Raw genomic sequence first — 288,358 nt, forward strand, 5'->3', positions numbered from 1 at the left:
TCCATCATCTCTAAATAGGGTAATTGATTTCTCGATCGTGCAAGCCAACAATAGTAAACATTTAATTGTATTATGGCCTGCTTTGTTCTCTGTTCTCCCTCATTGCCACCTTGTTTCTCCATCCTGCTCCCTGTGATAACATTTGCATATTTAAATTGGATGTGCTTGGTTTGGCCCTGCAGCGCTTGATTTAGCAGTCCTTGTCCTGAGCTTAAGTCAGGGTGTGATTCTCATCATCCATGTACTGTATATAAATATACAATGATGATGAAGATGTTTAGGGTTGGATAACCCTGCTCTTCAGCAATGTTCCTTATCAAATACAAACACTTTGGTTGTGGTGTGTTCAAGCACTACAAGAAACTTGGGGTTTTATTTGTGTCTCTTCTAATCTGCCATCTTGCTGAAGAGAGAGCGAGAGAATTAAGATGGTAAAGTTTGTAGAAATCCATCCCCTTATCATTTGTAGCCTCATATTATGGCAGCAACTCTGAGTTATGATGATGTTCTACTAATGTAGACAGTAATCACTCTTTTATGTGCTTCCATCAGTCCTTGAGTGCCTGGAGGGTTTTATTACATGGCTTGCTGTGATATGTTCAGTTATTACCACAATGCACATAGCTGGTAGGCTGAAGGTTTGAAACAATGGAATTTATGTGTTGTGCTGGATTTGCATTAGTTGCGATATGCATGTCTGTGCCTGTTGATCAGAAACCATCAGAGAGGAGGCTGTTGTTGTGTGTGTGAGCATGTGTCATCATTCTTCTGCCTCTGCCCCATAAATCATGACATTACACAAACTGTAAGGTCTGATTCAGGCACAATCAGGTTTGGGGCAGAGAGACAAAACTCCACGCCATATCTTTCTCTCTCCCTCATCACCATCTCACCTGATAGGTTTCTATGGAGACCTGTGACATCTCTCTTACACCATCCCCCTCATCTCCTAGAAATCATATTTTGCATATATTACATTGTGGTGGCAACATAATCACAGTCTGGGTTATGTTCAGAGACAACATTTCTTTGAGTTTATGAAACACTCTGCCAGACTGCTGTCGTAGGTTTAGGCAACAAAAGCGCTTCAGTTAAGGTTAGGGAAAGATTGTGACAGTGTTTTGCAAGAAACTGGAAACAAATGAAACGTTCCGATGTAGGTATTGTTAGTTTTAAGATGTGTGTGAGACCTGAGTGGAGGGCAGTGGAGATGGCATCCTCTGCAGATCTGTTGGCTCTGATTACAAAACTGGTGAAGGTCCAGGCTGGTTGAGATGCTGGTTGAGATGCTGGTTGAGATGTTGAGAACCAGCTTTCTAAAGCACTTTATCAGAAAGTGGGTGAATGAATGCCATAGAGCAGTAATCGCTTTGACAGGGAAGATGGCGGCTATCTTGGAGCAGGTGAGAACCCTCTCCTGCGACAGTGATTTGTTGAAAATGTCTGTGGTGACACTGACTAGCTGGTTGACACATGTTCTTTGCACACAGCCAGGGATGTTATCAGGCCCAGCAGCTTTGCTCACATTCACTCTCAGAGGGGTTCTTCTTAACATCCTCTGTGGACACTGACAGTAGCTGGTCCTCTGGAGCCAGAGTCATTTTTAATTTTGATAATCAGTTGTTCACACAGGCTGAAAATGTTTGTTTATGGAGTTTATGTTGGTTTAGACACTGGGGCTTGTTGGTGCAGTTCACACTTTCTTTTAAAACTTGGTGTACATTTTAAGTAACCAACGTACTTTTCATTTTTATCTGAGTACATGTTTAAACGAGTATTTTTGCTTGAATAACACATCTTTAAAGTAACAGTTCTTTGACTTGAATAAATTAAATTATAATTATGAATATGTAAAAAAAGATTTCTAACATTCTAGTACAAACTGCACCCACTTCTAATATAAATCTAAACTAAACTATGATGTGTAATGTTCTGTCCTATTCTGCACCATATTATACCATGCTAAACTCCACTTTCCCCCATAGCTAATTTAAGTCTCATTTTATCTAGTGATGTTAGAACACATTATAATCTCATATTATAATCTCTTTTATTGTGTGTCATTATACAGAGCTGTCTTTGACTTGGCTCGCTCTCTCCCCTTCTCCTCACCACTATCTGTTTGTCATCTTAAAAGTAGACTGGAGACTGTAATCCCACCCAGCTGATTCCCAGTAATCAGGGTCAGATTCAAACACGCTAGAGTGCTGATAAGCCCTCCTTCAGCTTCACTCTCACTCCAACTGACTTTCTCCCTCCTCCATTTTTCTTCTTCCCTGAAAAGCCCCAGTGACCCATGTGACCACTTGTCCGTGCTGCACAGGCTGTCCTACCAAATGGGCACCTGGTCCTGAATGGCAGAGGGGATTGTGGGAAGTGCCATACAGAGTCGTGCAGGAGCACTGAGGATCATTAAACCTCTGATGAGGATTTCATTCTGGTTGTCTCATTATCTGCAAATGAGCATGGGATTTATTCTCTAAGTTTCTACAAAGTACAAGTCGTGTCACGATGCTCCTCATGAGAGCAGCGATTCATTACGCTGTCACAGTTTTCACTTAAAATAAATTAATTTCAAATGCAGTCTTCCATTTTGTAGCTACTATTATGTTATTTGGGGAGTTTAGAACATTTATGCAGTTATGGCCATTCACAATTTGTGTTTGTGTGAGTTTACATATTTACATGAATACAAATACGTATAGCTACATTCCTGTTGTAATGTGTGCAACCTACAACTGTCAAAGTAACCTGAATTAATACTGACTATCTCAACTTTTTTCAGTAGTTGGCTGGCGAGTCAAGAGCCTGGTGCGGACCATGCTAATCTGGCTAGTTAAGAGGAGGACAGCAACTGATACCCAGCAGCAGCCACTACAAGCTCAGCAATGCTGTCTCAACTTAAACCAGACCAGCAGCATCCAAAAGGACCTGAGCATCAGTATAACAGTGACACTAAGGCAGAGGACCACAGCCCAGCTGCGACAGCCACCTGCTCAGCTGCTCTACCCCTGGCATTTGACCCAGAGTCTGACACTGAGGTGGAGGCATCTGCCTTGCGGGCCAACAGTGATACCGAGGCGGAAGGCAGAGACATGTTGGCTCCGGCGGGTAGGCTACCAGTTTCATCCCCACAATTTATCTTTTACTTGTTTACCTTTCTATTTCAATCATATTTTGTAGCTAACTATTCAGGCCAGGCATCAAGAAGTCTCTGAGAGGCCTGTTAAAAATCGAGAGGGGACATTTTTAACAACAACATGAGGCTGTTTTAAAATCAAGTACATTGATTAATCAGAGCTCAGCACTCCCATAAGAACATAGCACAAGCAGAGCACAAAGTATTTTTGAACATAGTCAGTTCAGTTCAAACTTTATTTCAGACCCACAAGAGGGTCCATTGCAAGAGCTACAGCTTGCAGCTCTCTCTCCCTTTTCATCACTTATCGCTGATCATAAGCTGAAGCCGGCAAGTGTAGAGATCCTGTGTAAGCTACAGGTGTTCCCAACAGATAGTAGCCAACACTAATAACCCATCCATCCATCCATCCATCCATCCATCCATCCATCCAGGCCTCTAAGTTTTGTGGCCCAGGAGCCTCTGCATTCTTAATAGATGCCTGTCTGGGTCATGGTCTATAAAACAAGAAGCAACCCACAGATTTCTTCACTTGTTCTCTTGCTGTTGCCTATATTGTTCCTGATCCTTGTTCCTGACTCGTCCACTGCCTAGCATCCTGTTGGGCTGTCGCAAACCTTCATCTGCAACTCTGCTGCATCCATACAAATGTGCTGAAGGCTGGCATCCAGCAATCTTTGTAAGAAAGAAACTTTGAAAGGACAAAGTTCTTTTTTTTTAACGATGTCTGGCAAAAGCTGCCACAGTGATTCCATCCCAGCTTAAGAGAGAGGTGGTACAGATAAAGTTTACATCAGCCATCAGATCAGGTCTTACTCACAATCAGTGAGTAGGATGCTTCAGTGCCTCCTAAAGTGTCAGCTGCTGCACAGCTTTTTTCAGCCTTCATTTTTACAGTACAGGAAACAGGATAGCACCCACTTCCTGTTCACGAACTCTTGTATTAATGCTAAATAACGCACTAAAATATGTTTCTGAAAACACTGTAGGTGAGAAGTAGACAACATGGTTACAGAATCTTGGTTTATTTTTGATTAGCACTGCCTAGTTTTACAGTTTGGTCTGAATTAGAGACAGAGAGAGAGAAGGGCTGCTCTCTAAATTAAAAGACATTTGCTGCATATTATATTTATTTTAGTTGGTTTTGTAAGTACACAATATCATTTCAGTCAGTGTTCTTTTTAGTTTTTCATTTTATTTCATTAAACAAAAAGGTTTTTGTCACACCTAGTTTTTTTTTTTTTTAATTAATTATAATAACCTTGAGTCACACTTTGTAAAAGAAATTTCAAGGCAAAGGATCAAGTGAGAGAAGAGTAATGAGCTTTTAGCACCAAAGGTGTACAGATACTGTAAAGTCAATCAGATAAAACCTATCCATTCCCTTTGGCTGGTTTGTGGGTGTGTGATGATTGACATTGTCGATTTGATTTACTGACCCACCTGCTGCTGATCAAATTTATGATCTGCTTTCATTGAGTGCAGTGGTTGGCTCTCATGAATAATAAGTACCTCTTCTAACTGGGATTGAATATCACACAAGGTCAAACTGAGCTATATCAATAATTTATCCTTTTTTTCTCCACACATTTTTTTTGGATTTTTTTCTATCATCTTTATCAGCTATTTCTCACTGACACAAGCAGACACACAAAAGATTAAGATTAATTTTTATGTTCATTATAAATATTTTTATTTCCTTATCCACCCACACAAGCACACCATCAGGCATGATATTGGCACCAAATCAGATCCACATTTGCATTTATGTTAGAGAAAACATCTTTTAGGCCTAACCACCCTATGAAGGAAACCCATTTCTTCCACTTGTATCCCCAATCTAGTTTTTTCAGTCACTGCCTAAAGGTCATGAGGTGAGGTGGGAATGTAGATCAACTAATAAATCGAGAGCTTTGCCTTCTGGCTCAGCTTCCTCTTTACCACAACAATGTGGTATAATGCCCACATTACTGGTGACATTGCACCAATCTGCCTGTCCATCCCAAGCTCCATTTTACCTTAAGTCATGAAGCTGACCCCAAGATACTTAAACTCTTTGTTTGGGGTAATAACAAACTCCCAACCCAGAGGGTGCAGTCTACTGTTTTCTGCCCTTTGGATTAGACGTACTGCCTTCCATCTTGACTGCTTCACACTTGGCTGCAAACAGCCAAGTGTGTGCTGGAGCTCATGGTGTGGTGAAGCCAACAGAACCACATCATCTACAAAGAGCAGAGATGCAATTCTGAGGTCCTCAGAATGGACACTCTCTTTCCCCTTGCTGCCCTTTGAGATTCTGTCTCTGAATATCACAAACAGAATTGGTGACAAGAGACAACCCTGGCAGAACACCCACTGAAAAACGTGTTCAAATTTTTTCTGAGTATGTGGACGAAACTCTCACTTTGGTTATGCAGGGACTGAATGGCTTGTAGCAATAGACCTGCAGTACCCCTCCCTGGCAAATGCTGCTGAATGCTGCTCCAAGTCCACAAAGTACATGTAGACTTGATGGGCAAAGTCCCATGACGCCTCCAGGAGCCCTGCAAGGGTAAAGAGCTGGTCCAGTGTTCCATGGCCAGGATGGAATCCATATTGTTTCTCCTGAATCTGAGGTTCAATAACTGGTTGGAGCCTCCTTTCCAACACCCTGGAAATAACTTTCTTGGGGAGGCTGAGCAGTGTTTTACCCTAATATTTGGAGCACACCCTGTAGTCCCTTTTTAAAAAATGGGAGCCACCAGCCCAGTCTGCCACTCCACAGGCACTGTACCTGACCTCCATGCGACAACGGAAAGGTGTGTTAGCCATGACAGCAAAAAACTATCCACAGCCTTCAGCATCTCAGGGCAAATCTTATCCACACCTGGCGCTTTGCCTCTTAGGAGCTTTTAACTACCTCAAAGACCTTTAGCAGGATGGCTGAGGCTTCCCTAAGTCTTTAAACTCTGTCTCCTCCACAATGGACGTGTTGGCTGGGTTTAAGAGTTTCTCAAAGTGCATTTTTCACTGCTCAAAGAATTCCCAGTCTGGGTCCGCAGAGCTCCATACCTGCTTCCCATTTTTGAGTCGTCTCACAGTTTGCCAAAAGCCCTTTTCCATAACCCTCCAAAACTCCTTCCACACCCTGTTTTTTTCTTTGGTGACCATCAGCACCACCAACAGCTGTGGATCAATAAAATGACATCAGTTCACTGCAGAACCACCACTGCCTTAAGAGGCAGCTTCTTGAACCTCACACACCCCAGTGTATTTTAGTGTTTTTAAAAAACAAACAAACGCATTGTTTCACTTACCTCTAGAGGCATCTAACCATAATAACACTAATGATAACAATAATAACCATAATAATGATAATAACCTTTATTTATGTGGCACTTCTCTTAATGAGGAAGCAAGTTGCTCAGCAGAAAATAATCACAATGTGGATGGTTATAGTTTTATTTTCATTTTTCCAGGTACTCTTACTTCACCTCAGTACAACAAATGAGAATCACTTAAGGCCTCAATGGGGAGCCATGCATTCTATTATGTCCAAGTAATATGTGTGTCAATTAACTCTTTTACACAGAAAAACATGAAAATGTAAGCATAAGATTACATAAAAATGGATTGAGGATGAACTCTTTCTAAGTTCAAGTATGTATTGCTGCATTATGCTGTATGGTGGCCACTGGTTTTAATTGTTCCACCTTTGTTTTTGAGAAAAGATGTTTTGTCTGTCAGTTTGGCTGATGGTCAAAATACTACAATACCTATGAGCCTCGGCTGCTGTTGCTATGGAGAAGAAGCCATTCTGTGGCAGCAATATAAAGTACATTTACTCAAGTAGTGTCATTAAGTTAGTTACTTGCTACTTTTCAGATGTTTCCAGTGAAAACCATATATCTCTAAATGTGGGGATTTTGAGTGTGAACATTTACCATAAACTGAAGAATGAAGTGTTCCTTTATGGGTTGAGCTAAATAAACTACTTAAAAATCCTCTTGGATCAATAGCATACAGGGCTGTTTTTCTGAGCTCTTGAAAAGTTGACTTTTTAAAGATACTTGGTTCTTGCAAGACAGTGACACTACAAACAGATGATGATCTTATAGAATATGATGCAGTGCTGCAGATTAAACTACCCAGCACTATATAAAGGAGTTAAAGTTAGCAAAGCTTTAAAAGTCTACTGCAGTAAAAGGCAGCATACACAGTAATGCAGCAGTGATGTTTATCCAAAAACACAGTTTAATACATTAAACGTCATACTTGCATTTGGCCATGTTGTTGAGCTAGTTTGCTGTCTCTGTCAAGTAGCTGTTGGTTAGTCACTCACTCGGCAGCAGAAAATGGCACTTCAAAATAAAAGCTATGTGCTGGAAATTTACTGTACTTAAAAATAGTACTAGTAATAGTAATAGTGTTTTTTTTTTTTTTGTTTTTTTTTACAAATTTGACGGTCCATGCGGTCCATTCAGGATGGGCCTGTGACCCTCTTTTGGACCAGCTGGGAACCGCTTTCATATGGGACACAAACACTGGTCTCTTGAGGGAAAGCTCTGTGTTTGCTGACCCATACAACACCCAAACCTGTCTCCTTATGCAGACTTTTGGTATTTAAAGTACTTCCTTCTTTACTCCCGTCAGAGTGTTGCTAACGTGATTGCAGTCTTCCTGATTGTGTGGATTATACATGAATTACTGGTTCATGTGTAAATGGGTTATATATGAATTGTGGTGCATAACTTTTCGTAGATATACCTACAAAGAGTGCAAGAGAACAGCCTGAATAGTGAAACAACAACATTTTATTGTACAATGACTACTTTTACTTCTGATACTTTAAGTACATTTTGCTGATAATACTACATACTTTTACTTCTACTTGTGAAGTATTTTCAGAGTGTGGTATTAGTTACTTTTTCTTAAGTAAAGAAACTGAATACTATTTCCACCACTGACACGGCGCAATCCCTGTTTTATTCCTTAAGAAAAATTATTTCAAATTGTTAATTAATGACAAAACTGATATGTTTTGGGAAGTAGTTTGTGTCTATTTCAAGCCACATGTGTTGTTCACTTTACCAACAAACACACCTCCACCTGCCCCATCCAGCTGCCTACTTCGATCGGAGTGCAGAACAGCTTCACTGAGCCCTTTGGAAAAGGGATGAGAGATGAGTGAGAGAGGGAGGGAGGGAGGTAGGGTAGAGAGGGTGGGCGTGTGTGCATGTGTCTGTGTGTGTAAGAGAGAGAGAGAAAGGCAGGCAGAGAGAGAGAGAGGGAGGCGCTGCATCAACCCGGCATACAGCAGCAGCAGCAGCAGGCTGGGCTTAGGGCTCTATTGTTCCCTGTTTTATTACTGCCAGACCTCGTTCTCGCTCATTAAGGATCCAAGAGAGAAAGAGAAACAGAGAGGACGAGGGGAACGAGAGGAGACCTCAGCCCCGTTTGCCTGGGATTACTTCTTCTTGGACGCACTGGTGTGGACAAAGCAGAAGCAGAAAACACACACACACACTTCGGTCCAGCTCCCTACCCCGGGCCAGGCTTGTTTTTTTTTTTCCTCTTGACTGCGTTGGGAACTGCAGTACTTGCCGTGCGGTGGCCATGGAGCTGGCCGGCAGAGCTGTGGGGACGCTGGGGGTCTCGAGAGAGGCACCGCTCCCCTCTCTCTGGAGGATAGCGCTGCTCTTTCTCTCCATCTGGGAGATGGATGCACAAACCACAGTGGAAACTAAACCCCTGTACATCTGGCAAACAGGTACGGTCCACCCCCTACTATTTCACCACCTTCCCCCTGGGGTTCGGAGGTTGGGTTCTTAGAGAGGCTGAGTTGCTGTATGGATGTCCCATCCACTACTACACTTGCAGTCTTGATGAAACATTAATATGTAAATGCTTGTGTAGCCTATAGCAGGGTGCAGGACAGAATGGGGAACTTGCTGAAACTGTTCTTCTTTGTGATTTTTTTATAGCTTTATTTGCATATATTGTATTGTTTATTTTTTTTATGATTCTATCAAACCTTCCTGCAAACGAAGAGAACCTTCATTTAAAGCAAAAGTTTCTTCCCTGAGCCTCTTTTCTTGCAGACATGCATGTGGCAGAGGTTGATGCATTGGAGCCATCTTGCTACTGTATAGTGTGGTAACATATTTACTGCAGTCCCTGAGGTGAATGTCTCTTTGCCCCCAGACTGGAGGTTAGATGAGCAGAGCTATGCTGGCTGTCTCTTGGCTGCGCTTCCCCTGTTCTGGACTGAGGCAGCTGGGACTCCTCGGCTGCCCCGCGCTGCTATTGGACTCATTTATCACAGTTTGACATATGTGCAGTTCATGAGAAATGGTGTGTGCACTGTAGCTGCATGTGGGGCTTTTCTGAGCAAGAGGGAGGGGGGGGAGGGGGGCGTGCAAGCATGCTTCAGAGGATGCGGTGAAAACACTCTGTAGTACAGCCAGCAGTAGCCTATATGAGTGTGGATGCAGGTGTTTGATTTGTGGAAAAGTAACCCAGAGGTGGATGTTGATGAGTGTTGTGAGTAGAGTAGCTTTACAGTGTAGGCAGCTGTGCGGTACAATAAAAGGCTCCCCGCTGCCGCTGTTTTGGGTGGTGCCTCTCACCGGTCGAGGCTCATTCACTGTGAGAGAGCAGCACATGGTCAGGAGGACACAATGCTGAAGCATGGTCCAGCGAGCAGAGTGAAGAAGTGGGAGAAGGATAGTTGGAGGATGGAGGAGGAGTGATGGGAGCAGGAGTAGGGGGGAATGGACCCCCCCCCCACCCCCACCCCACCTCCCCACAGGGGTGCCCTTTGGATGCAGCTGGAGATCAATGTTCTCTTACACTACTGTCTAATCTCTCTCTGTTTTCCTGGATCAATGTACTGGCTTCACTGGGATCCTGCATCCCTCCCCTTCCCCACACCAGTAGGAACTGATCAATGGGTATAGTCCTGACAATGCAGCTCAGTCTGTATGGGATCAATGCTGGCTTTGGGTGGAGTCTAAAATGTAATCTATACTTGTTATTAATCTGTCTGTGACATCCAGAATGTGCAGGATGTAATTACCTTCATGCTTTTATAGTCCGTTTGCAATTGAAATGAATGTCTGCCATTGGAATTGTGTACTTATTTGGCCAAAGTTGTAATTACCAGGGGGTGTGAATTTTGGTACAATTGATTATATCTGTGCAGTAATTTGAGTGGTGAAAATTGGTGCTAGTGGACACTAAAAAGGGAATATTAATGTATTTTCTTTTCACGTGTTATGTCAACTGTCAATTCAGTTGGCATTTCCCTTTCTTTTAGTCTGCAGGGAGCTAGGAGGGAGCTTGTTAGCTCTGGTGGTATTCAGTTTAAAAAAACTAAATTAATAATTGATTTTAAATCTTGATAGAGAATACTGGGCACCTCAATCCAAAAAACCTAAATCAAATAAGTTCAACTCTCCTCATGCTCTCTGTTGTTGCACCTTAAATGATATTTGTTTTCTTTTTCTGACTCTATTGTTGTTTACCAGCTTCATTGCTCACACCCTGTGCATAGGAATGGAAATCCTGTGGTATTATGTGCTGTACCTCCCACCGTGCAAAGGCAGGGGAGGAGATTAAGGGTAGAGAAACCAGAGCAGATTGGCCAGACAAAGTTAACCTAGATACGGTATAGACATGTTTATGTGTGTCTCCTCTTGGCTTAAGTGTGTCGGCACTTGGCTCCCTGATGCTCGTTTGGCTCACTGACAGGACACTGATACTGAGATGAATGGCGATTTGAATGTTGGTGTGTTCTTGTCTTTGATGTGACATTTTAGGTGAGCTCCTGTCGTCCTCTCGGAGTTCCAATCCCCACATGCTTAATACAACAATGCATGAGGCTTTCTCCTCCACTGTAGCACCTCTTGTCAGGGGAGGGAGGGGCAGGAGCAAAGAAGTCGTCTGTTGATGTCTTGGAAAATGAGCTGTTTTGAAGCGATTGTGATACATATTTTTGCAGTGTAGAACTGGCTAAACCCACACCTCTGGTACGGAGAGGTGGCTGAAATTAGCCACAGGAGTAATGCGGGGGTTGGGTTCTCAAGAGACTGCTGTTTCCAGCAATATGTGCGGAAGTGCCAGGGGAAAGAGTACAGTTTCACTAAATGCTCTATGGATATATTAGTATTTAATCAATTTAATCCTCCCCTGTGGACTACTACCAAGGCTGATGCGTAATCAAGCCAAGAATGCTAAATGAAACAGCAGATGCGTCATGTGCGTCACATTACTCCCCTACACCACCTGCATATGTATGGAATTTTGTAGCAATGTTTAATCTGGCACTGAGTGTGATGTCTTGTTGGCAGAGGACTTGCTTGTATTGTCTTAGTGACTGGATTACAGAAGCCACAGATGGAAGGTTGGGCGAACAGATCCCTGTTTCTCTCTGAGTAGAGTTTCCAGGATGTTCTTGTTGGTTTAGGGATGTCAAGGGTTAACCCTTAACTGGTTAACCGCCAAACATCTTTTTTTTTTGACCTTCTCGCTTTACAGATTAATGTTGCTACTCTTCAGTTTACTGTACTGCGCACTACCTGGATTTGGTAGTGGATCAATGTGAGCTTGTTAGTGGCACTGCTCATTTGGCGATTGGCTACCACTAGTAATGCAGTGCTGACTCAACAGCATTGCTTTGGAAATACTGCACCCACCCTCTGGTTTTGAGCCGCAAAACTCCCTCTACCATTGTTAACTGTTAGCTCTGATAGCACCGTTTGTAGAGTCAGCACTAGAGTCAGTGGTGCTAACCAAGTTAACAATGCTAAAGGGGTTTTGTGCCTCTAAATTAAGCTGCTTACCCACCAGGGCTACCCAGGGGGAGACTGGAAGGTGGCCACCATGTTTCCACAGCAAAGCCATCCTGACACTAGGCCATTGTTACCAGTGGTAATTCCCAAATGAACATTGCTGCTAGCTCCCACCCAACCCAGGTGTGGCACCGTGCAGAACGGTCAAGGCTGTTGTTAGCTAACCAGTGGAGACTTGAGCTTGGGTGGTGGCCACTATGCATGTTAAGGCAGCAAGCTGTCTGTCTGTCAGCAAAGCCAACAGAAAATAAGATAAAAGGCAAGACATGTACATCACAAAACATTAAAATTTCACCACCTCTAAATGGATAGCACTTTCAAATGCGACACGAAAGCTCATTGAGTCAATGAAGCGCTTGACTAAAAGGAACAGCCTCTTATATTTAATGTCATGTTTTTTGTTTGTTTGTTTGTTTTTTTTTACAATTTAATCTGTTTGTTACCAGTTAATGGGTGTCGGGCTTTCAAAAACAAAATTAACTGAAATGACATCCCTGCTTGGGTTTCTTTTCACCATCAGCTGGACTGGAGGCTCTAACTGAAGTGAGCATCTGTGTTTGTTTAATTTTGTAGTTAATGGATAAATTATATTTGTTTCAACTGTAATAGGTAATCTCCAGATAAATTTCAGGAGACAAAAGATACATTTTTCCACAGATTTACCTGACGGCCTCAAGAAACTTAGTAGGTTAGTACCTTGAACAGAAAATCCTGGCTAATCCAGGGAGAGGTTTTAGTGCAACCTGTCTTTCGGTATGCTTTGAATAACATTTCCTGTCTGAGGTGGGTTTTCCACATCTTTGTTCAAAAATCAAGAATCTATGAATATATAAATGAGTTGGACACCAAACGTCTACTACCACACTGAAAAGTCCATTCTCAGCGTATGTGCACTGACAGCTTCAAGTTTCAACATCATACCTGTGTATGCCTTGGAGATTTAAGGTGGACACATAGAGTTTCCCTCTTCAGCACATGAATGTGAAAACAAAGTGCACATAGATAATTCTACACAGTGAAACTTGAACTTTTTGACTTCATCAAAAAGTGCATTCGGTCAACATAAATAGTCAAAATAAGAAAATAGACACAGCGGAGAGGCACTTCATGGAAGTATGTGGTCAAGAAGGGAGGCTTTGACAGCTGATAGACAGAAGGTGAATACTGCTTTTTGATCCTCGGCAAAATTTTGAGATGAATTTGAACTAAATGCCCATTTATGCGCAACATCCCTCATGGCTTGCGCTCAGCAGGTGGCAGTGCAGGTGGGTGGTTGATCGTTTTTGTCACATCACATCTTTGCATCCCAGTAGCCAACACTGCAATTACAAAATCAAAGTTATGTCCTTCACATTTATGTTCGGTAAAAATAGCAAAAGGGATGCGTCATATTAGTGCCCCATCCTGGACCAATCCTCTTTTGCTGCACTGTTTTGGATTTATGGTATTCAGACTATGTGCAAAAATAAAGGCTTATAAATCACAGTGGCCTGAAAATCAAGTTTTGGTGCTATATACTTACAGTGTGCACTTATTGATCTTTGTTTTTACCGCAATCCCCTACCCATCTCCAACACCAGCGTAAACTAAGGGGCTTGATACTTCCTGGTACTGTGCAGGACAACAAAAGTCTCTGCCGAGCCGGACAAGCTGGAGCAACGTCTGATGGTAATTAGTGGGGCAGTTCCCCTGTAAAGACCCAGTCAGCTTCAGAAAGACCTAATGAATGGAGGCTATTTAGGCCTGTTCAACCACACACACACACACACACACACACACACACACACATACACACACAACAACAACAACGCAGTGTCTCTGTATTGTCCTCATGAAGCGTGCAGCTCTGTTCAGACCCTCTGCCACAGATGCTCGTGTCCATGTGGTGCACAAAAGAAAGAACAGGCTTCACCTCGAGTCACATGGCCTACTCTTTGTTCATCCTCCGATGTCCCCAAAGAATCCCCTCCCCTCCAACACACCGCCACTACCACCACCACCACCCTCTGCCTCTCTCAAGGTGACCTTTAACCTCTGAGCTGAGAGGGGTCTCGTGAGGCTATCAACAGTGAAAAGGACGCGGGGGTGGAGGATGAAATACAGCAGCTTTTTCATATCAAGTTGTCAAGTGTGTAATTCAGCCATTTACACCAATAAATTTAATAAGCTCCAACTGAAGTGGCTGATTTAGTTTTTTAAAGATGATGCAGCGATACCAGTGCTCATATTTTTTAATTATAGATGCCAGTTACGTGTATTTAAAGTTGAACTCATTGATATACTTAAATAAACAATGGCTCCACTGACTGTGTGATGTGAAAGGGGTTGCTCATAGTGACAAACCCAAAGAGAATTACTTCTCTTAGAGCTTCTCTTAGTTTACTGCTTTGGTTTTCTGGACTGCAATTGTGCAGTTTTGTTCAGTCTCACCTTCAGTTTGGTGAAAAAGAAGCTCTTACAGTACCACTGTTTGTTACTTACACAGCACCAAATGTCAGACAGGCAAAATTAGCGGAGTGTGGAGTGTTTAAAGGTATTTATATGCACGAGGGTGACAATAGTCACACTGCAGCTATTCGGCTATTTACACCCATTCCTATGACGCATTATTATGGATCCTACTGTGTGCTGTGATTGGCTAGTAGTCATCACATTGATGTGTCAAGATTGGAAGAAGCTGGGATCAGAACAAAGAAGGTGAGCAGTATAGGCACATAACCTCCAAACTGATTCATAGACTTGCAGAGGGTTTTGTGGAAAGATTGGTCATGATCAAGTGGCAACCTTTGGGGTTGAAAAATAAAGCCAACACAGAAGTGCCAAAAACCACAGTTCTTTGAACAGCCACTTGAGGGTGGTTCAATTCACATAGACACCCATGTTAAAATGGCCAACTTTAAAGTAGGAATAAACATGTTAATAGCCTGGTACAAAAAATGGTTTTGGTCACTACAGGTAATTTTGCCCTTCATGATAACTGTGCAGCGGTGGCTGATATGCTGAACTCAAGGCTTCAAAACAAGAGTCCACCACTGAGTGACATCTTGGTATGGTCTTTAGCCAAAGGACAGCACATACACACACTGCATTTGGCCATGTCTCCTTTCATTACTCATGAACCAGTGGTCGTAGGGAGGTATCATTCAACTAGTGACAGCTGTTTGTAAAGTTGGTTGTGTTTAAATGCATGAACATCTGGATGCATGTGCGTACATGGTCACAGCCACTGTGAATTCACGCTTGTTTTATTCTAGTACGTCTTTCATCTAAATGTTTGAGTACTTCTCCACCAGTTCTGTTGCAAAATATTTGTCCTTAGAGTCAGGTTACTCTTTAAGAAGTGTCCTTAACTCTGATTAAAACCCATGACTCTTGGATGTATAAATGACTAGCTTCCCACGCGAGATAATGTTAAACAACTTGTAAAAAAAGATAGTGAGTTGTTGTAAAACTGTATTATTTACTGATCGATCATCTCATTGCAGCAAACAAGCCTGTTTCCTCAATTGTCTGACTGTATTGATGGAACTAGATGTGTGTAGCTACACGTGCAGCTTCCGGGGGTGAAATCTGATGAAATTTCTCCTTTTTTGAGCGCTGCTGATTTCGAGCACCCATTTCAATGAAAACATATGAATGTGATTAAATGGCATTTGTTGTTTTGAACAGACACTTGAGTGTCAGATTGGCCTGTGCGTACGGAGCTGGAGGAGTGCTATCAAGGCATAATGGAGGCTGGTGAAATTATTTCTGTTTTCCCTGGGATTCATCAAGTGCCAAATTGCAGCTATTATTCTGTGTGGGTCTGAAGAAGCTGCATCCAGCTGTTCAATTCTGCCTGGCGGGCCACCCCAGTTGGAGTAGAGACGTGTGCGTGTGTATATAAACACACACACACACAGGTACATGTACACACCACCACTCCACTGAACTCATGGCTGTGTCTTTGTCTTTCTCTCAGCCATCTGCTGTCTGTAATCGTCCCTGTAATCCCCATTAACATTTACATTAATTCTTATTCCTGCTTTTTCTTACTTGACAAGTAAAAAAAGAATTTATAATCATGTAGTCCAGAATCTCAACACCCTTACAAAAGCTGAGTGACAGTGCATTTCATCTCGCACCCACCTCCCTGCTATTTTATGCTACTTCTTTTATTTCTCACTCACACAAATAGCTACAGCAACACCCATTCACACACACACAGACACACACACACACTGGGATGGGCTTTGTGCCTAGTGAGTGCATGTGTGTGCGGCGTGCCTCATTACTCCCAGTAAGAGGGCTGACAGTGGGGGAGGAGTGTTGCTGTCAGTATCCCACCTGCAGGCAGTGGACACAGGGAGGCTGAGTAATTACATGGGAGTGGGGTTTGTTTGATCCGGGTGCGACTCCACTGCATGGCTGCCACCTTGTCCGATAACTGACAAGAGGCCAGTGCAGACAAAATACACACTCAGGTTTAACTGATAAATGTGTTTACAGGTGTATGGGGCTGACATTGGCTAAGTATTAACAAGATTACATGTTGAAAAAGTGGTTGGCAGCCCCTAGAGGATGCAGTGTTCATTACATACACAATATAAAAGTGATGGACAGGACAAACAAAAGATTCAGAGCTAAATCATGTCTACTCTTGGAGTATTTTTAGTTTTGGATATTTTTTGTGTAGAAGGGAAAATATTGGTTTTCTTGCTGGAACTAAAGGATCAGTCAGGGAGTTCTAAAAAAAACATAGGACTCATCCTCTGCGACCATGAATATCCAGAACACATTTAATGAGGATGTGGATGTAAGTTTTTGTCATCTGCAGGTCCAGTTTGATTTTTTCTTGATTTCCAGTTATTATAATCTCTGTAATTGATCTTTGAGATACCTTGTCATGGACGATATTGGTAAATTTTGGCCTGATTGCGACAGTAGAAGAATTGTCAGGGAATAACCAAAATTTGCTTTTAACCAAAGTATTGGCTAGACAGATGGACCAACTTCACCATTCTTGGGCCCTGCTTACAGGAGAACATAAATCAGTTGTTAGTTGCATGAAGCATCTTCAGATATCCTTTATAATGGGACTGTCTCGCAAACCACAGTTGTGTTTGTGTTCATGTGATAAATGTAATAATCACTTTATTTTAGCTCTGTTTTTGTTCTCTACTAATACCTGAAAAAAATACTTATCTCTTTAGCTGCTAATTGCTTCACTACTGTTGATTTTTACCCGCTAGTTACTAATTGTCTGCTGTTGGTGCTGGGCAGGTAGTGCATAGTGGGTTTTTATCACTGAAGCTTAATCACTGAAAACAGCTGCCTACTGAGGCTGAAAACGATACTGTGAGAATGGTGAAAAGATTACCAATGTAATTGCATTTCATCCTGTGGGGAACATGAATGCCTGTCCAAAATTTTATAGTAATCATAGTTGTTGTTGGGACATTTTAATCTTAACCATAAATGTCAGTTGGCTGGTGGCACTTCATGAAGATTCGGGGAATCACCAAAGTCAATAGGATACTTCCTCTGGGAAATATGTCTAATACATTTTATGCCAATCCATTGAGTAGCAACCTCAGACGCAGCCTGCCACCGCACTCTTGAAAGTTGCCACGGAATAGGCACGAGTTGCACAGAGCTCCTCACCCTGCGTTTTCCAGGCGGTTTAAGATGCAGCATGTCTACGGCCCTGAGGCTACCATAGTGCCACCTGCTCATCAGATACACATTCACACACACTCACACATTTGCACTAAACAATTTGGGGTTTATTATCTTACCCAAGGACACTTCGACATGTGGACTGCCAGAGATCAAACGACCCATGTTTCGATTGGCAGACGACTGCTCTAGTTTCTGAGTCATAGCTGCCCCAAGATAAGTGAAAACTGTTGGTAGTCTAGAATAAGAGTCAGAGTCACTAAGATTCATTCTCTGGGGACCATGAACCAAATTTCATGACGATCCATCCAATAAATGGAGAGATATTTCAGTCTGGAGCATAGTAGTGGGCCTATGGACCAAAAGAGTGACAATGCCATGCCTTGAGCCACACTGCTAACATGACAAATATAAACATAGAAGAAGGAAAGAGAAAAGAAAAAAAACATAAACAGCTCTCAAACTATCTGTTGTGAGGATTTTGTTTGAACAAATTGAAACGTGCCAGAAAGATGCTGCAAGCTTCCTGATTTGACTTGTGCTGTGTGACTGTTCCAGACAACAAGATCGATGCTGTTGGACTGTGAAAGTCCACCATAGCATTGAATTTAGAGTAAATAATGTCATCTATAGGTCCAGTTTGACTATTTCCTTAATTGTTATAGTCACAATATTGTCTTTAATATAGTCATTTGTCTTCAAACCAATCCAAATATGTCATGTATCACCCTTCAAAACCCAGTATCACATTATCTCCCCCATAAAATGGCTGCTCACTTAATACAGGCGTAATCATAAAAAGACAGAGATAAGAATGGTGGCAAGTGGAGCAATTGGTGTTGGCCAAGAGGAAGTGCTGCTGAATGCCCCACAACTGTTTGTGTGTGGTTGCAGCCAGTGGTCCAGAACAATACCAGTCCAACTAACCACATTACAGCGATTAGCCATGTCTTCCTGCTCTCAGATAAACCCTTGTTTCCCCCTAGCTAGCTCATGCTCCCTGTGCGGCTTGATTAGCCCTGGGAAACGTGCCGGAGGATTGCACTAAGCAGCATAAAGAGCTTTTCATCAGCCTGCTTCCTCCTCTCCATGCCATGCTCTATTAGCGCTCACCTCCAGCACCACCCTCATCTGACATATGATCAAAAAACTCAGCCACTTCACTCAGTGTTGTGTATCTTCAGTTCTTAACTTCAGATGGTAAACACACTGACACATATATGGTCTACAAAAAAATCAAATGCATTTGCTCATACAAAATGCATCTGTTATACATTCATGTTCACATGTGGTTGTCTGTGCTTGTGCTGGCCTTTCATTAAATGCATTATTTCTTAACAAAAACCTCATCCTGACTACAGCATTTACCCTAATCCTAATTTACAGATGTATACAGAGATATACACAAATGACTGGATCATGATTACGTGGGTCATATACAAATTCTGGTGCATTACTATTCATGTGTATATTTCTGAACAGTACAACCTGATGTTTTATCATTAGGTCCAATCACACCTCCTTCCTAATCATTCAAACAGTGCTAGCAGTGGAGCAACAGGCAGACAATGGCAAACAGCCAACAATGAGGATCATATTATATTATATTGATACAAACATGGCTGGAAATGTCTCAAACTCTCTTTAAAGAATACCCGCTACCATCTAGAGATGTTGAACTGAGAAATATGAAACGTACCAATGTGACATATCTGTGTTTTCAGAAACGTACAATGCCAACATTTTATTCTGGGGACTGGTGCTATGTCTACACTATGAAGCTTTGCTGGCAGAACCTCGATGACACACACACACACACACACACACACACACACACACACACACACACACACACACACACACACACACACACACACACAGATGTGGTGGATGGCACTATTTTAGTTCTGTGTGATGTATTATAAATAGCCAAAGAGCTGACACAAGCAGAGATTCACCTCTGGCAGTCAAAGCTGGGCAGCTACACAAATAAGATGAAGCAAACACACATGTACACGTACAGAAGAAAAGTGAAAGAGGAATAAAACAAACTTATAATGACTTTGATGCCCACAGTAATTAACAAAATATCCCATTGCCATGGGGAGGAAATCAGAATGTATTTATTAAGTAGAAAAATATGTTTTATCCTGCCAACAACTCAGATACAGTAGGCGGAAATATGTTTCTAGTATCTTGTTAATTGCTATGGCTGTTTCATGCCAACAAAGACTTTCCCTGGTTTGCCGCAGGGCTGAAGGGTGGCCATGTTAGGTTTCATTTTTTTAGTCTGTCCAAATTTCCAGAAGATGTCTTAAAAACTACCAGTTTGATTGCAGTAGTATGGACATGCGTGGTCCCCATGACATTTATTGAGCTCGTCGCTGCTCACCGAAGATGATTCTTAGTGATTTTGCTGAACTGTTGGCAACTGACTTGTTTGAAAACTAGATGACTGTATTTCCATGAAATGCATTGTGGACATTCATTGTGTCCAGAGGATGACTCCCCTATGCTTTTATTGACCATTGTACCTTTCCTTCATTAGCACACTCAGGCCGAAGTCTTCATCTGCACTCAAGAAATACCAAAATACGATTCATTGATTTTAACTACACTGACCTCATTCATGATCCCTGGAGGATGAACTCCTGATCTTGAGCAAAGTAGTACCAGTTAGTAGATTCACCTTAACAAACACTTTGGTCAGTGACAAGGCACCTCTTAAAGTATTTACTGGTTTCAGTGAAACTGAATATTCTTGAGTGCTCATTGGCCAAAAGTTTCACTAGGGTACTCCTGACATATTTAAGTCTAATATCACATTGCACTTATTTTTCAAAGCAATAATACGTCTTTATTTTCAAAGCTGGGGTAGGCAGTTTTCTGGCACCCTTCTCCTGCAGCTCTCTCCTTCCTGTCCCAAGCCCCTCATACCAGAAGAGGAAGGGCATATGCATGTGTTCATTCAGTAACCCAATGTTTCCCCACCTTATGAAGGAACATGCACGTACATCTGCATTTGTACAACAGCCAATAGGAACACCCTCTCTCTGAAATGAACTGTGATTTCCCAAAGTCTCATCACAGGTTAGATTTTTTTAAGCCAGAAGAAAGAGCTAATTTGAGGTGCAGAAATCTAGTGTTCTGTAAGTTCACTTGAATTACAGTATGCTCAAAAATTATTATGGGATTTTTGCTCAGTGACGCTAAAATAAAACTACCTACCCCAGCTTTAAGGTCAAAAAGTTTGTTCTTATGACTGTCTGACTCTTGATCTTTTCTCTTATGCCATGGTCAAAGGTAAAAACGTTCTTTAATCACACTTATGACAATGTTTAAAACTTTCAACCCATAATATATTAAAGTTTGTTGTAAATATTCATGGTCCTCAGAGAATGAGTCCTGAAGGGATCCTCCTAACCATTTACATAGGGGCAACTTCTTCTTGTAAATATATAAAGGATGAACCCTCTTCAGCTCTGTAACCTCCAAAGTTTTTCTCTCTTCTCCACCAATTGGACCAGCTGTCAACATTGTACACGACTTCCAAAAACGTGATTGTCAGATTGCTATTTGGTTTACTTCAGCACGTTCATACTCCCAAGGGGATAAACTTTTCAGATTATTTGACCCCATCCCCTGTCCACTAGTCCAAACTGTGCATTTTTTGTACTATACATTGTCCAAGAAGAGCAAAACTCTCAGCACAGTATATTACTTGTACTTTCCAACATTTTGGTAATGGGGTGTGTCATGAATACTGTATTGCAACCTCAAGGGTGGGTTTAGACTTCTAGTCTTGTTTTGAATTGAATTAAATTAAATTTAGTTCAGTTAAGGGTGAAAAACAGAGAAACAGATGGAAAGATATGAGATTTGAAATATTCCCTCTGTATACCCGCAAATACCATAGAAACTCCCGTAAATAGCAGCACTTTAACTGCAGTCATCACTGTATTATTCATCAGGTCTTGCAGGCAGCGGCTCCCTGGAAGACACAAACACAGTTACACCAGTCATCCTCGGCCTAATGAGGCCCTGAGGACGCCGCTGAAGTCAAAACACAGCCAGAGCCCAGCATGTGAGCTTTCTTTTCCACGATAGAAGGAGACACACTAACCCTTTAAAAAATCATGATGAGTAGTAAAACTAAAAGGAAGAGACACACACTCTCTTCTCAATGAGAGGTTAAATTCAGGTCCCAAGTCCTCGCATAAAATATGCGCTGGCACTGTGTCACAGCAGTGCCACTCTATATCTTTCTTCCTCAATCTTAGCACTCAATGATGATAGCCTATTAAATCAGCTAACTGAAATGAGCGGATGACGTCTCCTGAAAAGGGGAAGTAGGTAGATTGATTACAAGTGAATGCTTTAATGAGAATCTTAGTAGAGCCGGGGCCACATTTATGATGAATGTGTTGTTAAAATTAACGACATTTTAAAAGTCATCAATTGCAAAGCTTTCATTTCGCCAGTTAAAGCACATCTGTTTTACATAGTTAAACAGAAATGTGAGCAACTTTCTCTGATTAGGAGGGATCGGACAAGAGCTCTTTGTATCCTTGTCAGCTTGTTTACAGTAAATACTGGAAAATTTACTGCTCTTCATTAGTTTTAATTCGTTATGTAATAATTAGAAACATAACATTTCTTCAGAAAATGTTGCCCTTTTGGGTTGTAGCAGTTTTCACTCATCATGATCTTGACTAAATGGCTGGGTTGTGTGAAGCAGAGGATGATGGCGCTGGTTGCGAAATAGCTCATTTTATAGTTCTGTGTCTGCTTCACTATAATCTGGCAAATCCCACATGAGTCAGTATATGAGTGTGAGAAGGGCCCTGACATCCTTTTATGGTCTATCTTTAGTCCTGTTTTTACTGCATTTCAGATAAACAGTGGGAAGATTATTTGCATGTGAAAAATCTGCAGTTTTGGCCTCTGGAGTGCTACAGGGTGGAGGCGGATTAAATGTCCCTTAGCAAACGTTCTGCCGGTTAAATGTAAGATTTAAACATGTAAGACCAGAGTATACAGGATCCACATATGCATCAGATGGTGTAGCTTTGAGGTTTTAATGTATCCTGACTGTCAGGAATGGATTAGCTATACCTTACTCCTCCATATTGCTGTGGCGAGTTGAATCCTTATGCTTGAATGCATTTAACTCTCCTCACAAGTGTGCAGTCAAAGACTATCTGGCTTCTACTTGTTTCCTGAAAAACTGGACTCTGGAGCATGCATTGATGTCACTGTATTTTGCATTAACATAGCTGGCCAATCAGGACTTGCTTACCTGAATATGTCCAAACCCTGCATGATGTTGCCTGTCCTAGGCTCTCTTCAGCATATGGCACAGGAGTACAGGGCATGTAGGTCGAGGGCTCGGCCATTGCTAATAGAACTAGGGTAATCTTCGTAACATAGGCTGTAACATTACCCTATACAGCATTTCTTCCATGACATTGTTTATTAGGGATTGTAAGTCACCCACACAGTTCATTTTGTGATCAATTTAAAAGGAAGGTAAAGGCATTAACAACAGTCATACTCATTAACTACATGGCATTTTACATTAAAGTGTATGCCTTCTTATCAAGTTTAGGTTGTCTTTATTTCAGGGGAGGTGATCCACTCCTGCACTGTGAACACTTGTGTAAACCCTGCCGTAGTATGGACATGGAGACCCAGGTGTTTCTGTGTTGAGGAACATTAATGTTAGTGATAAAATTAAGCCAAAACAGCCCCAAGCAGGATGTTGAATTATCTTTGCATTTTTTCTTACTGCAGCATGGGATGTAAGAGGGCTAGCTGAGCCTCGGATAGCTCACTAACAACACAGGGAGCGACCTATCATATATTGGGAGCAAATCCATTTTTCCACCATGAGTTGAACTACCTCCAAATCTTCTGTAGGACATCATCAAATAGGTTGGAGTCAGCTCAGCAGCCATAGTTAGATTTATGAATTTATTTAAAAAGATGACTGCATTTAGCAAAGAGTGATCGGGCCCATCAAGTGCTCTCTTATAACTGGGTCACATCATATAATCTGACATGAAATAAACACAGGGGCCGATCGAGAGTGGTCAGGGAGCTCTGGAGGGAGCTTCACTGTGCTGTGGGTCAGATTTGGCAAATTGTGCCACTGACCTTGATTTATTTACAGAGCTGTTTCCTCGACCATGTTGACTGACTAGTGAGAGATCAGTCTATCCTAAAGTTGCACCAGTAAAGAAAGTAGCGAGGACTTTGCAAACACAAGTTCCAATCTAATAATAAACACTCCTGGGTGAATTGTGTACAGAATGCGCAAGGAATGTGTTAATGTATGCAGAGTTAGAAAAAGAAACGGTCACGACTTTATATATAAAGTAGCATAAACAGGAACAATATGTGCAGAATGAAAAAGTGAGCAAAGTGTTTATCAGTGGGAACAAAGCTGCAAGGAAAATACTTTTTTTTTTTCTTTATTTCTCAGTCTAATGTTAGAAGTGAGATTAAAGCAACTTCCAGGCAGCATCTCTCTTCCTCAGGCACAAATGCTCATTTGCTTTTATCACCTGAACACAAAATTCAGGGTATAATTAGGATACAGATGGTCTGCAAATTATAGAGGAAAAGATAGTGTCTTAAGCTGGGAACAGACCTAAAGGCTGTATTAATTTTGTTTGGCCACCATATTATGACATTATAAAGCTTAGATTGCAAACATTTGGAGTTGTTTTTGTGTCCACCTGATGAGACACTTTTAACTCTGTTTTGGTCTTTACCAACTCCCTAGAAAATTATCTGGCTGTTTACCTGCTCAATACTCTTTTTTTTACCAACGAGTTGCTACCTTTAATTTTTGCTGTTTAGTGCTGGACAGGTGGGTTTATCAAAGCTTTATTTATTTTATTTTTTTTGCTGAAAAACAGCTGCTTACTGCTGCTGGAACTGGAAAGTCTGGAAAACTCTCTCTCCATGCGACATCTTTTACATAACAAATAGTCATGCGAGTGCTGAAAAACACAAGAAAGTCAGTCCGAAAAGAAGATACTGAACAACTAAACAAATACTAAGATAACACACTGGACATCAAGTGGACTATAATTAGAATTTCTCTCTCCACAGTGACTGTGAACTCTGGCTCTGCAGTGAAATTTCTTGACGGGGATTATATAATAATTCTGATAGCATATGGCAGTGTTTAACCCTTTGCTCGCTGTTTTTTCTTCCACTGCTACATTTAAAACAATCTAAAGAACTATTAGTCTGTCTGGGTCAGAAGGTCAAAGATTGGATTAACTGATTGATGATTCTTCCTGGGACTGTTAACAGCAACTGGCTTAGACTGGAACAGACTGGTTCAATGTGGTGCGATCAGTCGTGGATCAAAATCAAAATAAAGTTGGCTAAAATATCAAAATGTTACTCCAGGGTTTTCCTTAAGAAAAGATGTTAGATCTTTTGACAGGGCCTGGTGGCTTGGCAGCTGGGTGTCTTTTTTTGACAGAGTCCAGTGACAGACTTTATTTTGCAGCTGTCATGGGGAGAGGAGCAGAATGTTGCTGGGGACAAAATATAATAGAGAGATATTATTGCCGCATGATGTGCTGTAGAGGATGAGGAGAAGCATGTAAGAAAGTACGTTAAATGGTTTAAAGTTAGTAACACAGTTCTGTTGTAGAGGTGTTGACTTCTCGTAACGTTATCATTAGCTCACTCACAGTAAATGTGTATGCTGGCTGTTGACTCTTTAGCTAGCATTAACTGTAACATCAAATGTGGGTGAATTGGTAACATACTAGCAAGCTTACCCAGTTGACTTAGATGGAATTCCCTGTTGCAGCTGCAGCAGTCCTGAGGTCAGAGGCTGGTGGTTTAGGGTTGCTCTGTGCTTTGTGTCCAGTCAGTTTCATTTTCATTGCTGTTCATTGTAATGTTAGCAGGGTGTTTAAAATTCTGAATTGCATAGGCCAGGTGGGGGGGTCAACTTTGGACGGGCTTGCAATACACTGGCGGAAACCCTGCATCTCAGCCTCAAGTATGACATCTTGGGTTCTCCTTATTCATAGATTCTCCAGGTTTGTCAATTCCATCACTTGGTGTTTGGATGGTGGTTGTGGAGAGCACTGTCTTGTAGCTCCACCATAGCATATGTAGTGTTGATATTGGTGGTCTTTACTTTATGTTTTTGTACACTTTTTCTCCCTGACCTGATTTAGTTCATGACTCAGAAATTGCTGTCTGGCTCTGCTGAGAAAAACACTGTTTTCCTTCAATAGTAGATGAAATCTAACCTATCCAGCTGCCAGGGTTACTACTGTATTTCTTCTATGTCCATTCTTTACCTTTAGTGCCACTACAGTTGGTCACACCTGCTGCTCTTTCAGATCACATGGACAGAGATGTAACTGGAAAAAAAAAAAAGACAAACTTTGCGGATAAAGAGGTTGGTTTCATTCGTGTCGTTTTTCATCTGTGGGTGTCTACAGGGCCTGGAGTTAAGTGAGTTACAGGCACCGGTCGATTCATCATACTTACGGCAGTCACTGAGCCATACTCCCCGAAGGAATTCTCCTTCAAATCAACCTCCTCCTTCTTCCCACAATGCACCATTACCTAAAACCCACCAGCTGCCCTCCGTCACCTCTGTACCATGCAGTGGAGGACTCACCGGTGGATAGTTCTTTGCAGACCTGTTGCCTCATAACTGTGTAGACAGCAAATACAAAAGCAGTAATGAGCTGTTTGCAGGATTTCTTTTTTTCTGTTGGTCAATATGCAGCAGATTTGTTTCTACTGCTGACCTCATGTCATCTGTTTTAGATAGCAAACAGGAGAAAGGAAGGTCATTGTTGACTTTGAAAATAGAGCTGTCAAGATCATGAACTGTGGTTGACAATTAATTGTCATAAAAATAATCGGGATTGACAATTTTATTGTCTATTTCTGTTCACTTTATTCCACACAGCAGTGCTCATGTGTTTGGATTTGCAACTAGACCTGAATCCATGTTTTTAATCTCAATGCAGCTCATCAAAATGATGCCATCGTTGGCAAGACAGTAGCAATTAATCTTCAAAATAGTTTGCTGAAACAATGCTTCACTTCCTGCACTGCTGCACAGATTCATTTTAAAAAGGCTAACTTGTTCTAAAACTGTAGGCCGACGTAATCAAACAAAATTGTGCTCTAAGACAAATGTTGAAGACAAGATAATTGTAGGAGGCTTGTTTTTTTCTTTTCTTTTTTGTGTCAGAAGTTGATATGTAATGGAGAAACACAAAGCCAGTTTTAACCATTCCTGGTCCAGCTTCCAGACTGTGGTGGATAAGCACAGGGGAGACTACTGCTATTAGACAACTTTACTGCTTATTTCTTCTCTGCTCTTATTGCCAACACTTGTCTGCTCTGAGCACATCCAACGTCACTCTTACGCGACCTGGCCTGGCTCAGTGTTTTAATGAGTTAGCAGGACGTTAGATGTCTGTGCAGGCTGGTCAAGTTTTTTCACACCAAACTATCTTATAAATAACAGCCTACCTACCAGTGAAGCTGAAAATGACCTTTTTCTAGCTACCCAGTTGTTTATAAATTGTAGTGAACTGTGAAAAGGAAAATGATGCAGAGCAACTGCAGTGAACAGCAGTTTATCTATAAAGGTTGCAACCTTTTATTGCGGTCAGTTCAACACAGACCGAATGAAAAATCCTTCAGTCTTTGAGGCACATCAGCATCATCAACTGGACATGCTGGAGCTTTTCTATCACATGTAAGATTGTATTAGTCATGTTAATCTCTCAACTCAACCTCGATCCTTATCTGACTTGGCATTTGTTGTTGCAGTATTGGCTAACAATATCAGTTAGCTCTGTGTGATACCTATGTATACACTATTCACACAAATATATTGATACCAGGACAGTGCAACATTTATGGATTTGTAAGGCTGAAATGAACTTTTTGTCAAAAAACATTGACAGTTTTTTGCTGACATGAAAATCATTAAATGTGACCAATTTCATGCAAAAGCTTAAAGGTTTAGGGGATTGCTGTTATGCTGTTATGTTGCTGCCTCTTGTTTAATTTTAAGGCAACCTCAATCCAAAGTTGTCGAAAACTGGCACTTGGCCAGTGATGTCTGGCGTCAGACACCGACGAAAAAGCTTTCCTTTTATGTTGGCGTGATACGTGGCTGGTCGCCGTTATTGTTAAATGGTGCCCGTCAGCGTCAGGGGGAAACGCAGCGGGACAACAATGAGAGTTAAGGTGGAGGAAGTCAGAGTAGTTGTGGTGCATGTGTCCAGCAACCACCGACTTTTACCTGGCAGGCTGGTGTTCCCTTCCTGTAAGACTGTAAAGCCAAACCCTGTTCTTTTTTTCAAAACCCAGCCACGTGCTTTTATTGCCTAAAACTGACCACATGTGTGTGTTGACTAATCTTAATCATGTAGGTTTGTTGTTGACGAAAAAAAAGTCAAATCATGGTGTTGTACAAACATAGTGGGTATATTTTGAAAGAGACTGTATGTAAACGTTAAATTTCCTATGAAAACAGAGTTGTATTATAAAAACAGATAATGCATCTAACAGGCAGAACTTGAGACAGCGTCCCAGAATGTCAAGAATCAACACACCCAGGACACCTTGCATGTCGTATGTTAGTGTGGAAAGTTCATGACCAAAATTTTGAGGCCCATTGGACCGAAAGACCATTTATCCGACAGCCTGTCATCCCAAATCTGCAGTTAGACAACGGAATTGTCCAAAAAATTTTCATATTGTAGGCTATGTTTCTGTAAAACGGATGTCATATTTGTCAACAACGCTGTGTTGAATGTGTGGTTAGGTTAAGGCACAAAAAACACTTGATTATGGTATGGTTCAACAAACAGAGGTCATGTGGTAAAATGAGTCCTGTGTGAATCAGTATCTTTATGATTTGAGGTAATTTTTTGTTTTGTCTGCACCAATTTTCTGACTCTTTCCCAGTCGAGTATTATCGAGGCTGCGCTGGAAAATATCAGTGATTATTTCTAGGTTTCTAAATCCCATGGTTTCACTTCTTATTTAGCTTTCATCATATCTTATTGTCATAGTTTCCATTGGTGAATTAACACAGCTTAGTAAGTAACATTTACATTCAGATTAAGGGCTTTGCTATTAGAAAACACACACCTGAGCCCTCCTTGACACCTTTCTTCATCTTTTGGTAAAGAAGGAAGAAGAGGCAAGAATCACAGTGAAGGGTTGTTAGTGGTTTGATGACCATGCTTCCACTTCCACTCACTGCTGTTATAAATATGTATGGATGGATTACATATCATTTCATGTTGCTTACAAAAACTTGCCTAAAATGCTTTAAGAGGATTTGAAGACCAGGTAATGTGCTCCTTATTTACAAGCTTTTCTGGTCTGCCTTAGAGCTCTGATGAAAGGTGTACAGTGGTTTAAATTACTCATAAACTGACAGCCTATTTACAAATACTCTGCAAGCCTTGCCAGAGCAGATATTTTTAGGATGGCTCTCATTTTATCCTGTTTAACCCATTTTCTCATGCCTTCTCCTCAGTATGTGTGTGGAGCTCATGCTGACTCTGTTTGGCTGTCCTCATTACAACATGTCACAATACGTTTTGGAGATGTGATGGTTGCTATGGCTCCATTAATAAAGACTTTGATGATATTATTAACACTAACATCATATCATTTTAGTTTTTTAATATTAGGGGGCCAAGTAGCAGTGCTGCTGGAGCTCTTTCTTTGTCTTTCTTCTGTTTTTCTCAACTAAACATGTTCATGCAGATTAAAACTGTAGGACCAAAGTCATCAAAATTAGGAGGTGGGCTGCAAATCCCACTACTCAGGCACAAAAAAAAGATACTCATTGAGGTGGTCCTGTTTTTGAAAATGGCTCAGCTTAAACTCAAACTTCTTTTATCATTTTAATGTCTTAACCCATCTGTATCTTTCTGTGGATGCTTTCTTGTGCAAGAAGTGGCAAATTTGGACGTTTTCTCCAAATCCAATTGCCAAGAACTCGTCAAAAATTGCCAGTCATCCACCAATCATCCTGAAACTTCAGTCATCTATGGACTTTGCTGATTTAACATCATCATGGAAACGTTGATATATCTATCTGTTAATGTTTTTAAATCTGTCTGTTTAAGTTCAATTTCTAAAAATGTGCTTTTATAAAAATGCTAAATTGGCTAAAGCGATTGTAGTCATACTTGGTGCACGTGGTTGTTTGCTAAGTTTGAACTATGCTACATAGTGTTGGGCTACTTCACCACAAGGGAGTGCCACAAATGCAAAAAAGTGTATATCTTAGGGCTTGAGGGATTTACACAAAATTAAGTCATGACGCACATGAAATTCGGTAAAGGGAAATTTTTAGTTGGAACAAATGTTTAGTTACTATAAGTGAAACTTGAAAGCATTTTTTATGAGGAAGTAAAAAGTTTCCCTTTTGAAAAACACTAAAATAAAGGTGAGATTTGCAAATGTAGAAGGTATGATAATCATCAATTTTAATATCACGATATTCCTCAAAACTTGTTAATCCCTGCAACCTGCAACTTTAAATAACTCAGCGTTGACTTTTGGTTTCACGAGTGTCTGACCAGGACCCCCAGACTCCTGGGTAAAAGTCCCGGTTGGTTTGACCTGTCAACCACTCCAACCAGCTCCTTACACAGACTTTTGCGCTTATTATACTATGTGACCACACATCCTCTTCTGTGCCTGTCACATGACGGACAACAGCCTACAGTGCCTTGGTCACCTGATTGCAGCCTACTGGCTCACGATTACGTGGGATGTCTAACAATTATGGAGTTATAATACATTATTTTTGTAGTAAGTACAAACATTGAATTAGAACAACCTGCATAATAACCTCCACCCAACGTCTTCCACAAGGAAATTTAATTTCATTTTAGGATGTCTCTATACCCTGAAATTAATGGAGTTCACAAAAAACACAAAAAAATCATTGTAAATATTTGTTTTGAGACATTAATGTATTATACTTTGGAGTTCTCAACATAATAATCATACTTACTTTGATACATTTACTATTGCAGTGCAGTTTTGACAGCAATAGAAAATTATTTTATACTTATAGATCACAAACAATTAAGAATTAAGTGCTCAGTAAGGCAAAGGATTTTAAAAGATGAAAGCACCTCCCAAACATGTTGTGACCCTGCATGTCAAACAAGCTGCTCAGCACAGGGGTTAAAATCCTTGGAGAAAGAGTTTAGAAAAAGTAGGTCCTTATTAATTGTCTATATTTTTATTAGCCACAAAATCCCTGTTCATTTCTGCTCCTTTTTCAATTCAACCAGCTTTCATTCAAGCCTCCTGGTTCACATGTGGCCAGATGTTTGTGTGCTGCCTCAGCTTGCCTGCTCATGTCAGAGAGCCAACATTGTGTCTACACTCTGTCAGGCCCTCCTGTCTATTTAACTTCACTGCACTGTGTTGGATAAGGTGTGAGTATATGTGTGTGTGTGTGTGTGTGTGTGTGTGTGTGTTTTTGTGTGTCTGGAGTGACATTCCCTGGTGCGTCTGTTTCGCACCACTGGACAGCAAAATAAAATGGTCCGCATGCTGCACTGACACATTGACACACACTCACACGAGTACAAATGTATCATGCCCCACACAAACATCGCCCAAATGCCTGTTTCCCTCTTCTCTCTTTGTACTGACACACACACACGCACACACATGCACATTCGCATCATTAAGGCTGTGTTGTTGTGGACTGCTTGATTCTGCCTGACCCTTCATAACCTTGCTGCTACAGAAAATTATTCTTTCCACTTCATCATTTACTGCCTGAACAAAATGTCACAGGCCGACAAGTGCTCCACCTCCTCAATAACTGTAATTTGCTCTCCACTTGGCGATGGCGAGCAAACATGACAGTTGGAATTGGTAAGTGTTGGTGTCTGGCTTGCACTAAACAAATAGGGCAACAGGCCAGGCTGAAGAATTTTCACCTGAATGTGTAGTCATTAGATAACGCTCAGACGGGAGCATGAGAAGAAGGCACAGTTCGGTGTGTTTGTTCCGCTGCATAAACTCATGATCATATGGCTGTTCTCCAGATAGTTACTGTACAGTAGATACACACAGAGCTGCACTGCAATAAGGGGAAATAATGGAGTAGATTTGCTCCAACAGCACACAGAATTCCATCCAAATTTGATATTGTTATAAGATTATTTAGGTACCTGTGGCAAAGTCTGCCATAATAGCTTTCTTTCTGATGACATATCTTGCCATCTACACTGTCAACAGACTGTAAAACTGCACAGGTTAATGACTCAGTAATGCTAATAATCATAAAGACAGACTGCTGCATCTATGAGAGGCAGCTTTGGAACCAGTAATTATACATGAATGGACTGTATAATAATACATTTAATAATAATAATACATTTTATTTATAAAGCGCTTTCCAAAGTTCTCAAAGTCACTTTACAGAATAGGTTAAAAACACATCAAAAAACAATAAAAAAACAATTTACAGCAAAATACATCAAGGACAAAGAGGAATAGTAATGGGAGTGAAAAACAAATAAATAAATAAATGAATAAAAAAGTAGCTAAACATTAAAAGCAGAACAGGACAGGTGAGTTTTGAGTAGTGATTTGAATGATGGGAGGTCAGTGCAGTCACGGATGTGTTTTGGGAGGGAGTTCCAGAGGGTGGGGGCAGCAACGGAGAAGGCTCTGTCCCCCCAGGTTCTGTGCTTGGTCTTGGGGATGGTGAGAAGATAGGCATTGGAAGAGCGGAGGCTGCAGGAAGGGGTCTAAGGGTGGAGCAGGTCTATGAGGTGAGAGGGGGCCTGGTTGTGGAGGGCTTTATGGGTGAGTAGGAGAAGTTTGAAGTGGATGCGTTGTGGGACAGGGAGCCAGTGGAGGTTCTGAAGGACAGGGGTAATGTGGTCGCGGGAGCGGGTGTAAGTGAGGAGGCGGGCGGCAGAGTTTTGGATGTATTGGAGTTTACTGAGGAGTTTGGAGGTTGTGCCATGAAGGATGCTATTGCAATAGTCAAGGCGGGATGTAATGAAGGCGTGGATCAGGGCTTCGGTGGCATTGCAAGAGAGTGAGGGGCAGAGGAGAGAAATGTTTTTAAGGTGAAAGAAGGCTGTTTTAGTGACTTGTTTTATGTGTTGATCGAAGGAGAGGTTGCTGTCGAAGATGATACCAAGGTTGCGGCAGTGAGGGGAGGGGGACAGGGTGGAGTTGTTGATGGTGAGGTGGAAGTCTTTGGCTGTTTGGGTGAGGGAATTTGGACCAATTAGGATCATGTCTGATTTGTCACAGTTTAGTTTATGAAAGTTTGCTTGCATCCAGGATTTATGTATGTGTCCACAGAGCAGTCACTGCACTTAAAAGTGGCATTTCGACCCCACAGTGACTCTTGACTTCCAAATAGGTGCCCTAATTATGGACTGACTGATAACAGAGTATACAGGTGAGGATTATTCTAATAGGGGGTGAAACAGCAACACAGTCTCACAGAAATACAAGAAATTGACACAGCCTTTTTATGACTTATTGTGCAGTGGTGGGCACAAAATGTGCATGCTGCAAACAACGAACGGTCACAGTTTTAAATATGTTGTCATTGCGGTTAATGATGTAAATGGTTGCATTTTGATTAGGTGTAGGAAAAGATAAACACTTGGTTAGGTTTTAAGAACAAAAAAACACTTGATTAACTTTAGGCAAAGACTGTGGAACATAAGTGAAGTTGTACTTTGCATAATTTCCTATGTGACTTTCACAGAGGACCCACAACTGTAGTCTCCTGGTTGGAAGTCCATGTTTGTTCGCAAAGATTGTTCTCCGTGGAAGTAGGTTGATGCGTGTTAACTTATTGGGCACGAGCTTGTACCTAAATAAAGCCATAAAAAACACAGCCCAGTCGGCAGAGGAAAATGTTGGCATTGTACATTACTGCAAACCACAAATATGTTAAATTTGTATGTTCAATATTTATCATATCAATGTTTCTAAAGTAACTAGTATAGTATATGTGCTGACGTTGTCATAGTGTAACACTTAAGCAAAATGCCTGTCTAACTGCAGATGACTGCTCCAGACCAACAAACAAATCTGGTCGTATTTTAGTGAGAAGTCAGAAACAGGGCAATTACATTATATTTGCTCCTCAGATGGACACATCCTGCCCATAGCACTTTGTCAACTTCCTCTGTCCATATGTAGTGTTCGTGGCCAGTGGCTATACAGTAATAGCCATTGAGGCCAGAGAGTAAAAAAAAGCCAGTGAAGGCATAGTCAGTAAAGGAGTAAAGCAGCTTACAGTGACACAGCAGCTGGACACTAACCTTCAGGTGTTGTCATTGCAGGGTCACTGGGCAGTTTGCTGTGGTGTATCCTGTCTGATAGAGCAGCTGTCTGAACACTACTGTGGTTGTGAGGCACACTCATGTAACCCTTTTGTTTTCCTTAACTGCAGGTAGAGCGGGTTGTCAGGCAGGGAAGCGCCTTGAATGGCAGCTCCATCGCCTTTGGTGTGTGTGTGTGAATGGGTCAGTGAGGGGCGAAGTGCAAAGCACTGTTTGTACGTTAAGGTACTCAAGGCGAATTGAGCACTCTCCTCTGTATATGTGGAGAGGAGGTAAAGAGTGTGAAAAACCTCACTGCAGACCTCAAGTGGTCTGTAAACATCTCTCACAAGGTGAAGAGATCTAGCAGAGACTATAGTTCCTCAGGGAGGTTAAAACAGTCTTACCTCCCACAGCAGCTGCTGGTTAACTTTTACTGGGCCACTATTGAGAGCCTCCTCAGCTACTGCTGCACAGTGTGGTATGACAGCTGCACTGGGGAAGACCGGCGGCATCAGCACCAAGTGGTGACAGCAGCTCAGCCAATCACTGGGACTACACTGACACCTCTGAAGGACGTTTACACTGGCTGACTTCAAAAGAAAGCCAGCTATATCAAAGATCCATCTCAGCCTGAACTCTGTCTGTTTGTATCCCTCCCCTCTTGAAGAAGGTACAGGACAATAAAAAGCATAACAAACAGACTGAAAGACAGTTTCTTTCCAAAAGTTCTGACCTCTGCCCCCCTGTATCCGCTGCCAAAGACTGAGAAAGACTGACTGCTGGGAACAATAACCCCATCGACCTATCTGCACACACACACACACACACACACACACGCACACACACGCACACACTCTCATTACGCACTACCATGTCATCATATTGCACCACACTGCAGCTTTTTCCACATACCACACTACATGCTGTTGTCATACCGCAGTTTTGTTGCTCAGTCACTTTGTCTTGTCCTTAACACTTGACTTTGTATATATATTGCTTATCTGTATATTTATATATATTTTACCCTTTTTTATTTGCCTTTTTTTACTTTATATATGCTACATACCACTGAGGAGCTGCTAAACTAATTCTTATTGCTTTAGGGCTGGACAATAAATCAATATTACAGCTATATAGCTGAATGTTACTTTGCATACTTTTGACATTTGTGTCCATGTCCAACTGAAAGTAAACACAGTCATCAGTCCTTCAATTAGCTATAACAGCTAACTAAATAGGGATCATCTTATGCACAACAGTTGCCTTTCTTAAATGCCAAAGTAACTCATATATGACAGGCAACAGTTGCAGTTTTAAACATGTGGTTAACGTGATATGGTTGCAGTTGCACCAAAACTATGCAGTGAGATTTAGGCAGCAAACCTCCTTGGTTAAGTAAAAAAAAAATATCATGGTCTGGCTTAAAATCAGTATGTATGTTGCTAAGGTAGCGCATGGTGACGTACGCAATACTGTGTTCCCTTATTAAAACAGCTGAATGTTGACTTGACTTGATTTTACATGGAACACAAACACCTGTGTCTTGGATTAAAGTCCTGCGTTTGTTTGACCCTTCCACTGCCCTAAGCGGACTTTGTCGCCGCCCAACAAAACACTTAAGTATGAGTTGTAATTTCTAATATATGTGGTTGTATTTTGGAGAACAGTCTCGTCTACATGCCACTTCTCATTCATATTTATGATCCTTACCATTTAACCTTAATATTTCTGATATAGTGTTTATTTTGGATTTACATCTTGCCATAAACCAGTTGATTTTTTTTGTAGATTTGGTCAGCACCTAATTGCTGTTGTTATAATTTATTTTATATTTGCACTCTATATATTTGCACTATTCCCACCTTGTGCTGTAACAATAATTTCCCATGGGATAAATAATATCTTGTCTTAATATAGATTGATTGGATATTGTTTTTAATATGTTCAGGTCAAATACAATATTGGCACTGAAATTTGATGGTAGCCTTAACTGTCAAATATCCAAATCAGCCACTAAAAACTCACATAAACTAAGATGCAATGACAGTTTGACTGTCACAGCTCTTTTTCAATATGATCTCTGTCTGGATTTACACTAGAACAGACATCACAACACAGTATGATTACAGCAAATGAGAAGCAAATGGCCTCATTGTAATTATCTTGCTGCAATGTGCCATTAGCTCAGACAGGGTCTCTCCATTTTTCCTCTGGTCCTTCCCACTGTGCCGCTCGGCTCAGTCTCATCAAGACAAAAACCTGAGCATCAGCAGAAAGTCGGTGGTAGGGAGTGGTTGGGGCCTCTCTGGGCCACTCACATCCCTGAATATTCTGCTGTGTTTTTACCAGAGTGGAAGGAGAGGCGCTGGAGCATTTATGCTAAATCTACAGTAACTGCAGAGAGAGGGAGATAATGGGGAGACAGGGAGAGCTTGGGTGGGTCAGTGGCTACTTTTGATCTCTCTCCAGCTGATAAAGACCGGACTTTAAATGCAGAATCCCGCTGATTGACTGACAGATAAAGCAGAGCTGGCAGGGAGTGCTCGGTTCCACAGAAGGGGAGCTTACAGCCAAAAATACTTTTGCTGTTCTACTAACAATTTACTCAGATGTGAGCCTAACAGACACTGGAAATTGTGGCACTTTGGGAGAAGTACACTAATGTGAAAAACGTAAAAGATGTCAAGAATTTGTGTCCACTAAACCAGTTAAAACAGACTAAAGTGGTTTGACGTTACAAAGTAGTGTTTCTCCAATGCTGTTAGGGTTGTTGCAGACAAGGCGCTAGTACAGCACCTGTTCTCACCTTTATTTTTAGATGTTCAGCAGGTTTTTACTGGGAACTGAATTACGGGCTGACGTGAAAATGTGAATGGGCCTATCAAAAGCCAGGGTTTCGTTTGTCTTGTCTCATTCTGAGGTAACGAAAACATGATGATTCTTATTATACGCCATTATATCCCTCCCCTCTTAATCCTACATACTGGACTTTCAAGGCCAGGACTTCTATAAAGTGTTCTGGTCATTTTGGAAGGAAGCTACAAACAAACTACAAACTCCAAACAAGCTACAAACTCCAGCTAATGTCATTTAGCTTGAAGGACTTTACAATTTACATGTTACAATGACTAAAGTGACAAACGTTAATGATGTTGTTTGGATATGTCAGTCACTACTGCCTCTGTGGTAAAATAGTATGCACTCTCAAGTAAAGGAAACAACAACAAGAAGCATGAACATGATGTCAGAGTTGATGATGAGGTCATAAGAAAATGGCAATCCAGTATCCCCACAGGGAGTACATCAAATATTTCTAACCCTTTCATGTTGGCTTCTCACTCCCATGTAGCCAGTATTATGTAGTGCTCGCTCACACAGCCAAGTGGTAACACCTTGACCCGGCTTTCTTTCATTGTTCTCTGCAGCTGGCTGCCCTGAGGCTGTTTTGACCACCCTGGCTGCTTTGGTACAAATACTCCACACAGCTTTGTCCTAACAGAGATTTCATTTGCCATTTTGAAATTGTCTTCCTGGGGGTGAGGGAGACACCCATCACCAAGACCGCGCCTTTTGACTCTCATCTCTCTGGACTCACCCTGGCATATGGTTATTATTCAGAGAGTTTTAGTTATTTTAGAGAGGAGCCAGAAAGGTCAGTAGCTGCAGGGCTGCATGGAGTCAGAAGCACAGGCATGAAACCAGCAGCACAGGGAAAGGTTAAGTTAAGTTCACATTTTCCACTGACTGCTACTTTGTGCATGCACCAAGTAACGGTGGTACTGACTGTGAAAGTGGGATAAACACTTAATAGTCAACCCTTTCTTCTATGTGAGAACTACTCAGCTAACATCAGAGCAGAGATACAGCCCAGATTAAGCCTCACTTTGGATCTTTCTGTTTTCATTTACTGCTGTGCTCTGCTCCAAAAGCAGGTGGCTGACCTGTTCTTCATCATCTCAATTATGCGTTCATACAATGAGTGTTCAGGGGCAACTTCCTCTAAGCATGAGTCATTGTTGTGCAAGTTTTTATTTTCTCTCTTGGATTCATATCTTGTGGTTTATCCTGAGATAGTATTTCAACACAAATACCCATTGGGGATGTCACAGTAATAACACATTACCAGTTTAATGGGCTTAGCATTTCCATTAGAGGTTGTATTGTCAAAGTTTTTGTGCAGACATCAGTCAAAGGCTTTAAGATGACACAGCATATCCCCTGGAGGATCGATGTTGGAGAACACAGCTGAGACTTGGTAGCTGCATTTCGAAATTTGAGAGATTCACCATTACCCTGGTAGAAACCGAACTGACCACTTGGTCATTTCCCTTTCCCTTGTTTGTTAGCATGACATGTTGGGTACGTACAGTAAATTGTGTGTTGCAGAATCTGAACAGACTTCCTTTGGGAACTGGGCTGCTTCATTGTTTGCTCTGGATAACAAGGTTAAACCCAGCCTGTAACATTAGACACTGTTTCCCACTGCAATTTTAGTAACCGTTATTATATTCTCAAATTATTAAACACACAGAGCAGTCCTATTGTACTGTATGATACATGGTATTTTAAAGTACCCATGTATTGTAAAGGGGAGGCTGTGTAAATAGCAGCTTTAATAAGTTCTTTTCCATGTAGACTGCTTTGCCCAGGGGTTCAATGAATATTCCATCAGAGGAAGTCGATCCACAAACAGCTGCAACACTGGGAGTGTTGGTTACAGCGCGATGTCTTGTTTTAATGGTAGCTATAGTGTGTTTAAACTACATAGGCGCAAGAAAGGTAAACTGCTGATGTGCACAGATATTGCCCGGACACATTTATTACTAGAGGAAGGCCCTATATAGTGATAGCAATATTACTCAAAGAACTGCTCTTGTGTTAATATGCCCCCCACCCCAAGGGTCATGTTGAGATTATTATTAAATGGGTTTTTTTGCATTCACTCACAATATGTTTTGTGTTCATGTTACCTCGAAATACTTATCTTCGGTCATTCCCTCTGAACCATTTGTCCATTTGGGACTACCATATTGCAACAAAAAATGTATTACGAGGGAACACACACACACACACACACACACACACACACACACAAATAAAAATCTCGCTGTGACCCTTGGGGGGCTCCGTACAAAAGCGTATAGGGTTTTATTTTCTTCTCTGGCTCTCCTTGTCTTTTTATATCATGTCACTTTTTCATTTTTCTCACTGTAAATGTCAGACACAGATATGATGTTACACATGCAAAATGTATCCATGAAATATGCCTCAGCAGTACGTGTGATTTTCTGTCGTCCAGCCAAAGCAACATGCAATATTTCATTTGTAAAGGTATCAGTTATCTGTGATTAGATTTACTTAACTCAAGGTTCACTTCATGAGCTTTCTCTGGAGCTTTCAGCTGTTCATATTTCTGAAGATGGCAGTGGGATACAGTCAAAAGCTCCAGAAAAAGCCGGTAAATGAACCCTTGCTGATGAAGGTAACATCTCAAAAGGAGCTTATTATGGCCAACTATTCGGTGAAATCAGTGTTAATGCTGATATTGGTCAATTACCAATGACATGCAGGCTAAAAGACACAAAAAATACCAGTTCTGGGACAATTTTAAAGTCAGGCTTAGACTAAGGACAGTTTTCCTTGAGAAACTGATACATGCACATTAATCTTAATGTTTTAAGTACTTATAAAAGACAACCTACAGAGCTACGTAACCTGCTACAGATAAAGCACATAAACTGTAGCTTTGCCTGAACCTGGTGCAAGAAAAAAAATGAGGTAAAAATACACAGAATGATCTTAATTAAAGCTTTTTGATTTAACCTTTAACCTAAATCCCGCAATTCTCCTATTTTGTTAAGTGGGTGCAGGTTGGCAACGCAAAATATAAAGTCAAAATGTTGAGGGAACCTAAACTAAACTTACTGATAAACTTTCTTTTACTTTTGCCAGTTATTGTTTTTGGTAGTGCACCATTCCACCGATCTATTAACCATAGGCTGAAGCTCCCGCTGTCTGCTCTCCTGCAGGTTTGCATTACCTCCTTGAAGCCATACACCACCATGTTGTCAAAAATTGATGAAAAACAGCTTTCAAAGACATACTGCAGCACTGATGCTTGGGATTTGTTATTTTATCCGGTTCACGCTCTATTTTTTTTCTCATCACTTTTCACACTGCAATCACTGCAGCTGTATCAGTAGCTCCGTTCTGCCAGAACCAGATATGAATAGAAGTGATCTGAGTGAGATCTGCTTCACGCTCTGCTACAGGCTTCATTTTGAAAGTGAAAATTTAAAAATGTTGGTTAGTTGGGTAATAAAATTATATTAATAAACATTTCAACACGCATACACAGTTTGACATGATGAGTAAGTGGGTGGACAAAATAAGTCCACCCACTTAGTCAGTGGTTATTATTTTGCACTTTTTTGGTCACAGGACTAATGCACGAGTGTGAACGATGGGCTTTCGTTTCTTTGGTGTAGATTTCCTTCTCTTCTGTTGAGATGGATGTTGTCAGCCTCCATCCCCCCTCTCTGCTTACACCCCAAACTCAACCATGCAGCTCTCCCAGGAGCACTTATGGGCATTGTGGGTAATTTCATGCCACCAACATAATTAAATTCAGTGTGGAAAACAGAGTTACTGGTTGTGGTTGTGGAATTAATGTGCAGTCCCTCTGAATACTCACCATGCTGTGTGCGGCTAAATGGAGGTTTTCCTCCAGTCATGTTAATATCCTGACTACTCAGGCGCACCATTATTAGCCAGTTAGCCATTGTGCCTTATTGCTGTTTTCAGCAATGTGCGGTGCCACAGAATCCCAAGTTATCAAAGGTTGAGCTAAACAGCAGGATTTTGTAGCCTATGTTTATACTGCTGCGCAAGAATAAAAAGAATGGACCGGTTTTATGACATCACTGCGTTCAGTGAAAATCAAAGCTTAAAGCTGTAGTCTGTAACGTTTGTAAAATTAACATGTTGTCATATTTGCTGAACCTTTCACTATATTCACACAGCAGACCATTTTCTGTGAAAAAATCATGTTGCTCTACCTCCTAGCAATGCTTCTAATGAATTTTGCAAGAACCCAATGCATGCAAAAAAACAAACAAAAAAACCCAAAACAATCGGAGGCGAGGAGTGTGTAAGACAGCTGTCTATCAGGCCAATCACTGCCTTTGAACTTTGGTCAAACTAGGCAACACTGATCAAATATGAATCAAGATGCTGTTAAAGCCCTGCATTTTTCTAGCCTCAAAGGCTTTCAGAAACATATTTCAGTGTACTGTTTTAGCAGTAAAATGAGAAAGATTGTCACCAGGCTGCTATGTTGAAATCAGTGAAGCGAAAACCAACCAATGCCAATCTAATCACAGTCGTGGTTGTATTCAGTACAGCAGTCCCTCTTGTGTGATATTCCTCAATTAGGTTGCTGAAACATGTCCTTAAAGTGTTTTGGAAATTAGCTGATAGGGTGCGAAAGTGTTGCCAAGAAAGGGTCTGGCCCTGCATTGGTCATGAAAGAATGAGCATCTTTCCGATCCTCATACAATCCGATGCAGATGTTGGACACTATCAAAGGTCTTCGGAGCGTTCGCTTTCAATGCTCTTTGTTGGCTTGACGGCTCACGGCTTGCTGCTGTAGTTTTCATTTGATCTTTTTCACTTGATCTTTAACTTAGCTACAAATGTGAACACACATGCTAAACCCTAAACATATAACCTAATAAGATTGCTAACAAGCTAAGCTACAAGTAACGACCAGTTTGTTTCCATTGTGTCTCTGCAATGTATCCTCATACAGCAGTTTGAGCCACCATCTAATGAATGCCCCACGAATGGCATCGTAACGTTACATATTTAATGTGTTATGTACTTCATGTAAACTTATGTTGGTTAAGTCTGTACAGAGATACATGGTGACAACATACCACGGTCCCAAACGCCGGTCTCCTGGGGGAAAGTCCTGTGTTTGTCTGACCTATCCACCACCCCAACCTTGCTTGTTACACAGGCTCTTTATACTACTTCCTTCTTTACTCCCATCTGCGCATTTGTAACGTGATTGCAGCCTTCCTGATTATGTGGGTTATACACAAATTACTGGCTCATGATTACGTGTCTTACATGCAAATTGTGTTGCATTACTTTTCATAGGTACACATACCAACAGTGCATGAGAACAACCTGTGCCTCAGATGCTTAAAGACAGGATGAACATTTCTGATGTATCTTCCACAAATATACTTCTTTCTTCATTTTGACATGATAGAATGACATTTGTAGTAGGGTGGAATAATTTAACCTATGTGAGGCATCTTCTCATAACATTGTGTGCTGTAGATTTTTCACTTTTAGCTAAAGCTATTCATATTTTAATTGGCTACTCTTTTGCTGTGCAGATAAACAGTTAAGTCATACAGCCGTGATGAGTGATACAGTAATGCACCATTTGAATGAGACATTTTGGTTTCTGCTGACGGCAAAAAGGATTATGATGCAGTCCCTTGTAGTGAAAAGTGATTGGCTTAGTGGGGCATTGATGCCATTGTGGCAGACTGAGTCACCAAAAAAGCCACGTGTTCATGTGTAATTCTGCATACATGTGTTCTCCTGTGCTTTGTCTTTTTGTTAACAAGTGATTACTATCTTGAATGTACATATTAGCTGTGTGTATGTAGTTTTGGAACAGCAGGTTCAATATGGAATAAGAGAGGCACTTCTCTATTCTTAGCTTTTTAACGAAGGTCCTATGGGAATCCTCAGCTTTCCATTACGCCCAGCCAGGTGAACATCACTGCAGGGCAAGGCAATCATTCCCCAGTGCATGAAATGATACTTTAATATTAAATATTAATGCCAGCTATTGTCTGACAATGGTGCTCTCCATAAGACTGATTTACTCATGGAGCCCAGATTTGTCATTTTACATTCTGGCTGTCAGCAGCAGCCATGAAATGAAAAAACTGAGTGTTCAGGGCAGAATCGACCACTGACATCCCCAGTTATTTTAAACCGCCTGGTACTATAGGAGTGAGGACCTGTAATAATATGTCTTGTTGAATTGTACTATTTTCTCTACATTGTTGGTGCTATGTGGCCATTATTTGTATTTTATAAGGTGCTTGTTCTTTCAGCGCTACCTGGAATATCTATTTGTTTGCTCATTTTCACTGTCAGTCCTTATGTGGAAGTTTTATGTTGTTTATATATTTAGACATCTAGTGTCTTCTTTTGCATCACACACATATATCCTTGGAAACTTAAGTACACTCAGAATAAACCTCTCCTCCATTGTTGTGTGCAGTTAAATGTACTCTACAAAAAAAACAAAAAACATTTTCAGTTAGTGCTGAAACAAAGAGTCCATGAATCAATTAGGCAATCAACAGAAAACGAATTTTGCTAAGTAATATATCAAATGAAGATACCAACCATTCTTGTTTTAGCTTCTAATATGTTAGGATTTACTGCTTTTCTTTTTTTTTTTTTTTTTACCATTGTAAAGTGAGTATAACCCATGTAATCTGGAGGGCTGTGATCAGGTGACTAATATGCTAACGGGAATAAAGAAGGAAGTAGTATATCAGTCAATGTAATGACGCAAGTGGGGCTGGTGAATGGGTCAAACAAACACAGGACTTTCCCCCAGAACACTAATGATTGTGTGCTGTGTGAAACCAAGTGAACTTTGACTTTTTTCAAGGTATGTCGTCACCATGTTTCTTTTCTCTAAACCAAACCTACGTAACGTTATGTTAAGTACGTAAGGTAACACGCCCAACCCAGTTTCTTTTCCTAAATCTAACCTTTGCACCTTACTTTCCAAAACCTAACCTATGTAACTTTACATTTAGTATGTAACATGACGATGCCTAGTCATGTTTCTTCCTAAATCTAACCTGTTACCTTATTTGCCTAACCTAAACAACGTACCTTTACGTTAATCAAAGACAGTCAGACATGCATTGTGCCCAAACTAGCACCCAAACCTCCACCAACTCACTCTTGGCTTTGCTACATAAAGGGGACACTACTTCCCTCACTGGTACCAACTGTTGACACCCAAGGCAGACTGCAAGATGCAGATGCAGACCGCCTGATATGGAGATAATTCGCAGGGATACTGAGCAGAAACGCATCTTCTCTTTCTACGTCTGTATCTGAGCACTGGTGTAAAAGTGAGGAAATCTTAGTTATTTTATTTACACCAGTGGATTTTTCCAAAGCAAAGGAACCAAAGGAACTACATCTCAGATGTTTTTGTTGATTTTAACATTTGTCTAAAAATGTCATACATCATCTCAGTGTTGTCTTGTCCCAGGATGATTTTTGTCTTTATTAGGGGCAGGGCTGTAATATCTTGTAATTTGGCTCTTGCAGAGCGGTGCTCATCATTCCGTTGCCTGAAGGCAATCTGCAGCAGGGTCAATTAGCGGTTCCTCCTCTTGCTCAGTGCTGTACATGAGGAGCTCCATGGTAAACAACTGTCAGTCAGCGCCAGCTCTGTGGAAGACCACGGTGAATTTGCAGAGCCATAACAGGATGTGTGTGTTGAGGGGTCTGTTCTTTGTTTCAGGTGATAGACACTTCCACTCCAGCTTCCGTATGACAGTTTATGAAATGTTGAGGGGGAAGAGGAAGATTTGCAGGTGTCACTACACTGCAGTATTTCCTCTGCAGCTTGTGATGTCTGAATCCTTTTGTATTTCCATGGATTTTTTCCCCATAAGCTTTTGTAGTTTCATGTTGATAGTAAAATAAAATAGCTTCTGACTAATACATGTTTACCCAATTTGCAATGCACAGAAGTGGTGGCGGCACAGAAAAAAAGAAAAGAAAACTTAAATGATTTAATTTAACTCTACTCACAAAACCGTCTGTATTCATACAGACATATCGTTGTTAGTAGATACACTGCTTTGTAACAAAATAACATTTTAACAGCGTACCTGCAGTAAAACTTCTGAGATATTTCCTAACTTAAGCTCATCCATTTCCTATCTTGTTTTGTGCCATTCTAGATGTAGGCTACTTGTGTATTCACATTAATTTACACACCTAATACACACCATATGGACACTGTACTATAGATCGTGACCAGAAAGCGCTCCACGTGATTACTATGATGTGCTAGGAGCCTTACTGCTTTTTGTCTGTTAGCATCATCTACTTGCCGCCCAACACACCTGCATGGCTGCAGCCCTGCACGCAGCCCTTGCCCCGCAACAACTGTGCACACATGAATATTTCAGTGATGCCATATGCTTATTTGAATATGTTAATATACACTTGTATGGTGTTTAATTAGTCTTAAAACCAGCATTCATAAAAACCAGGGGCATGTACTTAATAAGAGTGCATTGAGCAATATACATAAGAGAAAAACCATCCTCAGGAGGGAGCGCATCTGCTTTATGTGCATGTTTGGTCCTGCTAACACGGGGCTGTTGCTCAACCCTTCCTATGTGCTTGCAACTGCTCAACACTTGCTCACTTGGCAAGTTGACTTTGGAGACTTTAGAGGCAGGGATGGAGTACACAGTGGCTGATGTTGCCGTTCCTTTTCACAGTGATGTCAAACCCTTCCAAGAAACGTCCTACTCTGCCATACTCAGCCTCTGATTAGCATACCTTGACTTCTTACCCTAACCAGTTTCACTCGTCTTGCCTGAACTTAACGAACCCAACCAATGAAGGCCATCCAAGGAAAGTAAAATTTGCGTAGACTTCTTGGAAAAAGGCAGGAATGCTGCAAAACAACCTGAAGTGATTTCTAAAAGTAGAGTTGACTAATAATATTAAGTCTCAAAACAGACTAGAAGTCTCGAAGAGCTGCACGATTAAATCTCTCTACGGGACAAATGCCAATCATCCGATAAATTTTACATTTTTGGCTTCATGCACCACTGAGCAACTTACATAGGAATGGATGGGGTCCCACCTTCAGCGCTCTATCCTTTGTACTTCCATGGCCGGACTGCACTTGTGCACTGCAAGGATGATTTTCCGCTCATTGATACTGCTCATTTCACATGTGCATACCTGTTTTCATGTGTGCAGGTTTTGACTAGTTAAACACCATGCAGTGGTCCACATGGATTATTTGAAGCCGTACACGAGATGGAGGAGTGGATATTTGAGAGTAAAATCAATTAGGGATTGTGTTTGACACAGACTGTACACTGTAGAAGTCATCTACACCCCCTACTTATAGGGAGATACAGTATATCTCATATATCTCCCTGGTTTGAAGCAGAACATTATCTCATCTGCAGATCCCATTCTAACAAATTCACAATGATGCTTTCATCTAATAATACACAGTGCCTGAAGAGTTCAAGACTGTAAGATATAATTGAAATCCCTGTTTTCTGTGACAGCAGCACAGATGGGAACCTCTGAAAGCTTTTGTGCGTGGTAACTGGTTGCGTGAAGAACACAGGAAAATGGATTATACATTCTGTGTATTAATACATTTCTTAAAAAGGGAGAAAAATGGATTAAGCAGCAAGTCTGTGGATTGTGAAAGAGCGGCAGGTTTGTGCCAAGTGAATGCACTAAACCCACTGAGGCTAGAAATCATCCACGCCCCCCCCCCCCCCAGCCCCACCCCCCTCCCCCCCACCACCACCACATGCACCTCACTCTGTATCTGTATGTGAGAAATGCTCCTGACTGGGAGTGATGAAGCTAAATATATTATTGGCAATGCGTCACAGCTGAGATCTTGGTGAGTCTGTAGTGGGCTAATCAACACCCTCCATCCATCTATCCCTCAACCCCCCAACCTTTCCATCCTCCCACCCTCACCTCCATAAAGCCCTCCCTTAGGTGCCACTGTACCCCATCTGCTCTGTTTACTGCAATTAGCCTAAGCAGGAGGAGATGGTGCCGCAGCAGGGGGTCACTCTCCTATTTTCCCAGAGTGCCTTTCTCATTCCCTTTCATATTGTCTTTTATATACCTCATCTATGCATGCACATGGATTCTAAATGTGACATTCATATATATGTCGAGCAGCTCACAGGCTGCACAGACCTGTCTTGTTTTGTTATGGCAAAAAAAACCCACCACCACCAACACCAGCAACAAAAAAAGGGGCAAAAATGCATTGTAGTGTGACAAATCTGTATTCAGCTTGGCTTAACAGTTGCGAGGCACCCAGAATTGTGTAGTTCATAAAATGGAATGTGAGACTGCATACCACAATGTTTGAGGGATGAAAACTTCGGTTTTGTTTGCAGTTGTTTACTTCCATGTAAATAGTGCCAGAACTAAATTTAAATTGGATTTATAAATTGGTTAAAAGATTAAAGTTTGTATAAAAACATTGTGGAGAAACTTTAAGGCCCCTTTAAAGCACACAATGGTTTAGTCCACCCCTGCACAAGGATTTGTCTCTAAATGCAGCTAGAGCTGAGTGTGAGGCTGCTTATGCTACTGGAGCACCAACGTAGCCTACACTGTCATGTCTTTCCCCAAGAAAGGGAAATCATGGTTAAAAAAAAGACAAGGCTCCTGATTGGCCAGAGTCATCTTCTTCTTTGAGTGGCTTTAGGGTTACGATTACAGTAAAGGCCTATGCACACTGAGTCAGTTTTTTTCGTCCGTAATTGCCGCATGTCTAAAAATAAATACGACTTCATATTGTGTCAATCAGTTTGAAATGTTCGCCTGTCATTAAAATTTTAGCAACAGGTTAGATTTTCTGCATTCTGCAACAAGACAGAGGAACGGGATGCACAGAATCATTTCATAACTCAGATAGCTCACTGTCAGCAGGTCGGATAGTAATATTCATGTGGATGATGAAGAAGAGGTGGATGTGGACCACACAGGACAGCTCCGCCTCTTCATGCAGCTGCAGTGCCAAATTAAAGACAGGGAGGGAATGGTGACAGCCAGATAGGTAACTCCAGTGGAGAGAGGCAAAGGAGGAGATGTGTCTTTTTATTTTGTCACGTATTGCGAATTTTTGCAACAAATACAAATACAAACAATACAAATACAAACGATACAAACAAATTCAACAATATTAGTCTAATAAAAGTATTGCATGCAAGGTTTCTGTGTGTCACTTTTTTTCGTCAGATGACAAATTAAAAAATCGCATTGGTAAAAAACAGACTCAGTGTTCTTGACAGCACTTCTGCTTGTGCGGACAGGAATTACCTTAAGATTGAAGGATTTGAAAAATTTTCAAAAATACCCATGTTTGTGTGAACAAAGCCTCAGTAATTAGTGACTAAGAGCAATAAAAAATGGCTGATTTTAGCCACTGGAAGTATTTATTCAGTTAATAGTGAATGAAAACAGTACTGTTGGACAAGAGAAATTTAGAGCAGCAGAGCGGTGACTATGACATGACTGGTGGAATTAGTGCTGTGGGAATGTGCATTATACTGTATTACTGTATCACCACACAGAAAGGCTTGTTGTTAGCATATGGTGAAATGCTTTCAAAAGAGAAAGCTATAAATATGTCTTTAATATAATATAAACCTGGTTCAAAAAGCCAGGGTCTCTTTGCAGTATGGAAAAAGGCCCCTATTTGAGAATGTATGGTGCATTTTATTAGCATAACAGAGGCGATGGAAATGGAGCATACAGGTTCTTACAGGTTCATAATACGCCTCTACTCACTAAGAAATCTTTGTTCTCAAAGTGTTGCTGCAATAACCTCCTTCTATGTGATGCCTGCCATTTCATCCATGTTGTTATTGACTGAAAATTAACCCTGGAAAAAAAAATAAATAATAAAAGCCTTTTTTCCACCTTCATGCTCTTAGACAGTAGAGATACTTTGGCAAAATCACACAAAAACACACATGCTGAGGCTTAACCACTGCAGGGGATAAATCTCTTTTGGTATGGTTATTAATTTTTCAACTGTATTCAGATCAGATTCTTTTGAGCTGCTGGCCAACACATGGAGAGTAAATGCTTCTTTGCCGGGGGATTATTTATGTGTAAAGAGTCCATGTGTGAATATTGAAGCTGTTCTCCGTGTTGCTATAAAGCCTTTTTACTTCCCTGTAGTACTTATACTTTCCTAAATGTATTCACCATTTCTGTAGGCAGCATGCTACCACCTACGGTAGTAAGTGGCTTTTCACATTACATACTGTAGAGTGATTTGATTCAATGTTTATACTAACAGTATTGTTTGGTGTCGTGCTAAAAAAATGTTATTAAAGTCTAATTTTGCACATAAAATGCCAACAATTTCACCGGAGTGACTTTAACAGTCTGCTGTTGGTTACAGTTTATAGAAAGCATTTTATGGTCCATTGAATTTTGCTGCACGTGGAGTCATAATGAGCGAGTGTGTGTATGTGTGTGGACTCCCATCCCCCACATGTCAGCATGTAGCTTCTATTGAAAAGCATGCCCCACGGGCTGAATGGCAGACACAGACACGAGATGACAGCTCTTCCCAAAGACAGTGACACATGGTGACCGGTAATGTTTGTTTGTGTCTTTGGTCACATACTGTATTGTGTACACAATGTATAGGGATATATACATAATACAGTGTGTGACTTTTAAGCACAGCATATACAAAAGAGGATTATAATATTATATGATGGGGGATCAAGAGGGTAGGCTACACCCGTCTTCCACCAAGGCACAACTATATCACTGACAGATATATTCTAAACATATTTCACTGTTTGACTACTTACCCAGTAGTCAGCTTCAAGAACATTAAAGTTGATCTTTTTCTTAAAAATGTGAGTGATATCTGAGACCATAAAAATTATTTAAAACCATTACATTAAAAAGTGGCATGACTGCTATATAGGTAACATCTGACAGTAAAGACATCAGATACCATCTGAGTGCTTCGGTTCGCTGCTCTCAGTCTCTCTGCAGCTGCTGAGCTAATGTTATGTTAGCTGACACTATCAGGACATTCTTCAGCTCAACCCTATATATTGAGGAGAGTCTGTTAAGGTTATGAGCTTGACAACACTTTATATGAGTGACTCTCACTGTTGTTTACTATAATACAATTTGCTGTGGATCAGCGCTTGACTGCTACCTAGCTTAGAGAAGGCTTGTTCCCAGTAAATGTTTTGCTCATACAATCTATGTGCGCCTTCAAATTAGAGCTGTATATTAGTCTTTTTTAACCAAAAGGACAGCCACTCCTTTTGAAGACCAATGAATTGACTTACCTGTACAGATAGATAACACATTGAAACAGGATCGTTGTGGTAAAATATTAATAGCACCGGTATTAGTCTGTGCACATCAGATAATTATTAACTATGTTAACCGCAAAATAACTGTCCTTTTCAGCTCATTTAAATTCAGTTATGGCTTTTAGTTTTGGTGTGCCAGCCAAAGATTTTCAATGGCACTATTTGACCACCCCTATGAACCATTTCTGGGGTGCCACTGTTTACAAGTTGCACATATGCCGATGATTAGAAGTAGTATATGACAGTTGAACATAAGTGACATACCGATTATATGTGCCACAAACTGGTACAAAATCAGCAGCATACAAAAAAATAACTGTGACATACCAGTTAGAATTGAAAGTAAAAGAAGAGTGGTATACCATCAGCTATATTTTTGTTTCAGTGGGGCATTGTTGTGTTATATTTTCCCACCCAATTTATAACAGTGAATAAATATAAAAACATTGAAATTGTTGTAGTTTTCTGCTTCACCCTCACAATCAGTGATTATGTGCAGCTTCTGCATCCCTTTAGAAATTTGAATGTATTTACTGATGGAAATTCAAGCACTCCCCTCCCTAGGGCCCAGCGGTACCATGCAGCAGGGGGGAGGGCATCATCATCATCACTAAGCCAAGTCAATAGAGCCTAATCTTACGATTCTTAGCATACATATTGCCATGCATATGCATATGCAGGCTGTGTACTTTAAACACTCTGAATAGCACACACCGTAGTTAAATGATTCCCAGACAGTTTGAACTGATAACTAAAACAGCAAGTGTCATACTGCATTTCATTTGTGTTTGCCACCATCCAGGAACAACACAGCCTGATCCCCGCTTTGAATAATTCATCAGTTACAGTATGCTGCCAGACATTGACTGGAACAGGAGACACTTTTAGAGCAGGACGACTGTGCTGGCAGCGACTGGGTAGAAATGGCAATGTGGTTTCATTTTTGTCACATTATACTTCAAGGTGCCTTCAAGGTAGCCGCTCTCCTACTGCAGTAGCACACAGAGGAGATATCATCAGTGGCTTTGAATTCCAACAAAAACTGTTATAGTAATGCTATTCAATCTTATCAAGAGTTTCAGTAAGAGCTGGCAGACTATTTTTGTGTTTGAAAATCTCCCACACAAGGTTAAATTGAACTTATACAGTAATAATAATTATAGCACACTATACAAATGCAGCCAGAAATGACCTCTTTATAAAACTGTGTAATCTGTGTTGGCGTTTTGTCAACTATTAAATACATGATATAGTAACACTAACTGGTAGACTGACTGATTTGCAAGGTCAGTGCATTTGAGTGTGCCTACTGACACAGTGGCCCTGATCCGCTTAGCTAATGCTACGGGGCAAGGCTGTGTCTCTGCACACTGTGCTAATTTTATTTCTGTCATGGTGTCAGCGCCTCTGAAACAGAATGTGTTGAACTGTACAGTAACTCTCCACTTAAACCCTGGATAATAATCCTGCTAATAATACTAATGTTACTATGTTACTTCTGCTACCTGCTACTGCTGCAACAACTACTGAAACACAGTCATTGATTCAGACAAAATATCATTCAATAATTGGTTCACATAAAGATGTGATTTTAATCAGCTTTCCAAAGCACAGCACATGTTTCTAGAGTTTTAATTCAACCAGATAAGGATGAATTCTCTTCTGCTAATTCCACCACTGTCTCATTAACATGTCTTAGCTAGCCACTGGTAAGTCTTGGTCAGTGGATGTAGATCGTAGCCTGTCATTGGTCAACTATTTAGGCCAGCATTCTCCTCCCTTTCTGCTATCTGCATGCTACCATTTTCAAAATCTCCTTTGCTCTGGGAACCAACAGCCTCCAAGCTAACAACCTACACCTGAAAATGGCACGTTTTGACAAATTTGTATCGTGTAATAAGGCATACCTGCTTTGTTCTTTGGGTGAATTGTTATAAAGTTCTACAATGATTAAAACAATTCGCAAACACACCTAGGAAAAGCCCACACTTCGACTTGCAGGACTCTCATGCCAGATGTTGATCCGTTTTCGGAAACAGACAGTCTGAATTTATTTGCCACATCTAGTCTTTTAGTTGACATACATTTTTTAAGGGTTGTTGTGGCATTTCTTTTTGCGGAGCCATTTTAATGACAGTGCTCGCCTCCTCACGTGCAGATGTTCCAGCAAAACAAGTTCCCCATCTGACACTATTTTGCAAGAGCTCTGTCGCTGCATCCTGGGCTTAGTGCCACCCAAGATGATTGTGATTGGTTTAAAGAAATAAGAACAACCAAAAGTTTTTTTCTCCACTGTAGCAGAATGATAATGTGTGCTTTCAGACCTTTCTCTAGTGCTGACACAGCTTTTTGAGATAGGTCTGGCTACGCAAGGCTAGCCACTGGTAAGACTACATTCAGAAATCAGCTAGGTTTTGTTCAAAGTTGATTTCTGTAGGCTGCCTGGATTTATCGTGACTAACATTAAGATAACATTAACATTAACTGAAGCTGTTGATGGTCAGTAAATAAACAGAATGCTGGCTGCTTGTCAGGTTTACTTCTTTTACACATAAAGTTTAGTACAGTAATGTATGTGTGTTGAGGCTTTGGAGCTGTTGGTACAATACAGCATTTAGAGAGCTGCTGAGGAGCATAGCAGTTCATGTAATTTTCTTTGTTGAGTGAAGCTGAAATTATTCTCTGCGCTGCACGCCGACAAACGTGCATGGAGGTAGCTCTTATACCTTTATGTGGCTGTTTCTTTTATACCTGTATGTTTAATGTTTACTTTGGTTGCAGTCTCTGTCTTGAACCCCCTGTACCACATGGTTTGAATCAACCAACTAACCTATATTACACATACATGACTTGTATATATGGGGGTAAAATCTTAAACTCAAAGCAGGGACATAGAGAAGAGCCTTACAAATCCTTTCTCATTTGTACCTCTGTAAAAAGAACTTTGATTCAGGCCTGGAAAGTCATTGAATTTTAAATCGTGTCAAAGCACATTTTGAGTCAGAGACACTTCACACTGAAGGAATTGCTGTTTAGTGTGTCATATCAGAGCCCCTGGGTGCTGTGTGGGTGATGTTGGTGTCTTCATGTGGGGAATCCCCTCATATCATCATCTCCACCCCGCTGTGCTCACCGAGCCAAGCAACCCTCACCTCAACCTTGCAGGCAGACAGGGCTGCGCTGATGAATATTCAGAGCTCTTTTAGGAGGGTTTTAATGTTGATTCAGAGCAACTAAAGCTCAGCATGCTCATTTTTGTGACCTTGTCGTACAGTCACTGATCATTAGTATTCAAAGCACAGAGGCTGGTCAGTTCTGTCTGCCTCGTGGTTGCCAGTTATCATTTGTTTTATAGCCTTATTCAAAATAAATATTATTATTTTCATTTCTCTCCCTGGGAGCAGTAATTACAATCCTCAAATTCATGATTTCATCTTTTGCCTTCTAACATCAGAAAAACTACTAATTACCAGAAAAGCCAAACAGTGTGAAAAAAATCCTAATATTTCCACAGAAGAAGAGCTCACACTTCTGACCTTGTTACAGTAGTATTGGGGATGATTCAGCCCCATGAAAAATGACTTTTCAACAATTTCTCATTAATCAAGTAAAATGATTTCCCTCCAGACAGGTTGAATTTACTTTTATTCATAATGAAAGAAGTAGCAACTGGCAGCAATTTGCCCCACTTAGTAAATTTGCATCTTAAAAATTATTTTCTTGAAAAAAAGCAAAGTAGCTGTCGTTAGAATTAATCAGTGAAGGAAAACAGCTGATTTGTATACCAGTGTGGTGAGTTTTACGAATGGTGTTCCTCTGTTTGTGCATATCAACTACAGTATGATTAAAAAGGGAAACATTGTATACAGCATTTGGTTTCTCCAGAACGAGCTGTGTGAAGTCTGATAAATGTCCTCAAGTGATGTCACTTGGGTAAGTGTCATTGGCTGAAGGAGTACTCTTAAGATTTGGGAACAATCTTGCTAGTGGCAAGGCAACTATGGTCAAGGTATGGTAAGGGTTAGGCAGCAAAAACACTTAAGGCAGAAACTATAATGGTTGATCTCCACACCCTTACTTTCCACTATAAAGGACCCACTACTTCCTGCACTGACAGTGAACGATGGCCACGTGGTCTTTGTAAAAAAAATAAAAAAAATAAAGGCCAGTTAGCCCTTCCTAAGTCACCCCTTTTCAGTCTGTGCTCCAATAACAGTTGAGCAACCTTGGAACGCAGCAAAACATCTGTCTACTTTCCTCTCTCCTGTTCTAGCTACTTACAGTAGATATGCTACATGCTAGTTGAAAAGACAACCAGCTTTTGAAGGTGGTTAAAAGATGTCGCTGGGGGACTGTGACAAATTTCACGTCAATTTATATCATTCCCCAGAGGGGGAAGAGGGATGCATGCCTGGAGGTGCAGGAGCAATGTTGACTGATAGCCTTATTTCTACTTCTTTCTTCTCTCATTGAGACGAGAATGACTTTGCTTCAATTTCCACTGTTTTGCTTCGTTCATTAGAGTTAACATTGTAGATATATCCTTCCAGTGCATACTGCAGGCCTTGCTGTTGGTCCTGTGCTATCCCATAAACACAGCAGCACCCCGCTAAACAAAATTGATGATCTTTTTGTAAAGCTTTATCAGCTTGTTCTCACTCCCAACCTGTCAAATACCACCTCTATGTCAATGATTTTAGCGTCAGGGGCACCTTTCGCAGTGGTATGATATGCATTAGTAGCGTCAGTTATAGAGGCAGCAGGAAACAACCCAGCTCCTCAAATACCCACAATTTGCCGGTGGACGTCAGCATCCAAAACCTCCAGACCTACAGAGTTTTCTTGCCCAAACCTAAGGAAATAGACCTAAAAGCAAAGTGTTTTACCTACATTATAATTTATTTAGAAAAAGACTATGCATGTCATGGGTAGACACACTACAACTCCAGTGAAAACAGAAGTGTATTTTGAAAAGACACAAGTAACAAGGGTAAAGGGTACCTAGCATGTCACATTTAGATGTGTTGGCCCACTGACAAAGCAGCGGTATTTGAGGAGTGGGGATGAGAACATGTTGGCTTGCTAGACCTAGCAACTATACCTAAGGGGACGGGACTTAGGATTGGTTAATTAGATATATATTTATATAAAAAAAACAACAACACATAAGAACTGTTGTTTTGCTGGTGACTATAGTCTACAACACAACTGAGAACAGGACTTTCAGCAGCAGTTTATTACTTTTGTTCCAAGGATTGGTACATCCTTGTTTCTGTACCTTGACTATGTCTTCTGTTTGTATTACAAATTCAGTGTATAGTCTCGGAGCCAATTTATGTGCTTTACATTACAGAGCTGTGGATTACAATTCTGTTGGACTGTTTAATCAATCCCATACCTACTGCTTTGCACAGTGCCTTTATTTATTTCTGAAATTAGCCAAAAACTTTCAACTATACTGGAAACCTTTTTCCCGACTGATGCAGACAGAAGCTACTGTAATACTGTTTGCCAAAAAGGTCCCATATGCCCTCTTGGCATGAAGCTTCATCTTGTTGACTTAATCTCCACCTTAAAGTTAAATCCTTATTCACATCCGATGTAGAGACTCTTATTCTTAATCTGCTGCTGCTGATCCTGCTGTCCAGTCTTCAGTCTTGCCACTGCTTCAATTTACATTTTTATTTGAATTTCTTATGTGTTAATTTGTCACTGAGATATAATGAAGCCTGAAAGAGACATTTTGCCCCCACATTAAAAGAACAGTGATAAAATCAGCTAGTTGTCATCAACAGAAAAGTAAACGCTCAAGACTGATTTAAATTGTATTAATGTCTTTGTGGACCAGATCATCCCTGGCTTCGGGTATCCAAACAGATTTTCCTAGATTTAATGTCATCTGTTCGGGCTTTGCTGTGACATTGTCTGAACTGTCCCCAGAGTCAGTAGTGAACAATGAACAATGTTGGGATATTTGTCATGTTTTATGTTTTAATGAGATAAAGACAAAATATGGTACACTCTCGTTGCTAAACATATTGTGATCCCCGTCAGTGACGTCTGTTCATTCTTGTGAATGCGATACCTCAAGAACATGGGAATTTCCTCAAATTTGGCACAAACATCCACTTGGACTCAGCGATAAACTGATTAGATTTTGGTGGTCATAGGCCAAAGGTCAGCTCACTATGACCTTGTCTGTCTCATTGTTGTGAACACAATATTTCAAGAAGACCTGGAGCGAATTTCTTCAAATTTGGCACCAATGTCCACTTGGACTGAAGAATAAGCTGATTCGAATTTTGTGGTCAAAGGCAAAGGTCAAGGTCAGTGTGACCTCGCACAACATGTTTTTGGCCATAGCTCAAGAATTCCTGTGCTAATTATGACAAAACTTCACACAAATGTTTAATAGGATGTAATGATGAAGTGATGATATTTTATATTCAAAAGGTCAAAGGTCACTGTGACATTATAACATTCTGCACAAAACACGTATCTGGCCATTGTTAAATTTCATAACTCGGGAACAGAAGGGGAGACACTACTACTGAATTGAATCATAAAACTGTGCTCGTTGTATAGGTGCTGTGATGTGTGTGAAGCGTCCATGTGTTCACAGACATGGATGTTAACTGTAAGAGATACTCGACTGGAGGCATAAAACCAGGGGACGGTAATTCCATTTTTGCATCTGTAGTAAGAATGTCTGATTTGTCTCCACATTTTAAAGACTTACCACGTGTGATTTCTCCTGTGTGTGGATTTGGGAGGAGAGAATACCAAATTTGCAAATCCTAATCTCATGTCTGGGTGTTAAGTCCAAAGCTGTAGTCAGGGCTTGGGTAGACTAGCTTAGTATAAAGAAGAAACATCCACTCTGACTTTGTCAAAGTAAAAAAAAAATGCCTATCAGCCCCTCTTAAGCTGAAAAATATTACATTCTATCATGTCTGTTTGACCACATGAACAAAAATGTGAAAACAGTTTGTGGGTTTGGGGGGAGTTATGAGCTGGAACTATTTCTTGATGAACAACTCCTCTGTGCAGCATGTTTTGAAGCGTGGGTGGCCAGTGAGTTAAGGTGTTGGTTTCGGTCTGTGGACGAGATAGATGGTATCAAACCCGACAAGCTCACTGTGACGATAAGTCTTCAGAGAGCTGCAGAAAGTCACTGTGGCTGGCTGGTGTTTGTCAAAAAATAGGTACAGCACCTTACTCTGAAAACTGTTGTTTTTACATTGTTTTTACTGTATGAGTTTCACAAATAACCACTATAATTAGTGAGTTTTAGGGGCTTTATTGGCCAAGTATGTGTGCACATACATGGAATTTGACTTATATGTTGTAGCTCTTAAAGTACATACATACAATAGATATACAGTTCAAAACAAGGACAAGAAAATTAAACAAGGATAAATTCCTAAATTTCAAATTTTCCCAATGTCTTTGCTGACTGTCCAGAAAACATAGCAAAAGAAGGCAACAGAATGAAGGTTATATCCCATATATTTAGTTTTTTACTAAACGAATATCAGATGTAATCACCAAAATTTTCATTATTAATTGTAATTTAATTACATATTTTGCCTAGCTACAAGCAACATGGCATTATACAATCTTACTATTGTAAAGAAAGAGCTCAAGCGCATTTCCCTGAATGTTAAACTTTTCCTTTAAATGGATTCTTAGGCAGAAATATGATGTCTCTGTCATGCATTATAATTTCAGTGAAATTATTATGATTTCTTTCTTTCTTTTTTATCTATAAATTGCGATCCAGATCAAAAAAGCTCTCACAGCATACAAATAATAAAACATGTGCATTTTTATAAAATGAATACAAATGAAATTCTGATTGGATAAATTCAAGGCTCCTGTTTTCCTTTGGTTCCTTTCATTATGTGTCTCCTAGTAAGCAGGCACCCCCATCCACCAGTCAAATCCGCCCTCCTTCTATCCTTTGTCTCATCTCACCTCACTCCCAGTGACATTTAAGCAACTTCCCACCCCTCCAACCCCCCTCCCCCCACCCACCGCCATCATCCCTACCACCCTTTGTTCCCCACCAGGCTGCAGAGGGTCTCTTTTTTACATTGCACATGTCTGTCTCTACCCTGCCTCTGTCATACAGCTTTACACTCCCTCTTCTTCATTTCACCTGCTTGGACATTTAAAACTGGATTTAATAAACTACTGGTATCATATTATGCAAATTTATATGACCAATATGAACCTTTTACTCGGCTTTTATTAAGTTCAAAAGAGAGTGGCACTGACCTCCATTCACTGATCCCTGGTATTAATGTTTTAATAACCTGAGGGGTGTACCAAGAGGCAAGTTTGACAGAGCCAGGCTTTCTTTGCCTTAGCTGGCTCATCACACTCTAAAGCCGTAGTCAGAGATAACGGGTACCACAATGGAGGTTATCAACTTGTTTTGCTCAGTCAGGCTTTCTTCTTCAGGCTCTATGTGTGATTCCATAGAAGGGGCATTTAGTGACTCTTCTACTGCACAAATGAACCAATTACTTCTCACCTACCTCCACCTATATAGAATATGAAAAAGATTGAATATTATCTGTGATAAATACCAATAGACGAACAATTTAGGACCAAAAAAATAGAACATAATCCACAGTGATAACCTTATAGTATGGTATATACCACATTTCATATGCAAGTAAACATCATACTGATTAATAATACAGTGAACTATTAATGTATAATGCTGCCTGCAGTTTCATAGAGGGCTTCTTTTAGAGCCAGCAGGACCAGAGAACACTAATACATACATATTCAGTGGGTCAGTGAGAGCAAAAACAACCTTGCAGATAAAACCATATTCTTGCTCAGATTTTTTGCATCACCAGCTAAATGAATGTACGTTCTTGTGGAAACGCAACGTGTACAGTTTGTTGTACTGTAATTGTACTGTAACTTTACAGCTTTACCAGTTTGCCTTTCTCACATATTCCCTCAGCTGATGTATTGCCTATATACTGACTTGACTATAGAGTGACGCTATTTCCTTAGGTTTTGTTAGGGAAAGATGCTTTTAAAAACTGGTCCCAGACCAGGTTAGCCATGCAGCTTAGGGTTGAGGTTCTCACGGCAGCAGACCAGGTAAATTTGCCTGCACGAGAAAGCTGCTCTTGATTGGTCAGAATTTCCATGCGGGAAAATTCCAGGAAGTAAACAAACATTTCTATTTGCTATGAGTCTACTTGCGAGATAAATGCAACACTTTCTAATGTCACAATGGAGGGACAACTACGCAGGTTGATTTTAGCGCTGCTCATTGTGGACTATATTGCTGTCATTGTTCATTTTAGTCAAACCATACAGTTTGAAAACGAGGTGCGGCTCCAACTAGAAAACAATGTTTTGATGCATTGGATGTGCTGAATGTGCATATTAAGGCAGTACAGGAGGAGGTGCACATTAATAATCCTCCAGGACTGTAACATGCTCATGTTTAACCTAAACAATGTGTCATGCAACTGCAGTTGGTTCAGATCCAGGTCGGAACACGTTCTCACCACAAACCAACCGCACCAGAGTTCATTTGTAACCGGACCGAGACCCACTTCTCCAAGAAGGTCTTGGTCCGGTAGTTTTGGTGTGCACCTGAGTGTGATTGCTGTGTTCACACCTGCCCAAATGAACCACACGTAGGGAGCAAATGAACTTGAGTTAGATTGAACCGAACCAAACAGGACCTTTAAGTTACTATGGCAGTGTAGGCAGGTTAAATGAGATCCACTTTGTTGAAACAGAAAACTCTGCCTTGACACTCAACATACCTCAGTAACCCACAAATCTTGCTTCATGGTACTCCCATCTGGGCCCCAGTGCTGAATTATGGTGATCATCATCTAAGGATGGCTGAAGAAATGAAAGAGGTCATGGAAAAAAATCCTCCCACATTCATACACACTGATTTGATTTGGTCTCTGCCTGCTGCATGGTTTAGTCTTTGATTTTTTTAAAATTCAATTTTTCAACTATTCAGTTGTTGCTTTCAACAGGAAGCTCAGCTAATCTAATTAGCTAGGCATGCTGAAGGCATACAAAACAGATACATGCAGTTATTTGTCATGTGAACCTTTATTTGCATGACACAAGTTGTGTCCAGTACACAGTTTGATGGTTTTGTAAATATGTAGCTATCAGGAAATTCTTCGTTGGCTTCCAGTGATTTATGTTTAACTAATGAATAGTTTATGCAAACTAAAGCATTTAACCCTTTGCACTTCATCGAGTTCTCGTGTCAATAAAATACTGTGACTAGTCAATGTCAACATTCACTGCCAGCACAGGAAATAGGATGTCCCTTATGTTGTGTGTCAGAATCATGACCATGAACTGATGGCCTTTTGGCCTGTTTTTGCTTCACTAACCTTAATCCCTGACCAACTGTTACTGAAAAAAACCAACATTATTATTATTGAATGTTTTCAAATCCGATAAGTCAAATATTATCATTCTTGTTTGGCTATAGGGTTGATGGGTGCGGCATGGCTTTCAATTGAGAGTGGCCCTTTATGGTGAAATCGCCTCACAATCCAATGCTCTGGGGTTTGATTATATTTGACCTCCCTTTTACATTGAGCTGCATTGCAGCACCACATTGTGGGAAGAGCTTTTTGCATGTAATTTCTCTGATTATGTTAAAAAGGAAGGGCGGCAAAGAGCAGGTAGAGCAGGGCATGGACTGAAGCCACTGTTGGCATTTCCCACTTTGAGTCTCATAATCAGATCAGGACGAGTGGATTAGTGCCAGTCCTGACTGCAAAGCTGGTGACTACAGCCTCAGCCACCAAGCTTCTCCCACATAAACACCCCCTGGCTCAAACTCTCTTCTTCTGTCAATCGTTTTTCTTTCGCCACCCCCAATCCTTTCTCCCTCGTCCTCAGGGAGTGTTCTTCCCCATGTTTCTCAGCCAAATCCAATCATGTTAGCCTCTCCACTCCCTGGTCCTGGCTGACTAATGCCTTTTCATCTAAAGGGCAGATTTTGCGAAAGAGTCACCCTGCTATCTCCTCTCTCATGCTATTCGTCCTTTCCCTCTCCACCCAGTTGCTATGTGTCTTCTCCTCCTCCTCTTCCTCCCTTGGGGCTGCCATTTCTCACTGAAAAGCCTTTTCAGATCAACCTCAGCGCAGCCAGGCCCTCAGGTGTCTTGATAAGGTCGGTGGCCACTCAAAACATGGCGTTTCTTCATATTTCCCTGCTGCTCAGAGATCATCCATCAACATGGCAACACCAATTGCGACTGTATTCTTCCCCCTTTTTATTGTCCAAATATACAAAAAAAAATTCACCTGAGGACATTTTTATCAGCAGCTGTTATTCATTTGTAAATTCCTGCAGCATGCAGACTAATTAATATTTCACAGCTCCTAAGTGCTGCTTCACATTATTTATTTGTGCAACAGCCGGTTAAAGTGCCAGATGTAGGTTAATTTAATTTCAGAAGAGGAATTTTCAGACTTAATAGGTGCTTTTTTATCCACAGCATATCTCTCGGACACAGTGCCCGTGTTTACAGTTAACACTGATGACAAGCAGTCCCTGCCCGCCTCAGCTTCACAGTCGACGCTTGCCAAAGTAAAGAACAAAGGAGAAATTCTTTACATCTGGGGGCTGGAGGTTTTTAGGGTGGGGGTTTGGGGGAAGTAGAAGGGGTTGGATGGGGGGGTGAGGTTGGTTGGCAGTTGCTGTCATTAGAGAAAAACAGGGAGCGATTGTTTTCAATGGAGCTCAAGCTGTCACAGCAGGCATGGTCAGTTGGTGTGTTAATGGCGAGCAGGCCTGCAGAGAAGTGTTAGAGTAATAGTGGGAGCCTGCAATGGGATGTTATTACATGTACTTATCACTGAGGAGGCATGTTTGCTGCTGTCTGGCTTTATCTAACGTGACCACTTGACATTTTCATTTTGTGGAGGCGTGATCAGCATGTTACTATACCAACCTTCCCTAACCTGTAACCAGGGAATTGGCCATTTATAACAAATAGTCATAGAGCTGGATTCTCCTGTTTGAGGGAGCTCTGAAACAATTTGAGCAGCAGTGAAGATTGTCTTCAAATACTGCAGGCTGCTCTCATGCACTGTTAGTACAATTTCCAATGAAAAATTTTGCACTGACTTTCATACATATCCAATGTATTCAGCCAGTAATTTGTGTTTAATCCATGTATTTGAGGAGATGGCGATCATGTTCAGTGTTTCCTCTAGGTTTACAGCTTTGGGGGAGATGTATGTATTTAATGCATGTATTTACTTACTTACTTACTTACTTACTTACTTACCAAGATCAGTCTTGTACAGCCAGGGGGAGAATTTCCCCTCTGACAGTCAGAGGGCGTGCAACACTTGGGCTCTTTTCTGTACTTGGGAAGGAGTGGGTAGGGGAAACACTGATGTTACTGATGCACTGATGGGACTAAAGAATAAAAAGGTTGGAGGCTGGTGTGGTGGATGGGTCACAAAACACAGGATATTTCACATGTTCATCACCGTATAAACTTAAGTGAACTTGGGGTCATTTTAAGGTACGTCATCATCATGTTTCCTTTCCTGACCTGAACCAAACTAACTTCACTTGCCTAAACCTAAAGGCGCCCAGCAATGTGTCTTGGACACCCAATTAGGTTTCTTTTCCTAAACCTAGTCACGGTAACGTTTCTTGCCTAACCTTAGCCATCGTATCTTTAGGTAAAATGAATAAATTTACATTAAATATGTAATGCATTTGTGGGGCGGTAATTCGTAGGATATCATATGTACTGTATTGTGTGCATTTTTGTAAGATATCATATTAGCCATGGTATGAGGATACATTAATTACCAATGCTTTGCCATGCCCCTTGGGATCTCATAGCAACGCACAGGATGCCCTTTATCATCGCTCTGTGATGCACCTTGTAACACACAATTAATGTTGTAAAACAGTCACGGTTAAGTTCAACAAAACTACTTGATTTGGTATAGAAATGAAGTATCATGTTAAAATAAATAAATTTGTAATGTAACAAAAATGTAATATGATGTGAATACATCATGTGACTGACGTGACCGTATGTAAGTTATGTAAAGTTATGGTAATACTGGACTTTCGGTCACATGTGGGACATAGATATGAAAGTTATATAACATTACGTTAAACACTATTAACTTTTGGCTTCACCTGGGACAGGCACTGCGGTCTCCTGGGTGAAAGTCTTGATTTGTTTGACCCATCTTCTCATTGAGATGCTACAGGGTGCCTTTAGCGTCAATATCAAATGCTGAGGGGCTTGACGAAGCATTGGCATTTGACGACTTCAGGAATAAACACCTAAATGAACTTGAACTGTTGAACAATACCAGAAGCTTAATAATTAACAAGGAGACTGGGGTCGTGGAGGGAGCTCTTGCAACACATGGTGTTGGCGTGTCTTAGGTAATTGTGAGAAATGTCAATTATACAGGCTACCCTGTCCTTGTACAGTGTATCGGCTCCCCCAGAGTACTCGGGGTTGCTTCTTGTAACCTGAGACCGTGTTTGTTGGCATATACTGTATAATATTGAGTGGTAGCAGAGCAAGTTCAGAAATAGCTCGTGTAGATCAATATTGGTTGAAACATTTAGTAGCAGAGAGCAGGCCAGGTATTTGGCGCCTGTTTCCAGCTTGTTTGTGTTTCATGAATGCTAATGTAGCTGCAGCAGCTGCATGGTTAACATGGCAGAGATAGCCCTTCCCTCTGCGGATCACCCCAGCTCTGTAAAATAAACCAGTCTTTAACATCACCACGATGTAGCAGTTATCTGATTGCTTGCTGTATGAATATCAATTAGTGATCATAACAGTGGTATGTGTGTGTTTTCTTGTGTGGCTGTAAGTGTAGTGAGTGGGTGGCAGTGTGTAATTAATCCTTTTGAAAACACTTGAGATAAATGTGCTCTCATCTCTCCCCAGTCACTCTGGCATATTTAGTCAGATAACTAGCATCTGTTTTCTGCTTGAGAAGTGCAGCAGCATAAATAGACTTCTGTGTGTCTGTATATGTGTGCCCAACCTCTGAAGTGTGAAGTTTTTTGTTGACGGAATAGGTAGCGGGCTGATGAGTCACAGTGAGCTGGCAAACACGCCGCCCTCTGCTTGTCTTCTATGGTCAGGCAGGATATACATCAGCAGACTGAACAAGTCATTTTAAACAGATCTCCACCTCAGTCATACCATGTTTACAATGCCACCGGTACATTAAACTGAAACCTCTAAGTCTGAGGTTTCCTTGAAAGCTTAGTCTTAAAGTCTTAAACTCTTAAAACTTGTCTTAAAGGATCAGTTCTAACAAATCACACACATGCACACACACACACACACACACACACACACACACACACACACTATAACACCATCACATAAAACTGGAACTATCTGATCACAGATTGATAACCGCTTATCCTGTTAGGAGTTGCGGGGGTGCTGGAGCCTATCCCAGCTGACATCGAAGGGCTGACATATAGAGACAGACAACCATTCATGCTCACATTCAAATCTACGGCCATTTTAGAGTCACAAATCAAGCTGACGTGCATGTCTTTGGACTGTGGGCGGAAATGTGGAGAACAATTATATGACAATCGTATCTCTCAACCTACTTTGTGTTTATCTGCCAAGCATTCTTTACATTTTTTTCAGGGTCCAAAGTTCAAAGCTCTAAACAGGAAAACTACAAGCCCTGAAAGGCAAAGTGGAAAGTTCATCTCCTCTGTGTATAATATCTCCTAAGTACGAGATAAACTTTGGCAAACATTGCCCACATGTTTTTTTCCATTTTTCCTCTCAGGGCTTCCAAAAGAAAACTCAATTTCCAGGATTTTTTTTCCATTAGATCTCCTGAAAAGAAATTCAGTGAAGCACAAGTTGATCTGATAGTGGTTGTTCTTGCCTGGTTTGTTGCATCATCACATTAGAGGCAGGGCTAAAGCAGATTTCCGTTTCACTCTAATCTCCATGTGAAAACCATTTCAGACTACTCACGCTTATACATTGTATAACATGTTCAGTCATGTTTTTTTTTCTTAATCCGTTGGTTTGCTTCATTCAGAACTCTCAGAGAGATTATGATATTTCCACTTAAAGTATGTCACTGGTTTAGTGAGACAAAATATCTCTTGGTTGTGTCTGTGTTTTGTCTTGGTTCTGGAGATTCTTTCTAGAGATGCAAATATTTCCAGATGATAGCACGTAGGATGTTTTCCCGTTCTTCAGCTGAGCTTCCTCACATAACAAGCTCCACTACTGGTTCGTACACCTACACGTAAGCAGGCACAACACGCGTGGACATTTTTGTTCTTTTAAGAAGAAGCACTCGTTATTTGCATGTGTACATTGTGTGTACTTGTCAGCAGACTAAATTGTTCCTGAATCGCCATTTTTTATACCAATTTGCTGCATGGCCGAGAGATACGGCTTGTGGCTTATAATTTCAGAAACATATACCATGAAAGGCAGATGGTTGTTGGTTTACAATCTCTGAAAAGTGTTGTATGAGCTGGGTTCTCCTTACATTCTCCTTTTTACCAACTTTAACATAAAGGAGGTAGCTTCCAAATGTCCTTTCAGAGGCACAAACAATGCTCTGAAGGAATCCAGGATACATGAAGCCATGGAGAATTTGTTAAAAGCAAGCATTGTTAAGTGATAATTGTCTGTTAAAGTGGTCACTTATGTCTAACAATTTCAATAGCAGATGAGAAAAAAGATTTCATTAACAATCTGGTGTTGAGGACAAATAAAATCTGGTTAGGGGCAGAGCATGTGAGCAGAGTAAAGCGGTGACAATATCTGCTCCTCGCTTAGGGAGCTGCTCGTTCCCACCACTTTGGTGCTCAAAGGCGCTCCACACGCTCCACTCTGCTCAATTCAAATTTCCGCTCCACTCAAATCGTTCACAACTCGCTCAGTTTCCTTTGAAGAGTACTTTGTAAAGTCCGTTATCGAGCTGCAGTTGCCAATTTTGACAGAAAATAGTGTATGTGCACAATACACAGATGCATTCTGGGTTTGGCATGCTTCGAACATGTGGTGTGAGTGGTACCGGAGAGAAGTTGGTGCAGGGATGGAGAGGTAGATAAGGCAACGCTCAAACTTTTTAAAAAATCCACTCTTGCTCTATCCAGAATCCCTCCGCTTGCATTCCCCTCGCTCTTCAATCCGCTCTGGTTAGGAGTAAACGTTCCTTCTCCAAAGTAACCAGTAATGCTGTGGCCAGGATGGCCTGTTTTGTATAACAAATTTATTCAGGAGCTTATTTGGGTGGAAATTTGACAATATTTTCCCTCCAGAAGCCAGGTTTGTGCAGTTTGAGAATTGGAAGCAAATTGCAGTAATCCCACGAGGAGAGTTTTTCTAAGTAGGTGTTGGATTGATTCTTGTCTGCATGATGGAGAGAAATATCATTCACCAAGATCAGATGATTGTAAAAGGAATCATTTGTACATCATTTATGTGTTCAAAAACATCTTTGGTAAATATCAGCATTTTATACAAACGAGAACAGACAGGAACCCAGACATCATTTACAAAGTAATGTGCAGTATTACTTCATATCTTCACTCTAACCCAGGGGTCGGCAACCTTTACTATCAAAAGAATCCATTTTTGGCAAAATAAAAACAAAAAAACGAAATCTGTCTGGAGCCGCAAAACATATTTGACCCTCATAATAAAGGCAACACAGCCTTTTAAGTCCAATTTAGCCCACCAACATTACTAACAGATCTAAGTGAGCATACACTGATATGTTTTAGCACAAGGTGACTATTCTGCAGTGGGCTATTTATAATTATTTGGCACTTTAACTTTGCAGTGTTGCCGATGACACCAAACAAATTTGTCCACGCACTATTAAATTCTCTATTTTCCCCTGAGACTTTTAATTTTTGGGGGATTTTGAATCACCAGCTTGCCCAGCTAGGGAGACTCAAGACTACTGTAGGTATCGTTAGTGATCTTTTAAGAGGAAAAAGCGCCAGGCCACAGACGTATGTTGCACATTTCTTTTTCATTTTTTAAATCGGTATATAGGCTGCTCATTTTTACAGCTGAAGAATGTAAGAATCACTTAAAAAAAAATCACCTACAACAATAACTGAAAATTAAAATGTAAAAAATTCTGATGGTTGCTCATTTCCATATAATTCTCTATCAAAGCCACAGGGAGTCACTGGAGAGAGTTGCAGGCTGTCTCCCCCTGCTCTAACCCATTCATTTTGAATGACTACATCACCCAGGAAAATAAATACATTGGCACTGAGTGTTATCTTTACCAATGACATACAGCAGTATTTCTGTAGGTGGCTGCGTTGGTTAGCAGCAGAAGGATTTGCCTTTGCTCACATTTACAGAAACATCCTTGAAATCTTTTATTCATCAGTGCGGGACAATTGCTCCAATTCTGTGACACACTGTAGCAGCGGGAGTTCCAGCTAATTACATCAGGGTCCATGACAAAACAGCTCTTCCTTGCTGATTGCATACATATGCTAGATTTTTGCACAGCTTGAAAATTGTCTTTATATTAGTGCTTTCTTATGATTTAAATGGTAATGTCAAGGCAGAATCATTGTTTGTGTTTTTGAGTTAGTTCTCAAAACATTTCAAGAAGATGTTATAGTACTTTGCATGTCATATATAGTTAAAGCTCCTGCTTCAGCGTGTTTGGAAACATTTCCACAGTTTATCACCATTTTCTCCTTTTCTCTTCTTTATTATTATTCTTTTTTTAACCTATGACATTTTTAAAGGTCACAGTGAGCACAAGAAGGAATAGAAACTTGGTGAGAAAAGGTGAAATGAGTTTAGTGGCAGGGCTAGGATTACTTCTGAGAGCTCAGATGACTTCTACACCCATTCAACACAGTTAATATGAGACTGAAAGAGCTTACATTTTCAGAAGAAGAATTTAGTAGTTACAGATTCGTCCAAATATGTTGGGGTTCACTTGCTCACTTTTTGTTGACTTAGATGCCCATTTAATATAAGGTTAAACTTTAATGTAGCATGCCAGCTTACAAGAAGCGCCAGCTAGGTCGATGAAGAAGCCCAGGTGTTGGTTGAAGGACGAAATCAACAAAAATAGTAACGATAGTGATTGGTTTGGGAGTGGTTGCCAGGCTAACATGTTAAAAATGAAAATGTTACCATGCTGCTATTTAGCAGATAATGTTGAACCTCCTATGTACAGTAAGTTAGGTTTGTTAGTATGGTAACACTTGCTGATGTGCTCATTAACACAAAAGGTTGGTAGAAATGTCCTTTGTTTTGTAGTTGTTTGGTCATAAAAAAATAGTATTAGTTAAAGGTTGTCACATTACAAATATCTCGGTATTTGGCTTGATGACTTCCTGTCTTTTAAACCTCAGGTTGATGATCTTCTTAAAAAGTTGAGGATGAAGTATGAAGTTTGAGTTTTATTTCAGTCACAAGTCGTGTTTCTCCTTTGAGGCTAGGAAAGGACTGGCTGCTGCTACGTTTTTACTGGTTCTGGATTATGGTGATGTGTTGTACATGAATGCATTTGCACATTGTTTGCACATGTTAGATACTGCATATCATAGCGCACTGAGATTTGTTACAAGTTGTAAAGTCCTCACTCATCACTGTTTGCTGTATTCCAGAGCTGGTTGGCCATCTTTGACCTTTCGTAGCTATACTGAGTAAACTCCCTTCGTATATTTGTACTTCGATTGAACAGAGATCTGACTGTAGCTACAGTCTGAGGTCTCAAGACTTAGTTTTCTTGTCTGTTCTTAGTGCTCGGACTGAGCTGGGAAGAAAGCTGTTATGTGCTCTGCTCCTCTCACTTGGAATAACCTTCAAAAAGATCTGAAACTACTTGAAGTGGTCTCTCTAACTGACTTTAAAGCTCTCGTAAGAACAAGGATGAATAAGTCGATTGGATCTTGTCATTGTGCGTAGGTTTTCTAATATTTCTGCATGTTGCTGTGTATCTTTTTTTTTTTTTATTGTGTGGTTGTATGGCTGTAACTTTTTGTGTGCTGCTGTCTTGGCCAGGTCTCCCTTGTAAAAGAGATGATCTCAATGGGGCTTAACTGGTTAAATGTGTGTTAAATAAATAAAAAATAGATGGATTACAATTTTGGTGTGATGATGGCACTAGACCAGGGATACTCAACTTGCTTTGCCAGGTGGCCACTTTATTTGGCTACTACTTTATATATTTTAATGATACTGAGAAACTTTTTTATTGCCAAAGACTTTCCTGAGAAGTCGTCATTTTATTGTAAATGAAAGTAGGTTGTATTTTACCATTTAGCACTCAAGGACCTGGGCCATTGTCACGGGGTCTGAGGGATCTTTCCCTTGCACATTTTTTTTTTTTTTGTTAATTAACAAGCACTTTTAATGCTTTAATACAATAAAAGTACAAAACAATAGCAGTGTGAATCAATTTATTTTCATTTTGAAATAGAAAATGCTTGGCGTACCTTATTACAGGCCAGATTTGGTCCGCAGGCCACAAATTGAGTATCACTGTGGTGGAGGAAAAGTCAGGCAGCTGCCGAAGCTTGTACGTCTTCTAGGGAACCTTGAATGTCTGTGCCCAATTCATTCAAATCAAAGCCAAAATTGTCACCTTCATTGTGGCACTAACTGAAAGGTCAACAGATCACTGAAGTCAGTAGGATTGATCCTCTGAGGGCCATGAATGTCTGTGCAAAATATGACCACAACCCATCCCAGAGTTGATTTCAGTCTGAACCAAAGTGGCGGACTGACGGACCGGAACAAAACAATACTTTGCACATCTGTTTCCAAACAGGTGCATAGGAGGGGGACGAGCAGAGCGCAACTTGTAGAAAAACTGACAGCATCACCATCCCTATAGCAACATCCCTAGTGGCTTGCCGTGTTCCTTGTAATTTCATAAGCACGTACCTTAAAAGGTAGATCGGTTGTCGGTTGTTGGTATGTTTTGAGATCTCAGTTTAGATCGACTTTTGCATCAAAAGTGTTGTATTACAGTCTTGGAAAAATGCTGGCCTTTTACTAAAAACATGATACCAGCAACAGGAGCATGATAGAGGTTTTTCCATGAAACTTAAAATTCAAGTAGTGAAACACTGAATACCTGCTTGGATTTTTTTATGCATGAATAAAAAACATGCCAACTATCAGCAGCTGCAGTCTGAAATCGATTCAGTTTATATGGATGTGTCTGTAAGAATTTCAAAAACAGAAAAAGAAACAGTTGCTGGTCATAAAAATGTCCTTGTTTAAATTCTGACCCGGGCAAAAATATAAATAAAAAAACAGCATGCAAGCATCTGTTCATGGTTCAGGTCTGTGTTACAATATCCAGAGTCAAACGCTGCATTTAACAAGCAGCAGTCTGCTCTGTTCTGCTGTACTGAAGCTGTTTTCCATGTAGCAGCACGACACCCCAAATGAGCCGTGTAATGTCCCTTCCTGAAAGGGATGGCTCCGCTATTCTGACAAGCCTTATGAAAGATGCATGAACGCTGGTTCTTTTGAGCCTCTGGTGCTTCTCCATACCTTTATCTAATATACCCGGCAAATTATAGCTATGTCATTATTCTCACCATGCTCTTAGGTTACAAAATAACCACTGTCTAAACACCACATATTGTCTTTGGATTAGTGTTCATTGCTTTCGTGGATATGCTGTAATGCATCATTGAGCTCTCACCATATGAAGTCCGCATCTTACAAATTGACCAAATCCAGTCGCATTGTTTGGAAGGCTGATGCTGGGGAATCCTGTAGGAGCACATCTGTTTTCATGCTATACCTTCCATCAAGCTGGCAGGGGGTCTTTGGTGACCCCAGGACAAAACATACCACTTTCCTGTCATTTCTGCACAAGGTCGTCTTTTGATCATGGCGTCTGCAGATCAAAGAACAGAGGTTCTCTGCCAGGGTTGAAATACAGCCAATCTGAAAGCAGTTCACCCTGAAACAGACAAGGAAGGTGGTGAATATCGGAGCAGACTATGAAATGTCATGATATTAAACACTGTTCACCACAAGTGAGGCAATGTTAACGTTAGAGTGGATACATTTGAAACAGGGTTTAATTTTTACTTGTGTTTTCAGATATTTTTGTTTTATGTTTGTTGTCCTCTGTGACACCAAATCAGAAAGAAACTGTTAAATATCTTGTCTTTTTTTTCTTTTATTCTGCTACAGTGCATGATCTACTGGAGCGAGGGGTTAAATGTAATCAGAACTTGCAAACAAATTTTTCTCCCATAGATATTACCTTTTAACCGAGTTAAGAGCTGCTGCCTTACAGGTCACCAATCAGATCAATATTTACTCCCACACTATGTTAAGCCAAAATTTTAATGCCTGTAAGTTGCGTAAAGACTTCAGCATAGAGCTTCTTGACCTCTTAGCCGCTTCCAGGCTAGCAACTTTTCCAGTACTGCAGCTTCTGCAACGCAGCGGAATCTCGGTGAAGATACATGAGTATCTGCAACAGCAGTAACAAGAATCAATAGGTTGTACCTTTGTACAGTGGCAAACGTGGTCTCACTCCAAAGTCGTCAAAATCTACCGCTTGGGCTGTGACTTGCAGTGTCAGACACTGACAATAAAAGCCATGCCTTAACGTTGGCATGATATGTGGACGGTCACCATTATAGTTTAACGACGGGCAGCAGCATCAGAGGAAAATGTGGCGGGAAAAAACGTAAAATTAAGCTAAAAGTCAAAAGTCAGACTCTTACCTGGGAAAGCGGTGTTCACGTTCCGCAAGACTATAAATCCAAACTCTCTTCTTTTTCTGGAATCTAACCCTAAGAGACTGTATGTAAACGGTAAATTTTCTGTGAAATCAGAAATGTATTTTGAAAGAGGACAACCCATGTAACAGGCAGAACTTGACAGGACGTCCCAAAATGTCAATAACCAATGCACGTTAGGTACCTTGCACATTGTACGTAGACGTGGAAAGTCCATGACTAAACGTTGATATGCAATGAGGTTTGAGTAAGTATGTGTTGCAGTGGCGCCCTTGGAATTTTTCATAGGGGTAGAGGGATGTGGCCACAGAAAATTTTGGGATGGCACACCAAAAACAGACAGCCATAACTGAATTTCAGGGATTCCTATTGCCATTGAAATTTAAAAGCTCATTGAAATCCTTGTCAATATGAGAATTAAGAAATCGCATACTGATAAACTTTGTTTTCTTATTTTACAGTTAATGTTACTAATTGTCTGATGTGCATAGACTAATACCAGTACAGTTAACATTTTTTGTTCTACAGCCATCCTGTTTTAATATTTTATGTATCTGCATGTGTGTTAGGGCATTCATTGTTCTTCAGATAGTCTATAGCACTCCTTTTTCTTAAAAAGACAAAATATACACTTTAAATTTCAAGGAGTGCCCTGATGGTAAGGGAGCAAAACACTTACTGGAAGTCAATCCTTTTCAACTTTAGGGAAGACTTGTGGGTGTCCACAGAACCCATTTTCATTCAGATAGCTAGAGATGAGAGTTTAAGGGACCTCTTCAGTGATTGCAGAGCTACTTTTTCCCTACCTAAAATGTAGCCTAACCTTGGAATGTGTTTTTAGCCCCCTTCCCAACAAAGTTGGTTGTAGTACATTAGGTTGTCTGTTTCACAAGATAGCACTAAAAAAAGAAAAGAAGCCAGCACTCATGAATGTCCTTTTGGTAAATTTAATAAACCAACTTGGGTGGCGTTACCAGAAACACAGACGTTTCGACAGAAAGTCTTCTTCAGTGTGTAACTCAGATTACGGAGGTGGCGTTTAAATACGTCAGAAGCAATCAGTGCAGGTGTGTGGAAAGACAATTTACACTTCCGCCATACAATATAGTGCCAGCTCACAGGCAAAGAGAAACACAACAACAGTACAACAATCTTAAACCCATGTCACAGCTAAATAGCAGTAGATACACCGAAAATCGATATACATATGCATAATAAATTCTGCTCATACAAAAAGGCACTGTGATCAACAATAAAACATATGTGCTTGAGGGGGCAACTAAAGTACCCAACTGTCAAATAACCAGTATTTAAAATCAATAAATTGTCCCTCAATTAACAATCAGAACAAAAGTGCACGGTACAAGGGATGAAGTACCAAAAGACACTGAGTGGTTGTCCCTCAATTAACAATCAAAATACAAATGCACAGTAAGGAAAATAAAGTGCAAAAAAGTCACTAAGTAGCTGTCTCTCAATCAGCAATCAGATCACAAATACACAGTAAGAAAAAATAAAGTGCCGAAAAGTCACTGAGTCGCTGTCCCTCAATTAACAATGACAAATGCACAGTAAAAAAATAAAGTGCAGAAAAGTCACTGAGTAGCTGTCCCTCAATTAACAATGACAAATGCACAGTAAGGAAAATAAAGTGCAAAAAGTTCATCAAGTAACTGTCCCTTAATTAGCAAACAGATCACAAGTGCGCAGTACAAAGGATGACGTACTAAGTAGCTGTCCCTCTACTAACAATTAGGCCATAAATGCATAGTCAAGTAAACAGCCTGCATCAAACCACTCTGAGTAGCTATCCCTCGCTTAAAGGCAGGTGTCAAACTACATTAAAAATAGACAAAGTGTAAAAATACATACAGTAACTGTCCCTTACTAAATCAGATGATGAGTGCACAGTAAGATGCATAGAGTACTGGAGATCTGCATCTTTACCCCATAAATAACAGTAGGGAAAGAAGTAGAGCAAAAGAGAACTACAATAGAAATAGTCACCCCTCAGTTAACATTTAAATCATAAGAACGCAATGAAACAAAAAATTCAGATAGTCACTGAGAGGTTCCACTAGCAGGTCATCTAAGTATGCACAGTCAGCAGCAGAAGATTCAACGGGTAAAAAGCCCAGTGAATAATGTCAACATCGTGTCATGAGTGATAACATAAGTCAGTCTATAGTAGTCACAGAAAACAACTTAACAGCAACTCTTCATTCATACCTTTAGGAAATTCGGTCTGTAACCTATGGATCCAAAAAGCCTCTCTCTGTAGAAGAAACTTCTCTCTATCTCCCCCTCTTTTAAGTGGTCCGACTTCTTCTATTCCCTGAAATCTTAAAGAGCAAACCTCGTGACCTGCTGCAGTGAAATGTCTAGCTACAGAAGATTTACCGTCTTTGGTTCTGATGTTACTTTTGTGTTCAGAGATACGAGTCTTAAGCTCTCTTTTAGTCTTACCAACATAACATAAGCCGCAAGGGCATTTCAGCAGATACACAACAAACTTAGATTTGCATGAAATTCTACCTTTAACTTTAAACTTTTTACCTGAGTGGGGATGTGTGAATGTATTACCCTTAATCATGGCGTTACACTGAATGCAATTATTGCAAGGAAAATTGCCAACAGGTAAAAGAGACAAAAAATGTTGGGGCTGAACAAAACAATCAGCTCTAACTAGCAAATCTCTCAAATTAGCAGCACGCTTCTGAGCGAAAATAGGAGTGTTCTTAAAGATATGGCCTACATTCGGATCGCTAGCCAGAATGTGCCAGTGTCTCTTAATGCAGTTTTTAACATCATAGGACAAATCAGAAAAAGTAAGCGCACAGACCAGATCAGAGGTCTTAGAGGAGGATGGTTTAAGTGTTAATAAAGTTTTCCTATCAATCTTTCTCACTCTCTGGAGACAGTTGTCAAGAATGTTCTTATCATAACCTTTAGCCCTAAAACGGGCACATAAATCAACCGCCTGCTCTTCAAAGGCAGATTCAGTACTACAAATTCTCCTGACTCTAAGTAACTGGCTATAAGGTAAGCCATTCTTAAGGCCCGGAGGATGGTAACTGGAAAAGTCAAGAAAACTGTTAGTGTCCGTTTTTTTCCTATGAACTTTAGTCTCCAAGCGTCCACCTTTGCTAACACACACATCTAAGAAGGAGACAGAGTCATAACTGTACTCCAAAGAAAATTTGATAGAAGGCATCCTGGAGTTAATCTGTTCACAAGATAGCACTACCTTCACACTAGCATAAAGCATGCCACAGCCTCTTAAAGACAGCAGTGTTGGCCCACGATTATTTTTGCCCAGGGGGCCAGTTTTAATCAACTTGCAACTGTATCAGGGTGGCCATGGCCTCCTCATGGCCCTCTCTTGGGGGTGACACTGCCTTTGTGATCATAGCACAGCAGATAATTTGTCTGCATTAAAAGCCCAGCAATACTGAATACTTAATTGCAACCATTTTTATAACCTATTTATGATTACAAGCATAAGTTGTAGTAATTTCCTTCTTGGATAAAACCTTGAAGTTGTAGTTTCACTTTGGCTTTCTATACTAATGTACAAGTGTATAGACTCAGGCACAGGCAGAAGAGAAAGGTGGCTTCTTAGCCTGGTGAGATGTGCCATTCCTCCAGGTTTTGTGCAAATAATTTAGCACCTCCTACAGCAAGTAGAACTAGTAGCTCTGTCAGACACTAAGATGCATCATCTCTCCTTGTTTCATCAAAATTTGATCAATCGTGCATGATGGGATGAAGAGGAAAAAACAAACAATGATGAAATCAGCAAAATGAAGGTGCAAGAAAAGGTACAGCTGCACAAAGTCATACTGAACGCATGAGAGTGGCAGAAAGAATGGTGAAGAATAACACAGAGACAGAGAGGCTGAAGAGAGATGATAAGTGAGTTTGGTCTGCAGTGATATCAGTGTCATATTGCTTTCCCTTGAGCCTGTAAGGCCTGGTAATTCTAATGTTGTGAAAGCTGCCAGGAAGAACTGTGTAATGCACACAGACAAGTACCACGGGCTGGCTAAGACGATTTAGGGCCATTAGGGTCATTAGGTTGGTAAAGTCTGTATGAGGAATCTGCTGCAGAATATTGGGCCTTAAGACTGTTTAATGCCCCGGTTCAGCATGGTGACATAGTATACAGCAAAGCAAACGGAATACCCCTGCAAATGTGGCAAACACTGTGTGCCTTGCTCACTGTCAGTGTTGGCAAATATTGGACACTAGTGCACAAAAGGGAGCTACTGAGAAAATAATAATAATAAACAACTAAGTAATTGAAAAAATAAAACATAATGGTACGTGCAAATTTCATCTTCTTTTTTCTTTTACTTTTTTTTTGTGCTGTGACCTGGATGACTGTTGCCTTTCTCCACATACAGTCCACTCCACTCTACCATTTCCCTCATGTTGGATTTTTTTTGTCAATAAATAAATACATGAACAATTTTATAAGGGTATAAAGGTCTCCTTACTGCACTCTGCCCTCAGGACATTTATTGTTCTGCCCACATTTACAGTGGCTGTTGTCCCACATGTGCTGTGCATCGAATCTATTGCTTTTCAGCTGCCATTCCCAATGTCTACAGTGTGTTTGTCCTCGTAGAGTTTATTTGTCTGTTGTGGATTTGCACCAGATCTCACATTACCAGATATTTTTTGCAGAACATGGGTACCATCTCAGGCCTAAAGGCATTTAGGCAAGTTATTTGACTTATATGTGAGAGATATTTGCACAAAGCAAACTAATAGTTAGATACAGTATGTTAGATATAGTACATAGTGTGCTGTAGGCTACAGTTGGTCTGAGCAGAGAAGTTGGTAGTTCAGTGGTGTTCATTCTTCTTCTTTAGTTTCTGATAATGACTTTAGTTGTTCTTTTATCTCAGACATGTTACATTCTAACATGTCTGAGATAAAAGAACAACTAAAGTCATTAAGAGAAGTTGGTGTGTTCAAGGTATTTTTCACATCTTTGCTTCAGAATTGGGGTTCAGACGTGGCCTGCAACAACTCTAACATTGTCCGGATAAATTGGTTTGAACTTGCTCTAATAAATATTTAAAGATGGCAGACAAGTGGAGGCAGGAGTGACTCAAAAAAGTATGATGGTGCAAATTTACGTAGTACTAAGGAAACACAGGGGGCTTTACTTGGTTTTTATGTTAGCAAAGATGGGGAATTAGATCATGTAATAAATGTTGAAAAATGTATTTTAACTTAAGCCCCTTTTACACTGCAAGATTTTCCGCGAATGTTGGACTGTTTTGCTGGCAAGCTGCGAGCATTTAGACACACAGAGCTGGATTGGTGAGTTGATCCGAGGTGCCCAATTTTCCACCTCGTAGGGTAGACAAATTGGCGCAACCTTTATAGTTTAAACAGACTGAGACAGCCTTCCGCAACAGGAGGGGCTGTTGATGACGCTGCACATGAGATCCACTGGCGGTGGATAAACAGGAAACAGCTGATAGCAGGAATGGGCAGCTAGTAGCAAGAGGGAAACACAAACCTGACAGACACTGTAAAGATGAGCAACTGGGGAGACAAGGAATTGTGCGCCCTCCTTGCCATCGCAAACGAAGAGGCCATTAACCGTAAGATGATGGAGACGGTGAAGGACGGGCCGACTTCCGAGAGAATTGCCGAAGGACTGACCAGCAGCGGCTTCCCTCCCACGTCACTGTTTACGTCACACGCTGAGCTGCACATTTTGTTACTTGCTCACGCCCCCCATTGCCCCAAAAAAGGCACATTCTGTACAAAAGTAGGAAGGCAGCATTTTGGTTTTATACAGCCAGTGCTGAAAGAAGACTGATTGGGCTTTCTTGCAAATTTTTACAATTCCTGTTTAAAAAGGGCTTTAATTTTATATATTCAACTTAATAGCTTTTTTCTGAAGCTTTCACTCAAAAGACAGGGTCTTCATCAGCTAATGGAGTTTTCTCAGTATATGAGTCAGATTTGTTGTCATCCAAGCTTGGAAGCTAAAATGAGCTCTAGAAAAATCATAGAAATGTCGATGACAACTGAGCAAACTCTTTCCATGGTATGGTTGAAAGCTCAGGCAAAGCTGGTGAGTGCACTTTGAATCAGGATTGTTATGTGAAGTACTTTTTTCTTGGTCAAGGATGAAATGTTATTTTTTAATTTTGATAATGACTTTTTTCTTTCTCTTAATTGAAAACAGCAATATGTTAAAGGTTGAACAGGTTGTTTAGGAAAACATGCTAATGCATTTTGTTTAACAGTAACTCAATTATGCTGTTTACATGTGTGATCCAACAGCAGGTCAGTGGGTCAAGGACTCTATTATAGAAGAACTGCATGTAAATGAAACCAATTTTCTGTGGTACCAGAAAGTCATCAGAACATGGTTTACTGGCTGTTTATCTTTGCAGACGGCCTGTTATTATGGATTTACAGCGGGAATAAGAATCCTTTATTCCACTGTGTTATGAAAATATTAGCTTTGTATGGGGACATCCAGTAGTTATGGTAAATCCCTGACCTTTTCAAAGTCTCTTTATCATAGACATGTGTTCAACATATGAATACAGATTGACTGCCTGCTGCTGCTCTCATTTATCTTGCTTTTCTGTCCAAAAGCCACTGGTGGGATGCACATCTCACACTGGTTTCCATTATCCCTGTAAATGCCAATGCCAATCTTCTGTTTGGCACCATGGGAAAAGCGGGAGCGAGACCAGGTTGGAGGTCCGGGGGTTGCAGTGTAGGGTGCATCCTAAAAGAGCAATCCCATTATTGGGGAGAGAAATCATTTCACACAGATCTCAATTTTCTTGTGCTGGCAAGCTACAGAGAAGATGAACCTGTTGAGAAACATCAGGGAAAAAAGCCTTTTCTCCTCCCCTGTGGCCTGACGGCTATTAAATGGACTGAACAGTGGATATTAAAGTGTGCTGCACCTGTAAAGACATCATTTAGTTTACTGAAAGATCCACCTTTTTTTGCTCTATTGATTTGTTCATCTGCCGAGCAAGTAACTCAAATAAAACTGAAACCTAGAAAAGGGATTTTTTGTTATGAAAGTCAGGAGGTCAGTAGACTATGTGAATTTTGTGTGACACTTTGCTGTGTCCGGCAACCTGGAGCCTTTTTGAGGCCCCAGCCAACTGCTGATGAAATATGCAACCCAGATGACAGAATAAATGTTGACATTGTACATTTCTGCAAACCATGGATACGTAACATTTGTACATTATTATGAAGCAGATATGTTGAAACTTTATGTTTCGTTGTGTTTCAGTAACACTGTGGTTAACGTATAATTGTGTTTGGCATAAGAATGACTTGTTTATAATTAAGAAAAGATCATGTTTTTGTTCAAAATACAAAGTTTTGGCGCCACAATCATGGATGGACATGCCGCTGATGTGTCACTGAAAAACACCCAACTTTGGTGTTTGGTTGTCTGAGATAGAGGTCGGCATTGCTCTGCCATATGGCATTCACATAAAGGGTGCTTTCAAACCTAGAGTCGTCTTGCTTTGGTCTGAATCAGGGACCACTTTTATTACAAAGTTGCGTAATTGCCTAGAGTTGGTTTATGTTCTCACGGCAGCATTTACAACGGACCAGATAAAATGCTTATGCGAGAAAGCTGCTCTTGACTGGTCAGAATTTCCATGTGGGAAAAATCCAGGAAGTAAACCAAACATTGAAGAAGAGTACACTTGCAAGATAAATGTGACACTTTCTAATGTCACAATGGAGGGACAACTACGCAGGTTGATTTTAGCGCTGCTCATCGTGGACTGTATTGCTGTCATTGTTCATTTTAGTCAAACCATACAATTTGAAAACGAGGTGCGGATCCAACTAGAAAACAATGTTTTGATGCATTGGATGTGCTGAATGTGCATATTAAGGCAGTACAGGAGGAGGTGCACATTAATAATCCTCCAGGACTGTAACATGCTCATGTTTAACCCAAACAATGTGTCATGTGACTGCAGTCGGTTCGCAACTAAGTCAGAAATGTTCTCACCACAAGAGTTCATTTGTAACCGGACCGAGACCACCTCTTCAAGAAGGTCTCGGTGCAGTTGTTTTGAAGTGCACCCGAGTGCGCTTGCTGTGTACACACCTGCCCAAACTAGCCGAAAGCCCCCTAAGTTTCAGATCATTCACCACATCCCCTCCACCTTATGACAAACTCTGCTCATATCCATGTAATCAGATCTATGTGACTTTAGAAAAGTTGATTGGATATATATGAAACGTGTAATGTATCCGGTTGTTTTCAGAAATGTACAAAGCCAATATCTTCTTCTGGCAACTGGGCTGGAAATCTGCTCGGGACAGCTGTCATTTCAGCCAGCAATGTCGATGGTTGGAATGAAAAGCTGCATTTGTCTGCTCCTCCAAATCAAGGACTCATTGTTACAAAAATTCTAGTAATTGCTCTGCTTGGTAAGCTTGCCACTGTTATCACTGTAAACATATGTGCCTTGCTGGAATGGAAAGCTTGACAGACGCAGCAACAGTGACGAAGCAGGACTGGGTTTTGCGAAGGGTCTAATCTGGTTGTTGAATCTGAGGAACCAGCAGCAGAAAAGTGCGAGTGCTGAGAGCGTGACAGAGACCAGTGTGTATTTTATACTGTGCCAGTGGTTTCAGCAGAAGCCACTATTACTTTGATGGCGCTTATGTGGGGAGGAGAGAAAATAGCCTATTGCTAGAAGCTCACAATAGAGCCTTGGGGCTAACGATCATAGGACCAGTGGACTGTGGGTACGAGGTCACTAATGGGCCAAGCAGAGGCAGACCTCTTTCACTTAACTTTTTTCTCACTGGTCAAATCAGCCTGTTCATCCAGCCTTTGCTTCGTGCTGTTGATGTTACTGTAATGTCTGACTTTCAGTGGTATTTACCTTTTGGCAAGATTCAGTTCATCTTGTTGATCTTTTCTTTTCATCTTCTCTGAAAACACTGCTTATTTGAAGTTTAACATCATGCCCAAACCTCATATGAAACCATAAAAATAACTAGAAAATCTGTTGATGTCTGCATATATGTGCACATTAGGACATGAGGATAATTTCATGGGCCACAGCCAGTGTTAATTTTGGCAGAGATTTAATTAGTCATCAGGGACTGGTATTATTTTTTTCTTATTAAGGTCATAGTCTATTTGGCATGTAGCTTCAGTTACATTTGCTTTTCTGCCATGGCCATAATGATGACTTTGCAACAAACCCATTTTAGTGAAGAATGGGAAAACCTCCTGGGAGATTATATGTTATTCCAAGATGGTCACCCCTGCTGCTGGCCGACGCTCAAAATTAAGGATGTCCCGTTGTCTCAGGGACAATAACAATAGCACCTGGGATGCAGAGATACAGTGTCTGAGGCAATTCTGGGCAGTAGGGAGATAATTACGAAAATGATGTATATAAGAACTCAAACGATATTCAGCTGAATGTTAAACTATGAAGCTGTTATGGGAAACAGGTTTGCATTTTGGCACTACAGTTTGCAGTGTTGCATTTATTGATTGAACAGTAACTCAACATGGTACTGAAAGAATACTGCAAACTGATTCTGGCCAAACACCTATGGTGATTTTAATTTTCTTATCCAGATATAACTGCAGGGAACAACCAGCAGAACTTTCATGGCGGACTAGAGTGAACAATATGCAGTGACAGACAGTGATGTAATGTACTTTTCAAAGCAATAAGTCATGTAATAAATAGCTACTTGGAATTTATTAATTACAGTGGTGACTAAAACAAGTATTGCTCAGTCAACAGTTCAACCCGTTCTCTCTCCCAGGTCATCAAAAACTGATGCTTTTTCAGTGCATATTGTTCAAATTGTAATCAGTAATATGTAATGTAATTCATTAAATACATCTGATAAACCTCATGTATGTGGCTTTGTGTTAACAGCTACAAACATAGAAAAAAAGTTTGTGTTAACCCTCAACATCTCTGCAACACACAGGGCACCCTGTGTTTGGTTAGATTTAGGCAACAAAACTACTTGGTTAGGTTTAGAAAAAAGTGCATGTTTTGGGTAAGGGTTAGGGTTAGTGGGTTAGGGTTAAAATTTGACCCTACACAAACTTTCTTGCTCTTAATTCTACATCACATGCTCTCAGCATCACAATATTGTCATAGATAGGTTAACATTGGAGTTAGTTGAAAGCCTGAGTGTCTCATAAAGACTCTGAAGGGTCAGCCTTGTTGCTATGGAAAATACATAGCATTACTGTCTATAGCTGCATATTGTTAAGATGGTAATTAGGAGCAGCTGAGCAGGAAAAAAAACATTCACATTAGCTATGTCGCAAACTCTACAACCAATGTCTCAAACCGAAGTTCATTTTTGTTTGTTCTAATTACATAATAAAAGTATTTTTATTAAGCTTTTTATTATTAACTATGCAAGACTATGTTTATTGATATCACACGCCAAGGGGAATGACAAAGCATTGGTAGTTGATGACCTGTAGATGGGAACGGACCAGACACTTTGGGGGTTGGCTTGTTTAATCAGGAGTTTAATAGGTGGCTGACATCAGTTTGTCCTCTACATCAGGTGAACTGACCGGTGCAGTTCATGTCTTTACTTTTGCCGACACACTTCTTCAGAAACCATAACCTAACTTCCAGAGAGCCAGTTGAGTTATACTGTAGTTCTACTTGCCTCATTGGTTTGTTTACAGTGTGTGACTGTAACATCCCTCATTGCTAATATATTGCTATAATTGTATTAATAAACATGCCCTATGTGTATAGTGGCGTAAGTAAAGATGGGTGTGAGGTTTGTGGTCAGAAAAACCTTGTATTTATAAAGCCCCCACATTGTTATCCTTTATATGCAGTGTAGTGAAAAAAAGCCGAGCCCCTCATACTTTTGAAAAGTGGTAAATCTGGTCATTATAATAGTGGCTTTACTGGTGGGTGTTTGTAGTATAAGAATGGAGGCCGGGTGTGATTAGATGTGTGACATCCCCCCTGGAGTTTAAGCCTTGTTGGCACAGTGCCCTCCATGCCTCCTGGCTCTTCTCAGTGGGTGATAGGCAATGTAGGCCAGCGTGTGCACAACCATCCTCATTTAGTTGCTACACTCACCATCGGCCTGGAGATAACCGTGTCATTCAGTGGCATGTACATAAATTACGGTGAACACCTGCGTGAAGCTGAGACAATACTGCCTGCCAGGGAGGTAATACTTTATGGGTATTAAACATGCTGGCGTCTTTAGAGAGCTGGATGTGGATGAATACCCCGGCCCAGATGTCTACTTAGCCTTGCGGTGTGTAGCCTTTTGCCTATATTGTTAATTACAAAATCAATTTAGCGTTGTTTTTCATCGCTTAGCTCTCCATCTCATCTCTGACAGGGTATATGCTACATTAAATGTTACATCAAATGAGCAGTGTGCCTTAGAAGTCCTATTCTTCCTGTGGAGTATTTCCTCATTTCCAGCCAGAGAGGATAATGGCAGCCAGTGAGAGATGCCAGATCTGTGACTGCAGCTGTCTCTTGTGTCTGGGGCAGTTTCTTGCTACCTCTATTGATTTGTATTGATCTAGACCCTCTGCCTGCAGCTGTAAGCTAATTCAGCCTGCTGGTTCTTCCGTTGACATTTTCATTGCTGTATCTCAGCTTTATTGAGTGAAACCATAAAGCACTGTTTAATGCAGCCTCTGACTTTGTACTCTCAGCACGCTGAATTGCTGTATTGTCTAGTGATAGACGGTTACAGCGCAGATTTTTTTCTCATGGCTATGGGTCTGTGAAATCACACAAATGTGCCATCACAGTTTTGATGAAACTCTGCTTTTAAGTATAGACTGTAAAAATAAAGGACAAAGCTAGCTTCATGTCACCCATTGAATTGTGGACTCCTTTAAAGCCTCGAGTCTGGCATTTCAGCTGTCGCCATCTTGGTTCTTTGGAGCCAGAAGTGACCATATTTGGGTGAGAGGCTGGACCTGTGGAGGAGGGTGAAGACACTGCCTTTAATTATGCGTAACTTTAAGACTTATTAAGATTTTAAAGAGTGAGTTATATAAAAATTCAACCCCCATACAGTTTTCATGAAGATGGAATTTAACTTTACAGACCAAAACTGGTATTTTTTTGTACTAGGCTGTAAACATGTTTGTTCTTGCTGTTAAGTTGGGTATTTAAACACAGGGGTCTATGGGGATTGACCGGCTTCTGGAGCCAGCCTCAAGTGGCTGTTTGAAGAACTGCAGTTTTCGGCTTTTTCATGTTGGCTTCATTTTTCAGCCCCGAAAGTTGCAAAGTGCTCACAACACAACGGAAATTGTTTCTAGGGGACAGTATGGCCACTCACAATTTGAGTAGTTGTTAGTTTCACTGCACAATGAAAGCAAGTTTAAATGGTTTTGTAAAATATTAATATTTTAATGTTCAGGATGACACTGACTATGACCATGTAGGATTTGAAGTGATTTTACTGTGCAGTTAAAAGAAAGAAGATAAAGGGCAGGTCAGCTCAAATTACTTTATAACACACTGACCATTTTCTTATATTTAAACTCTTATTAAAAATAGAATGTTGTAGCTGTCAGTGGTGGACTGTTTTTGGTTTGATTTGGCCAAGGCTGGGGCGAAAAAGAAGGACAAATACACCAAATCATAAAAAAAAAAAAAAATGGTGCACTGCACACAAAAAAGAAGTGTTTCAAGCCATGCCTGGAGTCAGTCCACCAGGACCTGTGGTGTTTTCACTGCAGGGCCTGGTTGCTGCTGATGGGAAGAAATGACCCACTTGTACTCTTTGATTAAAATGCCTTTGATCAGCCAGGGTTTCCCTCACACACACATCAAGAAGAGGCTCTGCATGGTTAAACCAGTGCAGCAACATTCGCTGTTATAAGAAGGAGGTCATAGGTGGGAATTATCTACTTGTGGATAATTTAAGTGGTGATTTTGAATTTCTTTTTTGTCGGTTGAGCTTAATTGTGTTGCTTATCATTTTGTAATTCATTGCTATGATGTCTCATTTTATCATTATCATTTGAGATAAGAATAATTGTTTTACAGGGTTAATATAGCAAACCTTCCTATCCTGTAATCATGAAGAAGTTATTTTGTGATCATGTGAAAACCGCAGTGGTGTGTGAGAGATGCTTGGCTTAGTCTGGACTGACAAAGGTTCCCAGCATTGCAACACCAGACAAGGCTAATAATATGCAAGGCCGCGCCATGCCTCATATCAGTTAATTTTTACGTTGTATTGATTGAGTCTTCAGTCTCTGGCTCTGCTCATCTGCTGCGCTTCTAACAGGGGGGTATGCTGAAAGTCGATGTTTACTTAGAACTATAATTGCATTCTCATAAATCCAGGGAAAGTGCAATCACAGTATTGACACTTGGAAGCACTAACACAATGTGGAAAGGCAGTAGTGTTGTCTTTAGAAGCACTTTAGAGCTATAAATAATATTGTTTTTCTGTGGAATACTTAATCTTGTTTTGATAAGGGTTTTTGCTCATTAAAAAAATCCTGCTTGATTGCAACTTTGGTCTTACTGTTGTAGCTGTAGCTTAGAATATCATAACATTTACCATCATCAAGTAATTGCTGAGAAACATAGGGGCATCTGTATAACAAAGTTCAGTGGGGCGAGGAACACCAGCAGTCAGATGATAGGATAGGTTGAAAAAAACAGATGATCCAGCCATGCTATTTGGAGGTTAATCTGAAAGTGTTAGAATACTCCAGTATATAGCACAGGACATGATATTTACTGTAGGTCAAAGCCATGAAAGAACCATGAAGTCAGTCTAAAACTGAGATTCAGTTTGCATAATAACTTTCCTATTAGGTGATCTGAGGGTTTATTGTCTGATTGTTTGACTGCTCTTTTAACAGCGAGCTTGTTATACACTTTGACCTTTCCTTGACCTCTGTTGTCTTACTCTTTACAGGTCCATGGGGTCGTTGTATGGGCAGTGAGTGTGGACCTGGTGGCAGCCAGAGCAGGGCAGTATGGTGCGCCCACTCTGAAGGCTGGACCACGCTGCACACCAACTGTGACCAGACAGAACGGCCGGACAACCAGCAGAGCTGCTTCAGAGTGTGCGACTGGCACAAAGATCTGTACGACTGGCAGCTGGGTGCCTGGAACCAGTGTGTCCCGGTGTCGATGCGCAGTGCTGGAGTGCAGCGCCCCGCTGTGTGTACCCGGGGAGAGGAGGGCATCCAGACCAGGGAGGTGGGCTGTGTCCAGAAAGCGAATGGCGAGCCTGCAGAAGATGCAATCTGTGAATACTTTGAGCCCAAACCACGCCTAGAGCAGGCCTGTCTTATTCCCTGCCCACGGGACTGTGTGGTGTCTGAGTTCAGCCCGTGGACTATCTGTTCAAAAACCTGTGGGATGGGCTTACAGAACCGGATCCGCTTCGTTCTGGCTCCTCCATTGTTTGGCGGGGCTGCCTGCCCAAATTTGACTGAGTTTCAGACATGCCAACCAGGGCCCTGTGAGGGAGAAGAGAGCCTCTATAGCCTCAGGGTGGGACCCTGGGGGCTCTGCTCTGTCCCACTGCCAAGGCAAGCCAGACAAGCTGATAAACCACCCAGAGAGAGTGACAAACCTTCCAAGGATGGTGATAAACTTTCCAAAGAGGGTGACAAACAGTCTAGAGAGAGTGAAAGAACACCCAAAGGGGGTGACAAACAATCCAGAGAGGGTATCAAACTGTCCAGTGAGGGTGGCAAACAGTCAAAAGGAGGGGACAAACAGAGCAGAGAGGGTGACAAACAGCATAAAGAAGGAGACAAAAGGTCAAAAGAGGGTGATAAACTGTCCAGAGATGGGCACAAACCCTCCAGACCCAACAGAAAATTGGGCAGGGCGAACAGGAAACCAGACAGGCCGTCCCGACAGGCAGACAGGCCCAAACGACAGAAAAAGGCTAAAAACAAAGAGAAAAAAGAGAAAATGAGAGAAAAGGTCCGGGACAGGTTAAGGGAGAGGGGTAAGGTGAAGGATCCTGAGACCAGAGAACTCATCAAGAAGAAGAGGAACAGGAACCGACAGAACCGCGTGGGAGGAAAGTTCTGGGACATGCAGGTTGGCTACCAGACCAGAGAAGTGACCTGTGTGCATAAGAGTGGGAACGTTGAAGCCCTCAGGTAAAAATCACTTAGATAAGTTGCATATGTATCAGTTCACAGCTTCAATGCATGCTTTCAAAAGTGTGCTCCTACTGATGATCTACTTTTGTGAGAACATTTTGACTTGTTGTCACTTTCTTGAGAGTCTGGATAATACCTTGGTTTCAGGATTAAGACTAGAATAATGGTTAAATGATCTATGTCAAGGTTAGAGTGTTTCAACATCAGGACTTTTCAGGTTTATTTTGGAATTAGGATTAGGATTGGGTAAAGGTAAATTCTAAGGTGAAGTTTGCTTCACCGAATGCCATCAGTAGATGGATTTGGAGGAGTTAGAGTTGGGATTAGATGGCCAGGTCAAGGTTAGGGTTTGAAATATTATGGTTTTTGTCCCTTTTGCCTCGGTTGTTTTCACAAAGTTGGATAGGTGTAGGAAAATGTTGTGGTTAGAGTTAAAAACACTCCCTCTTTAAGTTCGGAGAGCTTCATCGTAATGGTTTCAGTAATAATCACTGGGCTAAAGTTAAGGAACGATCATGGCCATGCTTTCCTGTTTGTTATAAACAGGAAATAAATAGCTGTCTCTCATATAAAAATCAGATGTTTTGTTGCTCTACAACTGCACTACCTGACGTCCTTCATCATAATTCCTACAGCCAATGGAGGGCTTTCTCACTTGGACATTTATGTGCATGCCTGTCTACAACCTAGTGTAATGTATATACATTTATGTATATTTATTTATTTAGTTTATACATTGTACCATTACTGTACTGTGTATATTTATTATTATTTTATACTGTATTATATTTTATTCATATATTTTAACTTTATGTCTTAGATTTTGTGTCTTATTTGCATTATTTTAATATTATTAGATCTATGCATTTTATTGCCAATGACTGCTTCACTGTAGCTATTGTTTGTAAGACAGTAAATAACTTGAACTTTAGGTCTTCAAGGGATATTTTGCTGATTTATGACAACTTCTTTACCACTATGGAATGGAGAGTGTGTGCAGGTGAACGGTTTTAAGGTGCCCGCTGTGCCACCAGCTTTTGGCGCTCCCCGCCCATTTGCCAGCCGAAATCCATCAGATGAGACCTTGAGACTGTTCGTCTGCACACACTGTGCTCACTGTGGTGGCATAGACCTGGTTGAAAATCGGCAAAGTATCCGTTTAAGACATTAATATCAGAAAAACAGCCCAGTATCCACAGGATATGTGTTCATATTGGACAACTTTGCACCTCAAGATTTGCGTCCAATGTTTCCAACGTGCAGTGCCAGTAAAGGAGATAGTTTGTACTCTATGTAGCTGGTCAGAAAGTACATAGTGGTGGTCGGGGTGGTGTATGGGTGTCCAAGTGCAGGCGTTAACATCCTTTTACAGACATGCAAATAATGTTCACCTTTAATAAAGGCATATTAAATGCTCCCTTCATAACAAAACCCGTACCCATACCATAGTTGCCATGCACAGATGTTGTAGAAAGAAAGGACTTATGAAATGTCATTAAACACCACTGTAGCACAGCAGACATGAATAATATACAATGTTTCTTGGCTGACTAAACTTTTTATTTTTGATATGCACATTTGTGTGCTGTAATTTACAAAATCATACTTTTGTGTGTGCACTTTATTGCCCATTGAGGAGCTTATGTTGTTAAGCTTGTTGACAGTTTTTTACAGGGAGGGATGTGGCTTGTTTGATATGCCACTGTCAGAGTGCTGCACATTCCAGCTCATGATGTACTGTCTGTAGCACTCAATGGCTGCAAGTATCAGGCTCATAACTCTTAGTCATAACACTCAGTGTTGTGGAACTGTGTTAGCATTCAGTGTTATCTCTGTTTTCTGCTGTGAATCTAATATTTAGTCAGACCTAATTGAAGTTATTTACCATAAAGGCTTAACTTCAATTAGTAGAATTATTAACAAGCAGTTAATAATTCTTAATAATTCATATAGCCATGATGCAGGGCCTCAGTAATAATGGTTGTAATGAGACTTGCTGTCAGTTTGAATTAGTCAGTGTTGAACATCATTTTATCTCCTCTGCTTCCTTAGTGTACACACAGCTTCACACACCTCAATAACACTGGACACATTTGTCAAAGCTCCACTGTGAGATTCATCCTGAGATGCACAGTCTCAATACATGTTTACTTCCAGCCAGGTCAATGTCCATGTGGCGTCTTGGATCCATGTTCTTTGTTAGAAGACGAGTGGCCTCATTCTGTCTTGCTATGCTTGCCTGGCTTTAATAGAGGCCACTGAGCAGTGGCCAATACAAATGTGATACATTTGCTTTTAATGCCTGGAAGAAGGTCAGAATTCATAAATGATTCAAATTTTAAGCGAATGGCACTCGTCATATTCCAGCGCTCAAGTAGAATATTATATTTGCATGATACACACTAGAACTGATATTTACTTTGAAATATTTATCCCAAAGAGAATCACGTATCAACACAGACTTAACTCTGCTACACTGCTCAAGTGGAGTCAAGTGTGTCACAGAGTGTAAAGATGGCTGAACACTTCAGAGAGGCTTAGTGAAATGGGAAGTTGACCATATCAATGTTTACTAGAGCCCAGAACCAAGTTTATTTACAGTTGGATCCATCACTGTGGGAATTTCAGGTTTTATTTGGTGGCTAAAATGAATAATGATGATGACGACGATGATGATGATAAAGGTGGGCCTTAGTCAAGTATTTTTAAGAGAAACATATATTATAGATGTTGAAATATTTTATAATGTATCCATAATGTATCCCATCAAAAGACAGTTACAGGGTTTTATTGTTTCAATTATTATTTAACATATATAGGCATATGTTAATATTGGAAAGACAAACAAGAGACTCTGTTAAGTAAAGAGAATATGTTATTTGTTAAATAAAGAGAATATGTTATTAAGAGAGTTATTTAAATTCATCATTTTAAAAGATTATTATAAAAAATCAGGGGTCAGTTACACAAAACATCTTAAAATAATATTGACCTTAAAGTCCTAGTTAAGGTTTCCTCACAATAAAATTGTTTGCACAAAACACCCTTAAGTGTTCTCGTTAAGGTTTCCTCAAAATATTTACTTAAGTATTTATGGTTTTCTCCCTGTCTTGGTCTTATACTTAAGGAATCCCTAGACTGTTGGAAAAAAGATCTTAGCAACCAAAGCAAGGTAAAAAAAACCTCTGAAACTTTTATTGCTGTAAAATGTTATTTAACGCAGTAAATGAGGTTATTGTTTTTCCCTAACTAAGGAAACCTTTAAAGGGATTCTTTGCAACTGTGTAAGTACCTCAGCTAAGGAGAAATTAGGCCTTAAATGTCATATTAAAGGAGAGAAAGGTGTTTTGTGCAACTGCTCCCAGGTACTTAGGTAGTTTTGAAAATTAAGGACATATTTCAGATTCCAGTGCCGGAGGGGACACCAAAACAGCCCAAATTGATCATCATCACTCATAATCCCTGGCATTGCATTAACTCTCTCAGTTAAGGCCTTCTCAGACACAATGCAGTTTGAGCTGCACTGCCACTGGTTCATTGAGCACAGCACAGCAGCAGCTCGAGCTCACGTCTAGGTTATTATTACAGTTATTATTACAGTCAGCTGCCTCTGTTGAGCTGTCTCTGTTTTTCAAACTTCACCTCATTAAAACATACCTATGTTCAACAATGGGACAGGACCTTCTAAGTGGTCTTGCTGTCATCAGCATTAGTGCATAATGACCCAGTTATCAAACTTAGAGCCAGGTAATGCAGACATGTTTACCTTTGTAGAGCCTCCTGCAGCTGCTGAAAAATGTCTGTTCTATATTTCTTCTGTAGTAGAACATATATGCAGAGTTTATAAAGTTTGGGTGATGTGTGAGCAAAACAACCAAGCAATTATGCATAGGGCACCCACATGGCCAGCAGCGGCCCTGTTTGGAGGACTTGTGGCCTCTGACCACATTCAATTTGGAATAGATATTTAATAGAGATGTTTTGTGTGGCATACTTAAACACAGGTCATTTTAAAGGCCCTAGTAAGGTTTAATCGAAGGGCTGGTTGTATAGTATTATGTTGTTGGATAGCCTGTCCACCTGGTGCTAGAACTGGGAAGCTGTCCAACAATGTTTTGCTGATGATGTTATATTGTGAAGTGAAAATATTATTTGCATCAAAATGCAAACTATTACATTTTCTATCTGTAAAGCTTCATGGTGCCATAATTATGTCTGTGTCTACACACTGCAGCTCTGGCTTTTCTATGAAAGGCTTCATAGAGAAGACCTTAATGGCTGAAGGAGGATTGACTGAACAAACCAATAGAAAAAAAAATTAAAAGAGCAGACACAGGGTCTGTTTGTACACGAAGATTCAGAACTTATTTGAAGAAAAAATTGAACTGTTGAGACTTAAAGGGAAGAGAACCAGAGAAGGGAAGCAGTGTGTCATTATCCCAAATGGCCTATCAGCCTCCGCAAAACACACAGACAGAAAAAAGTGTCTTTCAGCTCCTCAGCAATCCCATCATCAAACAAAGCCGTGGTGCTGTGAAGCAGCTGCTGAAAATAGGGATAACAAATTGTTTGGGTTTGTAATGACCAACTTTCAAACCCTGTTTATCACACTGGATGACTCAGACAAAGGGAAGCTGCAGGATGTACAGCAGCATTTCACCAGTCGTTTACAGCTTTGTAATCCCCACACAACAGTGGCTTTATTTGGTTCCTAATAATCCACTCTGTGAATGCAGAGGCATTTTAACAGGCAAGAAAATGCTGCTCATCATCTCTCTGCCTTTTTTTGTCTCTTATCTACTTGTTGTTGTGGCTCTCTGTAGAGATTGTGATGTCAGTATGATGGTTATTTTAGCATTAGAAAAATAGGTCGCAAACTCACAGGTTTTGACTCTTGTTAAATTTTGACTCTTCACATCTTCACAGTTTAACTTTTGTGTTCTTATAGCCTCTGCCAAAATCTGATAAAGGTCCAGTGTGTAGGATTTAGTGGCATCTGATGGTTGCAACACTGCAACCAACTGAAACTTCTCACATGTGCCAAGAGTGTAGAACTACACTGGCTGATGCAAAAGTATAAACGGGCCTAAACAGAGCCAGTGATTGGTTTGTCCATTCTAGGCTACTAGACTCAGAGGCAGAGAACCCACAAGATATGTGGATATAAATGTGTTATTCTAAGCTAACAAAACTCTTAGTTTGATTAATTCTTAGTTTCAGGTGATATACAGTAATACAAACATAGTTATGAAGATCATATTCCACTTCAGTTGATATATAGTTCTAAATCATATAGGACTGTACCAAACTATTTATTTTTTTCCATATAAAATTTTAAGGTTTGAATAAGGCTCAGCAGGACACTCAGTGTGACAGTGGCATTCATGTAATATAGTAAACAAGATAATTGTGCTAACAACAGAACGGAAATGTGCAACACCATTTTTGCTGACACTAGATATCAAACAAAAGCCAGAGACTGTGTTGTATTAAGTATCTGTGAGCTGTAAATTCACCACTTCCAAACAGACAAGAGAAGATAATTTTATCTTGGAGACTTACTGTGGAAAGCCGCTCCTCCTCTGTCCTGTTGCATCATGTCTGCAGCTGACCGAAGAGTAGCATGAAAGTCAGGAGTGCTCGCTCTGCAGCAAAATCTGGAGACCAAAACATTCTCAGAAGCACACTGACCAGCACTGATGATTCAAATTGCTGACTTTCAAGGAGCAGCCCTGAAATTATACACACTGGACTTACATCATATTTCACCCAAGTTTTAATGCTATTTACGGCCAGTGTGATATCGAAACCTGTTAACCCCGATGAATAGTGTTTCCCTCCTGTCAATGCATAGCGGACCTCTCTGTGGTTTTCACCCTGACCTTTATACTTCACATTCCACCTGACACTACTTCCTGAATTGGCTCTGAATGTTAGCACTGAGTGCTGAGTCATCTAGTAGTCAGTTATAGAGATACCAGATAGCATTTCATACAGACGTTAGGGATCTACATTGTCAGAATTTGCCAGATTTCAAACATATCACCAAATCATATAAACCTGACTGAAATCTTAGGGATTATAATTACAACACCCTGTTATATATTACTTCAGTGTTTATTTCTTTAAAGAAACATGTTTCTCTTTAAAATGTCTTTGTTTGTTTTCTGCTTCTTATTTGTAATTGGTTCTTCATGCAATTAGTTGATTAAAGTAAAGATGTAGCCTTAAGGTACTACCTTTTTTTTTTTTTTCATCATACAGACAGTTATATAGCTGTCCTAGAACATTTGCAATACTTAGATGGGCTTAGCGCTGTGTGATTTACTAATACAAATGATAAGCACAGTCATTGAAAGCACTCTGGGGAAACATTTCAATCTGTAATGTAAGATATCCTAATTACATTAACATGGAGTGTTTTAAATGAAAGGCTCTGTGTGCGTGTGTGTGCGTGTGTGTGTGTGTGTGTGTGTGTGTATACTTTTTAAAAACTCTTTAAGGAGCTGCACGCATCATTCAGAGCATATCTATATTTCAGAGTGGAGCGGTATAGTCTGCACATGGTTCTCAACATGGAGGTGGCTGAGCCGGTGGCTAGCAGTTAACAGTGCTCACTCCATAAACAGTGCTGATAGAGTTAAACATTGTTATCTAGGGGAAAACTGTCTACGCTTTCCCAGTGATGCTGTCCCTATTTCAGCGGTAACCATTGTATGAGTACAGTGCAAAGCCATGGTAGATAGATAACAAATGGGACACACTAACAGGGACTCGTCTGCCACAACACTGAACAGAGGAGCTCGGCTTACAACATGCCAATACTTCATATTATCTTTACACAATAAAAAGTGGTTTGCTGCTATATTAATGTTCCAAATGTCACAGACAGCTCCTTTAAAGTATTAAAGCGTCCCTTGTCTTCTCATCTCCAGCCTGTGCTCTCAGGAGCTGTTGCCAGTGACCTTCCAGGCCTGTGTCATGACCAAAGACTGTGATGTGACCGAATGGTCTGAATGGTCAGCTTGCTCCAAGGAGTGCTACGACCCCAATGGGCCCAAGGGAGAGCGCACTCGCACCAGAAAAGTGAGCCAGTTCCCAATCAATGGAGGAGCAGACTGTCCAGAGCTGGAGGAGAAGGAGCCCTGCAGCCCCCAGGGAGACGGAGTGCCACCCTGCATTGTGTAAGTAGTGGACCGAGACGGAAAGACTTATTCACCTAAAGTGCAAGTGTTGCTAGTTTGTGAGAAGTTGACATATGTAGGTAGAGTCTCAAAGCAGTGGGAGCAGTGGTTTTATCACTGGGCTAATAATGTTCTTGGCATCCAACAAAAATTTGGAGCTTTACCAGAAGACACTGGCAGTTACATTAGCGAGTAACCGGAACTGTAATATGAAATATGATAGTGTTTGTGTGTCCCTAAATTATGCTAAGTGTGCAGGGTGAGACAATAACAAACCCATTACTGCCAAGGTCTCCGGGTTTAATAATTCCAGACAGAGTGAGGGTGGGTGATGTGGGTGGGGTCAGCGGAAGGGTGTTGTTGGGGAAGGGTGTGTGAGGAGATGTCGAGGAAATGGCTCAGTGCCAGCAGGAATAAGTAAATAGAGCATCAGAAAAGAATCTGCTGCACGGTGTTATTTTTTTTCACCCCACCATGCTGTCCCATCCCGAAACCCCCACCCCTCTCCCCCCAGGAGGGAATGTCAATTACCTTTTAGGTTCTTCAAAGTCAAGTTCATTATCCATGAAAAGTGGTTGAAATTAGGCGATCATACCCAGTGGTATAAAGTTAAATGTCTGCATGATCCAGTATTGTACAGGCCATATAATGTAGCTATTATTGGAACTACACCTGTCCCCATTTTTTCTTATCTTTATATCCATCTCCATCTCCTTTTTAAGACACTGTGATACTGTCACAGCCATATGTTAACTGGCTACCACTTTTTCAAAAAATCCAGCCGGATCAAATAAGACCTGATGTACTTTTTTTGTATTGAATGTTAATTTAATTGTAGTAGAAATATTGTTCTTCCATTCATTTTTATTTCCTCCACTGCTCCACTTGAGGAACAAGCTATTGTTACGTCAAGGTCGCATGTTACAAAATCTGCAAACTACGGAAGCCCTGAGAGGCAAGTGAGGGAAAAAAAGGTTGTGGTGGTCAATCTTCTAAACCTGATCTAAACTGATTTTTTAAGTGTTATTGTAGTACTCATATTGGCCACAAGAGGCTGAAATGCACCGTTATCATGTGTTCGAAACAGGACTATTAGCTACCATGTTTTCTTTAAGGTGAGTTTTAATTTCTACATGCACTAAACACAAGATACATATATTGTGTGTTGTGCTGTTAGCATTAGCTAAACTGACATTAGCTGTCAGCCTGCTAGCTAGTATGTTAAAAACACATTGTTCATAACTAACTAACAGCCAAAATGTCGACTGCATAGCTAACATTAGTTAACTGTAACATTAGTCATTCCTAGCCAAAATAAAAACACAACAGTAATGTTAAATAATTTGCTAGCATACAATATACATACATAGGAAGTTTTTACAAGCAGAAATTACAACTCATGTTTATGCTTTTTTGTTAGGCAGCGTCCCCTCGTAGCCGTAGTAATAATTACGCAAGTGAAGGGGTAAGTTGGGTGACACAGTAAGAGCAACAAGGCCACTTAGGGTGCGAGGTGGATGGGTCAAACAAGCACAGACCTTTTATCCAGCAAACCAGTGTTTGTGTCCTGCATAAAACCAAAAGTCAGCATTGAGTTAATGAGTTAAAAATGGATCACCCGATTTTTTTTCCCCCCTTACTTGCCTCTGTGTTGCGGAGCGTTGGATCATCTGATACATGACCCGTCATCATATCATTGGACATTGGCCACAGCATCCAGAAAGAAGTCAAGATATTGTAGCTAGGATGTACCATAAGCATCTATACGCGTCAGCACTTGGAATGACATGACATGACATAATGCTGCTGGTATGTTTGTTTAATCAGAAAAAAATAAGAGTGGGTATTTTGTTGGCTGTCATGAGCTGACAGTGAAAGCTGCCCTTCAGTCCATTGTGGTGTTGACAGCTAATGACAGTCTTTGGCTGAAAAAACAAACAAAAGAAAAGAACAAAAAAAGAAGCACAAAAGTAAAAGATTGAGCAAGAATATGTGTAACAACTCTATTTTTAATAAATAAATGTCACTGTGATTCAGAATTTTTCTGAAGGTTTTCTTACTCCTGGAACACAATCTGGAAGTTCCAGTTTTACTTAATTTCCCTGTAACCCATACATTTATTAGAGTTTATTTTATTTTTTATTTTAGTTTTAGAGAGTTTATTCTGTTATAAGGGCAGAGTCAGTGAAGTCAGCCATAATGTCAAACAGTAAATCAGTGTCCATTGATTCCTGCTGCCTTTTGTTTGACATCCAGCAGGAAGAGAGGCAGCAGCTCTGTCCATGGTGCTGAAGAACTGCTCTGTTTGAGTGTCCCCATCTGGGCAACTTAAAGCCCCAAGATGCAATGCTTTCCCAGGGGCCTCATTGTTCTGCAGCAGTGCAGAGGCAACTGAGGGGCAGAGAGACCTTGCTCATGAATATGGAGCCTTTTATTGGCGACCTCAAATGAATTCCATTATCAGCAGAGATGGAGGCAGGGTTTACATCTCCTGACCTCAGGGTGGAAACCACAATACATTATTGCTGAAGCAGACTGCTGCCAATTCACTAGCCAGACACAAACCCATCTACGCTGCAATTAACAACCTCCTTTCAGGTTAAAAAATCGAGTCTTAGAGATGTGTCAGTGGAGAGTCTGGTTAAATCACAAAGCGTGAGGCACTTTGTAAACAGAGATCTAAGGTCAATAACATAAAAAGTCTTTCTAACATGATTGCCACTCTGACTCACTCAGGCACAACTGATGCTGTTCAGTGCCTGCAAAAAGCCATGCACACAGTGTTGAGTGTGCCTCAAAGCTATTATGCCCCATAGCTACAAATGTTTCAAGCACAACATCTGCTCTGCAAATGGTATTCTAAGAATCTGATTCATTATATTTTTTATGCTTCTCTTGTTTTTACAGATTTTCAACCATTTTCAGTTATCAAAATAAACACCTATTAAAGGTCAGATCTTTAATAATGAACCTTAACTGTAGCTCTACACAAAAGTAGTTGTATGGACATCCCATTCTTTGGGCCACGTATAGCATAACGGATTCAGCAAATGACAAAAAAATGTTGAATGTTTAAAAATGTCCTTAAACCAATGCGTACTGCATAAGGTGCCGACAATGATCAAAGTACAGTAGACCCAACTGATGAGAAAAATGAGAAACAACCTTAATAGGAGAAACAATCTCCCTCCAAATAACGCAAGGAATCTAAATTAAATTTCCAGGGCTCTAATCCACTGTGGGAACACACTAAGTCGTGAGACAACTGAGATAGTTCAAACCATTACTGCTAAGACAACGCAATTATATAAAAAAATGCTGCAAGTACAACACCACATAAATTTGGTAGAATCTAGAAATGGACAAATACATCGACAGGTCTTCAACGATGTAGGAAATTGGGCTGTTTCTTTTACTTGCAACATTCTAATTTTGATATTATTGGATATATTAGTTGTGTTTCCATCCACCTTTTTTAATGTGCATTTTCAATTTACACATAAAAAAACCTTAGTGGAAACACCAAAAATAATAATAATTAAAAAAATCTCTACGTATTGCCAAAAAATGTGCGATGGAAACAGATTCTATAGTAGAGAATAGTGCCCCCTACTGTGTATACCCGAGAACCACCTCCTAATATTTGCATAACAGTAGTGGAAAAGCGCATAAAGTTGCATTTTTGTTTGCCGATTTTCATTTTTTTATTTATGTTTTTTTCACCATACAAGACAACATTCTGAGTGCGTTTTGAGGGCATGATCATTAAACTCAGATGCTGAAAATATTCAGCAGTTTTTGGATGTTTGATTATATTGTCAAAAAGGTTTACATGTGACTCAAGTGAGTTTAGAATAAAACAGTAAAAGTCACTGTTTTGTGGTGGTAAAGCCAAAGCACTTTGTATAGTTTGCCCTCAGATCAGTATATTGGTCAAATAAAACCACTGATTTGATATGGCTATGCATAGCTTGTCCCAGGAAATGAAACTTAATATCCATTTACCTTTGATCTGGCTGCTATAGCATCATAAAAGTATATGGTCAATATGAATTGTGTTTGGATTGAACCAACTGACCACAACTCAACAACATCCAACTCCTTTCCCCTGCGTCTTCTCGACAGGACAAACAACATAGGGCTGATACACTCTATCAGACTAACTCCTCTTGTGTCCACCTCTTTCCTCAGTTACAGCTGGAGGACTACAGAGTGGACAGAGTGCAGGGTGGATGTGCTGCTGAGCCAACAGGACCGTCGGCGTGGAAACCAGACGGGGTTGTGTGGAGGCGGGATTCAGACCCGGGAGGTCTACTGTGTCCAGACCAGCACTGACACACCGCCCAACCTCGGCTCGCTCAGGAGCAAAGAAGGTGACTTTCTCAGCGTGCTGTTGTCTTGTATTTCTGTATTTGATTTGATATGTGTCTTATTCACCATTCAAGTGTTTGTTCACTTTATTTATTTAACTTGTTTGATAATATCTTATTTATTTACTGATTTACTGTGTCTCTGTTGAAAAGGACATGCAAGAGAATCAAAAAGTAAACGAAAATGGAAATGCAAGAAAATGTTCTTAGATCTCAAGGCAACGGTTTTATTTTTTTATGCATCTGACTAAAAACTCACCGGGTGCTGGAGTTCGGCAAGGGTGTCCCTCGTCGCTCGATCTGTCTGTGATTTCATGGACAAAATCTCTTGGCACAACCGAAGAATGGAGAGCATCCAGTTCGGTGACCTTGAGGTTGCATCTCTGCTTTTTTTTAATTAATAGAATAAAATGACACCAAAATATAGCGATTTGAATGCATTACACATAGACATCTATCGCTGCTTTAAATGTAACACTATGGGACTGTTTTGCCTTCACGTTGCCAGAGAAAGCACTCCCCAAATGGTGTGGCTTTGGCTCTGAATTAACGCCATCTGGGTGTATTTTCTTTGGTCACTAGGTCACTGTGATTGACTACCACAGACACACTACTCTATTTTTCCCTGTAGGGATATTGCATACATATATTATAATGCCTGTGTAATTACTCACTGTGCTGTTAACCGTTAACAAACATGGGCAGACAACTAGTTTTTGTAGAAATATTTTAGGGACATTACACATATTATTTGGTTACAGGTCGGCCTGCTTTTAATCTGAGAGGCATCATTAAGGAATTTGTGGCAGAGAGTGCTGATCGTAGATGATTAGCACATCAGAATATTGAGAACCGTTTTCAAATAGGGTGCCCTTTACAAAGAGTTCATGAGTTGTAATTAATGACTTTGTGAATATTGATAAATTGTTTACTAATGCTTCATAGATAATGTCAATCATGTCAGTCACTGTTTGTGAACTGCAATCAAACTGTCAAAACTGTTTGACAGTTCATGAGCAGTGATTGACATGATTGACAGCTGCGTTACAAACTTTGTTGGTTGTTTTAAATCAGGTGTGTTGGATTCTTGCAGTTGCCGTTATAAGCAATATGAGGAGGAGGAGGGAAATGATTTTTTTTGCAGATTATCTGTCTTATTGACGATCGTGTGGATGAAGTGACAGTTTCACCAAGCAAGACAAAAAAAGCTATATTTATAAAAGTTACCAACTATGCAGACTGGCCAGTCATAATGTAGCATCGGTCCATTGACTCTAATGCAGTCGTTTCAGATTTCCTTCATTTTCAGGCTGGTTTTGTGGATTTGGAGCTAAATGTTGTGTCTGGGGCACGTCGTGTATTAATGATACTCGTTACCTGGAGAGGTTGGAAAAAGATATACGTTTCTTCCCTGTTCCAAAACCAAAATCAAACCCTGAAAAGTGTAGGGTTAGCTAGCTAGCTACTGAAGATATAGCCTGCTGAATGTATACACATGCTGCTTTTGCTTTTTAATGATTATAACAGTGAAACAAAGACCAACCCTGCTGTACAGGAACCAGTGAAGGGAAGCAGGGAAACTTTGCTCATATTCAACCAGCTGTGTGTCATCACAGTGTGTGCAGATGAACATTGTTTGACTTTCCTCAGAGATCCCTGCCCATCCAGTGGTGAAGGTCTGGGTGCTGACGGTGGCACAGGGAGCCAAACACTGTTCATCTGCACACACTGCGATGCCACACAGCTGGTTCCATATCAATGAAGTTTCCCTTTATATTCATTGTCTTGTGTGGTGATCAGCAGTGATGTGATGGTTCACTTTTACACTGTGATCTGTAGCATATAGTTCGGCTTTAGCTTCTAACTATCTTTGTCTTTTTAACCTGGATATATCCTTCAAACACAGACTGTAGACCCCTCTGCCTGCTTCTGTCTGGAATCACTGTTTCATTATCCCAAAAATATGATAATATTTCCTCAGTGAGTGCAGTTAGTTACAGTGTGGGCTCCATGCTTACTGCAGAGATTGAAGCTGCAAAATGTTCATACTGAGCATATCTGCAAAATTAACACTGACACTGTATTACATTGTTTTCCTACAATATCTGCAGCTCAAGCATGATTGCTGTTTTTGTGATTCTGTTTAGACAGCTTAGGCACTTGGTTGAGGTCAGGGAGAAATACAGACCTTATTTAAATATAGAAAAAGGCTTAAAGCAAAATACAGGAGGTGCCTAATTTTTTAATAATAAGCCGAAACCACAATCTTTCTCAACCAAAGTGTTTTAGTAGCCTCAACCTAACACGATATGGGACCCTTCCTGGACTGGAAGAAAATCATGCCAGTACACATAATCTGGCAAAACCATTTCTTACCACATGTGTGAAGGAATTTTAGCAGACAGAGTTGTATCATGCCTACGAACAAAGACCAAGACAAAGAACACTGGCAGCATCATTTTATTATTGTGTGTCATGTCATTAATAGGAAAACATCTGTGCTTCTTTATGGTAAATTACTGGGACACTTGGTAAATAATCCACATCCTAATTGCAGTTCCACTATTAGACTGTAACTGGATAGTAATTATTATATTAGACAGAATTCTTATGGCCTATGAAGGGCTGTTTATCAGCTCAAATAACAAACAAACAACATCAGGGAAGAATAGGAGCCATATCTTGGCGTGAGAAAGCAAAGTGAGCTTGTGGAGTAAATTATAGCCTTTTCAATAGCACATGTTTTGACAGAGGCTGGTTTAAAAACAGCTTCAAATTACATCTGCGAGGGCTGAGTGGCAGACAAAAAAAAGTTGTTTATGAGCTTCTGAATCATCTGCTCAGGCTTGCATTTCACACACACACACACACACACACACACACACACACACACACACACACACACACCAAAGTCGTGTCATCTGTTCCAGCTCTGCACACAGTCACCGATATCCTCCCCCCTGCTTTACCAGCCATGTGTGAACCAGAGTGGAGAATTAAAGAGGTTTTCCCCTCATATTAAATCTGGGACTGAGCTATATGAATATGCTAATGTGCGTGCAAAAGCCACACCAAGAGGAAAGCAGATGAAATGTGAGCTTTCGCATAAATTGGTGGCATTACTGAGCATACGGAGGCTGGAAGTGGCCTGGTAGCACGCCCATGCTTATCCAGCACTGACACAATAAAGTCTCAGTCCATCTGGCCAGAGAGGCTGAACTGGCGTCTGCTGCTAGAAATTATTTTGATCAGATGCTCACAACCAATCACGCGCTCTCATCCTTCAGTGTCAAGATTCTGCATTGCCAATTTGTTAACAGTGGCGATTCTCACTTTCCACTGTTTCCCTTTACATATATTGCCAGACTAAGACAGGAAATAGTGACTGCACCTCCAGCCAAGACGCCCTGTGTGCTTGTTAGCACGGTAATTGTTAAGAAAAGTGTTTTTGGGTGGAACAGGGGGGGACACTAATGAAGGTACTATGACAGGTGAAATGTGACTACATTTGGCTTCAGGTGTCACCAACAAAGGATTTTGGCAGAAGGAGAAAAACAAGAGGAAAGAAGAGTGGAATGGAGGTGATAAATGAAGAGCATTAATGATGCCACATCCTCCCATTTCTTTTCACCCTGCACCTGTCCTTGTTCTCAGAGAGGTTTTGTTCTGTCATGTCTCATATAATTTTAGCTACCCCCTAATGTGATGTACGTGAGCGCTTTTACCCATTCTCCACATTCATTTGCACATTTTCTCACTACTTTCTTTCAGCTGTGTCTTTGTTGGCTACATCTAACTCCATCACTACAGTCTTAAAATGGTGGCCATTGCGCTACTGATTCATTGGATTGATTTTGTGCTTGCATGATGTTAACTGATTGGCGAGAGGAAATGGACTGTCGGGTCGGCTAAATGTCTCTGTCTTGCAAACACCATTCACATGAGCATGAAAGCTGCAGGTATAGTTGGAGCTCGCATCAACAAGGGTCTAGAAAAGGAATCCATTCAGTTGTAGTTTTGCCAGTTGAGGGCTGAAATAAACTGAAGTGGAAAAATGTTATAAATCTCCTTCATATTTTAGGACATGTCTATCATTAAACACGACAGCAACAGCAACAGCAACAATAATGATGATACTGACAATGCTGTCAAGATAAAAAACAAAACGTAAGTAGAATCATAAATAAAAAAACAAAACATAAGATAAAACAGAGTGTGTAATAAAAGATACAATTGAGAAACAAGGGGGAGAAACTAGACAGACAACAGAGTTGCTGTAAGAAGCACCTTCCTGTAAAATTAGATTTAAAAGACTGATTAAAGAGAAGGTAGGCCTGCTGAGTTTGCTAATCTAAGTTAGCACTAAGCACTTGAACCTGATCTCTTAAATTACATTGGTTATGTAATTGGTTTTCTATAGTAGGTGTCCCATAAAACCTAACTGGCTGTGTTTATTGATGGGAAGCCAGTTCGGGAGAAAGTTAGTGTAACAAGTGTGGCTGGATAAAAAAATACATGTAAAATAATTATGAAAATAATAAAAACTGAAGGTCGATCTCAGTATTTTGAAAATATTTAACATTAATTTTCCCTAACTTAAAAAACAAGCAAAAAAACATGGGGGTTAGAAATCTTTGTTGGATTTGTATTTCATGAGGGCAGTTGGATTATTTTGCTGGATGTTCCAGTAGAGTCAGTAAAAAGTTTAGCCCCTCTCCCATTACACTAAAAACCCACAAACACCTGCTAACATCTGGCTTTTGTATGTAATGGGAAAGATTACAATGACTATTTACACTGGGGTCAAATGACTCTGCAGTAGTCATGGGTATTTATCAGCATCAACTTTAGCTCCTTTAAAAGCGAGATGCAATCAAGGCCCACCACAAAATACTGCCTGTCCCGCCCAGGCAGCGCTCAAGCATCGTCCCAAATTAGTCAGCGCTGAGTTTGAAAGAGAGACTGAGTAAGTAAGAAATATATTCAGTGGCCTCCATGCTGCTTTGTATTGTTTACTAACCTATTTTCCGAACTGTTCGTGACGTTGAACATGACACACCAGTAAAAGATGAAGGAGAAGGGAGAAGGGAGAAGTTTTCCTGTGTTTTAAAAAAAAACCCTGCCTACACGCTGTAATTGTGGTGAAAGAAAGGGTGTGAGTCTCAACAGATAAACCACATCTTAAGCCCCCTTCAGCACTGCCTGTGATTGCTCTTATCAAGACCACAGTATCATTTCCCAGTTCCTGTGTCAGAGCATGCAGTGGATGATTTCGATGTCATGAGCCAAGCAGCTGTGTGGGGAGAATCCGTATCCCAATTAAGCTGATGTAATCTTATCATTTGCTTTCAACGACGATGAGCAAATCCCAGAGTGACAGAGATAGGACACTCTGGTAGTAATATCTGTGTGCACACATTCCCAGTCCGATTACCAGGAAATACTACCATCCAAGATCACTGCTTGTTCGTGTATTTATTTACTCACAGTTGGAACGCGAAGGGTTTACTAAGTCCTGAAATTTTGTCACACATGCAAAGATTAATGCTGACACTATCACTGTTTATTACAATGCTACATTCTTAAATTGTTTTTTTTTTTTTAATTATCATAAGCAGCTTTTTCTCCTCCCTTGTGGCACATATTTTGTAACCACTTTCTCATTTTCTTCTGAAGATAACATTATGAATTATACTGGGTGGGAGTGTCAGTTGTTTCAGCTGTTATTTTCCTGTATTGGCTCCGATCAATGCAAAACCCAATTGGGGAGCAAACTGTGACATGCTGTATAACAGCTGTGCCACTGTGACGCCATGAATCCTTGGCTGGAAAGGACCTGGGAGTCCGGTTATTAATGGCAGGTGGCACGTGGCAGTGTAGGTTCCCTAATTTGGCGGCTGGAAGTGCAGCACAGGGAAGACGAGACCATCTGGCACAGAGATACCTGAGCAAGGTCAGTCTGTGTGGAGGTTTCCATTAATCAGCCTTTGTTATGGCTGTGAAGAGCTGCTCAGACTGGACAAGGAGGGAGGAAAACAAAAAGGCTATTGTTCTCCAAAACTTCTGAATGAACCATGTGGATGAAAAGCTTTTTATAAGAAATGGGATGTCTGACTGTTTGGTTGGCGTGACAACACACAGATATGGTAGAATTATCAACAGGTCATTTGGATGATCTGTTTCAACACCTGTTAGCGCAGCAGCAATATTTTGCTAGTCACGTTTTAATACCTCCCAGTTGTAAGTTAAAGCTTGTTAGAATTACATGGCATTTTCAAAACCAGTATTTTCCATATACCCTTAATTTATTAACTAATTTTCCTGCTTGATTTGTCCGGATTTTTAGACATGTTAGTGGTGTGGCTTTACCGGGGGATGGCTGTGTTAGTCGTTCAGTTGAAAGTAAAATATGCCTAAACTATTAGGTACAGAATGTCATGAAATGTGAGATGGATCGGCAGTTTGGTGCGGCCTCTGCAGTGATGCCAACACGGCGCTGGACCGTCATGGTGAAGAGGGAGCTGAGCCCGAAGGTGAAGCTTTTGAACTGCTGGTCCATCTACGTCCCAACTCTCATCAATGGTCATGAGCTCTGGGTAGTGACTGAAAGAATGAGATCGCAGATACAAGCGGCTGAAATGAATTTCCTCCATGGGGTGGCTGGAGTCAGCCTTAGAGATAGGGTAAGGAGCTGGGACATCCAGAGGGAGCTCGGAGCAGAGCAGCTGCTCCTTCGTGTCGAAAGGAGTCAGTTGAAGTGGTTCGGGCATCTGATCAGGATGCTTCCTGGGTACCTCCTGCTAGAAGTGTTCCAGGCACGTCCCACTGGTAGGAGGCCCCAGGGATGACCCAGAACATGCTATATCTCATCTGGCCTGGGAATGCCTTGGGGTAAAGTTGTGTTTACATAAATTTCCTCAATTTGACACTTAAAATCTGGGGCCAGGTAATATTCAGCATAGCACTGGTTGGTTTTTAGTTGGTTTTAGTAGGAGCCCAAACACATTTTTGGCCATGCCAATTAGCTAATGCATTATACTCTCTTGACTGGGTGTGCTAACATTTAGCTCAGACCATTGATTCTACTCTAATACATGAGTATCTTGTGACTGCTTTGTATTTTCAGCCAGTTTTTAAGGATGTTTCTTCAGCAACATGATCAGGGAATTACCCCCACAAATACATTTTCTACCTTTAAAGAATACATTTTTGGTTTTGATATATTAAGTTAATTCCTAGAGGTCCTTATTCGTGATTGTTCCATTAAAATTAGAGTCTCAAACATCTAATAGCAAAGACCACTACAAAGGGCTAGCATATCCAACCACACTGTTCATATAGAAGCACAGGTTGGGCATTGTGGAATATTCAGAGGAGTGTGGTAATTAATCACTGTCGTCTCAGCCCCTCACATTACAGTGTTTTTACCTTTTACACAGCTGTGCCAGTCACAGTGGGGCACAACAGAAATGATTCATGAAATTAAAGGGCAGGATGCGGAAAGTAGAAAAATAATAATGTCATTTTGACATCACAGATCTGCAGCCAGGCGTAGATGGGTTTAAAGTTTATTTGTTGAGAATTTTGCACATGTTGATTTTGCAGTCCTGTGACTTTAATTTCCAATCCCTTACCTCCACAAATACCAAGCAACTAGTACTAAAAGGTCCAGATACAAAAGGCAATAATATTAATTGCGTTGATGCCTGTAAATGTGCTCATTAACCATAATCTGTACTCTACTGTAGGTGGCTTTTGTTTGTGAAAATAGGTTGATTGTTAACTGAAATCCAGTTTAGTCAATAGTCTTACTCAACTATATAAGGGAGTTAGAAAATAATCTGATACTGTTGTTATTAAAAAAGCCCCTAATCACATCACACTATTTGACATATCACCTGTTCCTGTGTCAGGTGTGTACTCAAGGGCATGCCACATGTACGCATACTTAAGCGACACTATTAAAGGACGCACCTTTGGCCAAGTGGAGGCAATTTGCATGTAAATTAGGCTCAGTCCTGTTGTGGCACAGCGAGAATGATTCATCAGCCTGACGACCTTGCAGAGAGTCACCTACAGCTGTTTGGAGCTGAGGTCCACCGAGAATCAGGCCAAATTGAAGACTGGCCTGCTGTGCTGTGGGAAAAATTTTTAAAAAAGGGCTTTGTTGTTTCAAAGTTGTCTGGTTTTGGAAGATTTGGGGTTTGGGGTGGGTGCTGTGAATGAAAGAGTAGAGTGTTTGCAATTTTTGGCTTTGATTTTTAGCTGAAAGGATTTGTTTCTTGGGGATATGGGATTCTGAAGGCAGGGGTATTGGAGACCTAAAAGAGTAACTTCTGCCTTTTTTCTTTTTTACATGTTTGTATTTCTTTGTGGTTTGTCTGTTAAACTACACAGATTTCACATACCTTTGAAGACTGGAGTTGAAATAATGTCCCTGCAGTTTGCACGGCCTTCTGTACAGCTTTGAAATTGAATGGAAGATACTGTTGTATAAGTTAGAAACTTTGGCAGCTGGTGGTGCAGAGGGAAACTCCTCCGCCATCTAAGCAACCTGAGTTCGTTCCCTGAGTGTGATTCTTCTCTCAAACAGTGTTTGAACAATTATCAATGACAACAAATGTGGAACATGTTTTGGACATCTTCAAATTGTGGCTTTTCGTGTTTAATGTCCTTATTTTCTGTTCTCTCTTATTTCACTGTAACCTCATACATTTTGCTGTGATGAAAACCCAAGTTTATCCAAATAACATCATTCCTACAGTGTCCCACAACTCTCATCTTTTTCTCCATAGCACTGCGACCGATGAACAGCGATCTGTGTCTGGGTATCACCCCGAACACCACCCAACTATGCCATATCAGCTGTCCTGTTGAGTGTGAGGTGTCTTCTTGGAGCGCCTGGGGACCCTGCACCTATGAAAACTGTCAGGACCAGGCAGCCAAAAAAGGTAAGATGTGACTGTTGTTCAGGGATCTCAGACCTTGCTTTCCCAAAACTGGGCACATGCAAGTATGAGTTCAAATTAGATGAATTCCAAAATTGCCTTCTGCAGAAACATAACCTCAGCATCCCCATCCCACCTCAAACACAAAAACTTGGATCCAAAAAGTAACAAATCAGCAAAAAACAAACAAATAAACTATTGCTTAAGCAGCAACCTTCGAGGCTAAAAAAATAAAGCCGGTGCAAAAGTGCCAAAACCTGCAGCTCCACCAAAGGCCACATGAAGCTGGCTCCAAGAGTGTGTCGATCCCCTTTACTCTCATGTGACTGTGAAAATGCCCAACTTTACAATAGAAGTAAACTTGTTTACAGCATGGTACAAAAACGGCTTTGGTATCTATCATTCACAACTACACGGGGGTGAATTTCACAGTAATTTAACTTAGACATTTCATTTTATCAAGGCTAAATGCCGTGTATAAAGAAATATTTCACCACTGGAAAGATGGTTGTTTCATAAAACTGTACTGTCTATGCAGTAAAAGACACATAGACAGCACAAAATCCTTTCGAAATTTGTGCTATATGACCAGAGAAAGCAGCCAAAAAGGACTGTGGCATTCGCTGTTGCTCAAGAGGTAGAAAACCTACATGCACTGCACCGGACCGGATCAGTAAACGCTCCCGCTGGTGGGTGATGTAATGCAAGCTTGGGGATTTCTCTATAGGAAACAATATGGCAGCTGGCTGGTAACAAATGATCTTGAATATACAGTTAAACGGTAAGCTAAAATATTTTTCTGAAAACATCTGAGGCAAGAAAAAAGCAACACACAGACTTTCTGTTCATATTTTATCACCAGTGCTTAATTTTACTGTTTGATCTCAGTATTTTCAGCCTCTATTTTTACAATAAAAGAAACAGTGGTGCCCTCTTCTCGTATTACAGCCAAACAGGGCACTAAAATATGCTTCTGAGGATATTTTAGGCGAGAAATAGGCAATACAGTAACAGAATCTTGATTCATGTTTGATCAACACAGCCTAGTTTTACCATTTGATTGTTGTTGTTGTTATGCTAATCAAGCTAGCAGGTAGCATCAGGGTTAGCTCCACCCTCTTGTCCAAATATGATCACTTCTGGCTCCAAAATTCAACATGATGGCAACAGCTTAGGACAAAGACTGCTAACACAATTGTCTTAGCATAAATACTGAGTTAGTAACTGGTTGACAAACTGCTTCCATGGAAAAAATTGTGAAACTACTTAATATACAAGGCAATGACAACTAACTAAATCACATTAAGACTCCAGTGAAAAGTAGGGCTGCATGGTATTTGGACTCTGCATGCTTTAGGTGATAAGCAGGTTTAGGGTATTTCCTATGTTTTTGGCCACTGATTTCCAGATTATAAAATGCAGATCACCCACTAAGTTCATCAGTGTCTTCAAGTAGCCAAAGTATCACCTCAGCTGTGTTCTGTTGTTCTGCTGGGCTTCCACTTTCTGTGTAGACACTTAAGTTTCTTTAGATGGAATACTCCTCTTCTGTCCATCTGACTCAGTTTTCTGTCAGTTACTGAACATACAGTAAACAACATACTGTGTATTGTGTATATTGCCCAGCCCTATATCATATTGCACATATTTGTACATGTAGGTCAAATATATCTCACATTTTACACAGCCATTCTGTGATATTGCTTGATGCGTTATCTGGCTCTTCTGTGGTATCATGTTAGTATTAATCATTGAATATTTAACTTAGTAATGATATCAAAGTCAAAATCTTAGCCTTGTGGCAGCACTAGAGGAGGGCACAAGATTGGAGTGGGATCCGAAGAGCCATCATCTCCTCGCCGCTGTTGTAGCATGTCCATGAGCGGGTTGACGCGGTCGCTGCTTCAGTCCTTAATTATCCCTGGAACAGCGGCGTCCGCCATGACTAATGCATGTTGACTCTGCCTTAATGAAGCGCCTCAAATGAAAGGGACGGCTGGAAATTCTCCTGCATGCATCTTAATGATGGATCCGCTCCCAATGGCTCGTTTTCTCACTAGTCTACTTCTGCTCTTGCTGTCGTCTACTGTACATAATGGAAAGTGAACATGAACACACATACACACACATGCACACATACACACATATATCCAGTGTGTGTACTCTGGCTCTCATTATCCAGAAAGATATGGACTCGTCCTGGCTTCAAATCTTTTTATCCTCCTGACGTGGAACATTGGTATCAAGTGGCTGTGATTACAACACGTTAGTTCACTGGATGTTGGTTTGTACTGTATGATCCACTGTTTGCAGAGGAATACACATCCTCCTAGTATTTGACTAACAGGCCTGATTAAGATTCTCCCAGCAATATAGCAATTAAGATTTACAGTACAATGCATTAATTACTTACCATTTGAACTGGTATCAGATATCCTCCACATGGTATTAAAACACACACATCATCAACTAATTTTTTATACATAAAAAATAGTGACATGTTTGATCCCTCCAAGATTCTAGAAGAATAGATTTCCACTTTGTATATGATATCACATCAGGTGACATATTTGGCTTGATGCAATACTTATTTAAAAACAAAAAATAAAAACAGATACCAAGTTTTGACTCTTCAATGATATGCTTGGTAGCTATACACTGTATCTGGCCAAGCTAATGTTTAGCGTTCAAAATAATGTAGTGCTATGAGCTAATGCTAGATTATTAATGAAGAGATGGACCTCCACTCTGTTGGTCTTTTTGAACATCAAAAGACAGTGCCCTCTCACTTTTTATACATATCAATCATACTAAAATCACAATCAAGCGTACGTTTCCTAAGAACGGAAACGTCCTCTGTTCCTAAGTAACAGAGGACTTCTGTTTTGAAGAATCATTGCCATGAAATCAAAAAGAAGAATGGAAAGAAGAAGCAAGAAAACTGGCTGCTGCTGCAGGAATCTTTCTGGGGAGGATTGAGATAGCTGCTCTAGCACATCAATGAAAGAATACAGTAAACCAAAAGGTGGAATTCCAGTCTGTCATATGCCTCCTAATATACTGTGGGTCTTCATGGATTTCGGTAGGCACATCCTGATTGGCTGGCTGGCTACATCTATGCAAATGTCAGTGGGCAAATGTGCTCATAATCGGAGGACAGTATTACTCATTGAGTTCAGTGGAGGGGTCTGCCTGTGCTAACAGAACTAGGGTTACAATATTGTAACCTTTCTTATGTACTGTACACACAATTAGCCAGTGAAACTGTTAATGAAGAATTCCTCCACCTCATACAGATAAAAATGCCCGCACAAAAAAATTCTCTTTCAAGTGATGATTATGATCTAAAAAACAATTATCTTATTTATCACTTTCTCTTGAGAATCATCGCACAGCACACGATAGGTCATCACATATGATAGTTTCCATGTATCTGTGTCTTCAGTCCAAATGAAGCCTCTAGCTCTGATAGCAGCTTCCTGTGCTGTGTTGCTACCTTGCAGCCATGCCATTCATAATACACCCTGCAGATAGCAAGTGAGTGATGCCTGATAGAATTGAATTCGCTGCACCCCAAGCCTTATTACACCCCCCAGATAAAACCTCCATCAAAAGGCCTAGACACATGGCGGTACATGCTCTGCCAGCCTGTCTGATTAAATAAAGGTTTTTGAGGGGAAAAGAGAGACAAAAATGAAATTGAAAAAGGGAAGATCCTGCTGTCTCCACCTGAGTCCTGCAGGCACTCCAGGACTCTGCTGCCTTATCGGGCTGGAGCAGGAGTGTGGATTAGGGGGTGGGTTGACCTTGGTTGGGCTGGAGTTAACATCCCCCCCTTCCCAGGACCCAGGTCATAGAATTTCATGCCCTTGAGCAGAGGAAACGACACACACATGAGAACAAACCCCAGCTGAATTAATGGATTCCTGCATGCATTAGTCACTTGGATAAAAGCTACTGTAATGAGAGGAGAATAAAAACATTCATTATGTGAAGTTCTTCTTGAAATCTCTGTCAACTTCTGGCTTAATGGACTGTCACGTTAAATACAATACTACGGTTATCATCAAAGGCACACTGTGACCAAGGAGTGAAGTTAATGTTCTTTCGGTTGCACATTAGATTCTGTCAAATTGCAGGAAGGTTTTTTCCTCAGCACATCACAGAGGGGGGAATGTGGTTAATTAGCGTGGGGCTGGTTTGTGTTCATTTACTTCATTAGGGTCGTGTTGTTCCCGACAGGCTTCAAACTGAGGAAGAGGAAGATCGTCAATGAGCCGACGGGCGGGACAGGCAACTGCCCCCACCTGGTGGAGGCAATACCGTGTGAAGATCCCAGCTGCTACGACTGGCTTGTGGTTAAACTGGAGGAGTGCATCCCTGATAATGAGAAGGAATGTGGACCAGGAACCCAGATCCCACAAGTGCAGTGTATCAACAGTGATGGTGAGTGGACAAATGAAACATTTTACCACAATGCAGTTCTTTAGGTCTGGGAGTAAATAAATCACTTTTTAATTGATCTCCATGTTTGGTGCTAAACATGCACCTGCACACTAAATTGAGGCAACTTTTCTGCAGATGAATCCTTAGTTTCTCTACGTTGCTTTCTTTTCTTGGTCTATTCAACAATGATTGCTAACTACCCAGCTATTTATTTGCTGGTTTTCTGGGCACGTCTAACTGGGAGGAGACCTAGGACACACTGGAAGGATTACATAGGCTTGGGAACACCTGGGGATGCCCCAGCAGCGGGAAAACAATACTGGGGGGAGGGATTTATGGACTATCTTGCATAGCCCGCTTTGACCTTGACCCCGCCTCAGATAAATGACAGAAAATTGATAGGTGGCTTGATTTGTCAGATTAGGCAAAAGCTTAACAGATTTCTAGAATTTTTATGATCCCACACAAGCTATCCTAGCACATTTAAAGCTAATTTATTATAGTACATATGCTCCATGCAGCACCTCCACTGTAGCCTACAGAGTATTTATAGTAGTGCTGCTGTGTCTGCATTAGTCTGCGGTTAAACCTCCAAAACACTAGTCAGCGGTGGGGTTTCTGTGCCACTGTGTTGAGTTCCTGTAAAGTGCAGTGAATTGTATCTGACTACACTAACACACCTGACACACACATAAGAACTCAGCTTTGTTATAGCTCTAAAAGCTTAAACTAAAAACCGTTGTCCACTGGTAAACAAGTTTAAGACAAATATACCATTCCAACATATTAGCATAAGCCTATGACATTTGACATCGCATAAATTAGCCTAGCACCAACAGACTTTTTCTCTATTCAAAAGACGCCAGGAACAACAGCAACATTTCACAAATGTACTGTTACAAAATTTGGCTCTATTATAACTCAAAAGGTTCACCCACAAAACAGCTCAGGCTAACCTTATTAACATGACCCCATGACATTTCTTGTTGCATAAATTAGCCCAGACTTTGCTCATATGAAGCCAGGATAAATCACACAAGACTTAAAATGCTATTTTATGGGGGATTTTTTGTTCTCACAATTTATTTCTGATGTATAAAATAAAAATAAATGAAAACTTAATATATTTAGTTAAAGGGCAATGGTTTTTTAGTTTACAAAAATAAACAGGAGGTCTGCTGCGCCGCAACGTGTAGTTACATTTCTGGGAAGGTGCATGTCAGGCTACACTGTATATACGGCAACCATTCAGGACAGAGGTTTAAAACCCAGTTTAGCCTCGCCCTGTTAATGTAGTGTTCTAAATTTCTTGGAATATAAAGGTTTTATCCTTAAGTGGATTTTGAGGCACCAAGGAAGTTCTTTGTTGATTCAGACTGGACCAGTAGTGGGAAGCCTGTCAGGAGTATTGGGACATTTCCCTGTGGAAATGTACCCCGTGGGTAGTTTTGTCCTGCAATGAACAGTCAACGTGACCAGTGATATTGTACCATATGAATAATAACATTTCTGGGGAGGTGCACATCAGGCTACGGCATAGGCTACACATCTATACAGAGCCTATGTCGCAGGTATGGCGGCAGTTAAAGTAGAAACCCAGCTTTAGCTTCAGTACCCTATTAATCAAATTTACTGATGACAAGAATCAGGGTTAGTTGCAGCCCTATAATTTAGTTTTCACTGTTAAGTTTTAAGTGAAGTTCAGTTTGTCAAATTTCCTTTAAAGTCACATAAAAAGAAAACCTGACAATGGCAGTTTGAATTGTAATCTGGATTACTGAAACTAAGCAGAACAGACATGACAATAGAAACTATTTTTCCAGGACTCTGTTGTATATTTATGCAGCCATCCGTAAATACAGATGTAAGGTCAAGAAAACTGTAGAGAAATCTTTTAAGTTTTAGGTTCTGGTGTTTGGAACAGTAAATGCATCAGCATTGATGAGGTGGCTGTGTTGAACCCATGAGCTAATTGCCAGATAACTGGAGTTGTTTCTGCTTTGTTTGGAGGTTGTGATCAACGTGTAATGGGTCAGTTAACTTAGATCTGATTGCTGCAGAGTCGCTTGGCCTGTCTTTGAACCACCACTCTATGGGCTCTATAGCCTTGGCTTACTGCCCAACATTGTAATTGCTATATACGTTGTAGGGAGATATCCCTCTATTGTTTGTGCTATTCTAAGCAATTTAATTGTGTTTCTGTGCGCACATGTGTGTATGTGTGTGTTTGTTACTCCCCCCTGGGTTCCAGCACAGGCGACTAGCCAAAACTGTGCTGGAAGAGAATGTGAGGCACCAGGAGAACGGTGCTGGCACTGCCTGAGGGAGCTCACTCTCCGTCTCTTTCTGTGTGTGTGTGTCTCTCTCTCTCTCTCTCTCTCTCTCACACATACACACACACACACACACACACACACACTGACCTAAGGACTAAGCACCTGCTCTCTTGTTCATACCTCACCATCCCAGGGAAACAGCAGGCAGACCAATACATTATTACCTTCCTAGACAATAGCATCAGTAACACTGTTTAGCATTACACAGATCAGCATTCTTTGCGCATGTTGCCTTTGCCTATGTGGTACAAAAGCAGATTCCCTCACTTTTCTTTCCAAGCCATGTACACCTACTCACAATGTTGCTGAAAGTCTACTTTGAAAGTCTCACTAGCTTCCAGCTTCCAGAGTCTGTTTTAAGTAAAGTTACTGGAAGTAGTTCAAGATACTACATCTGACTTTAGACGTCACATGTCAGCAAAGGTAGCAGTAATAACAAAAAAATGTCTGACATTAGATATAAAGTGCAAGGGTTACCAACTGTGTCCCCAAAGAGCGTATATCTACTGTTGTGGAATAACTTCGTCATTTTAAAGTTTGTGTGAGATGACAGATCTATCACTCCTAAACTTACACTCACTCTGAGACTAAACTTAAAAACTTTATATACAATTTGCTTTTTCATTAAAAAGATGGAACGGATGCCACAGTAAGGGTGCGACATGTTTCCAAATGAAGCTGGATGCTCTTCATAGTAGAGTTATCGACTGTGTTCAAAGGAGCCAGTTGAGGTGGTTCAGGCATCTGATCAGGATGCCTCCTGGGCACCCATGTTGGAGGTTTTCTGGGCACGTCCCACTGGTAATAGGTCCAGGGGCAAACCCAGAACACGCTGGAGGGATTATATATCTCATCTGGCCTGGGAACGCTTAGGGATCCCCTAGGAGGAGCTGGAAAGTGTTGCTCGGGAGAGGGATGTCTGAAGTACTTTGCTCACCCTGCTGCCCCTGTGACCTGGCCCCAGATAAACGTGAAATGGATGGATGGATGGATGGATGGATGGATGGAAGGAGTGCAATCATGGAAACAGAGTATATCTAACCACAAATATGGTACATATGTATGGGTCATACGTATCATATCAACTCCTCTAAAGTGATGTAGTATGTGAGTTGATTGTGTCCTTAGGAGGTGGAGGGTGTGACATCTAGGCCAGACAGCTGCCAAACTGCAGACCACTTTTCAAGACCAACAAACAACCAAAGCGCTTGATTTTTAGCAAATAATTGCTGTCTTTCCAGCTGCTTTTTAGCACCCCAACATGGGTGTTTTTTGGGACCCATACATTTAGGACATATCGCTACTTTTCCAGAGGGGATTGTGCCCTCAAAAGTGGGTATTTAAAGTGAAAACTTTATCCTTTCCTAAGCATAACCAAGTGTTTTTGTGCCTAAAACTAACCACAAGTTAACCACAGCATTGTTAAAACTTAAACTCTCAATGTATTTGCGACATAGTAATGTGCAAATGTAACATATCCTTGGTTTGCAGAAATGTACAGTGGTGATCAGGTTGCTAACCGGTGGCATAATGGAAACAACACTGAAAAGATGTTCAGAAGGATCATATGTGTCACTTGCAACTGTTCTAGCCACAGGATCTAAATTTTACCTCAAGCTTTTAGTCACAGTTTACACAGAGGCTAATATACCATCCATCGGTTTTATATCCATCTGTCTATCTCACCTGTCACTGGATTCCAACCCATGCACGACTCTCAATGTCATTTCAAAAAATGAAAGCAGAACAAAAAAAAAAAAACAGCGATAGTGTGCAACTGGGGCTTAAAGCTTAATGAATAAGAAACACTGAGACAAGAGAGGGCAATTAAGGTTATTGAAGAACTTTAAAGCATCATTTAAAGCATTGCAACAAAAGTTATTCAGTCTTTTGGGGGAAAAATATGATATATAATGGAGACACAGGATATCTAATCAGTGGCATAATACAAACAGCATTACTGATTAGTGTCCGTAATGATTGTGTCATTTACATAATAAGAAATCACTGCAAGTTTCAGACAAAAGATCTACTATAAGCAAATATAGTACCAGTACCTATCAGCCTTTACACTGCATCGTACATCAAGTGCCACTGGGTCCAATTAAAAGTGAAATCTGCTGGACTTTCCTACTTCTAGCCTGCATGGAGCTCAAACTTCCAGAGTTTATGCTTACAGCAGTGAAAGGAATAAAGCCATTATAAAATAACTTAACACACATTTCTTGTCTACAGGGATTGGTGGGGGGAGGATTGGGACTGAAAACAACTGGGATTGTGAGGAATACTTTTTGTCTTTGATTGCTGTTTATTTTTGTTAATCAAATTCAGATTCGTCTAAATTAAAGAGATGCTAAAGCCCAACTTCCATCACTCTCACATATTATATTCTGAGGAAGAGCATACAAACATATGAACAAGAACCGCTGCAACCAGAACACCTTAAGATTAAGAGGAAAAACATTCTTTAGAGATATGATGTAGGATGTAGATGACAGAGCCTGCTGGGGGAGCGTCCAATCCAGTGACAAAAAGCTAAGACATTTGCTAACAATCAAAAAAATGACGTGCCTATAGAGTAATCGGTAACGATGATATAAGTGGGTATGATGCACTGCAGCTACAGATAAGTGCTGTCTATGGCTTTGTTTTCAATCTTTTATAACCTATATTGTAATGTCATCGGAGTCTTTCAGTTCCTTTTTACCTTTTTAAAAAATTGTCTGTGTCTGTGTATTTGTGTGTATATGCGTACTTGTGTGTTGGGGGGAATATGGCAATTATGGGTAAATTCCTGAACCATAACACAGTAGCTGCTAATGAGGGCTCTGGGGAGAACAAGAGATAGAGAGAAAGAGAAAGAGGGATGGAGTTGTTCATCAGATTCCATATTATACTCATAATCAAGGTCCCCATTCACTGGCTGCAGTGCTCCATGTTGTTGCAGCGGCAGTGATTACCATCTTCCACATTCCAAACTGACTTGTTCTCGATAACTAATTATGCTCATTCTTTTTCTCCTGAAAAATTAAAGAAAAGCTGCCCTTGAAAGATCATTTATTATGAAGCAGTAGGACATACGAACACTGCTGAGACCTCTATGATAGTTTTCAATTTTATGATGTTCAGATCTACAGTAGGTTTGCACTGAAGCATGGCAGACGTGTTGAACATGCTGTTTAACATGCTGCTGTAGTTTTTGCTGGTGTTCTTATCAGTTAAAAAGTAAAGAAGACGTTGCTGAATGTTAAAACTGTAAGCAAGTGAAGCTGGGCTCCAAACTGTGGGTATTTTAGAGATTTTAATACAAGTGGACTCTCATATCCTGCACAAACAGGGTATTACAGTTACTTCTTTGTCATTCTTTAACAGATACGGAAGGTTTACCATCAACACCTTTATCAAAGCCAAATGCTAAATTAATTTTTTTCCCCCAAATGTAATTACTAGTGATTATAGTGCTGCCATCAGGAGAATTATTCCCCACATTTATGCTGAAAATATGGTGCCATTTTTTAATGAGAAATAAAAAATTTTACATGAAAAAATATATATATTGGTGGAATTTGAATATTGCAGCCTAAATGTTGCTGTTTTTTTAAAACCACGTATTACAAAGGTTGGGGTAGGATTTGAAAAAAATAATAATAAAATAATAATAATAATAATAATAATGATAATAAGGGCTGAGAAATACAAAACCGTACTAATGAACCTTCATTAATATAGGCCTATATTTTATCTCCAAGTGCACGTCACACACTGAGCGAGCCGCCTGTTAATGACGCTGTGGGCTAATGGGCATGTAGCTACTTCCATGTTTCAGATGATACGTCATGTTTGTAGTCGACCAATGAAGATGAGTTTACATATCACCTTGGGTTCGTCCTTCACCTTCTCAAAATGATCCCACACTTTGGATTTCCTGCCTGACATGTTATTAACTAGCCTGTGGAATAACTGCAGGTACCAGCCCTTGAAATTAGGGGCTGTACACATCTTTAACCTCCTGGAAAATGTGAGGTCGGGCGCTGGGCACTATTCTTGTGCCTTTTCTGTGCCAGCTTTCAAGAGTGTGGCGGTAGGTTGTGTCTGAGATTGCTAAACAAGCACCATATAGTCTATTTACCTGAAATCCTGAGTGCAGAACTCATCTTCTTCCAGGTGCTGTTTACAGGTGTGTAGACCTATCATCATCTGTCGGCTGTGATTGGTTTGTTATTTGACTCCTGTCTGACTGCTGCTGAATGTGGCCTCTTCCTGTGTTTGTCCTTTCAAATTAAATTCCCACATGATCCAGTCATATAGATTTTGATTTATTTTGACAATTTGCAGCTCCAACTAAAGTTTCACATTTGTTTTTCTTTTTTATTTATTTATTTTTATTTTTTCTGTAACTAAGCGACCAGTGAAATCTTGCTGATCAAGGACCTTTCTGGTCGTCTAACGTTTGGTCGTTCTATAAGGGGGCAGCTCTAGTAGGGTTGACTATTGGTGCTTTCACAGAATATGTACACATTGAAGTTTTTTGATAAATAAACATCAGTAATGTGGATATAATGACCAACTGGGTAAAGGCAATATTATATATTAATATAACAGTCTGATAAGTTCAGAAAATTACATCACTTTTCCTTAAAACCAGGAAAAGACAACACTTCCAATCCAGTATCTCATCTCATATCATAATATTAACATAATATTGATATATTGCCCAGCCCTACTTGGTAACATATACTTGTCCTCTTAATGCATTTTTAATATCCTCTGATCAGACCACGCTGAAGCTCTGACAGTAGCCGGCTGCCAGCTTGCTGGTTGGCGGCTGAAACACTGTGATGATGGTCACAGCTATCTTTGAAGCTGGAGTAGTGATTATGGCTTTGACAGCAGGTATTGCTTTTTTCTGGGGCTGTATAGGTCCATTTAATGGTATGGCTTCAGCTGCAGCTGTGACTATGGCAACTGGCTAAATACTGTTTACAAGACTTGTACATTAGCTGAGAAAGTGTAGGGAGCAGGCACTTGTGTCATGAACCTGATGCTTCTTTTAGATATGACAGATGTCAGGAATAGCTTCATAAGAATACCAGCCAATGCACAGATAATGTCATGCACATAAAAAGAGCTATATTAAAGCCTTGGTGATCATAACTACTGTAGTCGTAATTACAGAAACAGCGATGCCAAAGCTATTATATAGCTGTGCCCGAGTACTTATCACAGTTACAGCCACAGCTATATATCCTGAGCCTCTACCAATCACACATGCAGGTGCCAGTTGTAACCCAGTGTACAGAGCTACACACACAACAAAAAAGAACACTGGCTGCAGAAAAAACATCATTTCTTTTCAATTAGCATCAGTATAGACTGTAGTTTCAACACATACTTATATCAAGAGGAAATATCCTCGAGTATCACTTATCTTTTAGCCAACCCTCACATAATCATCATATCTTCACTCCATCTTTTACCCTTCCTTTATTCCCTGGGGCACTCTTTATCATCTGGATCCTTTTAAATGGCTGGTGAGTACACCGAGGTAAGTACTTTCAGTGTCAACCATAAAAAAACTCCTCAAAGTGACCTAGTCTTCATCTTTCTTTATTTCTTCCTCGCCTTGCATCTTCTGAAAGGCACTCAGCTAAAGAGGTGTGGGCTTCCTTTCATGGAACCCTGTTGAATCAGACTTATTGGTAAATTAGATTAGCGCAGCCTGCTCAACACAGTCAGCTTGGATTTAGTCTGCCTTTCTTCCCCATTACCTCTGACTGTGTGAGAGGCAATCTCCCCCGGATGTGGCAGAATTGAATAGAGGAGATGTCAGCCTCCGTCTGGTACATTTCCATCAACAGAGGTTCAGACAGCGGTTTGACTTGTCTGATGTGTGTAATGTTAGAAAGAAAATTGTCCCTTTGATCGCGTCAATTGCTTGCTGAGCTCAGGGCGAACTGATATCGCTTCAGCCTCTCAGATCTGTGAGTTTAGCAGAATGATTTTGAACACCGTGTGAAACAGGAGAGAGGGAAGGTGCTTTTTCTGAAAGTCTTCCTCCATGCTATGCTACAAGGCCTCTTTTGATATGACTTTCATTTACACTGAAAATCTTTCATTTGCCAAAAAGTGTAACATTTTTTGTTACTCTGTCTGGGACGTAGTAATTCAGCCTGTTCTGGGAATGCATCTTACCTTCTTATAGCATACTGTAGCAGCTGACATGCTTGCTCAAAGGAAACCTAACCTCCATCCTAAATGACAACATAGTTAATTTGTTGTCATTCATAAAAAACAACATGAGCCTTTTCTGATCTGGCGTGCCCACCTACGGTATGTCAATGCAATCTTTTGCCTTAGTATGAATGAAAATGTGAAGTTTGTCATCAAGGGGTGAGGACAAACAAAGGGCCGGCAATGCAAAGGGTTTATCCTCAAAATTTCATGGTAAACTGTCTAGTGGATTTTGATGTCATGTACAACTGGGACATTTTGCCTATGGTGGTGTTTAAGCTGTTGTTGTGCACTGTCAGTACGTAAAACTACAAAAAATAATGCACCACACTTTGTATATAACCCACATAATCATGAGACAGCCATTTGTGTATTACCCACATAACCGGAAGGCTGGGATCATGTGGCCAATGTGCTGATGGCAGTAAAGAAGGAAGTAATATAAGGACAGAAGATGTCCTTGTAAAGAGGCATCAAACAACACAAGACCAGGAGACTGATGTTTGGAACCGTATGAAACCAAGTGAACTTTAAGTTTATTTTAAGTTATGACTTAACCACGTGTCTTTTTCGAAACCCAACCAAAGTAACTTTACTAACCTAACCTACATAAAATATTTACATTAAATATGTCATTCATTGGGGTGCATTTTCATAAGGATTCAAATGAACCGTTGTATGACGATATGTTGTGGTGCTGGTACAGAGGTCAAGGGGTCACTTTTAACACTACATATTGTCTTCTGGGAACCATGAACATCCAGCACATGTCATGACAGCCTGTTTGGAGTAAGATGTATTCTGGATCAAAGAGTCGATTGAAATCAGAAATTATCTCAAAGATGACCAAACATGTACAGTATTGGTGACTGTCTCATCTTTCTAGTCGAATGTCTGACGGTCCATATTGTTGTTTTATTGGTTTGTGTTGGCTAGAGTAGATTATTGTGTTTAATTATCAAGAACTAGAATTGAACTCATGCAGTGCTCCAGTTACAAAAAGACATCATAAAAGCCATCAGTTTCATACAGACACTGTAATGATTTCCTTCAGCATCAATCACATGGAAGTCAAGACTCCATATGTCCCCCATCACCAAAGCCCCCCCCAACCCCCACAGCCATGTGGCATCCCTCAGAGTTTCTCTTCACTGGCCTCTTATTGATCTCTTGTTGTCCCCTTCTGATGAAAATGGATCTCTTTTCCCCTGGGGTCCCAGACGTGTCATTCGACTCACTGGTTTCCATTCTTCCAGCTCTTCACAATGAGATTTTCACAGATATGGTCCTTCAGCTACAGGATGGGCTGGGATAGAATGGGATAAGAGTGAGGACAGCCTGCAGACCTAGATCAATATCGGCCCTGTCAGCATCTCAGCACCCCCACCCCCAAATCCTTGAAAAGTCCTTAAATATAAACCAGTATACATTCACAGACGTCCACTTCCCTTAAGTGATTAAGGACTATTTGTTTGTAAGAATGTAATGGTACTGTAGCTCATGCCTAACCTTCAAGGTCTCAGCAATAGGTCTGAGTTATCTAGCTCTGTACATTTCTGTAAAGGGATTAAAAAGTTTTGACAATCATTCAGCCAACATGTTCAAACCAGGCAGCAACCTCCAAGGCTGAAAAAATGAAGCCAACACGGGAGTACCAAAAACTGCATTTCCTCAAATGGCCACTTGAGGCTGGCTCCAAGACTAAGTCAATCCCAATAGAATCCCATGTTAAAATGCCCAACTAGTACAAGTTTTGGTCTCTATAGCTAATTTCCTTGTTCATGACAACTGAACAGGGGCTGAATTTTTAAGACTTAAAGTTGTGCATAATTAAGGTTGTGGCAGCATTGATAACAGACCTTCTGCGAGGTGTCACTACAGTATATGTATTAGTTCCATCCTCTCCACCCCTCGCTGAACTTGAGGCCTTCTGGGCATAGTGACTACATTTAACATGTCAAAGTCTTGTCAACACAGTGACGTTGCCAGCTTTGCCAACTTTATAATAAAAAACTTGGATAAAAACGTCCCTTAAACTAAAGACAAAATCTGTAGTTTTTGACTGCCTTTAAATGTTCTGTTTTAATGTTCATTGTTCTGGGGATGTGTCATGATTTCAGCTGGCCCATTTTGTTCGATTTTACACAACAAAAGACATCCTGTTAGCACATTTTTTTAAGCATATCAGCTATGATTGGCAATATATAATTTTTGAATCTTTTGAATCTATAAATCCATCCACAAACCATATAGAAACCTGCACTGCACTGGACTGATGAATAACCTTGTTTGTCAAGAAATAGCTCCAACACTTAACTCCCCCTGAAATCACAAGTTGTCCTTTTTACATAACTGTTTATATTAAAGTAAACAGTTTTAAAGGTGGTGTAGGTGTATTTTTGGACAGACCCAGGCGAGCTGTTTCCTCTGCTTTCAGTCTTTATGTTAAGCTAGACTAACCACATTCTGGCTCCATCTCTACTTGACACACAGCCATCAGATTGATATCCATCCTCTTATCTCACTCTTTGAAAGGAAGCTCATGAGCCTATTTCCCAAAATATTAAACTATTCTTTCAAACATAGCTCTGCGATTTGCATTGCTATTAGGAAAAATGTGACTTTCCAGCATTAAGAAATGAAATATTTTAGCTTTTCAAATATTTACTTGCATTAACATTTTCAACCATGAATATCTTCTACTCAGAACTGCCTCATCTGATTTATTTAACTCTGCCAGAGTGGAGTATGTTGAAGTATTAATGTCCAGTTAAGTGATATTAGGTATTAAATATATGACAATTATTCATAAGGGTCAAAACTATGCAATTTATGTATAGCAGCAGTGATTGAAAAAGTATGCAAACACATTTTTAAAGTCAAAAGTTGTCCCATTTATGCTTATAGACTGCATTTGGCATGATTAGGAAAAATGCCACAGCGTTTGTTGTGATTGGTCTAAAGACTTTAAATCTGGTATGCACATACTTTGGGCAAGTATCTAACAGTACAGCTTTGAAATTTTTAGATCACTTGAAAAATCACACATTTATCAATAGTCAGAGTCAAGTAAAAATGTTAACATTGTGTTGACTGAATGTTTTCCACATGAATACCAAATACTTCATGGTGCTCCTTGTAGCTTATAATACACCTGTACTGTATTTAGTCTTTGGGCACATGGGACTACTGTTTGTTTCCTTAGATAAAATGGAAGATAAAGTAGTAGTCCCATGTGCCCAAAGACAACATAAAGTAAGATAAGAAAAACTCATTTGGTTTGACCGAGTTGTGCTAAGGCAAGCCCAGAGAACACTTTCACCAGTATATGTGTGTCCATTTTCAGTTGCCGCAACATAGACAAACAGTGCTGTGGACCCTTTATCCCAATAAGGATTCCTGATATATAGTATTACTGTCAGATGACCCAGTGGAAGATACATTACCCAACACGCTCTGCTCAGACACATTGATTTTAAGATGAATATGTTTCTGCTCAATGCAGATGGCAAAGTCACCAGTCTTAATCTGAGCAACCTTGTGTTCACTGATAAAGATATGGACATTTTGTTTGTGGTGTGCAAAATATTAGCAGCTCTTTGATGATATTTATTTTCACTTTGATTTTGTTCTGTTTAGATAGAGAAATACAATTAGAAAAACACTTGAAAGCACAACACTCATGATTTCGTCAGTTAAACTTTTTAAAAAAAATCCCATTATCACAGCATCATTTTTACATCATGTGTAACAGGAGTGCAATACAAAGCAAAACAAGTAACTTCTTACATTTGTCCAATGGACACAGTGTTTCTAAGTGTTTGGTCCCAACCTCTTTTATTTGAATGTCAGCAGCAGCCCTTTTACTGAAATATATAGTATTTTACTGTGCTGATCAATACTTGATGTCCTTTTTGAGTCTCCATGTTTGGTATTCATTGAGAAGATAACAATGCAAAATACTTAATTGTAGTACTAGTTGCTAGTTAGTTGAATGACAGACATGATACTGGTCTCTTAGTTTTATTCTGTCTACTGATGCACTGATCATATTCCAAATCTGCTTGTGTCCTTCCAGGTGAATATGTGGAGAGGCAGCTCTGCCGTGATGCCATCCTGCCCATGCCGGCCATCTGTGAAGTGCCTTGCCCGAAGGATTGTGCCCTGAGCCCCTGGACCTTGTGGTCTCTTTGTTCCCACACCTGCTCTGGGAAAAACACGGAAGGCAGGCAGACCAGAGCTCGCTCTATCCTGGCCTATAATGCAGGAGAAGGTAAGAACTCAGAAGTCCTGCAACAGCAGAGCAAAGCTGACAGAATCATATTTTTGCCAATATGTGAGATTTATATGGACCTTTCAAACAATACAATTGCTCATCCTAACCATACTGCCAACCCAGACCCAGCTGTCCACACTGCCATAAGAAACCTATGTTGGTCTAATACCACAGTGATGCCAGTTCAACAAAAGAAAGTTTTAAAACTTTGTTTTTTGTTGCTTCTCCTCATTATAAACCACGATACCACAAGTGAAATGTCAAAGTGAAATTAATTATTCTGTGTGCTCCTCTACAGCGACTGCAAAGGTTGTGGCCTGGGTTACTATAATGCAGGGTAAGAAGTGATTGGAAGGATAATCAGCGTGCCAGCCTAAAGAATAATATACATAATCTCTTTGTCAAACTTTATTCTATAATTTCCTTTTAAAAATGAAGGATATTGCCTTTGCTTCTGTTCAAGGTCCTTCCCTGCTGTCGTTGGTCAATCCAATCTTCGGTACATTCTTTTTTGATGTTCATAGATGACAGCAAGTGATTTTTGCTGATGTAGTGCATAGTCTCCATATGTTTAACTAGAGGGCCATAGAAATGTGTCTACCCTGATGTAATATCTTCCCGCTGATGTGCTGGCCCAGCAGAATCCCTGTGCTTTTGGAATAGAAATAAAGCTCTCACACACTGGTGGTAGAATAGAGTATTTCTTAGCATTAAGTGTTTCAAACCCCAAGGTGAGGCATGGGTATCTAAATGGTGCTGGAATGATACGGAAGTGAGTGCCTCTGGGTTAAAGCCCAACTCTCCAAGCTGTCAATCACACTGTGAGAACTGAGGCATTCTCACCAAACCTCACTGTGAGAAAAAAATGGGAGGCTGCACATATGGTTAGCGCCTGGCTTGGCAGCAGATCAGAGTTTTATCTTTTACGTCCCTGCTATCATTTTAACAGCTCTTGTTGTCCGACTTCTGGAACACATTGCATGACATGCTGTCTTTGGCAGTTCACAACAACACAGCATCCGCGCTGGAGTGGGGAGCTTGCTCAAACTGTACATAATAGATTTCCTTGTGAATGGATACTCCTACTCCATTGCCCTTGCTGGGCTTCAGGAAGACGTCCATGCCAGAACACGATGCAAGCTGCATGCTCCAACTTTATTAGCTTTCCTAGCATTTAGGAGGCAGACACTGCCGCAGTGTTAGATGGATGAGAACCGACGGAGCATGGTGCCAGACAGGTTGATGTGGTGTGTGCTGAATGATGCATCAAGTCACATAGACCTATCCGGGCCATTAGCGATAGCAAACTGAGACAGCCTGAAGAAGACTTGAGTTTCCAGCGTAGATCACAAGATAGAGGAAAGAGGAGCAGAGTGGAGAGGATGACTGAAAGATTGAACTCTGTCTGTTGGAGTCTTTTTCAGTGAAGGGTTATATTTGAGGTATGTACACCACTGATGTGATGTTAGTCTCTTGCAATTACAGTAATGTCTTTAAAAAAACAAACAAAAAAACCCCGCTGGTCTTAATGTAATTGTTTTAAATATGATTCCTTTTAGTTACGATAACATTTGATTTGAGACAACTGTTTGTCGGCCTTATATCAAACAACTTTTCAATTCATTTCACTACAGCAGACACATTTCCAACGTTGGAATAAAACCACAAGACTTCTACCTCAGTTGGTGCGCACTCCCGTGATTGTGAGCGTTTGGGGTGGTCTTAAAACTCAATCTGTGCAGTGTTTTTCTTGTCTTGACGTTCCGGCAGAGCTAACATGTTTAATATTATTACATTTTTTTTGTCTTGGCTCATGCAAATACTGAAGTTCAATGACGTGAACACTGTCAACAACCAATAGCTGCACTCTCTCCAGCACCAAACAGAAGGCAGTAAACATGGAGGGATGCTGGTGGAGGTGCAAGAATGTAAAGTCTTGGTTCTCTAGTACTGTGGAGGTTATGAAGGGAACAGGAGCAGGTGTTAAATTCTGCATGTATCTGATCTGAATGTGTATCTGGTAGCAAGTTGAGTCTACAAAATCCAAAATTTAAGCTTTGTACACAAATACAGCTTATCTTTATGATTGTCTTGATACTGAGTTGGCAAGAATACCGTCGACATACGATGTCTTTTATCTTGTGTCTCTAGAGTTACGTGTTTTTGCGTACGCGGAAGGAATCGTAAATATGTCATATTTCTTGAAGGGACTTTGGCATAATATTTTCCACCAGGAGCAGGATGGGAAATAATCTCAAAAGGAATCTGGTTGTAGTCTTGCAAATAATAACCCCTGCAAGATCCCCAGTCTTTGCAAAATCTTATAGTCTGTGAATTAAAACCTGGTTGTCTTTAGATGTGAGAGTATGTCAGACTTAAGTCTTTTAAAAGTTGTTTCAAAGTCTGGGGTAAGCATTAGCTAAGCTTATATCTCTTGGGCTTAGCTCTTGTACTTGTTTTCTCTTTTAACTTTTGTTCCCTGTGGAATATAAACAGATTGCAGCAGAGAAAAATGTAAAACAAAATGTAGTCATCAAATCTTGCAGTATGCTGTGTATGTACCATGTAGCCTACAGGCTGTTTTCAGTAAACCATTAGCTGCATAATCACATTGACGCACTCAAACTGAACAATAGTATCAAGGCAGCCTGTACTGGTGTTGGTATGAGCTAATTATTCAGGTCAAGACAAACACTATGAATGTCAGGAGGGAGTGTCAAGGTAGTGTTAAGTAAATAATTTAATTGTCTGCAAAGTAAATAATGTGCGAAGTCATCATGATGACACGGGGTATAATCTGTTGAAGAATTAGTTACAGGGCAGCAGAAGTGCCACAGCTAATCTGCAGCCATTTGAGCTGGGCATTTTTAAATACATGTTGAGTTTGAGTGATTAAATATCATCAATTAACTATTTAATTAGCCAGTGCAGCAATAACAGTGAGTCCTTCTAAGGGTTAATGAGCTCCATGCCTGATAAATGACTGCCCTGATGAAATCCAATAATATATTTTCTAAATGACCCCTGAGCTGTTACACAGAGGTCAGCCATACCTTCTGTCTGAGCTCTTCTCTTGTCCAATTCAGAAGGTCCGTCACTGGCTGGAAGATGACATTCAGTGGCTTTTGAGGCACTAATGGCTAACGTTCTCCTCGGGGGTTCTCTTTTCCCAAGGTGATGGCTGTTGCAAATGACCAGGTTTCGTGGTGATGAGGGTCACATGGTGTACACACCCCACCTGGGTCCATATCCAGGCTCCTGGCTCTGTATAGACACTCTGCCCCCTGGGTTATCTCTTCTCTGTCAGTCCTCGTGAGTGGTCCTCCCCCAGAGACCCTCTGATTTATCTCTCATGCTCCTTTCAGCCTTGTTTGTTTTCCGACGAGTTATGGGAAAATCAAAGCTAAAAGCTAATCGATAGAGCTGCACAAAGACTCATCCAGCTTGAGATAGCCAACGCTTTACTGCTAGCCAACAGGAAAATAGAGGAAATCATTTATGATTGCCGTAGCTGTAGATTTATCCTGTTTGCCCAGGCATGCAGTACTTTGATGCAGTGTTGGGTTTATGTACTTGTTTTCTCACACAAAGAGCGAAATAGAACCCGATATATGTGCAGTGTTTCAAAGGGAACAGTTATCTTGTGCATGCAGTTTTTGAAGTAGTTATGTACCAGTTCCTCTTCAGTATTTGTTTCCATCTTTGGTCGACTACAATACGGGCAATGCTATTAATTCGAACATCATGCTGAGTACTTGGTATTATCATTTCCTTGGATTTTCTGTTAATGAAATGTGATTTTCTAAAGGTAGTTCTCTTTGTCCAGCCAAGTTAGCTATTTCTTTTACTAACTGCCCAGTCATTCCTTCCCTCAGTAAAATCCCACCAGAGAGCAGGTGCTTTATATTTATGAGTGTGCTACTGTTCAGTTTGCTGTTTATAAAATGGACATCCAATTTGTGCTCTGTCTTTGTACTCCATGGAGACCACAACCACTTCAGTGCCTTTCATATTGAAAGATACATTGCTGTTCTGCAATGCCTACTTAAATTAAATTTTAATCAAGTAAAAATAGTACATGTTACTTATGTAGCACAGTTAATGCATTGAATGCAGCTCAGAGTGCCTTACACAGACAAGAGGTACAGTGAAAACACAACCCAATGGCCAGAAAAAATATTGGCATGGTATGTTTCTGCAAATTGCGGATATGAAATTATGTAGCAGATATGTTGAAACTTTACATTTCAACAGTACTGTGGTAGGCACAAAAGCCACTTGGTTATGGTTACGAAAAGATCGTGTTTTGGTGTGAAATACCCAGTTGGTGAGGCACAATCCCGGCGAGAAAAGCAGTGATGTCTCGGCAAAAAACAAATGCTTATCAGACCTAAAAAGCTGCTGGAAACATAGTGACAGGCTGCTACAAAACACCCACGTTTGGATCCTACAAGCTGCTAAAAATCTACTGGTAAAACAGCAATGACTTACTAAACAACTGGTTCTGTTCTTTATTGATCTCAAACAGTGGTCTGCAGCTAGTCAGGTGTCTTACCTCAGTGACATGCCATCCACCATCCCCGCCACCTTCCGATGAGTCAGCTCATATACTACATCACTTAAGAAACATTGACATATACATATGAAATGTGCAAATGTGAAGAATTTGTGGTTTGCAGAGACATAAAATGATTCTGGCTACTCAACTGTGGATAAAATAACAATCTGAGATCGGCAACATGAAGGGCTACCCAGTTTAGGTTTTCATACAAAGTAGCAGATCTTTAAGATAAATTCAAAAACACTGGAAGCCATTGCATCTTGGCTAGAACTCTAATTCTAACTGGTGTGTTGGCATGTACCAGTTTGCATCACACTTGGATTCCTTGGCAAACCCACACTGCAGAGTGAGATGTTTCCTTGCCTGTCAATGTGTGTTTCTCGTCATGTCGGCCTATTAAAGGCAGTGACTCACCACAGATGAAAACCTTTCATGTGATGGGATGGAGAAGTGCACATTAACACAGCTTACTAGTTTCTGCTTAGCAACTCCAGTCACCTTTAGAAATCAAAGCCTCACACAGAAAGTATTTGTAGTCAGCAGTAATAATAATCTAATAATCTAATAATCTGGCTTGTGTTCGTTGTTTCTTTGCACAAGTCTACTCTCTTAGCACGTCCATTGGCAAACAAATCTATTAATGCTCACAGTTGACTCTGAAATTTGATGCAGCACACTGGCAGTTCCTGTTAGCACTGGCTGGTTCTGTCAATAAATAAGTAATGAGGTGGCAACCTGAGCCTCTGCTTCTCTTAATTAGTAATTTCCTTAGTTGTTGATTCTGGCTCATAAAAGATCCAAAGATCTTTACCCTGATAAAAGTCACAGGGTCTAACCACCTTGGACAATAATATCTTATAGCTCTGCCAGGCCAAATCCTTTACTGGGTCGAGACCTTGTATAAATGACACCAAGATAGAGACCTGCTACCAGACGGAGGCAATTATGACATTATGTCTCAGAGCAGACTCTATACAGAGACCAGACTCGAGCATGACAGACTCTTTTTCTTTCCCTTGGATCTGTCTGTGCTTAGATGATTCTAGAGCGCCCTTTTATAACTGAAGCTTCCAACAAGCTTCTCATCTTCCTCTATACATGCTGATGTCAATTTCAGACCAGTTGCCAGGAGAAAATGTTGGCATTGTACATTTCTGCAAACCAAGGAAACATTGAATTTATGCATTTCATACATAAATCAATGTTTCTAAAGTGATGCAGTGTGTATACTGACTGTCACTGGGAGGTGGATGGGTTCTTGGATGGTGTGTCACTTAGTCTAGATGCCTGCCAAGTTGCTGACCACTGTTTGAGATCAACAAACAACAAAACTGGTTGTTTTTTAGCTAGTAATGGTTGTGTTTCCAGGAGCTTTTCAGCCCCCAAATGTGGTCGTTTTTTAGTGACTTAACACTATTTTTCTCACAGGGATAGTGCAACGAAATGCAATTTTTCATCACTGCATTTTATTCTAGGATCGTCCCACCAAAAAACCAAAGCATTCTCTTTTCAGAGCCACAACGAAGTGTTTTTTGTGCCTAAACATAACCACACATTCACCACAGCTATCAGCTACGTAATCACGTAAAATGTAATGTATTCATGGTTTGCAGAAATGCACAAAACATTTATTCTTTCAATTTGGTTGTCATTTTTGTTATTGTCTGTAGTGCAGCTAAGACATTTACGCTGCTTTGTGCTCCATCATTTCTTAGGTGGAATCCAGTGTCCCAATGTCAGTGCCCTGCAGGAGGTGAGAAACTGCAATGACCATCCCTGCACTGTGTACCACTGGCAGACCGGCTCTTGGGGACAGTGCATAGAGGACTCCTCCATCCCAGCCACCAACACGTCTGTGGGTCGAACACGGGGCGACGATGCCTCCTGCTCAGTGGGGATGCAAACCCGCAAAGTCATCTGCGTACGGGTCAATGTGGGCCAGGTTCCTCCAAAAAAGTAAGATTCCACATAGCTGCTTGTGGAGTTCAGGTGTAATTAAAGTGCTTGAATGTCATCCTGTCTACATTACATACAAAGTATGACAGGACTATTCAACTGGTGCGAAATGATTAACATGACAGATTCCCCAGAGAGCAGCAGGATGTGAGAGTAAATGAGATTTTTTTCTTTGATTCTTCTCATGATTACACTTAAGAAATTACTTTGGAAGTGTGAGGAGTTGTTTTGGGGTCCAGGGCTTGTGAAGGAAAAAGTATTGTTCATTTCCAAGACAACGAAGATGCAAGTTTGTGCGTGGTCAAACCTTTACAGTTAATGATCAGTAGAAAAAAAGAAAGTGTTAGAAAGCAACTGTGATGAAAAGTCAAAGGTTCAAGCCTGTGGTAATAACTGAAGGAGGAGGTTATCCATGACTCGAAAGGTGGCTTTGATAAGAAACATCCAGTCATCAAGCTTACTGTAAGACAGACTGCTTCTGCTCAATTGGCAGCCTCTAATGAGGCTTATGGGTATTGTAGTGTTTCGAGCCATTGACCTTACCAAACCAACACTAAAAACATGATTTCTTAGAAACAGAGGTGAAGTAAGTGAACATAAACCTACAGTTCAATGTCATGAAGTTATTTAGGAAATGCATCGAGTAACATGGAGGATATCAATATGAAATGTTTTAAAAATACATTTTTATTTGGGGAAACTACAAAACTAGCGGCACCTCATGCCTTTTAACACTTTTACCTTATGATGTGGAAAAAAAGAAATCCTACTTTCAAAATATGAAAATTTGCAAAGAATGTGTAAATTTATTTAAATATTTATTTTTAATTTTTTGATTTTATTATTATTATTATTTTTTTTTTTAACTTAGATTAAATCTGCAGATTTCTCCAATGGGCATACATGTCACAGAAGAAGAAGAATACAAAACAACCCTAAAATAATGCTAGTTATTGGCTACCTGTCAGGTTAAATAGCTGAAGTACAAAATGGCAATGTCATCTGATCATCAGGCTATGAGCAATTTGTGTTAGAAATATCAGGTTTCGCATTGGAAACGCTGTAATGTTGAAAGCTTACCCCTTACACAGATGAAAGAACAGTATTGTATGGTTTTCCTACAACTTTAACAGCGACTCCTCAGGTGACGACATAATTAATAGTGCTTCACTACTAATGCTTTCAGTTGTATAAGTCAAAGACAGCCTTTGCTTTTGGTTGCAGACTTTGTTTGCACATGGCACATTGTGCCGTTTAGTCTCCTGGTTAGTCTGTTGTTGCTGGTGTCTGGCAGAGGTGTTAGCTGATGAGCTGTTTTAAGCATCTGGGTCTGTTTCCCCCCTGAAGGCATCTGCTGGGAACATGAATTATCTATTTATTTATTCAACAGAACGGGTGCATTATTCTGGCAGCACAGCAGCCCTACGCAGGCAAACCCCCCCCAGCCTCCATGCTGTGTATGGAAATTAATCTCGCTCTTTATTCCTGCGCTTACTCCTAAACCTACTGTTACATGCTGAGCAGTGAGCCGGCAGCCTTGGGACACACTTTCACATCAATGGAAAGAGGGGCACCCGCTTTCACCAGCTGTGGCCAAGATGTGAGGACAGCCACCAGTAAACATAAATTGGCATTAGAGCATTCTAATTTATTAGCCTGGTAACAAAACATATGTATTAGAGTATTAATAAGGTGTGTGGTAAAAGCTGTGATAAGTTAAAAAAGATAGATTTATTTTTGATCGTGTGTTTGCTGGAGAGCTTCTTTCTTTGCAACATTTTTATTGGTGATCTGGCATGGGCAGAGTTGTGCTAATTGAGCAGAGCTGAGCAGAGCTAATTTCCTAGTTGGCTCCACAAATAGATGGCGTCCCTGCTCTAAAGGGAAGGGATTCAGGATTTGCACAAGGGTTACATTTCAGTGCGCCCAGGCAAATCGATATTGATGAAAGGAAGTGCAGAATTTGGCTATTAAGGGAATTGTTTTTGAAATTTAATCATTTTTGGAGAGGAATAATGAGCACATTGCATTGAGACGCAGTCAATCGAAAACATCTCAACATTTTTTTTCCGTTTTAGCATCTAAAACGGTACACATTCAAATTTATAAGTACCAGGGGAATTAATAACCACTTTTAATGTTATTATTATTATTCTTTTAAATATATTTATTGATTTGGGATGATTGTGTACGTGTATGTATTCTGTATTTATGACTGTCTATTTTCTATTTCCTATATTTCCGGCATGGCACAGCAAATTTCGTTGTACTCCTTGTGCAATGACAACAAAGTCTATTCTATTCTGTTGTTTACTATGACAAGTCGTGTATGGGATTGAAATTGCAGACTCCACCATAACCTCGTCAAAAAAAAATAACAAACTAAAATGTCTATTATTGGAGAAACAATGTTATCTCTTGTTGCGTTTTTGTTTTAGACAGAAATTATTCTTAGGGGTGGCCAAATCTTGAGGTGGCACACCAAAAGAAAAAGCTGGAAATCATATACTGATATACTTTGGTTTCCACAGGCAGCTTGCTTGTAACTCAAATAAAATAACTGTGTTGTGTTTAGGTATTAGGTATCATTATAACAAGCATCTCATACACTCTTTGTTTTTGGGAAGATAGTCTGGACTCTCACCTTATAGTCCTTGGTTCATTTAAAATGCAGTGAGCTACAGTAAAGAGCTAAGACATAGTAAAACATATCACTATGTGCAATAAGAGCGGAGTCACACTCTCACAAAAAGATCCAGTGCTGAAGTCATCCACATTGAGAGTCACAGAGTGAAGTCCTGGCACAGTTCTTTTGGCTCTTATCCAGCATATCTCCATCACATTTTCAAGGGTACCCTCTGTGTTTGTCTGAGCATGTCAATGATGTACTTCCAGGTGTCCAGAGAGTCTGCGCCCAGACACGGTCAGGCCCTGCTTACTGCCATGCAAGAGAGACTGTATGGTCACCCCATACAGCGACTGGAGCCCCTGCCCATCAACATGCCAAGCAGGTAGCTTCAGCTCTTTGTTGGATTCAGTGCACGCAGTGAGACCTTGTAGGGTGTCACAGGAGCCAGATGTACCAGTGTCGAGACAGGGAATCCATTAAAGCTTGTATGAATGTGTTTTGATATAAAAATGATATATATGATAATGTGAATTAATATCTCCAATATTATCAACCGTAAACACCCACAGAAAAAGAAGCTCCTTGTAACTTAAGTTCCAGGGATTCGATGGGTTTTTTATGATGCTGTTGATAATCAGAGCCACTAGTTAGTCTCTCATGCCGATTCAAAATCCTGTGGGTTCCTCAATAAGTTTGAATGACTAGTATTTCTAGTGCTGATTAGCAAGAGTAGCAAAGTTAAGTCAACTAGTCAAGTTATTCTTGTAGTGCCTGGCAGAAACATCCTTCAGGCAAGGTAGAGCTGCATCTATAGTGCTTTTAGAAAGAACCAGTCTTTGCAGGGTCTTGCAGTGCTTTTCAGTGCTGTGTCAGTACCAGGTTGTGATGTTCTCCATCAGGTGCAGGAGTAGCAATTCCTCAGTATTTGAGAGCACCTCAAGCGCCTGATGTGAAGATGTTTCTGCCTTGTCTTTCTCACCACTAAGTCAATATGCAGTGCCCAAGTCAGGGCCCCAGTGTTGTTGACACCAAAGTACTTAAGGCTGTCCACCCTTCCTACCAAGGACCCATTCATATTAAGGGGGGCATCTTCCCAAAGTCCACTATCATCTCCTTAGTTTTGCTGATGCTTAGGTTACTGTCACAGAGAAAGGCAGGTATATCAAGGTAACATATAACAATACTAAACCATTCCTAAATAACATGTTCTTGTAGTCCTGATATAGATGTGGACTTGAAGATGATGGGATATGGTTTTCAATTTTCTACTTGATTTTATTAGACTCCCTTTGAGATGGTCCCTTCCAGCAATGGGTGAGCAAATAGCTAAATTACTGAAATATGAGGACCACCTGGGTTTCATTACATTTATTCTACAGTGAGACATTTAATGAAATACAGCCAAGAGTGCGGAACAGAAATCCATTTTTTAAGTACTTTTTCCAAATCTGGGACATGCTGGAACTCAAGAGGAGACCACTCTGATACATTCTGTATTTTCCATTTACACTCAGATGCTAGTTTATTAGGTCCACTTAGCTAAAAAAAAACAAAAAAAAAAAAAAAAAACGGTACTAGATGTGTTTTTTGTGTGTCTTCACTCAGGTGGTAGCACCAAGAAGAAGCAGTACAGGAAACGTATTACCATCCAGTTACCAGCCAATGGGGGGCAGGACTGTCCTGAAGTGCTGACCCAGGAAAGAGAGTGTGATGCTCCATCTGTATGCCCAGGATACAGGTAACTGGACCTGGACACATTATGCATTGACATCCTCCTAATTTTGATGGCTATGATATCCTTTAATTGCCCAAAAGAAAAACAAGAGTGTACACAAACTAGTGCCAAATGAGTGACACACCATCATTCATTGTTCACTGTTGGCTAATCCAACTAATTGCCTACACTCTGCATCTTTACCTCTTTCCATGGGCATTGCTTATGTAGTTGTAATGCACAGCAAGTGTGGCATCAGATGAGAGGAAAAGAAACTCAAAAATGTCATTTAATAAGAACTAATCCTGAACACAAAACCTAATCCTTTTTTAGGGGACAGATTGTGTCGCTGAGTTCTAGATAGTAGTGTGGGTCACCATCTAATTTGTAAAGGCTCCCAAGTCATAACAATGGGGTATTTTCCCATCCTCTCCAATGTTAACATTGTCTCCAGAGGATGGACTTTTTGGGCTTAAGTAACTGGTGGATAGTCATGGATTTTCTTAAGTGAATTCAAGGTTCTTTCAGGAAGAACCCGGTTGAATTTCATGATCCCATGACATTTTCTGTAGCACCGTCTGTGGGTCTAACTGAACTGAAGTCTCAGAGTTAGTTCAGGGACTCAAACGAGTCCATCGCTACATTCACATAAAATTGCCTACTCTTGCACTCTTGTGATAATGGCCTGGATTATGATTGGGACAGGTAGGTTTCAGTCTATGTTTCTGGAGGGGGTGATTTATTATTGTCACTCCTTCCTGCCTGCAGTGTTTAGGATTGGATTTCCCTTTGGCTAGTCATGAGGTCAGAGCCTAGATGCCAAATATCAACTACAAACTCTACATTCAGCATTTCATTTTTGTCCTAGCAGCAATGCTCTAAGATGATCAAGATGGTCAGTGTCTTGTTTGCCCCATCCATCAAAGATATAGTGATAAGGCATTTTCTAGTGTTTGCTGGCAAGGAATTTAATGTTTTATTGTTATTTTTCATTGGGTTCATTACTCCCACCCCCCAAACCCTGTCCACACACACACACACACACACACACACACACACATCTAAGTTCAAGGCACCACTGATTTTTTTACCTCGTCTTCTTTAGATGGAAAACCCACAAGTGGCGGCGATGCCAGTTGGTTCCATGGTCAGTTCGTCAGGACAGTCCCGGAGCTCAGGAGACCTGTGGGCCAGGCCTGCAAGTTCGGGGTAAGGACAACCACACAGACACACAAAGACTTCACAAAGTGTAGCCAAAAAGGCATTAAACTGATCTGAGATGTTGTTTCAGTGGGGATCTGGTACCACTGATCTGATCTCTTTGCAAGAGCCTGGGATAAGGGAGTTGGGATAAAAGCAGTACCTGGAGGCTGCGTACAACTTTAATCTAGCTGTAATTGTTATGGGACTGAGAAGAGGGATGTGAATGTTTCAATTTAAGGGTAACAGAGTTTCAGATCTTACCTTTTCAACTCCACAATAAGTACAGGATGTTCAGTTATTCTGTGGGTGGGGAGACAATCTCAGAACAAAACGTGTACCGTTCCTTTACGGTGACTTGCTGAGTGTAGCACTAATACCTGTGGCCTGAGTGAGAATTCAGGCAAGCAGCAGACTTGTTATCAGTGCTCACACTCAGACTCCTATTAAAGTCTCAGAGACAGAGACCATTATCTGATTCCAATGATGAGCATCCTGCTTCTCCATCTTGGGAGGTGCTTGTCATTATGTACCATTACCTGTAATGGTATACTCTGAGCTGGAGAGACAATTCAATACGAGCCTCTTACGATTCACCCCCTCATTCAATACAATGGTAGAAGGCCATAGCCATTTCACAGCTCTTTCTTCTTTCTTATGAATGTGTGCATGTGTGTGTCTGGGTGTGCAGTAAATGTTGTGGGTGTAAGAGAGGGATATCCTGAAATAATGACTGCATGTTGGTGTTTTTGTTTACATATCATCAATTGTGTTTCTTTACTATAGAGCAGTGTGACAAAGGCAAGCCAGCAGTGTGTTTAACACCCAGATAAGACTCAAGCATAGTCAATGTGAACTAGCATAATGCCAAAGTATGATTCCCACTGGCCATTTAAACCATCACAGAGCAACTCCCTCTAGATCTTGCATGTGCATGGCTCTAGTGTTGTCTGTTTTGGGGAAACTCATGTTTGCTTGAGCAATTTGTGTGCCACATCTACTCCAGTACAATTTATAAGGGCAGGATGCTTACTCCACTACAGTTATTTGTCGACAACACTTACTTTACACATTAAGATTTCATGTATGACCCCCCCCCCCCCCCCCACTGGGACTAACTACCACATCTGGGGGTACAGGGCCTTCTCAATTGCTGCTCCACCCTCTGGAACTCCCTAAACACATCAGAGACTCCCCCTCACTCTCCACTTTCAAGAAATCCCTCTGAACACACCTCTTCAAAACTGCCCACAACCTCAAAGGGCTATATAAATCCAATGTATTATTATTATTAAACTAACCAAAATTATACAGGACGGTTAAATTAACCCTACCTTTTCAACTGAAAAGATATATTGCATCAATAATAATGATCTAGTAATATGATATGTCTGGTGTAAATCTCATGAGGGGCCTTTGTCTTCATTATTAAGTACTTTTATTTGATAGATGGCAATGCAAACAGTACTACTGACCAGGGTGTAGTTACTCCTTCAGTGATGAGAAAGTAGACCGTAACACTTAAGCGAACACACACTTTATTGAGTAATATGAGACAACCAATGTCATTTCAAAAGAGAGTCAGCAGCTGGTTTTTGTACCTGTCAAATCTACACTGTATGAATAATGTATTGCATTGTATGCAGCGGCCAGGCACTTAATCAATGTCTGTAAAGAAGTCATAGGAATATCTTACTGTTTCTTAAGCTAAAACATTATGGAGTTTGCAACAAGATGGACAGATATTTATATTTTGGAGCAGCTGTTTAAATGATCCAAACATGCATAGTTACGTAGATCTGTGCAACTTTCATTTCAGTGGCAACAGTGTCATCAGAATATATTTTCTAAAAGTATAACATAAGAGGGAGGAGCAAGAGGGTTGCTGGTTCGATCCCGGGCGTGGGAGCCCTTCTGTGCGGAGTTTGCATGTTCTCCCCGTGTCAGCGTGGGTTCTCTCCGGGCACTCCGGCTTCCTCCCACAGTCCAAAGACATGCAGATTGGGGACTAGGTTAATTGGTAACTCTAAATTGTTCGTAGGTGTGAATGTGAGCGTGAATGGTTGTTTGTCTCTATGTGTCAGCCCTGTGATAGTCTGGCGACCTGTCCAGGGTGTACCCTGCCTCTTGCCCGATGTCAGCTGAGATAGGCTCCAGCCCCCCCGCGACCCTCAAGAGGATGAAGAGGCACTAATGGTCACTTTGTTTTACTATTGGAGCAGTGTTTAGATAGTGCTAGGGCAGTGATACTCAACTTAGAACCTAAGGGCTAAATCTCCCACAGCAGTGTGCCAAGTGGCCTGTTGACCATTTTCTAATTCACAATGAAAATAAACAGAATCACATTAGGATGTTTCGGGGTTTTTTTTTTACTTTCAATTCATTTATATTTTATTTATGAAAAAAAGTTCCAGAGGAGAATTCTCTTGCCCCCCAACATTGGTCCAGATTAAGCCCAGATTTTCCCGAAATCCTTGAAATGCCCCTGCTTACACTTGGCTTGTGGGGGGCTGCTGCGACTGGATTTACCTGTGAGATCAGCAGATGTTAAATCGTTGAAAACAGGCAATTAATAGATTATATATACTGGCCTCTTGTCATTTTGCAAAAGTGGCCCACAGGCATAGTAAGTTAAGTGTCCTTATACTTGGGACTTACTGACTGAAGGTATTGTGTATGTTGGTGTGTTAGTATGGCGCATGAGACCCAGCAGTCTGCCCTGGACACATGGATGACTCTCATGTTTTCATCATTTCAGTAAAAGTTGACCAAGTTCCATGAAATGTGAAGTCTCCATCCTCATATAACTGTATTCGCTCCTTTCCCCTGTAGCTGTTTCGTGCCGGAAGCAGGACGGTGGGCAGGCAGACGTTGAAGCTTGTCTTCAGTTTGCCAGCTCCATGCCGCCTCTCACACAACACTGCCAGCTGCCCTGCCAGGAAGACTGTCAGCTCAGCAGCTGGTCCAAGTTCTCCTCCTGCACAGCCGATTGCGTGGGCGTCAGGACCCGCAAGAGGATGCTAGTTGGTGAGTGACAGACTTTAATTTCAAGATGACTTCCAGAGTACATCAACCCTTACGGTGAAATCAGTGGTTGTGAAAGACTGATTTTGAGTTTGAACTTTTTGTTTGTGTAGAGTCTACTCAGAGCGCTTCAAACATCCCTGCCCCTTTCTATATCTTAATTCCTACAGTTCTACAGTTATTGTTTTATGTATTTGTTTTTTTGCAGGGAAGAGCAAAAAGCACGACCAGTGTAAAAACCACCAGGTGTACCCCCTGAGTGAAACCCAGTACTGCCCATGCAACAAATACAATGCTCAGCCTGTGGGCAACTGGTCAGACTGTGTCCTACCTGAAGGCGGCCGCATGGAGGGTCAACTGGGCATGAAGGTCCAAGGTGACATCAAGGAGTGCGGCCAAGGATATCGTTATCAGGCCATGGTGTGCTATGACCAGGACAACCGCATCGTGGAGACCTCTCGCTGCAACAGCCATGGTGAGTTCTCCATGCTCAAATAACCCATGAACCTGAACACAAGTTGACAAATTACACAATTTTACTCCAACACATTAGATTAAACACACAGATTAAACAAATACTGGGTGTAGTAGTATATGAAGTATACTCAGGAGTTTTGTTTCTTTAACCTTACTTGGTCTGCTACGACCAGCAGCTTACAGTGGCAAATATACAGTAAGTTAACGCTAGATAGATTTTGCTGCCGCTGCCATAACTGGGTGACTTTGCTGACTTTGCAGCTCTCTTACTATGCTACTGCCACATTATATTTCAGCATATACCATTATCCTGTAATTGTCACATGTGGTCACAGTGGCTGCTGCTCAGCAAAATTACTTCCACACGAAACCAGTTAATTTAGCAAATATATCTTTTCTCTTCATATCAGCCCTCCGTCTAGACTAAAGCATTTCTCTTCCTCCAAGAAAGAGCTTTCAGAAAACTGTGTCTAGTGCCTGTAAATCTTAATATGCTCATGGTGTTTAATTAGTCTCAAAATCCGTGCACATACAAGGCACGTGATGGGAGCATACAGAGCAGTGTCTGCGAGCGGAAAAGCATCATTGCGAGGAAACATTTGTGCTTCATGTGCATAAATGCAGCCCTGCGAGTATGGAGCTGTGACGAGAGCGAGCTCAGCCTCCAAAAAAAATATTACCAAATATTTTATAATAATACAGTATTTTTCTATATTCTGTAAAGTGCATTACAGTAGTTTATTGTAAATGGAAATACAGCAGCTTGCTGGCAAACATGCTACCAGTAACTTAGTGTAAATATGCAAGGGAATCCTTTACAGTGTGCAGAAGAAAACAATTTTTTGGTATATTAAGTTACAAAAATAGGTACATTACTAATTGTACACTATTTGTTTTAAATTAGCAATCCTTTCCAAATATTTGGGATCAGTTAATCTCTTAGACTGATCACATTTCACCCAATTCAGGGTTCTTATCAGTGTGTCCTTTTATCAAAACTCCTGTGTAAACTCGACAATCAATCAGGGGAACTCGAGGATGTCTTTGCTGCCAGCAGCCCAAATCTGTCAGGCCGCTCTGCCGTGAGCTGCATTATCATTCCACAGTATATTCCAACAAAGGGAGGAAAGGGAATTAAGAATCACAGTGCCGTCATATTCTGCATCTTAGCCTTGGGAAACAGAGAAGACATCAAAGCACTCGGGGGAATGAGCGTGTCTGTGTTTGCTCATTGAGAATCCCTTCTTGTGAGTCGAAGCTTTCTCCCAGTACGGGGCTGCTTGATGGTGACTGGCTGTAACTGTAAAAAGACGCTGGACTTGGAGTTAGTACTGCTGCTTGCTTTCTCTCTGATTTGGTAGTCTTTGATTGGTTCTCTTATGCCAGAGAGTATTGTGGGTCTAACATGGTAATTGCTTGCTCCTTTTTGCTGGTAATCTGAAGAAAGTCAAACCACTAAATCCAGGTTTCCATTACGTCTCCTCACAACAGGTCAGATCAATCTGTGCAGTACTGAAGCTGGTTTGTTATTATATGATTGGTTGCAGGGTACATTGAGGAGGCTTGCATCATCCCCTGTCCGTCTGACTGCAAACTGAGTGAGTGGTCCAACTGGTCGCGTTGTAGCAAGTCCTGCGGCAGTGGGGTCAAAGTTCGCTCTAAGTGGCTGAGAGAAAAGCCCTACAACGGTGGAAGACCGTGTCCTAAACTGGACCATGTCAACCAGGTGAGAGAGGTTTCACTTAAAGATGTGTAATTAATGTTTCAACGAAAGATTACAATTGAATGCTTGCCTTAGTAAGGTTGGATATGCCTCAGTATGTATAATGCCAGATCAGAGGAAGATTACTTTTACTTTAAATTCATATTAATGCTTAATTCCTGAGTACAATATTCTGAATTACTCATTTTCTGTTATTCCTTTCTCTTCTTTGATGAATGCATCCATCTACAGGCTCAGGTAAGTACACTGTCTATTCTTTTTTTATTGCTTAATGATTCTTTTAGCCCTTTTTGTAGCGCTTATTTTGGAACTTCACTCATTTCACTTCTGATATAGCGATTTTTTTTGTGTTTAGTCAAATTGTCATAGGAAAAATCCAATGATTAATTTTCTAGTTTAGACAGAATTTTAATCTAATGAACCGTCAGATCTGTTCCAGAGCTAAGGGACACATACAACTTTTAGTTTTCACAGTTTTTGGTTGTAAAACTACTGCACACTCCCTGTGCAGAATCAGACAGGTAACTGTGATGTTTGTGTGTGTCAGGTGTATGAAGTGGTGCCGTGCCTCAGTGATTGTGGGCAGTACGTGTGGGTGGCAGAGCCCTGGAGTGTGTGGAAGGTCAGCAATGTGGACCTGAGGGATAACTGTGGTGAAGGTGTTCAGACCAGGAAAGTCAGGTAAGAAGAAATCATGTCAAACCCATGGACTGTATAAAATAATAGACATGTATAAAAATCAAAGACAGGGCATTAGCTATAGAGACCAAAACAGTTTCTTGAAAAGGCTATAAACATGTTAATTTCTGTTGTAAAGCTACTACAAAAACTTGGGAAAATAGGGTTGAGCTCAAAAATATACTGAACTTACCCTTTAGGGCTGCAGAATTTATCTGACTCTGAGCATGTTTAACCTCGAGCTGCAGCCTCTGTGTTTTCTTAATGCATTCAATTCAGACTTGTGTCTGACATAATAAGATTTTTAGGAGTTTGTGACTTGAATTTAAATTTGACCAGGGTGCTTATTCAGACATGCGACTGATGTTAAATTATCCTTAGATTATTTTAAAGGAGTGAATGTCGGAAAGGGGATTTAGAGACATGTTCAACATAGTAATGCATTACATAGTCACCAGATAGACTGATTACATTCAGAAATTGCCTGGAAAACTATTCCTACTGATCGAATAAAAACTGCTGTAATAATTGGTACAGAGAAGTTGGTGTTGTGGAAATGGACTTACCCTTGTTTGAACCCCTTTGTGTCTAGATGTATGCTGAACACTATAGACGGACCCTCTGAGCAGGTGGAGGACTACCTGTGTGATCCGGAGGAGATGCCTTTGGGGGCCCGCAACAGCCGGCTGCCCTGCCCCGAGGACTGCGTGTTATCAGACTGGGGAGCCTGGAGCCCGTGTCCACTGGTAAAAAAGACATATTAGTTCCTCTGTCACTGTAGTACTCCTCTACATAGTACTTTGTGTTCTTCAAACTATCGCTGTCACAATTGTTTTCTAGTCAGTTTTGTCGCTAGTTGATAGTGGACGTTTAAGAAATGTCAGGAAGCATGATGTCATGTAAATGTGGAAAAGAAATATCTGTATTTTTAAGCTGTCATTTGCAAAACAATTGAGCAAGAATAACATAGCACCTGCACCTGACACCGCCTCCAAGTTTATGCATATTTAAACAATTCACACTGTCCCAGACAGAGCTATGGACTGTCAGTACCAGATGTTTCAACTGAATACAGCATATTCACTCTACTATAATAATTAATACACACTTTGAGCACAAATAGGCAACAACTCAAAGTCTTCTCATCCGTTCATCTGTTCCTGGTGTTTGTGTTGAAATCAGTTCATATCTGCGGCAGACAGAGACAGACCAATTAAAGTAAACTTTGCTCACTGTTGTTGCTCACTGCTGTGTCACAAAACGGCAGTGTGCATGTACTGTAACAGTTTGGCTGAGTAAATCGCAATCTTTTCCTCCACTGCTCAGCCTTGCAGTGGGAACAGTACTCGAGAGAGGAGTGCTTACCCGCTCCGCCAGCCTGGAGAGGAGAAGGAGTGTCCTTCGACTAAAGAAACAGAGCCCTGCAAACTCAACAGCAACTGCTTCCACTACTCCTACAACATCACCGGTGAGACTCAATAGAGCGTGGACTGTATGGGATTATCAGAGGCAGCAGAATTTATAGTGTAACATGAGAGTCGTGCTTATGAGCCAGATTGCATTAATCACTTTTTAATTGTGCTCGTACACTAGGCTGTGTGACTCTGAGTTGTTTTTGCTGATGAGAAATCTTCTTGTAGATTGGAGTACCTGTCAGCTCAGTGACAGAGCGGTGTGTGGAAACGGCATCAAAACTCGCATGCTGGACTGTGTGCGCAGCGACGGCAAATCGGTAGACCTCAAATTCTGTAAAGAGGTGGGTTGTGCAGCATTTATTATTAAAACCTCTACCTTTTTAGCTATGAGTAAATTAAACCCTGTATTCTGTTGTAGTTGGGCCTGGAGAGGAAGTGGCAGATGAATGCTTCCTGTGTTGTGGAATGTCCCGTCAACTGCCAGCTATCTGATTGGTCACCATGGTCCGAGTGCACTCACAGCTGTGGACTGGCAGGTATGTGTTTTATAGTACTATCCATTGCATTGTTTCCATGCTAAACCTAGCACTTAGTCATGCTGAAATTAAACGGTCCTAGAACAAATAACTGCATCTTATTCCCTGAAAATGTGGGTTCTAATTTGTGTCCGACTCTGGTGCAATTTTAGTTAGAAGTGTAGTGTAGCATGACTTGCCGTCAACAATTAGACTGACCTTGATTGGTTTTCTCTAGCGCAGGTCCATGATGCAGGATGGCATGACTCCATCTAATGAGTTATATTCCTGTGTATGTGACTTCATGTTTACAGCTTTTGTGTTTTGTGCAAATCCTTACACATATGGAACAATTGATCATTGTAAGGTAATCTCTCTGTATATGTATGCACAGACTGTAGGCCATTGTATCAGGGTGGCTGAAGATGTTCCCATACTGCAGCAACACTTTTAACAGTAACTGGCAAGAGGAGGGTCAAGTTGCTGGCTGCTATTTGGGTTTTAGAAATGAAATACTTTAGTAGAGAAATCAATATCACCGCAAAGTCCATTTGGCAGCTGCTTTGGAGCGTTCAGTCATATATCATGATCTCTGAGTTTGCCCCGTTGCTGTGGAGTAGAAGATGTTCAAAATTCATTTTTTCTGTACGCTTCAAAGACTTCTTGTCCATGGAGTTTCAAAGGTTGATGTTTTCCCTGGAAACCACACAGATTTGGACATACTGTAGCTTAGGAATATTCAGCCGTGGCTTGCTACTGCTCTCTTTTTAAATTCTCTAGATAACACAACAAAATATGGTTAAAAATGTATTTATCCCACTGATTTGACTTGAAAGTCTCTTAAATATCTGATTTTATAGGACTTTTTAGCTTCCTACAGTTAGCTGTATCTATAAAACCACCAGATATATGAGAATGAGATTCTACATACCACAGTCAGTTGTTTTAATATGGTAGTAAGGCAGGAATCTCAAACAAGTTAGCCAAGTAATCAAGGCCATTGCAACCCATTCTTATTCCAAAGTGTTCAAACATAGACACTTTCTCACACCCCTCATAATCTCAGAGTGATGCACGGGGCACCCTTTAGCACCTCACTGTGACGTACAGCTGAAACACATTGTAACACATGGAACGTGAAACTGTTACTCTAATGATAGGCAACATAACCACTTGGTAAGGTTTAGAGAAAAGATCATGTTTTGGGTCAAAATAGGTATTTCTGATATGCAACAATAACATAATATGAAGTAAATATGCCACTGAGTGACCTCAGTGCGTGATGACTATATGTAAAGTATGAAACATTGTGATAAAACTACCTTGACTTTTGGTTTCATATGAAATGTAGTTATGTAAGTTTCTTTACCTACATTACTTTAAATCAACATTGCCGGGACACAAACTGTGGCCTCCTGGGTGAAAGTCTTTGTATGTTTGACCCATCCATCTCCCCTTCCTCCCGCTCTATGCAGACTTTCTTGCTCTTTATACTACCTCAGTTGCTTCGAGCATCAAGTATGGTTGCAGATGGGTTTCAGGTGGCGTAAGTTGAAAGCCTGGTGCTTCTCATAAAGACGCTAAAGGGTGCCTGTGGTGTCGATATCACATGCTGGGGGCAGCGGCATATGGTAGTTAGGATGGGCCCCAGTGCATGTTATTATGATGGGTCCTAGGGCTAGATTTTGCACCTGAACTAGTTACAGCTTGACACTGCACAACATCAGCATACATATTACCCAGCAATCATCAGCACAAAACACAAAAAAAGAGACCATGATTGAGATGGGTTTGCCTTTATGATGGCATATATAGCAGTTGGCCACACCTTTTTTAATTTAACGAGTTCTTCTTTGAACACCTGTGTACTTCTGAGTTGGCAGTCTGAATGAGAGCCTGTTCTCTGGCCGACACACTGTTCGAGGGCCTGCTCTCTCAATGGGCCCCCTCATCGCATGGGCCCCAATGCAACTGCACTGCCTGCCCGTCTATATTTACACTCTGCCTGAAGGGCAAGGTAAAAATGGGCTGACCATTGATATCATTTGATTGCATTTTAATAAAATTCCAACATGGCAGCCTCTTCACGCAACTTTGCAAGCACAGTGCTTTCATAGCTGTGAGTGATCCATCACTGCTGGGACTCCGCAGTGGTTGGCTCTCAGTTGTCAGCCTCCCTTACGGTAATGGTGGAAACCGGAAACGCTCAATGATATGAGAAACAATGGTGTTATAGCTCTAAAGCAACTGAGTGAGGGATAATAATGTCCTTGCATGTAATTCCATCGGATCATGCCATTGATTGGCGGTCCATTACCAGTGTGTGCTCTGGGGCTCAGGGAGCACTCTTCTCTCCACGAGTCCTTGAGAAGTGCAGCAGCCAGAAGCAACAAGAGCAAATAGTAGATATGAAACCAATAGAGGCTTTAGATACTGTGGTAACCTTAATCTGTCCCCAGGCGTGAAGGATTTTTTTTTCCTCGTATGGAGAAACAGCAGGTAGGCCAAAGGAATAGAGGGCCTCCTCGCTTTCCATCCTGTGTTTCTTTTTATCTCCAGGCAGGCTGCGAGGACATACTTTCCTGGAAGAGTTCATTTCTGTTCCTGAGCCAGGAATAGCAATGAGCTGGATTTGTGATTTCAAGCGAATGATCATACCTGGAAGCAGCAAGGTGCTGTTATCAATCAGGCGGTGTAAAAACACAGCTATTTCCCTGGATGTGTCCAACCTGTGCGCATAGATAATCATGGCACTGTGTGTTCTCCAGCCAAACACTGATAGTGACAGCTGGCACAGGCCTTCTTCTACCCAGCAGCCCTCACTGCCACCCGCCGCTCAGCTCCAAACACTGCCATGGACGCCCGCAGGGAGACCACTGAAGCATGGAAATCGTAATGGAGGGTGATGACTGGTTTCTGTGGGCATAAGGCACTAACATCTTCTGCAAAGCAACCAGTGAACAAAGCAGTGCTCAGGCATGGAGATGGTGAACTTTGATTAGAAATCTGGGGCCCAGATTTAACTGGGATTTGTGTAGGAAAGTAATGAGCCTAACAGTTTTTATCAGGGGTGAGAGGTGTTTAGCTTGGCATTTCATTCTTCTTCTTCTTTTTTTTTTTTTTCTTTTTTTTTGAAGGCCCTTCCCTCCTGAATGTGTGAACTTCACCATTAAAAATAGTTTTACATGAATATTGGATCAAATGGCAATGTATAATGTTAAAGGCATTCTTAAGCTCATGTAAGTTTCACAAACTCTGGAGTTCCCCCTTGGCTCTACAGAGCTTTTTAGCCTATTTTAGGTCATTGTTTTTGGTTTTACAGCACATCTACAATATAACTAAGCTTTACTGCTTACATTAACCTTGTGTCCAAATGTAGCAGGCAGCTGATTTAACCACTGTTAGCAGCCAAAGAGCCTAATATTTCTTAAGGAACTGGGGGAGACCAAAGCACAGCTAAAGGAAGAGGAATCCTTCAGCTTGTTGTAGAATTGCCAAAAAACAAACAAACAAACAAAAAAAAAAAAAACAACTGCACCATTAAGACTCAAGACTGATGATGCTTGAAAACTCTTTGCACACTTATCAAAAATTTGATATTTAATTGGTCTTGTGCTTGGGTATGACATGGCTTGATAGCACACCCTACTTCAACTAAGTGGCCTCTGCGGTATGTTTTACCTAGATGTATAAACATTGGGAGGCAGATGTAACATCCCAAGACTTACCCTAAACCAGACAGGAAGTCAGCCATTTTGATTTTAGTGTATTTTTTGCCATTGACAGGGGTCGCACATTGACAAACTGCCTCCTAGAGATTTTACCCATTCAAGGGTGTGGCTGTGGCAGGGCGTCATCCATATTGCCATGAAACAGGAAGTGGTTTGTAACTTGACTTATGTGCAATATTGCAATTTAGTCATAGTGCCACCTACTGGCAACAGGAAATCACATGTTTTACTTTGATGTACTCGTTGTAGCAGGTGACCAGATCCACCTCAAGCATGCACAGAAAAGCCTTAAGACACTGATGATGCTTTATCGTGAGTTTTCAACTGAGTTGTCGTTATAGCTCCAAATTCTCGTGCTGGATAAGAGTCAATGCCTGGAGACATCCACAGGCCCATACTGAGTTATAGTAGTCATAGCACCACTGACTGACAACAGAAAGTCAGCCGTACGTGACAAAGATCATCTGATTACATGAAAGTTACATGGAGGGGTCTATATATGACATACAGCACCTTGTGTTCTCTAGTACCACATAGTGGATACAGGGAGTGGTACACAATTTGCAAGACGTAATTTCCAGCAGCACACACTCCATGTAGGAAACAATGTTTAAGTTGTGTGTGTGATGTCTGACACTCTCGGGAATATGCAGCCGTCCTACTAACACCCCAGACCTGTGGCAAGGTGAGACAGCCCATTCATTGCTGCTTTTAGCTATAATTTACTTTTTTGATTGTGTACAGATAACTAGATAAAGTGTGTTAATCTCTGAGCTTTAAATGTTTGGGTATTAACAAGCTTAGATGTAGCGAAGCGAGCTGTTTGCCTGCTTGCTCTAGCAGAGAGGGTTGATATTAGTTTTCTCTTCTAACTTTTCACAAGAAGTCAAACTAGTGTCTTACCTAAAATAAGGAACTATTTCTTGAAGGCATTTAGTGTTTTTCTTACTGATGCAACATGTTCAAGTTAAATCAGTTGCAAGGGTTGTCATGAGAACCGATACTTCGGTACCAAGTCGATGCCAACATGCAAAAAATACGTCAGTACCTGTTTTTTATACCGGATACAACTTTGCCCTCAGCGGGCCGTGTCCATCCAGTCGGAACTGACGGGGCAGTATACGCTCGTCAGTCTGTGCCGAGGATGAGTGCCGAAGAAGAACGCCTGTTCTCCATCGTCTTTGCTAGAAATAATGGGTTCTACAAGTGCTAGAGCTTAGATTGGGCCCAAAAATCCAGCCCGACTCCACCTGAGCCTGTGCATGTTCTGTCCGAGCCCAGCCCGTCCCTTTAACTGTAATTATGAGCCTGAGCCCGGTTTAAACCTGACTTTTTTTTAAGGATACGAACGTGGACATTGAAGGTTGACTCGTCTTTCTTTCCATGGGAAGCCTTCGTCATGTGCCTCTTAAGTGTCGAGGTCCCCGTTTTTTTGCTGTCATATACCAGCATCGTGCTGCACTTGGAACACTCGACGAAGCCAACACACACAAATGAGTATCAAGAATCATGAAAATCCACTGATATTGGTATCGACTACTGAAATTCTGGTTTCGTGACAAGCCTATGTGCTGCTAAAGATCGTCTCTGTCCATATGACTGGTTCTTGCATGAAGCCCGTTGTTTCATAGTGGTTTTTGGAAGCTCCCTGTCTTCATGCACACTGGTTGGTTTGTTGGAAGATGAACTGGCAGCTGTTGCGACCTGCTGCTGGGGAAACATCACCCAGGGATGTGTTCCTGATAGTGTTCAACATTACGTGGAATGTTGTGGGACTTGGCAATAACAACACAGGAGATAATATCAATTAATCCTGCGTGTGTTTGAAATATGGGAGGTAATGATCTCTCTGAAAAAGCCTGGAGCTCTGAGAATAAACTTTTTGAAGCACATCATACAGTTTTACATTTTATTGTCTCTATTCAAAACAGCACCATAAAATGACACATTATGTATCAGTATTAATGCCAAAATACTTCACAAAATGTACTTCTGAATGTTCAAAGTTTTGTGATTTTAGAGACCTACTTTTCATTTTGTGCCGCTTGAAGTATTATTGCTGAATGTCGTATTTGTTTTAAGTGATACGGTGGGGAAAAAAGCACATGCACTCCCTTTGAGACAGCAGCTAATTGAGAGTTTTCTCACATCCCATCCCTGGGGCACTTTGTTAAAATGCAGAGTGAATTTGGTAAAGGGCACTCCTACCATCCTCCCTACTCATATCCCCCAACCTAAGACAGTCACTGTTTAATTTTAACACAACAAAGGAATGTGAATATTAAAAAATGGCTGCAGGGAGTATGATGAAGCCCTGAAATTGCACCATAGATTAAGTCAGCTAAAATTATTACATTGAGACAGAAAAAAATGGAAGAATTCAGACTTTATTCCTCGGAAAATAAAGTTACTCAATAAATTCACCCAGATGTAGAGTAGAAATGGTACAAAATCAGGAGCCGTTGCAGTGGAAACTTTTAATAGCAACTGGCCTCTCTTTTTATGCCAGCCATCATTCGAATGCCAGCTTTGATTTTAGAATTTACTGTAGTTCCAGCAGTAGAGGCCCAGAGGTCACCTTGACAGACGATACAGTATTCCAAATCACTTTACACATCCACACTCTTCCTGCTGGTCTGACCCTGACTGTCTTCCTCCTCTCAGTCAATGTCCTCATGAATAAATAATACATTTTTTTCTTCTTTTTATCTGCTGTTCTGCAGGCAAGCTCTGGAGGAGGCGGACAGTGATCCAGGCTCCCCAGGGCGACGGGAGGCCCTGTCCATCCCAGATGGAGCAGTGGAAGCCCTGTCTGGTGAAGCCGTGCTACAGCTGGAGATACAGTGCCTGGTCTGAGTGCAAGTCTGAGGTTAGTCGGCCTCCATCAGTCTTCTGTCAGGGGACTGCATCAAGTTTGGCCAATAATGTCTTAGCAGCTTTACTACAATATTGGGATGCTCATATATTTTCTTCAACATTAAATATTTACAACTAAATGGGCAAAAAACAAGAGAGTTTATCACTGATTGTGACAAGGTCAAAACCTCGTACATAACTGGACCGTGGATGAAACGCTAGAGGGTTTTTCATTTCAAAAATGGAAGTGGCGGCAGATACTCAGTCACAGACTGTCGTTGTTACAACACTGTTGTTGCAGTCTAGCCCAAATGCTCAATCAAACACAACCCTCCCCTCTTCAGCTCCGGTCAGGGATGTACGTCCTTGTGTGACTGGTGGTGGCTGCACAACCATCGGCCACTATTCAAGCCATCGGCGCCCATTACCAAAAGGAGAATTTTGTCATTTTGGTGGCACCTGTGCTGACATTTTAACACTTGATATTCACTTAAGTTTGAATCAGTTTCAACCACTTTCTCCTCACAACTGTGGCGACACCTGTTATGACATTTTAACATGTAATAGACAGTAACGCTTGAATAAATGTAGCGCTTGTGTAGTACAGAGATGGCTGTTCCTCAGACAAATCGATGATGCGATCCTCTCTTTTCTTTGTCCAAGACTGCCATTTCCACCACGGCTGGCTAGTTAGCTGGCTAGCTTGTGAATTCCGCCCATGCTTTTATGCTGCCTCTACAGTGTTTACAGCAATGTGCTTTCCTATGCTGTGCAGTTCTAACATTTTACTCATGTAGGTGTTGGCTAGTTAGCAACTAACGTGCTAATACCACCATGGTATTATGTCACACTGGTTACAGAACATGAGGAATACAGTAATACAGGACTGTCAGCACCCATGGCGCTGTCAATGCTATTGATGTCAAAAGAGCAATGGCCAGTGAGGAAACACCAATAACATTTTTGTCGTCACTCACTCCGACCAATGATGAAACTTTATCACTCACTCAGTCAGGGACGGAAAGACTCGTGCTTGTGGGTCTGGCCTTGCATGCTGCCATCCAGCCAAAAACTGTATGAGTGTGGTTTGATTACTTCTGACTGATAGCGCTGGCAACAGGAGCAACCAAGCAACTGTCACCACACCTTGATTCAAATGTTCAATTATGATTGGGATCTGGAAGTGCCATAATTTCTCTCCAGCTAAGCCCCAGCCCCTCCAAATTAGTGAAAAGACAAAATATAAAAGCACAAATAAAGAAATCTCTTGTGAAATGACCAAAACCGTTTTAACTTTGGGAGGATGTTGTTTTAAGTTGGAAATAAATAAGTAATAGGTTTTTGGGAACTAGCAGTCCTACTTGCCCATATACTGTAATAGGACAGACAACACTGTGCTTTCACTTGGTCGACCTTGAGATGAAAATGTAGACAGTTTACCCAATGCAAACCTTGACAGTGCTGATTTAAGCTAGCTATCATATTAGCTCTCTCATATGACACAAATAGTGACCACATTACCAAGTTCCCAGCATGAGATTTGTTGTTTCACATTTTGGTATGACCAGTCACTTAGAGCCTCACCAGTTTGTCCTGAGAGTGGTGCCAAAGGAAATGTCACTGAAATTGAGCATGTAAAAATTAAATTACAAACAAATTCAGCAGAGATGATGCCAGTGGTTGGTCATATCCCCCACCCTTATTGTTTTTCCTCTCATCTTATTACTTCGTTCACAGGACCATGTAATACTTAATGACTTCTCTCTGTTGTCATATTTGTTTTCCCTCGTATGCCTCCCATTTCCCACCACACCTTCAATGTTGTTCATTTTTCCTTGCCTGAAGCATCTTATTACTTTAACACGCTGCTGGACTTCTGCTGATGACTTCAGTTGTTGTTTTTTCTTTGATTTTTCATAACGAACAGAAGCTCTTTGTCAACCATAGTTTTTTTTTTTTTTTTTTTTTTTTTTAACCAAACATCAATTACAAAGTCCGGAGGAAAAAGCGTAAAATCCTTTGAAGTCCCTCCTGGATTTAATGTAAACAGCTTGCTCTTCATGATAGCATTTGCTGCATGAGTTAAATGTACTCTACATATAGAGGTATGCTGGACTCTGACATTTGTTTGTTTTCTGTATCATCAGGGAGCGAGGTGTGGAGAGGGCCTGCGCTTCCGGAACGTGTCATGCTTTGTGTCGGACGGTTCGGGTCAGCAGGACAGCAGCCTGGTGGATGATGAGCTGTGTGGAGATCTGGAGCCATCAGTGGACGGAGATACTCACATTGTTCTGCAGGAGCCCTGTACTGTACCCTGTCCAGGTAAGAAGTTAACAGAGCCTCCGGCAGAAAAAGAGGGAGGTCTCAGAATGGTGGAACAGCTTGGGAAATAAAGTTTACAGGTATAATCTCTGCAACAGTTCTCATACCAAACAACAGAGCCAGTATTGCTTATTCTAAATCAAAATTTGAAACCCTAATAGTGTCCATTGACCATTTCAGTAAAGTTTATTCAAACAGGACGATCACATCCTCAACAATGTTGCCAAAAAAGAGAAAGGCAGTGTTCCTTAGTGCAATTCTACTATGAACACAAAGCAAAAAAAGGAGCTGCAGATGCCTGGAAAGATGCAAATGGTCTATCTGAATTGCTGGAGCGAAGATCAGTGAACAGAATTTCTAACTTGCCAGAAATCCAGTCAATTATCTGACAACCTCATCGTTGATCCTTCAGACGCCACCTTCCTCAATCTGAGCCTCCTCAGGCACAGTTCTAAAAAAATTCGGGGCTTAAAATCTGGCGACATCCATGCAGTGTCTGCCAAGCTTAGCCACTTGTGTACTGAATGGACATTCAGCATTTAGCTGGTTAGACAACATTAAAAATAAAACAGTATTCAGTATGTCGATCTCTAGCACCACCGATAATAATTAGTCCAGGTTTTTACAATCACAACAAAGACCTCCAAGCACTCACCGTTGAGTGTGTTTGATTGTGGGAGCTTCAAGAGCTCCAGAGTGTGCCCCTCAATGCAGCACTGATGTTAACAGGTGGGAGGAGGGGGACCGAGGACAAAGCAGGGAGCTTTTACAGAGCCGATGACAGATGTTTGTGGCAGTCTGGTTTGATTATACCTCAGTGGAAATCTCTCAGTTGCTTCCAGGTTGCTGAAAAACAAACTGGCTGTGGTTACAGCAGCTGTAGTGTGTGTGTTTCGTATTTGTTCAAGCATGTGTGTACATGTGTATACTAACACCGACTACTCCAGCTCGTGTGTGGGTGTAATCAGCCCATCATCAAGTTAATTGGCTTGGTGGAGACCACAAGGTCAGAGAGGACTCTCAGATCTGCGTCATGCTGGTGTTCATTCTGACTTCTGAACAGAAAAACCACTGGCTCTCACGGAAACCGACATTAATAGGAATGAGAGAGAAAATTCTATTTTTAATTACGGGATTTCTTTTTTTTTTTTTTGATTAATTGAATGTGAAGACATGTGCTCACATCAGCCTCGATATTACAAAGGGAGCACTGTAACCTATTTAACAGAGAATCTTCTGCTCAGGTGATCGTAATGAAAAATGGTTCAGAGTTTTAGTGAGAATATCTGAGAGGGGTGTTTTTATTTCACCTCAGTGAGTGTTATCAACCTTTGTTCAGCCAAACAACCCTCCACTGCTGGTGAGCGACATTTAGATACCTTTGCTTGAATGAAACGTGTCCTATCTTCTATGACATCTTAAAAAGATCAGATGATTGGCTTTGAAGATCCAGTATTACTCAGTTGTCCTATTTCGCCTCAGCTTTCAAATGTTCTATGGCTCAGGTTAAAAATACAGTTTGTTATGATGTTGCCAAGCAATCTACCAGTCCTCAAGGTACTCAACTCTGATTGGTTGAAGTGCTGTTTGGAGGCTTTCCAGTTCAAATGCTGAAAATTGGCATAATTGCATTTCACAGTGCAGAGAAAATCAGACCTTTTTTCCTTTAAAGAGGCCTTTTTTCTCTTTCCCCTGTTTTATAAGCCTGTTCTTTATTTTAGTAAATCCCCTCTTTTTTTATCTGCTGTTTTAAGTTGTAATGCAAATTGTTAATGACAAGTCAACACTTCCTCTGTCTTAAGCTACTGTCTTTCCTCAGCACTAATTCTAATAACAGTCACACCATGCTCAGCACTGTGTTGCTCTCTTTTCAGCAGGAAAACTGCTCCACTCGCTAATTCTCTCCAATCACCACGCCGATGATGTTTTGATTGCTGTTAAGCTCCTGTCAATGAAACTAAAGATTTTCTTACATTAAAAGTCTGAGCATCTTAAAAGCGGCTTTTCCTCCCTTTCCCTCTGCTGCCAATATAAAACATCTACAGAAGTGTAAAAAAATGCATTTAAATGTCTGACGTGCTCTAACTTAAGGTGCACTTACTGTTTTCTACGCTTTCAATCACATCTTTATCAGCAGATGCACTTGGCTGAGTTCTCTTAGAAGTAGCTCAGTTGTCATCACTTTGACGAATGCAATGCAGAATAATTGTTTTGTCAAACAACTGTTTACATTGTCAAAAATTAACTCACGGACTCAAATGTAGACATCTGCTGTGTTGTGTTGCATTGCATCTGGTTTTATAAGCTGGTCACAACTCAGCCATTATTTAACTGCTTCTCGTTCTTTGAATGCTTGACAATTTTATGATATATGTGATTGTCACCTGTTAAATATTTTAAAATGAATGGTGGGACAGTTGTTTCATGCTTAAAATCATTAATTGTGGCCTCACTAAATGTGCTAGCTTTCGCAAAAAAATACACTGTTGTTTTCCTTTGAATGCAGCAGTGTTTTCGAGTGTTGTTGATCTCTCTGTATGTTCTGTAGGAGAGTGCTACCTGACGGACTGGACTGTTTGGAGTCCGTGCCAGCTGAGCTGTGTAGGTGGGGACGATCTGGGTTTTGGCTCAGTCCAGGTCCGTTCCCGAGCCGTGGTGGCACAAGATCCAGAGAACCTGCTGCAGTGTCCAGAACAGGAGCTGGAGGCTCGGCCGTGTACAGGTCAGTCCTGCTGGAACTCATAAAGACAGTAAAGTGATTCACAAAGGTATATTAAAGGAGAACAGCTGTATAGTGGCCGTTTCAACATAGCAGAGTTCCTCCTGTTTTGACACGTGTTTCTGATCCTTTTCTGAAGATGCACAGAACTGACACGAGGCAGGAAAAAAGTTGAACAAGGTTTATTGAGAGTACAAAAAAGAAAACAAATGGCAGGCCAAGTCCTTCCAGATTTACATCTTAAACACTGCATAACACGGTCAAAACGTTTTACAATCCAAACCAACACAAACTGCATGTTGTCTTTACACACGATGTTGTCCACAATCTCCTTTTGTCATGCACACCTGATGTAAATAACTTGAGCCTGTACTCTAAAACATAAATAAAGTAAATATAAACATAACTTCAGTATAGTCCTCTACCATACACTATTCAAAATACACAGAAATGGTTTTGTAAACTTAAATAAAAGTGGAACCTAAATAATATGTCATATCAACACAGACATTTTTACCAACTATGAATATGTACTTAAGTGGCTCTGACAAGCTGTTATATCTACAGTGTCATTATTAAAGCTTTAACAAAGTCATGACCATGCTCTCCCTGCAGAGGGTCAGTGTTTTGAATACAATTGGAGGACTGGACCATGGAGGGGTTCATCTCGCCAAGTCTGGTGTCAGCGCTCAGATGGATTAAATGTCACAGGTAAGCAAAATATTCTTCTTGGTGAATTTGTTGATAGCTACTGAGTGTAAGCTACTAGTCTCGCTCACCAGACCTTTCTCAAGAAAAGAAAGGTCTGGCTGGGCCGACTCTCACTTTAAGATTGGAGAAAAAAACGCCCCGGCTGCTTGTATTTCTTTCAACCAATCACAATCGTTCTGGGCGGTGCCACAGCAATGGTGCACTTGCAAAAATATTGCCGGGGGAAACAGGTTTTGGTGTAACACGCCCACAAAAATATCGCCTACAAGACGCGAACCATGGCAGAAAAATGGCTACATCCCCGCAAGATCAAACACCACAAAAGTTAGTAAAGGACGTGTTGAAAACTGCAACCGGAGGTGGTAGGGCGGGACTTCAGCGGGTGGCTCGTTCTGCTCAATGAGAGGCTGATCTATGCAGCGAACTTCCGCCCACTCAGACTAGTAAGCTACTAAAATACAGACACAGTGTAGACTCTCTGTTGTGTTAACCAGTCGTAGCTTTGTAATTTGATTAGTAAAAAGTGAGTTAAATAGTTGCATTAAAGCAAAAAAAAAAAAAAGACAATTATCAGCTTGTTCTCATGACCAAGAACACTGTTTTATCACACTGTTATGACAAAAACAAAGAAATGGTCGGCAAATATCTTCAGCACAATGTCAAGATGTGCTATAGAACTTTTTAATGAACCACAAGCAAACCCGAAGCAAATGAGTGGAATGAGACCAGGAGGGGGAAAGAGAAGGTGGAAGGTGGACTATTGCACACAAGGTTTCTGTAAGTTATTAACAACTTACTTGGAACGCTGCTTTGCACTTTGTCACATATAGATGCCACATTCACTGCTCCAACTCACTGCTGCAATACATCAATATCACCGCCATATTGGAGCAGCAAGACAGACCTTCAGCAGGCATGCCCCAGTGTTTCAAAGCAGAAAATGCTGCTTATTTTTTTCACAAATTTTATACCTAATTTTATATACATGGTGATTTTTTTTAATCATACAAATTTGGCTAGGTGTTTTTTTCTGTGGTGCAACAAACTCAGAATCCATAATAACCTTTGCTTTACTACTTAAAGCTTTTCCTGTTTTCTCCCTCATTTCAATATATTTGACTATTTATTTAGCCAACTGTTTTCACCTTTTATTCTGCTTTTGCAAAACTGATAAAGGACAATATAATAAATATTGGGTAGCAGTAATTTATTTTAAAAAGCAAACCTTGATGCCAAGTTATTAATATTTTCTGTTGACCCTCCCCTTGACAAATAAAAAAGTATTGCAAAATAATACTGCAGTATTAATTTGATTTGATTTGATTTGATTTGTTTTAGTCCCAGATTTCTGGGCCACATAACAAAAGAGAATGTGACCCCTACTGAACAGTCCAAACAATCGCACTCACACTACTAAATGAAGTTATTAACACTGTACCACTGAATTAGTAACGGGGCAAAGGTACCAGCACTGCAGCTGCTGAAGGTCTTACTTAGCTTTCATATTTTTGTTTATTTAGACCACCCTCCATTGAGCAGAAAGAAAAAATAACCCTCTCCTCTAACTGACCCCTCTAATGATTTTTGTACAGTCCCAAACTGAATTTTTAACATGAATTGCCATTTTGAATTTAAAAAACTCAATGTCATTTTTTTCATCTTTTCCTTTTGGCTTTGAAAGATTCTCATTTCGTCCACTTAGTTTAACAAAAGAAAATCAAAAAGGAGACAGTTTTTGCAACCAATGAACTGAGATGTCTACAGTCTGACAATTTAGATCAAAGTCAGATCTCTCCGTGTGAAATCAGACCCTGAATGTTGTGAATACTTAAACTGCCTTTGTAGACTAGTCTGCACTCTTGACTCGAGTCAAATAGCATCGATGTGACCTAAATGAGTTAAGCTGCCGCCGCACAGCTCTGACACGTGAGGTCTGGCAAGGTAATAATGTAGATAAGGTTACTTAAAACTGTCTCCTCCAGAGTGTCAGAATCCCAGATAGCTTTCCAGCATTTTTTGACAGCAAGTTCCAGGAAACTGTAAGCAGATGAGGTTTTAATCCGGAGCAGTGCCACAGTCAAAATTTAATCCCATTGTCCATCACATGTCAGGGTTAAGCTCAGAGCTGACAGCATTGTTCCCACTTCCACAAAGCATCATTTCTCAGCTGATATGCCATTTGATCTGAAGCGTTATATGGAAGAATGATTTCCCTCTCGTCAGGGCATCAGCTTTTATTTACAGCTCGTGCTTCATACAGGCCTGGAGCCATGTCATATTTCTGGGTTCGGTGAACATACACTCAGCCCTGAGTTTAAGTGAAGGAGGAATGTCGGCGCACCCACTCCAGATGCTGTGCCCATGTGCGGCCGCTCTGATTGGCACACTGCATCTTTTTTCTTCTTGTTAATGTTTTCTTGCAAGCAGTGGCGTTCCCCTCATGAATATTCATACTGAGCTCCCCTCCACAAGCATGCCACCTAATAAATATTCAAGAAGCTCTGATAGATGTTTTTGCAGGCATGTGTTTTCTCTGAATGTCTGCCGGTTGGATCAATGTCAGTTGTACCGTCTGTCTACGTTATCCAGCTTATTTTATCCACAGTGGGAATACACACTCCTTAGCCCACATAGTATGAAACTCAGCAAAACCCTGGATGAACCTGACTAGTAAATCATACTAACCTCATTACTGACAAAATTGTGGATTCACAGTCAGGAAGTGGATGATATTAAAAATATCCCCCTCTACTGTAAATAGTATCTTTCCTTTTGTAAATTGGTCAGTGTATTGATTTACTCCTGAGTAAATCAACTGAGTGGTGGAAATGAAAGCTCCTGCCTTTGCCCTCAGGCACTTTATATCACAGCAATAATAGGACCATAGAATTATCCCGAAGGTTATGTCTTGAAGTTCATTCCGGTAGTAGACTGCACAAAAGGAGGAAAAACAGTATTCCCCGTTTCAGTGTCTAAATGAGGCACTTTTAAAGTTAACCTATCCATGTCATGATCGTTCGATTTGCACTCAGCTAAGGTTGTTAAATATCTCAGCAGCTACCAAGTTAATAATGCAAAACTCAGGTTTGCTGAGGCCTTTTGCAGTTTTTGCAGTTTGCTTTGGCTTGAAGGTGGTTGCTTTTAAGAGAAAAACAAACTTTGAGTTCTTGATTTTGAGTTTTGTTTTGTTGCTGTTTTGGGGGTCTCATCTCCTGCATGTAAAACAGTTCAGGATGTATTCCATTGAAAAGTTAAGGGGAATGGCTGTGTGCCGCTCTTAATGATAGGTAGGGAAGTGAACCAGACATGCTTTACCAAACCAGTCAGTTACTCCTAAGCCTGTACTCTTTGATTTTATCAAACCAGAAAGTGCTGTTTGAAAACATTTACATTTAGAGCTTGTGCTGCTTTTACAAGTCTGATCTTGAATGCAACGTCTTTCTTATATGTGGAGCCTCAATGGGCACATTACTGTCCCCCTCACTGCAACTATAGTTGATGAAAACTGCAGTCACAGTAGGTGATTTTCTAGCCAAACGAAGTCAAGATTTATGTTTTGAAGTGCAATATCAGCTACATCTCTAAGCTTTCCAGTGGAAATATTTGGGGCTGTCACTGTAGGACAATTTTATAAACAAATTTTTAATATTTATGATTAATCATTTATATCCCCAGTGGGGCAGTTGATTTTGCAGCAGTGAGATCCATACATTTAGCACACAAAATACAGGGCAATATTCAGTCAATTAAAAGGTTCAAGGGTTTTTTTTTTTTGTTTTTTTTTTTTGTTTGTTTTGTTTTTTTAAAGGTTAAAGATTAAAAAATCAAATTAGAGATTTATGAAAAAATAGGAGGAAGATGGCAGAGGGTCTAAAGGAGTATTTGAGTTGATTAGTTTTCACTAGAAGAACTCTGAAGAGGGTTCCGCATGGCAGAAACTGTTGATGTAAAAGATGAGAACAATCAGACAGGATGGATTCTTCTTTCTTGTGTGACTGTTCATTGTAAAGATCCTCCAGAGTTTCCTGTACAGTTATTTAGCCGCAAACATTGACCACATTTTTGTGTTTGATTTAAAAGGGAACGTGAGAGCAGACTCGATAAAAGATCGATGAAACATTGTCATCAGGATCCTATCAAAGTGGAATTTGATGATTCAGTTTTTCCATTGAGGGCATGGATGAGAGCAGGTACATAAAATGTAAGCACGCGCTCTTGTGCCATTTGTCATTATGGAGTGAAGGACAAGTTTATATTCATAAAAGCCCATGGCAAACAAGATGGTATTATCAGCATAAAACTCTGCACTAAAGTAATAAGAAGGCAATAAGTAGAATAAGTAGCAGCGGGCCTAATATTGATCCCTGTGGGACACCTTCATCAACCATTAGGGAACTTGATTTGAAGCCACCGACATACGTACATCGGAACACATAATTTTAATAAACTGTAAGTGGAGTCATCAAAATGAAAGGACAGCAGCTTGTTTAGTGGTGATCAAACATGTCAAAAGACTTGGGCAGATTTACAAAGAGTGCAGCAAGTTCACGGTGTCATCCACAACAGCAGGTCTTATTATAGAGCAGGATGGAAGCCTGACTGCTATGGCTTGCCAAGGGCATTATTACCCTTTAGGAAGGCACATTGTTGTGAACTGATCAGCGATAAGGGGGATTTAGACAGCACAGATAGTTACTTACTCTCAGCCTTCATGAAATGTGTCTGCCAAAGGATGAAATAAAAACAAGTGCCTTAGGGATTTGAGTAAAATTATTTAGTGCTTTTTAAACTGAGCTAATTATCAAATTATTTCAGCACCACTACCCATGGTATGCATCATTGTAATGAGCCTTATGTAAGGAGAAACAGAAGCAGAGATGCTGTAGCTGCTTGTAACACTCATCCCCTCCAGCTCAAAAAAACTGAAGTGAAAAGCAGATCAGAAACTGGGCCGTAATTGTCTCTGTTCATGGATTTTTTTTGTTGGTGTTTGTAATATTGTTATTGTTGATCTAAAGATCTGACGCTGTTTCTTACAGCTTACAGTGACAGAAACACCAACTGCCAGCATGTGACACTTGAGTTTAACCCTTTTGGCCTTTGCTCTGCAGGTGGATGCCCACTGACAGCCAAGCCGATGGCTGACCGATCCTGTGACCCGCCCTGCACCAAGCCACGCTCCTTGTGCACAGAGGTGAGTTGTGGACAAGGTGATGACGAATGTTGCCAGTCTTTCGCTTCCACAACACTGCTGCATTGCTGCCCTGGATGGTGCTTCCTGAACAAACATGTTTTGGCATTGGTTGCTAGCTCAGTAGCATTCAGAAGAATTTAACAAAACAACCAGTCCTCATTTTGGCATTCAATTACTCGCCACAGTTAGCTGCGATGTCCAACTGCAGCCACTGCAATACAACGATGTTACTACAGCAAAGTCATGTCTTTAAGCCATGTTAGAAATGAATCAGCATTTCAAAGGCGTGTGTCTATAGAGTTCTAACATGGCTGTGAGAAGGTGCACTGAGGGCCAAATTGAGCGCCAGACCCCCTGTTGGAATGAAAGCAGTGAATCTGGATAGTTTTAAAGGGAACCATGCCATTTCAAAATTCATACATGCTATGTTCTTAGACAGGCGAAAATATTACTAACAACTCTCTAAACTCTCTCTAAATCCAAAAACTAGAGTGCTGAAACTCAAAATTGTGATGTCATTAAGTATAAAGCTGTTCCACTGACGAATTGGGAAAGATGTTCTGGATGTAACTGAGAGAACCCAGAGGAATGTTCTGAGTATATGGTGCTGAAACATTTTCTGTTTCATTGCCTATGGAGAAGCTCCAGACTTTATTCTTGATTACGTCACGAGTTTGAGAGTTTTCTGGTTTCTGGCTTTGAGAGAGAGAGGCACTCATGTTCACAAATACTGATTGAACCTTCCAAGGCCATGGAAATAACATATAGGAGGTGGTGTTCCCTTTTAAGGAGACAGAAAAAAGGGAATAAGATAGAGGAAAAAAAACACGAGGGAAAAGAAAACATAATAATCTGACTCACTTGGTGTTGCCACCTGTTGTTAAGCTTGTCTCATTATCCTCTCTGATCACACCGGGACTGCAGGTTAAAGCACAGCTGCTAATGTTTTCCAGAAATACCCAGTAGCAAAATAGAAACACTAAGGAAACCTGCTTTCAACCAGGGCAACTCAGAATACACTGAAGCAAAGAAAATCCTTCCCTCCACCCATTAGTTTATGCTTTAGAGGGTCGCAGGAGATCCAGCTGACATTGGGCAAGAGGTGAGGTACACCTTGGACAGGTCACCAGACAATTTAATCCTTAAATACAGGCCATGTCCTGTTCGTTCTCCAGTATTTTGATATAGGATGTTAAGCCTCACCATCACACACCAGACACTCAATTTTTTTCCATTCGTATCAGTCTGTAAAAAGAGTTATAATGTTTTGAGGATTCTGGGAAAGCTGCGCTTGAGAAAACACTCTGTGATACCATTAGGGTTTTGTCAGCTTGAGCTTGTGGACTACAGATTTTTAACAGCGAGCCTGTTTCACAAACTGGCACCATGGATAGGGAGCAAAATGTAAGCACTTACAGAGCAGGAGGGGTCTAATGAAAAGATCTCAGTAGTTGAATGTGGGAACAAAGGAGTGTATTTGAAGTTTGACTCACACTAAGGACTAAACATGAAGTTACCTTCTTCTTCTGCTGCTGCTTCAATTTGACCAGTATTTTAACTGTCTCTTGTGAGTTTCCAACTTTAATGAAGTACAATACTGGAGAAACCCTTTAAAATGAAGATATTTATGGAGGGAGGGAAATAATGGATTGCCACAAACAAACTGTGTTTCTCTGCTAATTGTCTTACCTGTTGGTAATGTGGTGAAATTAGAGCGAATTTGACCATAATTATCACTCGCCTAGGAGAGTTATGGCAAATTTTACGATTGAATTGTTTAAAAACAATTACCCAGTGTAAAACAATTCAATCGTAAAATTCAAAAAACAGCATGTAAAGTAACGCTTTATTTATACACATACTTTCTGACTTTTTATCAAGCGCCACTGGATTTCTTCAAGACTTTGTTTTCCAGGCAAAGAGCCGAACAAACCTAATGACAATCCCATCAGCCTCAGCTGAACAAAGTGTTTAGTGCTAATTAGCTAATGATGGAATGCTAACACCCAACTAAGATGGTGAACATGGTAAACACTACCTGCCAACCATTAGCATATTCATTGTCACAGTGTCACATTAATTGCCTGTTAGCATGCTGACATTAACATTTAGCCCAGAGCACCATTGTGCCAAAGTGCAGCCTCTAGAGCTGCTAGCATTGTAGAGACTCTTTGTCTTATTAATGTCTCATTGTGTATTTAAGTAATGTATTAATCATTATGTAATACAGTAATTGTAGCCTAGGTTTATATCTGGAAATAAGTATTAGGCAATAGTTTTCTTCTGTGCAGAGTTTGCATGTTCTCCCTGTGTCAGCGTGGGTTTTCTCCAGGTACTCTGGCTTCCTCCCACAGTCCAAAGACATGCAGGTTAATTGGTTACTCTAAATTGTCCGTAGGTGTGAATGGTTGTCTGTCTCTACGTGTCAGTCCTGTGATAGTCTGGCAACCTGTCCAGGGTGTACCTCGTCTCTCACCCAATGTCAGCTGGGATAGGCTCCAGCCCCCCACGACCCTTAAGAGGATAAGAAAGAAAGGATAGAAAATGGATGGATGGATGGATGGAATTGTGGGTCACAATTTGTACACAATATTGCCAGCAAAAGTGAAAGCCAATGCCTGATTGGTGTTTTTGCCTCTTCTTGGATGAGTGCTGCTTATGGTCTGGCTACCTTTCTATAAAGTCCCGACCTCACCTGCGCACTGTGCCCAGGAAAGTCTCGACCACAGCAAGATAAGGATAAAAAAAGAGAATACAAGCAGACGGCAGAGTCTCTGCAGATAGATTCACCACCACAAACGTCTGGTGGGTTATAAGTGATGGTTGAGAGGAGTTACTTTTGTCAATACATCGTTTGAAAATCCTGCATAGTATACCTCGCACTTCTTGCGAGTGGCGCTTTTTAATGCTCATTTGCACAATATGATGAGGAACTTGAAATCAAAGTGGCTGCATTTCTCATTCTTAATGGCTACTTTTATTTAATATGATAAAGTTAATTTGATTTAAGCATATTCTCTGGTGCCCATCAAATTACATTTCTGAGACCAAAAGCAGTTCAATTAAATATTTCCCTTTAAGCTTTATTTCTGTAGTGTGTCTTATGAGTTAATCATGCAGTCTGAAACAGAATTTGATGCAAAAGGAATATTTTACTCATAAGAGAGTATATTTTCTTCTACCAGATGCCCATGACACTAGGTTTGAAGCTTTTTTTAAATCCTTATTTATTGATGTCAGGCCATTTCTTTTGAAACCAAATTTGCTGTGAATACCGTGGGAAGATTTAAAGTGCTACTCAGGGAGAGGAGGATGATAATCAATAGTGTTTTGCTCAGAGAGCTGTCAGACTTAAATGTCAGGATGACCTGGGACCTGCCAGTGCTCTCCGCTCTTTAGTCTGTTGTCAGGAATCTGCTGCTGATTAGAGTGACACAAACAGCACAGTGTTTCCAACATGCCTGCCATAGTTGTGTTGCTGCAAAGTAAAACTACTGCCGTGTACACAGACACTGTGACTTGAGGGCTGAAGCTGCCGAATGTTGATTGATTAGTCTAATACAAAGATTCTTATCCTGTGATCAAATTGGGAATTCAAGGTTTTAGTTTTCTGTTCTCGTCAAAAATCTCCCTTTTCCAGGATACAACATCTACCTCAACAGAGTGGTGACAAAAAATAGGACAGAATGTAATGGTTCTATTGGTACCATCTATAACTTTTGACAGTTGTGGGGTGGGTCAGAGCTGATCGGATCAGATCAATGGATGAGAGGAGCAGCTGCTGCAGAGACGAGTGAATGCAAACTTTAAGATCCAGCACAGTGAACGGTTAACTTTCACTTTTACTGCGCCTGGCTTTCTGTTGCTCCATCTGTGCCCAAAATAGGCCCATGCTCTGCAATAAATAACTGAACGGTTTATATATTTCAACAGTGCTCGTATTTAACGGACCGACTCCTAAAAAAAGCAAATTGTGGGGGCGGATGTTGTTACCGTGATGGGCCGCTTCAAATAAGTGATTGTGTGGGAAACCCTGGTATTTCTAAAGCAGCAATAAAAGATAATGTATAAACAAAAAACACCCCTGGTTAATAATAATTGGGGAGATGGACCAGTTGGCTTAAAGCTATTTTTAGGCCTTTTTTTTTTCCCAGGCAGAATTCAGGCAGACATTTTTCAGTTGTACATTGAGCTTGGTGTTTTGGGTGAATAACAAAATGTAACAAAGTGTTACTGTAGTTTTCATACCAAAACTAAGACATCATATTGGCACCCCTGTCCTAAGTGACACCCTACCCTACTTTGAGAATGAAGCTTTAACAGCACAAATATACGCTTCAAGGCACTATACACCACAGAACAGAACAGAACAGAAGATGAATAGTGTTTGTTTTAGCATGTGATTGTATGATTCAGAGATGTCATTGCTAGAAGGAAGCTAGCTTTTTGAAGGATGAGAGGAGTGTGGGTGAGTTTATACTGTGCATGTATGAACACCGCAGCAGCACCCTCCAGAGACTGAACCCAGATATGTATGAAATTATAACGCGGTGCTGAACCGCACATCAACTCCTTTGTTTGCCACTAAGGAAATGTAAATGATCATTTCCTCATTTCCTGCTCTGTCTGCTGTTGGACGCACTCAGCTACTGTTTGCACAGCAGGGATTTCTGGAGCCGATTATCCTCCAGAGATTGTGGGGAAGCTGGGGACCCCCTGCAGAGTGATGAACAGGGAGAGAGAGAGATGTGGAGGAGGGGTGTCTTCCCTGCACACACACATACACAGCACTATACACAATCAAACACACGCCCTGTCTGACAAAAAACAGACAGCAGCATCAGACTGCAGAACTGTTACTGAGCTGATTTATAATGAGATTGTACAGCTAAATCATAGCTTTATCAAAGGTTTTCTATGATTTGTTAAAGCTGGTGTATGTATTTAATTTCAGCATAAGAGTCTCTAAACTGCTTTGTATGTTGTTTGCCAGCAGATCAGGGCCCTTTTTCTAAATGCCAGTCAATCCTCTTGTAATTACAAACAGCTTCCCAGTGACTACATGACTTTTGCCATGATTTACCTGTTCCAGAGAACTCTCTTGGATCTGAGACTGTAGACTTTGATTTGGCACAGAATCCATGCAAGTGTTCATCAGATAGAGATAATCACTGGCCAGATCAGTGGTTCATACAGTCTGATCAGACAAGAGCCATAATCTGGTCATCTCAAACAGACTACGTTTCTGCAAGGTCCTAAAACAGAGACCTGGACCTGGCCTGGATCCACACATTTGAGATCGAAGCCGATATTTTGTTAGTCCTTTCTGAAAGATGAAGTGATGTGTCTGCACTGGAAAAATGAAAATGAAATGAAATGAAAAAAAAGAGGGAGAGATGTCTTATATTGGACAAGAACCAAACCTGAAGTCGACACAAGCCTGAATAGCCTGAACTCTGGATTCTAGTACTCTAAAACAGACCCAAACAGAGAGGGCATCAACACAGACAGCGTCATGGTGATTCTTGGTCTGCCTCAAAAAAATCCAGATGTGCCACATGTTCAGATAAAGACCTGAATATGATGGCAATACCCAGTCAGACCTGGACTTAGGTCCCAGGTCAGGTCTTAATTACTGGTATCGAGAGAACCCATGAAGAACTCCAACACCATCAAGACAAATAGTTCAGAGACAATTGTTGTAGTTATGAGCTGCCCCAGATGCTTCGTCGAGGCTGGGCCAGTGTTGCTGTTGTAGTCCTGGTTAGTTGGAAGTATGGAATAAGTATACCTATTAAGGCCTCTACAAACTAATCAAATGAAATCTGAGAACAGCATACTTCCTGTCTGGCTCACAACTTTACCCCGAACCAAGTGATCCAGGCTTTAGTGTTGTCATGCCATGAGCACCTACCAGTCATTTGGTCCTCAGCAGCTACGAATGATCTGAAAACAGCTCCAAATTCCTCAAAAACAGAGCTGCCAGATTAGTTCCCCATTGTTGACGGCATACAAATGTTTTCTATCAAATGCACCGTAATCTCCAATGGCCTCCTGTTGAGAACAGATTACAACCCCGTCATCTAATCTTCTTCAGGAACGTCTTAAATAAGAAGAAACCACAGTATTTTATTGATTGAGTAGTGTACATCAGGAGCAAACATAAGTATCTGACAAGACAGGCCAGTTTAGGATATGCCTTACCACTGAGACTGAGGACAAATCTCTTCAAATCTACTGTAATTCACAGAGCTATTACAGGATTTAATTCCTTACAAAATCACATTATTAAAATAAATACCAGAGCCGCTTTAAAATAATCATTAAAGAGTAGTTAATGCAAATGTGCCTGCTGATTGTTTTGTTTGTAGTCTCTAATATTTGATGAAGAATTTTTTGGTATGTAATGTGATGTTTAGTGTTTATAATGTATTTAATTGATGGTTAATCTGTTTGATTTATGCATCAGAAACTAGGAAAGACTAGCTGAGGTCATGGCGTTATCTAAGGGTACAAGTATACTGGCTGCGTGGCCAAACGTACGCATACATACTGTGCTGCGCCTGTGTGTATACTTGCTTACTTGCTGCAGCATTGTCGTTCATCAACGCAGCCATAACACTGATACTGGTGGTCTCTGCTAGGGGCAGTCCACAGCACTCAGACACAGAGGTCGCGAAAAGCGAAGAAGGCGGTGACACTGTATTTCCAGATGTAATAGGCTATACACAAACATGGATACTCTCGATGAAGAAGAGGTTATAATTTTATGTCTTTAAAGATCTTGGCAGAGGAAAAGGTGTCTACTTCGCACAAGCACCTCTAGTGTTCATGTCAATATTGCATCTTGTGTCAAAGTGAGCGGCCTATGTGCCAAATGACTGCAAAATACGCATGGCAGCCATGATGCGTATGCGCACGCGTTGTCTGCAGCAAGTATACTTCTCGCATAAGGGGGATCCTAACAAACTAATATGTAGACATACACAACCTGTGACCATGTTGGAGTAGTTGTTACTCTACACTTACCCTTATCCTTATCCTTACCCTTACCCTTACCTTACGCTTACTCTATCAACATATATAGTTAAAAATGATTTTTAAAACACCACAATAGAAAAAGATGTTGGGCTTTACAGTCTTTTGGAAAACATGGCCCAGAAGGCAGGGTTTTTACCAACACAGCAGAACTTTTAAATCGACAGTTCACTCCCAAATCAAAATACAAATTTTTCCTCTTAACTGTATTGCTATTTATTGTGAATTATTTCGGGCAACCAAATCATGATTTCTGGAAAAGAGACATTGCTGTGAGTTTTTTAAAATGTACTTTTTTGGCACTCTGAGCAGCACTAACCGAGTGCCATCTAGTTGTATTCAAAAGAGGGCAGACATCTCTACGTCAGATATCTCCAGCAACTCACACCAAAACAATCTACACTGATAAATAGCACTGCAGTTAAGAGAACACATATATATTTTTGATCTTTAGGTTGGACTGTACCTTTAATTTTCAGAAGTGTAAGCCTGATTTGTCCATATTGCTCTCCTTCCTGTGTCAGGCGGGAGTGTGCGGCTGTGAGGAGGGCTACACTGAAGTGATGACGTCCGATGGCGTGCTGGACCAGTGTACAGTCATCCCGGTGCTGGAGATCCCCACTGCAGGTGACAACAAGGCCGATGTTAAGACCATCCGAGCCTTCAATCCCACCCAGCCTGCAGCCAGCACACCAGGCAGGGCGGGGAGAACCTGGTTCCTGCAGCCCTTTGGCCCAGGTAACACACCTCCACACAGTCTGTGACATCTGACTGTCAGAACTGCTGTTTTTATCATGTTTAAGATGAACTGTAAGTAGTAATGCAATAAAGCAAAATATAAATAACAATATAATGAACAGTGGATTCTCATGGTGTGCAGAAGAAACCGTCACACACAGGAACAGCAGCAGAACAAACTGAGACAAAGAAAATCCCTTAAAGCCTGCACCAAATTGCAATATTCAAACTAATGCATTTTGTTGAGGAAATGTGTGTGATTGCTGAGAACACAAAATTATTGCTTACTAAGCTATAAAAAGAGGAATGGAAGGTGGGTATTAAAAGAAAGAGAAGCAGAAGGAGGTCTTATGACAGAAAGGAAATGATGAATTAAGGAAGGGCAGAGGGGATGAAGACAAAGGTATAAAGGGATGAGGGGACAAAAGCAGCAAAGAAAACACAAAAGAAAGAAAGAAAGTGAACAAAGGGAGGAAAGGAAGTAGAATAAGAATAAGGATGAAGGGAAGAACAAGGAAATTAGGTGACGGTAAAGGAAAGAAAGAAGGAAAAAGAACAAAAGAATAAGACATGATGCAAGAAAAACAGTGATGATGAAAAATTAGAAAGTAGGAAGACAAATTAAGGGTTGGAAGAAATGGAAAATTAACAAATGAATAAAGAGGGGAAGGAAACAGAAGAACAAATGCAGGAAGAAGGAACAAAGGGAGGGAAGGAAAGACGGGGTGAAGGAGCGAGAAATGAAGGTGAGAACAGGAAGAACAGAAACAAGGAGAAGGAGAAAGCAGGAAGCAGGAATTGAAAGGGGGGGAGGAAGACATCAGGAAGAATAAAAAGGATTAGAAAAAAAGGAGGAACAAGGAATGAAGGAGGGAACAGGGAAAATGGAGCATTTTTTTTTTAAAAATCTCATCTCATCAAATTGTGCAAAGCAAAATAATTTCTTGCCTCAAGAATTAAACCTCCACATGTACAGAACATACTCGACATTTTGTTATGAATATGTATATTTTTATCTGTGCTCATTAACACCAGCGTATTTATAGGTGAAGCTGTTTTACACCTTTTACACTTCATATCTATCCTTAGATTCTGTACTGTACGCTGGTGTCAAAGGTGTCGTATGGCTGAACTCTGTACATTTGTGTTACACGGATGATTCAGTGACCCACAGTAATTTCCTCACAGAAGTGTAGCAGAAAAAAATGTGTATAACTCTACTGCCCCCATCAGCTGAGATCAGGAAGTGAAGTGTCATACAGTATATGTCCTACAGTGTATTAATAGTAAGTGTGTGTGTGTGATTCTCTGTGCAGACGGGAAGCTGAAGACCTGGGTGTACGGAGTAGCAGCAGGGGCGTTTGTTCTGCTCGTCTTCATTATCTCCATGACGTACTTAGCATGGTAACGTACCAGCACTTGTGTGTTATCACTGAGTGTCTGCCATGTGTTCTGTTTCTGTCATCACATACCCTTCATGTCATCTTTCACCCACGTTCAGTGATGTAATGGAGATCATCATGATGAAAAGACCCAAAAGTTAAAGAAAAAAATCATTCATTTCCGCTTTTCTGATAAAACGTCGCATTTCTGGAAGGTTTCAGTGAATATCTCGCCATAAAATGCAGCTGATGAAAAGATAATTAAACTGATGAAATGGACAAAATTGTAGCAACAAGCTCGATTTAATTAGCCGGTTCATTAGATTTAACAAATGGTATTCATTATTAAAAGAATTTTCTACATGAAGGTCAGTTTAGTCGTCATGAGGAGCACTGCACAGCTTGTGGTTCTGGATGAGCTTTGTTATGAAAGAGAAAATAACCCCAATGAGTCATACTCCGTCTGTTAACTTGGGTTTGAAGCATCATGTTTTTAACAGAGCGCCTATGTCATTAACTAGGAGCATGAATTGATTTTGTCCATCATTTTTTTAGAATGTCTCTCACAAGTTCTGATCTCTGCCCTTACATTCAGTTTCATATTATGTGAATATTCCTGAGTGAGGATGAATGTGGTGCAGCTAAAAAGACTTTAAAACTGGACTAAATGTAGCTTAAAGGTCAGTTTTTGAATATAGGCTTCATATAGTCTTAAAGGTATACTACGCAGGAATTGACAGTTACTGTTTGTAAACAGTGTCGCCAGTGAAAGTGAAAGTGCTAGCCAACCCCTGATTCACTCTCCTATGCAATGTCTAAGGATTACCAGCGTAACGTCCTGTTTTTGTAGTCCTCTTGGAGGTGTGCTGCTCAGGGTCAGGCATCTGGGGTCTCAGTTACTGACATTGCCTACACACAAAACGAGGCCTGAAAGAGGTGAACACCACCTCCCACGCAAAAGTTGTGATGTATAAAAACAGGCATGATGGGAGAATCTTTGCCCCATGGTTAACAACAATTTGGAGATGGTAAATTGGCGACGCAGATGGTGAGGTGGAAGCCTGATTGTAGATATTGTCAAATATTTTTTGGCACATGCCATTATTGGCTTTTGTTCATAAACTAAACCTCTGGTCACTACCTTTTAAAGTCTTGAACTCTCCTGTCTACACACTCCCTAGTCACCCCCAGTTTGTCAAATACTGCCTTTTAAGTTGAAATCTGACGTGCTAGGTACCCCTCCGGCGTCAGTTTTGGATGCTAAATGATAGTTTGTCAGTTTACACCATTACATGCATTGTGCATTTTCAAAATAACCCTGTGTTTTTACAGGACATGTACAATTGTTTCTCATTGAATGCATATAGTCTCTTTTTAAAATAAATTTAGAATGTGGCTAAAAAACTTAAGGTTTACTTCCTTAGGTGAAGGCAACAAAAGTACTTGGTTAAGTGTCGAAAATAACGTCATGGTTTGGCTTAAAAAGTAAAATTGTTACTCTGTAAAGTCATGTAATGTCATGTGACATATGTCATTAGTACATGAACACTACTTTGCTTTTGAAATGACTCAATATGCTTTTGGTTCGGGTGAAAGTCCAGGGTTTCCTTGACCCGGGAACCTCAGTGCAGACTCTGTCACCCTTTAAACAATGATAGTTGCCCAATGCTGCCGCCTGATGCGTCTCATACCGCTCCTAAAGGGTGCTTCGGAGAGTGCTACTGACCAGGTGTCAGTATTGAGTGAGATTCAGTTTTGAGTGAGACTGGGTTGTACCTGCGCACTGTGCCCAGGAACGTCCTGATGATAGGAAACTAAGAAATCACAGAGGGCAGAGTTTGTGCAGACAAATACTCCACCACACACTGCAATATTCCTTCTCATCAAGATGGATTAAGAGACTTAATCTGGGTGCGACCTCCATTACATCACTGCTCATGTCTATTTGTTTATTCAGTTCATGTCATTTTTCATTTTACTTTGAGTTCCCTCATCATTTGTCCCCCAATTGTTTTTCTCTCTCCACATTCACCCTCATACTCCCTGCTCAGTTATTGTGGTTGTTGCCTTTGCTGCAAGTCGAACTCCAAGTCCCCCTCAGACGGGGTTTACTGGATGGACCCAAACGGCTACACAGTGCCTTACACCTGTCCCGCCTGCCAGAAACTAGAGCAAGACGAGTTACAGCGGCACAGCCAGCACCAACAAGAACAGCAACAGCCGCAGCAGCAGCCGCAGCAGCAGCAGCAGCAGCAGCAGCAGCAGCAGCCGCAGCCGCAGCCGCAGCAGCAATATGACATGCTGCTCCAACAGCCTCCGCCATCACAACAACCACAGCAGCAGTCACTGCCACCCCCACCACCTCACTTTGAAACTCTCATCACTTAGTCAGGGCCTCACCTCACCCTCCTGTACCCCACTGCGCCTGACATTCATTTGTGCCCAAAGACATCCAGTGCCTACTCACTCATTTTAGTGTATCACTTCCTGGAGGTGAGCAGTCTGCCTTACATCAGACACACTACATAACTGCAGGGTTTCACTGTAAACACAAACTATAAACTGCACTTTATAGGTTTGCTTTTTTTGTTTTGAATAATTTATAGATGTTAACAGAAGAGAAACAAACAAATTTATTCCCAGAGCACTGAACTATTCTTAAACTACGAGGACTGAAGCTAACAGTATGAGATATTTAGTCACAGTTGTGTATAATATGAGTCTAAAACCATTCATATTGATTTAAAACCCACCCTTGTAGTAATTTAAACTGTGGGCTGTAAACTCTTCTGAGGTTCAAACTACCATCTTAACAGAAAAAATAAACTTAATATGACTTTAGTAGCCTTGATGACAGCTAATTCCCTGAGCAGTTCACACTTTTAAAAAAATTCAGATACCAAGAGCTTTACATGTTCCAACCTGCGACTAGGCTAATGTAATATTTGCCCTCTGCTGCCATCTTGTGGTCATGCATACACATCAAGTCATTTTGGTCAGTTCCCACTGTCATGAGCCCAAGTGGATAAAAACCATTTATTGAAAATACTGTACAAAATCATGTTAAGTATTGCCACTGTCCTTAAGTCTAATTTTAAATAAGATTTTCTATATGTATTGCTCCTCAAGCTGCTAGGTCTATAAAAGGGACTGAGAATAGTGCAGCTGGCTTATATTCCTAAAAATATAACATATAACCATTGTATTTCCTGTCTACACAGTTTAGGTCATTTACTCTAAATCTCATGAAGGTTACATCAGTGCTGGCACTTTTGCAAAATATTAAAAATTGTTTGACCAAACAAATGTCAAATCAAGATAGCCCCAAGAATTACAATATTATTGTCATTTGTTCTAGTGCCTAAAATAGGTTATTTTTACATAGAACTGATAAGGACATCAAGTGGCTATAAAAATTATGGCTGTTTTCGATCAAAAACAAAGGCAGAAGTAGTGCAAAATTATGTGACAACAATACTTCCCTAACCCCATGCAAGTAGTTCTTGTGTCTAAACTTGGCCAGACTTTAACCATGGTGTTAGCAGACCACAAAACCTTTATATGAGTCATTGTGGTGGACAAACAGCATATTTTGTTGGTAGGTTTGGAAGACTTGTGAAAATCTGTCATACCCTAGTAAAAGGAATAAAGCTTAATGGCAGCCTGGACAGTAAAAAAGAAATTAAAACTAGTGTTTTAATCAGTCATTGAAAATTAATGAATGACATATAGAATATATGTGATATGGAGTAAATGAAAAGACAGTGGTATGGTCCATAAACTATTGGGAAAAACTGACCACAAACAAGTCAGGAATGTGGAAACATCCTGGCTCAGCTCAACAGTATGCGTGTCACACTTAACAGTTATGCCAGCAAGCCTAAAGGGGTTGTTCACCGCAAAATTAAAAATACGTATTTTTCCTATTACCTGTAGTAAGTAGCTATATATCAGTCTAGATTGTTTTGGTGTGAGTGGCTTAATGTTGGAGATATCAGCCATAAATATGTCTGAATTCCCTCGAGTATAATAGAACTGTATGGTACTCGGCTTGTGGTGCTCAAAAAGGAAATTCTTTGAAAAACTCAACAACAATGTCTCTTTCCCGAAACCATAACCCGATTACTCAAGATAATCCACAGACCTTGTTGTGAGCAGTTTCATGTAGGAACTATGTTCTGTCTACCAAATTACACCTACAAACTGTATCACCGTTCAGAAGGAAGAGTGCATCTACTCATGGACAAGAGACCGTGCTTGTGACAGCATGAGATGTCTCTACAGCTGATATTTCCAACACGTGGCACCTCAAACCAAAACAATCTAGATTAATAAGTAGTAGGACTCTGTTTTGTTGATGTTGGGGTAAACTGTCCCTGTAAAGCAAAGCTGTGGTTGAACAGTTATGATCAGATTCTCTAAAGCTGCTCTCCCTCTTGTTTGCTCTTCAGCAAAAAGCCAAAGAAGCCACAGCGAAGGCAGATGAACAACAGACTGAAGCCGCTGACTCTGGCCTATGACGGAGACGCCGACATGTAGAAGTCTTCCTGCTGACCACACTGACCTACAGACATTCGTCCTACTGCAGGACACACGGGGTTGCTATGGAAACCCTTGATGTCAGGGCTGCCACTGGGCATTGTTCAACCTTCACGTGGACACCCTGGGAAGATGATTCTGACAGAAACACAAACCTCAAAGTTCAAGAAGCAGAATCCATGTCCATTAGCAGCCTTGATGTTGCCGTCCTCTTTTGTAATTTCCATTTTGATACTTTGTTTCACAAGAGCCTTCATGAATTCTTTATCTTCTGCAAGTTTGCCTTTGCTTCTTTGCCATCTACTACTGCCGGTAACATCCGAATCACGGTTGCTGGAGAGGGTCGCCCCTAAACAAAGATTTTGCTGTAAAAGCACAAATCTTCATTTGTCTTTTAATTTTGTCACCACTGAGTGGGACATTCATCATTCTTTGACCCATACAGAAGATTCAAACGCGTCTGTGTCATTGGGGCCTGGGTCTGTGTCACAAGAAAAGAAAACCAGAGAACAAGAATGATTCCCAGGGCCACCGTCACTTCTGCCTGCCTCTCCTTTCTCCGTTTTCAGGCATAATTTTTGCACTATATTAGTGCAGCATGATATGTACTTATGTCTAGCTTCGCCATAGGAAACTGCCTCTCTCAAAACAAGATGGTGTACAGTCTTGTGCTAGAAATGTAAAAAAGTAGACTTTTTTTGCAAACAGAACTCACCAATGTTTGTTAATATTTTTCTTCTATTACCTCTTACGTGTGATACGATGGGACTCAATGTAAATAGGATTTTTTCTGTGGTCTCAACTTTACCTTTCTAGTATGTACAGCTACATGTCCCAAACTCTGCCTGAGTTCCGTTATTCTCTGACGATTGTTTGACTGTGGTTTAAGATCATGATCTTTTCATTTGGTAAATTATTGATGTGCATTACTGTCATCAACCTCAGACTACAGAAGCTACATAGAATCCCCTTCAATTATGAAACCTTTAGCTGTGATATGGGAAGGAGAAAAGTGGAAACAAAACCTGAGGATGGGGTCCTGTGACATTTGAGTTACAATGTTAACCTTGGAAGTCAGTTAAAATAAATCAGAATTCTCAATGTAATGGGTGAGAAAAATATCAAGACTTAAAATGTCAAGCATCAGAAGTCAGAGATTAATGAGAATAGTGGTTCCTTTGATTCTTACTCACATCTCAAACTTAATTCCTTCATAGTTAAAAGATTGTGTCAGAATGGTTCAAACTACTGGATCACACAATGGATTGCCTAACGACAACTGAAGACAAAAGTGCATGTTCTGAATGGCCACACTCAAAGAAAGGGTGAAAAGCTTGCTGTAGTAGTCTCTTCCTGGCTCCATCTATTTCCTGTATTTTGTGTGTCTTTGCAGTCTAGACACAATAAATGGGGATAAACACTCATACTGTCTAACAGTATCAACAACATGACAAATTACCAGAAGATGTCTTTGACATAACAACTTGACATTAACAAGAAATGCACCTCTTTTTGTCTTAATGACAAGTTGACATAATGACTGATACAAAGACATCTTCTGGTAGTGCCATCCTAGTTAATGTCAAGTTGTCATAATAAGGACATCCCAAACAAATTTAATTTCAACTTGTCATGACAAAGACAACTTCTGGTAATGTCACTTTGATTAATGTCAAGTTGTCATAATCAAGACAACCCAAACAATGTCAACTTGTCATTACAAAAACCAAATGATACTTAATGACAGCAGTCAGAAACATTTATGACAAGTACATACTATTAATGACAGGTTCATGACAGTGTCATGTCACTCTTGTGTAGATACCTTCAAGTAAAGTGTTACCAACAGTAGTGTGTGTGTGAAGAACAAAAATGAAAGCTGAGAGAGACGTCCACAAACCTGGCCAGTGGATGAATAAGTGGGGGTGCTTGTATTATTATCGGTTGCAGAAAGCTACAGAAATGGCAGGAGACAGCCTCAACAATTCCAACATCTCAAAGGAGGATGCAGACACTGCTAGACAGTCTGACAAGTACTTAGTTTGAAGCATAGTGAGGCCTTAAGGCTCCAGTTTAGACTGGATCACCATGACGTCGAACTAACAACAACAATTACTTCCACATGGACAATTGGCAATTAATTTAGTTCGCGGAGATCATGAAATTGGCAAACCTGTTCATCCGTTGTCTTTTTCAGCTGTCATGGTAACTTTTAGAGATACATAGTTAAACATGCTGTGCTTATTTTAGATACTGTGTTGCTTTGCTAGCAACTCCCTCCGCCAACACCTTTCCGGCATCAGGTTGGAGACTCCGTGCCTGACCATTTCTGTAACTTTCAGGAACCTACAGTTTGACTTTACCTCCCCCTATTGGACAGCCGTATATAGGTGAAAAAGGAGCCAGAGTTAGAACTCTCTGATCTCTCTCTTCAGTCACTTCTCACATGCTTTTCACTCTCCTGAGAATGTGGCTGTTTTGGAACAGCCATATATACTTTTGACTTCCATGTTGTCAGACAACATGTCATATGGGTTCAACCCTAAGACTGCAGTGAGTGTGAAGGACTGGATAACACTGTTCCAATCCAAATGCAATAGAAACTGGAAATGTAGCTTTCGGAAGGAAGGTCGGAGGGAGAAACACATTTTGTGCATGTGAACTTCGTTGCTCATCAACATAACTGTTCAGGGAATTCAGATAGAATGTTCTGCATTGACCTGATGCTTTGGTCACGAGTTGTCCATCATTTCTAGATTAAAAATTCCCACTTTAAATTTGGAAATCATGGAACCTGCATGAGTCTTGCCTTGGTATTTGAAGGCACCTTCAGGGTGGTAAACTAAGACCTTAATGACAGGGTGTGCCCAAATAAACCATCCAAGGATCAGTCCCAAGGATTCAGGTCCAACAAGAATTCTTAATTGTATTCCACTACTATACTTTCTTATACTCGGTCTAAAGGATTTATAAATTATGACTCATTGATATTGATATTTTATTAATCCTTAACAGATTCTCTTTGATGATGTTTATCCTTTATAAGCCATCAGGCCTATTTTTGCTTTTTTTTTTTTAACAACAATTATAAAGTCTGCAGGTATAAATTTAAGTTATAATCGGTTACCGATCCCCCAAAAGCTAATTTTGACTCCTGACTCATTTTGAATTTACACAGGTCCTCATGAGATGTCACGTTTGTGCCACACCAGGAGACAAACAGTTCTATAAAATCCTTTCCGGAAGCTTTTCTACTGACGAGAGCTCAGTTCAGGAAGAATTGTTGTATTTATTGACATGTATTTTGAAGCTAAAAGTTCCAGCTACCCAAAGTGAACTGACATTATTTATGAGTTTGAGACATCATATCATTGCCAGAGAATGGCAGTTTATTATTCTGTGGAGTTTGTTGCTAGTAAGTTGATGGAATGTTTAATTTATATCTCTTGGAATATGAGTTGTAAATAAAGTGCTAAATATTTCTTTTTTTTAATTTATTGTTTATGTACCATAATGTGTTTCCTTTTTTACTGCACAAGATGTTATGCAAAAAGAAAAAGAAAAAAAAAATGGGGGCGTGAATGTGGGTGTGCTCAAAGCGATATTGATAACCTTGTGAAAACAAAGTCGCTGATGAACTCTGTCCTTTTCCTACTCTTTGTTTATATGTATTTGACTAATTGCTGATAATAAACAAGGGAAATATTTGAAAATGTTGTCGTATCTTTTGACAGTTTCTTCAGTGCCTGAAATGAAATGCACAACAGATTAATAAACTGGGTGTTAACAGGAGGTTACAGGAATACCAGTTTAGTCTTTGGCTTGGGCTTTAGCGTTACACAATACAGCCTAGTGCCATTACATAACAGGATTGAGCCAAATACTCTAATGAAAAAGTATCTGGTATGGATAATGTACTTTTTACGAGCAGAAGTATCCTCCTTGTAAAATGTGTCAATATTCGTACTCGTGATGAAGGAAAATCCTCATTTAGGTAGCTAGTTCTCTTAGTCTTGGAATCAAAACTGATCTGAAGCTCAACTCTGAGGCTGTTCTGGATGAGCACCAATTTCACCAAGTTATTGTTCTTGGCCTCAAACAACTCAGAGACTCTATCTGATGACATAGTTTCTCTGGATGGCATTGCTCTGGCCTCTAGCACTACGGTAAGAAACTTCGGAGTAATATTTGACCAAGATTTGTCTTTTAGTTCTCATTTAAAACAAACCTAACGGACTGCGTTTTTTCATCTGCATAATATTGCGAAAATTAGGCCTATCCTGACCCGAAAAGATGCAGAAAAATTGGTCCACGCTTTTGTTACCTCTAGGCTGGATTACTGTAACTCTCTATTATCAGGTAGCTCTAGTAAGTCCTTAAAAACTCTCCAGCTAATTCAGAATGCAGCGGCACGTGTACTGACAGGAACTAGGAAACGTGATCATATTTCTCCTGTTGTAGCTTCTCTGCACTGGCTCCCTGTATTATCCAGAATTAAATTTAAAATCCTACTGTTAATTTATAAAGCTCTAAATGATAAGGCTCCGTCATTTCATAGTGCCATGTCATCCCATCAGAACACTGCGCTCTGAGAATGCAGGGTTACTCGTGGTCCCTTAAGTCTCCAAAAGTAGATCAGGAGCCAGAGCCTTCAGCTATCAGGCTCCTCTCCTGTGGAATCATCTTTCTGTTATGGTCCGGGAGGCAGACACCATCTTCACATTTAAGACTAGACTTAAGACTTTCCTCTTTGATAAAGCTTATAGTTAGGGCTGGCTCAGGCTTGCCTTGTACCAGCCCCTTGTTAGGCTGACTTAGGCCTAGTCTGCCGGAGGACCCCCTATAATACACCGGGCACCTTCTCTCCTTCTCTCTCTCTCTTTCTCCTTTGCTATCATTCATGTCCTGTTACTGCATGTCACTAACTCGGCTTCTTTTCTGGAGCCTTTGTGCTCCACTGTCTCGCAGGTTAACTTATATCACACCTGGATAGTATGACGTGTGTGGTTGTGCTGCTGCCGTGGTCCTGCCAGATGCCTCCTGCTGCTGCTGTTATCATTAGTCATACTCCTACTGTTATTATACACATATGATTATTGTACCACAATAGCCGTAATTAGAATTATAATATTATTACTTTAATTAATGTTGTAAGCTACTGTCATTACCATCTGTCCTGCATCTCTCTCTGTCTCTCCTTCTGTCTCATTTTGTCATACGGATTACTGTTAATTTATCATGCTGATCTGTTCTGTACAACATCTATTGCACGTCTGTCCATCCTGGAAGAGGGATCCCTCCTCAGTTGCTCTTCCTGAAGTTTCTACCACTTTTTTTCCCCCGTTAAAGGGTTTTTTGGGGGGAGTTTATCCTCATCAGCTGTGAGGGTCCTGAGGACAGAGGGATGTTGTATGCTGTAAAGCCCTGTGAAGCAAATTGTGATTTGTGATATTGGGCTTTTGTAAATAAAATTGATTGATTGATTGTGCTATTTTAAATTTGTTTTTGCAAAGTGATAAAAGTAATGTAGTATGTGTTCTATGGCCTTAAAGGAACAAGAAGGCTACTCTTCATGTTCCTTTTTTAAAAAATACACTTACTTGAGTGTATTTTTGAGCCAGTAACCTACTTTACTAGCCTACATTTGCGATTTATACCTTCGTGACAACTACTCTCCTGTAAATGTTGAGTAAGTGTAGGGGGCAGAGCACGAGGAGCGCCTCTGCTGCAGATGGCCAGTTGTCAGCTGCCTGGAGGAAAAAGAAGCACCACGTGTCTTTTGATTTCGATGTGATGATGACGGAGAACAACTGAAAACAAGAGCCACAGAACTCCTCTTGTAACCTCTGCACACTTTAAGTGGAAATACAGTTAGATATCCTTATTTGTTTTTGTCTTGTCTTCCTGTCCTGTGTGTGTATGTGTGTCTGTCTGGAGCTGGGCGGTGAGTCACCACTCACCTGCACACCTGCCACCTGCTGGTGAACAGTACACTGAAATATGTTTCTGAAAACATTTGAGGCAAGAAACAGGCAATGCAGTAACAGAGTCTTGAGTTATATTTCATCAGTGCTGCCTGGTTTGACAGTTTGACAGGAGTTTTTTGGTTTTATAAAAGTTACCAACTACAGCTTTAAAGTGGGAAACCAACCATATAACTGGGTAACTGCCCTGTGCCCCAGAACTCCCAAAAGCAAGGGATCGGCAAACCATCTTTTCACATGTTATACTGTAGTTTGTCCTTATTTTGTCTGGCAATTAGCACATCAACCATCAACATTAAAGCCTTAGCGGTCAGTCCTTATTTATATTCTGATCTACACCTATCTGGGCGGTGGTGTGGTGGTTAGCACTCTCGCCTCACAGCAAGAGGGTTGCCGGTTCGATCCCGGACGTGGGAGCCCTTCTGTGTGGAGTTTGCATGTTCTCCCCGTGTCAGCGTGGGTTCTCTCCGGGCACTCCGGCTTCCTCCCACAGTCCAAAGACATGCAGATTGGGGACTAGGTTAATTGGTAACTCTAAATTGCCCGTAGGTGTGAATGTGAGCGTGAATGGTTGTTTGTCTCTATGTGTCAGCCCTGCGATAGTCTGGCGACCTGTCCAGGGTGTACCCTGCCTCTCGCCCGATGTCAGCTGGGATAGGCTCCAGCCTCCCCGCGACCCTCAAGAGGATGAAGCGGTTAGAAGATGAATGAATGAATCTACACCTATCTTGAAAAAGGGTCTGTGTGTCCAGGTTTTAAGAACTTCATTGTTTCAGTTTTGTGCTTATATGTTGCTTTTTCAGTTATGCAATGTCCTCAAATTACCACACAGCAAATACTGAGCCAGATAGTATTTCAAAAGGGCAAAGTGTGAACACTGCAAAGAGAGAGGGTGTCAATGGACACCGAGCAGCATATTTTTGCTCCTGAGCCCCATATCACGTAAACATGGCCGTGCCAACTTTAACAGTTTTGCCTCAACTCCTGCTTGTGATTAACAGCTACAGTGGTAGCATAGAAATCAAAACTGTGATTATTAATATTTTAACATGAAGCCAATTAATGTATTGATTTATAGATACATTTAGAATAAATGCATATAGATGCAGGACAATAAAATCTGAATGACGGTTGTTCTTAGCAGGAAATTGAAGCGCACTTAAGTCTAGCTATGCTGTAATATCACCAGCAGATGTCAGTGAAAGACAGCTAAAGGTGTGCAGACTGCTCTGCTCGAGGCCTGCATGATTTTGTCTGGTGATACTATGATGCCTTCATATGCAATGTTATAAAACCCTAAAAACAACATTCAGGTAATTTTGTGTCTTTCTGAATAATTTTTATTGCTGCTCTGAGACTTGTATAAAAGTTAACTGCTGTCATGAGGAATGGATACAGAACAACACACACCTATAATGGACACACACACTGAGGTCAAACATTCTGCACTAGACAGATATTTGCTTTATTCTGCATGTTTTCTGGGTTTAATTTCGTTTGTTATGTTTTTTACCGCACTGTATTTTTGGCTACAGATGGACCCCTGAAGGCACAGATTCTGTCCTAATGCAGTCATGTAGATAGACAATTAGGTCTAATTATTCTATTCCTCCATTGGTTAAATTGTTGTCCTCTGCTTGTTGAAGTAATGTAATTGCCTTTATCACCAGAGCCCCTGATTATGATCGGATGTTGGGAAGTAAAGCAGAGACAGGCTACATGGTTTTGGTCCTCTCATTTAATCAGCACTTCACGTAATCATGTCTCTGTCTTCCAATTAAATTCCCTCTGCCAAGAAAAGGCTGCCCTAATCAATTAAGTCATGTTGTAAAACCCACTTCAAACGGATGACTTTGCTGCGACCTCAGAGACATCAAGATCTGGCGGAAAATTTGATTAAGGATACTAGGTCAAACACTAAAGATCATCTCTACAGCATTCTTTGTTTCTAAGTTCTGTTCCCCCGAGCCCAAAGATAAAAGATGTCTCCTTTAACTGATAATCTCCTCCTGATAAAATAAAACACTGCCTCAATCAAGGAAAGTGGTGGTCTGTCTTTAAAAAAGCCTTTCAGAAAAGGCTGCAAATGCTGTGGTGAGTGAGAGCAGAACCACGGAAGAATGTCCTCATCTCTCATTAAATGTCTCTATGTTTCCTGTCTTTATATCAGCCATAGCCAAAGACAAAAACAGCCTTTTCCACTGCCCCAGATGGTGGTGAAAAAGAAAAGGGACTTTTGAACTTGAGTCCTCAGAAAATTTACCATCAGTGAACTGCACACAGCACGCTAATGTTTACCAGCAAGCTGGTCTTTGATGATTTATAGCAAAAGATAGTGGCAGAACAAGAGGAGCAAGAGATGTGATTTTGTTCAGACCAGAGTAGAGCTTTAATTTTACTTTTAAGTTTTCAGTTTTCCCTTCCTGTGGACGGGAAGGGATCCATACCTGAAAGCAGATTTTCATTATAGCAGATGGAACGCCTTTGTTTTTGTTCCTAGTTTGTGCCTGATCAGATTAATTTTGATGTTGGAGCTGTATAAATTGTCATTGAGGCCTAATGGTTAAGATGTATAAGTATAGAGAAACACAACCAGTCAGAAACAAACAGGTTTTGATCAGACATGGAAGAGAAAACAAAATTGAACTGTCAAGAAAAATCCCAAATTGTCCATTGTAAACATCCGTCAGAGTTTAATGACTCATTTCCTGGTTCAGCCTGAATCAACCAAACTCACTGGAGTTGTGCATGCAGAGTTATTAGCAAAATTACAGGTGCGCACTCATTTAGTTTTATCAGCTGGTTTAGTTAATTTGCTCATGTGTCTTGCCCAATCAAATGTCAGTGTTGCGATGTCCAACCCTTCTGCCAGAGAAGAACATTGGGCCCTAATTCACAAACAGTGTGTAGCTGTGCATATGAATGTTTCATGCACAAATCAGGGATGTATAAATATTTTATTCAAGGAATTTTTTGTAGTGTGCAAACAAACTTAGGCCTCACACATATGATGAAGGTCTGGCTGTCCTAGAAAATGTAAAATGTTAATTTACCATTCATTGGCCAAGTGTAGTAAGTAAAAATATTGTCCTTTCAACTTCAATTTTTGTCAAAATTAAAATATTTAATTATAAAAACTGAGTGTCCCAGTCCTACCTCACAAAAATGTCCATACTGAAATGTAAATTTCTGGGTTCCCATTGTCTTTATTGACTTGGTCTATGATGACCGGCTACTCTCACCAATTTCTGCTGCCATGAAATTGCACAAACATAGGCAATGTTAATTGGTAGCCGATTAACAGGCATGTGGGGTATATAAAAGATTCTGACTGACCTCCAAGCAGGTGTTAAGATGTCGTATCGGAAGCCTGTGCCTTCAGGAGAGAGTGCATCTTGAGAGGCTGAAATAACACATTTAAAGGGAGTGACAAATAGGGTTGCAACGGTACGCGATTTTCACGGTAGCTGCCTTGGAAATATCATGGTTCCATGGTATGCAGTATTACACACTTACATTCATCATTTTCAGTTACAATGAACGTTAAAGGAATGGAAGCAGGACTTTTCTGTTGGACAAATGCTTTCTTGTCATTGAAACATGAAATGTTTGTATAAAAAGTCTGACAGGCAGTCAAGGAAGTAAGGAAGTGTGCACGCACGGGTGAGATTTTCTGTCTGATTGCACATTTTTTCATTACTGTAGATGACAAAATGTACACAAAGTGTTCACCACTTTCTCCACAATATACCTCTAGGCAAATGTATTTCCTTAAATAGATAAACAGAGGAGAGGCAGTATGCTGATAGCAAATAGATTTATAGACAATTCTAATTCACTAACATAGGCCCAGTGGTAAGAACAAAATCAGCCAGTGCACATGTTGTATGAATCCACTGGTAACTTTGTGTGTGCAATTATTTAATGTGTAAAGTAAGACTATTTCTACACATATATTAGTGAATGAGGCCCATTGATATTGGACAATTTTGCAAAAACTAACCATTCAATTCAATAGTGTCAACATTACTGTAGTTCCTCTACAATATTTGCACCTTGCATGTACATATGGCTAAGATTAGGTAACTGTCAAGTCTCCCACATGACCGCTGGATGCACTAAACACATAGCCACCACCCTGATCACTACATACAGGACAAACTACTTCCTGCACTGGTATTGAAAATTGACACTGGACGTAAATCATGAGGTGCAGAATCATCCAATATGTACTTAATCCATTGGAATACTGGGTAGCAATGTCACTATGTTCCCAGAGCTAAGCAATAAACTTGTGAGTCTAATGTTATCTTGACCAATAGAAACATTAATCAGAGCTACAAAACATAAAACCCAAGCTGTAATAAACCTGATTCATCCTTTCACTCTGGCTCCGTTTCCTTTTGTTCAAGAGTCCTTTCATTGGAGAGTCCCTAATAGTTTATAGCAGCATAAAGACAGAAGGCATTCTGCTCTTCACAAGTTAAGTTCTGAAAGTTTTCGGCAAATTCTCCGTCTGTCTTTCACTTGAAGACTTGTATTCACACCCTTCAATAAGCCAAATGGTAGCTTGAGTTTCCGTCCCTGCTCCTCGGCAGTGAAGCCGGCAGTCATTCTAATTGTGATGAGGAAGCAATTGATGTGCAGCAGCTGCATCCTGTGACCGACGCTCCGCTCAGCCATTTGTCTCTGTCAGCTCCCCCTCAGCCCGCCCACCCTCCACATCCTCCTGAAAAGCACTGGCAGCCTCGACCGTGACTGCAGACCGCCGGGCCTTTTGTCGCCACACATGGCGTGAAGCGCGCCCTCGGCCCTTCTGGTCAAGCCCAGTTTGACTCCTATCCCTCGCGTGGAGTGACACTTCAGATGGCAGCTGGTTGGGCAGCAGCCACGGCAAACCTGCTGCCACTGCGTCATGGCCACGCCTGAGGGCCCGCAGCAACATCTGCCCTCACAATTGGCGATGGAGCCGGGCCAGCCGAACATATTCATGCCACCACACGCCAGCGTCACTCAGCTGGGCAATCATCCTCTTCCTCTCTCTTGTCTTTATCTCTTGCCCCTCCTCTTTACAGCCCAATGGTAAGCTATTAGGAAAAGGCTACCGTGTAATTTTCTCCCCCGGCACTGAATGGGCACCAAAAGGTGTGCTTGGAAAATTAGCAACTTGACCTCCTGATTATACTCTATCAATGAGAGAGATGATCTGATGCTGAAAGGAGGAAGGAGAGCAGGTGTTTGATTGAGAAGTAAGAAATGTTCTCTTTTCTCCCTTTTTTGTAGTGGTTGGCAGGCTCCGGCTGTGTTCACATCACTCTTGTGAATGGTTCTCATTCTGTGACACTGACACAACTCAGTGGCTCAGTTCTAACTCTCTGTGCTTCACTGATGCTCTATAGTGCCCTTGAAATGCAATGAGACTCATATTTCCCTGCTGACTGTCTATGTTAGTGACTGGAAGCACATTCCAACGCATTAGTCAAAGCCCTAAATAGCTTATGCATTTTTATTCACCCTTTTATTACATACATTCTGACAGTAGCAAGGCCGAGCCACCCTCAGATGAGAGGTGTCTCTATACTCAGTGTCTGCAGAGGCCACTGTTGATAGATTTTCACAATCGTTAAGGGGATGTCTATTATGAATTCGAGCATTTACACTGTTCAGCTATTGTTTACAGGCCTCCTGTTAACCTCACAAGTGCTGCACAAAACAAAACACAGTTTATACAAGTTACGCTTAGAATTACATTCATATTGGATAATGCCACACCTCACAATTTACATCCAGTGACAAGGAAGTAATGTGAAAAACACGATCCAGCAGTTTATGCTCACTTAACCCTAACCATCCGACCCCAAACCAAGAACCCTATACGTGCCTGTGCATCACAAGCTGCACCCACGGGATGTAGCTGTCTCACTTCAACCTAATTGTAAGCGTTCCTGAACCCTGAGTGTTTTATTTTTTTTTTTAAATTTATTTTCTTAACACTTCTTAAACCAATTAAAAGCCACTATGTGCAGGATTTTTGCGCCGGTATGTAATTTTTCTATTTCTCTGATGATTTTTGAGATAGAAAAATTAGAAAAACTTTTGAATTTTATTATCTAAAATGCAGTCTTTAGTTACAAATGTATTAGCACATATATTAGCACAAAATAGTAAGGCTAACATATGAAATATAATCCTGGTTGCAGACTACTGAATCACACACCCATCTCTGGTTTCTTCAGCGATTTAACTGGGCCTGGTGGTGTGCTCACTGATGGCTTTTATCCTGAATCGGTTCAATAAGATGGGAACGTAATCTTCCTGCATAGCTAGCTACCCAGCTAGATCCATGACAAATAGTGACAGAAGCTGACACAAAAATGGTGGCATGTGCAGATGAGATGATGAAGCTGTACAGGCTGTTGTAAACTGATTTACAGATAAACTCTGAAAGGTTTGGTGAGAAAGATTTAAGGGGATTTAGTGGCATCTAGTGGTGAGGATTGGGGATTGCAACCAGCTGAAATTTCTGCCATGTGCCAAGTGTGAACTCCCAGTTAGGATTCCTTCAGTGTTTATTGTTTAGGAGGTCTTTACCAGGAGGCTGATTATCCACAGATGTCTCTTCCTCTCAAAATCAAATGGATCCAGCTATTAACACCACTAAAAATACTGAAAATAACTAAACAAATCTGTGTTTTTGCGATACTGCTCGCTGTAGATGACCCTCTAACTACAGTGGCAAGTGCGAAAGTGCAAAAAGGCCCCATCTCAGCTGAGTTTTCACAAATGTACTTATCATATTTTATACCATTCCTGCAAATATTTCCCCCTAAATCCTGCACACTGGACCTTTCGAAGTAACATATTTCTTGGTTTGGTGTGGAAAAACATCCACTGCTACTGGCCACTGCTGCCACTTGAGATCCTGTGGCACTGAAAGTAATGTTGGTGAGACGGACATGTCACTGGCTACTGATTTGTAAGAGCAAAACAAGACTAAATAATCTTCCCCACTCCCCCAAAAATAAATCTGCATGAACATGATGTCAAGCTGAATGAATGTAGTAGATCAAAATGGCACATCTTGTTATGAATATTAAATTTAAGAGAAGATAATAAAGCAAAAGTGTCCTAGATCAAAGTGCCTGCTTCACCCAGTACAAGTAATACACATCCTTGCTCACTGTCTCATAAAACATTACATGTTTATTCCAAAAATATTTTGTGTGTTTTCCAACCTTGCAGGCAGCCATGGTTCTTTCTTTTTGTTTCACTAATCCATCAGGAAATCAACTTGAAAATTGAACATATCTTATTGTTTTATCAGTGTCACTTCATGATTGTATGATAATGCAGTGTGCAGCACTGACAGCTGCATCACTACACAAACTTAACATGCATCCACCGAGGTCTCATTACCACTGAACATACTCTTAGCTGTTTGTTGGAAAGATGCAATGACATCTAGCCCCCTTTCCTGTGGAGGTTACATGCACTTATTGTAAGTGACTTTGGACAGAAGTATCTTTATATTAATGTAATGTCTTGTAATACAATAGAACTATGTTCACTTGATGTTTTGTCTAGTCAAGTACGTTTCAAGTCTATGCATATTGTACATCAAAGTTAAGTGACTGGAAGCCAGTAGCTGATAATTAGGAAAGCACATTTAAAAGAATGAAAGAAAGAAAAAGAAGTGGTGGAGAGATTAAAAAAAAGCAGTGACTCAGTCTGTGATTCAATAAATGAACAAAAAATATGAAATGTCTGGTATGGTCCTTTACCCAATTGCCAGATTTAACATTCTTTTTTTCCCTTCTTCAGTGTCTGCACATGGCAACCACTCTATGGTTAGGGTAAGGGGAATTTAAGGTACTTGGTAAGGGTCAGGGTGAAAGGCCTAATATGGCAACCCTGTCAGCAGAGAAGAACGTTGATACTGGATGATTCTGCAAATACTGAACAATTCAAAAGCAAGCGACCACTGATTAAAGGTCTGTGACAAAACACAAGCTCTGTTCTCCGAAAGTTGAATGCACAACCTGCTCTTTCACCACCACAGTCGCCACACCCTAAATAAAGGACACACTACCTCCTGCACTAACACTGAACATTGGCACTGGACATAAATTATGAGGTACAGCTTGTCAAATACTAATGCTTGGTCAGATACAGTAACATCTAGGCACCCTTTAGTGGCAGTAGGGGTGAGGAATATTTTAAAACTGCCATAGTATAAAGAGCGAGAAAATCCACAAAGGATGCAAGAGTCAAGCAAACTTCAGACTTTCACCCAGGAGACAGGTGTTTGTGTCCCATGTGAAACCACAAGTCAGGTCATTTTAATAACAATGTAGTGCGCTAGTATGTGTGGCATTTTTTTTTGCCTACATTCTATGTTTATTTTGAAAAAGACTATTTGCATTTAATTAGTGCAAATTATACATTGTGAATACAGAAGTTTATTTTGAAAAGACATGATGCATGTAACAAGGGTGCATTGACAGCTGTCCCTAAGCATCTAAAACCGACACAGGAGGGTACCACGAGCATCATAGTTTGACGTGTACGGCCACTGGCCAAGCGTCGGTACTTGATGAGCTGGGAGAATTTGTTGAACGTGCATGTAATCCTAAAAATACTAAACTGGGTCCCTTCAAGTTCCGACTCTATTGGACCTGGATGACTCTGACATTTTAGCCAAACCTGCAGCACTGAGGCTCCCGGTTCAGTTTCTTCAAACAGGCCTCATTTGAATCCCAATAAAGGTTAACTTTCAGGAAAAATCTGATCAACAAGGAGAGAATGTTGCATTAATCCTGAATTATGGGCCCTTTAGTTTACCATGGACCAGATTGTGCTTTATTACAGCCACAATGGAAGTCAGCCAGCCTCTGGTGATTTATCTCAGCCTGCTCTACCACCGCATGCCATGCTGGGCCCGTGAAGGCTATCTGGGCCATTCAGAGCAGGATCCCATCAGCCCTGCTGGCTGAGTTATGGCGACAATGCTTGACCACTGCAATGTTGTAGCAATGAGACTGCTGGGGATTTATTAAAGCACAGCCCCTCCTGTCTTTTCTTTTCTGCTCACCTCCCCACCCCTTCTGTTCCTCGACAAAAAGGATCCTATCTATCTATCCCCAACCCAGAAACACACACTCAGCATCTGAGAGGGCTTCAGTCACCTTGTCCTGCCTCTGCTGGCATACAGAGCAGACACACACAAACACTGGCTTTCACTCAGAGATATAAACACACAAACACAATACTTTTTGGACCTTATCTATTGAGATGTGTAGTCTCATTCTTATGAGTAACAAAATAGTCTGAACTCAAAGGTCTGCATACTATCAGTTTCTGGGCTTTTAGCCACATCTGATGGTCTTCATCAGTGGAACTGGCTCAGTTGTCATCAGATAAGATAATAAATATGACATTTATTACATAATTAGATTATTTCCCCTTTTTTATCCAAGGTTAAAATTTAAATCCAGACAAAGCTGACAACTGTCCATAAGCCCTAGTTTGCCTGTGTCTCAGAACCCATCAACTATTGATCTGACGACAACAGTCCTCCAGGGGCCAAAGCCAATATTTAAGAAGTCCAGTGTAGCAAGCAGATGTCCAGAGCTGATGCTTCCTCTTCCGTACCCCTAATTTCATATCAAGCTCAATCATCATCAGATGATAGCTGATGGGTTCAGAGATTATATTTCAGTCAGTGCATTCCACCTCTCCACACCGACTGTTTACTTGCGGCTCAAAGTTGATTGGTCAGTGCTACTCAGACAAAAACCAGGAAACCAGGATGCTTCCCAAACCAAAATGTTGACCCATTGCCTACATTACAGATTCTGCATACAAATGCAGATATCTGATTATACATATTAGTGTGGAAATTAAAACGATGACGACTCTAAGGTGTCTAATGCATTTTGAGCCAACAAAGAGGCCCTGTCTTATAGAGGAACTCGACTCTCGGCTTGACTGTGTTGTTGATATTATGCTCACACAAACATGTATTTAATTTAGAAACTGACATAGACTAAACCCTGGGCAGGACAGTGATCCAGTGTAGATATACTGGTTGGTTTCCTGTGCTGTGTAGCTTGACAGGGGCTCATTTCTGCCCTAGAAAGTTAATCCAGCCCTGTTTTATCAAGTATTTGATCTATAATTATATTCCATTAAGTCTTTTTCTCTTAAAACTAATAAAAAAATCTTAAACCATTAATCCTTAAGATTTCTGGTTGATTGGGTGAGACCTGTGGTTTCTGGTGGTATTTCTAAAACAGTCTTGAAATGACAAGCCCCAGAGTTGTGTTTGAAAAGACACCGTTTATCAATCACAGTTTTACACAGTGCGCAAATGGCGGACTCCGCCACTGAAATATAAACTACTTTATTGAAAAGTGGCTACTGAGTGGAAATACATGACTATAGCAGAATAAATACCAGCCATAAATAATATAAAAATTAAATCTGATGTAATAAAAGTCTCAAGGATTGCAGCTTTAAGATGTTTGTCATTTTTCTAAATTCTAGCACATCTTATATTTTCTTGTTTCTATATACTGACACTCATTTCTAGAAAATTCACAGTCTCTTAGAACGAGCTTGAACATTCTTCTTTTTTTACACTTGTTTTAGGGAAATTTGTTTTTTATGACATGATTTGATGAGATGGAGGTTTTGCAGCTGGGGTATGTTCAGCAGATGTGGGGGATGTTGTCAGTAGCATTACTATTAGCAGTAATACAGTAGCTTCTGACAGTGATGATGAGTATTAATATATTGGAATTACATCATGAACAACAGCTGTTGTGCTGTATTTGTTCAGGTTTGAGGCTCTCTTGTTTGGGGCTGCCTGGAGTTATTGGCAGCGGAGTTCTGAATGTCAGCTCATTCATCTACATCAAGCGCACTAACCAGCAGCCAAGGTGAAACGCTTTTCCCTCACGAGCGTCTGTTTATGAAAAATACAAGAGAGAGAGAAGGTGGAAAAACTTCGCTTTCTTCATCCTCGCTGCGTCTTGGACCAATCTCCTCTCGTTTTATTCGTCTTTTCCTGCCTTTTTTTTCTCTTCCCCCCCCCCCCCCCCCCCCTTATCTCGTCCCTCCCCCCCTAGAGCGAGAGTCTCTCTGGTTGTGTTGTGGGCGCGTGTTATAAAGCGGAAAGCCCCGCCGTTCTCTTCAGATCGGAGCGCTCCGACCGCTGCGCGCGCCAGCTATCAGACAATCAGGACCTGAACCTGCTGACAGCTATGACCCTGCCGCTCACTCTACCTGGATTAACCCTCAAGTAGCCGTTGTTTGTCGCCCCCCCCCCCCCCCAACAGCCCCCTCTGCCACCATCACCGCCCGCAGCAGCAGCCTCCTCACCGGCTCCGCCGTCCTGTTCCCCCAACCTCCAACTCTCACCTTTATTCTGCGGTCATGGGGTGCGTTGTGTCCTTTTTGCCTGGGCTGCTGACGGGCTTGACCGTGCTGTGAGGCGGATATCAGGTGGATTTATGATCCGCAAAGCCGCAACTACCAGCCGAGGGAAATTAGTGGAACTTTGAGCTCCGGGAGGATGCAGGTGACGTGTTGGTGCGCCGTGTTCCTCCTGACGCCTGCACTTTGCCTGGTGAGTTAGATTCTCCTACTCAGCCTGTACTTTCATCTCAACTTTCTCCACTCTCACACTGCTTTGACTGATAGTCTAAAGGCTATAATTGTTATTATTTTCTCACTGTGAGAGCACTTCACTCGTGCAACGTGCGCATTTCCAAACGCATTCACACCATGGCTGGAGAGACGTGGTTGCTGGGTTATTTCGCTGTATGGCACAGTGCATAAAATGCCAAGTGTGATCCAAACTTGATCAAAACACTTTTTATATATAATTGTTTGACGGTGAAACTTGCACCAGGTGGGTCTTCCCTGTGCGTAATACCGCTGTGCGTAAAAAGCAGTTGCTTTACATTACTGAGGAACTCGAGCTTTCACGCATGCAGGGAAAATGTGTGATGACGATGAAAGCTTTTTAGACATTTGGAAGGTTGTTGTTTGGACACTGAAGAAAACTGGTGGCTTAAACCGCGATCACTAAACGGCGCAGGCAGTTGAAACCGTCTCATGGGGGCGCCATAGCAAACCAAAACTCAAAGTCCACAGTCAGGCTGCTGCCTGGACAGCAGAGGAGGACACACTCCACAGCGGGTTAGACTGGGACCCAGTGACACACTCCAGTTAGAGCATTGTGTGACTGGTTATTTTACCAGGCAGGTGTAAAAGAAACCATACATGTTGATATAGTGTTTCAGCGTAGTGCAGCTCTCCTTAATGTTTGGGTTGTGTTTGAATTAAACCTCAAAGGTTTTCCAAGTGGAGATTTATTCTTTTTTTTTATTTATTTTTGATTATAATAATGAAAATATGACATTATACAGTTTAATTTACGCACTTTAGTGCAAAGTTATTAGCACGCAGAGTGAGGCTTTGCTGTGCGTTATTTTGCCACGAATTCTACTATTATGACGCAGCAAACAGACACAATTACTTTCAGCTCCCTCTTCCCGACAGAAACGGATAGAGGAAAAGAAAAAAAGAGAGGACACTGACTCACTTCACACATTTCAATTTTCCATCTACTATTTAAGATTGCCAAATCATATATAAAAAGTCTAAATCCAGCTCCTCTCTAATGAAATATACCCCTTCAACATTCAGAGGTGCCATGTTTAATTTCATTTTATTTTCAGTACACATAGGCTATATATTCTAATATTCTATTTCTAATTGAAAAAAAAAAATCTCAGCAGTTGGATTTCAGCTCATTGCCAACAGGTGTAATCAAAATCTGAATTCTTTTATGAAATAAAACGAATATGAAGTGTGTCAAATAAAGTTTTCATTTCATTTCATTACTTTCTCTTAATTTAATCCCACATAAATGTATTTAAACCTTTTTATATTGTAGTCTGCGTGTGCAGTGGATTTAGTGTGTGAATGTGAGTGACTTTTTCATTTTTTAAATATTCTTTAAAAAGGAACCCACAAAGTAAAACACACAGCTGGTGGACGTGGAGCTGTCCAAGGTGCTGAAAGTATTTAAACACTTTTCCTTTAAATATACACAGAAGCAATATGTTTTGTGGAGCCATAATGGCAGAAATACTAGGCTTAAGGATACAAGCATATTTTAAAATGAAAGAATACATTTTAAATTGAGTTTTGTAATTAAAAAACTAACATTTAAAAGCAAAGTTGGACTTCTTTTTGACACCATTCTCTGCTTGTCACATTTTTGCCTGCTGAGTCCACTCCTCCTCTTCCCCTTGAATTATTCCTCCTGTGCTCTCCTTCTGAATTAAAAATCTCAAGCTTGCTGTCATTTACAGACATCAAACACACGTGATAATTTATTGTAAAATCCCCACTGTCGAGGGGAAGGTGTGTTTTTTAAATACAGCGCACTGGTGATGAAATCCACTCGACTTTTTTCCCCCAAATAAATCCTGTTCGCCGTGTTGTCTGAGATGAATTGTGTAGCTTGACAAAAAAAAGCGCGCGCGCACACACACACACACACACACACACACACACACACACACACACACACACACACACACACAAAGCCATCCCGCCTAGAGTAAACCGAGTTTATTGTGCAGCCCGTTAACAGTCAGCCTTATCCACAGCAGCGGGGATTAGAGCTGAACTTTGATGGTTTTATTTCGTGTTAAAGGCTCTTGTCTCTGCTTAAGCCTCTTGTCTGAGCGCCGCGCCTTGACCCCGATAACAGCACAGCCCAGGTAGACAGCAATACAGCACACACCACAGAGCGGGACCATCACCTATGGGTCCACTATTCAATTAACACACCCACTATTAGTCCTGGACCGGCAGAATACCACCTGGGGTTATCCGGATTTTTGTCCATACTTGATTTTAAAGGGGATTTTGTGTGTTAAATTCAGAGCAGTTTACATGGATAAAAGGTGAGAGGCGGTGCGTTCAATTCGGCTTATTTTTTTTCACACTTTACACAACTACATAATTCTGTAATTCGTTATCAAACTGTAGGAGATTTTTTAAAAATCAGCAGAACTTTAATATTGCTTCCCATGATTTTGTCTCTTTCAAATTCAGATTTTTCAATTATGGAATTCATGTTTGTCTGATTTAGCCTTTTTGCTGAAAATCCACTAATTTCCATTCATATAAATACTGCCCTTATTATAACATTTATTCATAGTGTATATGCTGTCTCTTTCATCTCTGTGGTGTTTGTACAATTTACACACACTGGTGTTGTGTATTTAACAATAACCGACAGTTGGTGAGTTTGCCATGTTGTGCCAATAAGGAAGGGTCCTTATTGGCTGTGATATTATTTGTATATGTATTTTTTTACCCTTGAATTATTATTTGCTGCTGTAGTGACTCTTTTCTGTAGAGGAATAATTAGATTTCATCTTATCAGTTCCTATAGTTTCACACACACTCAGGTACTCAGGGTACAGGATGGATTTAAGCCATGTTGACACTACTGACATTTTCTCTTTTTGGTAAATGGCAGATGTGGTTGTGTCTGTGGCCTCGGTGCAGCATTGTGACTTGAAGTCACTCCCCCTCTCCCTCCTTTCTCCCCTGGGAGTAACAGATGCAGTGGACCACTGGCGACAGTCATAGCAGTCACATTAAAGTGTTATTATCAAACAGTGCAAATGGGGCCTGCAGTGTCAAGCAGTCTGCACGGTGGGGAGGGAAGAAAGTCCCACTGAGATCACTACAACACAGCTCACACAGTGTGAACCCTCTCAGCCCCCTCCATCCTACCTCCACCTCCACATCCACCCCTTACCCCCTCTCCAGGCCTCTGAATTAGCTCATAATAATAAAAATGCAATATGTTTTCACTGAGCTCTTTGAAGCTGAAATCAAGAGCGGGCCCGGTATTAATTCAATTACTACAGCAAAGGCATTCGCGCAAATGGCCCCATGCTGCGCGACTGAACACACACAGATATAGGCTGCACGCGCTCGGACAAGTACATTGTGTGGCCATCAAGTGGGAGCCGTGGAGAGTGTTGGAGTGTTGTGTTTTTCCCCGGCCCAGATGTCGACTAAGTGAACATTTCTCTCAGTTCCTCGTTCAACCTTTGTGCTACTTAGCTTTTAAAGCAGCATGGAGGCGTCACTTTGGAGCTATTCAAGTCCGGCTGCTGGAGAGAGCCGAGTACAAAAGGGCTGAGAGTTCAGTGTCGGAGAACAACACTGCAATTCCCCCCACCGCCAACCACCGCCGCCGTCTCAGTGGCCTCAGCTCAGCCCAGTTACCCAGCTCTGTTACACTCACCGGCTCCTCGCTCAGTGACTCCGCTGCCTCTCCAGGCGGTGACAAGTGGTCGCCAGCTGCGGCAAAACGCTTTCATATGCGCAAAGGGACTCTTAAAGTGGAGATCCAGGGGTGCTTGAGGGATTCCAGAGACCTTAACTGGGTTTTAGACAACCTTTCTTCTTAAGGAGGTTTCAGGTGTTACTGAGGAAGGTCCAGAGATTCAGCAGCTTTTATGTTTGCTGTATTAAGCTTAAACATTTGGTGCGTGTATGCAAGGGCGTAGTTTTGCTTCAACATTTGGGGGGCACATATATGGAACACAAGGGGGGTGGGGGTCCTCCACAAGAGAATTTTGTCAAGCATCCAACAATTCCTGCAATTTCCTGCACTGTGGTGATTTTTTATGCACCAATTTGTGCCTTCTCTGCATTAAATTATGGAGTAACATGTCTTACATTTTGTCAAAATAAAAGTCCTCTGCTATATTCATGTCTTTATTGGGGGTGTACCCTGTGTCCCCCCTGAAATCTGAGTATAAAATATCTTTATTTTACATATGTATACAGTACTATGTAAGTAATATGCAGAGAAATATGTATCTTACATATGTTTGAGGTCATTTAGAGACAAACCAGAGAGCACTGACAAATTGATTTATTCTCTAATAACCAATATTTTATTGTTTGATTGTTTAAATCTTAATTATTGATATTGTCATCAGAGTTCTGTTTTTTTTTTTAAATGTCTGAGTCAGGGCTGCAACTAATTATTATTTTTCTTTTTATTGATTAAACGTTTTATTTGTCAAGTTCAACGTAATGTTTTCAGATTAACTGATCTGTGTGAGTCCAAAACCCCAAAAAGATGACATGTCAAAATTAAAATGAAAACAAAATCAATGCTGGAACTTGGAACAAGATAATGTTTGTCCTTTTTATTTGATTAACTGTCAAAATACTTTCCTTTAATTATCTGTTGATTGACACATTTATTAATCTACTAATTGTTTCCTCTCTAGCTTTAATAATTTAGAAATGTTTTGTTGTACTGGAATTCTAAAGCATAAATTAGAACTGAATGCAGTTAAGTCACCGAAAATAAGAAATTTGAAAAATATGGAATTATGTTAAAAAAAAATCTGAGTATAATTGAAAATGATGTTTCTCTCGTGAAGCTGACCTTTGATCTCTAATCAGAGCGCTACTGTGCATCTAGGCAGGAAGATTGATGGTGCACAACTCTGGAGTTGACAAGTCAAGGTGACTCGGTCTTGTTGTAGTGCTTTATACTGCGTGAACTGTAACCTCTGTGATCCTGCTTCGGAGTCCTGGGCTGTCTGATCTGAGCCCAGCCTCCCCAGGCAGCTGCACGCGCCCACAAACAGCCAAAACAACACTTGACCTTGATGTTTGGCCATAAAGTCAATGATAATAGCACCTACTGTGGTGTCTGGAATCGGCACTTTGGGCTCCTGGTTATTTTTCTTCTCTGCATGCATCATTACAGGGATGACTATTCACATCTAGAGGGGGGTGATTGCCTTGGATTTGGATTTTTCGTGGTATTTAATTGGAGAAGAATCTACCTCAAATATTCCCAGAACAACCACCCAGTCTGACTTTGCAACCTGAATGTCATCACTGTGTGTGTGTGTGTGTGTGTGTGTGTTTGAGGCGGTAGGCGTCTGTGATTAATGACCACAGCCTCTATTCTCTCCTCCACGCGCCGCTCCAGATTTTCAATCGCGTTCACAGTTCAGAGGTCAGAGCTGGAGCTGATCGTTGAAGGGCGTTGTTCTCAGAAAATCCAGCCCAGCTCACGACCCGGTTTTGATCCTGAGGGAAACTTCACCCCCCCTCGCTTCTTTCTCCACATAGAGCAATCCGTTTATGGCGAAGAGTGTGGCACCTTGATAGCAGCACTTTGAAGCAGAGAGAGAGTGGTAGAGAGGAGTGTCTCTGAAGCGACTAGATAACCCCGTCCAACCTGCTTTACATCTCCAGGTACTCTTCTGACTCCAGAGTCCGCCGTGTGCTCAGCTCGTCATAGCTGAAGTGATACAGCAGGCCTCGCCAGCACACACGTTGATATCTGCATTCACATGAGACGAGTCAACAGTCTGTTTGATGGCACTCAGTCAGAGTTTCAGGCACCTGCATTCACCGTCACTTTCAGGACTAAACATAAGTAGAATATGGATTATTTAAAAATGTAATTTCACTGTTTTCACACAGTTGTTTAAAGGTGCAGCATGTGATTCTGGGGAAAGACAGTTGATTGTCCCCAGGTTGTCAAATACTCACGACCTTGGGTTGGTAGTCGGACCAAACCACCAACCCAAAGTGCTGGTATTGGATGACCTGGGAATGAGACTCAATGATCAACAATTCCTCTCCAGAATTATTCAAGCACCTTTTTAGCTGCACTTATCTATCTTTATATTAACAGTGACAACATGTAATAGGAAAGGCATTGCTTTTGGTGGAGAAATTTCTCACAACTCTATACTTTCTGTGGACTTTACAGAGCTTCGAGTGCCTTTTGTCATATTATTTTGGTTTTAAGCCGGCAGCTTATCTTTTGTTGTTCAGTCTCAGCACTCTCATCAAAATCATTTGCAGACACAACACTGAAAACTATCAGCAATTAGCTGTGGTACACTCACTGCACCGAACAGCAGACAGTTAGTGACTCGCTGATGAACAAACCAAAGTTTTTAGAAACTGTCTTTCTCTGGAGTTGGTGGAGATCAAATGGCAGAAATGAGGTGTGAATACTGGACTTAGATTCATCAGGCGTCTAAAGGAATGCTGCTTTATGTCAGGGGTGTCAAATTCATCTTAGTTTATGGGCCACATACAGCCCCATTTGATCCCAGATGGGCCGGACCAATAAACCCATTGCACAATAACCTATACGTGCTATCAGCTCCAATATTTTTCCTTTTTTTTTTTGAGTAAAGAATTACAGGTAGATTCTGGAGACATTCATTATTTTACAAAACAGATGAACAGCCTGAGATGTCTTAAGAAGAATAAATGCAATTTCAATAGTATGTCTCAGTTTTCCACATTCAGTCAGTCTACCTCTCGTGAGCATTTATCCAATTCCTGATACTGATTTTTTTTAACTGAAGCTGCTGACTCTTTAAACATGGTCACAGTAAGTAATCAGTGTTATATCAAAGGGCTGTATTCTGGTCAGAGTGGAAAAGCCTCTAAAGCAGAATTTTACATGAAGTAGGTATTGTTTAACTTGCTCCTGAAACCTGGCGCCTCGTCATCTAGTCATCTAGTGGGCCAGATTATACCCTCTGGTGGGCCGGTTCTGGCCCACAGACCGTATGTTCGACACCCCTCCTTGTGCTTAATGTGTAAATAAGCAACTGTTAAAGATATATATAGCCTATTAATGGGGTAAATTTGTATGTAATACGCTGAATTTTAATAATTTCACAAGATAAGATGAGATAAGAGACATTTTGGTTTATCCCGAGGGAAATTGCTATGCAGCAGTTGCAATACAATGTTGACCAAGCACAGATACAAAGAGTGAAATATGCAAAATGACTAAAATCACATTAACTGTAGGTACAAAATATAAAAACTAGATAAAAGGAAGGTGCAAATAAGGTGCAATCCAATATAGACATGCCAGATGATCACAGGGCTGACACATAGAGACAGACAACCATCAACACTCAAAATGACACACATACAGCCAATTTAGAGTCACCAGTTAACCTGCATGTCTTTGGACTGTGGGAGGAAGCCGGAGTACCCGGAGAAAACCCACACTGACACAGGGAGAACATGCAAACTCCGCACAGATGGGCTCCCACACCTTGGTTTCGAACCAGGAACCCTCTTGCTGTGAGGTGACAATGCTAACCAATGCTAAGATGAGTGGCACAGTCCATATGATCAGCGCTATTATCTAACATGTGAACATGAGTGTGTGAACATGAGTGTGTGTAATGGCGTGACTTCACTGGCAACTGGGTCCATTTGACACATTTGGTCTGATCAGAGTCTGGCTCCGCCTCACTGATTCCTCTCCAGTGATGCTCCATAAAATCTGCTCCACAGCTTTTCTCACACTCTTCTGTCTGTGACATTTTGGCAGCGTCTCTACATGTTTCCCGTCCTGTTTTACCCCTTATCCCCCCCAAATTTGGAATGTCCAGTTCTGTGCGTGTTTCCTCTGATATACATGCGATAACAGGGAGCATTCTTGCCTTCATTACACAGTGAAGATAGGAGAGCTGACAGGAAATAACGGAGCAGAGAACAGGGATGACGTGCAAGCAAGAATGTGCTTTGTCATTCAGAGCATTAATATATCAGCAAACCACTATTTGCTATGTAAAAATGTGGTGATGTAATGGCGTCCTGAGCAGAACATGAAGTTGCTCTCCTCCTGTGCGTGTTTTAAACTGAGCTTCTCTGTAGGATGTTTTGTTAGCCATGTTAGCTGTGCATTCATGTTAATGCATGTGTGTATCCAACATGCTAGCTCATCACTTCTGCTCTGCACTGCACTCATATGGCAGTAACCACTGATAACACGATGGCGTCACTGAGGAAGTGTAGCACAGTCCTCCATTTTCAACATTAGCTCTGTCCGCAGTGTTGCAGTTGTTAGTGCTATTTATAAAGTTAGCATCGTTGGTTGCTAATTCCTGGCTCAGCCACCTCCATGTTGAGAACCATGTGGAGACAGTCCTGACCCAAAATCTGGATCATAAATATGCTCTAAATGACACATGCAGCTTCTTAAACCCCTATGCCACCAGGACCTAGCCAGATAACCACGTCTGGCGATGTTTTTTTTTTTTTTACCACCTAATTCACTTGATTTTTTTTTTTAATGATCCCTCACTGGCTTCCCACACAGGAATTTTGGAAAGCACACCCAAGCAGGAGGTAGCACTACTGGAAACTGAACACCAGTTTTCATGTTATGTCAGTTTCATTTACATGGACCCAAATCACTCAGAACATACAACACTCTATATATTTACGTACTTGATTCAGATAAGTAAAAACACAAAAAACCCTTAGGTATAATTTTTTAATTTTTTCATACTAACATCATCTCCTCTGTTTGAAGAAAAAAGACGATTATGAGAATTTAAAATCACAGTGAAATATTCAAATCAAATTATATGCAATGTTGATTGAATCAGGAAGCGCTGCCAATTTTCAAGTACACCATTAACAAACTGATTGAAGGGCTTCATTTAAATGAGTGAAATTCTTGCAAATCACTTCATAGACGTGGTCATGTGTTGCCACGAGGCTGTGAGAAATACCCCTTCTATTATGAGTTTCACCACATTGAAAGAAAATGTTTAAAAAGTCTTAACTTTGCAGTTGTAGTAAAGGGATTTCTATTGTTTTGTGGCGTTACCGGATACTAGAAAATCCCTGAAATTTGGGAAACTCCCATTTAAGGGGATTCTTCTATTTTGAGAAAAATATGCCTTAAAGGTTGAAATTGAGACTAACAACTTGATTTTTTTTTTAACAGTGCATGACCAAGTTGCTTAATATCCATAAACTGAGGAGATAAGAGTTTCAGTTTCAGTTGCTCAGGCTGAATTTAGCCATTAACTGTGGTAAAAACATACTGTAAGGATAACACTGTCTGTGCTCTGCTACTGACTGGATACAATGCAGCCAGTGGATGTGGACTTGTAAGGTGATGGATTGCCTTGCGTTCTAACCTGATGATGGGCTTGACTGACCAGTGAAACAGAGCAGGCTGAGATGCTGCTCTCTGAAATAGTGGAAATGGAGAGGAGGAGGAGGGCGGGGGAGGGGTGTGTGTGGGGTGGGGTGTGGTAGGGTGGGGGATGCCTCCCTCCACTGCGTCGCAGTGATGGATCTGCCATCGGAGCTCACGTCTGCTGCACAGTCCGACAGTCACGCCACCCACTGATGGGAATTACCAGCCATGTCCGTTATCTTCTCCTTTAGATCTTTCCATCCTGTTAGGTTACAGTGACTTGCCATGCGGGCGCTGTCGCCCCGCTCCAGAGGCATGTATGGATGACTTGTAAAAAAAAATCGATGAGTGATGAACACTCATGTAAGCACTCCCATGCAAGGTTTAGACCCATAGATTGGTTGGCGGTATTGGGCTATTTCTGTAGGAGGGAAATCATTGCAGTGGAATGTGGAAGGATTTTACTCAACAGTAAAACCTGCACTGAACCCAGCTTCGCCCTGTTTAAAGAACTGTTAAAGAATTCTATTAGTCTGGGTTTCACTGGAGAGTTTTACCATCAAATGCTCTAAGTGCTGTTTCAGTAGGTTTTCCAACCTAAAATTGATAAAATCCCTGAGCACACCACTGCGCCACTTCAAAGATTCTGAGCAGAAATTTCTGAATTTATCTAAAACCCAGTCTATCCAGAAATTTACAACCTAGTAATAAAAAAGTACACATTTAACCACCATTAATGTGTTTGTGAGACTTTACAATTTTGTCCAATCCTACTATTGTAACTTCATAACTCCTGCTCTGAGCACTGGGGCCTGTCTCACAAAGCTTAGCTTGGGTTTTTTATCCAGCCAACTTTAGGCTTAGTCAACCCCTCACAAAATCCCGCCTCTTTTCTGATGGTCTGTCAAGCTGTCAGACCAAGCAAGGAGATGGAAATATTGTCAGAATTTTGGGGAACAATACAAAGTACTTTCAGAAAGAGAAGCAGACAGATGGGTCTATATATACAGGATGTCAAACTGAGTCAACAACAAAAACAGGCTAATAAGATAAACATAGTCAGAAGCTAAAGCCGGACTATAGGCTACAGATCACAGTGTAAAAGTGAACCACCACATCACTGCTGATCGCCACACAAGACGATGAATATAAAGGGCGACTTTGCTGATTTTCTAAAGGCAACGTGTCATCACATTTTGTGTAAATGAAAAGTATGTGGCTTCCCCCCGTGTTGCCAGTGCCTGGAGCTCAGCAGCAGAAGGGTGAGGAGCTCTGGGGGAAGCCAAACACCGTTCATCTGCACTCTGCGATGACACACAGAGCTGGTTGATTGTTGGCATAGTTTCCCTTTCCCCTCCACTGTTCCTGTAAAACAGTGTTAATAATAACTGAAAAGCAAAAGTAGCATGTGTGTACATTCAATAGGCTTCAGTAGCTAGCTACCTAGCTAATCCTACACTTTTCATGGTTTCATTTTGGTTTTGGAACAGAGAGAAACCGCTCCAGGTAATGAATATCATTATCACACCTGCTCTAGGAACAATGCTGAGCCTGAAATTCACAGCACCAGCCTGAAAATGAAGAAAATCTGAAAGGATTGCATGAGAGTCTATGGGGCACAGATGTGTAGTTGTCAGACACTGTCGGAGCTGGCTAATGCTTTGCTATGATTGGCCAGTCTGCGTTCAAGGTGCAAGACTTAGCAAAAGGTCACAGAGATATCTCGAATTCAACCTGAGCTCTGCAGCTACGGTAGTAAACGTAGCAGACCCAAACAGCATGCAGGACTTTTTGTTTCTGAGGCTCTTTCATGCTACTTCCATCTTAGTACACAGTAGGCATGGCCAATAGAGGTCCTTGGGCAAACATACGTCCTCCAAAAGTCATCTTCTTAAATGAGCTGTATGAGACATTCAGAGCATGTCTATGCTCAGAGTTTGGGTGGGATTGTCTGCACACGGTTCTCAACATAGAGGTGGCTGATTCAGCTAGCAGCTAACACTGCTAACCCAATAAGCAATGCTAACAATGGCTACAGTGCTGACAGAGCTAAAGGGGTTAACCCCGGGTGGGAAACCAGAGTGTGGGCGCTACCCTTCCATAAAATTGATGGATTACTGAAATGGCCTACTAGGCACAGGCCGAGGGGCCCATTCAGTAATTGTCAGGGACCTCCCTGGCCTTCACCTGCACAATGTTGCTCGGATTAACACATACTGATCAGGAAGAGACTACAACTAGACACAAAATGACCAAAAAAAGACACTAAATGCCTTCAAAGAGACAGGAAATGACCTCAAAGAGATACAAAACAACCCCAAGAAGACACAAAACGACTACAAGGACCCAAACTTATCAAAAATGACTCAAAATGACCACAAAGAAATGCAAAATAGCCATAAAAAAGAAGTAAAACCACCACAATGCTGTGTCTCTTGCTCCTACTGTATATAGCAAAGGTGGGCTTTTTGCATACCTGCGCCTAGGGCCCCATTGTCTCATTATCTGCCCATTCACGATGCCATTCAGGTATCAGCGGTAACCACCAAATGAGCAATCTGCAAAGTGGTGGCGATGAGCTTGTGAGTTGGACACACTCACATGCAAGGCTACCACAACAACCCACAGAGAAGGTTGGTTTACAACACACACAGAGGTAGTGTGTCTTCATGCTCTGCTCAGGACGCCACCACTCCACTAGCCTATATCTTTACATATCAAATAGTGGTTTGCTGCTATATTTGTGCATATAAGTGTTATAAGTGTTGCATCAAACCTTTTAAATAGCTCTACTCTCCATCTGTGCGACTGGTTCCACCTATTTAATTCTCTGCAAACTGTTTCAAAACGTCTTCTCAAACTCAGCCACATGTAACATACCTCAAACTACTCATTTGATTAGTGGATCTTGTTGGGAGTGCTGCACAGCCTGGGACAAAGCACCACCTGACAGACTACTTTCAGGCTCTGGGAACACTGAACATTCTGGCCAGCTATTTGCACAAACTAATCAACTGGTAATGCTAACCAAGCACTCAAACTAACCTCCCAAAATGTGACTGTCTGATCCAAAGCTTGCGAAAATATTTTGTTGCTGCACAATTTCTTGTAACATACCACATAAAAAGTGACAAATTTCATCACAGCTTTTCAGCGTAGGCCCGAAAATTCAGTCACTTCAGGCTGCTGGTATGAGAAAACTCTAAGATCTGCAAGCTGGTGTAGTTGATTACTCTAAAGTGAGCTGTTTGTGAAATGCGGCAGTTATCCGTGTGCTATATCTGTTCGCCTTCTCCAATCTTCATATCAGAGCACAGCAAAATCCTGGCATTAAATCTTCAAAGCAACAACTCTCTGCAACACCTGTGGTCCACTTCCTGACTTTGTAGCGCAAAGCCAGATGAAGTGAGAGAAATGTGGGACAGAACAGGAAAAAGGAAAGAGGAAGGGAGGTGAGCGTGAGTGACTTTTATGCTCGGCCCGCTTTACAAGTACAGTACTCCAATTTGTTGTCGACACCCACATGTCTGTCAGACTGGGCTGTTTGTGCTGTCGCTGTCACTCCGAGCAAACAAGCTGATATATAATGCAGCCGAGGAGAGGCAGACTGCAAATTGTCAACACAGATGGTTTTTTGAAGAGGAACAAATGATAAAGTCAGTTAGGTTTAACAACAAACTGACACCCTCGGTGTTATTCCTCTCCCCCCTCTGTGTGCGTAGATGGTAGGGAAGGTAGAGAGAACAGTGAACATGAGCAGCTGGTGTCATGAAAGAAACATTTGGGATACATGGGAAAAATATATTCTTGAGTGACATGCTGAGTGGGAAAGCCGGGGATTTGTACAACGAATTGTACGATTTAATTGAAATGCTTTCATACATAGATTTGAGTTGACTTGTTGTGATAAACACTGGTCAGTCTCATGTTTTAAAATGTTCTCTTGGAATAGATGCTATTTGAAGATGGCTCCCTAAATCTCATATTATGGAAGAACCAACAGGAAATACTTGTGTGCAGACCTACAAAACCTCAGTGGTCAACCCTGTCTACTAGAAATTGATACATTTTGAAAGAAACTGAATTTTGAGAGGACAGGGTTGTGGCAGGATTGGTACCAGTTGCTGAAATTCAACAAATGTGGGGCATGGGGGTTTGCACTGGCTGGATTTGAGTTGTCGTGGCTGCAGACTGGGGGTCAGTCTCCAGGGCTAGTGTGGTCTGTAGCGGCGGAGAGTGAGGCAGAGGACACTGTACCTCACAGACATCTTTGGCTCCAGTTAGCAGAAGGCTAAACGATTAGCAGCATTTTCTCCCCATATCTGGAACACTTCACCAATATTGACATGTGTTATTGTGTTTATTGTCCGACTCTCTTTTAGAATCCCTTTTTGATAAGTCCTTCCTCACTTTTTTGGTTGCTTTGCAGTGTTGGCAGTTGTTCTCAATTGCAACTAGTCTGCAGGATTCTCTGCCATTAAATCAGACTTTCACCAAAGGAACATGCACGCGCATCTGCATTTGTAGTCTCGCGTGACCAGCCTCCCTTACTTCGGAATGGGAGTCTGGGGACTTTCGTCTTTCATTTTGTAATAGAAATGGGCAGGTATATCCAGACCACGTGACAACGTTGCCATAGGTACGGCACGTAAACATCTGCTGTAAATCCGTAATTTCACCAATCTTTTGGACGTTGCAGCTCTGCACTATAGCTGAATCAAATGAAATCATATCCATTTTAATCTCTTCTTGCGATGCAGTGAACACTTCCTTTTCTGTTGTACTACGGACAACAATTTGGGGAACAGCAGTTCCGGTGTAGGTGGGTGTAAGGCAAAGCTAATCAGCCGTTGGTCGAGGAAGTACGGAAGTACAAGGATTTGGATCCAATCACATCACTGCCGCTGGGAGCCAGCGCTAGTTCTATTACAACTTTCCTATGGGAATATCCACAGACGACAGAGTCAGCCAGCGTGCTGATGTCATCGGCATCTGTGTAAGAGACTACTGCATTTGTAGAACAGTCAATAGAAATGCGTTTTGTCTCTCCAAACTGACCTGTGATTGGCCAAAGTCTCCTGTCACAGGCTAGATTTAGTCTAAAAACAGAAAGTATAGTTTTCTTAAAGTTTACTTGAATGACAATATTGATTTCAATGATCGAAATCCCAAGCTCATTTCAATTTTCAATTTAGAATCCAAATTGTGACACCCCGAGTATACTGTATATAGGTGGCATTATATATTCTAAAAGTTCTTGTTGCTCTTTATTTGTGTATTTGTAAGATACCCTTGAATTATAATATATATTTGTTCATATTCATGTTTTCCATTTAATGCATGATAAGGACGCAGCATATTAGTGATATTAGAGATTATTGTAATTTTTATACAATCAAAAACAGACCGTCTTGAGTAATACATCTCAGAATGACACTCTGACTTGAAGCTGCATTGGTTCCATTTATGTCCTCTTTGTTCTGAAAAAACAACATTGATATACATACGTACATACATGTGATACATACATATTTTAATGTTTGTGTGGTTTGGTGCTGAGCAGGGATAGTGTACAGTAGGTTTACTAGAGCTTGTATGCTGAAAACACCTGTCTGCTGTTGTTGGACAAGACATTGATTAGAGTGGAATTCGCAAGCGGAAAACCAAAACAATAAGCTCAAAGAGGCTAAAAGGCTCCATACAGCTGAGGGTCTGCAGAGTTGGGTCATAATTCTGTGTGGGTTTTCTACTATTTGTGATATTGCTGATATAAAAGTATCAGTTAGTGCAGCTTTAAATGTACAGTTCAAATGTAATTTGTTTTAAAAAGGTATCATAAACCTTGCAAACATAAAAATAATCAGAGCCAGATTTATGAGGTCACAAGGCAGCAATAATCTCCCCCTGATTTGAAATTGGTCTCCATCAGCATAAGTGCATGATTTGTATTATTGTACAGACGTCAGCCGGTGAAGTAAATGAGTGAGCTCATGTTGAAAAACTGACTGAGAACGAAGCAGGAATTATGTTTCTCTCAACAGTGCTGCAGAGAGTGGAGTGACTGGCTAGTCAAAACTATATTTGATTTTTTTTCCACCTCTCATAAAATTGCATTTTGGTCTGAAAACGAGTGAATAATTGCTATTATTGATTAGACACGAGCTGTCATGTGTCAATCAAGCTCCACCCCGCTGGGTTAAATGGGCTGCAGCTGTTTTAAATTCCAGTTATGGCTTTACTTTTTCAGGATGCACGCCCCGGGTGGCGCTATTGGGCACTGCAACAGAATTATGGATTGTAACTTTAATGATAACAAAATTAATTTCACTGCAAACACACTTAAATATAGCTTATCCTGGTTCACTAATCAATACCACACAGCACAGACCTCTGTGTCCTTTTCTCTCTTTGGAGTGAGGGCCGTGGTGATGCTGGAATAGACCAATCACAGTCCTTATCAGCTCCCCAATGCTGCGAATGACAAGGCTTCATTACTTACAGCAGCCCTGGAGATTGTGGTCATATTGATTTTCAGAATTACAAATCTATTTTTTTGCCTGTGGATGGTTTCCAGTCACAGCGGAGGGCAGAGAAAAAAGCCATGAGGAGCGTGTGTCTGCAGCTGACAGCTGTCAATCACATGTCAGCGGGATGAGAGTCATCCTTTAGAGAGGGGTTGCAGTGGCGAAAGGCGAGGATGAAGAGCAGGAGGAGGAAGCCTTCCACTCCTTTCTTATCTCTCTTTCTCATTTACTGCTCCTCTCTGTCTCCTTGTCTGGTTATCGCGCTCTCTCTGACTTTCTATTCTCCACACTCTCTCCTCAGACTCACATGAATAACTCTTCTTATCAAGCTGACCCTCGACTTCAAACACTCCCTTCCTTCCTGGGAATCAGATGTACTCCTTATTGTTTGCCATTTTCTAGATTTTTTTCCCCCTCTTATCATTCCAATGCCATCAATTCATGTTTTTCTACCTCGGGCAGAGAAAATGAATTCCATGCAGGCTCTTGTTCAAACATACAGTGTAAACATGCTCACATGCATTTCCCTGTTTACTGTCAGCCCTCTCAGTTAAAACAGACTGACTCTTGATCTGCGCTGTAGAGGACTGATTAAAGCTGTGGGACGATTGCAGCGGATAGAGACACCGCAGCAGACAGGGACACGTTACTTTCCCTAAGTCAGCTAATGTTCAAGTCCGCATCACCTTTAATACAGCGCATGCTGCTGGCATGTGTGTGTTTGCTTGCTAACATAAAGCCTGTTTGGTTTATTTATCAGTGTTTTGACAGTGTAGCAGCTTATGCTACATGACAGATATGCAGCTCGTATGCAGGTGAAATTCCATCAGGTCTGCTGCCTGTGTGTGCATCAAAACTCTATCACAGAAATTAAAATTAGCAAGTTATTTTGCATCAATTTGCTTGTAAGGTGGTTTATTTTGCTCTTCAGTTAAGACTAATTGGAACAAGGATTAGATTATTTACAATGCTGTAACAAACTAATCTTAATTTATGAGCTGTTTCCAGAGCTTTCAGCTGCTTTCAGGGATGATCAAGGAAGAATAATAACACTTATAACAATGAAAGAGACATTATTCATATAAACGAGACAATAAATTTCACAGTAACTGACTCTGCTGAGTAAGACCATATGATGTGACTGAAAGCCCATATAAAGCTAGTAAGGGATACTTGAGTTAGTTGGAAGTTTATTTTTAATTACAAAAAAAAAGGCATTCAAACTATAAGTAGGTAAATAAGTTAGTTTTATTTGTGTATTAGCTTCAAAAAATTACTTACAAAGTTCTACACGCATGCACATAAAATACAATTACAGTGAATGGACACACAGAGAACTAGAGACAATAATGTAAAACTACAGGGGAACAGAAAAATGAAATAAAATACCAACTGGGTTTTTAGAAGTTTTTAGATTTGTACAATAAAATGTGGCCCTTGGTCAACAGAGCAGATACTCAGGGGATTATCACACAGCAGAATTATGTATATTCATGCTTTGTATAGCTAATTCATATGCTCACTTTTTTCAAATATAAAAACGATACCAGGACATGTTGATGAATTAATATTTAATATTAAATTAAATTTAATTAATATTAATATTTTTATGTTAGGCAAAGATATACATATATATATATATATGTATATATATATATATATATATATATATATATATATATATATATATATATATATATATATATATACATTATATATATATATATATATATATATATATATATATACATATATATATATATATATATATATATATATATATACTATATATATATATATATATATATATATATATATACATATATATATATATATGTATATATATATATCATACATTTAGACTGGTTTATACTTGTAAGTCACTGATAATTGCTGACTTAAATTATATACTAAGACAGGGTACTCTAAGATAGATATTTGGTAATTAACATTACATACATATACGTGGGTTATTTTTGTGTGACAAAGTTAAAAGGTAATAACAACGGTATATTTAGAAAAGTCTAAGGTGTAGGTTTATCTATATAAGGAAGCTGTTTCATTTCACTCAATGACTTATGGAGAAGGAGTGGGGTTTAATAAGTTTATACTTCCTCCTACTCCTTTTTGAATGTGTAAATCTAAGCATCTATATATTGGCAATTGCTTTTCATTATTTGTAAACATACTTTCTTGTCTTTCTGTCTGATTGTTTGTATGTTCATGTCTTTTTTTACATAACTGAAATAATAATCAGTATCAGTTTTGGAGCTCTGGTGTTTTGGGGCAGTGAAATGACAGCATTTGGTCCTCATGGCTGAGGGTCTGAGAGTCTTGGTGTAGAATAAAGTAAAGCTCTTAATATAAAGCGAACATAAACCTTTGAGACGGTGTAATAAAGAATCATAATTTGTGTGGCCAGAACACTGTACTGTCTGACTTGGTATGAAGTCTAAAATTGGGATAGCTTTGGAGCAGGGCTGTTCGCAGGACTTTAGAAATATAAGGTCAGCAGTCTAAATTCCTGCAGTGCAGCTTCCCCATGATGACAGATTCAAAGGTATTGAGTCCATATAAGCAGAATCAGCTACATGTAAATTGTGTGTAGTTGCAAACTCATATTCAAAACAACTTTATTAATCCCACTGGGGTCATTTGGTTATGAGCAGGTTGTTCACTCACACACAGCTACTTGTTACTGTGTCTAACCAAATCTCACTTAAGGCAAAATTGAAATGTTGCAGAAAGACTATGGCAAAGGTAAAGAATCAGGCACAAGGTAACTTGACAATCTGAGCCTGTCAGTGGCAAATAGGAGCATTCATAGTGGATGTGCATTGATGGTGAGCTATTTGCTCACATTGCAGCCTGTTTCACAGCTGCCTGCTTCAAAAAATTGTTATTCCCATCAGTCTCTTAGATATAGAAACATACAAAAATACAGTTCAGGTTGGAAAATACTGAACTTTCCCTTAACAGCCTGCTAAAAGAATCCTAATCCCATAAAAAAAAAACCCACACAGAGGTCATGACTGTCCCATATGGTTGCTATCGCCCTGGTCTCAAAGTTGTAAGTAGTGAATCAAAAGTTGCTGGAAACAGGTGTGTTACTGAGTAAAGAAGTATCTCCCTGTCTTTGTGAGTGGCTCTCTGTCTCTCCCCGCGTCTCTCATTCTGTGTATGCTTGAACATTTATCAAATCAATTACTGCTGATGGGAGTTCCTCCTAACAGGTAGTGAGGTGTCTCGGCACTAATTCATCCTGTCGCTTTGATGGATTGGCTTGGCTCTCTGAGCGTCGGGCCCGCAGCTCGGGGGGGGTGGGGGCGCAGCCCATCTATCAGGCCTCACAAGCCATTACTTAAAACATTAGCTGCTCAGGACGCAGAGAGCGGCTCCACCACTGTGATGTACGGGAGATTTCTGTGTGACTGCTGAATGTTTGAGGTGGACAGAGACCGGACAGTCGGAGGTAGAAATCCTCTGATCAGCCAGCGCAGGAGATCTTTCACTGAGTGCTGTAGCTGTGATGAAGTGTATGAACCAGGAGGGGCCCTCAGGGACATTTTAACTGTTCCCAATTGCAAAGGGAAAACTTCAGAGTTTTTAATCTTGCAGCTGTTAGAACAAACCCCCGAGGATCCTAACATGATGACAAAAAGGCACATATTGTATTTAAACATCAGTTAAAAACTCAACTTTGCCTTGAGTGCTTTTGTCATTATTATTTATTACTTTTATTTCGCTTTTCCTTTTTCACCCAAAGTTCCTCTTCTATTCTTGCATTTGTCTTCATTTATTTGTTGTCCTTTACTATAATACATTTGTATTTGTATTTACATGTGGTGCACTTTGAACTGCACTTACATGCATCCAGGATACTTTATAAATTAGGTCACAGTATCATAACTGCTATAACTGAATTATCATTACTATGATATAATGTACATCAGTGTATGAGATATATACCTTAATTTAATTTAGTTTAGTTAATTTAATTTAGTTAATCTGCATTAATGTTTTCTGATCACCCACATTTAAAAAAAAATAAATACATTGCATATCTGTAGACTTTACTTGGTTTCTATGTGACTTTATATAGTCACATAGAAACCATAGAAACAAATATATCTCCACATACTCACCTGTGTATTCTATACCTGTATTTATATTTATATAGCTTAACCTTGCATATGCACCTGTATGATACATCCCTATTAATTGCATACTTATATACATATGTATGGATTAATCAAAAAAGTATGAATTACTATTTATCTGTCATTAACTGAACTCACTCTGCTTTCAGATACGAAGATAGGTTAGTCTCTATGTCTCTCAGAGCAAGGTGGTCAGACTCCTGGCAAAGTCTATGCAATTTTTTAATACATATGAAGGCAGAGGGAAAAACAAACAAGAACCAACCACCGCAAAAAAGAGAGCTGGGTGTGGGAAAGCAGTGTCTAAGAGTTTGCACACCCACACTAATCAGATTGCGTATTTAATTGTACATTTCTATGTCAAACACAGGGCGGCAAAATGAACAGATGCTGTGCCTTTGCATTCCTTAGTGTGCAGTAGCGTTTACTGGAAAGGAAATGAAAAAAAAATCAAGGCAGTCTAATAGATTTGGAGGTGCAATTTTCTGTGCTTAATACTTTTTAGACATAAAAAAGGAAATGTAGGACAAGGCTTTGAAGCAATCTTAGCAGGGAGGCTTATACAGATATTTAAACAGACTGCTACTTCAATGTATACACCATTTTTTTTAAGGATACAAGCAAAGTTCAGTAAAGAAAAGCAGTGAAAAGAAAGAAATAATGGTGGACTGTGGCAGATCTTCCTTGTTCTTCTTAGTAATACATCTATAGAGGGATGGCAGGGGGACTAGGGGCTGCCTGCATGGGGCACTGGTGACAACTTTCTGTCAGCCAGACAACACATGTGGTCAGTAGTCAGCACTGCCACAACATGTGTTATACAGTTAGTCAGTGCATGGCAGACAATGTGTTAGACGTCTCCTCTATATGAGCATTAGATCACATAACTGAGACGCTGCAGGAAGGTGGGCACTGAATAAATAACGGAATTAATTAAACAGAAATTCTTCCTCACACAACAAGAAAACTAAACTGATGTCTGATAATGTGAGCAGATGCACTCACCACGTTCAGAGGTGCAACAGTAAAGCAGGACTGTCATGAATTACTGCTCCCAGACGGTAATAATAGTTGCACATTCCCCAATAAAACCCCAGTTTATATCTTCGACTCAGCTAAAATTTAAAAACTATTTGGCTCTAAGTCTCAAGTTAATGGCTCAGGCAGTAAAGCCATTCCAAAAAAAAAAAAAAAAAAAATGCAGTGGAGTTAATTGAATGTGTTTGCTCTTGCAGATTTCTTACAGTCAGCATAAATGCAGAGTTTAGGCTGCAGCAGAGTGGGAGGAGAGGATGGGACAGGCAATACTGTACTGATAGTGTGTGTCCGCTCCTGAGCATCCAGATACTGAGCTCACCGTGTCATCCCGCCATGATTGACAGGCCGAAAGCGCCTTTAACAACTTTCCTGGCATGTCAGAGGAAAGCAGGATCTTCTTCCCCGTGTTCAACACCTGAGCACCGTTTCTTACAAGCCCCCTGTGCTTGCCTGTTACTCACCGACATAAAAAGCACCTGTCAATCATAAATCATGTCCTATCATTAGTAAGACATTAGCATGAGTTCTTTTACTAATGTATTCCTCGCCCTGGAGGAACGTTTATGTATTTGGCTGAATATTTTACACAAGGAAATCTTTTTAATCATTAGCCTGAGGATTGTGTCTAATGAATCATGCATTGAAATTCAGCCGCTGCTCCGTTATTACACTGTAAGACATGCACGTTTCCCCCTCTCTCACTGTTTATTTAGCTTGTTACGACCAACAGAGACGCAGGCTGATCACACACACGCACGCACGCACGCACACACACACACACACACACACACACACTCCAGCTGAGCTCCGGCACCGGCCTGTAGTGGGGAATGCAGGGATGGAATTGGCTCTCTAATCCACCCCTTTTTAAAAAGTTGGACTAAATCCTCAGTGGCTATGAGCAGCTCTCGGTCACCAGGAGAAATACCCCGCACAGCTAATACTACAGCTGTTCAAATGAGTGTGAAATACTGTGGAGAATCTAGCAGTTTAACTCTGCGGCATCACATCAGACAGTTTTGTGCCAGATTCTAATACAAGAGAATCATTCTCGCTATATGCAGCGTGTGTGTCGTCGAGCAGCAGGAGTCGTGGATCAGGCGGGCGAGATGCGGCGCGGATTAGTTCAACCTGGGAAAATTACAGATTTTGCCAAATACAGACAGCTGTTTCTGTATGGATTAGTGATGTGTCTCACTTGGAATCACTGTCCTATTGATTGACAGCCTTGTACTGTAGAAACAAGCATGCAATGTGCATTATCTGTGAGGTTTATTTTCCAAGTGGAGAGTTGGTTAATTTACAGAAGATTCAGCTGCCATGCTACCATGAAACATGACTACTGTAGATCAAGTTATTAAAAAAAATCAAATAGCAGGAGCCTTAATTTTGCACATGAGAACCAGGCCTTTATTTGGGCTTATGTTAGGATTCCATTTTCCATGTTTTTATATCTTGTCATACTTTGGGAAGACATCTCGCCTATTTGTGATCTGCTCCATTTTTTATTTTTGGTTGATGTTTTTTTTTCCTGTTAATTCAAACGTAACAACTCCTTCATGTTTACCTTTTCTCTTATCAGGAGTACATTCAGCCCCAACAGACATAGCAAAACAATTATTTAAATGGAAATGGTGGGTTGAACGCCTTTATGTATATGTTATGACACCTCTCTTAATGGAGCGATGCCTGCGAGCTAGTTCAGGCAGTCAACTCGAGCTGCACTGATTCATACTCACACGTCATACGTCACTCCCCATATGTCATCTACAAACACACCCTCCAAATATGGTGGTCTATTTAAGCTGCAAAATCTTCCTAGCCCTCCCTTTGCATTGTCTATGCTGCTGCTGCCCTGCATCAATACTGCCGCTCGCTCTTTCAGCCCCACCTCCACCCCAGCATCCACCTGCAGGCTCCGGCTAGGGGGGAAAAGATTTAATCATCACTTCCCAATATCTCATGTAAACATATCTGCAGGAAGTGATGAGGCCAGAGTCGAGACGCCAAACTCTAACTATGTTCTGCTGTTGAAATAAACATTTAAACGTGAGTTGTCTGACTGAACTGCCTTTTTGAAACAATGGGATTTATATGCACGTCACTGCTGGTTGGGTAACACCAAGCAGCAACATCCAGGACTGAAAAATGAAGCTAAGGTGGAAGTGCTTAAACTGCAGTTCCTCAAATGGCCACTTGAGGCTGGCTCCAAAAGCAAGTCAATCCCCATAGAGCCCCATTTTAAAATGCCCAACTTTCATAAATAAATAAATTTGGTCTCTATAGCTGATTTCCCCATTCAAGAAAACTGTTCATTTGTGGTGTATTTAAGAGGGCTATAGTTACACAAAATTTAGGGAGCGGCCACTTTGCAAGGTGCAACCATCGTTCATGAGTCAGATCCACCCTTTGCTCCTCCACAGCTCCACCCTCTTGTCCAAATATGGTCACTTCTTGCTCCAAAAATCCAAGATGGTGACAGGCAAAATGCCGAACTTGAAGCTTCCAAACGAGGGCCACAATGATTGATGTAACAGTGGGTAACACCTTTGACACAGTCGTCAAAACGAGAAACACACAACTCGCCTATCGCACAATGTTTCACACAGATTTGAGGAAACATGTCGTTCATCCCTGAAACTGTAGCAAACCGCACACTGTTTTCAGATTGAACGTGCCCCAGTGCTTTACCACTTTTTTTTTTTAATCGCTGCTAAGCTACCTTCAGTGACACTGAACACTTCCTGTACAACAAAAGCATTCCACCTTAAAGGGAATAGTAAGAGGTTCCTCCTCTTCCTGGTAAGCTCTTAATTTGAAACATCTACAGGTAGTGTTGAGTGTAAGTGACTGTGGCTTAACATTAATAACAAAAACTGCAAAGTAGAAGCCATTTACTGTCAGGGGCTGGGCTTTTCATTATGCTGGATTTACCAAGTGAGCCATCAGTGTGATTCTAACCCTTTGTTTTTTGTTTTTTATACAATAATGAATTGTCTAGATAAAAAACAACTGCTTTTATGCCTAAAAATTTATGTTACATACATACTAGTGGTGAAGTGGTTCCTGGACACTAATTGGCCTCATCATGAGTTGTTCCAGATGCCATGACCGTTTTTAAACATTGTATTGTAGTACAAGGAGACAGGAATTAAGGGATCCAGTGGACACGCAGCATGGCTTCACAGCATATGCATGTAAAAGAATCAGCACTAGAGGGCACAGTGGGGAATCTCACCATCATCCAGCACTAATTCACATCAAATTCTTGCAAAGAAAAGTACATTTTCCACACGAAAATCTCCATCGCTGACCATCACCACCCCCCACCCCCCGTGAGCAGTTGTGTCAAGTGATAACAGAGCATGTCAAATGCCATTTAAGGTTAAATCTAGCATTTTAAATCCACTTTCATTTGTAAGCCTGCTGCTTTTCCTGCCCTGCCATGAGTGTGCGTCATTTCCAGCTAATCCGCATTCCTCTCTCTCACAACTTGTGTATCAGACACTGTAAGTGTTTGCTGAATATCTCAGCCAGAACAGAGCTGCCTATCTGCGAGGGATCCACTGTTGTGTTGCATTCTGTGAATCCTCTATTACATCTAAATTATGCTCTGGAATAATACTGGTGGCTGCAGGATGAAGGTGATTTGCTCAACCTGGATATGGAAGGTCTGATAAGAAATTAGCATTTGATATTTATGATATTTGTTTTGCTCCTGGGATCAGATCAGGAATAAACAGCCTGGTATAAAGAATGGTTTTGCTCTCTATAGGTAATTTCCCCCTTCATGACAACTTTATGGGGTGAATTTTTATATAACTAACCTATTTAATTTCTAATAGGGCTTAAATTTACTTAAGGTTATGCATAATTAGGGGCATGGCCGCCTTAAGAGACAGGCTGTCTGCAACATGTCACCATGGCTCTAATCTCTTATCCAAACATAGTCACTTCTTGCAATGTATCCTCATACAATAGTTTATATAACTCACTCGGCGGAGTTCACTCGGCTTCACACAGGACACAAACACTGGTCTGCTTGAGAAACCCTGTCTGCCTGCTTACGTAGAGTTTTGCTCTTTATACCACTTCCCTCTTTATTCACATCAGCGCATCGGTCTAGCCCATTCTCATTCCAAAGTCATCAAATATGCCGCTTTGTCAGTGATTTTGGCATCAGACACTTGACATCCAAAGCCACCTCACACCACCGGTCAGCTGGACAGCATCTGTAATGGCAGTATGATATGTAGACAGGCAGCGTCAGTTCATAACGCTGCTGAATGGACATGTTGCAGCGGTATGATATGCTGCTTGAGGGTGTCAGGTTGAAACACTGTTGATAACAACGTGTTATAGGGAGCTGGAAAGTCCCTATAGGGCAGATGGGAGGACTGGTGGATGGTCAGACCCTGGGAGCATGGTGTTCAGTTCCTGTGTGACTGTAGAGCCAAACCTAACCTGGAAATCCAGATGCCCCGCCCCCAGCAAATTCGAATTTGCACTGCACGGGGATCTGGCCCCGACGAGCAGAGCCCGCTGAATTGCCTATTGGACCAATCAGATCAGTCTGTCTGACAGAGGTGGGCTCTGGGCGGGCATAACATGATGAGGACAGTACTGCGCCGTAGGATTCGAAAACGTAAACAGCCAAGATGGCAGCTGCCAAAGGACCGCGTCCATTCAATTTAGCTTTGGAAGAAATGCTAAGCCAGCTACACTTACCTTTTTCCTTGAGAGAGGAACAGAAGACTGCCCTAGAAGCCTTCACTTCCAGGAAGGACGTTTTTGCTGTTTTGCCGACGGGATACGGCAAAAGCATAATATATCAGTTAGCCCCACTGGTCGGCAAACAAATGGGGCTTAGTGCAATGAATACGTCACCTTGTTTTTTGCTCTGATTGGCTATCGTGCTATCCAATTGCTTGCGGCGGCATTTAATATGCCTCAGTTAGTGCCGCCCCTTGGGTAGGAAGGTTGTATTGGTGAGGGCCAGACTCAAAATCTTTCTAGATTTGAGTCTGGATTTCCAGGCTAGAGCCAAACCATGATCTCTTTTTTCTTGCCCTATTCATGTGCTTTTGTTGATGTTCTAGCTTTGGTAGCGGTTTCCTGGAACATTGCAGGAGAAACCCAGTTATGTGGGTTATATATAAATTTCTGGTGCATTACTTTACGTAGGTATACGTACGAACAGTACATGGGAACAACCTGTCTTCAAACCAATAGGTACATTAAAATAGTTTTCTTATGACCACCAAATTTTGCGACCTAATCAAATACAATAAGATAATAATATAATCACAAAATAACCTAATGATCGGAAGTAAAATCCAAATGAATGGAACTTGTAGTTCAGGTAGGCATGGAGCTCATTTTATAATCACATGTTCCATACACTCTCCAATCATGTATGTCGATGACCTTCCTCTTTCAATAAGTAATAGCTACTCAAATTTAAACTACCTTCACCACTCCATCCTCTTCCTGTATTAGCATTTGGCTGTATGTGAATTTTGAATGTTTTCAGTGCGCGTTCATGTTTGTTGAATGTTGTGTATCTAAGGTTCTGCTACGTCAGATGACGAACAGCTATTAGAGAAAGTATTTTCTTAGTTGTAAATATGGCTTGGATGTTGATGTCAATGCTAGCTACTATTTAGAAACTCAGGACTACAGTAACAACGTGAAGACAGTACAAGGCAAGAGACATCTTGGAGGTAGGGACATAGGAAGCAAAACCATTCTTCCACGACAGAATCTACAGTAAATGAAAATTCTATTTTTTGTTATGTTTGTTGCTTTTTAACAAACAAACTGAAACTTATTTTTAGCTGTCCATCATACCTATCTGGTATGACAATATTTTATGTACCAAGTTAATTGCTGAGATCCAGGGAGGTGGTGAGCAATGAGCAGTCAGTCGGGTTATAAACATATTTGTAGGAATGCTGGCTAAATCTACAAAAACAGAACCATGGTTATAATTAAAACAGTTTTTCTTTAAAATGTTCTTTAAAGTCAGGAAATTGGCATCAAAGTGGCAGTCAAGAAAAGTTTAAAAGACAAGGCTTCCTTCTAAATATTTGTTACTCATTACTCAAACAAGAAGAAATCGTGTATGTAGTGGGGACTATTTTTAGCGGTGGATTAATCCACATTTGGTGCTCTAGTGAGTATCTCCAGCAGTAGGATTGAGAGGGACTGAGTCAAAATAAACTACAGTGTGTGTGTTCATGGTCATGAAGGAACATGTCCTCCAGTGCAACAATGTGTCTCACTGATGTGTTTAAATAGTTTTTGGACTACAATAGAGCTCTATGCACAGAGGAGTAAGATATATCAGGCTAATGTTTGCCATACACATGCATGCAGCGACACACACCCTTTCACCCTGCCACACACACACAGACACACACACCACCATACATATACACAATTCAACCCTCTTCCTCTCTGTCCTGTGCGATTAAACCTTGCCTCTCCCATCAGTCTGAGGATGTCTGCCAACTGCCGTCCACTGTGATTAATGGTACACAGCATCAGGCTGAAAGGCACACTGCGAGGACAATGAGCATTTTAAATGGACATTATTCCTACAAAAGCCCCATCGTGCTGCAGGACAATAGGCAAGGTCTTGACACAGTCAAAGTCAACCTGTGCTCCTTTTGTTCAAATATCAGTGCTTGTTTTTGGAGCGAGGGCTCTACAAATGGGGAGTTCAGAGACATGGACAGTGTTGCAAATGGGTTTTATTCTGATCCTGGTTATGTATGCAAGGTTGAGCAATGGTGACCTACAACGTGAAGGGGGCTTGGATTATTGTCAAATATATAAGGTTACAGAGGAAGTAAAACACTCCTGCACTCATGCAGAGGCAGCGGGAGGGATACAGCACAAATAAAAGCCATCTACAGAGACTTTCTTTTATTTGTTGTTCTGCTGGTGATAGAGAGTAAGGATGGTAAATCAGTAAATTAGTCAGTCACCGAGGTTGTCCATCCATCTGTCCAGTTTTGGTACAAAGCAAGATATCTCAGTAAACGAGATTGTCTGTTCACTGTGGAGATTCATGGTAACCAGAGAATGGATTCCAACATTTCTGAAACCCCCTGAACGCTCCTTTAGCAACAATATCAGTACAAAATTTCTGTTTGACCAGCACTTTGGTTCACAACAAGGTATCTGTAAAACCAGTGTCTGAATTCATTGCAGTTTAAGCAGACATCCATGTTCCACAGAGAACGAATCCTAGGTTGGAAATTGGTGGAAGTTGAGCTTTCCTCAGGTCAAAATATCAACATGTACAGAGTAAATATCAAAATCTAATGAGTAGACTACCATGGAATTTTCTGAGCACATTCATGTTCCACAGAGGATGAACCCTTTTGATTTTGGGCACCTTGTGACCTTTTGTTTTCAATCCCCACCACCAGGATAAATGGTCAACTTTGGACACAGGTTATTTGTAATCTAACTGGAATATTGCCATTGAATTTGCTCTGCATGTTCATGCACCCAAGAGGACAAACTTTACATTATCATACCCACTATTGGTAAGGTTCTAAGAATAGTAATCTATTGTCTGTCTTATGTTTGATTTGACCAAAATTTGACCATTACCCTGCTTTTACACTGAATGTATAATTCCCCTTTTCTGCCAAAATTAGCACATATATACAGGTTTTTTAACCATGAGAAACCCCACTAAAATAAAAAGATAGACTCATTTCTCATTGCTTGTAGACAAGTTTGCCTTTCTGTTTTGTTTCTTTACTGGCGTGTCACATTCTGTGTCTCAAATGTGTTGGAAAACAGAGTTAGTAAACAGTAGCAAGCAGCACGGAGGCCAGTGAAAATGTGCGGCAGGTCTTTTTTGATTTCTTACTTAATCAGTCTCTCTTTCAACTTTGATGCTGACTAGTTTTGAAGGATATTTCAGCGCCAGAAAAGGGGCAAAGATTAGCATCTCCACAGGGTGTCACTGCTCATTGGAGCTGATCAGAGCTGGAGCTGATAAATACCCATAAGAGTAATTTATCCCACAAATGAATACCAATAGTAACCCTGCCCACTGAAGACAAAAGCCAGATGTTAGTGGGTGTTTTTTGTCCAGTGAGAGAGGGGCTTTAGTGTGACATTGCTCCAAGAAAGGCCTTCATTTTCAGTGAGGGTTGCAGTAGTTCTCCCCTGAGCAGCTAGCATCATGCACTGTCCTTATTTTCCACCATGTTTTACAACCTAACTCCTACTAATGTGATCTATGAGCCCCAAATATGCTTTCTCAACATACGTCCGATGACATCAAGGCAGGATTTTGGGAAATTTTGAATCAACTACTCTCTTATTGCACCAGTGCTTTTGAGAAAACTTCAAATAGGATGGATGGATACTAGATAAATGGGTTCAAACATGAACGTACAACATGTTTCCCGGCTTTCTCAAATGGTACACTTGTGTATATCTGTCCCAAATGGCCAGGCTCAAATGTGGGGTGAAAAGTCTGCTGTTATTGTGGCATTCAAGAACTCTTTTTTTTGCCTGTTTTTATAGTCTCAATACAATCAATTATACAAATGGTGGATTCCCAAAAGCATTCAAGGTGTTTTATTGTGAACTAAAGAGTAAATTCCAAACCCAGCCTACACTTTTACACCTTAGCAGACCTTACCAATCACAGCTTAAGTCGGCAATCCAACAAGCATGGAAGGATTATTGAACAGGGCTAGCTGGCACAGGTCCAGGGGCCCAAAGTGTCAGGGACCCTTCTGGCCTTTATCTGCAAAATGTCACTCAAATTACCGACCAGGAAAAGACCAAAATTACCACAAAAAGGCCACAGAGAGATATCAGGGTGCTGCTAAGAAACACAAATCACTACAGTCATGGGCTATACAACTACAAAGAGACTAGAAGTCCAAAAAAGACAAAATAACCTTAAAGAGACAAACAAAAAAGCAAAAAAGCAAAACAACTCCAGCGGCCTATTGTCTAGTAATCTGACCATGCCAACAAGCACTTTATTTGAAGAATACTGAGGTGGGAAGTCTACTGTCACTTCCAAAAGTGTGACTATGAATTAAACATAAAGGACTCCTTTTCACTTGTGGTCAAATTGACGATTTTTAAATCTTCTAAAAATCACATTTGCCGTTCCATTTGTCCGACACCTCACTGGACAGCTGAGTGTGTATTTCTAAATTTCTCTCCTCCCTTACATATGTGGTTGTCTCATGTGTAGGTCATTGTGGTGCTTTTTCTGTGACATCTCCTCACAGTGACAGCCTGACTACAATGACGTGACCGGTACATACCCCACTGCCCCCAGACATACCTGCCGGGAACCCAAAGCCCATCTGACAAGGATGGGTGACTTTTTAACAGGCCTGCTACATGCCATACCTCGACAGAGCACTTTGATACAATGATGTTGCGTGGCCACTCACTCAGTTCAGAGCCACTGAAGTGAGCACAGATCTGATATGGAATTAAAGGGCCAATTAGTCCTCAGGTAATGGATAACAGCTCATGTTCCTCTGCTGCTCTGCTTTGATGATGCAGAGAGAGAAAGAAAGACATGGCATGAAATCCGGAGCGTGGCGTTCACTTAGCAGCCTCCACCCTCTGGCTTCAGAGGCGACACAGGCCTTTGATTTTCCCATTAGTAGCCGGAATAGAGGAACCACTGCCTAAACCTACCTGGCTTATGATGTTCAAAAATGAGCAGTGGAGATAGCGTGAGCCTAACCCTGCATCCCCTCCTCCCCTCCCCTCACATAGGGGCTTCAGTCAGCCTGATAAGAGCTAATCTCAGGCTAGCTGCTGTTCATTTACAGCTGAGCTTACTCAGAGTCCACATTAATGTTGTGTGGTCGGCCTCATATCCCCTCATCCTGGCCTCTCAGAGGCTGCTGCAGCGCTGAGATGCAGGTGAGCACTTGGTTGGAGTCATTGGAATGAAAATGAACTCCCCCACAGTAGTGTGATTAAGAAGTGCAGCTAGGCAACATGCTTTGAATAGGAAACAGCTGGTGTGAATTTAATTGGAATAGAATGATAAGGCCGGCTAAAAGCAATCTATTGGCCGTCACTTTGATTCTATTAATAAAAAAAAGGCTGTGGGAATACTTTCAATTTATGACTTCTGAGAAGTGATTTGAGAGTGTTTATCTCCAGAGTTTTCATTATTATTAAATCATTTTGCCTCATTTCTTGTATTTATACCAGTCCTCTTGTAATAATTTTGACTTTGCACATGATGACAGCAGTGAACAGCATGGTGCTGTTTCATCTTTATTAGAATATTTATGTTTTCCTAAATATTCATGAGGATCAGTCATGAGCAGACAAATAGAGCACTAGACTCAAGCCATTTATTTTGATTTTTGTTGCCAAATTTAAATGCTCTTAATAGGACATTATTATTGCAATGTTTTTTGCTGTCAAAACAATGTTCTCCTCATGGATTAATACATTATATTTCTATTTATTGTGAGACGCAAGACAAATAGTCCACAGCCTTGGCAGCTCTATTGATGCACCACAATGACAGTGCTAACATGCTGATATTCTGAAGGTATACTTGTTTACCATCTTAGTTTAGCACGTCAGCATGTTATAGTTTGCCATTAAGCATTAAAAACAAACTACAGCTGAGGCTGGTGGCAATGCCATTAGTTTTGTTGCAGTTTAGTCATAAATCAAAGTATGGGACAAATGCTGAAATGTCTGTGAAACGCACTAAATGGTTTCCTGTCTGCACCAGAAGTTTTGGTTTTGGTCTCTGACACTATTATATGTCGACTCCACTTATTCTTACCAAACAATAAGTCTGCATGTGTTGTTGATCCTTAAAAACTTCTTCAAGCATTTAAAAAGACATGTATACATTTTATTGCCTATTTTAGACCTCTGACCTGTTACAGTGAAATGTATCCGCATCCCAGTGCTACACTTTGCTCTATGAACGAGCCATTCAAACAGAGAGTATAGTGGATAAATGGTTTCCATTCTGCTGTTGGCTTTTGTTGATGTGTTGTCCCATTTCCAACAGCCATTTTCCACCACCTATAGCTTTCTTTACTGTGGAGGTCCACTTTAAACAGAGGGCTCTGCTGAAGGGTTGCATGAAGTCTTGGTCCCCTTTCTATGGAAGAGACCACATTTGATTTTGATTGATTTCTGAGCTTCTGAAGCTTCTTTGGACTTGGTCTTTGATGAAACACACCTGACTCTGTAGCTTTAGGTCTCACTGTGATCTCAAGTGCAACTCTGATTCACGTAGCAGCTCTTCTTTTCAGACCAAAAGTAAATAAAATACTTTTTTCAAACAGAACTAGATTTATGCACAACAGACAATTTGACATCATAGCAGAAAAAGCACAGTTGTAATTAATAATATTAATACTATCTCTGTTAGTTACTGTAAATTGAGAAATTCATGCCTGTTAGCAGGCAAACTATTAGTCCCTCAAACTGGAACCCCTAAATAAAACAGAGCAATATTACTACAGCTTTGCTTTTCTAGCTATGACAAGTAAAAAAGAATTATAAAATTTATAAATAATTACTTTTTCAAACAAATAACACAATAACAATCACTAAAATTCAAAGTGAATCATCACTTTTGTCTTAATCATAGCAGACAAACGCAGCCTATTCCCCAGATTTGTTCTAGCTTTTGATTTAACATCCCCGACAATGAGGTGTGGCTCAGGTGAGCGGTGTTCAGTCCCTCCATCTTGAGTGTGTGTGTGTGTGTTTGAGAGACAGAAGAAGACAGAGAAGAGAAGGTGGAAGGTGGACTATTGCATGCAATGTTTTTGTAAGTTATTAATAATGTTACTTGGAATGCCACAGGATCTGCCAATCTACCAGAGCATCACAAATCACACTTTAAATGGCATTCACATTACACTGTCACTGCACACAGTGGTCAAAAGTCTGGGCAATTTGAACTTCCTACCCTGGAAATATGGACCACATCTTTCCGTCACTGCCTACAGCTGCAAAATGTAGTCTACATGCAGGAGTTGAATTACTGTTTAAGTTAAAAAATATAAACCTTGGTGTGTTTATATTTTTTTTGTCAACAGCTTTTATCACTTTTATTTCATTAGGCCTATCATGGTAAGAAATTACTGCTAAATGTCTGAGTAACAGTTCTTATTTTATTTTACTCGGGCAGGAGTATTAAAAACTGACTTATGTTGCTTGTTTTGAAGGCCCGCCAAGGCTACAATTAATAGGCCTATCAAAACATATCCGTTGTGTTTTATTGTTCCACTACTTACTTTTCGTCATACTGATAATGGGCACAATCATAGATAAAATTTGAAAGTTGTCTTGTCTCACACTGTGCCACAGCAACACAAAAATGATATAGTGTGCCTTTATAAGAGAACTGAGCAGATATAACAAATTAACAACAAATTCATTCTCTAGTAACTACTTGCTTTATGTTTAAATGCAGTAATCTCTACAGTAACTCAATTACTTTTGAAAGAATGAACTAATTTCAAAGTTTCGGTAACTTGCACAGCACTGATCACAGCTTACAGATATGATCAAATTGGGACTCAATTGGGGCCCAAAAACTATGGATGTAATGATACTTATAATAACAATGACACTTCATTATCAAAACAATCGATTGTTGCAACCTTATTTACTCATTTTCTTTGTCCTGTTTTTATCTTCAGAGGACTACTGTAACCACTGACAAAGATACACATAGAGCAAAATTTAGAATTGCTGATTCAGTGAATGTGCATCAATGCATGTGTGCTGAATCCCGTCCCACACCCCCTCTTCTTCCTCTGTAATGTCACCTCATGACCTGAAAATCAATGACAGACAGTAGCAAACTAAAAGGCATTTCTGAAATGCAATTACAGGCAGCCAATACAAAGAGCAGGAGTGACCCTGTAACAACATCTTTTTGTCTCAGCTGAGTTATTTATGCCTGCACCTCTTATATCATATTGATTACAGCTTGCCATAGGTTTGAGACGGGGTCCTGTGTCAGTGGAAGCAAAAAACGGTGGTTTATTGGATTATGGGTTTAATTTGATTTCAGGCAACAACTCTGGATAGTAATGAGATGTGGTTGTGCGCTTTCTTTACCTGATTGCTGTCGCTCCCCATCCCCATGCAGACCCAAGGTCAGCGCCAGCGCACTTTCAAATCAGTTCTCAACAACTCTGCTCTTCAGACAAGAATAAACTTCATTATGTGTGTAAGAGGAAATCAAATAAAGCAGCAGACCGGTCTCTATCTTATTGCTGAATATATATTTTGCATGTCTCAGAGTCTGAGGAGATGAAGTCTGGGGTTTGACGCAGGGGATGTGGAAGAAGGTCATTTGATGTTAACTAACTTTTAGAGCCAGCTGAATTCCTTTCCTGTCAACACTGATCATGATGATTAAAAAAACTCTTTCCTGTTTATTTTTAGGAGAATAATGTAAACCAGCCAAGGTTATGTCATGAGTTGGGGAAGCATAAATTCTGGTCATTTTAAAACTTAAGAAACGGGTATAGATGTGTTACATTCTTTGCTGCTCTAAAACAGTAGCTGCACAGTACGACTTGCTGTGTAGGCTACTGTTTTTTGAGTGGAGAAGAAATGATTTCTGGGGAAACCACTGTTATATCCAGGTGTGAATCTACTTTAAACTTTATCAATAAATGTCGTGGTATCAGATCACTGCATAGACTTGGGTACTCTCTGATACCCGATCCAGCATTTTGAGAGTATTGCATTTCTGATACTGGTCTCGGTATTGGACCAACTCTAGTACAGACTGATAATGTGATGGTTTCTTTAGTAGGCTACCACATTCACTATCTGTGGTTACAGGCACATTTTATTTTATTCTGACTGAAATCATTCCAATTTAAGACTTTGGGTTTCGTAACATGGGATGTGATCTAATAAAGTCTAGTGTTTAGACCAGCTGTGTTATCAATACATCATCAATGTCTGATCAACTCCCTGAAAACAAATATCTATCAACTGTTCAGGCCAGTATTTGCTGGTTTTGTGTTCATCAAGCAACAGATTGTTCACAACACTTACGCCTACTAGAAGCAATGAAGAGCAGATGGTGATCACAAGAATGCGTTTGTGGTGATGGTACTTTGAGGAGATAACCTTACTGCCCCTGGCTTCTCCTAAGACCAGAAATCAGTGGATGAAGAGCTGCAGCAAAGATAATTTAATCAAAAAAATAATCAACAGATATTATATGATGACAAAAAAAATAAATAAATCAGTAGTTGTAGCTCTAGATAAATCTGTTCACCATCAGTCTGTTTATTTTCTGTCCAACAACCGTGGTTAAAGGGATAGTGCACCCAAAAATGAAAATTCAGCCATTATCTACTCACCCTCATGCTGAGGGAGGCTCTGGTGAAGTTTTAGAGTCCTCACAACACTTGCGGAGATCCGTGGGGGGAGTGGGTAGCAGCACAACTGCACACCTAATGGCTGACGACACCCCAGAATAAAACGTCCAAGAACACATAATTGAAACCACAAAATATCTCCATACTGCTCGTCCATAGTGATCTGAATCTGACATTTCTGAATCTTTCCTTTCAGACCTTTTAAACCTTGAAATTATTTTGGTGTAAACATGTTTTTCTTCCTTTTTGGGAAAACATGAACAAGTCTGTTCAACAATAATTAATCAAAACAAAAATCTGTCCCATGAACTAGGTTGAGTGATTTCTGAACAGTCTTTGTTGTGTCTGTTGATGTGGAATGTGGAAGAATAGCCCTTAGACCTTCTAACAGATGCCTTATGATGTGTTCATATGAGTAGGCATTGTCCTCAAGAAACCTTGAGAGAATCTTTTCTTCCTGTTGTAGATCCTGTTGTTGCTCCATCCTTTTGTTCTCTTTCCTCTTGCTTGTATCCTCTCAATGATGGACTGCTGCTCAGTTGACCAAGTGCGCAATGCTCGCTTGTAGCCAGATGTTGACTCTGGTTTTGTTTCTGTTAAAGGTTTGCATTTGACAGTGTAATTATTCCTATGCTGTGACAATGGAGAGTAAAAGAACTCCCAGCAGTCTTTCAGCAGACAGACCAATAGCAAAACCAACAAATATGCCTTCAATGTAACCACATACTTCAATTAAGACATACTGTAACATAGACTTTGCATGTCACTTACTATTTTTTGCAGTTCTTTACACAGTGGGTGATCTGTCTTTACCTGTGTCTGTGTTCTGTGTAGAGCTATTATGTTCGCCCCCCTCCATGTTGCTGTGCTCATCATCTGGAGAATGTTATGGGAAAACTCACAGTGACTGGCTTTCTTGGACTATGAAAAACAATAAATCCCTAATACTTTTATTCGTCCTGCAGGCGTAGCTATTAGTTTGGCTAAGGTTAGTCAGCAAGGCTAAGTTGTTAGGTAAACTTACCAGAAATGTTGGCTTCAACACAGTGGTGGCTGCTGGTCTTTCAAACAGGGGAAGCTCACTTTAAGTTTACATCATAAAATCTGTCATATTGTAACGAGGCAGTAACTTATAGAAGGAACATTTAATTGAAGCTGTTTTTCAACCACACTCATGCCATAGAACCACAGCAAAACACACCTCAAAGATTTTCAGATGGGTTCAACGGTGAAAATGAGCTATATCACTTATGGAAATAAGGAACTCTGGACGGCACTCTGCCAGAAGACTCCACTTGCAAATATCCGCATGGGACTGAGCTCGAGATGCAACGATGCCGGTGTGTATTTCCAAAGCGCTGTCAGGCACAAAGGGGTTCAGCCTTTTAGACAGTTCCTCCAATCATCATGCAGACACCGAGCGTCCTTTCCCGCCTACAGCTCCATTAGGTCCCAGGGACACTGAGCCTCCCTGGAAGTGATGATTTTGTCGCAGCTATCCAATGACCGTCTCGCTTTGCTGCATGAAAAAAACCTGCTCAGCGTTGTCTCATAGGAATGCTTGGAGGCTCCGCGTCCACCGTGCTGACACGAGAATGTATGACAGGGAGGTCGCGTTTGAAAACTGGTGAGAAACAGCTGATGTTTGAACATCATAGTCATGATGTGAAACGCATCCACGTTTAATGAAATGTAAATTCTTATTTTAATGTAAATTCAATAGTGCATATTTGACCATTTCTTCTATGAAATTTCGGGGGAAGTTCAGCCTCTCTTGTTGTCTCAGAGCAATTGCCCCAGCTTCAACATTATCCAAAGTAACGTCTCCCCATCACATGATTCTTCCTTAAAACCCATCTAAGCCATGGACAGCCACACTTTCCCTTGGCCATCCTCCCATTACTTCGTCGTTGCTTTCATGAATAGGACAGTTGTTAGGTTTTGTTGTTATGGGATTTAGTCTTGTAATAGGCAGTCTTCAAGTTTTCCAGCTGTTTGATTAGTTCAGTGCCTTCTTTCCTGAACTTGTTAGAATAGGTTGTTGTTTCTTATTTGTACTTTCTGGGCATCCAATCATGTCAAGTACTGTGAGAGTTTGTATCAGAAACCAACTCTCTGCTGACGTCCTGTTCAGCTTGGAAGCTGCCATTTTTTAAAAGTGGAGAAATACACCATTAGCATCCAACTGAAAATGTATTGAAATGTATGATGGCATGACTTTTGTGAATTTGTACATTCCTTTTACATATAAAATCGAGTCGTATACATTTATACCTGCAGTATCTGTACTTGAAGAATCTTGAAATGCAAGTGGGTGTGGAAACAATGTCTTATTTAATGAAGAGCATGTGTTGAGTGAGGAGGAAACACAACATCCCTGATGTATTGAACCCACTTGTGAATTAGACTAATGCTAAATTAGTAATCAAAATAATTACACTAATCCCAAAGCAAAGTGTTTGAACAACTCTCTCTCTCTCTCTCTCTCTCTCTCTTTCTCTGTGCATGTGTGTAGACAATAGCAGACTAACTAGGGAACAGAAACAAACTCAGCATCCTTCACCTCTGAGTTCAGCTCAGACATTAGGGGAATACTAAAAAAAAAAAAAAAAAAAAAAAGCTCCCTGAAAAGTTCAGGAGGAACAAACATTAGTTTAAACTGCGCTCAAGTCTATTTCCCTCACATAATAGAATGTGTTTAAAACACTGGAATAGCTGCCAAATAGAGGTGTCAGTCAACAACAGAATCACTGGAAAAAAATGTGGCATTGTACGGGGTTACATTTGCAATTTATTATGTAGCAGATACTGAAACTGCGGTGCTGCAGTTGGCGTATGGTTAGGCTTAGGCACAAAAACCACTTGGTTATGGTTAGGACAACATGATTCTGGCTTTAAATACCTGGTTTTGGTGGCACAATTCCCACTGGAAAAGCAGCAATGTTCTTCTATTCTTAATGGTGCTGTCCCTGCTGGAAAATCATTGAGGATAGTGCTATGAAACATCCCTGTTAGGTGCCTAAAAAGCCGCTGGAAACACAGCAACTTATTAAGTCACACAAGCTAGTGTTGTTGTTTGTTGGTCTCCCAACAGTGGGCTGCAGCTGGGCATATTTATTTGCAGAAATGAACAATGCCAGCATTTTTTTTTCTGGTGACTAGGCTGCAGTTCAGCACCCATTTAATATCTTTTTGTTTAAGTTATTTGAGAGATGGTCAAGCGCCTCACAAACAAATCCTTGTCATGAGCATCCAAGATCACACCACTGCAAATAAGCAGCTCACAAAGATAAATCACTGACTGAGCTAGGCTATCTGTGCTATCATCACTTTTCACACTCTGGGCGATCAAAGCCTAAATCTTTAAGATATTTAGATCACAGAGTTATATGCAGAGTTACAAAAGACAATTTTTAAATAACTAAAATGAAACTGTGTTTTTATTTTTATTTATTCAATCTTTCATTTTACTCCCCTGTCATGTATAAATATGTGTGCATTAAAATATGATAGTAGCAGAGGATTTTTTGATGAAATTAAATACATTTACACTACAATTCATGCAGAAAAGACAAGGCTTCGTGCTCACAATTTCCAGGGGGAGGATCCCAAACCCCAGTTTCATACTTGTGACCCCCAGTGTTGAAACAAAGCCTGCTGGAAGTGATCTGTGTCAGCAAACAACATGTTACCTTTCATATATGTTCTGGTCTTGTTCTGAGTTACATCATTTTCTGGTCAATACTATTTTTTTCTTTGCGTTTGAAACACAAATACTAGACTCTTACAGGAACGTTCAGAGTAACTGGATCTTCACTTTCAGTCTCTAAAAACTAATAAATCCTTTGACATTTGGTCTGTGGATTAGAGGATTCATGAGCTTCTTGGAAATCAAGATGCCACAAGGGGCAACGTATCCCAGTCTCACACAATATGGTACATGGTATGGTATATCGTAATCTATTTAGACAAGATGAAGGCAGGCAAAATTCTAATATAAGCTAATAAACAGCTATTTAGCAATTTAAAATGTTCAAAAACACTAAAGGGTACATTCATAGTTTTCAATACTGTCTTAAAACAATGAGTTAGTGCCCATATGAACACTGAAATTCATGTTGGCCATGTAAAGATACAAGTACACAGTTCTTATTTTGTGCAAAAGTGTATCAAACATTTATCTGAAGCTAATAACAGTCTTCAGCAGTCTGAGTGAGACAAAAGTTACAGTCCTTTTAGTAAATTCCCTCTCTGTGTTACTGTCCCTCCACTGCAGCTCAGCAAGGAAACGCTGTCCAGGAAACACAAAGAGGTAATTTTACACCAACAAGTCTGTAACTTTGGAAGATATCCTCTGGGTTTGATTCATTCAGACTGCTGGAGCCTCGTGTTAACTTCAGTTAAACTTCTAAATACATTGTAGACACAACAAGGATGGTGAATTTTGTCTCCTATCAGTACAGTACTCCTAACATGGGCACCTGACTATTGTTTTAAGACAGACTTGGTAAAAATCTGAATGTCTTTTTACTCATATATGAACATTTGAATCTTTGTTGTGTTTACCATAAAGCTGTAGGTACATTACACTGTGTCTCTGAATTACCATTCATACCGATACCTTATACCTACCAGCACAGCATCATTCAAAGACCCACTAAAAAGTATGATTCTCCTAAGTTTATGTTCCCTTAAATGTCTGACCTTGACTGTACTGACTTGTATCTGTGCAAAGTTTGTCACTTGTTTTCAAATTCCTCTACTGAAGGGGGCAAAGTCTGTGCGCTAACCCTAAAATCTGACATTCAAACATATGTGGACTAGCTTGATTAGATACGTTGCAAATTAGAAAGCCAATTGCTGTCCAATACAAAAATAAATATTCAACAGGTGTTACCGCCTCAACCTTTTTCCCCTTTAAGGGCGGTGGCCTTGTGCGTAACCTGTGAGTGTGTGATGTGTGCATTGTCGTGTGTTGTAGAGATGCTCAGGGCGACTGTTAAACCTCATGAGAAGGCCACATTTATTGTTCTGTGACCAGCACTAAATGCCTTGCTATCCTTCCTCCAGCTGAGTGGTCCGGACCATTACAAGCTAGTTACCAGTTGATAATGAGCTGGTAAGCTGGCACTGAGAGGTAACAAGGGGAACAAACTTGGACCTCCAACACAGAGCAGATTTGGCCGTACAGAGAGCAAGGGTTAGCATTAGCATCGTGAAAGTTTTGACAGCAAACATGGTAGAGTGTGTAGTTGTGGACGTAAACTGGAACCGGGGAGTTTTTTTCTCCCACAGTTTACCAAAAACCTCTTCATAACAAATTTTATTGTGTGTTTCACAACCATTAATGCTTTGTCAGCCACTGCCACTTAGCCTACAAGCTAACAAGCTAACAAACAACATGAACGAATAAAGATGTGAACTACAGCTCTGACCATCTGCAAGTGCGTGTCTGCTATGGTGCACAACTAGTTGATGAGGTGGGTGTACTACTAGGTAGGTGGGTAGGTTACCGATGAGATAGTGGGTGTACTCTCCTCTATAGCCCAATGGCTTTTCGGCTGATACGTTGGTATACTGTAAATGGCCAGAAAAAGAGGCTGATATACCAGACAACCGACTCCTCATCTGAGTCTGGGTCTGACTGACGCTCGAACATGTATGGCTGAGTCTCTCTGATGTTTTCTCTGTTGTTAATCCCAGCCAACTTGAGGTGCTTTTTCACTGGTCAACCTAATGCTTTCTCCTTGCTAGGGAAGGCAAAACCTAGACATACTGCAAGCAGTGGTGTGCGGCAGGGCGAAGTCCAGATCCAGAATTTCTCAATGAGGAAAAAAAGAGCAGTTCTATCCCACACAGGCTTCATCCTCTACTGGACTCTGTAATAATCTCGTCCAAACACAAGCACAAATTCGCCTACTGAAATTTACTTAGACGTAGGTGGCCAATCAGCATGTGCCTACCTGAATACTTGTGGACCCCACAGATAATAAAGGAGCAGTATGATGGTGTCAGCTATCGTTTTTCTCTTCAGCGTTCTGCAACTTTCCCACCAACCTTTAGGCAGTCAGGATCAATGTGGCTGAGTCTATGTTATGTTGCAAAAGGACGTTCATTCATTGGGCTCCACACTCTCTACCCATGTTCCAGCAGAGGGAGGAGCCTGTTTGAGATAGACTTAGTTACAATATTGTAACCCTGGTTCTATTAGCACACTTGCTCCTACATTGCTTGCTGATGAGGGTGTGGGATAGCTTATGCCATCACACAGCTCCTTTATATACTCAGCTCTGCACATATTCAGGTCGGCAAGTCCTGAGTGTGTGCATACGGAGAATATACATGGTTGCTCCACTATGTCACTTGTTTAGTCTACAGTAGTTGTCATGTTCACAAGTCTGTGTCACTGTTGTATTTGTCTGGGGATTGCCACAAGGAAAATAACACATAATAAAATAAGTAATGATAATAAAAGTAACTACCGAGTAAAATGTTCGAAGGGAGGGTACTTCGCCAACAATGTTTACTTGGCAGAGATACACCACAGATATATATATGATCCTTTTAATTTTTGGTGCTCTATCTTTGTTTTGGTGTCTTGCTTTGTCCTGGTTTACCCTAACTGGACCCAGCCGTGATGTTGAGATTAGTGGCTGGAGACTGGCACAAGTCTGAGACAACAGAAAACATATCTTGAGAGCAGACCGAGTATTTTAATACTGCCGTTAAGTGTCTGATGTTAACAGTGAGACAGAAAATGCAACTTCATGACAGCGAGAGACGATCAAGATCTAGAAAAAGTTAAAATCTCTATGCATAGAAGTCAAAATGCTAATGTGCTGCTCTCTATTAGATCCTCTCAGTAGCCTGAGAGATTATATTTAACATCACACTCATCAAAACACTAATTACATGAAATAAAACAGCCTTTGCAGATGGCAACAGAATTAACAGTTAATTTCTGTTTAATTCAACTAATGTCGATATGCATATTTATCTCATTTTCATGATGTTTAATGACTCATTGTTTGTTATTCTCCAGGACTGAAGATGCTGCAGAAACTGCTCATTATGAATAATGAAGAAAATAACGCCACACATTACACACATACTGTACTTTCAGCTGCGTGTTTGCAGTGTGAATAATTCAATGCGATTTGTATAAGTAATAATCCTTCATAATGCATCCTTTACTGAGAGGAGGAATAGACAGAAGGTGCAGAAGTGGTTGCTTAAAAGCATTCGAGGCGGTGGGAATGGAGATGGCGGCGTGTGCTGGGGGAGTTATTGCTCCACTTACTTTACAAACTGAAAATCTCATTAAGTGTGACACTGAAGATTAGTTGAGAGGGACCAAAGTGGAAAGAGAATGAACTCACAAAGGGGCTGTGAGGAGGCTTTGGCTTTGTTTGCCATCATTAATTCAGCATTGAAACAGCTCAGGGGGAAGCTCCTAGCCGCTGATCAGAAGAGCTGCGGATATGACAGGCGAACAGGTGCCCTTTTTCCTCTCCAAACACTTTTCCCTTTTAGCTCCCCTCCTCAGGTCTTAATTGAGGTGAGTTGTGTATTTGGGCCATCTGCGTGCTGACAAAATAAAGCCGGCTTTGATTTATGGTTCCTCGGGACATATTAGCTTCTGAATTTCACCAGCAAGAATCTTAACTGAGCTTGTAAACTCAAAGACAATGAGAGTAAAAACGGTTGGTATGTTTTACTAGAATTTGTAGGTCAGATCTGAACCAAGAATGAATTACATGGTGTTTGTTTTATGAATGTTAATAATCCTCATGACATGTTTTTCTCCCTTGCATAAATGGTGAACATGTAAGTATTTTATTGTCATGTTAAATAAAGCATCTGCTGTACATGAAAGCTGTCTTCACACGCAGATGGTAATAACATTCATCAAACACCACCATTCAGCGTATCCTCATACAGCGGTTATCCCAAGAATTAGTGCTCCACAAATTACATACATACATACACATAAGGTTACGTAATTAATGTTAAGTTACTGAGGTTAGGTTTAGGTAGGTGAAGTAAGGGTGGAAAAGAAAGATGGTAAGGATGTACCTTTAAATGATTCAAAGCTTATGTAAATTTCACACAGTTCCAGACACCAGTCTCCTGGGGAAAGTCTCGTGTTTTGTGAATCTATCAACCACAACCTGCCCCCTTATAGAGACAGCTTCTTTACTCCTGTCCACTCATTGGTCACATGATCGCAGCCTTCCCAAATCTGTGGATTTTGCACAAATTAGTGGCTCATGATGACATAGGATATGTATGAATATATTCAATATTCAATATTCAAACAGTGCATGAGAGGATGAACCATTTTTATGTAGAACTCTCCATTACTTTACCTCGAGGACAGCCTTTTGCACACAGCATATCCAACGCATTCTCATTCCAAGTCTTCACATATCGTCACTTTGTCAGTGGCCTTTCACATCTACATATTACATGCTTCTTATTCTGCTGTTGACATTCCAGGACGCCATTACCAATGCTGGAACATCAGCAAAAGTGCATGGTTAGGTTTGGGCAACAAAAGCATGTGGTTAGGTTAAGAAAAAGACATTTACATACATTCATACAAGAAGCAAACAGCAGGCTCCTGGGTGAAAGATCTGGGTTTTTTGGACCCATCCACCACCCCTTTCACCTACTCTTTAGGGGATCTCCTGCACCATAAATTACATCGTAGCCAGCAATGTTTCAGCCTGACGCTGCCCAGCACTGTATCTGTCCGCTTGTCATACTGCTGTGACAGTTGCCCTCCGGTAGACTGAAAGCATATCGTCACACTGCGAAAGGTTATGTCTGACTGATGCCACCCAGCCACGCATTATACCGCCACAAAAGGGGGCTTATGGCATCTGACGCTGAAACCACTGACAAAACAACATTATTAGGCGACTTTGGTATGAGACCTCATAACTTTATGGGCATGTGTTCATGAAATTTGCATTTCACAGTCATGCTCTCCAGAGAAATACTTTGTTGTTATTTTAATGACCCCAGAGTCTTTTCGTTTTTCACCCACACAAAACATTTTTCATTTTTAGTCCTATTATTTGCAAGGCGCTTAAAATAGTCAGTAAATTTGTTCAGTTCATCACTATAAAGATTTAATGAAATCAACACTGGGTAAATTACGGTTGCAAGTAGCACTTTACATGTTTGGTTTTAATAATAAAATTGTAAATATATCAGCCTCATTTTAGTAGAAATCATTGGTATTGTTTGTTTTCTGAGTCAATATTCATATGAGCTGAATTACTGCACCTGCTTAAAAATAAGAAGAGATCACAAGAGCATTCAAGATTGAAACACACACACACAAGTCTGCACATTTGCACACAAGTCTGCACATTTGCACACACACAGAGCAAGAAAGTCTGCTCTAATGATGTGTCTAACAGCCCGCTTACATGACCATTAGGCAGCTCTAGTACATGGGCAAACCGTGATATTTCAGCAGCACTTAGCAGCAGTGTGGCGCCAAGCACCACTGGTTTATCTCATATTGTGTGGTGTGGGTGTTGATAGCTGTTAGCGGCCGTGTTTCATGGTTTATTCTCCCTGAGGAACACTTTATGAGATGTGGACACAGGGACTGGGAGCAGCCTCAGAATGCTTTGGTCATGTCTGAATGTGCTGCTCAATGTAGCTGAGCAAAAAACACATCAGAGTATCGTTTGTAATCTGTGTTAACCACAGAAGTCTTTCCCACATGTAGAATTTATTTGGGCAGAGTATCCGAAAAGATTCTTGCACCGTGCACAGTCCTGTTTTGCAGCTTCCTTCAATGCTCAGTGCTGTTTGCAGCCGCACATCTTCCAAACGCAAACAAACTGCACAATCATACTCTGGACACCTGGAAATGACTTGAGTGGCACTTACACTCAATTTACTTAATAGTGTGCAATAGTATGTCTAAACTGAGCAGTGCACTTGTTTTGCAGCAGCATACACAATAGACTAGGGGTGTAAACATTAACAGTAGCAAACCAATACAAGAGTCAGAGGGCTACATTGATACACAAGCACAGACCTGAATCAAATCTGCTGTAAAATTTGAGAAGAACTGAAACAACTGTGAAAAAGACAATCATTCCAAGCAACTCTCTGGTGTCTGTTTTCCTCTGTGTGTCTGTGCCTATTCCTTGTACGTGTGTTTGTCAGTGTGTCCTCCCAGTGGAGGTGTAACTTGACACTAATTCCACTTGTTTGAGCAAATACACTGCTGTTTGTGCTGTCACTTGATTATAATATGGATTGATTCAGGTACCAGTCTATATTGTTATTTGAAACAGTGCTTGGTAGCCTTTTCCCATTGAAAATCAAATAATGCTTCTCTTAACATGAAAAGAAAGGGAACAAAATCAATGATATTACCTGGTGCGCAGCATCCCTAATGCTGTCACTCTCCATTACCTCTGCTGCATCTGCTGAGGCCTTGCTAAGCTTTAGGACAGGAGTTATTGTCATCACTATACAGTATTATGTTGGTTATTTGGACAACGATACAATATTTGGTGATATTATAATGTCTGCCCTGATACGATTTTGATTTCATTTCATTCAGGAGCAGGCAATCGATATGACAACATATCAGTAAATATTCTCACTGTGTTTTTCTTGGCTTCTCACTATCATCTACCTGGCGCTAGGCCGCTAGCACCGTTTGAATGTTTAAAAAGGATTTGCACTTGAAAAGAAATGGTGACACAGATGTGCCATGGCAATTTCAAAATAAAGTCCTAGGGCTGCTGTGAATCTGCACCTACTTAGGGCAACAAAAAAGTTTATCTTGGGTGCGTCTGTACAATGAACAACCAAGAAAGGATGGCAGAGGAGATACCTGCACACCAATGCAACTGGTTTATTTAGAACATCTGTGCACAAAAAGAAGAGTGCTCAAAGTGCAAGAAATAATAAAAAGTTAATAAAAACAGCAGCAAATATTTCAGTCCTTGACTATCATCATCTATTTTTTGCACTTTGAGCACCCCTTTTTTTGTGCACGCAATAAAGGCATGTCTTATAGATGATGATATGCATCAATGATTTTATTTTGCATTAGTGATTCTCATTTGCTGATCCCCTGACTCCTGCTGCTTTTGGTTAGGGTAACAAAAATGCAGCATGTGTGAGAGCCAGTGTAGATAAGAACATGTGCAAATATAGAGTTGTTGTAAATATCAAAATTAGTTGTCCTTTCAGGCAGTCCTTCTTATTTTAAATTGTGTGAAATCCAACACCCAGTTGCAGAGTATCACATTGTCAAAGATTGATCTGTATCATTTTTGTATTAGATCATGGACCGAGTATAAATTTATGAATCAAATCCTCTCTGTGGGATAGACAGATTGTAGTCTCTTACACCCCATTTATGAGTCACCTCATGCATTTTGGGTAGATCTGATAGTTATCTCAAAGCTAAGTGTAATTACATCCAAAGCAGAGTGAAACCTGAGTGTTCAGTCCACCTCCAGAGGTTGTTTGAGACATATATATATATAAAAAAAAAGTTAAACAGGTGTTTTCATTGGTCTCTCCAAGACACGTCCATAATCATTACTTCTCCCAGAGTCACTATACGTAATCTGTGGAAATAGCCACTCAATATGTCATTCCCTTAGCATATGTGCAGCTAAAGTTACACTAAAATTACAACTGCTGAGGCATTTATCTGATCTCTGATCTTCAATCACTGAATGATCCAAATGTGTGAGAGAGTGACATGAGTTAGAGCCAATGAAGAAAATGTTTCTGTGTTTCATAGTTCAAAAATACTTTTTCCATCCTTCTTTCTATCCTTTTATGTGTTTGTGTTAGCTCATGGATAGCTGTTAGCTAATGCTAGCTAAACTGTTACTGTTAGAGGTCATTATTCATCTGGCGTTTTTGGCAGTTACCAAAAAACACCAGGCGCATTACCACCCTTTTCTGGACTAGAGGAGAACAACCCTGTTTTACATGCAGCTGGCAAAGTGTTAAATTTCATCTGTTTTTTGTCAGGATACGAAACAGCTCATGAGAAAAAAAAATGTTGGCATTGTACATTTCTGCAAACCATAGATACATTACATTGGTACGTTTCATTTGTATTATATCAAAACTTCTGATGTGGCGTACTATATGAGCTGACTTTGTCACTGGCAGGTGGAGGGATGGTGGATGGCATAGCACCTGGGTGAGAAGCCTGCTAGCTGCAGACCACTGTGGGAGACTAATAAACAAACAAACAAATACAATAAGTTTTTTGGCGAGTCATTGGTGCATTTTCAGCTGCTTTTTAGCTACCACACATGGTTGTTTTTTAAGTGACCCATCACTGTGTTTCCTCCGTAAATATTGCCATGAAAAGCGATTGTATTTTACTGCCTCCTTTAGATAGCCTGAAGCTCCAGACGTCCTTCCTGGAAGTGAAGGCTTCTAGAGCAGTCTTCTGTTCCCATCTCAAGGAAAAAGATAAGTGTAGTTGACTTAGCGTTTCTTCCAAAGCTAAATTGAATGGACGCGGTCCTCCGGCAGCTGCCATCTTGGCTGTTTACTTTTTGACTCCTATGGCACAGTACTGTCCTCATCATGTTACGCCCACCCAGAGCCCACCTCTGTCAGATAGACTGATCTGATTGGTCCGATGGTGAGTCACCAGGTTCTGCTCGTCGGGGCCAGATCCCCGTGCAGTGTGAATTTGCTGGGGGCAGGGCATCTAGATTTCCAGGTTATCCTCTAGAGGCTTTTTAGCCACCAAAATCAGGTATTAATGCCAAGACATGATCTTTTTCTCAACTATAACCAAGTGGTTTTTGTACCTAAACCTATCCAGATGTTAAGCACAATGTTGCTGAAATCTGAAGTTTCAATTTATCTGCAAATATGACATTCGCAGTTTGCAAAAATGTACTATGCCAAGTGTAAATGGTGGCTTTCACTTAAGTTGTGATCTATTTCATGTTCATATTGACTTATTACACACCAACCAATGGCTGTAAACATAACGTCACATGATAGGTCAATTTTGGTTATTTTGGTCATTAACATTACATGAGCCCACACTGGGGAATTCTGACTGACAGTGGGTCATGCTTTACTGGACAATTTGTTTTCATTTTATCCTTTCTGCTGTTACAAAAAGTTTCCAACAAAAAATAAGTTATGAGAATTATTAGTCCAGACTGCAACTAGAACTCATATTATGAATAATGAGAAACACATACAGTATAAACAGGAAAGAAATGAGTCAGTCTGTGCATACTGTATGAGCTATGTGGATCATACCGCGCCAAATTCTTTGTTCTCTTTGTGAGGCCATACTTGACAAACAGACAAAGACTCTGACTGTGGGATAAAACATGTTGTTGAAAGAGCCATTTAAATTTTGATAAGTCCTTAATTAGCTCTTGAAATGAATTAGTGGATTTTGATTATTAAATTAAAGCGTGTTGTTGACTTTGACATTTTACGGCCACCAGCTGAAATGTTGGACGACAAAAACAGCTGCAGAGTGAATAATTATTGTGTGATTCCCAAAGTAGGAAAATGTGATACCTTAGAAAACACGTTCACAGCTCACTCTGTAAAATGAACATCCTTACAGGCCTTTATAGTATGTTCACTTATCGGTGTACAGCCTGTGAGGGCTCAGTTTTCTCTTACACTCCGCTGAACTGAAGGTTAATTGTCCGTATGTTCAGGGTCAATCCTCCTCAGTCCTGCTCTTCCTCTATTGTAAAGCTAACATCCTCAAATTTCCCTCTCTTTCTCCATTTCTCTTTTCATTTTCTGGAGCTTGCATAAGGCTTCTTTCACACATCACATTGTGCTCGGGCCTTCATTCTTCGCCCAGCATTTTATTCCGGCCCTGCTTTGCGGCTCCCTCGGCATGAGTATGATGATTGGAAATTTTCAAAAGAGACAGAGAATCTGGAGCTCATCTCATCTCAGATCTTTTGTCTTCTGTCTTATTGGGCAGTAAAAAAGCAAATGAGATGGTGCCAGCCCCGCTCATTGTCCAGAAAACACAGTCTTGGATGTGATTCTGTTTCACTCTGTTTGTAGCTTGTCACAGAATTTACAATATATGTTTAGAGGTTGTATGTTCTTGGGTTATCTGGTGTTGCTAACCACTACAGAGTGTAGACTATGAGTGAATACAATCTGCCCTCTCAGGCCATTTTCCTCTCCAGTCACTGAGGTGCAAATTACCACAGAGCTCACAATACAACATGGATCGCAATGCAAGTGCTGTGATTTGATTAACTGTCCCAGCCTTCAGCTGTTGGCAATAACACAGCCACATCAATAATACCTGTGTGTTCAGCAAAAAGCGACAAGTTAATTACAAGAACAAATGAAAGAACTTCCAGGATTGCTTCTAAAAAGAGAACAGTTTAGGGCACCACGGGGTAAATCTGTGTGGATGATTTTTCTTGGATCCAAATGAGGCGGAACGAGTTCTTGAAGATAGGACTTGAGCTGGATTTAACGGTATGTTTGAGCTGTCAGTGGTTCCAACGTGGTGCTGTGTCGCAGAAAACAGTGTTTAACTTGGCAGCTGGATTTTGGTAGCTGGGAAGCCAGTGAGGGATCATGTCTTGCTTTTGGTGAGTCTACCCCCTTGACCTTTAGAATCTTAATCTTATCTATTTTATAATGTTGGTCGATGGGGAAATGTTTTTGGTGCCATTCTCCAAATAGGATTTTTTTGGTTGTGTGACCACCAAATTGCAACACAGCTGACAAACATTGCCACTTTTTATTTGTGTTTTCTGTTCTGTTGCTGAAACTTAAAGAGAGACAACTCATCCCAAATCAAAAGTACATTTCCCCCTCTTACCTTTAGTGCTATTTATCAATCTAAAATGTTTTGGTGTGAGTTGCTGAGTGTTGCAGATATCAGCCATAGAGATGTCAGCTTTCTCTCAAATATAATGGAACTAGATGGCACTCAGCTTGTGGTGTTCAGAGCAGAAATACATTTAAAAAACTTTCCAGAAGTTATGACCTGGTTACTCAAGATAATCCACAGACCTTGTTGTGGGCAGTTTCTTTCTACTGAACTACACCCACCAAGCATACTGCTAGGTGAGCTAGCTAACGTTACTGCTCAGCCTAGTGGGTTGCCATTAGCTTTTACATCTTGTAATATCACTAGCATGAACCGTTTGTCCTTGAGTAGATTCATGCTGATGCAGACATCCTCCTTGTGGTTGTGTTAAAAGGATGAGAAAAACCTAGCTTGATAGTGCTTCACACCAAAATACTGTAGTGACAGCCAATATTTACCATCATGCCTAGTAGTGCTGGAATGAGTAGTATGAGTTTGTTGTTTTATGTTCCAGAATGCAAATGTTGGTGGCTGTCACATTTGTGGACTTTTGCTCAGCAGGGGCCTGAGGCAGTCGCGCTCTCTGCCCCTGTCACTGATTGGCTCATGGTCTGTACCCTTCCCTAAAATCTGAGACTTGAACATACCCCTGTCAAGCTAAATTAGGTATGTCTTAAATTTGAAAGCCAATTGCTCACTGATATAAAAATGCACACAATGAAACCTCCAAAGCCGGGTGGCCTCACTCAGATGGAATAGGTCTTTCTGCTATCTTTGATTAGACTTCCGGCATATAATTACATAATAATGCTGTGACAGTGTGAACACACTGTAACATCATAGCAGTTTTATTGCATGTTTTACAACCACTAATGCTGTGTCAGACACCGCCAAGCTAAAAGTTGGCAAACAGCATAAACAAAAAAAAAAAAAAAAAGATGCTAACTACACTTAGCATTCTAATACATCTGCTAGTTGCCAATTTTGGCACAACACACTCTTTATGTGAGTCTGGGTCTGACTGAGGTTCAAACATTAATAGCTGAATCTCTCTAATGTTTCCTTTAGCACAATCTGTTTTGACGCATACTGCTTTTTCACTAGTCAACCCAGCCGAGTAGCGGTGGTGGAATTTCTTGATGAATTTCTCATTACGAGAGGAGGGAGAAAAAGTGGATCTGCTTCCAGACCATTTTTAGAGTTGCTGTTGTTTCTTGTTTTTTAAACTTTTTATGTGAAAAAAAAAGAACTTTAATGTCCAGCCAAATTAAAAGGGAACGCCTACTAAACACATCAAAGTGTGTTTTTAGGTGGTCTCTGTAAATCCTTTTGTGGCTCCAGAGTGAGGTGTGTGCAGTCCAGTAAATTGCTTCAGATGATGCCAGTTGAGCGGCTAAAAACGAAAGTTTCAAAATGAAAATAAAATTTTTTGTAACTATAAATTATTAACTTCATCAGACCCTGGTAGCCCACTCCTCACCTCTGCTGCAGGCTAGAGGCTCCAGGCTACATTAAGTATTAGCATAACACATTTGAATCTTGAACCAAACTGTTGGCTGTTGAGTAGCATTGTAGGAAATGTAGGTGTCAGGTTTTGACAAGGAAGAAGAGCGTGAGGATCTCATTGTGCTACATTAATTTAGATTCTTTTTTTTAATTTGAGTCTGACAATTTTGTAAAAGTGATGATAAGTCTGACTTCTCATTCAAAAAATACTGTTTGCTGATATTCTTGTTTTATAATTGGGCGAAAAAGTAAAAGGAGCAGGAAAGATGGATTGCTGCTTAGCTGCAGTGAGTGTAAAGATGCTGATAGATGTTAATGGCAGTAAACTGTTTGATAGGAACTGATACTAAGAGGCAGTGTAATTCAAAATTTATGAAAACCTTTTGTTAGTGCATGCTGTCCTGCCTGCTTTCTGCCATGGCACACACATTTTAAAAAAGGGGGAAAATAAAGAACCATATGTTGAATATAAAACATATATTCTAAACTGAACATCAGTAAATGTTAACTGAAGTCATGCTGTGAACCCAAATTAAAGAGGGATAATAATTCCAAACATGCTTGTTGCTCGTTTCAACATCTTAATCTCTGTACAGTAAGTGATTGATTAGAAGCCTGTAGCCAGTCCATGAAAAAATTTACATACTGCTGTAGTGAACACCTGCTGTCTGGCTGATCTTTCCCTGGGAAAAACTCTCCAACACACACATGTACAGTAATATGTTAAGCTGCAGAGTACTGAAGTCTTTGAAATAAATGATGCACATTGACACCCTGCGATACCAAAGAAATGTCTATGTATAATGCTGATGCTAATGAACAATGCCTGCTGAGAAGTAGGGGCCAAAGTAAAAAGATACAAAAATAAAAATAAAATAAAATGACTGTAAACAGCTGAGACATCCATCGGTGAAACAGAGACTACTTCATAGAACCTGGCAAAAAGCTGAGGTCAACAGTTGATATGAAAAGAATAAGTAAGAGACAGGGAGGAATGTACAGTGAAGTTAAAGCAACAATACACATATAACCTTTAGCTGAGCTGTAATGGAGAGCTTACTCTCAAGTTTTATTGTCTCGAATCTCAGTTGTGCATGTGTGTGCATATTTATCCATCCTCAGCTAATCTTGCATACTAATACTGGACCTGTCAACCTAATATTTTTTGTGCAGATTCACGATTATATGCTTTAAGACTTCTTGTGGTTGCTGTGATTGCAATTATTCAAAAACGTATTTTATTGACTGCTCTGTTTCATACCGTCATTGACTGCTAACACCTCATTAATTCTAACCAGCCGGTAGGGCTGTAAGTGATCAACAAAATCACATTGCCAAAAGTATTTCCAGCAAGTGGCAAAGCTAAAAAATAAGATTTACTCAGTACTAGTCCATACCCATTGAGTACAGCATATCATACCATGACTTAGTCATACCAAAAATTAGAACCCCCCCCCCCCCCAAAAAAAACATTCAGCCATAGGGGGAGCCACAGCGATCGGTCGCATTTGAGCCATTTTTAAGCATTTTTCTGTTGTTATAGCGCCACCCAGTTGCCAAGTAGAATTAAATTTCTCCAGTCACCTTGAGGTGTCCTGTTCTACATATCTACCAAGTTCAGTAAAAATCTATATGGCAGTTAGGCCTAGATAAGAAATTAGCTCTGTAGCGCCCCCATTTTGTTTGATGGGGTCAATAATGGAGGGGTCCCCTCAGATTATGTGTGGTCATATGCCTACAAAGTTGCGTGGTGATCGGTGAAACCCTTGAGATGTTATACACCTTTATGTGATGAGCCACGCCCTCCGCAATATTCATTGCCTTATAGAAGCTCAGTTTAGTAAGTTTTCCAACTTTTGCCAAGAGGGAACTTTAGATATTGGTCCCTAGATTATGTTCACCCAGTTTAATGCAGATCGCTCAAACTTCCCAGGAAGAGATCGATTTTAAGTGTTTTTCAGAAAATTCAAAATGGCGGACAATCTATATAACTGGAAGTTATGGGTTCTTGAGACAAATTTGTTCCTCATGAGGAGAGGCATCTCTGTGCAAAGTTTCATGTCTCTACAACATACAGGGCATGAGATATGCCCATTCAAATTTTGCAATTTCAATCGGTTGCTATAGCGCCCCCCTTTGGCCAATTGATGTAATATTGCTTCATTCACATCCTCCCATGACCCTCTACCACTGTGCCAAATTTCACATGGATTGACCAAGTCAGTGAGGAGAAAAACGTGGAACAGACACACAGACAGACAGAGGTTTTGTCATTGCATAGTAAGATAAGATGTTGAAGGCCACATTTACGCCTTTGCTGTAGCTCAAAAACTTACATCCATAGAAGAGTCTGGTCTCATTATGAACCTGAGCATCTGCAGATGATAACGGTTGTCCTAATGGTTGTCCTAACTGGGGAGAGCAGCTTTCACTGTCTCACTATGTCAATGCTCACTTGATTTGTAGTAAAGTACAACCAATGGCTGCAATCAGGTGAGGTGAACACGGAACCTCTGTGTTCACTATGTCTACTTTTCCAGTCAATAGAATAAAACAAAAGCATAACTATTTCCCTCCTTTTATCGAGGGCAACATCAGTGCTTTCACCTTTTATCTCTTTTATCTCAGGGTACAATGTGTTTGATTTTGGTTGCCAATTAATACTGGGTGTTGGAAAAAGGAGATGAATGTAACTCAGCAAATCAGAATCTAGACCATTTACACATATTTCATCCCAAACTTTGAGCAGCAGGTGCTGTTGAATATCTAAAATAACACCTTTTCTGTCCCCTTCTTCTTTATAATCAGTTTCTCTATTTGGTATGGTTTGGTCGATTGAGTCATAGCACTCACATCCAGATTATTCTTCTGGACAACATTTGATATCTCATCCACCTTATTTACCAAACTGTTCACGTTCACATGAGCAATGAGTAAACCTTTCTTTGACAACTGTAAATTAATAGAGGCAGTGTGACGAGGTAGTGCTGGATTAAATTTCTGAGAGTGTAACATTTCTTTTTAAAAGATAAAACAGATAGACAAGGCATTTACACTTTAAAGCAGCCACATAGTGATCTCTGAATCTTTGTACAACTGCCCATCAATGTGTAATTTGTCCACAACTGAGGAAACTTCAAGCATTTGGATCCCATATTCCCCAAGGAATCTTGCCGCCTCTCATTGAGCTCCACTGGGAATTGATCATTCATCCAAAAGTTTGTACCCTTCAGAGCCTTGTCCTGGATCTTCACCAGCTCCTTTTGTTCAAAATGCTCAAACAGAGCGATTATGGGTCAAGTCTTATTCTTCACCTTCTCTCCAGCCAGACCCCTAGGAAGGAAATGTACTGTACTGATTCCAGGGATAATTTTAATTGCTGGCTCATAAGTCTTGAGAAAAGAAGATCCTGGACACTGCTTCTGCTCAGCATCACAATTTATTGGTTATACTGGTGTTTTCGTCCTTCTGGCCCTTCTTTGAGAGAATTTTACTTATTTAATATTCTGTATGGTTTGCTCTGTGTCATCTTTGTCTCTCCCAGAACAAAAAAAAATAGAATTTACCACATAATCTACTTTGCAAATTAAGCAACATTTCCTTAAGCTGTTTGTTTTCATTTTCTGACACATTCATTGTTCTCTGAATACTACCCACAGTACCTTTAAATGAGTTGTTCTCTTTCCTCAGATCATCAATTCGTGCTTGGCTCAGGTTGTGGAGATCTTTCTGCAGCTCAACCAGTTCATCCAACTTGCCAAGTCTCTCATTTATTGATTGCTTCAGGGATATCTACACTTCCATGGTTTACTTCCCCAGCACTTTATGAAGATGTTGACTGATTGTGGGACTTTTTGGGTCAGGGAACTCGTTGACTTGTATCCGAAGATGACTTCATTTTCCTCATGGCTTGGTATCGGCAATCAATGAAACTTTCCAGAGCTTCAGTTGACTCTGATGAATCCAATGAATCCAGTTTCATAGATATCTTCTTTTTTTTTTTTTTGTTGGCCAAGCAAGACGTTAATTCTAAATCCAAGAGCAAAACACATTGCACACCCACAAAGGAGCTGCAATCTTGAATGCCAAATTCTTTTCTTTGCCGATGTCTTCTCCTACAGCCTGAATATCTCAGCTACTCGGCTGACAATGGTTATCATCTTGAGGCATCTATCTGCATTGCCCTTGGCAGTCACTTCCAAGATGGTTTTGGCATCTAAATCAAACTGGAGCCATTTCTTGTCCTTGCCGGCTTTGAGCCACTTGACCTGAAGTTGCTCTGATGCTCTGCGTGGGACTACGTCTTGCATCACTTGGAGGTTCTGGGCCCTATGGGGGCCTGGCTCCTTCTGCATCCCACTAGGAGTAGCTCCTTAGCATTGTGACGCTTGTACTGTCTGCATGCATTTCATCTTGACGAGGTGGATTTTAAAGCCACTTGGGTTCTTGCAATCTTTGCCAAAGAAGCATTTAGGACTTGTAGTCATATTTCCTGTAGTTGTCATTGGGTTTTTTCTGGTGTTCCTTGGGTTATTTCTTGAAAGGTTTATCTGATTAACATACCATAACTATATTTTGTGAGTTAGGATGGGATTGAGTAACCCTGAGTAACCCTCTAGGGGCCACAGGGAAATAAGGAGTTGCATTGCACTGTGTTTGCATTAGTTTATAATAAGAAGTTAGCCTGTGGTAACTTGATAAGGCACACATTCACATTTAAAAATGTGCACCATTTAAGTACAACTGAAACTGAAATATTAATGATCTGAAAGCCAGAGGGCCTTAGCTTGATTCTTTCTCACCAGACCTCAGTTTTGTAAGTAATCAATAGAAATTTACAAGTTAATCTGTGATACATTGTTTCTATATCACTTTAAGACTTATAAATATATATATATATATTTATATATCACGAGTAATGTGTTGACATCTTCCTCTACTTTTTATCCTGTTGAGTATCCCTGTCCTAATGAGCTAAGAGAGACCCTAGGGTGTTGACAAACCTATAAACCATAGGTGTGGTAATTGGATCAATGGGGGAGCTCAAACCTTAAGTACTTTTTATGTCTTACAGAGAGATAACTAGATATAAGTATACAATGAATGACACTTATCAACAAGATCTTACAGAAGTGAGAGATTTTGTTTTTACTGTACATATATATCCGTTGTAAATTTGTTGTGCAGTTATGGATCAGATAAATGAATGACGCTGAAAGGTGTATGTGTCAAGAGCAAGAGTGTTCGTATTAGTCTGTTAGGGGGAAGGGTGAGGTTCCACATCCCGACCCCCAAGTCTTGACTCAGAGGGGACTGGTTGTGCAGGGAAATGGCAGCTGGCAGGGAAGACTTCATCCAGCGATCCTTGTCACTGAGAAGCTAGATCAGTCTCTCACTCAAAGACACTCAATAGCACTCCAAAAAAGTGCTATTGAGGATTAAACTTCATTTGTTCGTTTTCTGGCTCAATAAATATAAATATTTTGTTTCTCTGTCAGTCAGCCATTGCGGTGTGTTCACTGCTTATGCTACAGTATAGAGATCAGTTTCTGATAGAAGGTTATTAAGAGTTGATTTGCTTTGTTATTTTGCTCTGTTTTTGAGAAAAGGTGATCTGTTTGTCATGGATGTTGAAATGGGTGAAAATTGCACTGTCTCTGTTGTGTCTGACTTGCTTGGGCCCTTCACCAAAAAGGGGCCCCAGAATGACTGCCCCATTTTCTTGTTGGTAATCCCACTTTAAAGAGCACTTTAAAAGCCTTACACTGACCCTACCTGCTGCCTTTGCTTCAGGAAAGTAGACCATCTCCCAGTTCAGGATGTCAGCGGTGAGAGTAAGAGGCCAGTTTCCCCAAGCAGCTGTCTGGCAGGACTCAGTCACGTTACAGCAGAACAGCAGCACATTCCCCCTGCTCTCTGAGCTTGTTCAGTGGATGGATTCATTTATACCTGCATCATATGCATATATCAAGACTTATCAGTAAGCACATGAGTAAATTTCTTTGCTCCTTAAATTCCTTTTAGTCACACTAGCATTTAGTTGCAAACCAGCCTCGGGCTGTGCCATAAACACAATCATTTCTTACATTTGAAACTTCCATTTTAATGATCACAATGAGTTGCAGAAATAACATGTAAATAGAAGCCAAATGTTGAAAATACAGTTCAGTTCAACTACAAGTCAATTAGCAAGCCCCACTTTTGAAGTCTTGTTCATAATCCTTAAATAGTCAATTATCCTTCCACTTCCTAAATATGGGCTATAATCTTTATTTTATATGACTTTTAGTTCGTAGTATGGGTTGTGTATTAAGAAACGCTGGATCCTATAATTCTCAGCACCGTTTTTTTATTAAACTCTCCTGCCTGCTAAACTCCCATGTCTTTGAAACTTCCTGACCTGTTTGTAATGCAGGTCAAAAAATTGTAGTCTCAAATTAAAGCCAAGATGTTATTTACTCAGATTTGACAAAGATCGCCAGTTTTCACCACCTGAATTAAACTGACATTTAAAATCAGTGCAGTGGTCCTCAACCCAGTCTTACAGCCAACTCATCAAATACCAACACTTGGGTGGCAACCCTGAACGTAAGATGCCGACGCACCAAAGCATCTTTAGCACAGTGTAACGTTTTGACACTCCAAGCAACTTGTGTAGCATAAAGAGTAGGGGTGGGTGGGTAAAAAAAAAACAAGGACTTTCACCCAGGAGACCACCATTCATGTCCTGTGTGAAACCAAAAGTCAACCAAATTATATGAATAACAATGTAGCGTAGTGTACAGGTGTGTCTAGAATACTCTGCTAGTGATGTATGTCACATGAGTAAACAATGTACTTTTTAAAGCCAAACTATGGTGTTTTTTCTAAACCTAACAATGCAGATTTGTTGCCTAAACCTAAAAAGTAAAGCTAAAAATGAAGTAAGCCTATTGAAGTTTTTTTTAAAAACAAGACTGTATGTAACAAGTAAAGAGGGAACTGTACATTCCCTGTGAAAAAGAAGTTTATTTTTTAAAGTCACTGCATGCAATGAGCGCTTACTGACATGCCGTCCCTAAGCATCCAGAACCGATACTGGAGGAGACTAGTATTTGCCTAGTATTTGGCAAGCTGGGAGTGAGACTGTGTTTTGGTCCTTTAATCTGTTTCATAAGTTATGCCTCCATGCTTTGACCCAAACAAGCCAAGCAGGGCATCTGTTATTTTTTGTTTCCATCTTTTTTGTACTACAAAGGTTCATTAATTTTGATGAAAACATTGGCTTATTTTTGTGACCTCAGTCTTGAATGTAACCAGGTTTGCATAAGTGGCACAAACCTCTACAAAAATGCTATATCAAACTCTAACAGCAGTCAAGAGCATTTAAAAAGTACTCTGCACTATGCGCAGAGGCTTCGGTAAAGAATTCACGTCTGGACTGAATGGTACAGACAGAGACTGTGCTGCTTGCCTTGCCCAGCAGTCTTCCTTGCCTGGGGGCAACCAACTGGCTGTCTGGCCGGTAGTCAGGTATCTGCAAGGCCTGTGCTGGCCGCGGTGCCGGCCATGTTTACCAGATGCACCGTTCCCTCAGGTCAGCACACTACAGCTGGCAGCTCCGGGATCCAGCAAACCCACTGGCCCTCAGCCCAAAACATGCTGGATGATGCCTGAGCCTGAGAACTGCACAGATAAACATGTCTGTATGCACCGCATAGAGCCCACCCACTGGACAAGACAAACAATGAGTACAGATAAACAGCTATGGACTGCACACTTATGGATATATATGGCACCACTGCAATTAGTCAGGATAAAGACACTCTAGTTCTTTAATGATGTAAGATTTTAAACATTAATATATCATGATCAGTATCTTTAGAGACAGACTGGTAAATCTTTAATTTAATTCAAGTAGACTATATGCACGAAACCAGAATAGCTAGTTTTTAAGAGGTAGAATAAATTGCAACTTGTTAATAGCTAGATGTATTGGCTTTAAAACATTACACGTAGGGTACGGCAGGGCATACTCTGTGGCAGACCCAACAATCAATATATCTAATAACAAGCATTTTGTGTGTGTGTGTGTGTGTGTGTGTGTATGTGTGTATGTATCAAAGCCTAAAATATCTTATCCCTCTGTGCCATAGAGCCCCGCTGTGGTCCAAAAACTATTAAAAACACATTAATGAGCCTCACTGGGTGACATGTTCCATTATTACCATTAACACACACAGTGTAGTTTATTTTTAGTCAGTCCTTTATACACATAGCATCGTTATAGACATGTCTGTTGCTGAGTTTATCCATATTTTTCCCAGGTGATTGGACCAAGATGAATTGGGATTACAGTGTGTGGCACCATATCGCCTAATTTTTATGAATGCGCCATTGAAAATAGTCCCCAACAAATACACTACTATTTCTGTTAGGATAACATTTGCTAAACCAGCTCCCAACTAAAAAATGCAGCTGCCCAAAGAACCAGGACTCCCAGAGACTGCATATCTAGTCTGACATTGCGTCCACTCTAACTGATTTCCATGAGGGAGGGGGATATTCGATTTTCATGAACCGATCACTAGAGACCAACGCATTTGCCTGAACCTAACGTCATTTTAAGTCCACACCGATGTGCGGCAATGTTAACATACCTGTTTTTATAAGAGTGGAACAGAGCAAAACAGACTTGACATGCTGATTTACAACAGCTAGACAAGATAGAAGCGTCTGTCTTGTTGATAAAGGTCGACATTTTTGTTATTACTCCTTACTGGTTCTAGCACATCGGTTGACAACAGCTAGTCGATGTATTAAGTACTTCGGGAGGACCTGGGGTGGTAATTTTACCCAACAGGGTCCCAGAGCTCATTGTACTTTCTTGCACCTAGTATCTATTGAGGATCTGAAATTATCTTCGACTGCTGGTTAAGATGAAATAACATCTGCTCTGATGCTGCTGCACTACTGGCCTGTATCATAGTTTTTATGTTGTTTACTACAGCTGATTAGACTACTTGTGCAAGGACTGCATTTCCATGAGGATTAAAAGATGGGAAAATAAGATGATTCCCCTCGAAGCAACTGAATCTGAAACACATTGTCTTCTGTTTTTATGTTCATTTTTTAATTAATTCTATTGAATGCACTGTGAAAAAAGGGACTTTACCAGCTCCTCTTCATAAGAAGGCACATTATCATAAATCCATTCCAACATAATCCTCACCCTCCACCGTGCTGGGATATTCTTCAGTATGCAAAGGCCACCTCACCTGTTTGAATAGGAAATGATTGCTGAGTGTATCTGCCTCACACAGCCAAGTGCTCTCTGAGTTTAACCCTTCAGGCTAAAGATAGATCCCCTGAGACCCTTTTCAACACAGCTGAGTGGGCTGTTAAATTCAGTCGGCTTCTGTTTGTTTCTTTCCTTTTGATTTTGCTCATGTCTAATGTAGAACACATTCTCTGGAGGGGGGGGGGTGGCTGGCTTATGTTTAACAGTCTGTACTTGGTGCACTCTTGAATGCAATGTCACAGTTTTTCAGATTAACTCTTTACTCACTGATTCACTGAGGCTACAGCTGTCGCCATCTTTGATGTGTACAGTTACCATGGTTACAGGTGTTTTCCTCAAGTGGTAAAGGCCCCATTTATCTGTGTATACCAGATTGTAAAAAAAAGCAGACTGATTCTGCTCTGTAGAGATCATTCCCACGCCCTGGCAGTTTAAAGAAAGCCATTCAATCTCAGCCTCATGGTGTCATTAGAAGAACAGCCAGAGGATCATGAGTCTATGAGATTCATCATCAGTGAACCATGCATGTTTGTACAAAACTTCATAGCAATCCATCCAATAGTTTCAGAGATATTTCAGTTTGGACCAAAGTGGTGGACCGGCTGAGTAACCACCCAACAGTGGTCTATGAAGTACCTGAAGGTTGGGGGTCACGGGGGAGCTGGAGCCTATCCCAGCTGACACTGGGATAGTGATCCTCATATATTCTTTTGTTTCCGGTGATTACCATAACAATTTTGGCCAAAAGTTAAACACAATCACTGTTATTAAGTTTATTCTTATCAGCTTTGATCTAAAACTCAGTCCCCTCAGAGTCATACTGATATATATTCTGTTGCCCACTCTGTCACATACTTTACAGTACAGGTATATTCTCCTTGTAACAGTATGTGTAAAGCTTTCTGTATGTCCCCATGGTGTTGAGAGACGTGCTGTGAGGCAATTCACTTCAAACTGATTGGTAGCGAAACCTTATTTTCCAAGCATCGATCCTCGGGGCAACCCGCAAAATGCAAAAACCTCAGCAAGACAGATCTGCTGTCACGTCTTACAGTAGAAATCAGGCAATCAATGTCACATACCTCCACCGGGGCCTGTATGAGCCTAATTCCACTCATCGGCGCTAAATAGTGAAAGCCCTTGGGTTCATCAATCATCAATTCAAGGAGCACTCTTTAGTTAATAGTCCACTCTTTACCCTCTGAACGACCACTGCATTTATCTGTGCGAGCCAGCGGATACTCCCTCTATTTGGCAGAGGGAGGAGAAGGGAGCAATATGTTTTACTCTGATTGCAGTATTCTCTTTTCTCGCTCAGCTTGCTTCACTATAATTCCCAATTTGGAGCTGTCTGCTATCATGATTTGAAATTGAAGCTTGCAGCAACGATTGATCTCTCTAGCCCCCCACGGAATACATTTGATTGGTCAATTTTGTGGAAAACGGCATGCTTGAATGTGAAAGTCAATATTTCCTGAATGATATAGATGATATAGATAAGTAATATCTCATGACGCATGATTTCACCCAATATAGAAGCACGTTCTTGTATTGGCAGGGCTGGTTCAAAACTTTCTAGGGCCTTAAACTGAGAACTCCTCCCCACTCACCTCCTTAAACTTAAAAGAATCCCTCAGTATTACACACAAGAGGTAGTACTGAAAAGTTAAACTATTAGCACTGGGAGTGTGAATTACTTAACAGGAAGCCAGTGTGTTAAGTCTTATAGTGTGGAGTGTTTGACCACCAGTGGCTCTACAGAGAAATGTTCCACTCACACCCATACATGAATGCACATCACATAATACTCACTCCTGTGGTTTTTACGCTACTTTACTGATGCACAGTTGGTAACAGTAACTTGCCAAAAATGAAGTAATGTGCCAGAAAAATGGATTTAAGAGTGTTGCTTTATTTTCTGCACATGCAATTTTTGAATTATTTCTTTGTAATTTCCTTAGACACCGATGAAAAAAGCTGCCCTTTTGCGCCGGCATGATAAGCAGCCGGTCGCAGTCATAGTTTAATGGCACCTGGCAGCATCGTGGGGAAACACGGCGGGACAAGAACAAAAGTTAAGGCAGCAAAAGTCCAAAGGGGGTGGACTGTCGGGATTGGTAGATGGGTCCAGCAAATGCTGACTTTCACCCAGGAGACCGGTGTTCACGTTTTGTAAGATTATATAGCCAAACTCTGTTCTTTTCTCCTAAACCCAACCACATGCGTTAGTTGTTGATGGAAAAAAAAAAGGTAATTTTGCAGTGTTGTACCAAAGTCGTTTGTTTATTTTGAAAGAGACTGTATGTAAACAGTAAATCTCCTGTGAAAACAGAAGTGTATTTTGAAAGAAGACAATGCATGTAACATAACTTGACACATTGTCCCAGAACGTCAGCAACCAACACACCCAGGGTACCTTGCACGTCCAATCTAGACATGGAGTCCAAGTCTAAGTCCATGACCCAACATGAGTGAGAATGTGTTGACGGTTCATATGATATCTAACAGAGTGGTGCCCAACAAATGACTTTATGTAAAGTTGTGTACTAATGTGAAGTACTGGAGGAGGTTTAGGCAAGCAAAGTAACCCAGATAGGTTCAGGAAATGAAACATGGCTAGGTGTCTTTAGGTCAAGGCAAGTAAATTTGCATAGTTTAGGTTTAGGAAAAGAAACATGGTGACAACGTAACTTAAAGTAACTCAAAATTCACTTGGTTTCACAAGGTTAAGAACTCCTAGGGGAAAGTCCCGTTTTTTATTTTACCCATGCACCACCTTAACCCTCCTTCTTACCCAGACTACTTCTTTCTCTACTTTCATAAGTGAATGTGATCACAGCCTTCCTGATTATGTGGGTTATATACTAATGATTAGCTCATGATTATGTGGTTTACATACAAATTGTAGTGCTTTACTTTTCAAAGGTATACGTGTCAATGAGAAAAGCCTGAAAACATGATTATAGAATAATAATGTTAAGGTGTAAGGTGCTGCAGACTGGTTACACAAAGCAAACTGTGAGAGTCAAAGAGATATGTGGCCAACCAAGTGTTTTTTCTCTCTTCCCCAGGTTACAAGTGCCCACGCCTCAAAGTCGGACATTGTCAAGTCAGGAAGCCCCAAATCCACACTAAAGCATATATGGACAGAAAGCAGTAAGGATATGTCCATCAGTAGGCTGCTGTCACAGACTCTACATGGCAAAGAGAACAGCACAGCCTTGGACCTTCGCTATGACACTCCAGAGCCCTACTCTGAGCAGGACCTGTGGGACTGGCTGAGGAACACCACAGACTTGCAGGACTCGCGGCCGCGGGCTAAACGGCGGCCAATGGTTAAGACGGGGAAGTTCAAGAAGATGTTCGGCTGGGGGGACTTCCACTCTAACATCAAGACGGTCAAACTCAACCTTCTGATCACTGGTAAGATCGTGGATCATGGCAACGGCACCTTCAGTGTCTACTTCCGCCACAACTCCACAGGCCAGGGTAACGTATCCGTCAGCTTGGTCCCTCCAACCAAGATAGTGGAGTTCGACGTGGCGGCGCAGCAGTCTGTCATCGACGCCAAGGACTCAAAGTCCTTCAACTGCCGCATAGAGTACGAGAAGGTGGAGAAGGGCGCCAAGAACACGCTCTGCAACTTCGACCCGTCCAAGACCTGCTACCAGGAGCAGACCCAGAGCCACGTCTCCTGGCTCTGCTCCAAACCTTTCAAAGTCATCTGCATCTTCATTTCCTTCTACAGCACCGACTACAAACTGGTGCAGAAAGTGTGCCCAGACTATAACTACCACAGTGACACTCCCTACTTCCCTTCTGGCTGATGTTCCCATACACTCGCATACAGAAAGTGGACGAGTGGAGCACAGACTGGGGCTTCTACCATCCCAGAGAAACGTGTATGTTAGCCGTACTGTCCCTAAATTCCAGAGTGTCAACCATCCCAAATGATTTCCTGATTTAATGTTCTGAATTTTGCAAAGAGCAGTTACTTTTAACAGTTAAAAAGGTGATATATATGACTGTAATATGCTTAAAAATGACCTGAAAAACTGATTACCACTATTTATTATTATAATTTTATTATATTATGTTTTCTCCCTGTTGAACCATGTGTAGATAGCAGGGCTTTTTTTGTCATTTTGGGATATCGCTTTAAACTCTGTCCCTTGTCATTTTCTCTATGTCTAGTTCACACCTTTTGTTTTCAAACTAGTATGTTAATAAGTTTGTTTTCTTCTTTTATCATATTTTATATACAACACATTCACTCTCTGGACAACAACATATGGACTGTTTGCCCCTGCTGTGCTATTCACGCTCTGCAGTTTATCCTGCATAACTGGAAAACAAAATTAACTCCTCATTTAAAAAGAATTAAAAAAAAAATCCTCAGACGTTTTTACAAAACCTGCAAGGCAGCTGAAGAGGACAGTGAAGATATAAATGTGAGTCTGATGCTTTTTGATGGTCTTACCTATGTAGGGGAGAGCTGGATCTGAGCAGGCTTCTCCCATTCAGTCAGGAGAGAAAATGCGCTCAGATACTGTAACACTGTCGATCTTCAGCTGTCGTCAGTGTTCCTGCTCGTACAGCTGTTGAGTTCGTTGGGTGATTGGGTCATTCTCAGCTGACTGAATGTCTGATTACCTGATTGATTGATCAGTAGGTCGTTCATGGGGGATGGGGCTTGCTCATTGTCACTTAATATATCAAATGTAATGTATTGGATTCTATATCTTAGAGCCTAATTTGTATGAATGGTTTGTATTGTACATAGTTTATCCCAATTGCGCTGCTTCTGTACATGCCCCCCATGAGCTGTGTGTTTACCCCCTACCCGCTAAGTCCTCTTGTTCACTCCATTTATGCTCGTTCTTGGTTCCTCTAACAAAGAAAATGATGTTGCTGCCCTAGATGTGAATTTCTTGAAAACAGCAATCCTGTACAGAAGCTGTAAAACTGACTAAATATATTAAAAGTATTCATTGAAATTTTCTTTTTTTGGGGGGGAAGGTGAGGGTTGGAGATGTACATATGAATTAAAGAATACAGTAAATTTTATCAATTGAATGTTAGTATGTGTGAGTTCTTTCTGTGAGTCTCGATGAGTCAGGAATGACATGTCACTACACCTGTCAGCTGTTTAAAGGAGGTGGACTACAACACCAGGCTCCAGTGTACAGTAATGCACTAAAATACAACATTGCTTCCGATTCCCAAGAGGCTTGACAGACGAATTAGGCAACATGAAAATAATTGAATTTACTGCTGTGTACTGTTTTGTGGATGGTAACAATATCTTATTAAAACAACATGTGTTAGGACTGTAGGGTTTCACTTTTCACTCTTTAACTTTCTTTTAACTATAAATGTAATATTTTCAGGCAAACAACCTACATGTGTCTGTCATCAACAACCACTTAATGTTTTTCAATAAAGAAAACAAGTCATGAGGAATTAAACTGAAAGTGGACCCCGTCTGATGTTACAAGTGAAGTGCCTGTGAGTCTTAATTGTAACAGCGTGAGCTATGACTGTAACACAGCTAAAAAAACAAAAAGCATTTAACAAATTGTTTTCATAATTAATCAACAATATTTAAGTCAAGCAACTGTTTCTATGTTGATTTCAAACTAAGATAATGTACAAAAGATAATGATATTATCAAAACGTACCAGATGTAGCAGCTGGCACATTTGTGTCCTTCCCCGCTGGCAAGAACACTGATTACACACACATAGTTGGCAAATCTGACCAATGGAATTGACACATTAGACCACAGTCGACTGACATCTGACTGAACACAGGGTGCATGATTTTTGGGGAGGACTGTGTTTAATTGTGCACTGACCCCTGAGGGTCAAAAACGCAGCAAAAGTTTTACTGACAGCAAGCAGACATATAATTTATACAATATTATATATATATATATATATATATATATATATATACAAGTTAAGTAATCAAGTTGTGCTCCCAAATCTAGGCAGTTCAAAATGTTCCAAATGAGCTGCTGGTGCTTTGGTGTTCCTTACAGACCACAACTAGCATGCACAACACAACACATGAAAGCTATGCTAACTGATGGAGAACAGATACATGCAGACAGCCATGTGGAGCTCAACAGCATACAAACACAAATTTATATTTGTAAGATACCCCTGGGCCTTAATTTTCACTATGTATGTGCTAAACTGGTTTTCTTGCCACCATTCCCTGCAGAACGGACAAATCCTGTTGATAATTTCCTGACATGTTTACTACTACTACACTGGACACGTGTCAGCAATGGTGACGTCAAGATGACATTTACATAGCAAGAGAAAATGTGCATGCTATAAGTGTTATAACATAGAAAAAGTCACAGTACAACGAAGAGTGCAATGAAAAAATGCCAGTGCCGGCTCACTTTTAGTAGACTTAATTTTGTGCTATAGAATCATTCAATATGAATAAAATTACTGCTGTAGAGGTTGTGGATTGGATTTCACTACTTGAGTAATGCCAGAAAAAACATACTTTTCCTGTAAGAGACAGTGATGATGGTAAATTTCTTAAGACACAGTATGATGCAATCTTTAAAACAATCCCCTGGAGTTCACCAACTATCTTTTTCTTAGCTGTTTTTGCTGCTTTCCCAGTTGCACAGGTACTAAAGACAACCCTGAGCGACTTGGGCTTTCATGATGCCAGTTACTTGTTAAGCAATGTGCACCTCTAAAACTAATCTACAGAGACTGACAACTCTCACAGTAGCAACTAGGTTAGTGGGTTGGTAAAATCCTCACCACCATACACTTACAGATAAAGGAAAACTGGTTTACCACAACTTGAGTTTTATTTTCATAGCTTGAGACACATTTTCTATTGGTTATGATACAATGTTATCATAATGGATATTACTTTTGCTGGAGCTATCAAGATAAAACAGAAGTTGTGATAAACCACAGCTTTACATACTTAAAAGATTTTATACCATCAGTTCCAATCCTTATGACAGTTCTGGAATCAAATCACCAAACTGAACAAAACCAAGACTGGCAAACACATGCTGCAAACACGCACACTTCTGTGTAGAAGTGCTGAAGAAGTTTGGAAGAAAAAACAACAAGAAAATGAAGGAAACTATTCTGGATCCACAACCCTGTGGCAAGCACGATAACCTAATATTCAGATATTCTGCACCACTATCTGTGTTTGATCATTTTCCAGACTCAGCAACAATTCAGATTCTCAAATATAGGGCTTTCTATTTCTAGTTACATTTTTAGTTAAACAGTTTGCCCTACATTTCAGTACAGTATTTAGATCATTGTGTGTCTGGGTCCATTCTTTCCAATTCATCTCACCACTTCATAAAATTGTGTTTTTCTTGAGGCTGCAGAAATAAGCAATTAATTACTTGGTGTGTGATATGACAAATTAAGCAGCCTCCATATTTCTCATGTGTATAGTGTACAAACAGAGTGCATGTAAACAGTCTGTGTAAAGCGTCACATTGCCTACACAGTGAAAGGGACCCAGAACACATAAGCTCTGTGCCTGACTATAATTACTTCTTGGAGCTTCTTCTGATTTCACACAATGTGTGATTGAGCAGATTTCCTAATAATCGAGAGTGCCAGAAAGTTGGACACATAGAGGTGAACTTGTATTTCAGTCCCTAGGAGATGTGGAGATTGGGATGCAAGACTGATAGCGTCTGTTCTGGGACTTCACAGTGGCACCTGCCATCGAATCCTCCGACTCGGCAGTTAGGATCAGCAGTCGGCTTTAAACAGATTAGGGGCTCTGGGGGGAGGGAAATCCGCTGCCTTTAGCTGGCTCACAACTTATCAGTAATTAAAGTGGATGCCAGGTTTGTGTGTTCATTGGCGGTCCGCAGGGTGCTTTTATAGCTGTCCTCATTAAGGAGCTGCCTCCAAAAGTTTGCCCTCAATGCTCACTTTTAACAAGCCAGTAGGGATTTCATAGTATATGTCTAAATACCATCCGTGTTGAAGCAAACACATAACAAAGCAGTTCCTGTTAATTCTTAATGTATGAAACCTGACACCAGTGGATATGCTGAAACTACTTTCCTTTACGTAGAAACACTGTGATTAATTTGGTTAGTTTTAAGCATAAACAAACCCACTTGGTTACGGTTAGGTAAAGATCGTGTTTTGGCTTAAATTACCCGGTTTAGTAGCCACAAACACATCTGGACATGTGTGGTTAAAAAATATGACAATAAAAACTATATCATCCCTGGTGAATTTATGAATATAACTGCTAAAAGGTTCATAGAGGGCTATACAATACATAAAACATGCAGTAAGATAGTTAACAGAAACATGTCATATTATCAATAATAAATATGATTCGATAAATAAATTGTTATGCATGCAGGTTCAGTTCATGTTCCCACCCAGAGGGAAAGGACAGGTCCCACATACTTTCTTTTTAATAGGAAAAACAATAATACTGCAACCCATGTATAGGTATTTAGGTAAAAATGAGGTCAAAGGTAAAATATTAGTATATTTATATCTTAAAATACACTCCACACAGGTACAATCTCAAAAAATACAAGTATAAGGTAGAATTAACAATGGCATTAAATAGTGTAGAGTAGAAATAAATAAATAACTAATAATCAACTAAATAAATAATTGTATATATAGGGTCTCGCCCTGTAAGTGCTACCTATATGCTGAGGTGTAAAGTGCTAAGGGCAACATCATGATGTAGTGCTAAGGGCAACAACATGATGTAAACTGAGTAAGACATATGCAACGTAAAAAAACAAAAAAACAAAAAACAAAAACCTTCAATGTGAATGCAATGGGGTCATATGGCGGACCATGTGGACAATAAACAGACATTGCAGTTCCCATAAAAGCTTTATTTTTAATTCCTGGTAGGCTGGAAGCTGGTTTGTGGCCACGTGTGATGAGAGACCTAGAGGGGAAGAAAGGTTGAATCAATGAATCAGAGATAAGTGTGACAGGTAGGGTATGTATAGTTGTGTGTATGGATGGATGATATGTGTATTTCTGGTATAGGTAAGAAGTTCAAGTGCTAAGATAAGGCTCTATTTCAGGTGGGTATGTGTACTTAAAAAGTGTTGGCCTGTAGCCCTAGAACAGATCTACATATGTAATAATGAAAACATTTTATATGAAAAGGACAGGTGACTGTCCACACCCTAGGTGGTTGAGGTAGGCAGCCCACTATAAAGGCAGAAGGAAGGTGGTTGGGGTCAGGTTGAGGGTCATGGGGTAGTTAGAGTCAGGGTAAAGGTTGGGAAATTGTTATGTTAGGATAAGGGGATAGGTGGGGTCAGGATAAAATCTGGGGAATGGTGAAGTTTAAAGTAAAGGAGTGTTTTAAGTCCAGGGAGTGGTTGAAGGGTAGTTAAGAACAGGGTAGAGTTTGAGAGGTGGTAAAGGCAATGTCAGAGAGTAACTAAAGTCAGGGTCAAGAATGGCTAAGGTTAGGGTTGAGGAAGATGCAGGGTCAGCATAGAGGTTGGGAAGTGGTAGAGGTCAGGATCAGGAAATAGAACCCGACTGCAAACTAAATGGGAGATGGGAGGTGTACAGTCCTTCCCAGCCCCAGGTGGTTTGAGGTTAATCCTTGAAATCCGTACACTCATGGGAACAACCACGATGTCCGGTCCTCATCATGAACATCATCATGATCTTCTGGCAAAGGCATAACTGGAAAAGTGATGGAGGTTCGGGAAAGGGAGTGGTTTAGGGTTAGGGTAGAAGTCGGGAAGTGGTTAAAGAGTTGTTGAGCTTAGGGGACATTGGCATTGGGTCAGGGAGTAGTTAGAAGCAGGTAAGTGTAGAGACATGTCATTTAACTTCTGTTTGTAACGTATGGGTCAAGTGAGCCATTCTTGTGAAGTTTATCAATTAAAGATTTTAAAGATTTCTTCACTACATCTTTCTGATATCCATGGTCCAATAGTTTGGAATAAGCATTTGTCTCATAGGGTCTCTAGGAGTTCATGGTTTGGTCCTAATTTTGCCAGGTCACACGCTGCCTAAGCAAGTATAGTTTTTACAGAAGAGTATATGGTGTGGCCACAATCATGTATATACCACCTTTTTATTTATTTTTTTTAAATCAAGGCATATTTGAACCCTTCTATTCATCTGATTTAAACAACAGCCATGACATTTCTCTTCTTTTTCTTTTGATTTAAACAAGTGGCACATAATCAACATGCAGCCCATCAAACTGATGTCTCAGAAACTGTGATTACTTGAACTCAGCCCCCTCAGCCCACTAATGTCATACTTCGCTATTCTTAGAACATCACCATAAGTTACTGCTGCAAAATCTTACTTGAAATGGCTGCTGCTTCTTCTCTGTTGTAGCTCAGGTGCAATTTTATCCCTTTGAGAGGCTTTGTAATCCAACATGGAACAGCAGAATCTTTTTGGAGACTGATAAAACCACTCATGAACGTCTTCTGCGATTATTTATCCATTTTTTCACGTTGAAAGCAGTTGTTGTTGATGTTAGCTGTTAGCTGCAGCTTACCGGACTGCAAGAGCTGTCCCATGATGCACTGGGCCAAGTCTGACGACGAATTAGAGGAAGTGAATGACATATTATTGCAAAAGGAGACCAGGTGGACCAAAAAATATGAAAACAAATGGCTTAGACCTTTGAAGTTAACTCTGAACCAGTCACCTCATGTTCAGCTATAGTGACATTGACATGACATCTAGGAAACATATGGACCAACATTTCTGTACATGAGTCTCGAATACAGTGAATCCCATATCCATGTGATTAACTCATGTGGTTCACATGCTAAGGTGGTATTATAAGGCTTTCTACTATATCTATTTCAAAAATTGAATTAAGCAACACATTCATAATGACAGAAGTAAATGTTCTCCTTCTCATTTTCAGTTGATCCGTGCCAAAAGCACACATCAGCAACAAAATCCAGTCCACAGTAGATTTCACTGCTGCATATTGACTCGGTTTCACTTGGCAGCAACTGGAACACAATACCACCAGTTGAATCTACCTGTCGGCTCCTGTTGGTGCCTCTGTCTTTATTGTACTTGATAATGGTGCTGGTGCTGCAAGGCTGGCTGCCAGAGAGCCTGGCCACTAGCTGGGCAGCAGTCTAAGCTTTTCTTTGTTACATTTTCTCAGCAGTGGATTCTTTCTCTACAAATCTGCTTTGTTGGAGGATGCTGGATACTATTGACACGGTAGGCTTGTTGCATTGTTGTTGCTCTCTTGTTCACTAAATCTCTTCAGTTGTGTTAGAGGTGCTATGAGGATATAGGTAAAATGTTCATTATTTACTCACATATTCTAATTAATTGAGGAAATAGATTTTTTAAACGTACTGAAAGTTCACATGGTTCCGAACACTGGTCTCCTGGAGAGGGAAAGTCCTGTGTTTTGTGACCGATCCACCACCCAAACCTGCCTTCTTACAGGTACTGCTTCCTTCTTTTCTCATGTCAAGGCATTGGTCATGTGATTGACACCTTCCCAAATAGATGTGTTATACACAAATTACTGGCTCATGATTACATGGGATATGTTTGAATTTTGGTGCATTACCTTTTGTAGGTGTATGAATAAACAGTGCATAAGAACAGCCTGAACGTTTTCAGTTGCTGTTGTGATACACTCTAGAAATTACTTAAGGGGTTAATGGATTACGCTTAAAATAAAGAAGTTTTTCAGTATTAGAAAATTATGTTTGTTTCATTGACATGTTTTAGTCTGTTGACAACTTATTTTAAGAAGTTGGTCAAAATCTGAAACATTTTTTTGACATTTTTGAGTGAAATAGATTCCAATAAATAAGTTAGAATAACTTAAATAAAATATAAACTTTTATATATTCAGCATATTAAGTTGGTTCAACTTAATTACGTTTTTCGAGGTCAAAGCAAATGTTGGTTGTACTAAACTAATTGAGTTTGTCAGATTATGAAAAACTTGTATCACTGATTCAGAGTTAGAATCACTTAAAAAGATGCATGCAATTTGTTACCTTAATTTTTTTAAGTTGAACCAGTGTGTTATTTTTAGGGTGCACTATAGTCCATTAGCATTTTTGCCATATGAATGCTAAGATGAAAGAAATACAGTTCAGTCTATCTACTATAAAAACCTAATTAAAAGGCCTCTAAAATAGACTTGTATATGCCATGAAATAAAGTATGACCCACTCTCCAGTTTGCTAGTTAGTAATTGACCTTTTTTAATTTCTCTAATCTGTAAATCTGACAGAATATGTTTTCCTTTGCTCGCTCAGGTCATTTCCTCCTTGTGACTTCAGCAACAGTGACTATAATTAAGAGAAACAACATGTATTTAGTAATGGTCCTGCCTCCAGAATATTCAAATGCTCTTCCTCTCCATTCAGCAGCACATAACATTATTTCATGTCCATATCCCCCTGCACAGGTTGCATCCCACTCAGCTGCATGATAAATGCCTGTAATAACTGCAGATCTGATAGGCAGCCTGGCGTCCTTGTGTTCATGATAAGGGTTCTTCCCATGAGGAGACATATCTGTGAAATCAGGGCATCAGAACAATGAGTTTGGGATCCTGCCCACATTAAGCCATCTTTGCCAATCCCATCCTGACCTAAACCATGCTTTTGCCCAAACAGAATTTCTGCTTTAATCAAAAGCGGAATGGAAAAAGGACCCCGCATGCCTCTGGGATATTTTTCCATTAACCATTTTGACACATGACTGACTGTGGGGGATTATTGGTTTTTGAAGAACTATTAACAGCTGTACATTTGCATTTTAATACAGTTCTCCTCAACTTACTAATGCAATTTGCTTCTCAGCTTTGTTGTCACCTCATTCCTTCAGCATTTCAGACTAACAGCTAAAAGCCCTCCAGCTTTAATCATTTTAATTGCCATAAAATAATTTTCTTATTAATCACTTCTGAATCTTCACAATTAGACACTGGCCATTACAACTTTTCTCCAAACTGTTGCTCATCCAACGTTTTGGATGGTCGCACTTGTCGTTGCAAAGAAAGGTTCAGTTTGGGTTGAACAAGATGTTTACTTCATTAAAATACTTGTTCGCCGGGCTTCTTTAGTTGTTAGAGAAACTGCTTATGGAAATTTCAGGAACAGAAATACCTAAAAGGTAGCAGGACTCTCCAAGAGGGGCATTAAAATTCACCAGTGCTTAACTAAACTCAGTACCATAACCAGTATAATTACAGAATTATTAATGCAATAATAACTCAAATTTCCAATTTCTATTTTCCATCCCTGACTGGCCTTGTTGGATTGGTAGGTGAAAAGGTTCTTGGAAGTTGTTTGATAGAGGTCCCTGAAGGTCTCTTTAGCACGGTGAAAAAGTTCCACTGAATTAGTCATTCGGATGTCTTAGAATTCTCTCAGCTAGCAAGTTCTCTCTACAGAGACACAAACTTATCTGTACATCTGTTTCCTCTGCATCTGTCATAATTTTTCTCAGCAGGAGCTCGTCCACCTTCCCTCTCGAGCAGAACACATTAGTCACTGAATATTTCTTGACTGCGACTGAGCAAGAACATGACGCATGAGTGTTTGCATGACATTTTCAAAGGGCAAAAGTAAACTGTAGGTGTGCTTTTTATTTCTCTTTTCTGGCATTTTCTGAATCGTAAGAAAGGGACATTTTGTACAAAACAACAAATAAATAAAACATTTGATAGAATATGTCTGAAAGTTGTAAGTAACTTAAGTAACTTAAAAGACGTATTAAAATGGCAGAGATAGATAAATTGTCAGGATAACTGAGTCAGAAATTCTCTCATAGGGTGAAAGACTGTATGGAAAAACACTGATGTAGTATCATGGGTCACATGCAGTACCTAGCACCATTTATGGTGTTTTGAAGCTTGGGCCCAGTTCCAACGTCCTCTCTGAGCACTGAGTGACTGGTGTAAAGATACAGTTACATTTCTGTCCAATAAGTATTTGCTTTGTCTGATTCATTTAAAAGGAAAAGCATACAATGGACAAATTCCATCATACGTCTTCCATTCCAGTGAGGTCTCTGGTCTCAGGTGACTTGGGGGTTAGAGTCCTCTTTTTTTTTAACACTGATCATGAATGCAGATGCAACCGGCAGAAACACTTATGTAGTGATGTGACGTTCGCGAACAAGCCGAGTCTTTGAACCGGCTCTTTGAAGTGAACGAGTGAACTGGCTCTTTGGAGTGAACGAGCCAGTTCCTAATTCACATCGTGTTGATGACCCACTCGGTTAGAAACGAACGGTCGGAAGCTGACCCACTATCTGCTAGCACTTGGTTGTATTGACAGTCGTGTTGTTTATAACACACACACACACACACACACACACACACACACACACACACACACACACACAGAGCAAAAACAAACAAACAAAAAAAACAACGAATGAACCACATCTTTGAACCGGCTCGTCAAAGTAAACGAGAAATCCCATCACTACACTGATGCACTGTGTTTGGAAATCACAACTACAAAACCTGGTCGCTCTGCTCAATATTTATATACTGCACATGTAACAGCAGTACCATGTCCTTTGTCAGAGATGAGTGCTGGAAAATTGGAAGAACCGTGTTCTTATTACTGTGTAAAATCAAAGCTCTTGCTGTTTTCCTACAGTGTCTATGGGAGTTAATTTGGTGGCAAACAGTAAATTGTAAATGCTCAGTTTTGCTTTTAGCTATTTGCAAGACTGGTTAAAATTTCTGCCAGAGTACGATTTTTAAAGGGTTTATATACAACGGCATATTAGTATAATTGTAGATAAATTGAAAATTACAGAGCTTGGTAGGGGTTATGTTCCCAGAAAAAACTCTGGGATTCCGGGATTACACTAACTAATATATGAGGAATTTTTTGGGGGGGATATTTTCTGCAATCTAAGTAGTGAATTTATGAGATAAAACTGGATATTACAATTGCTTTATCAGTTTCTTCACAGAAAGCTACTGGAGACTAGCCTGACTAGCGCTTGGCTGTTTCCCAAATGTGAATTATTCTGCAGTGTCCCAGCTCATTTTTGATTTCCAGGAGGGCATTATCAAGAGGTGCAGATCAAAATGCTTCTGTATGCAACTGGATAGACGAAATGTGACGTAGCGCTGAGATATACATGCAAGTTGGGGCAATGCGTTGTCTGTTTTCAAGCAGGAAAAAAATGGCAGCCTGGTCACAAACGGTCTCAAATTACAGCTAAACAGTTCACTAAAATTACACTGTGTACTAAAATGTGTTTCTGAAAACAAATTGAGGTGAATAATAAGCAATACAGTAAGAGCATTTTGTTTCATCATCGAACAGTGATGCCTAGTTTGACAGTCCGTGTACCATTCGTTCATTTGAATTTCAATTAAGAACTAAAAAACAATAAAATGGAAAACCGATTTATTATTTCATTGTTTGTTTTTCAATGTCCAACAAAAAACAGATTTTGACTTCTTTTTCAAATATTTCATTTAGTGTGCAGGTCAAAAACAGAACATTTAAAAAATGGTCTTGATCCCTTTTTTAATTTTTATACTTAATCTCTCTCATTTCTGTGCCCTGGAAGTTATTCAGCCTAGCGCTTACTTAATTTACTGTCTGATACTGATAGTAGGCTGTTGTTTATTATGACTGCCTTGGAGTGCCAAGGATTATGCGCTTGTTGCCGCAACATAAAAAACATAATTGTCGCATAACGCCTGTAGATGGCGGTATTCAGTAATTTTCAAACTAATTCGTGAACTGAAAAATTGAACAAATACGGGAAGATGAAATGAGAATGATCAGTAGAGTGCAATTGTCCTAAATTTTGAGCATTTTAACTGTAGCATATTTTTCTTATTGTCCTCACTCATGGTGAACTGCTTTTCAGTCTTGCTAGTTCTGCCTATTTGCCGTGGTCTTGTTTGCTCTGTTTTAAAAAGTCTTACGAAACTAATGCTCCAGTCTGACAGGAGATGTCAAAGGGTATCATAATCCTGAGTTTTATTCATTTTACCGTAGCATTTTTTCTTAATGATCTCAATGTTAATTGAGTTGAATTGGTTGGTATGTGCTCTGTGCTGCTGTCCCTTTTCTCTCCCTTGTAGATCTGCCCAGGTGTGCTGCATTAGTTAACGAGGTGCATCACACCTGGCAGAGAGGAGGTGGTAAAAGCTGTGCCTGCAGCAGAAGAGGTGAGAGGCTCTGGTGTGTGGACTGCTGGTCCTGCTGCCTCTCACCAAGGGATTTTTGTCGTCTTGTTTGCTTGTTTTCAGTCTAATAAATCACGGATGTGAGTGTTTAAAAGGTGTTCATGTGATTATTTTGGGTCAGTGATGGAGTTTTGTTCGCCCCATAGGGCTGCCTAAGGGTGGGGCGAAACAATCTGTTCTCCAAACTTAAAATATCATGGCCTTTTAATACTATTGTGTGGCATTTTATACCCATTGTTTCGAATGTTTTAAATTCAGGTATCCTGACTGAAATTTAAAGTTCTGTGGGTTGAACAGTGCTTTGTACAGTGTAATCCTTGATGGCTGATAAGAGGATTATCACTTACATCCCGGGAGTTGAAAACCTTTAAGTACCTATTATGTTTTGACATAATCATTATTTAACATACCATATGGAGAGCACATAATAGGGCCACATCAGTGTGGATCACCTGAATTAATGCATCTTGACAAACTTTATCAAACTTATAAGCTCCTCCCACTCCCATTCCTAAATTCCATTAGACCTACATCAGTGAGTTTGAAATGACACAGAGATAAAGGTTACCCTCATATTTAATGATATACATTTCCCAAGGGACTCAAGATACCTTTTAAGACAGCTATAAGGGCCTCTGAAAGGGTGTTTGTTTTCCTTATTAAAAGTTCAATAACACTATGGAAAAACAGTTTAATTAATACTGATTGTGTCTGAAAGAGCACCGCCTCAGGGCCTTGGAAAATGTCTGATGCAACATGTAGCATTTTAATCTATGAGAATTAATTACCTGCTGAAGTATACACCCCTCTTTGCCACATCCCTTCAAGGCCTTATCTTTTTGACCTTTTCCTTTCTCCTCCTCCTCTTCTTCACTTAAGCATACTTCCTGCCATAAGTACTGTAAACTGCTCCTCTTTATAAACTTTCTGGCTGATGAACTCAGCAGCAGTTAAAGTATTGGGCTCCATTGATGGGGGTTAATAGAGTCGAATGCAGGGCAGGTCACTTTCTCCACACATCAGTGTGACCTCAGGGGTCAGGCTTAAGTGTCTGGTAATAAGGGGATTATACACATGTGCTATGGAGATACTTAAGAAAGAAGGCAATTTTCCCACACTTTTAGTGAAATACTATTAAGTAAAAACTAAGTTTATTTATCTGCTAAGCCCATAGAAAGTTAAATGAAGCTGCAATCACACTCACTGTGACATGCAGTGCCTGCAGACACAACAACTGAAATTAAACTAAATACAACAATAACTTGAAATGGATATGCTTGACTTGCTACCATCTAAATCTGATGTGGATCGGTTTTAAATATCAGTGAATCATTGTCAAATTAATGTTTATACCTTGGTACAATTTATGCGAAATAGTAAGACTATTGTTACCCTTTATCTAAAGTAAGTGATATCATGGTATGAATAAGATAAGGTCATATAAGATAAATCCATTACTCTGCACGGTAAAACCTTTACAGCTCAGTAAACCTTGATTTGGCATTTTGTTGCGTTTGTTTGCATGGACCATGGAGATGCTTATGAAAGAAGGCTTATGTTTTATTTTTTCGGCCAAATGGCAAATTGATGACACTGGACTATTATGCGAAATATTTGGTTTTGTTTGTTGAAAAGCTTTTTAATGTTCTTATTCTTTGTTTTCTTTTCTCCTTATTCCTCCCTCTGTGCATGGACTCTGTAACAAGCCCGAAATCACCCAAATCTTTGCCCCTCCTTGTGCTCCTGATGGCATTTGCGGGATTCCACGGTGCCTGAATAAAAACAAGCAGTCAGAGCTACGAGGAGTGAAACTGAACGTAAACTTTTCTTCTCTTTACTTGTCTTTGCCATTTCCACTTTCGTTGGCAGTGCAGCGTGTGAATGAGCAGTGATTGTCATATATAGACTATATATGTATAGACTCCACCTGGCTCTGATTGGTTGTTTTCATTCAGGCACAATTGATTGTTGCCTTTAGGAGCACTAGCAGGAGCCAGAGAAACCTGACGTTTAACAGATTATCTGTCTTGAGGATATAGTGACAGTGTCGACAAATATGACAAAACGTCGTCTTTAATAAACGTTACCAACTGTAGCTCCGCTCCCCTCGTCCTCTGTTAAATGGTATCTCCCAGGTGCAATATGTCATCAGACCATGTGATGTTTGGTATTGCCAGATTCAGGAAGCTCTCAACTTTTCAAAAATAACATAGTTTTTTTTTTTATTTCTTATGTATTTCGCACAAGAGCAGCCTAAACACACATCGTCCAAAATCGCGATGAGTGGTGACAAGTCATGTCATGCCATTTTTTGACAGGAAATGTTCCAGGATTACTCGTGATCGTATGTGCAGCTTTTAGCAGGGACTTAGCTGTTTTATAAAAGGTAAGAGTCTCACTCCTGAGGGAGTCGATACTTTCAATACTCTTTTGTTGAAAAGAGAAGCTTTCTGGATCTATACTTTAAATACACTTGCTCCCAGTGGCCTTAATGTTGAGTTTGACCTTAAACCTTTTTCTTTGACTCTAGATTGTCCTATATCTTATAGACATTATGATGCATTTTATAATCCTTTATCGTTAACTTCCTTTTATGCAGATTGTTCTAAATCCTTAAACATCTTTCCAAAAATTCCTAAAATTCAACTTTTTTCTATTTCAATTAACTACCATTACTATTGTAGTAGATTTTTTTCTAAATTCAATTTTTTCTTAAACATTCTTTTCTAAAATTATATTCAAAATTTAACATTTTTCTACTCAATCGTTTACAATTATGTTTCATATATTTAAATGTCTTATTTCAAAGTCCTAAAAAGGTGTTTTTGCAGTCTCCCCCTCCTATAAGAATTAATTTTTCAAGAAACAGGGGTACTCGCTCTTTTCCACTCTAAATGGTGTTTAAATGCATTATTCTTTTCCTGATCTGGCTGTATTTAAGATAATGACATTTTTTATTCTCTACTGCTTTTTGATAACTGAAAAGAATGTAAGTGTTTTTTTTTTTTTTGTGCTTTTTTCCTGCTTCATCTGTGTGGCAATTTGTGTTGATTGTCGGCTCCTCCCATGGCATGTGCCATGAAGACACTCCCTCTCATCATTGAGCTCACCTGTGTGTCTTATAAAATGTTTGGTAGCTCAGTGTCTTGTAATACCCTGATGAAGACGGTCTAGTCGAAACGTTGGTACTTGAATAAAAGCAAACATGCATGTAGTCAGAGTGGTTCAGAGGCTCACAGTCATTTTAATTTGGGTATGTCATTTTAGGTGTTTTTGCTACAAAATGGGGGTGGAGCACAAGAGGTTAAATATAAAGCTAGTATAAAGGTTAGCATAAAACCATAAGCTATATAGACTGGCACTGTCTGAAAATAACAAAATTTGCCTATGCTAACTTATTACTATTATGTTCTATCTCATTTGTTTAATGCGTACTAATATCGATGTATGAAAACAACAATTTGCTTAACTGTCCAATCATCTAATATCAGTGTAATTTCTGGTGCGACTGGAACACCTGATGAGGTCCTTAATGAGTCAGCCAACAAGGGCAAGTGGGTGTTGAGCACTTTGATTAGACACTTGGCATCATGTCAGCCAAGGTTCAGGCCTAGATAGACAGACAGACATATGACTTAGAAACATGCATTAGAGTCTGAACAACACTGCGCCAGTAGAAAACGAAAATTATGTTGACTGATGGTTGATTATGAAAAGATTTTAATGGAGAGTTAAAATAAAGCTCTGAATTCCTTTTGTCTGGCTTTATTTACCATGCAGGTTATAAATAAATCTATACATCCTCAATGAAATGAAGGATCAATGGGCTCTGTGCACCAGCTCCACTACTTCCTGAAAGGAGTAGGAATGAGTATTTCCTGTCCTATACTATTGGATTAAGTGATTAATCAGGTGTGCGGCACACCCAGCACGCACCTGATTAATCACTTAATCCAATAGTATAGGACAGGAAATACTCATGCCTACTTCCTTTCAGGAAGTAGTGGAGCTGGTACAAAGAGCATGGACAAAGAGCATGGATACCAAGAGGCGAAGCTCAATAGAACGCCCCATAGCAACAAATTCCCCCATGGTTTCGTCCTACCGCCGCCATTTTGGACCGTCAGCAGACCGCAGCAGACCCGCTTGCATACAAAAACACACAGACCAACTGAAGTATATCGCCATTAATTACGCTTACAATGCTACTCACCTCGTGATAGCTTGGTCACAGCTGCCTTTTCACATTTTTGTAAAGCAAAATATAGACTTTAAAAAAAACAAAACAAAGAAAAACGGCCTGGATGGCATCTCTACATATTACATCCACTTATGAGAAGATTAACTTAATTACTCCTTCAAAATCACCCCATAAGCCAATCTACCAAAAAAAAAAAAAAATCAATATTTTGACTAGAAACACATTAATGGCGACGTTACATAGTCAGGAATAAAGATTTATTTACAGTTTGTACAGTAAGGGGACAATAATAATAATAATAATAATAATAATAATAATAATAATGTATTTAATGCTAAAGCAGTAATCAGTTCTGATATAAATGGTCCAAGAGGCCATATATAGGCCTATATATACATATATCTTCCCACGAAAACTGGCATATTAAATTGATATTAAAACACTTTAAAACGTACACCTCTGTTGGGATCCTTCGGGAAACGGTGGAAGGCCAGGTGCAGGGTGTTCCACTGATAGTTGTTGCAGTTAATTGCACTACACTGTTTTCTTTTACTTTTTTTCTCCTCTCTCCTTGACATCTTGACATGTTGTCCGGGCGCAACAGTCCAACATGGCAGCAGCGCTACCGCAGCGCCCCTAGTGGCTGTTGGCAAAAATTCAACATAGCTTCGCCTCTTGGTATCCATGCTCTTTGGCTGGTACACAGAGCCCATTGCATCCTCTATTTCAATGTGACAGGGTGGCCCCACAGAGGCTGCAAAGGCTTATGGATATTGTAGTCAACATTATTCCAAAGAGCCACAGTAGAACTTCTTACAGGCACCACAGACTGTCTTTAAATACACAGAAATGATATAAAAATGGCCCCTAAATTGTCTTAGTGTTTTTATACACAGTAAGCTCCTACATAGACATTTCTTTCTGTGTTGATTAGCTTTTCACTTATAATCACACATTTACTACATTGTTTTACCCTTCTTCTTTTTTTTTTTTTTTTTTAAAGTAATGCCTGGATAAACCTTTGAAAAACATGTGGAAAATGCTTCTTTCTTGTCATATTATCATCTTTGAATTTGGACCAGGCAAGGCTTCGTTATATGGCCTTTTTCTGTTTTCCATGTAATACCTCCCAATTCTAATTATCTGCACTTTTTCTCCAAGAAAATATTCAAGCAAAGATAAAAACAAAAACAACACCTTTTTATTTCAGTGTGTTTAAACTTATATAATCCAACGACAGAAGCACTGACAGTGACTGTGTGCGAGACCATGTATGTACTTGTACTAAAAATGGAACAAGACCAGCATTCATTTTACTTTGGGTATGCCTTGGGTAGGCATTTTAGGGGAATTTGGGTGGGGTGGGAGTTTATATGACTTGCAGAAAGCCACACAGTAACTCTTCAGCATGGCCGCAAATGCTTTGTTTTCTTCAGATACATAAAAGGATGTGACATTTTGTGGGCGTTCACATAAATACCGACTGTATCTATAATAAATAAAGACAGCGTTTGGAATATTCACCAAATGTTATGTCTGCCTTACACATGGCAATTTCTACTTCTACTTCTAATATGTGCATTGTATTGTTCCATTAAGATATTAAGATTTTAAGGGTTTTTAAGGGTTTTTAACTGTCTCTTTCAGTTGTTGATGGTAGAACAAGTTGGAATAATGGATCGTGTTTTATTATTTGGAGTTATTGGCAGGAGATTCATAGACCCCTTTCCACCATAATCATTTTTGTACATTCCCTTACCACATTTAATCAAACAGTCACCTTACATGTGGTTAAATGGCATGAATGGCTGAGTGCTTTGACTTCCAGACTGCAATACATATTGATAGATAGAGAAGATACAATGCAGAGAAAATTCCTCTCCTCCACTGCTAAACAAAGCTCGTGTTGTCTCACGGTCCTTTTGTTTCATTTTGATAGGGTTATCAATTACAGACAATAACAGGGGACCCAATGGGTGGGGAGCCTGGGTGACAAGGGTAAAAGAGCTATTTGGATTTCTAGAGCCACACTCCAGGCTTTCAATAACAGGATTAATGTAGCCCCCGGTGCTGCTGTTCCGGTTGGAAAAGGATCAATCGGAAAAAGGCAAAAGCGTATTAAAAGGATTATAGATTAGCAATTAGATGTCTTCTGACTGGGGGTTAGAAAGTGCTCTCACACAGTATTTTGAGTCATAAGGTGAGATGTGTGACGGCTGGCACTGTGGTCCAGTTTCTCACTTGCACTATATTGTCTCCAGTTTGATACCCAGAGGTTCATCTTGGTCCAATGAATGTCTGCTGCTCAGAGTACAAGACTGATTTTTGTTTCTGCAGATCTATCTTTGCTTTTTGCCGCATATTAAACCTCCTTAGTATAGAAATATACCCTCACGTTTATTTCTCTGTTTCATTTGGCTTTATTTCAGATTTTCTAGAACAAAATATACATTATGTTGATTTACAGAGAGATCTGAGGCTTTTTTTAATATAAGAAAGTCCTGGCTGTATTTAAATTGCCATCATTTTTAAAAAAAAAACAAAAAACAAAAAACATTAAAATGGTTTCTATACAAAGCGGCCAGACACTGAAAGAAACAGTCCTGGTTTTAAATATTTATAAAAGGCTCTTTATCCTGATGGTTAGACAGTATGTATTAATGTGACTGAGACAGTAATTACATAAAAGTGAAATATGTTGCCAGAGCAAGACAGGATGAATCAGCATCACAGACAACTTTAGGTCACCACTCCAAATGAAACCCAACACATTTTTTCTGTTTCTTTTAGTGTCGAGGGAAAAGTAGCCATATGGAGTAGCCACTGAGAGCCCAGAGACATTAACAGGACTTATAATATCATACAGATGTACACATGAGGTTATATTATTTTCCATCCTGAGATCCTGATGTTATTTATGTTATCATGAGTTTTCTGGAGGCTTGCAGACAGACCAGTTGCAAATTTTGCTAATTTGTTTGTTTGCTTGCCGACTGCAAAGAGAGTTCTTGATGACAGTAAATAGCCAAGGTCTTATCCGTGGAGTCAACACTGGGGGGACCAAATATGATGGGGGGTGGGCTTTCTGGCCCCGTAATGCTGAAAAAACCTCAAAATTTGAAATGTCATATCCAATTATATTATTGATTATAAGACAGTGAAGCTATACAGAATAATATACGCACAGACAATAAATAAATAAATTACACATGCAGTGCAACGATGTATACACAGACTTCACATGGGCTACTTGACAAATATAACATAATAAAGACATTAACATTAGCTGAATATGCCCACGAGCACCATTATTGGTCGCTAGGTGAATGTGTGCCTATGTAACTGCAGATAACGTAGCTATGATACTTAGCACACGCAAATCGGCCCCTTTTGATCAAATACATTTGTTTCCACTCTGTGCAGTTACTGACATGAAGATTCAAACAATGTTAGGCTACATATTACCACAATTACAACGCCAACACAAAATTATGTAATAATAGTAGCAGCTGATCTTTCACTAAGCCCCGCCCCTTTGTGATGGCCTGACAATCTGTCGCAGTAAGCATGGAGCCCACATTGTAACTAACTGCACTCCCTGAAGAAATGTTATCATATTTTTGGAAAAATTAAACAGTGATTCCAGAGAGAAGCAGACAGAGGGGTCTACAGTCTGTGTTTGAAGGATATATCCAGGATGTCAAACTGACTCGGCAGCAACAACAGTTTAAAAAGACAAAGACTGTTAGAAGCTAAAGCCAAACTATAGGCTACAGATCACAGTGTAAAAGTGAACCACCACATCACTGCTGATCGCCACACAAGACAATGAATATAAAGGGAAACTTTGCTGATATTGAACCAGCTGTTTGGCATCACAGTGTGCGCAGATGAACGGTGTTTGGCTTCACCACCGTGCTTCTGTCAGCACCTGGACCTCTGCCGCTGGAAGGGTTAGTCAAACAACATTCATCTGCACACAATGTGGTGACACACAACTGGTTGAATATCAGCAAAGTCTCCCTGCTTCCCTTCACTGGTTCCTGTACAGCAGGGTTGGTCTTTGTTTCACTGTTATAATCATTACAAAGCAAAAGCAGCATGTGTATACATTCAGTGGGCTATATCTTCAGTAGCTAGCTAGCTAACCCTACACTTTTCAGGGTTTGATTTTGGTTTTGGAACAGGGAAGAAACGTATATCTTTTTCCAACCTCTCCAGGTAACGAGTATCATTAATACACGACGAGCCCCAGACACAACATTTAGCTCCAAATCCACAAAACCAGCCTGAAAATGAAGGAAATCTGTAAGACTGCATTAGAGTCAATGGAGCACAGCTGTGTTGTTGTCGGACCCTGGTCTGAGCCGCGCGATGCTACGTTCTGAAAGGCAAATCTGCATCTGAGGGCAGAGCGTAGGGGAATACAGCCTCTTTAACCCTGAAAACATCACACTGTTTGAACTGCATCACCATTTCAAGTCTGACTTTATATCAAGGCCAGCATCAGCCCAAAATGTGTAAATAATAATTGCTAAAGCTTTTCTCATTGTGTTTTGTTCTGCATGTTGTCTAAGCATGTTTAAATGAATAGCACATTCATAGCAGCATCTCCCATTACGCCTCCTGTCATATAATTGAGTAAATATGAATTTTAAAATGTAAATCTCCTCCATATAAAACTATGGCCATTGTTCATTTGGCGCTAGCTGTGGGTGATCACTCATGTTTGTAACACCACTGTCAGAGAATGAAACCATGCATTTCCCGTTTCATTTGGTTTCCTCCACTGTTCTTCAGCTACAGATCCATATGCTCCTCGTATAGAAAAAAATAAGAAAGATCCTTCAAGAAGTGACCTGTGACAGGCTTCACATGGCATCAGCTGTGTCTGTGCCGTCACTGTGAGCTGTCTGAATCATTTGTTATGTCCAAGGTGACTCTGCAGGGTCAACACAGACAGATACTTGAGAATAGGGGATATTTCTACAGCTTCACTCACATCAAATACAATTCATGGGACTACACATCAGCTGTCGTATTATTAAATAACACATTGCAAAATAAAAGTCACCAAGGTCAGTACAACTTTGATCTCATGCCAATGCCATAGCGAGGGGAAATAGTACTTTTGCTTTGGATAGACATCTTTATGTGAAATCATACATCATGACAAAGACTGACTATAAAAATTATTTGGTCGACTGAGCATCTATTAAAGACATTTCTCATTCAGTCCCAGACTCATAGTTTTGTCTTTTATTAGCTTTAACCAGGGCTGTTTGCTTACCTTGAAATATTTGATGTGAGTAGTTGCATTCAGGATTTTTATTGGATTATGTACGGTTTATTTTTTAATTTAGGTTCACCTTGGAAAATCCAGTTACAAAATGCCTCATGGAACTCTGAGGGTGTCACATTCAGTTGCTCATTACAGAACAGAAATCTAACTAATTAGTCTGTGAGGTTTCTGGTGACAGCAACTGTGGGCTGAAAATGACATCATTAACCAGTAAATAAAACAGGCAAAAACTGATGAAGTGCAACAACAAATCTTTACTCAAATCAACTTTTGCCCAGGTCTCTCTCAATCTGTGTCTGTAATTGTGTTCTTGTGAAATGTCATTAGTCAGAACCCAAACTGTGTCTCAAGTCAGAGTCCACATCCAGGCAGCACTGTTTGTACGCACCTACGAAAAGTAATACACCACAACTGGTATATGACCCACGTAATTGGGAAGGATGTGAGAATGTGTCAAATGGGCTGATGTGAGTGGAGAAGGGAGTTGTCTGCATCAGGAGCTGGGTTGGAGATTTGGATGGGACACAAATCATAAATGCTATATCGTAGGCAACTGGACTTGTTGAGTGTCTTGAAGATGTTTCGCCTCTAATCCAAGAGACTTCTTCAGTTCTGAACTAAAGAAGCTTCTTGGATGAGAGTTGAAACGTCTTCAAGACACTCGAGCAAGTCCAGTTGCCTACGATATAGCACTTGTGATTACCATGATCTGGATGATTGAGAATCTTCACCGACAAGATGGGACACAAAACACAGGACTTTCCCCTTGGAGACTGGTGTTTGGAGCCATTTTGAAACGAGTCATATTAAGGTAAGTCCTTACCATTTTTCTTTTCCTAAACCTTATGTAACTTTAAGTTTAGCGCCCAACGTATGACGATGTGTACTTATTTCTTAAGATATTATATGAACCATAAAGTGCATTTTTAAGATATCATACAACCCGAAGCTTTTGAACCTGGACCAGGTCCATCATGGCTGTCATAGACATTTCACTGATCTTCTCATAAAATTAGCTACAGGAAGAATCTTGGGGAGAAAACCCACTGGATGGTTGGAAACTGACCTAGCAATCTTATAGCTGGAAAAAGGTTAGTGTCTTTCATTGATTGGTGCAGGAATAAGTCCTAAAACCCCAAAATGAGTCAGCATTTTTGCTCTCCTGTTTCCCTTGTCCCAAAATCAGTGTTTTTTTTTTTTTTTTTTTTTTTAAAACTGGGTTTTTGGTAAAGAGCCCTGAAGTAAGTTTTGTGGTAAAGACAAGCTTGAGCAAATTTCATGTTTTGTTCTGCTGCATAAAAAATGTCTGTAAATGTCCCACTCGTGAATTTCGAAAGCCTTTAAGTGTCTAAAAAGCGGCTAAATGAAACTAGAGCAGCATCACGCTGAACAAGGCTTTACAGCCTCATTGTGATGGTGACGTAAAGTCATATAACTGTGCTGTAATTCTTTTATAACCTTTACAACTTTTTACTTATGGCAATTGCATTTAAAACATCAAAGTATCATAATTTGTTTGTTACAGAGTTTATTTTCTGCAGTAATCCAAGATTCAATGGGAAAATCCCATTGACTTTTGTGGCTTCACCAGTGTGAAGCTAATTTTTGTGTTGACCAACAAATCAACATCATCCTTGATGCACTCTATTAGAGGAAGATGTTTTTTTTATATACTGTATGTGGTTTTATAAATTTTAAATGTAAGATCACCAGGACGGCTCAGGTGGTTTTACATTCAAATACATGAGTTTCTTTAAAAAATGTGTTTATGCAAACATGGACAACAAGTCCTCATACCCACACAACAACACAGATCTGATTTTTCCAAAATGGCCCATTTGACCATAACAAAAATATTCCTGTTGCCCTCGTTTTGCTGCATTAGCAGGTCTCTGACATGGTTTACTGGCCTTCGACTAACAATAATCAGAAAGCTACTTTCCTCCAGCAGAGCTGACATCCAGCAACTCTCTGGAGGAGAGGTTTTACATTACTGTGCTAATGCTAATTCTGCTTTATCGTGGGCTTTTTTGGTCTAAAATGTGTGTGTGTGTGTGTGTGTGTGTGTGTGTGTGTACATTTCATCCCTTCCCTTTCTTTTTCTATCACCCTGAACTCTCTGCCAGGTAGTTTTGCTCTGACCAGATGGCAGACCAGTGCTTTGCCAGCTCCAATGAAACCCCTCAGCAGTTTAACATTAAACACCACTTTGTGTCGTTGTCCAGCTCTCTGCATTTTCACTCACTGTAAACAATGTACAAATTACTTAACAGGCTTTACCACATCATGGCATCATGTTAACATCTCATGTCATCCTTTGCAGTTTTAAGAAATCATTTCTCCTTTAAAACTGTGTAATATGTACATGCAAACCATTTGGTTCATTTACAGTCCTAATAAAACACTTCTCCAGCTGCCACCTTTCCAGTATTGATTTTTTTAAAAAAATTTTTAGCCTTTATTTAACCAGGTTTGTCCCAGTGAGATCTTTGATCTCAGCTCTAACCTTAAGTCATCAAACCAAAACCAAACTGCGAAATACAAACCAATGTTTTCTGGTTAAAGGTATTCATGAATCTGCACTTTTAGAGGAGTTGTTTTTGCACAACATTTATTTACTTTAGAGCTGATTCTGAAATTTAATTAGTGAACTGGAGCCTATCCCAGCTGATTTTGGGAGAGAGGCAGGGTACACCCTGGACAGATTGCCAGACTATCACAGGGCCGACACATAAAAGACATGTACTGTAAAGACAGTAACCATTCACACTCACATTCACACCTAAAGACAATTTAGAATCCACAGTTAACCTACATGTATTTGGACTGTGGGAGGAAACTGGAGTACCTGGAGGAAACCCATGCTGACACGGGGAAGAACATGCAAACTCCACACAGAAGGGCCCTAGCCAGCTAGCGGGTTCAGACCAGGCATCCTCTTGTTGTGAGGCGTCAAATACCCCTTTTCCACCAAAGCAGTTCCAGTGCTGGTGCTGAGCTGGTTCTCAGTTGGTTCAATGTGCGAACCAGCTGAGAACCAATTTGCTTTTCCACGGCTGGAGGTGGTTAGGGTGCCACGTCATTGCGTCACTGTATACGTCAGTTACGTCGTTGCTTTCCCACTGGCGCCAAGCTCGAAGGAACAACAACAACAACAACAACAATGGCGGACCACGTACTTGTGCAGCTGTTACTCCGGGCTCTACAAGGCTTCATCGGCATCCAAACACGGCAGATACATCGTATTTGTGCTGCTCAACAAGATTTGTATGGATGGCAATTATGTTCCAGAAGACAGGTTTGTCTCTTACTAACGCTGAATGTGAGATTGTAATGTTAGCCTTGTTATATTAGCTATTAGCTTGTTGTAAACTAATGTTAGCTGGCAGAGCACAGCTAATTCACAACGCAAATGTGTATGTGTACTTATTTAGACAACTGAGGGCTAGTTTATTGTAGTTTCAGCTGGACAAAAGAGGATGCTTAGCTCTGTGAAATGAACTCTACTATTTGAAATGCATGTAAACAAACTGTATGAAAATACAAGTCAGTGATTTATGCTTAACCTCATTTTCTTAACCCATATGCCTCACGAAGAACATTCTTGGTTTGCCACTTAATTTTATTGATAATTTTGGCTGTGTTCATTTATTTATTTATATATGGCATCAATAGAAAGTAAACTCCTGCTTTAACATTAATGCATGAATGATCTCATGATATCACATAGTATAACAGTCACAGGAGACATTTTGTATACTGAAGGAACATTTTCAGTGCATGAATCTGACTTGTAACAGTAGTTTTACAGTAAGGTATTAACAGGTTACTTCTACTAGCATAGAGGACTGACGTAGTTGGCTTCTTCACCTGCTCCAAGCCCTGTCTGAATTGTCAGGGTGAAAGACACTCCCCTAACATAACAGGGCTGTGAGAGAGCGAGGAAGATAATATCAGTGTTACTTCTGCTCTACTGCATATCACATTGTACTTTTTACTTCACTACACTTATCTGACAGTTACGGGTGACCTCTGGGTGCCTTTTCTTGGTAACCGGGACTGGGCATGACGTCTCAGACTGAAGATGTGCTGCAGGACTCCATACAGCTCTATAGCACATGCCTATAACCTTTGATAAAGTTATAACACCTGTAAATACACCAGCATTTGTAGCTCAGACATTATTGAGAGCTGGAGGCAAGGCCTGTGTTCCTCTCGCCTTTATGGGTTTGTTCTCCCAGCATGCCTCTCTGGCTAAAAGGAGAATTGAGGCAGGAACTGGACTGTGTCCAATCTCTATTGATTTTTGGCCTACGTTGCCCTGTGTCCTAGTATTGGTGTAAATGCACAGTTTGGGAATGTCAAGAAACAAATGGACTCCTTCATTGGTTGTGACAGTTGTGCGGGATTTGACGGACAGGAACTAATTTTTCCATCATACGCAAATAGAAAACAAAAGAAGGAGAGCGAATAAGTGGCTTATTAGAGGCAGGTGTTCAGCAAACCCTATAAATGCAAATATCAGTTAGCCTGTTTCATTTCTGTCGTGATAGATTTGCGGTTATTTTTATTTCTACTGAAAAAGAATATCTGCTCTGAATGTAGGATTTCATTTTAAATTTCTAACCTTTAGATTGTTTCAGCACTTTACATTAGTGTGTTCTGTTATATGGATGAATTTAACAGTTAATCACACAAATAAAAATTAATTAGAGCAATGAAATCTATGTCTTTTAATCTTCCCTGTCCTTCAGTAATACAGAGACCACACACGTGTTTGTCTGTTATTGACTAGGATACTGCAACTTTCTGTATTCCTGCCTGAGTCAGAGGAAACTCTCCAGTGTTGATTCAGAATTCAGCTGCGATGCATTCATGGTAGTCACAAAGAGACAACATCACCTCTGGCCTACAGCGTCACTGCGCTGGCTTTTTAAACATCTGAGAATTGATTTGGATTTGGAGTATACCAAGAATATAATAAGTCATGATTGAACTTGCTGTCCACAGCTAGATGGGATCAGGCTTAGACTTAGACTTATGTGTAACTGTAATCCCTGTCTCCTAATATGTATGTATTTATATGACTAAATTGCAGCTGTTATATTTTAAGAGGAGTATAATGCAAATATGCACAACACTTGCTTAAGTTTAGGAAAAGACAGAAAGATGTGGTTACTTTGCTCAGTTCAAACCAAAACCCCAATCTTTCCTTGACCTTCAAGATCCCGCTAGACATGTTCTAGGACATAATACCATGTCACACAAAAGGTTTTTTTCAAAGCAAAACCCTTTTAACACGCACACACAAAAGAAAAATATCAATCACCAAATCCTATACTTACACTTGGGATACTTTTTTAGTTAGTTTAACTGCTGGACTCTTCTTTGGTAGAAACAAGGCTTCACCTTTCCACATCACACTTGTGTACGCTGCATTGGCTTCCAAACAGTGCAGTTACAAAATCCACCTCCCCAAAACTTGTAGTACGAAACCATAGCACTGCCTTCAATCAAAAAAAAAAAAAAAAAAAAGTAAAATGTACCTGTATTACATATATACATGTATTAATGCAGGCTGTTCTCGTGTACTGTTTGTATGTCGTCCAAAATAATGCAACTAAATTCGTACATATCCTACATAACTGTGAGCCAGTAATAGATGTATAAACCATGTATTTGGGAAGGCTGCCATCATGTTATCAGTGTGCTGGTGGGAGCAAAGAAGGAAGCGGTCACGGTAAGGTGGGAGGTGTGAGGTGGGGTGGTGGATGGGTCATCAAACATGGGACTTTGCTTCAGGACTTTCTCCAGGAAACTGCTGTGCGGAAAACTACAAAATTTGAGTGAACTCACTCACTAATTTGTAGGACATGATACTAATTGTATATGTATGAGGATACGTAGATTTATGGTTGTGGAAAAATCTGTTTGGTTTTTTCGTTTTTGTGGCTCTACTGTAATAACTGTCATTATTTTAGCCTTATTTATACCACTCACAGTTTTGTGAAATAGTCCAATAAATAAACAGATAAATAAATATTTCAAGGTCTATTTACTAGATTTTTTTCAGGCTTTCAGTGCATCTCAAAGTCTTCATCAACAGATGGCAAACTCATTATTTTTTGGAAAATCGTTTTACATGATGTTGGATAGTGTCAGCCCTTGAACACTGCATATAAACACTAACATGTTGTCTGTTTCCTGTCATTAATATCAGTGTTTTGTTATTGTTGTTGTTGTCTGGTTTCTTTATAATAATCACTTTCTATCTCTGTAAGACTACATGATTAAACACAGAGTAAATGATAATGACATGTAATTGAGTATCATCCTTGTTGTCTCATAGAAATCCCCATCATCTCTGTGTACAGCTGCCTGTTTATACGCAGAGACCCATCTTTTCAATGGGCCGCATGGTTTTGCTTGAGCACATTATTCTTCATTTCAGAAAGCAATCATGCTTGAACATCCAAAACAAATCTCAGGCTGTTCAGCAGCTATGACTGTGCTGAAGGTTCTGTCCCATTTTTATAGCCAGAGACTGAACACATACAACAGTCGTGTAGATGTCCATGGTGTTATACAATAAAATGAAAGAACAGGATAATGTACATGAGTGTGGTCACATTTGATTGTCTAATAGTTATCAACCTGTCAGTATCAGGCATTACTGATATAGTAGGTTAGGGTTAGGGTTGCCTGGCCACATTTGAATTAGTTTTTAAGGAACCTTAGATGGCGTGCACTCTCCTTCCAAGTGAAGGGATGTTCGTGTTACTGCTGTTTGGCAGATGTCCGGATTACTGCCTTGCGTGACCTCTTGTGTCTCAGTGGTAAACCAGTAATTAAGACCAGTAACATCGGGCAGGGTGTGGTGATCTCGATGTGGGTGTTTTATGAATATCCTGCCTGCCTCGTTCAGCTTTGGACGCTGCAGCAACACCTGTGAAGACTGCAGCAACACCTGTGACTGGCAGACAGACTGACAGCCCCTATGATATAATATTAGGCTATATTGATATGAAAGAAATAAGAAATACAGTTGCTGTTGAGTAGCAACAATATGATATATGTTAAATATGATATGATAAATTAAGATAATAAAGGGGTGGATTATGAGTCAATGGGCCTCTGGGCACAGACGTGCAGAAGGCCCCATCACCTCTCCCACACAAAAGCAGGGCACATATATTCCCTTTACACCTTGCATTAACGTGTCTTTTGTGATCGGATTGCAGTCGGATTGCTTTTGACCACATGAAGGTACAGGTGTAAATACACTCGACCCGCATTGAGGATGGTTTGTTATCCAAACTGCCAAACCAAACCACTTCTCAAGGACGCATTGTGACCACATTGATCACAAGTGTAAATGCAAATGCCTCTCCAATCCACATGCAACAACTCAGTGGGCAAAAATATGTCACAGAGGTGCACCAGCTGGACACAGGAAGAAGGAAGAAGAAGACAACAACAACAACACTCACCGGGTAGGGACTGCCAAGAAAAAGAAAACACAGATGATAGATGATGAAAGTGTCTGCTCTCCATTTGATCCGACAAAAGTGTAACACGACTTCACAGGCGGCTAACATCTTGTTGTTGTTATTGCGGCACACAGGATATGACGTTGTCGTCTGCTCCTGGAGATGTTTGCAGAAGAAGAAGAGGAAGATGTGACATCAGCGAGGCGGATAGTGATCGGATAGCAAACGGCTCCGGATGTGGACACCAGAGGCGC

The 288,358-nt window shown here is 40.5% G+C and overlaps 2 protein-coding genes across 2 annotated transcripts; both read left to right on the forward strand.

Annotated features, from left to right (window-relative positions):
• The first annotated feature begins 8,439 nt into the window (after positions 1–8,439).
• thsd7aa (thrombospondin, type I, domain containing 7Aa) lies at positions 8,440–176,133 on the forward strand. Its single transcript, XM_049601983.1, has 28 exons — positions 8,440–8,888; positions 85,962–87,168; positions 94,107–94,355; positions 98,547–98,728; positions 107,521–107,676; positions 111,916–112,119; positions 124,765–124,959; positions 131,239–131,479; positions 134,375–134,490; positions 135,714–135,846; positions 136,928–137,031; positions 139,855–140,049; positions 140,255–140,521; positions 142,071–142,249; positions 142,478–142,483; positions 142,794–142,927; positions 143,517–143,670; positions 144,251–144,392; positions 144,565–144,680; positions 144,758–144,875; positions 151,309–151,454; positions 153,589–153,763; positions 156,312–156,485; positions 157,098–157,193; positions 162,305–162,387; positions 169,950–170,163; positions 171,480–171,567; positions 175,997–176,133. Exons 1-28 carry the CDS (start codon positions 8,735–8,737, stop codon positions 176,082–176,084), a joined length of 5,316 nt encoding a protein of 1,771 aa, XP_049457940.1. The 5' UTR covers positions 8,440–8,734; the 3' UTR covers positions 176,085–176,133.
• Positions 176,134–193,393: 17,260 nt separating this feature from the next.
• On the forward strand, positions 193,394–259,922 carry nxph1 (neurexophilin 1). Its single transcript, XM_049602313.1, has 2 exons — positions 193,394–193,697; positions 257,965–259,922. The coding sequence occupies exons 1-2, from the start codon at positions 193,644–193,646 to the stop codon at positions 258,718–258,720; spliced, it is 810 nt and encodes a 269-aa protein (XP_049458270.1). The 5' UTR covers positions 193,394–193,643; the 3' UTR covers positions 258,721–259,922.
• The last annotated feature ends 28,436 nt before the right edge of the window (positions 259,923–288,358 follow it).

Source organism: Epinephelus fuscoguttatus, linkage group LG17, assembly GCF_011397635.1.
Source record: "Epinephelus fuscoguttatus linkage group LG17, E.fuscoguttatus.final_Chr_v1".
NCBI classification, from domain to species: domain Eukaryota; kingdom Metazoa; phylum Chordata; class Actinopteri; order Perciformes; family Serranidae; genus Epinephelus; species Epinephelus fuscoguttatus.

Bases quoted from the DNA above. Each gene is read 5' to 3' on its own strand.
- thsd7aa (XM_049601983.1), top strand. From the start codon at position 8,735: ATGGAGCTGGCCGGCAGAGCTGTGGGGACGCTGGGGGTCTCGAGAGAG. The intron at 151,455-153,588 runs GTTAGTCGGCCT...CTGTATCATCAG, and splicing joins GGTCTGAGTGCAAGTCTGAG to GGAGCGAGGTGTGGAGAGGG. The intron at 171,568-175,996 runs GTAACGTACCAG...TTTGCTCTTCAG, and splicing joins TCCATGACGTACTTAGCATG to CAAAAAGCCAAAGAAGCCAC.
- nxph1 (XM_049602313.1), top strand. From the start codon at position 193,644: ATGCAGGTGACGTGTTGGTGCGCCGTGTTCCTCCTGACGCCTGCACTT. The intron at 193,698-257,964 runs GTGAGTTAGATT...TCTCTTCCCCAG, and splicing joins TGACGCCTGCACTTTGCCTG to GTTACAAGTGCCCACGCCTC.